Genomic DNA, 243,429 nt, shown 5'->3' on the forward strand with positions numbered 1-243,429 from the left:
TGGTCAGATTTCGTGTTTATGGTGATGTCACACACCTATAAAGAAACTGCAAGGGTGGTTTCCAGGTGAAGCCTGCACCTGGCCAGGCCAGGAGAGAGAGGACAGGAGCCTCAGGCTCTTCCAACCACCCTCCTCCCACTGCATTTCCAGCAAAGCAGAGCCTGGGGGACAAAGAGGGGACACAGCACTGGCTCCTTGGGGCAGGGATTGATTAAAACCTCCTGACATGGAGGTGGGGTCACTGGGGTGCCCCTGGGTGTAGGAGCAGCATGGGGCAGAGTCACCTCTGGCACCTCTGGGACACAGCCAGCAGCAAAGCAAGATGGAAAAAAACAATTTTGCTTTTAGATTTGCCCCATTATGGGTTTACATTCCTCAGCATGGAAGAACAGATTGGTTTAATGTCCAGGGCTCAGCTACACAAGATGCAGCAGGGAGGAAAAACGTGATCAATTATTTAGCAGAGACTTTCAGTCTCACATCAGAGGTTCATCTTCTGAATTCATACATTTGAACTAAGTGCTGTTTCCCCTGGTACAGGGCACAAAGCAAATAGAGAGGCTCTAATTAGCACACTCAGCAGCCTAATATTTGTGTGTTTTCTGTGACTCCCTCAATGAGCCCAGCAGTTCCTACCCAGGCTCCAGGAGCACGTCAGGCTGCCAGATGTTTATAGGGAACATACACAGCTCGGAAATGAATTACCTGTTTGAACAGAGCTCTCCTGGAACAAGAGCAGCAGGGTTCAGGCTGACAGAGCTCTCATTCTCCTGCACCAGAACCCGTGGTGCCTGCTCTGCCCCAGCTTGGGGATGCCCTGGGCAGAGGGAACACCTGAAATCAGCTCCTGCTCCAAGAGCACAGCACAGGGCTGTGACAAACACGGTCTGTCCTTTGCCAGGAGGTTGGATCCAACCTCTGCTGAAGGCACTTTTGGTTTAGGCTTTATCCTTTGGAGGCAGATGGCCCAGGATGGGCTCGGTAAGGGCAGCCAGAGCACCTCGGTCATCTCTGGGGTTTGTGCTCTAGTTCCAATCCCCATTCTCCAGGGAGAGGTTCCTGGAGTGTAACCTCCAATAAGCACAGACACTGAAGGGCTTCACATCTGGTTTGCCAATCCCTCACCAAAAAGCCAATCTCTGAATTGTGCTGCTGCTGCCCAGAGCAGATGTGCTGGAAGGTGGGGCTCACCTGTGCTCACCTGTGCTTGGTCTCAGCTTAGAGCCTTCCCCATACCCAGCACCACCATCCTGTAACCAGCTCCAAATGAAATTCAGTCTCTCCAGCTCCACAGGCAGCCTGTGCCTCCACAGAAACCCCTGGCTGTTCTACCTTCACTTCTGAAGCAGTTTTAAAGTTTTCTTTGTAAGAATGAATTCTTTGCAGTAGCAGGGAAAAGCCTCCAGTGACTGCAACACATTCTGTCCAACTGCATTAACCAAAATCTGCATCCAAGGTCTACGCGATCCTTGTGAGGAAGGTTTCCAACAGCTTCCATTGCTTCTGGATGGGCCTAGGGCCAGATGGAGATGCAGCCAGGCTGGGTGGTTTCACCTGAGAACAAAACACTGACCTGAGACTCTGACACTTGAAAATAACATTTTGTGTCAGAGGAGCAGCCTCCCTGGGCACAGGCTGCACATTCACGGACATGCCCCATCCCTGGAAGTGTCCAAGGCCAGGTTGGACATTGGGGCTTGGGGCACCCTGGGACAGTGGGAGGTGTCCCTGTCCATGGCAGGGGTGGCACTGGATGGGCTTTAAGGTCCTTTCCCACCCAAACCAGTCTGGGATTCTGTGACAGAGGAAAACACGATGCAGAGCAAGTAGAAGAGAGGATGTGCCAGGAGAGGAAAGGAGGTTGAATGCAGAGAAGGGGTCACAATTCACAGCTTTTACAACCCCCAGTCCTCACCAAACACATTTCTGGCCTTAGGGTGCTGCCCAGCTCTGGTGATGCGTGGAGGGCCAGGAGAGCTGAGGGAAGGAGGCAGCTTTGGGGGTGTCCTCAGTGCTTTGGGGGTGTCCTCAGTGCTCTGGGTGGATGACAAATCCCTTCAAGGCAACAGCATCTACAGCTGGAACTGAGCTGGAGTTTCCATGAAGCAAGAATCAGTTTGGTTATGCAGCCATTGGCAATGACAGATGTGACACGAGCTGAGCAAGCACCAGGGGATGTCTGGACAGGGTTCAGCTGCCACTGACAGCTCCAGCCCTGGGGACAGAGCACTGCAGATTTCTTCCCAGTGCCTGACAATACCTGGAGTGACTCCTGCTGGGCTGAGCAGCTGGAAGCTGCTCATGTGTTTTCCTTTGCAAGTCTGATAGAAGCAGAGGCAAGTTGGGCTCTTAGCTGTTGACAACTTTTCTCTTTTTAGGACCTGATGCAAAGAGACAGACATTTCAATCCAGCAAAATAACTTTATTTCAACAGGGCAAGTACAGCCAAGTGGTGATTCCAGAGTTGCCCAGCAAGTGTCAGCTCCATGATCCATCAGTAAATGTCCTGCTGATGACTCGAGGATCCAGGCTCTATGGCCACCCTTCACAATGATCTCTTAGGTTTAGATTTCAAGTGAAATACATTCAGATTTGCTCCTGACAGAGCACTGCTCACCAGTACATGGTTAGAAGTCACTGAGGAGTTAATTACAGTTACCTGATTCGTATGAAAAGAAAGCAACCCACAAACCCCTCCCTCTCTCCAGCGCTGCTGCTTGGAGCCTTCCCAGCCCCTTGCAGGGGGAGGACCCGGCATTCTTTGGGCCTTTGCAGTAAAAAACAGCGGCTAAAAAACACAGCAGCAAAAATCCAGGCAGCTTTGAACTGCACATTTCCCCTCTGCCAGTCTGTGATCAAGAACTGCTCTCCTGGCACCTGTAGGAAGGAGCAGGGCCCCCTCCCCAGAGCTCCAAAGGCACTCGGGCACGGTGCTGAGTGCCCGGCCCTGGCTGGAGCAGGATGAACTCTGGCTTCATTCATCTGGGCGTTGTTTTGGTTTGGTGAAGTATCAAATAAATAAATAGGGCTGCTGTGTCAGGAGGATGGGCTGTGGCTCCCAGCTGGCAGCTCAGCCTCCCCTGAGCTCTACCCCGGCTCTCCCGTGCTGCTGGCCTGGCCCTCCCCGCTGGGCACGTTCCTGCGCTTCCTCAGCTGCATCTCTTCATCCTGCAGGACAAAAGGAAGCACAAACTGATCCTCCACATCCTCTCTCAGCTGGATAAAACCTGTCCTCCTCACCTCCTTTCCCACCAGCTCAGGTAAGCCCAGCAAACAGAACCCCCACTCCAGCTCCCCTCTCAAAACACTGACACCAACACCATTTTCACATGGCCCCTTCCCAATCCATCCTCACTGAGGAACTGCTCATGACTAATACAACAACTCTTAAACCCTGCTGCAGTCAGAGCAGCAGGGATGTGACCTGTCTGAGCTGTGCTGCTCAGCTCGGGGGTCACAGCACAGCACACCGGGTCTCACAGTGCACATTTACCTCAGGGCGAGCCTGGTGTCCCTCAGAATCAAACCCCTGGGGCAGGAAGGGACCTCAGGAAGATAAACCCAGTCATCTGCTCTAGGCAGGGCTGACTCAAGGGCTGGAGCTGGCTCTTCAGGGCATTGATTTGCTTTTCAAGTATCTACAAGGGTGGAGTTTCCACCTCTCCTCACACAGCCCAGCGTGGGTGCCAGCTGTGTGTACAGGGCATTATTTCCCACTGGCCCCAGGGAGGGTTTCCTTCAGCACAAATTGTCCCCTCTTGGCTTTTTGCTGGACATCTTCTCCATAACCATCTTTTCCCTGCCCACCCCACAGGCAGCTGGCAGATCCTCCCTGCAGCTCCTCTCCTCCAAGCTGGAGGAAGCAGCTCCCTCAGCCTCTCCAGCCCTGATCCACCTCATGAACAAACCCACAGAGCTGCAGGACCAGGACTGAACTGTGGCCAGGTTCTGCCACACATGACAGGGACTGACCTGGGGAGGGGGAGCATGTGCCATTTAGTGTCTGTACTAACAAAAAGCAATTCTGCACAGTCCTCCTCAGCCAGTCCCTCCCAGATGCTTCTCTCAGCATCTTTCCCAACACATCCACCTCACACCTTTCAGCCAGGACTCAGCAATGAGCAGCCACTGCCTGTTCCAGAATGGTTCATACCGAGTCAGAGTCCTCCTCAACCTGGTTGCTTATGAAATCGAGATAATCGTCCTTCTGGTTGTCCAGAACTTCTTCCTCATACTCAGTCTGGTAGTCTGACTCATCTAAAGAGAGAAGACACAAAGCACAGGGAGGATTTAACTGGCAGGCAGAGAGGCAGAGGAAATTGGGAGAGGAATGATTGCCACTGTCACTGAGCACAGGCAGGGCAGTGCCAGCAGCTCTCTACAGCCCAGTGAGCTGGGACTGCTCACACACAGAGCTCAGCTCTGTCAGCTGGCCCTGTCCTCTCTGTCAGCTGCTGTCCTGGAGCCCTCCAGAATCCAAGGAAGCACAGCACAGCAGCCCTGTCCAACTGTTTGGGTCATTGTGGTGGGTGCCAGTTCCCAGCTCGAGGGACACAGACTCTGGTTTTGGGGGGATGCTCCCTGGGGAATGTCCTTCATAGCACAGCTGCTTTTTTCCATCCCTCAGCCCAACCAGACCCGTGGGACACCTTCAGAAGCCTTTGAGCTGCCAAGCCAAACTCCCCTGGACACAGGGGAGCAGTCACAGCTCTGGGAACAGGGATTCCAGGCTCAGGGTGAGCTCTGCCTGCTGTGGAGCTGATAACCGAGTGTCTCCCAATCTCTGCTCCACGGGGGACTGTGACATTTACATTCCCTTCCTCTGTGCAGAAGACAATCCCTTGCTTTCTCCAGTAATCCAGCAGATTAACATAATTAAAGGAGTCTCAAGAGCTGGGCACAGCAGCAGGACATGCAAGGAAGGTCCCAATCCCAAAGTGTTCCCATGGAATGAGGACACATCAGTGCAGAGCCAGGGCCTTTCCCAGCATCTGGAGATGACCTGGAGGATCTGCAGAACAGGCAGCAGGAGCAGGGCCACAAGGGCCAGGAGGAACAGGACAAGGGGGAATGGCCTTAAGGAAGGCAGGGCTGGATGGGATATTGGGAAGGAATTGTTCCCTGGCACAGGGTGCCCAGAGCAGCTGTGGCTGCCCCTGGATCCCTGGCAGTGCCCAAGGCCAGGTTGAACACTGGGTTTGGAGCAGCCTGGGACAGTGGGAGGTGTCCCTGCCTATGGGATGAGATTTAAGGTTCTTCCCAACTCAAATCCTTTCATGACTCCACCTGCAGCCAGGGCTGACTCCCCATAGAACTCCAGGAATGTTCTGGGCTGGGGGGGCCATCAATGGCCCCAGCTCACCCCCAGGGCTCCAGCAGCCCCTGCAGAGCCTGTGGCAGGCAGCACCTTCCTCTGCTGGCACCCAGATCTTCAGGACGCAGCTTAAGGCACGAAAATGACATTTTATTGTTACCATTAAAATCACATTTGTGTGACACCAGCTCTTCCACCCCTTTCCTGAGTTAATTCCAGTGTGCTCCAAAGCAGTATCTGGGATGCAGCCCACTGGTGAAGAGAGGGGGCTCCTGTTTAAACCAGATCCTTCATTAAGTATTTCTCCTGGGAGCTGTCAATAGCATCTGCTCCACGCTGAAGACAACAGCACAGTCTGTTCCACAGCCTCTCCTAGCACAGAACTACAACCAACTGCTAGAACATTGGAATGAAAGATATTTGGTATTTTTAATTTTCTTTTCTGCTTTTTAGCTTTTGGATTTTTTTACTGTTAATTAGAGAATGATTGTTAGTTTTTACTAAAAACACTAACAATAGTCTTTGATAAAATACACCAGAGAAACTGGAAACTCATCTGAACAGCAACAGACACCACAAACAAGAGTTTGGAGTTTATACCTCCAATAAAACCAGGTGCCATCAAGACCATCCTCCTTGGTTTTCCCAGCACTGTTCAGCATTTAACAGGTCTTGCTACAGCTGCAGGACCAAGAGCCACCCTTCTCACATCCTTCACACAGCAGCTCTGGGTGCTGGAGGGGAAGAAGGAGAGCAGGAGTGGCCCTGCTGTCCCCAGACATCCCCCTCCATCAAAGCTGAGGCTCACAGTGACTGTTCTGGGCACTACAAAACCTCCCAGAAGCACCAAGCAGGACCAAGGCTTTGCTGCTCTGCTCAGCTCCCCAGCACCCAAAGAGCACAGCCTGGAATCCAGCCAGCCAAGAGGAGATTCCACCATGGAAAGGTCCCCAAGCCTGCCCTGAGCAGGGTGAGCACATTCCCTGCAGGAAGGGCACAGAGATCTGCCTCTGCAGCTGGGGCTGTTCCTTTGCTTTGTGCCTGATTCCAGCAGGGAAGCCCCAGCTGGAGACAAGATTCCAGCTGGCCACAGCTGTGGTGTGGCTGAAGGGGCTCCTGCAGTGACACTGCCAGGCTCCGGGGTCAGTCAGGAACTGGAAACTCAGCACAGCCTCAGCTGCATTAGTGCTGCTTCAGAAAAGTTCTTTTTAAGCAGCAAAGATTCAGAGGGGCCTGGTGCCTGCTAATTGTGTCCTTGGGAGGTGCTGGGATGGCTCCTGCTGCAGCTGAATGGCAAACCCGGCCATCGACACCACCATTAACATTTCCACAAATCCTTTTATCCAAATGAGCATTGCTACAAATGCTTCATCTCCTGGGCTCAGCAATCCCTCCCAGGGGGAGCCTGGGCAGGGATGTGACAGAGCCACCCCTGGACAGTGGCACCTGTGCTCCCCTGGCCACAGCCACGGCTCTGAATCCAAATCACAGCTGGGCAGAGGGATGATCCTGGCTGAGGGAATGTGTGGCTGGAGAATGGGAACAGAGCCACCAACACTGCTGTGAAATGAGACACCTGTGCCCCAGCACTCTGGTACCCAGCCCTGCCTGAGGGACATGTCCCTTATTAACATTTTTTAATGGTTTTGGTCACTGCCCTCTGTGCTCAAGAGAGGAGCAGAAATTCCCCTGCCCTTTCCCCACAGAGCCCACACAGCTCCTGCCCCATCCAGGCTTCTCACCCTCTGTGCTGACCCTTCCCCACCCATCAGACCCTGAGCCTTTCCCTTTGCTTTCTTTAGGACAAAATTATTGACAGGATTTCCTCAGCCAGCCTGAGACCTGCAGTGTCCTGTCAGAACAGGCAGAGCCTTCCTCAGTCTCTGTGATCCAAGCCCTCCCTCAGGAAGGGATTTCCAGAACAAAGGTGACAGTGCAGGGTCACAGCCAGGCCACCAAGCAGCTCCCTGTCCCCTCCCCTTCAGCCCCAGAGCAGAGCAATGCCAGGGCTCAGCAGCCTGGAGGAGCCACCTGAGAGCCACTGACACTGCAGGGAGGAGCCGCCCTCCCTCCCCCCGGGCTCACCTCCCCACAGACCTTCAGCCAAAGTCTCACGCACAGAGGACACCAAGGAATGTCACTGCTGTCACTGCCACCCAAACACGGGCAGGGTTCTGGAGCCACCCACGGCAGGAACACGAGAAATCCTTCAGAGCTCAGTGCCCACGTACACGACTCTGCTGCCACCCCGACCTCCCCCTCCTCCAGGCCCTACAGCCAAGGGATTTCAGCATCCTTGAGGAACGTGTGGCCCCTGCTCATCCCCTCCCATTGCCAGCAGCCCCTGCCCTGCCCCTCCTCAGCCCAGAAGGTGCCAGGTCCATGTGCCACACTCCCATCCACAGCCTCAGCAGAGAGCAGGAGCCTGAAGGGGAATCATCAGGAACTAGAGAAAGGAGGAGGATCTGTCCCAGTGCTCTGGTTAAATCTCAGCAAGTCTCAGTGCCTGAGCCTTAAATAACCACATAGCATGAACTCTTCACTCTTATCCACAATGGCTGCTTCAACCACATTTGATTAATATTTTCTTCATAAGGCATATGATTGTAATTAGCATTTCAAATTACCACAGGGACATCTCTACAAACAGTCACAGATGGGAGCACTGCTAACTTTAGCTTTCCCTCTGCAGGAACAAGAATCAGGAGGAGGGGAAGAGACTGTTTAGAAAGAGCTCCAGCCCTGGTGCCACACTCGGGGGTTTCAGGTCTGAAGGCTCCGATCCTTTTGGATCTGGGAGCTCCATAAACAGGGAGCTGCTCTGCAGGGCAGGGCCATCACGGGGCACAGAGCACCTTTGTGTCACCGGGCAGGAGCTGGGACCTGCTCCTCGTGTTCACTGCTGCTCCCACAACAGGAGCACACAAAAAGCAGTGGAGCTAGTGAGTCACTCCTGATCCTACTCAGACAGCAGGGAAAACATCCCTGGGGCAGGGCTTTAACTCAGCCTCCCCCGGCCCAACATGGAGCCAGCAGAAGGGCACGGGACAGCCCGAGGGGAGGGAAGCTGAGCTCCACTCGTGTTATTTCCCTCAGAGGAGACTGGAGCAGGGATTATTCCCACCCTGGAGCTCACCAGTAAGGGGCTGAGAGTGGGATCATCCCAACTGACCCCCCTGTCCCAGAGGAGGTGGCAGGAGGGGACATAGGGGGTCTGAGGGGAGCAATGGATGGCTCTCAAGGCTGGCAGTGCCCAGCAGGCAATGGTCCCAGGGCTGGCAGTGCCCAGCAGGGAATGGCCCCAAGGCTGGCAATGCCCAGCAGGGAATGTCCCCAGGCTGGCAGTGCCCAGCAGGAGCTGTCCCCAGGGTGACAGTGCCCAGCAGGAGCTGTCCCCAGGCTGGCAGTGCCCAGCAGGATCTGTCCCCAGGGCTGGCAGTGCCCAGCAGGAGCTGTCCCCTAGGCTGGCAGTGCCCAGCAGGAGCTGTCCCAGGCTGGCAGTGCCCAGCAGGAGCTGTCCCCAGGTTGGCAGCGCCCAGCAGGAGCTGTCCCCAGGGTGGCAGTGCCCAGCAGGAGCTGTCCCCTCCCTCCCCAGCCCTCCTCACCATCTGCCAGCGGGGCCTTGACGGGCTCGATGCGGGACACGATCTCTGCCAGGTCTGTGAAGGACGTGCTGGGACAGGTCACGTTCTGCAACACAGGGACAAGGTGAGGGTTTGTCAGCAAATACACACAGAAAATCCAAACAAGTCCACACGGTATAAAAATGATATTGAACAGACAAAGCTCCAGATGCACAAATTCTCCACAGCTGCCCCCTCAAAAGCCATTAGTCATCAGTGAGAAATCCTCAGAACTGCTCTCCTGAGGCAGCTCTGGTGGCAGAGATGGGATTCCCAACAGTGGGACATGCTCTTAATGGCTCTTACTCCACCCACACAACAAGAAGCTTTATTAAAAATTAGCAAACTATGGAAAAGACCCCAGAGACAAGCACAGGGCCCTGGCATGGACAGAGCTCACTCCATGTTTTTCTCCATCAATGTCCCTTTGTAAGAGGGACTGGCTGGGCCGGGTGCAGCCCCCAGGGAGCTTCTGCTTTCCCTTGGGACAAGGTGACCAGGTGGGACACACACGTGGCCATCCCTCAGCTGGAGTGATGCCACAGAGGCTGCAGGGACAGGTGGGCACTGGGGTGACCCCTACAAACCCCAGAGCTGGAGGTGCTGCAAGAGCCTGCAGAGACATCTCCCACTGCAATTCCTCTCTCCAATGAACCCTTGCTATTTTCACTCTGTCTCACCCAAGCAGTGGGCTAAGTGTTCTCTATTTTGAGAAGTTCTTGCTCCAGTCTCTAATCCAAGAAAACCCAACTTTGGCATTTAAGAGCCCTCTCGGGCTTCCTGCAGCCCCACCTCCCTCTTTGGGGCTGGGCACAAAGTAACCAGGTGGACACCTGAACACTTCTCAGCTTTTTTAAACTCAGTGAGTTTAATGAACACAGTAACACCCCCAGCCTAGAGGAAAGGGATGGGGGAGAGCTGGCAGAGGGAACTGGACTGCCAGGAATTGCTGTGACAGTTGTCTTCCCCAACACCCAGCCAGGGCAGCTTCCTAACACGAGGTTTTATGAACAATCCTTTGCTCTTCTGGCAGAAACACCGACCCTGTGAATCACCCAACCCCTGTGGGGTCACAGCAGCTGCCCATTGCTGCTGCAGCAAAGTGCTCTCAGTTGACCTTTCATGTGCAGCTGATTTTGATGTAATTTAGAACAGCCACAGCACAGAGCAGATCCAGGACAAGCAACGGAAGCAAAGAAAAGCCTGGAGGGAATGAAAAGGAACCTGTATGAAATGAACAGCAGTAGCTCAGGACACACACCTTAAAATATAAAGAACTTGGGAAGCTCATTGTGACTGTTAAGGAACTGCTGGAAAGGATGAGTCAGCCCAGGCTCACTTTGAACATCCAACCTGAACGTTCCCATTTGCACAAAGCTGTTTCCCAGGACAGGGAAGAAAAGCTCCTTGACAGCTGCAGTCTGTGCCACATGAGTCAGGGTGCACCCTCTGGCCACCACACAGACACAGCCATGTCCAAAATCCACGAGGACGAGGTGGCTGCAGTGGGGCAGACAGTGCCAGGCTGTCCCTGGGGGCAGGCAGCAAGGACAGGCTTTGGGTGGGATCACAGTCCAGGGCTCTGCATGAACAGAATAAAATCCTGCCCAGCACCAAAGAGTGCCCCAGGAAAACCACGAGCAGCTCCTGTGGTGAGGATGGATGGGAATGAATTCCTCAGGAACATCTGACCCCAGGCCAGCCTGTCTGAGGGCTCCTGGGGAGGAAGCTGCACCCAAAGCCTGGCACCAGAACTGCAAAACCCCTTGTGGGAATCCAGGGATCTCCCCACACTTCCACAGGAGTTTAATGTTTAAGGGCTTCCTCTCACTGCTTTTAAGGACAAAATCACCCTCCCATCAGATAACACGATGCAAAGAAGTGTTTCAGATCCACCTGAAACCTACTCTCAAACTTCTCTGATATTTTTTTTCCAAGGAGAAAAGTTTTTTCTTTGGCACAATCTTTATGAAATAAATTAGAGGAGAAAGACAGTTACTATTGTAGTCTGCTGGATTATATTTAGCTTTGACTATGAATAACACCTCAGTAGACAAAACTTCCCCAAGTACATCCAATTAATGGTGCTGCAGCATTCCATACTGGGGAGGAGTAAGGGCTGCTCAAAGTAAAGTTTATGTAAGGTTGCTGTTGTTTGTGTCTTCAGTATTTGCATTTTGGAGACAAGATAAACAGGAACTAAATGATCAAAGCAAAGGAGAAGCATCTAAATGATTAAATATCTGGATTTTTAAATAAAATTGCAATGCTCATAAAATGGAAACGAGACGATAAGAAATGGCACTCAGCTCTCAGATGTTGAACACTCCAGAAATAGATGAAGAACTAAAACATATAAAGCATCAAAACCTTTACTAATGAAAGGCAAGTTAAAAATACCAGCTGCTCTGCCTGGAAGATAACACAGCTAAAGGACTTAAGTGAGTCTAATGGACTAAGGAAAGCAAGAAAAATACCCCAGTGGGAGCTGCAACAGTTGTAACTTCATAGAAATAAATCTCCTGCAACAGAAGTCAGATGCAAAAATCTTGGGCCCCAGAGCTTTAGGAGGATGAGCAGATGTCCCTGCAGGTCCTGGGGAGCACCAGGGATGCACAGAGCCTGTGGCTCCTGCTCCATAACCCAGCAGGCTCGGTGAGCCACTCTCCCAGCCCTGTTATTTCCATGCTGTGGCACCTCAGCAATCAGTACTTGGTGCTTCATTATCAAGTGAGTGCAGGGCCAGGCCGTGTCTGCAGTGAGGAGGTGACAGATTTGCTCTCCAGGGCACTGAAGTGCCACAGAACCCAGGGGAGGTGTGATTAATGTCCATCATGCTGCTGTGATAGCATGATTTAAGTGAAATACTCCCTTCCATTACTGTAGCCTGCAAAAAGGGCAGTTTAAAAAGCAGTCTTCTTTAGAAGAAGTGTCTGTTACAGCAGAGAAAATGTTTGAGGCTTTTTACTGGCTGGTGATAAAAGCAAGGCTGAAGTAGGACACAACCAATTCTGAGACACACAATTTTCCCTGCCTTGACTTCTTATGACTTTTAACACAAAACCTGAACCCCAGCCCCTGTTGTCTGATCAGGAGGTGCCAGAGGTGGACTGAGGACCCATTTTGCAGTCACACTGAAGCACCTCCTCATCCAGGTGTGCTCTCAGGGAGAAATCCCAGGCTGAGGAGTGTGGGGGCTCCTGAAGCTCATGGATCTCCAGATCTCCAGCTGGTTTCCTCCACAGCTCAGTCCCTGTGTGCTCCTTTTCCAGAGCCACTCTGGCCCTGCCAGGCAGCGTGGGCAGATCCATCTGATACTGGGAAGTCCCTCTGGAGCTGAGGGTGACATTCAGCTCCTCCCAACAGAGCCATTTCCACCCCTCAGTGACTCACAGCCTCTGCTGACACTGAGGGCACCTGGCTCAGATGTGGAATCATCCACCCCTCCCCTCATCCCTGGGCCACTGTCCATCCTGCCATCCATCCTCTCCCTATCTCCAAGCCAAAGTGCTCTGCCACCCACCCCTGGAGAGCTGCAAATCCTCAGTGTCATCTCTCACCTCACTTGACTTCCCTCTGCAAGGCTCATGACAGCTATGATTCATTCTGGCCATCCCTAAGAAAATTACTGCTCATTTCCCTCTCTCTACAAGATAAGAATTACTGGGTAGAACATGAAGCCTTTGTAGCACTTGAGTCTCAAATCAGAGGGATTCAAAAGAGAGGAAGGACAGTGAGCCCTTATATTATGTAAATTCCTAAAAGAGCTGGTAACTGTTTCTTAAAACCAACTGGAACTTCCCTGCCAAGAAATCCAGAGCACTGAGCTGTGAACCAACCTCAGGGCAGCCACTGTCCCCTGACCCAGCCCTGAGCACTCCAGCAGCACAGAGCATTTCCCTGAGCACTTACATCAGTTTTGGATTTGCAGGTCTCTTGCCTGTCCTTCAGCATCTTGTCAAGGACTCCACTCCTGCACCACACATTAAATACAGTTTTCCCATGCTGGTATCCCACTTCCTGGAAAAAAAAAGGAATCAGGAGAAAAAAAAAATTAATAATTTCCATTAGCATGGAAACAACTGGAAAAAACAGACCCATTGCTCAAAGTTTTACTCTTTTTCTCAAAACACAGTAGAAATTATGTTGAAAAATCAAACGGGAATGACGGAGCAACAGGTTTTGAGAGCCCTGGTTCCCATCTCCAGCCCTGGCTCTGGCAGCAGCACTAAACCTCTGCTGTTGTCTCTCCTCTAGTTTTTGGATGAGGGCTCAGAGCACGGGAGACACTGGGGCTGGAATTCCCTTCTCACAATCTATCCCAGCCCAGGGTGGGGGTGATTAAGAGGAGAAAAAGGAGCTGACAGTTCTGCTACTGGCAGGGTCAGGCTGACCCAAAATAACCACGAGAAGCTGAGCTTCAGGAACTGACCCACAGCCACCACTGCTCTGGGGCTTGACAGGAAGAGATTTCAGCTCCTTGGAAAATGCTGGTGCCGTTTCTATTTCCTGTAAAATCCGGGCACACAGCTGAAATGAAATCCCCCCCTCTACTTCCCAGCCCCTAAGGATAAAGGAATGCCTGGACTGTCCTTCCCTTTGAGGTCAGCACAGTTTAAAGCTTCCTTGTGCACAGAGGTTACTGAGCTGTGCTGCAGGGAATGAGGATCCAGGAGGTGCTGCCCCTCCATCCCTGCAGGGTCTCGTGCCAAGAACCTGCTCACAGACAGTGACACTTCTGAGGAACTGCCCTTCTCTCAGCTTTTATTGCACTGACAAAATTTGCCTGATGCCTTTACATCTCTTTAACAGCACCACATTAGAGCAGAGCAGGGATGTGACATCTCACGATCTGTTCCTGTGATGAACTGCCACACCTGCCTGTCAAGGTTTCCAAATCAACCAGGGCTCTCCAGCTGGCAAAGAACACAGAATTATTTATCAGCAAAGTCCTAGATCCACAGGCACACAGCAGTGTTTGCCCAGAAACCAAGAGGCACCAAATATCCCAGAGAAAATATTTACACTGAGGAAATCCCAAACCACTGGGTGGTTTGGAATAGCTGCTGGGTGTCCTGAGGAGTCCCTCAGATGAGAACCTGCAGGGCTAAACTGTGCTCCTGGAGTTGGTCAGTGTTTGTTAAGCCAGGACCAGAGAGACCAGTCTGCAGGCTAAGGAGCATCCCAGCTTCTCATTGAAGTGTAATGGAGGTGAATTCAAGGAGTGGTGGCTTTCCAGCCTGGGAGAGCAGCAAAGCTCTGCAGGAATATCTGGACAGGGAAGATGCCTGCATGGCTAAAACAGGCAAAGAATGGAAGGAGACAGTAAAATCACTTTCTTGACAGGAGACACAGCCAGAATTGTTTCTGCTGCCCTGCCTGGGCAGGGACATTTGTGCTGTGAACACTGGGTGATGTCACCAGAACAATTCCCTGCACACCTGGAGCCAGCTCTGCCCATGCTGGGCTCTGACACAAACTCAACCCAGTGCCAGTGATGTGAGGCCAGGCAGCACTGCTTCTCCCGACACTGCTGCCATTTCCTGACCCTCTGAGGGGTGCAGAGGAATTGTGGATGATGTTTTATTCATTGACGTGTTCAAACGTCAGCAGAACCAGTTATTTTCACGTTTCCCTCCATTTCCAGGACTCAAAGCCTCCCTGACAGATTTCTGCAAACCTTTCATGCTACAACAAGCTCCAGGAGGAGGGGAAAGTGAGGACAAACCCCATCCCACACCAACACCAAACCCCAAGTGCCCAGAGCAGCTCAGACACCCACGAGCTGTCACCGAGCCCGAACTGCCACCAAACACGGCCAGGCAACCGAGCCCTTCACAGGTCATTATAGAATCAAGATTACTAACTCAATTCCTGCTGCTAATCCAATCTCCCGGCCGGGATATCATTCCACAGCATTATTGAGTGTCAATTATTCACTCTGTGCCAGCCTGCTCCTCTCACTCTGCAGCGGCTCCAGCACTAATTAGCAGCACAGAGCTGTGAGCACAGAGCTGGGGGGGGCTCGGGTGTAAGAGCCAAAATGAGGGATGGGGGGCTTTAGGAGGCTCTTTAAAATGCTGTTTATTGTATTTAAATGATGCAGCAATTCATGGGTGACAAGAGCCAAGCCCACAGCCTTTTCAGCATCAGCTCTGGGTTTGTCTGAAGGTAACTTTAGTTCTGGTTACAATGCATTATATAATTTTCATTGCATTTTAAGACATAACAACTAATCAATACCTTTATTATTACCCATAGCCTACCATAACTACTAACGTTACCATATTCATATTACTTCTTCCAATCACAAGAAGTTAGTGTGTTACAGTTTAAGCTAGAAGCTGTTTCTCAGTTTTCTTACCGCGGAAAATTTTGAGATCTTTCTTTCTATTTGCAATATGGCATTTCTGTTTGCCTGTGAAAATCTTTTCATTTAGTAAAAACATCTTTTGATGAGATGGATTTATCCTTTGCTCTGAGTCATAAAAACCCCTTTCAACTCATTTTACTCTTTGGCTTCTTAGTTATGCAGTAAGACTGGCTTAGCAATTCTTTTCTTCTGTATCAAAACTTGCTATCATTTCTATTCCTTCTTCAGATTCTACATTCAAAGATCTTTCTGTTATACATACATATCTGTGAGATCTTTCTGTCAAATCCTTGTGGACACACACACATTTAAAGAGCTAGGAAATTACAGCTTAAAAATTTTTCTCAAGCCTGAACTTCTCCTACCTTTCAAGTCCATTCCCAAACTAATAAACCAACGGTAGCTTCAGTTAGGGAGAAAGTCTCCCAAGATAATAATATAGTAAAAAACAAAATAAAAATTCATAATAAAAATTAACACCTAGTGTTTTTCGTGTAAAACACATCCTAAAGTACAATCTCATAAACGTTTTTCCCAATTATTCGATAAATTACTACCCTTAGCTCCACATAATATGCTTTAAATACAAACTGTCGATTCAATACAATTGGCCTTTTCCCCTAAAAAAGCCCATGTACATTACCATTCTTACTACTCTCTCTAGCACAGTAACCCCATTTGGAGGCTCCAGCGAGACACATTTGAAAGCCTCCAGCAATGCCCCTTTGCCCAGCCCCGGGGGGCACTCACACAGATCTCATCGAACTTGCCGAAGTCCAGCGTGCCGTAGCGGTCGATGGGCGGCCGGATGTACTCGCAGTAGTCGCTGTTCTTCACCATCTCCAGCTGCCGCACGCAGCACACGTAGGCCAGGCGAGTCTGGATCTCAGCCATGTTCAGCACCTGCCCAGCACACCAGGCACAGAGTCAGCTCCTGGCCTAGCCTGCAGTAACCTCATCTTAAGTGAGAACGGTGTGTAAGGTTTCACTGGAGAGTTTAAAGAGATTTGGGCATGATGTAGATGGTGACAGAATAAGGGGTGGATAATGGGGTGCAATGCAGGATGCGACCAAAGGCATGGATTCTATCAAAAGTCTGGGTTCTATCAAAAGTCTGGATTCTGTCCCCATCTGTTAAAGCAGCTATGGCAGTGATCCTGATCTCTGGGGGAGATCTCCTCTGTTCATGTTCCAGCTGTTCACCCAGCTGTTGCAGTGTTCTTTATCTTCCCCACAGCCCATCCTCCCTCCAGGAGATCTCTCCTGTTCATGGCCATGCAGTCCCAGGGCAGGGCTGATCAAATTCCATCATCCCATTGGGAGATGCTCCAGCCAGGGCAGGAGCCGAGCATTTCCTACCCAGATCAAAGGGGAGATTTGGAACAGCAGAGCAGCCTTTTCCCACTGGATCCCAGAGGAAAACCAGAGCCTTGCACATCATCCCTGCAGCTTTGGAGGAAAACTGCACCTTGTGCAGGAGCCCTGCTCCAGCAGAACCACATCTGTCACTGCAGGAGGATGCAGCCACCATGGAATGGGACTGCACCAACCCTGACTGACTGACAGGGGGGGTCAGGTTGTGTTCTGACTCTGGCAGTGCTTTGGGTTTGTTTTTTTGGGGAGGATTGCTTTTTGTAATACTGGATTTCTATTTTAATTTTTCCTAGTAAAGAACTGTTATTCCTATTCCCATATCTTTGCCTGAGAGCTCCTTAATTTCAAAATTATACTAATTTGGAGGGAGGGGGTTTACATTCTCCATTTCAAGAGAGGCAACTGCCTTCCTTAGCAGACACCTGTCTTTCAAACCAAGACAGCTTCTCAAAGTGGATTTCAGAACATGCTCTGTGTGTGTTCACATGAGCTGGCACACAGGAACCTGGTGATGCCCTTGCACAGCAGCACCTCCAGCTGTGTCCCAGTGTGGGCAGGCAGGGATCAGTGTCCATGATCAGCACCACAAAGGGAACTGCCTTCCAACAAGCTGGAAACAAGACTTTCATCCCAGGATATAGTGAAATAAATAAATAAATATATATATGTATAACTTAAAGATCTGTGCAGAGGTGAGTGGCACAGTGATCCTTCAAGGCAGAAATCAGTGATGCCCCATCCCTGCAAGGCCAGCCTGGACAGGGCTTGGAGCCTTGGGGTGGAACTGAATGAGCTTAAAGGTCCCTTCCAACCCAAGCCAGTCTGTGATTCCAGGATTCTCTGACCTGCCCAGTGCCAGGACAGAGATTTTGCAGAATGGCTGAGGTGGACAGGGATCCCTTGAGATCATCCAGTCCATCCCTCCTGCCCAGGCAGGGTCAGCTTGTCCAAGACCATGTCCAGCTGAGTTTTAACCATCTTCACAGATGGAAATTCTACCAGCCCTCTGTTTGGCCAGTGTTTCATCACTATCAGTAAAAAAAAAAAAAAGTGTTTTGTGGTGTTCAGAAGGAATTCCATGTTTCCATGGCTGCCTATTGCCATTCAGGCAGTTGGAATATTTCACTGGGTACTACTGAGACCAATTCCAACTGTGGAATGCAACTGGGAGGAAAGAATTAAAATCAATATTCACTTGGGGGACAGCTGCAGAGCCAGGCAATTTAGGAAATGCAGAATAAGAAACAGGGTTGGCCTGCCCACATTCAACAAAAGGAAAATAATAATAATAAAATTATGCTCTGCAGACCCATGTTTATCAGTTTTACTTTATGATTGCCAAGTGCTAAGATCTCCCTAAATCAGCAGTTCAGACACGTACAGGATAGAAAGTGAACTGAACAGATTTACTACTTTTATGGGTAAAATTAATAAATTCTGACTTTATCAGAACGTGCGCAGCTCCAAGAAAAGGTTTCCTTGCTCTAAGAATTCTGCCAGGCCATTCCCACATCACTGCCTTCCCTGTGCTGTGAGGGCACTGCCCTGTTCTCTGAACAAGAACTCAAATCCAGCAAAACATCAAATCTGGCACAGCCTTGCTCCCTGAGTAACAGAGGGAATCTTCCCCCTTCTCCCACTGTCCCCACTGCTCTGGAAAAGCAGCTGCCATTGCAGTCTGGCCCCCAGTACCTTGACTTTCTCAGCCAGGGGGTTCCACCTCTTCCAGAGCAGCCACCATCCCGACAGGCAGTCGCCGTAGTTGGTGAGGTCGGTCTCGTCGCGGCTGCCCACGTCGATGGCGATCACCACCTTGGCCCCCATGGACCTGGCCACGTCAGCTGGGGGACACGAGCTGTCAGAGCCCCCCTGCCCTCCCTGCTGCTGCTCCCAGCTGCGGCTGTGGCACCTGAGGCTGCACCTGCCACCAGCGAGCAGCAGCGACACCACCAGTGCCCATCCCTGCAGGGATCCCAAAGCCAGGGGGATGTGGCACTCAGGGACATGGGATAGAGCTGGGGAATGGTTGGCCTCAGTCTTAGAGGGATCTTCAGCCTAAACAATTCTGGGATTCCATAGGAACTCTGCAGCAGCTCTGCCCAGACCATTCCTGCTCAGGGAGGCTCCATAAGGGAGGGAGGGATCCCAAATCCTGCACCAACCAAGCCCTGAGTGACCCAGGGTGAGCCCCCACTGCTGCAGGACACCACAGCCAGGGGATGTTTTGCTCCAGAAGCCCTGTGAGGCAGCAGGGGACAGGGGACACAGCACCAGGACACTGACACCACGTTGGGTATAACAGTATAGAGCACATCAAACCCACATTAATTCTAAAAAAAGACCTGGGGGACCTGCAGAGAGAACAAGTGACCGTGCCTTAGAGAGAGGAGGCAGCAGTGCCAGTGCTGCAGGGAGAAGGTGACAATGGGAGGAGCAGCACAGGGACCTGCCAGCGAGGAGAGGCTGGATGGCAGCCTGAGAACAGCTCTGGCATCCAAGAGAAAGATTCCCATCTGAAAGTGGGAGAGAAATGAGGCAACACTTCCTACTTGAAGGTCAGCAAAAGGACGAGCTGCACTCTCTGGATACGGGTGAGGATTTAGGGAAGCGCCAAGGGAGGGAAGAGAAGGACATGAACCTCACAGAATGAATTTCTATTTCTTTCACACCCCCAGAGTCCAAGATAGTTGCAGTTTCCAGAATAGTTTTGCGTAGGAAAAACCACAGCTCTGAAGAGCCAATTTCGAGGCTTAATTTAGACACTTCTTTAAATCAGTTCTGTAACTTGGATTTATATTCCTGGGCTCCTTTAGTCTATTGTGTTTCCCACCCAGTGTCACCTGGGCCTGCTCTCTGCCCTCTCCAGTTGTGGAGATGTGCAAGAGGTGCTTTGGTTTGTTATTCACAATTCTTGCTTACAAGCACAGAGAATGCCAGATTTGGGGGATCTATTTTGTGCTATTTCTGGGTTTTAGGTAAACACAGCCCTGATGGAAAAATGAAGTCAGGGTGTGCCAGGAAGATGTAAATGACTCGGGCTGTTCATGTGGGGAGTCTCTGCCTGAGCTTCCTCCCTCCTGACCTGAGCACAGTCACAAAGTGCAGTGACCCTGCAGGGCTCTGCTGCCTCACCATCCCCTGAGCCACCCACCCTCGTGACTGCAGTGAAACCTGGCACAAAACACACCCCAAACACGGCCAGTTCACAGCCCTGCACCCTGCTGGGGGTTCAGACCTCCTCCCACACCCCACATCCCTCCTTCCACGGCCCCATGACTCCCCCACTGCCACGTGCTCCAGGTGACAGCAGCCTGAGCAGCAAATGCTGCTGCTCTCTCAAAATGATTTCTTAATTAACTGATGGAACAGAAGCTCCAAGGTAGATTGTAAGTCTGTAGTTTGATTCCTCCTCTCCTCCCTTCAGCAAGCACTAAAATAATTCTGACTTAGCTGGGAGTTGTATATTCAGAATTTGGCTATCAGGAAATACTTCATTAAAAAAGTGTTAATAAAGCCAAAATAAAGGGAACACCCAGGAAACTGAGAGCATGGACTCCAGGTAACCAGCATGAGGTTAAAGGTGTCTCTGTGATTTCTCTGTATTTTATGGAAAAAACAAGAGGCCCAAGGCTTGCAGGCTGTTTGATGGGCAGTTCTGGGAATTTCCTCCCCCACGAGCTGTGCTCTTACCTGGCAGGTTGTTGATGTAGCCCCCATCCATGAGGAGATGGCCATCCTTGGGGTCACACAGGGGAGGCATGTACCCCGAGAGGGACATGCTGGCACGGACATACCTCCACAGGGAGCCTGCAGGGAGGGAGCATTCATCACCCAGCATTAATTACTGCCACGCAGGGGGGAGCCTGCTGCACTCATTAAGATAATCAGGAGATAGAGGCTTTCCTCAGAACACTGTGAGCAAGTTATTAAAACAGTTTATTATTTTCTATATCATAATCCTGGCTAGGATAAAACAAGGACTATGCAGATATCAGGCAATAGTCCCAGAACCCAGGGTTTTTATCCCATTTCTCATGTTCATACTGCATTCTGTGAGATCTCAGCATATTCCTGCTGCAGGGAGCACCAGGGCTTTGTGGAGCTGGGGCTGAGGAAGAAAGGAAAATGTTTCTCCCAAGGACAGAGGGATTGACAGAACAAGTGCAGCTGAAGTCACTGTGTTCTACAGAGATTCACAAACCCCTGACTTTTAGCAGGACCTGAACCTGAAAAACACAAGCTGTAGAAGCCACAAAAATTCCATTTTCCCTCCTCTGCAACAAGCAAACATTTTCTTTTGTGAAACCACTGCAAATGCCTGGTGGGGATCATTATCTTCTCTTGGGCCATTTCTGTTGGTGCTTTAAGAACAGTTATAATCCTTTAAGCTGCGAGAAACAAAGTTTAGTCAAGTAGAAATTGACTGGCCGTGCTTCCTGTAAAACATTCTGCTTTAAGGCTCTTACACACTGATTTTTCTCTTAACATTTGCATCAACCAAATTGGGAAGACATTGCATTTCCACAGGCCAAGAGGCTTGTCAGAGAAGTGATTCTTTAAAGTACCAGGAGTAAGTGAGCCTTGCAGTGTTAACTCACTGCTCAGTAATTAACTGCTTGGTGCTTCTAACAGCAACTCTTCCCAGCAAATTCCCCGGGAATTGATTTTTTTTTTGTTGTTTTCTTTTAAAAACAGATAACAGCTCTGTTTCTAATTGCAACCCCAGCACTCCTGCTGTTAGCACAGGTTAATACTGACACATTTGGGGGTTATTATTAATAGTTTTAGTGGAACTTCCACCCGAGGAAACTGCTGACGTGTGTTACACCTCACAGACCAGGCCAAGATGGGAAATGGCAGCAGCTGGGAACTTAATTTATCTCCATTCACTGGAGACAACCATAACCATTCTCCAGCTGATTCCTATCCTTCCATTAAACTTCCATGGGGACAAGCAGCTGGCTGGAGTGAGTTTCCTGACCTCAACTGGCTTAACCTGCTGTGCAATGGGAATACTAAACCTCTGAGAAGGGTTAATCCTTTTTCTGCTTGTTTTAGCTGCTCTGATCAAAGCCCAGAGTCCTTCATCAGCTCCATAACCCCCCTGGAATGACAGGAATGGAGAGTGTGACCTGTGCCAGCCCCAAGGACAAACATCAGAGACGTGGCAGCAAAGGCTGCAGCTCCCCCCAGGAATATCTGGGGCACCTGGAGGCCTCCCCTGCAGGCTGAGTCACTGCCCTGTTACCCCAAAGTGACAAAAGGCAAAGGCAGGGACACATCCCAGGCACCTCAGATCCTCCTCCCCTCTTCACTCAGAGAGAACCAGGAAGGAGTGACCACAAATGAGAGCCTAACTCAGCCCCTGCTTCCCTGCTGTTCTGGGGAAAGACAGCTTCATTTAGGGGAATTTGAATTGTCAAAGGTTTCAGCTGCTTTAAGTCTGATTTATGGCTAAAATACCTGCACTTCACTTCAAGGATGCTTTAAGGATACAGAAAGGTGCCAATGGACCAATTTTCTCCTCCAACAGTGAATGCATCATCTCATTTAATTCCTCCCCAGCAGCCCTGTCCCTTGTTATCTGTGTATAACCACTGTTTGGTGCTCAGCAAGTAACAGAGAAGGGAGAAACAAAAGGAAAGACAAATTTCAAAGGTGAGACAGATTTTAAGAATAAGGGGTGACCCTGAAGTCTCCCATGGCCTGGAGAGGCCATGTCCACACTCACCATCCCTGTGCACCCTCATGGCCGAGGCAGTGATGTCAGTGGTGATGGTGAAGTAAGGAATCCACAGATCCTGCAACAGAGGAGTCCCAGTTTTACTAAATCTGTGACCTTGCACTTGAGCACACCCTGTGCCTGACACACAGCAGAGCAACAACCTCTGGACCTCATCAGACAGAGCTACAGACACACACCTGAATGGATGGAGGAAAAACCCTGTCCTACATTTAAGTTCCTAAATTTATCTCGTGCAAACAACTTGTTCAGAACCAAGGCAGACAAAAATCCTCATTTCCTTTTTACAGCAGCAACAACCCCTTGTTCCAGCAGAGTGTGCAGAGGCAGCAGAGAGCTCCTCACACAAACCAGAGTCACCTTCTGCAGGGTGTCTTTATTTTAATTTCAGGTGAAGGGTGGGAGTCTGATGGTCACTCCCATCCCAGGGGATCCCGAGGCTGTTCAGTGCCTCTGGACTCAACAATGGTCCATCTGTAGCTCCTGCTGATGGAGCCAGGGGTCATCACTTCAGCAGGAAATGCAGACCCAAATTTTCTGCAATCAAAGAGGACAACACCAAACTCTGGAGCACTGGCTACAGGAACAAAGGACCCTGCAAGGGAGATCTCCAAGAAGATTCCAGAGGTTACCTGAGATCCTGCAGGGTAACACAACAGTGGGGGGAGTGGAACAGAAGGAGGGTGAGACACAAAAAGAATGGCTAAGCCAAGAGCTTTGAGAGTTTATTCCATGGGGCCAGACCAAACCACTCAGCCCTGCTCCTGGCAGGGAAAGTTCTCCCTCTGGTTTCAGCTGTGTCTCACCTCCACCAGCTGGAAAAAGCCAAGGGGAAGGTGACCTCCCACGTGTGCAGGGCTCTGCTGGACAGAGGACAGTTTTGGAAAGTTTCCATGGTGCCTGGTGAAATGGTAGCTGCCAAGGGGAAGCAGGAGGACTTGTCTGAGTAAACTGACCTCGTGCCCAGGGAACAGCTGATGCTGCTCTGTCACTCAGAAAACTTGAATCAAGGCTGAAGAGGAAATCCTGCTCTCCCAGGCAGCCTTTGTTCACTGGACATGGTGTCTGCACAGCTTTAATGGGCCTTCAACTCAAACCAAACAAAGGTTTGGACTCCAGACCACTGGAGCTGGAAGTCCTCCCTCACTGATCAGGTTGTAACTCCTGGTGTGATTTCTGTGCTGTTCAATCTGAAATTCTGCACTGCCAGGAAGCAGGGGTTTTCTGGTGAGTTTAATCTCTTCAGCAGCTCTGCAAAGCTCCCAGGCACTGCACCAATATCACAACCCCAGTGTAAATGCCAGAGGAAAGTGGATGAATAAAGAGAATTAGAGTGCCTATCCATGCTGAAGATATTCTGGGGACTGCAGCTCTCAGTGCATCAACCACATATTAAGCAGAATTGGGGAATGGGAAGAGAAGCCTCTCTGACATCTCCTTTCATGTTCCTGCAAACACCTGCACAAAGCAAACTAACCTGAGACCTCCCACGCTGCAATAAAATCTCACTGCTCAGGGATTGTTCCACTGAGTTTGGAACAGAGCATCATTCAAGTCTGAAACAGGACTTAATAAAAGTCATGTCAGATTCCTCACACCTGAACTCCCAGCTGAGATGATTTACAAAGGCATTCTGGCATGGGGATAAGAATTCTGGAACGGAGAATAAAAATTCTAAAGGCTGATATTGTCACAGAAGGATGGGCAATTGGAGAGGAAAATTGCTCTATTTCTTGAGAAATTTCCTTCAAGCCCCCTGGCCTGGGTGTGTGTGTCCAGGGGCCTCAGGCAGGGTTTGGATGTGCTCCCTGAGGGTCTCACGTGGATGATCCCAGCTTGGGAAGTGCCTGTGGCTGGAAGCAGTGACAGGGTTTTTGTCACCAGGGCCCCCACACGAGCAGCACTGCTGGCAATCAGAGACACCCACGTTACAAGGGTTGGCAGAGAGCAAATCTGAGAGAAAATGGAAACCTCCCTTTCAGTGTCAGAAATAACAGCTCAACGTAAGCTCCTGCTCCTGCCTCCCCTGAGGGAGAGGGGTGAGCACTCGTGTGGGAAGCTCAGGGGTGTCACCTCACAGCCACACACTCACCAAAAGGAGGATCTGGCCCAGGGCTTCGAAATTTTAAACTTTTCTAGAACCACGAGGATCAGCCCCTTGGGCAGGATGTTCTCCTGGGGTCACTGCAGATCCTCCCAGGAAGGAGCAGCTGTGGCCAAGCACAACCCAAGCAAAACCTCTGCTTGTAAAGCTGTAATTAATTTTTATTGATAGGAATTTCCAGGTAGAAATCATTGCTACCCAGCTAAACCCAGGGAGAAAAGATGGATGTTTGCAGTTGGGATGTTCTAAATGCTTTGAGAAAACACTTTTTCAAGGTTCCTGCCTCAGCTCTTTTCTCAGTCTCCCTTTACCCTGGGGCAGCTCCCAGTTCCAGGACTGGTTACCCCACTCCTGGATCCCAGACACCTGGGGGTTTTTTGAGTTTTCTGTGCTTTCTGGCACTGACCCCCTGGAGAACACTGCTTTTGACATGAGGCCTTGGAGAAGGCTCCAAATTTGAGTGATGGAGTTAAAGTCACAGGTGTGTAGTTAAATAGAAGTGCTGATTTTACATGGTGAAGGGTTTTAAATTTGAGGTTTTTATTATATAGTAATAGGTATGGGACAAGATGGAGGATTTTGGGTGGTGTCTCCTTTTGGTGTTCTTCCTCCTCCTTCTCCATGGTTTCAGGCAGTAGTTTCTGGTTGATAGTGCTGCACTGCAGGTCACAGGAGTTTGGTTATTGGGTCAAAAGTATCAATAATATAAGTGTTAATTCTCTGTTGGACTGTTTAGCTTTAAAAGACCTTGTAACCAGCTGCATTCAGCTCCATTTTGCTCACTTCTAGCTAGCAGTTGGAAGTGTTGCTGAACTTTCTGTACTTTAGATAAGATTTAATAAACAACCAAGCCTAAATACAAGAAAATTCATCATTATGTTTTTTAATCCTGGCTCTGAGTGAAGACAGAAGAAACTTCAGACAAGCCACTAATTCAGTGGTGCAAACACCCCATTACACCCCACACTGGGAGTGGGAACTGCAGTGAAGGAGTGACTCCCTCTTTCCTGGCTGAGCTACACAATATTTTTCCTTCTTTATCTGAGGGGATTCTTCCCACAAGAGGAAACCCTGGGCAGGGACTGAGGGGTTCTCAGCACACAGAGAAGATGCTGCTGGATGCCTCAGGACTGGATTCCTCCTGCACAAAACCTTCCTGTGGCTGCAAAGGAAGACCAGAATATGCAACTACAGCTGCTGAAACTCCTAAGGAAGGAATCTGCTGCATCTTAAAAAGGAATTACAATGAACTGCTGGAATCCAAAGCAGGGATAGACAGAAACAACCTCAAGCTGCACCAGGGGAGGTTTAGGTAGGACAGCAGGAAAAATTTCTTCATGGAAAGGGTGGTGAGGCATTGGAACAGCTGTCCAGGGAAGTGTGGGGTCCCCATCCCTGGAAGGGCTCCAAAGCTGTGTGGATGTGGCACCTGGGGACAGGGGTCACTGCTGGCCTTGGCAGGGCTGGGGGAATTGTTGCACTCTGAGGCCTTTTCCAACCCTGATGATTCCAGGATTCTCTAAAACCCTCTTGTCTCCAGCACCATCCCCTCTGCACAGCAAACTGCTATTTTAAGCCACATGATGATTAATCACTTGCTTTCATACTTGCATTTAGGTAGGGAATGTTTTGGATTATTTTTACCAAATATATTTAAAGTATATACAGTGTTAATTTGCTACATGATCTTTCATCACAAGGATGCAAACACAGGAATAATTTGGTTACAATTGCAAATCAGGTGAAATTCCAAGGCTACCCAAACACTCTCTGAGCTGGGTAATGTGGGAAGACAAACACTGATAATGTGCTTTACAATCTGCTGCTGCTGAGGGACAGGGGAGAGGTGGATTCCTGGCTCAGGTGGACCACACAACACCCAGCAACTACACAAAGGTCACCAAGTGCAAACCAGGACACAAAGGACTCTGCCATTATTGCAGTTTTCAGTAGGCTGCTCAGAAAAACTCACACCAGCTTCAAAACTAAAATTCAAAAAGCCAAACCCATCACAAACCAATTCAAGCCCTTCTCTGGTGTGCCCTGAGGATCTCTGAGACCTGATTTGCACAAAAATAATGATGGAGTCTCAGCTGCTCTTCTTCAGTGTCACAATTTTCACTTCTTCACTCACACAATGAGATCCCTTTGTCAAACTGAAATAGCTACAAATCATCTACAGTTTGTGTTTTCTAAATGCACCACAAAGAACAGGCTCCTTCCTACAGTCATGGACCACCACATTCACAGTTTCACCACGTTTTCAGTCACTCAACAGCTCCAGATTTCCATGTTAGCACGGAGAAAAGCTATTTCTGCTCCAACAGAACACAGGGACATAATTTCCTATCCAAAAGGTGAATAAACAACCTACCTCTATCTGCTTATCTTTGAAGATGTTGTTGATGCTGTTGTTAAAAGCTGCTCCAGAAAACATGGAGGTTATTGGGTATGTCAAGTCTAGAATAGTCTTAAACACCGAGTTCATCACCTAAAAAGAAAAAAAAGGCATTTTAAAGGTAAATACACGCCAGAATCCACAGGAATGTGTTCACGAGGGCTGCAGTTCCAGAGACATCACATTCCAGAGTTCAGAGCTGACATGCTGGAAGCAACACAAGTGCACAAAGTGTTGAGGGGAGAGAAATACAACTGCAAAATCTACAACCAGGAGCTCCTTGTGTGGTAAATTTACATTTAGCAAAGCCCAAAGCAGAAGCAAGCCCTGCAATAAAGCTCTGCAAGAAGGAGCATTGTGCCCCAGAAGAGCCCCAGAGCAGCTGAGCCTCAGCCTTTGCACAAGGCCATGGAAGGGGCAGCTCCATCCTTTGCATTTTTTAAATTAAAAAAAGATATTCTGAGTTGTCTTCCTCTTCAGTATCCTCCCCACAGCATCTGTGTGCTTCAGTGGTGTGGGAAGGAAACCATAAATCCATGGCAGAGGAATTGTTTCATCCATCTCTTCTCATTTGGGGATCACAGCTCATTTTTCTCCCAGACTTAAAGCTTTTCTCTGCCTCAGTGGAAGCACTCAGAAAATCATGCCTGGGATTCTCTGGGACTCCAACAGGGTTCAGTCAAGCACATGTTATAGAGCTTTAAACACTTTCTATGGAGCAGGGCCCATTATTTGTCATTTCCAAAGTCAGTGACTGGGACATGTTATGGATGCAGAATTTAACTGCTACAAACTCTGCACCAGCAAGGGAAACCAAACCACATCAGGTTTCTTAAAGCACCACAGGGTCCCTGCATACCAACCCTTCTAACACACAGATCCTGCAATTCAGCTTTCATGGATTCCTTTCTTCTCCATTTCAACAGAATTATTACACCTATGTACTGACCCACAAGAGAAAATGATGAAAATCTCTAAACTTTATGGCATTATGGCCATAGTATTTGCCCATAACCAGGCTGTTGCTGTCAAATCCTAATAAATATTAACAAAATTCCATGTTTAATATATTACACCATAGTCAAAATGTAAAAGAAAACCATCAAACCCAACGAATTCCTTTAAAATTAAATAGAGTTTCACTGGATGAAATATTTCCATGAGATGAATATTTTCTCTCTCTACATGTTCTCTGGAATTTAACAAACAACTTCTCAGAGATCAGGGCATCCTTCCCAGGCAGACACATGGAACAGCCTCAAACCTGCCAGCTGTTAAAGCAGCTGTGAGCAACATCTGGCCTTGGCTTCACTTTGGCAGTGACTGAAGGAGCAGCAGGATCAGCCTGCATTGCCATGTCCAGCTGCTTTCAAATTCCTACCAGGGATGTGGCCAGAGAACACGAGTGCAAGGATAAAAAAAGATCATTAAGAACAAGGATGGGAGCAGGAAATGTGGGAGAATGTAAAAGGCTGAGCACAAACCCAACGATGAAGCATCAGCTTCATTCACATCCTCACTCTGGGCTTGATGTGGTGAGGACACTGTGCCAACCTAACTATAGACTCTACCCACAGCTTCAGAGGGAGATGGAATTAGTGCTGCACCTAAAATAGGAATCAGGTCTCTTCAGAATGATTAAATCAGGGGAAGAGGCATCTACAAAGAGCCCTTTATTTAATACTGAAGAAAAATCTCTCCCACTCAGCACCAGCCATCGGGCTTCCCTTGTTGCAAATGATATTTATAATGCTGAGCCCTCCACATTTCTCCTGATCCTGACAGTGAGCTAGCCCATGGACAAAATATTACTAATTAACAGTTATTTCTTAATATTCTCATTTCTCAGTGCTGGAAGATGCCCTTTAGCTGAAGCTGATGGCCAACAGCCTCCCTCAGCCTTCCAGGAATAGCTGCAACCACCTCCTATTCCCCAGATAAATTCAGTTAAAGATCAGCCTGTGCAGAGGCACACGGAGCCTTCTGCCTCCTGCTCCACTTCCTACCAGGAGCTCTGGGAGCAGCTCCAGCAGCTCCAAGACTTTCATTCCCTGGCATCACCAGGATGGGAAGCCCAGCTCTGAGCCAGCTCTGCCAGTGCTTTCAGGTCATGGAATCATGGAATTGTTTGGGTTGGAAGGAGCTTAAAACTCATCTCATCCCACCCCTGCCATGGCAGGGACACCTCCCACTGTCCCAGGCTGCTCCAGCCCCAATGTCCAACCTGGCCTTGGGCACTGCCAGGGATCCAGGGGCAGCCACAGCTGCTCTGGGCACCCTGTGCCAGGGCCTGCCCACCCTGCCAGGGAACAATTCCTGCCCAATTCTTCATTAACTTCTCACGGAGAATTTTTGTTTCTACAGCTCTGCTGCAAGATGAGCTTTCTTTTTAAAAAAGACCTTCAATCCTAAAATAATTTTTTTAAGTGACCCTAAGGTATAAAAAACTTCAGCAAGGAAGGGACAAGGTTCTGCTCACAGAGCAGAAGGACAAGAGCAAAGACACATGATGATGGGCAAGAGGAATTTTCATCTCTGGCTCTTTTATTCTTTGATGCAGCATTGTGACAAACTGGTGTGAAAAACCAGTTTAATCCCCGGATTTTTCAATGTTCCTGACTATAAAAAAAAACCCCAAGGTTATGGGAAAACTTATGCAACAACAAAAATTTCAAACAAATCCAGTATTTTTTAAACTACCCAAAAGATCACGCAGTGCCTTCTCAGCATTCACCTATGAGGTTTCAATGAAACAAGGAAAGGAATTCATACAGAAAAAATGTTAAATCAATAAAATAAAAATATACCTTAGGGCTGGATGAGAATTGGCATGACAGTGAAAGGAACAAACAGGACTAATTGATTTCTGGCCAGATCAGCTCATTAAAGCACAGGATCTCCCAATGTACAAATAGAGCAGGGTCAGAGGCAGAACCCCCACATTTATTTGAGGTGTCAGTGCCACCAGACAGTGACAAGCAGTAAATGATGAGTGTCCCACCCAGGCAGCCCTCACTGCCACCAGGAGCAGTGGTTTAGCCCTACACACTATAACTGTATTCCTTTCAAAGAATATTCTTTGTGAAATATTTCTACTTTGAGATATTAATCCTCCAATTAAAAAAACCAACAATCTGCAAACATTGAAGCTTTGGCTTGTTGGCTCTGCTGGATAAATAGTGGTACAGAAGACACAGAGAGATAATAAATAGTAACTAATCTGACTGGGAATTTTCATATTTCCCCCTGTATTTTGACAAGAGTCATTTATTTCTAAACTGCTTCATTAGGTGCAGAAAACACATCCCATTAAAAATATCCCTTCTCCCAACACCAAGTGTACAGCAGGAGAGATGCCAATTTCTAAAAATACCAAAAAGAGAAATAAATACAGGACAAACAGCATTCAGTCTGATGGATTAAAAAGATAGATGAGAAAAGCTCAGAGTGAACTAATCCATCCCAGTGAAGACATTTCCAAGCTCACAGCTCCAGAGGAGCAGGAGCAGCAGGTCCTGGAGCAGGGGATGCTCCAGCCTCTCTGCCTGGCTGCTTCTGGGACATCTCCTGCACAGCCACCAAGCTCCCATTTGGGACGTGAGGATTTGGGGTTATCTGGGGGATATTTCAGCTCTCTCACACTCAGTCCCTCCAAGCAGATCTTCCAAGAATCCCCAGCACACCTCCTGGCTGTTTCCCACACACTGGGGCTCCTTTTCCCTCTCCCTGCTCAGTATTAACACCATACAAGAGTCAACACCTCAGAATATAAAAGATTTCTAATCCCCCAAACTCTCTGCACACTGTGATTTTGGAGAGGGGATTTCATGGCTCTCTTCAGTTTGCAGCCATTCTCCTGGACACTGCAGCCTCACACAGAACAGGCTTTGCTTTTGTCCTCCTCAAATCCTTAGACAGTTTCTGGGTTGGACATGGACCTTCAAGAACACTCATGGAAGCCCTCATGAAAATCCATTCCTCATTAATAAGATGGAATGTTTGTTCTAACAGAGGTCAGTCACTTCTCCCATTACTTCTGTGCAGGTTTCAAGGCACCAACAGCTGAAAGAGCCCCAGGCCAAAAATTGCCTTTGACCTTGTGAAACATTCTCTGAGCTTTTGCAATTTGTGCTCAAAAGTTAATCATCAGATTAAATGCCTTCACTTCATCTCTACCTATTCCTGAAGAAAGTGACTGTGAGCTCAGCTCTGGCAGCTCCAGAGTGGGAACAGAGTCCTGAGAGGCCCAGGAAACATCTCCAGCTCTGCCTCATGTCCTGCACGGGGGAGACCTGACAAACAAGAGCAGAATCCTCTGGACAAATGCACAGAGGAAAATTCCATGGCTGTAGCCTAACCAAGAGCTGGGAGACAGGGCAGAGAGCCCCAGAGTGCTGGGAAAGCACTGCAGGGAGGCAGCAGCACCCACCCAGATGCTGCCCTGGAGGCACAAGGTGGCAAAGAGACAGCAAGGTTAAAGGGATGTCTGACACAACTCAGTGCAGTTGGTTTTGTCTTTAATCTTGAGCCTCCTCCAGGTTTGTGATTCCAGCAAACTGCTCTGGATCATAAACAGTTTATGTTTTGTGTGCTTCCCAAAGCTAGCCAAGCACAGGCAGTTCTTAAATAAAAAGCATAAAATCCATATTTTTCTGGCAAGCAGTGATGGGGAGGAGAATCTGTGCCACAGTGCTCAGGACAGCACAAACATCCCAGGGACTCAGTCTGGATTCCAGTGCCTCACACAATCCAGCTTCCCAGAAATAGTTTTTGTTGCAAAGCCATGGCAGATTGGAAGATCCCTGGGGGACACAAACAGTGCCCATATGCCAATGACAGGGTCCAATTTCCCCTGAAACCCAAGGCCTAAGACTCTTAATCTCGTTTATAAAATTCCCTGTGTCACTTCATTTTCAGTATGAAAATCTACAGGAAAATGTGGGTTTGATAGGAAAAACAGAAACTTGCAATCACCAAACTTCAGAAATAACCTCACCTTCAGTCAGTCTGAGCCAGTGTCACCTGGGACAGTTTTCATCAATAAATAAAACCAAGGCCAGGCTGGATGGGGCTTGGAGCACCCTGGGGTAGTGGAAGGTGTCCCTGCCCATGGCAGGAGTGGGATGAGATATCTCTAAGTTCCCTTCCAACCCAAACCAAGCTTTGATTCCATGATAAATAAACTCACCCACTGAAGTCACTATTTAAAACAACCTTCCCAAAACTTGGGTTAACCTTGAAAGTAAGTTTTGGTTTGTACTAAATATTGAAAGTTAGGAATTTCTCCTGACCCAGAGTCCCAGTGCTGTGGAGTGCACAGGCAGGAGGAGGAGTGACACATTTGGGAGTTATTTAGAGAAGGATTACCTCTGCCATTCAGTTCCACTGACACATGACAGCATGTGAGAAAGAGAGAGAATTACACAAAAGAGAAACACATCTGTTGAGAGCTGGAAAGGAAACAGTTCCCAGCACATAAAAGAGAAGATAAAACAAAGATAAGCACAGGTGAGCACACTGAAACAACACCACAGTGCCTTGACAGTGTGACCAGGATTTGAGCAGAGCTAAGGCAGGCAGCTCTGCCTCCTGACTGCCTGGACATGGAGCAGCTTTTCCAGGGGATCCATCACTGCCAGGCAGGGCTCGTTCTGTGGCACAGACACTGAATCTCAGGAGGCTGCACCTTCCTGCTTGTGCCCTGCTGTGCTCCACCCGAGCAAGGTGTGGAATTCAGCATTCCAGTGGGACGGAATTCAGCATTCCCATAGGAGGAATCCAGCATTCCCAAGGAGGAATCAAACATTCCCATGAAAGGGAATTCAACATTTTCATGGAAGGAAATCCAGCATTCCCATGGAAGGAATCAAACATTCCCAAGGAAGGAATCCAGCATTCCCAAGGAGGAATCCAGCATCCCCAAGAGGAATCCAGCATTCCCAAGAGGAATCTAGCATTCCCATGGAAGGAATCCAGCATTCCCATGGAAGGAATCCAGCATTCCCAAGAAGGGAATCCAGCATCCCCAAGAGGAATCCAGCATTCCCAAGAGGAATCCAGCCTTCCCAAGAGGAATCCAGCCTTCCCAGTGCTTACCATGGCCCACTGGCGAGCTTTGATCCTCATCTGGTTGTAGCTGCGCTCCTCGGCGTACAGGGCGCTCATGAAGGCGCCGATGGAGGTGCCCCCGATCATGTCCACAGGAATGCCAGCCTCGATCAGTGCCCGGATAATGCCCACCTGGGAGCAGCCCCTGTGCCCAGGGAGGGAGGGAAAAGGAAAAAAAATAAAGCCACTGTCAGCCAAAGAGTCATTGAAGGAGTGCAAAGGCTGGGGATGAATGGCGCCGTGGAAGGAAGCCGAGCCCGTGCCAGCTGAGCTGCCAATCTCTTGCTAAACAAGCCCAGTGCCAGGAACAAACATTATGAATGCAGGAATCCTCCCAGAGACTCCCAGAGCATCCCAGGGAACACAACCACGCAGCCTGGATCAGTGGGAAAGGCAGGGAGATGAAAGCAGCCAAGAGCTGAGCTGGTGGAAGGGCGAGGGGAACGTCAGCGTGGATTTACTGGGGTCCCCCAAAAGCTCCCAGGAAAGGCAGGAGTTCAGAGCCCTGCCCAGGAGTTTCCTTCCCAGAGATTCTCCACAGAAACTGAGCCAGCCTGGGGTATTGGGAAGGGGGCACCACATGGATTAATAATGAGTTTGAAGATGGAAACAAAAGCCAGCAGAGACAAACAGTGATGAGAGGGCAGAGGTTGAGTCTGCACACAAAACCAGGACAGGGCAAGATGAGGAGGCAACTTTTGAGGATTCACAAATTCCTTCAGGAGAGTAAACACATTCCTTGATTTCAAGTGCAGAAGGAATTCTGAGCAACAATGGAGTCAGGTGCTAAACAAGAGATGAACCTCAGTGCTCATGGGACAAGAGGAAAACAAAAGCAGCAACGCCCCTGCAGCCACCAGTTCTTATCCAGCTCTGCTCATATGGATTTGGGAACCCCTGGGGATATTCCCTGAAAAATATTAACCTAAGGTTCAGTGCAACTTCAAGTGGCAAATCAAAGAAATCAGAATAAAACATAAGAACACACATCCAGCATGGGCCAGTGTTTGGAAAACCATGAGCAAGCTCAGACTTCTCACCCACAAAAACAACGGAACTATAAAACGACAGAGAGAAGCACAAAAGGTGACCAGAATATGGGATGGACTTCACATGAGGAGAAAGTAAACTCAAATCACTGAGTGGGGAAGATCCTGACTGATGGGAACCATGCAGGGTCAGCAATGATATCACCATGCAGAGATTTTAATGGAAAGGAAAGAATTTGCAGACAGGTGTACGTAGAGCACAAACTGGGGAAGCCACTGTTACCACATGCTGGAGAGGTCAAACCACAAATGGATTTAAATGTGGAAAGGATGAATCAAAGGTACCAGGCTGTCAGTGGCTCCTAAACATGAAAATGGGAGGTGCAAGCTGCCTTTCAGGAGGCTCAGAAGCTGCTAATTGCTGCAAACACTCATTTCTGAAGCAGTTGCTGCTCCCCACCATCAGAAATGAGAGAGCAGAAGTGGAACATTTGATCTGATCCTATGAACACCTGATCAAATCTGATCTTTTATCCCCTAGTGGGAGAGGGATCCCTGTCCATCCCATAGAACCATTGCAGAACCACAGGACACTGCAGTGGAGGTGAATTTCCCTTCCAAGCAATCCAAAGCTACAGCCTCTGCTTTCAAATGCTTTGTCCAGTGAATAAGAAGCATTTTTGATTAGTTCATCCCACCTGGATGGATGCTTTACAGTCTAGGCCATAAAGCAGTAAAAAAAAAAATCTTCCTTTTCCTATTTTCATCCCATTTTCCGTCCCCCACAGTTTGCTCTATTTCCATCCTCCTTCCCCTTGCTGTTTACATCCTATAAATACTTGCTAACAGCTGCCAAGTCCACCGTAGGTGTCATTTGGCCAAGCTATGCTGAACACATTCTTTCCATCCAAATAAATCCCCTCCAGCTGCTGAAATGCTTTGGAACAGGTTCCTGGTTATACTGGGTGTAAATGACTTCAATGACAGATCTGTGCTGCTGCACTCCAGGAGCAGAAAATGGCTCATTTCACTTTCCTCTCCAAATTCCCCTTCCCCTCTTCTTCTACTGCTTCTTCCCACAAGATGCCTGGAGTTAAAGGAATTATACTTTTATCCTGCCCATTGTTTTTAGGCTTTTAGAGTGCAGCTATTTTTGTACTCTGCTGCTCATGCCTGGCACTTCCCACTGCCTCAGCCCCGATATTGCAGCAAGGAGCAGACCTTTCCCTGCACCTCCTGCTCTCTGCAGACAGCCCACATCAGGTGCCTTGCTTAGAGCACATGAAGTTCCTTAAAGCATTTCCTGCTTGGAGGACAATTTTAAACAAGCCATGAGTAGCTCCAGACTGGATTCCCTCCCTTTAACTGTTTCTCCTGATTCACACATCCATAAATAAAAGGGATTTGATGTGAGCACTCTGGATTTGTTCCTACTTTGCTGCATGATGCCTTTGCATGAATAACAAAAGCTCATGATTACTTTTATTAGCAAGTCATCCCCTCCTTGTGCATCCACAGAGTCCCTGCCAATATCCCACTAATGTGATGGCCACAGATCTCCAACAGATTCACTGATCCCAATGCAAGATGGGAATCAAAGTCTTTTTCTTGCTTGTAAAAGGACCTCCCATAGGCTGCCTAACTAAATTATGTTTCATTTATACACAACCACAAAGCTGATTGTTCCAGCTCCAACACCCTGAGCAGGAGCATTCCTGGAACTTGCAAACTAAATCCTGGAAAAAGACAAATGTTCCTGAGCCCTCCCTTTTTTCCAGGTACCACCTGACCTCCTGAAAGACAGAAATGGGGAATTTTTTTTTTCCCCTTCTCCCTACAGCTTTAGGCCATCACTGCCCCAGCCATGTTACTACATGGGACTTCTCTACAACTCTTTGCAATTTTTTCCTCTCCTGGGCACTTCCCAGTTCCACAAACACGGGCAGGCTGCCAAGGGAAGCGTGTGCTGGCTCAGGCTCCCTGCCAGGCACTCACATCCCCTCTGACAGCATCCCTGGACTGCCACAGAGCTCCACTGGGCACCTGCAAACTGAGAGGAAAACAAACTGAAGCCAGGAGCAAGATCCATGTTAACAGCCAGAGATAGTGCCTAGTGCAGAAGAAAAACCCAGGGATTGTGCACTTCTTGTAATACCAGAGCCAATTTCACAGGGGACATGTCCTGGTTTAGAGAAATGTGGAAATACAAGTGTTGGGCAAGAGGAGAACAAAGGGAATTGGCTTGTGCCAGTGCTGTACCTGCACAGCAGTGACAACACGGGGACAGGGAAAACCTCCTGGTGACACAGAGCTGAATGTCACTCACTGCAGAGGAGAGCTGCTCTATGGGGGGAAGGAGCACCCCAGAGAGGGGAGGCACACACAGAGTGTCCCTGGAGCTGCACATGCAGCTTCCCCCACCCTAGAGCTGCCTGAATGGAACATCTCCCCTGCCAGGACTAGCACTGTCCTAGGACAGGGACAAGGGGCCTGGGGATAATGACCTACAAGGTAACTTTCAAATCATTTCTATCAGAACCCAAAGATTTGCCCAGGAGAGCAATCAGGATCTGAACAGAAACTCTTTTCCATTGTTTTCAGTGCCTAGGGCTGATTCATTAATGCCCTTTGCAGGAGAGCATCACCCAGCTGGAGGAGGAGCTGGAAGGCAGAGCCAGGCTCTGTTCCCAGCCCTGCCACTGCCTCAGCCTGACCTGAGCCACACAAAGCAGGGGCTGCTCTGGGCACCAGCTGCCCCAAGTGCTGCTTCCTGCACTCACCAAACCACGATCCCTGTGCTGAATGAGCCTCCAGAAGCTGTGCTGGCTGAACTCCAACCCCATTCCTTCTTTACCACTCATGGCCACAAAGAGGTCACTTGGTCTGGACAAGAGACTGAGGGGAGCCCTCCCTGCAGGCAGAGGCTCCTTGTGAGGGGAGGAACAGGAACAGCTCTGATCCCTGCTCTGCATCCCCAGGGAGGGACAGGAGCCAGGGAACGGCTGGAGCTGGGCCAGGGCAGGCTCAGGCTGGATCTCAGGGCAAGGTTCTTCCCCCAGAGGGTGCTGGGCACTGCCCAGGCTCCCCAGGGAATGGGCACGGCCCCGAGGCTGCCAGAGCTCCAGGAGCGTTTGGACAGCGCTGCCAGGGATGGACAGGCTGGGATTGTTGGGGGGTCTGGGCAGGGACAGGGGCTGCCCTGGGGGATCCTGGTGGGACCCTCCAGCTCAGGACACTCGGTGATTCTGGGAAAGAAATGATCACAAAGCATAGAGAGGAGTTATAGGGTTGGAGACCTGCTTCCCTAAATACCTCAGCCCAGCACACACACAGAGCTCAGCCCTCCTGCCAAAAAGGTCTTGCAGGAAAATTCCTGCTGCTGAAATGAGCCCTTGCTTTCATCCCCTGGGGAAGTGCTGCTGCCATGTGACTGCAATGCACGAAGGCCAGAGCAGAACTGATAAAAGGAGAATTCCCCTGGGAGCTGTGCATGTGCCAGCTCTGCACGTGCTGCCAGAGCTGGATTAATGAGGCTCAGGAGAAGGCAGTGAATGCAGCAGGACATCCCAGATCCAGCAGGAAGGCAGGCTGTCCTCCCTGCTCAGGGGCTGAAAGAAACACAACCAACACAAAACCAGTTTTTGTGCATCAGTATTTCCCCCACAAGCCACGTTGAACACACCAGCAGGATGCTGCCTGTGTCTGAAAGAACAGCCTGGGAGCAGCCAGAGGGGACACTCACTTTTCAGACCATGGCTAAGGGGGCAGCCAGGCCAGGCTGCTCCAAAGTCCATATCAGCTTCAAAAAGGAACTTGGAGTCAAAGAGCCCAGGCATTCAGCCTCACCAGTCCCCATCTCTCCTCCTGTCTGACTCAGCAGCATGAAGATCTCCCTGAATGCTCTAAAGAGATGCTGCTACCTTTGGCTGAAGAAGAGTTAAGGCCATGGCTGCTGCACAGCTCTGCTGTGTCCCCCACCAAAGCCTCCCCAGAGTGGGACACAGCTTCTGCCCCTCCTTCCTGATGGAGTTACCTGGCACAGGAGGCAGAAAAATAGAGAAATTGTCAAGGGGACTTTATTAAGCTCCATTAGAGCCCAAAAAACCTGAATGAAGACACTCCTGAAGCAGCAAAGCCATAAAAACAGCTTTTCCCTGGAAGGGTTGTCCAGCCCTTCCCAGGCTGCTCAGGGCAGTGGTGGAGTCTCCAGCTCTGGAGGGGTTTAAAGGCCACATGGATGTGGCACTTGGGGACAGGGGTTAGTGCTGGCCTGGGCAGTGCTGGGGGGATGGTTGGACTCCATGATCTTTAAGGTCTTTTCCAACCCACAAATTCTGCAGTTCTATGGATTTCTATTTACCATGTCCATCTTGTGCAAAAAGTGGTGCCTTGGGCAACCACTCCCCCAACTCTGCTCTGAGCACAACACAAATAAACTGAAGGTACCTGAGCTTCCAAACCCACAGGACTGGACAGCACAGCCTGAAATCCACCATACAGGGAACCACAATCCCAAAACTGGGCTGGTGACTGAGTCTGCAGCTCTCAGAGTGCAGCTACAGAACCATTCACTGAGGGATGGTGGTGGTTCTAGATCCTTCTTGGAGTCATTGTGGAAGTGTTCTTTGTATGAGGGTGAGTGGAAATTGGATGTTGTTTATGTGAAGAGCTACATGGAGGGGCATCAGGAAAGGTGACATAAGGAAAAGCCTCTTCTTCACATAAACAGCAGCATTTCTTGGTGTGTTCTGTGGCTGATCCTGGCATTGAAAGGTTCAGTCACTGGCTCAGAAATGAAATCTGATACAAGTTGCAACTGGAATATCTCCAATTGGCACCTTGGAGTTTTTGCAGTAGCAGCAATATACCCAAACATTGCTTTGAAATCTAATCCTAGTTATATCTTCCCAATAACATTATTTCCCAGCTTTCCTGACCATAAAATTTCCCAGCATCATAAATCAGCCAGAATTAATGCAGTGATTTTCTGCCAGCTCCAAAGGAGCACAGAAACCAGACCCCTGCACTTGTGCAGCCATGGTTCTACGTGAGCACTTACAAGGAACTTTCCAGTCTTGACAACATTAATTAATTGCCTCATCAACTAAGCACCATTTCTAAGCTAAATAGAGGGAATAACCCCACATTACTGGGTTCTCATTCTAACATCCAACAATCAGCAGGATCTCTCCCAGCAGCTGCCCTGGAGGAAGCTTTTTCCCTACCACAGCCCACACATATTGATCCAGAGACCTGAATTTTTCTTGTCTTCCCCTCCATTAACAACAATCTGATTCCATCCTCCCACTTAGCTTTGCCCTCAGATTCCCTTTAACTCCTTAAGCCAGAGCTCAGGAGCCATTTCCCTTTGGCCTTGCCTTGCTGCAGAGATCACACCCTGTGCCAGGCAGGCACATCTGGCAGAAAAAGCATCTCCTATTTATCACAAGCCCAGTGAATTCCTCTTCCTGCAAGAAAATCCAAACACAATGTCCTTTTATAGCCCTGATCTTGTTTCTGCTTTATACACTAACTTTAGAACAAGCTTTAAACAAAGAGATTTGTGCCTGCCACAGAAATAAATGAGCAAAATGTGTTCAGCCCTTCCTTCCAGCAGGGCTACCAAGCCCTGGGGTATGAAGGGATACAGAAGGAAGGCATTGGAGAGGACAAAATGCACAAAATAGTCGAAATAAATTATAAAATACACCAGGGTTTTTGTTTTCTGATCCCAGCTGGCAGCAGCATGCTTGGAGAGGGGCACAGGAGCAGGGAAGTGGCTGAATGACAAACTGCACCCACTTGGGGATGTCACAAAATCCTGTCTCTTACTCTGAGCCAAGGAACAATTCAGTTATCATCTGCAAAGGAAGATCATTTCTTTGGAAAACAAATATATCCTCCTTCCCTACCTCTCTGAGATTTATTTATTAAGCCTTGGAAGAACCCATTCTGAGCACAACATCTGGAAGCTGCAGAAATAAGACCAAAGCACTTTAGAGAATATAACTGAGAATTTACATTTTCTTAACAGGAAAGCTCACTGCCCACTGGTGAGGCTGGACAGAGATTCCCCAGAATCACAGCAGTGCAAGAACCACAGTCCTGAAAGCACAGGGACTGGCCACCAAAGCTTCACAGCTGCTCCATGGGAAGGGAACACAGCACATGCTTTTACAGCTGATAAAAAAAGGTGCAAAACCAGCAACAAGAACTGGCCCACAACTCCACCTTCTCCTTGTTTAATTTCACCTGTTTATCAAGCCACTGCTGTAAATAAATGAGCTTGGTGGGAAAGACTGGAGATCAGGACAGGAGAGTCCAACTAAACCACCTGCAATTAATTTCAGGGTTTTTTTAAGCAATAACTCTGAAGTTGATGAGTCCCAAGCTCCTGCTGCTTGGAGGGTTTAACAGAAGCTGTTACAACCTTCAACCCCCATGGCAGATGAGCAATTACAGAGGTGCTGCAGACATGAAAAGGAAAAATCAGATCATTAAGCATTCTGTGGGTGCCAACCCATATGAACATGGCTTTTGTGGGCATGTGATGCCCCAAGTGTTCCACAGCTCTCTGAGCAATTGGCATTGCTCAGGTCTGGCAATGTGGGAGCTCTGCTTTCCCCAGCTCAGTGCAGGCTGAGTTCTGAATTGCTGCACAAACACAATGTGGTTAAAGCCACAATGAACGTGCTGGGCACGGCTGGGGATGGCTCCTCCCTGGAGAAAGCCAAGCAGAGCCTCTCAGGAGCAATCAGGCTGCAGCTTCTTCCAACCATCTGCAAACACAGAGCCCCAGGCCCCCAGAGGAGCTCCCAGCCACGTCCCAGGAGCTTTGCCCAACAACAGCAAACAGAACTCACTGATTTATTTTTAGGAGTTGTTTTCTGTTTGTTCTAACAGCCTAACTGACCTGGATAAGACTCAGATTAGATATCTGAACATACATTATCATCATCTTTTCCCAGTAGGAGCTCACCTTCCTTACCTTACTCCTCTGGCCTCTCCAAAAGAGCAGCACAAGTGAAACACCAAGTCAAAGGTGCAGTTTTATCTTTATTAAAGACTTTTGCTGCTTCTCTGTTATTTCACCTCCTGAATATTGCCCTGGAATCAAATCTAGGTATTGAAAGATGCTGGGAATCCAGAAGCCTGACTCTGGACTTCAGCTTTCCCTCTGGTTTGTCTGCACATGGCCATGGATGCTCCACTCGTGACACCCAGCACAGGACACTTCTCTAAGCACCTACAGGAGCAATTACAAGCTCTGAAGCTCCCCCATGCATCATTCTGAGCTTCAAAAAGGGATATCACAAAGCAAAATCCCACTCCACTGCACTGAGGTACAGACATTTATCTACCCACACAAAAGCCATAACACAGGGCACCAAACAGTTCCCCCTCCTCCAAAATGCTCCCAGCCACTTCGGGCTGCCCGTGATGGGGGAAGACAGCAAAGGCCACAAGGATTAACCTCAGAGCTGCCAACTTTCTGCCTTTCCAAAGTCAAAAGACAGACTGGCCTGCTGTAAAAAGGGATTACTTTGAAGAAGAGGAACTGGAAGAAAGATATTTCAAGTATTCAGAGGTTCGAGTGTTGTTTTTGGTTTTTTTTCCATGACACAAAGCAGATTGAGCCCCTTTTGTATCATTTTGATACTTCCCTGCTGCAGAAATCCTGCTTCCTCAGCTCTTACTGGGCACTGACAGACTGCAGATGCTGCACAGCAAGCCTGATTCTTCCATTTAAACCCAGGGAACAAGCATTTTTCAAGTTCTTTTCACATCTCAGCTTAATTTGCTGGAACTTCAGAGCATGAGCAGGATGAGGAATGGGATCTTTTAGCAGCACATATTCCTCAAGACCTGTCTTGCTAGAGGAGAGGAAAGCACAGCCCTTAGGTGCCAGCTCAGTACCTCCAGCAAGAACTTGGGAATGGAACAGGAGTTTCAGGGACTCATCAAGGGGAGAGAAAGAAAAGACAGGAATTGCAAAAAAAATCCTTGCTCTTGTCTGGTCTAAGAGGAAATCAGGAAATGGTGTGAGCCCAGTGCAGAAGGGCCCAGTCTGTGCCAGACAGCTCCATCCAGGGCTGCCAGGCTGGACACAGGGATCTTGGCCAGCACCCAGAGCCCTCCTGCCAGAGGAGGCAAAGATACCCCCAAAGCTCAGCATGAACACTGCTCATGGTGTCACCTGGGCCCCCCTCTGCCTGCTGGAGTGAAGAGAAACTCCATCACAGTCACTGGATGGCAGCTTCAAGCAAATTCCCCAGACACATCCAACCCACAGCAGCAGCATAAATCCATTTATATTTAGAGATAACAGAATCCTGAAACCCCAAACAACTCCTCCTGGTAATGGTTTGTATTTCTCTTCCCTCTAAGTGCTCCAGAGCCATTTCAGAGCTGCAGAGGGTGACCTGCCAGCTGCCCACACTGTTTCACCAAAGGACAGCACAGCTCTGAGGGTTTCAACCATTTCCTCAATGCCATCAGCCTGACCCCCAGCCCCAGGAAATCCTGCCTGTCCCCTCCTCTCCCCAGTGACTGAACCCTTCAGAGTTGCCAGTGGCTCACCAAGAGCACCTTGGAGAGGCTGGTGCTGCCCTTCCAAACACCTCCTAGCCAAGAGCACAATAAATAACAATGGTTTTTATGAAGTTTTGTTCCATAATTTACTTCAGAACAAGCATTTTCTCAGGCTGTGTTTGCTGAGCACTTCAGGAAAAAACACAACCCAATTTTTATATTTTTATTCACAACCCTGAATCCAATTTTTATATATTTCAAGCTGTCAGCTCTGTGCCCTGTGAATTTTAAGCACTGGTGAGGCAGAGACACCAAATGAAGGGGATACTTGTGTCTCATTATAAACACTGGAGACAACATTAAACATTGCAATAAATAAACTATTTGCAAACTTGGTGCAGTCCTGAAGCTCACTGCATGATCTGGAACGATTTCAAAGCCAAGTGCATCCCTGTTGACATCAGGATGGCAAAAAAAAGTTGGCAAACTGCATTTTTTCACAATAGGTGAAAATCTCACAACTTGTGAGAGGACTTGAAAGCAAAGACTGAGAAAGGAACTAAAGGGCAGATGTAAAGAAGACAAGAAGGAATGAATATGGAGCAAAAACAGTGCAAAGAAACTGGGAAATCTCAAGAATTGGATGTGTTAGAAAGGGAAAAGAGACTTACAGACTGGCAGACACAGCCAGGTGGGAAAAGAAAAAGGGAAAATAGGTTGTGTATGATCTAGATAGAAATGGAAGCATGGAGAAACGTTGTTAAGCAAGTTCTCAAGACATTACTTTTATCTTCCAACACAAGGAACTGGTCATGACACACTTGTGCTCCAGAGACCCCTTATCCCTCCTGCCCCTCACCAGACTCAGTCCATGTTAAGTCTTGAACCCAGCAAAGGACCTGAAAAACATTTACAGGGTTCCAATTTATGGGAGGAACATCAAGAGCCCAGGAAATTCCCATGGGATTTTCTTTCATCCCTCCTGCAATCTCTATATTGAGGGTCTTTAGGATCCCATAGGTGAAAACACTGCTCTGTTCTTTCTGGCAGTGCTTTCCAAGTGGTTTTCTCTGGAGCTGCCTCCTGCAGGCAACAAATTCCTCCCCTCTCCTCCCACACATCCTAAGAGCACATTGGCTGGGTGCCTGTGGTCAGGTTTAACAGTTTAAGAAAGTAACTGCCCCCATATTTGCAGTTCCCCCCCGTATTTGAGGTTCAGTAATTGATGTTAGGAGCCCCCCAGCTCCATCTCAGGTTCTGCAGCTCTGCAGTGGCAGTTTTAAACAACATCCACACACACACACTTCTCTTCCTGACAGGGGTAAAAAGCCTCCTATCATTAGTTACCTGTCTTAGCTGAGGAATAAGAATTAATCTTCCGTAACTGTTGGAACTGAATCTGAAACACCTGCACCATAAAAGCTCCGAGTCTCCCCAGGAGGTTCTGTTATTGCCCAAGACTGAACCCCAGGGTTTCATAAGCACAATGCAGGAAGAGGAGCTGCAGCCTGGGAAAGGGAGCTGTCAGCACATAGGAGCAAATTGTCCATGTCAAGGACAGCACTTTGTCATTGGAGCAGCATTTCCACCTCCGATTTCAGCTCTTTATTCCTCAGATGTTGCATCACACGCTGGAAGTTGGGCTATGAGGTGTCAATTCCACACTGCACCACCAGCCAGCCCCCTCCACCCCTTGGAGCCAAACCTCTGTCCTGACCCAGGGGACATCACCTCTATTAGGCCCTAAAAGCCCTAAATTAAGCTTAGATATTTCCTGTGCAGTCTTCCCTGTTTTCTCTCCCTGTGCTTCTCTCTGCTGTTGTGGATCATGGAGCAAAGGATGACATTGCACAAGGGATCTCAGCTTTTCTCCACAGCAGCAGTGCTGGAAAACAGATCTTCCCATGTTGCCACTTGACCTTGGGAGAACTAAACACAGCCCCAAAAAGCAGAGGTGCAATTTCCACCTTCCTTTCCTTGCAGCATATTGCTCAGTCATTGCCACTGGAGCATTACCACGTTACGCTGATGAGAATTTAAATGTTCATTAATTCTGGCAGCTTGTCAATTTTTCCTTAATGACTTCAAGCAAGGGAAAGAACAGTGGCTTCATGACTCCTCTCAGGAAAAACAGCTGATGAGAATTTCACGGGAGGCAAGAAAGAAATTTTTTTGCCTGCAGTGACCCTCTTGCCAAACACCAGACCTGCACTATGCAGTGCAGAAGTGAAAGTTTCTCAGAGTTAAGATGGCAAAATCCAATTAAGGAGGAGGCATTGAGCATTTAAGTACCAGGGTAAGCACCAAACCCTGTCTGTTACCAATTATTATGCAAAAAGGACAGAATTAAGAAGCAGCTGCCCTCAGCCCTCAGCATGAGACCACAAGGGTTTTGTTTTAAGGCTCCTCTCCATGTTGACTAACAAACCAAACAGAAAAACAAATCAACCCCCAAAACTTACTAGTGTCTTCATTAATCATTTCTGACTCTGCACATGAGCATATTGCAGATTCAGCTTCTCTATCCTGCTGGCTTGGCCAGCACTTAATTGTTGGGTGTGTAATTAAAATGCTGCGTCACCAGCCAAGGAGCAGCAGCACCACATCCCTGTGCCTGCTGAAGGCAGCCAGGAGCTCCCCAGACAACCTGAGGAGGGATATCAGATCTCACAGCACAGCACTTACAGCTTCCAAGTGTTTTACATGGGTAGATCAGGTCATCAATCCCCAAACTCGATTCCTTTTTTAGCAGGATGGAGCGGGGGAAGCAGCAGAGGGTTTGTAGTTTGTTCCTAGGCAGGAGCTCCTCACCTCCCAGCCACACTTGCAGGCTAAAAGCACCAACAGTCAGAAAAGGAACATGATCTGCTAAAGTTCTCAAGTTCTCAGAATCTGTTTCAAGTTTTTCCTTATGGTGTGTTGGGAGCTTTGATCATTTCTTTTCTGCCATGATTGCTCAGGAACACAAAGGGCCAAAACCCTCCCAAGGATGCTGCCACACTGGGCTCAGCCTCCAAACACAAGTTCCTGGAGGTGCAGGTGTGCATCCACCACGTCCCCAGGTGGCTGTGGGCACGTCCCACCTGCTCCTGGCTTGACCCACTGGTCAGGACTGTGTGACCTGTGCATCCCTTCCAGGCACTGAATGCAGCTCTGCCCGTCCTGCCTGTGCCAGGGCTTTGTCCCAGTGCAGACACAGCACAAACAAATTCCTTGTGCCTTCCTGAACAACAGATCAGTGTCTGGTGGCAGAGACAGGATTGACAAGCAGGTTTTTACTCAAAGTAGCCTGAGTGAGCTGGAGCTGCAGCCAAACATCACAGACACAGAAAATCCTCCATGGTTTTTTCTCCCTGCAATCCTGGAGTCAAACACAGAGTGCAGAAAGTAAATGTGATCTCTTGAGAGCAGAACAATCGAGATCTGCCTCTCAGGGACTCTCCCAGCCTCTTCATCCCTGTGTAAAGTCACTGAGTGGGAAGATAAAGCCAGGCTTTAAGGAGCTCAGCAGCAGCCCATGAGTGACCTGTCTGTTTGTCCTTCTCTAAGAGCCTGGAGTGTGAGCACCCTGCAGGTGGCACAGGCTGCAGCAGCACAGACAGACAGAGCAGACAACAGAAACATTCATCACACACACAGATCCCATAACAAAAAGGGCAGAATTTGCTTCTCCTACACTGCTGCTTTTATCCTCCCTTTCCAGAGGGCCAGAGCTGGAAACAAAGAAAAGGCAGAAAGGACAAGTTGCTGAATCAACCCAACTGCCCAAAATAAAAAGGTCTGAGCCACGTCTGTAGTGTCAGCAAGAAAACTGTGTGCAAAAAACCCCAGCTACTTGACACATCAATGCTGAGGTGAGATAATAACTCTGAAGAGAAAACTAAACAGAAAAAGGAGAAATGAAAATACACTCCGATGAAATATCTATAAATATCCTTTGACAGAGCTCCTCAGGAGAGGTTGAAATGCTCAGGGTGGGATTGCTGGGGTGCTTGTACAGGCCCAGGAGTGAAGATCCTTGATCCTTCCAGCTCAGGATACTCTGTGATTCTGGAACAGCTCAATCCATTTTTTTCCCCAAAGCTTAGGGATTCCCAGATAGTTCTTTAATAATTATTTACTCCCTAGAAAGTTCAGTTTTCAAACAGCTTTGCTAAGACAACCACAGCAAACCAAAGAAGGGGTGGGCTGTACGTGGGAGGGCTAAAGGTCAGGACAATTATTTATGGAAGGTTTATGCCTTTGTTGCAGGGCTTGATGTGTCATTATTCTCACAACTACACCTCAAAGGTATTATTTTCCTGAACACAAATCCCCTTTCCTTCTCTCAAACTCCACAAGGTTTCTAACTAAAATTAAGTTAGCATTTAACAAAAGCAAAACACTGTAATTTTAGTACCGTATCACTTCAAGTTGTTTTATTTTTATGCTCACAGGAGAAAGAAAACCTTTAGTTCCTCCAAACCTTTTGTCATGACAAACCACAACGATAATTACTAGGAAGCTGCTCGTGGTAAAACCTCCCAATCCGGCTGTCACTGGGAAGCCAGACAAACATTCCCAAAATAACAACTAAATAATTGATATTACTGGAGTCACAGAACACAATACCTTGAACAAATACCCAGCAGCCAGCCCCTGCCACTGTCACCTCTCCCTGGCTGTGTAACCTGTGTGATTCCTGCTCTGAGAGAGCAAGGGGGAGGTTACTCATGGAATTATTATCCAAAGGCCATCAACGGTCTGTGCAGAGACCCACAAAGACATTCTTAGTCTGACTGTGCTTTAACCACAGGATGATTTTAAGTACCTAACCTAATCTCTTGAAATTCCCTTGTTAGTACAAATGGGCAATCTAAGAATTTATTTTGCCTTTCCAAAGGAAGAGTTTCAGAGTAATTCTGAACCATTACATGGTTCAGAGCAATTTTGTCTTTTCCCCTATCTTAATTATATCCTCACTTAGAAAAATCTTTATCTAACCACAATTTAGATGATTATTTAATGACCAGAAGAGCATTCTGTGCCTTTCCAAGGCAAAGACAGTGCTCACACCATCCCTGTGCCAGCCTGGAACCCCTGGACAAGCATTTCATTCTGTGGCATAGAAAATGTTTCAGAGAAGGAAGAAGTATCCCATTAATCCACTCTGCCCTTAATCCTCTTCAAGTCCTCCCCACTGAGGGATGCAGAAATGAGCAGAGTGATGGCTAATGGCCCATGGCTCCTTGCTGAATGGGTGATGAGCATCCAGAGACCCCAAAGCCAGCACAGCAGCAGAGCAGCTTTGCAGAGAGGGACAACACAGGAGCAACACAGTGACCCTGCTCCTCCTTACCTCAGATCCTGCACACTCGCAGGTGGGAGCTTGCAAATTAAGTAGTAGAATTTAAAAAATTAAAAGTAAACAGTTTGGCAAAAATTACAGCAGTGTTACAGAAGGAAGGGAATGAGCAAAATGTGCTGCCAGCAGTACAGGAGTGCACATATTTAGCATGACACAGGCTATGGTAGAGGCAGAGATATCAGCTGGGAACAAAGAACAAACCATAAATGCTCTGTAGCAGGGGATGAGAAGCCTCCTGAGATACTCAGATAAAACAGAAACTCCCCTCTGCTGTTCTGCTTTGTGTCTCCACAGGACACAGCTTGTGTTGGAAATGAAATCCTGAAAGCAGCTCAGGTGAGGGGCTGTGAAAGGAGCAGGATGAAGGCACCTGTGAGACACCCGAGGAAGCAGCTCTGGCTGTGTCAGCACCAGGGACTGCTCGGGACGAGCTGGCACAAAGGAGCTCCAGCCTTCCCTGCAGTGAAGGCTCCCCTGGAGCACATGCTGGCCCAGCGACAAAAATGTGATATTTCTGTGCACTTAAACAGACAGACTGTGTGCAAATTAGGGATTTGGGTTTTTTGAGAGCTGTGTTTCAAAGCACTCTTCTAAAGCAGGGCTTCAAGAACACATTGATGGAGACAACGAAGGCGGCGCTCGCTTGAGACAAAGGGCAACTCAATTCTGTCTCAACAGAAAACTCCCCAGGTAAAAAGGGATTCCAAGGAAAAATGCCAGCAATAATTTCTTTCTAAAGCTCACTGGAGTTCCAGATGGAATTCTAACAGAGTGCTCAGCACACACCTTGTCCTTGTGTCTGTAAAAACACACTCTTTTTCTCTAAGGTAAGGCTGTCAATGTGTATGGGTACCTGGGGCTTTGGAGGATTACAGAGATGAGAACATTCTCCATTAGAGGACATAATTCCTCTTACTGCTCAAACTCTGAAAGCTTTGAAATACTGTGAGCCATTTTCTAATATAAGAATCCATAAGGGAAAAAAAATCCATAGTGTAAGCCAACAGAAAGAAACGTCATCTTTCGTGCCCTGGTCACCTCCTGGTATTAAACCATTATGAGAGGCCTCAAGAGGTCACAAACACCCATGTTCCTTCTGCAGAAATTCTGTACAAATCCCCACAGCAGGCTAAGTTTGTGTAATTCCTCAGTGTCTCCTCCCCCAAATGCTGCCAGCAGAGCACTGCTGGTGTCCCAGGATCTGTGTTATCCCGAGGGATCTGTCCCAGCCCAGGGACACCTCTTGGATCTGCTGCACAGAATCCCAGAGTGGTTTGTTGGGAGAGAACTCAGAGCCCATCCTGCTCTACCCCCTGCCCTGGGCAGGGTCTCCTTGACCAGGCCAGGCTGCTCAGAGCCCAGCCCAGCCCAGCCCAACCCAGAGCCCAGCCCAGCCCTGCAGGATCCCAGAGCCCAACCCAGAGCCCTGCCCAGCCCTGCAGGATCCCAGAGCCCAGCCCAGCCCTGCAGGTGCCAGCCCCGTGCCCAGAGCCCAGCCCAACCCTGCAGGTGCCAGCCCCGTGCCCGGAGCCCAGCCCAGCCCTGCAGGTGCCAGCCCCGTGCCCGGAGCCCAGCCCAGCCCTGCAGGTGCCAGCCCCGTGCCCAGAGCCCAGCCCAGCCCTGCAGGTGCCAGCCCCGTGCCCAGAGCCCAGCCCAGCCCTGCAGGTGCCAGCCCCGTGCCCAGAGCCCAGCCCAGCCCTGCAGGTGCCAGCCCCGTGCCCTACCTGGCCCCTCCCCCGCCCAGCACCAGCGCGATGGCGTTGCCCGTCAGGACCCGGGCCAGGCGGGAGAAGTCGGAGTGTCGGTCTGGAGCCTTCTGGAACACCCGTTCATACATCTCCACCTGCAGAGGAGACAGGCACGGGCACTGCACGGGCACTGCACAGGCAGGGCACACAGCAGCAGCTGCTAAAGATGCTGCAAAGGTGAGACTGGGGCTTCTTTCTTGGGAGGGAATGCTGGGGGAGCTGGGGCTGCTCAGCCTGGAGGAGATGAGACTGAGAGGGGACCTGGGAGGGGACCTGAGCCCTGTCTGTCCCTGTCTGCAGGGAGGGCTCAGGGCAGGGACCAGGCTCTGCCCCGTGGAGCCCAGAGGAACAGGCAGGACCTGATGCCCAGGAGGAAGGATTTCTTTCCTGTGCAGTGACCGAGCACTGGACACAGCCAGAGAGGCTCTGAGCCCTCCCTCACTAGAGATACTCCAGGCCTGTGTGGACACAATCCTAGTGACTGCTGCAGGGGACCCTGTTGGGCAGGGAGGTGGGACTGGAGGAGCTCTAGTGGTTCCTTCCATCCTGGAGCTGTCAGTGATTCTGTTACAGCTCTTCTTCAAAGGAACAGAGGACTGTGAACCACCCAAACAGTTCTAGTGGCCACTGGCCTCTCTCAGTCTTTTATAGCTGCTGGGGGTAGTACAGAATTTCCTTTAGAGCTCTTTCTCTTCCTTGACAAGGATCTGAAGGTCTTGGGGAGGATCCCAGGCTGCCTCTGCCTCATGTTTAGCCCAGCTTTGGGAAGCAGAGATGCTCCCAACAAAAAGGACTCCATGGCCTCTACATTCCTTTCATTGGGACTCTGAGACAGTGACTACTCTTTCAGGATATCAAGAAGTCAAGTCTGCATCCTTCAAGAAAACCTGGCCCCCTTATCCCTGTTCCCTAAATCCAATTGAGGCCAAGCAGATTTAAAGACAACACTATGTGTAAGAATATGGTGGATTGTCATTAGCCCAGATCCCCTCAGATACACAGGTTACAGAGCAAGTGAGGGACAGCAAGGGACCAGCAGCAATGCAGGAATCTCTTACCAGCTTGGGCAGACTCCTTTTGGAGAAGACTCTGCGTGGACAGTGGATGTGCAGGTGAGCAGAGCACCAGCTCCTCATGTTGAGCCACTCCACGGTGCGGGAAGGGAGAGGCCCATCCTCCTTATGGAGCAGGATCAGCTGCTTCTGGGCTCTCACTGCCGTGTTCTCCAGCATCCTCTCCAGCTGCAGCACGTATGGACACACAAGGAAAGGGCAGGAAGTCCTGGCTGCTCCAGTGTCAGGGTGAAATACATCCACACACCCCCCACACCCTCATTCCCACCTGAATCCAACTCTGCACAGTCACAACCCCCAAACGTGATTGATTTAGATAGCAACACTGTTAACTCTGGGCTTACACAGCACACAGAAACCTAAAATCAGCCAAGGATTCAAACCTGAATGTTTCTGACTTAAACCAGGCCATTAAAAGCACAGCACAGGCAGGCACTGCTCCTGCAACGTGAGATGCTGCCCCAGTCACACTCAAGCCCACAAATATTCAGTGTTTTCTTCTTTCTCTTCCCATCAGTCCACTTTTTTTTTTCTTCCTTGCATTTCTGATTTTGATTTTTTGTTTTTGTTGTTGTTGTTTTAGGCAACTGCTGGCAGCTTGTTCTGCCTGTGCTTCCTGCCTCCCACATCCACTCAGGAAGAGCCCACACAACAGGGGACACACGAAAGCTGCACGTGGGACCAGCCCAGGCCCTTTGCAGGTCAGACTCAGCACTTCACCATCCTAAAAAAACCCCACCCGTGATCCCTTTTCCAAATTTCTTGAAGAATTTTGGTCTGGTCAGAGGACTTTGGTAATAGAATATAAAGCCATAAAAATAGATAGTAAGGGGGAAAAATTATAGCTTAAGATCTGTAATATAATATAATAAATAATGCATACACTGCAATTCAGATCTACTTTTTCCTAAGCACACACCATAAATTTCATCCAGGCAGAAAAGAATTTCTCCCTCTGTGTGGAGACCTAAAGAAATTCTGGGCAGAAACACAAAGCTTCAAAGCAATTTTTGATTTACCATCGGCCAAAATGACTCTTTAGAGGAAAAGAACTTTGCTGGAAGTGCTCCTACAAAAAAATTGCCATTTCAGAGGATTCTCATGCAATTCTTTTGCTATTCCTAACAGGCATTTCTCAGGAAGATTTCATTATTTATGCCTCACTGGGTGTTAAACCCAGGAAAATCCATGAGTGTGAAGCAAGCACGAGTGTGAGATGCTTTGAGCTGGGCTGTTCCCAGTGCCAAGGGGGGAAGGAGCAGCTCCCTCACTGGGAGGTCAGAACCTCTGGGTGCTCTCAGCACCCACTTGTCAGGTTATTTTCTTTCATGAGCCAAACAGCTTTAATAGTTGCTATAAAGTTACTTATTGCAGAAGCACATCAGTCTCAAAGGCAAAAACAAAACAAAGAAATGGCAAAAGACAATGGCAAAACTGCACCAGCTCTCCCTAATACATGTTTTTGTATAGGAACTTCCCAACAAACTAAGACACAAACCCAAACCACTACTTCTTAGCCTATTGGAATTTTAGTCTTAGCACACCAGGCTATCTATAAACTACATTCATGGCCTATCTTGTTCTAACTGAAAAATGTCAGCAATATTCTTAACTCTAACTCTATTATGTCTGCAGCCAGGTCATTGGAGCCTCCAAGGGAACACGAGTATGTTTTTCAACCTTCACTAGAACATGTACTACTTCTCTGGCATCTAAGAGCTTTTACTTACTAAAAGCACTTAAAACTCATTCTACTTATTTACTTACTCACTCACACTAAAACCTAAACTTTCACCTCTGCCTTATGTGTGAGTGGCTTAACACACTTCAATCCACCCACAGGCTTTCATTCAACCCCTGCACTCTGCTGTGTCTCTGAAGGATTCAGAGAGACCCAGGCTGAGTGAGAGCAGCAGCTCACCTCTCCCACAGTGGGCTCCTGGTCTCCCAGCCCCACGATGAGGATGCAGTCAGCCTGGCGGATGCAGCGCTGGGTCCAGGGGGTCAGGCTGCTGTCAGCCTGGTACAGCACAATCCTGTGGATGTCCTCCTGCTGGCCCAGCCAGCTGGTCAGCCTGTACTCGTGGATGCTGGGGAAAACAAGGAAAACAGAGAATTCAACTGGTGTTATATCACAGCTTCTGAAAATGTAGTTTGTTTGTAGGGTTGGTTTTTTTTGTTTTCACTCAGAGCCAGGATTAAAAACACGAAGATTAATTTTTTCGTGTTCAGGCTTGGTTGTTTATTAAATTTTATTTAAAGTACAGAGAGCTCTGCAACACTTTTAGCTACCAGCTAAAAGCCAGCAAAATGGAGCTGAGTCAAGCTAGTTACAAGGTCTCTTAAAGTTAAACAGTCCAATAGAGAATTAACACCTGTATTATTTATACTTTTGACCCAATAACCAGACTCCTGTGACCCACAGTGCAGCACTAACTGTTCAACCAGAAACTACCTAAAATCACAAAGAAGGAAGAAAAACACTGAAAGAAACAACACCCCAAATCTTCCACTTTGTCTTATACTTATTACTACCTTATAAAAACCTCAAATTTAAAACCTTTTACCAAGTGAAATCACACACTTCTATTTAACTACACACCTGTGACTTTTTGGAAGCTTTCTCCAAGGCCTCAGGTCAAAAGCAGTGTTCTCCAGGGGTCAGTGCCAGAAAGCTCAAAAATCCCAGGTTTCTGGGATCCAACAAGCTCCCAAGAGAAGAGGGGAATCTTACACAAGGAGAGAGCAGCATTTCCTGCTCAGCCAGGATCTGCTCCCAGCTCCAAGCTCCTGCTGGCTCTGTTTCTCCAGGATTTATACAAATACCAAGGCAGGGGGATACAGTGATGCCTCACTTCAGTAATGCTTCCAAAGCATCCCTAAGCACGAGCAGGCTCAGAGCAATTCAGCTTTTCCAATTTCACAAGTGATAAAGTAACTGTGGAAAAAACCCACCCACGCCTGCACCAAATACTCCTGAAACATTATTGTCTCCAACACCTGGAGCAGAATGCCCAGTGTATGTTGGAAGGCAGGGTTCTGTTCCCAGGCTCAGGGGATTTTAAGGACAGTCCAGTGCCTGTGTGCAGTTCCCTGGGCAGGGTGAGGGCAGGTACCTGTCGAGAGCAGCAGAGCCCAGGCGCTGTTTGATGTTGTCACTGGTGAGCAGCAGGGCAGGACCTGGGGGAACAAAGAATTTCACCTGTGAACACCTAAATTTGAGCTCCTGGAGAAAACTGCCCAGAAAAGCTGTGGCTGCTCCTGGATCCCTGGAAATGTCCAAGAGCAGGCTGGACAGGGCTTGGAGCAAGCTGGGATAGTGGAATGTTCCCATGGGAGGGGCAGGGACAGAAATTGCAGCAATTTGTGCCATATGTGGTGGAAGTTGCAGAGTGACTGCAGCTTATTTTAAAAAAATGCAAAGAAAAGAAAACATAAGGTAATAACTGAGAAAATAGAGAGAATATTACCTGTCTTACTGAGAGAGAAATTCACGTTTACAAAACATGACAGAGCAGTCGCTTTGTATTCATGTTTGCATTGTGCAATCCCTCATTGTTTCATTATCAACAGAACTGAAATTTATGTATTAAGTAACAAAACACTTCATTATGTGAGGACTCTCAAGACAAGGTTATAATGTGTTCAGTCAAAATCAAGGAATTGTGAACAACCAACATGGGAGAAGGTCACAAATTCACATGAGTGTTCAAAAAGCAAAACCCACAGGTACAGATCTGGAACTGCCTGTCCTGACCTTCAGGGCCAACTCATCCTGCAAAGGCTTCACTCTGCTTTAATTGACTTTACTCTTAGACTTGAAAAAGTTCCCAAGTGTCATTTTCCATCTTGTATTTTCCAATACCCAAATAACATTTGCCCTTTGCTACATTGATTATCAAGGAACAGCAAACAGAAATGGACAAAAATATCCCATAAGCAGAGACCAAAAGATAAAGCTGGTGAGAAAGCACAGAGAGGAGGATGACTCAAGAACAGAATTTGACTTCCCCATCCTCCAATAAAAGGTCTGGAAGCCGGTTCCTAGGAAAGCAACAAGCCCCAAGCAGAGGGAATGAGCAGCATTCCCAGAGCAGATCTGGGCTTAGCCTGCCCTTCCCTCCTCCCCTGCAACAGCAGGGGCAGCCCCAGTGCTGGGGCAGGGGGTTATCACCACATCTGTAACACTGGCAGATTCTTTTATCTGACTCTCTGTTCACCTGGTGTCAGTGTTGGTCTGGTGTAGCTTTGAAGTGGCACAATGGGATAAGAAAGGTCTCCCAGAGGGAACACTGATGGCACAGGATAGAACAGCAAGGGACAGAGAGCAGGGCAATTCTGCAAGCATTCAGCAGCAGAGTGATCATCAGTGTTCATTAATGTGGCAGACTTCTCAGTAAAATAGAAAAGATAGGTGGATTAAAACTGTATTCCAGGATATATGGCTTACAAAGCAGTGGTGGAAGTTTAGTAGGCAAAGACAAACAGCCTGGAATGCCAAATGAGCTGAGAAATGCAATAAAAATGCCAAGTAGGAGAGACAACACCAAGGGAACAGTGTGGGCACCCCTGCCTGTTACTCTCCTACCCTGGGCACTGAGATCAAGCAGCATCAGCTCCTGGTGATGCTCTGGGGCCCAGACCCCAGGGGGACACCACTAAACCCAGGGGACACCATCAGAGGCAGGGACCTGCAGCCAGAACAGCTTCCATCCAAGGGGAGAGGCAGAGTTTGAAGGGCTGGGGTGGATCTCTGTGCTCCTTCAGCCAGAGGAGCCTTGACTGTGGACAACACGTGCTCAGCAAGCACCAGAAGAGCCTTGGAGAGACTTAAAAATCATATCCAGACTTCACTTCTGATGTGGGAAAGCAGCAGTTCACAGAACAGGACATAAGCAAGGGTGCCCAGACAGACCCTGGCTGTGCCAGCTCAGGAGGAGCCTGCCCATCCCTCCACATGCCAGGGACACGGGACAAAGATTCCCAGACCTTCACTCATCCCCAGCACGGAACACGGTGATGCTTCCAACACAACCAACTTGTTTTGTCTCAGAAATACCAACCATCTGCTCTGCACTCCCAGTTTCGAGCAGGCTCCCAATTAATCAGCCATTAAAACCCCTCCATTAATGCAACCAAGAACACCAACATATGTGAGCTCAGAAAACAGAACCAACAAAAGTGTTATTTCAACTAAACTGCTGCAAGCAAGCAAGTAATGTAAAAATACCATTCCTATCCTGGAGTTCAAGGCCAGGTTGGACAGAGCTTGGAGCAAGCTGGGATAGTGGAAGGTGTCCCTGCCATGGCAGGGGATGGGTGAGATGGGCTTTAAGGTCCCTTCCAACCCAAACCATTCCATGAATCCGTGATGATTCAAATCCACAGCCCCCAGAGAGCCACACCCGCAGGGAGGAGTGACCAGGCCAATGGGTCAGTGCATCCTTGAAGTGCTTTGTCACAGTCACACACCTCTAAGCCCCTCTCCAAAGCTGGCATCAGCCTCATGGGCAGCTTCCAGCTGGAGCTGGCATCAGGGACACATCCCTGCACCCCCCAGTGCTCTGTCAGTAGGATCAGAACAGCACAAAGTGAAGAACAGGAGAGGTGAAGTGAGGTAACATGAAATATTTCTCCAAGCCCTGTGTGTGTGACAGCAGCCAGCAGCAGATTGCTGGGGAGGAGCATCAGAGCAAGGAAATCTGAGTGCCATTCCCTGAGCCTCCAGCAATCTGCAGCTTTCTCAACCTTTTGGAATTCTCAAATCTGAGGTGGTGACTTTCAGTAGCCTGGGGGATTTTTCTGTCACCCAAGAGCTCACAGAGATCCTGAAACCAGGTGAGAGAACTGCAGGCAGTGGTCTCACCCCAGGCTCAGGGATCGTGGTTTCTGAGAAAACCTCCTGGAGCATCTAAAGCTGTACTCCAGAGCCATCTGTTTTTCAGTACAGAACTAAGAATTCCATGAAACAGGAGGGAAGGGAAGGAAAAGCTGGCACATACCAGAGGTCTGGGTCATTTTCTGCTAACAAACAAGGGCACTGAAGGGAAGGGCTGCAGCAAAGTTCCAATCTCCTGCCCCAGAGAGGGGAAAAAAATCATCACACGAGACATAAAATCTCCCTTTCTTGCCAGTGAGCAAGATTTGCTCACTTTGGTCATTTTTTTCCACAAAACATCAATTTCCTAAGATATGCAGGAGTGGGAGTACAGGTGTCCTGGTTCTAAGTCTAACAAAACATGGTCCAAAAAGTTGCCTCGAGAAATGAGCAGCCCAGAGGGCAGAGAGTGATTTCTGAGGCTCAGAAACGGCTTCAAATCCACCTCACCTGAAAAACACACCCACATCAAAGGACAAGGCCAGTACAAAGGACACTGTGGGAAACTTTTAGCAGAGCAAGTTTGCTTGCTTGGACTCCATTAAAAGGAAATTTACTTTTGTCCTAATAAAAGTCTAGAAAATTATGTGGCAAAGTCACATAACTGATAAATGAGTTGGATGTCAGAGGATCTTGCCCAGCAAAAAAATACTAAATTGTGCCAGGGTTCAGGCACACAGTGAATATTTCACATTTAAATCTAATCTGTGTGTAAAGACAGGCAGAACTGTAATTAAAACCCCAATAAATTATTAGCAAAGATTTTTCAGTGAGCTCTCCAATACATTATACATTTTTAGAACTGAAAAGAAGGAAAATTTAAAGGGCAGAAAGGAATGAGAGAGACACATATGTTGGATTTGAATCCCTCCCTACTTCAGTTTGAAATTCTATGAGATCAGAGGGCTCCCACATAGAACCAGAATTTGCACAGCCATGTGGTGCCTTTTAGCTGGTCTCAGTAAAGGAACAAAAAATAGTCAGGCAAATACTTCTGAAAAAATCTAAATACTGCAGAAGAACTTCTTATCAAAAGATGCTCTCAGCTCCAGCAGGATTAAGAGGAAAAGAATTAATAATAAAAATAGACACCATGAACACTGACCAGAATTCATCAGCATGATAAATTGCACAGCAGAAAATCCTGCCCCCCTTCCTGGCACTCCAGCTCTGCTCCTGCTTTCTGCAAGCTGGATATTCCTCAGCCTCCTTCCTTGGAGACCCAGAGCCCCAGACTGAGAGGAAGGGACACTGGAGCCTGCAGCAGAGCCAGGGCACAGCAGGGCTGCAGCCTCGGGGTCACTGTGCTCTGCAGGACCTCCTGCTCTGCCCACTGAGCTCTCAGCACCTCCCATTGAGCCTCAAGGTGAAGGCAGGTCCCAGATCAATCATCACACAGCTTGTGACAGCAGCAGAGCTGGGACCTGCACAGCAAGGAGCTGGAGCTGCTGGAGAGATCCAGAGGAGGCACCAGGGGGATCAGAGGATGGAGCAGCTCTGGGATTGTTCACCTGGAGAGGAGAAGCTTTGGGGTGAGCTCAGTGTGGCCTTGCAGAGCCTGAAGGAGCTGCAGGAAAGGTGGGGAGAGACAATTTACAGGGGATGGAGTGCCAGGACACAGGGAATGGCTCCCACTGCCAGAGGGCAGGGCTGGATGGGATATTGGGCAGGAACTGTTCCCTGGCAGGGTGGGCAGGCCCTGGCACAGGGTGCCCAGAGCAGCTGTGGCTGCCCCTGGATCCCTGGCAGTGCCCAAGGCCAGGTTGGACATTGGGGCTTGGAGCAGCCTGGGACAGTGGGAGGTGTCCCTGCCATGGCAGGGGTGGCTCTGGGTGATCTTTATCCAACGCAGAACATTCTGTGATTGGAAGCTCCATGGCAGCATGTGGACACACACATTCAGAGAGCTGGGGCATTACAGCTTGGAAATTCTTTTCAGGCCTGGATTTCTCCTGACTCTCAGCTCCATTCCCAGGCTGACAAGCTGACTGCAGCTTCAGTTAGGGAGGAGTCTCCCAGGGTGAGAACACGGTGACAAACAGAGTGGAATTCATCACCAACATTAACCCCTGGTGTCTTTCCCGTGGGACACATCCTGAGGTGCTGTCCCAAGGATGTTTTTCCCAATTGTCCAATGAGCTCCTGTCCTGTCCTGGCTGCACTGACACACTTTAAATCCGGGCTGTCTGTACAATAAATTGGCCTTTTTTCCCCAAAGAGCTCCGTGTGTGTTGCTGTCCTTTCTCTCTCTTTGCAGCGCAGTGACCACAGAAGCACAAATATCCCTTAGCACTTAAGTGGGACACAATCCCACTGTCTGGAAACAATATGTGAATTATCATAAATCACAGAAACACCAAATGTCAAAGAAAGCAGCACAAATGGGTTGGGGAGAGCTGTAGGTGGTCCCACATGCTGCTGCTCCCTGTGTGCAGAATGCACCCCTGATGGAGAGCAGGCTGCTTACCTGATTTACAAATCAAAACATTAACAAAAAAAAAAAAATTTGAAAACAAAATTAATTAAACCCACAAAAAAAGAATTAAGCTATGAAATCACTAAGTCCTGTCTCATTACAGGTAAAAGTGGATTTTTTTTCTGGGAAGGGAAGATTCTGAATACTTTTCCAGTTTTTTTGGACAGTAAATATTCATTATCAGACTGAGATTTTCTAGTTGTCATTACTTTTACATCCCTTTAATAATACAGAAGTAGCTAAAAATTACCAAAACAAGACCCAAAATCCTCTTGAACAGATTCACCTGCAAGCAGCTCCAACTCCAAGCACTGCCCACAGCCTTCTCATGGCAATTCCAGGGAAAGGAAAACCCCTGAACTGTTATTTTGTGTTACAACCCAGCCTGAATTCCCACCAGGACTGGGGTCAGCCTGCATCCCAAGGCCAGGCTCCTTCCCAGAGCTGCAGCAGCTGATGATTCTTGCAATGGTCTCAATGTTCCTGCTGCATCCTCCTAATTCCTTCTATCCTCATCTCCAACCTGCAGCAGGGGAATTCAAGGCATCACTGCAAAATCCAGCTCAGTTCGTATTAACAGGAAGGGGAAGGAATTTTCTATAATAAATATATTAAGTTGCAAAAGAAAGCTAAAACCAGCTGCTCTCCTCACATATTAAGGCTGCTCTCCACTGCTCTGGAACATATTTGAAGCCCAGAGCAATTAAATTATATGGATCAAATGTTAAGTATGGATTAAATGTTAAGTCAAGTATTGTAATCAGATGCTGCCATTTAACTTTCAATTAGAAAAAAGGTTGGTTCAAGGAAAAAAAAAGCACACAAAAAAAGCACAAAAAACCCTGTGAATAGCAGCAAATCTTCAAAGCAATTTTCCAAACTGAGGGCTCCTTTCAGAGAAGATTTTCAATTAAGCCTTCTCAGGCACATGAACAGCTCTCATTTCCACAAAGCCAGGGCAGGTCTGGTCTCAGTTCCCACCCAAAGCCCAGGTTTTGGTGACCCCAGCTGGGAGCTCAGGGAAGGGCTCAGGTGGCAGCAGCTGCTCAGCAAGACCCCATTGCAAACCTTCCCACATGGAATCAGGGAATGGTTTGGGCTGGAAAGGACTTTAAAACTCAGCTCATTCCATCCCTGCCATGGGCAGGGACACTTCCACTAACCCAGGCTGTTCCAAGGCCTTCCAGGGATCCAGGGGCAGCCACAGCTGCTCTGGGCAACAGTTCCCCTGATGCCAAATGTGCAGCTGAACAGGAAAACAACCTGAAAACAAATCAAAATTTCACTCCACTACTCAGCTCATTTTCTGTTGCAGGTAGTGATGCCTTGAGGAGCTGGAACAGAGGCTACACACAGAGTTAAGCAAATAAAATGGGTATTTATTGTGAGGCCCACGAAAGGCCTACAAAAGCCACACCCTAGCAATAGAAGTGCCACAGTGGTGGCCCCTGCCTGGATGGCTCCAAGATGGAAGGAAAGGAGGGGTTGGTCACAAAATCTCACACTTTGATAGGTTCTGGTTTATTTGCATGAACCCACCCTCCACCTTTCCACGCAGTTTGTGCTTAGGGCCTGAAGTTTGGAGAAACTGCCCTTGAGTTCTTAACTAGAATAGGAACTGTTTTGTCTACATCACCCTAGCACATCAGAAAAGCACATCCAAGGAGAACAGGAAAACTTAAAACTAAAGGCATCAGTAGTTGGAAGGAAAAAAAAATTCATTCCAAAACCCATCACCTTCCCTGAAAGCAAAGCAGCACCTGCACATGGCTCCCATGAAGGAACAGCCAAACAACCTCAGCCACAGGGTAGAGGAGTAAATACAAAAGCTGCAAGTTAAAAAAAAAAAAAAATTAAAAAAAAAAAGGAGGAAAAAAAGAAAGTGCTGCTTCTGCTAAATAAAGAGATAAAAGCTGCAGGCTGCCAGCAGCCCCAGCAGAGCTGTGCAGAGGTTTGGCCCTGCCTGGGAGCTCTGTGGGGCTGGGCACGGTGGCTGTGAGCCCCTGGAGCTCCTGTGCCAGTGGTGGCTGGGACCAGATGGCTCCCTGTGTTTTCCCACAACACTTTCCTCTTCCCACTGCAGCCGTCTGCTCCCTCTTGGCAACAACTGCAGGTGCCAAGGGTGTGCACAACCACCTCGAGCTGCCAAGCACTGCACAGGCACCAGCCCAGGGAAAGGAAGGGAAAGGGTGAAGGGGGAAAGGCTCAGTGACCCCAGCAAAGCCCCCCCTGCTTTGGCACCTCCTGCTGCTTTCAGCAAATTTCAGCATTTCATCATATGGATGTTTTTATTCTGAACAGTCCATCTACCTACTTAAGTTTCTGTTTGTTTTATTTACAGGCTCTTAGTGTTGTCACACATCAGAAGAAGCTGGCAGTGATCCCTAAGGAGTCCCCATTAGCAATACAGCTCCATTATGGATGGAACATTTTTCTGCCTTCTCCAGAATAAGAGGAATCTTCAAACACCCACAAATTAGTTCTCACTGTAAGAAGTCTCTGCCATAAGGTGCACACAAATTCAGGCTTCAGAAGGTTAAAGAGCTCAAGCACCAGCTTTTTCCTGTGCTTGTTCACCCAGAAGGTTTTTAAGCAGAAACAGAAGTGTCAGCTCCAGACACCAAAAGTCAGAAAGAAAATTACCAATAAATGTAAGTGGTTACACCTCAAGCATCACATAACCTGTACTTTTAAATAAGCCATGAGAGAGCAGATTAATAATTTCTCAAAGGACTACAGTAGATTCACTCAAGAGATCTGTAACAGCATTTGAGGATGAGAAGAGGATGTTCAGGAAATGTCAAACACCACTAATGAACACAAAATGAATTCTGAATTAAATACATGGATTTTATGAGGAACTGGAACTTGCACAAGCAACTTCACCCATGGATAAAGCAATTAATGACTCAGCTGGGAGCTGAACACGTGGTTTTGTGGGCATGAGACAGACAAACAAGCTGGCAACAAATGGGACAATGACTTCAGACTAAATTTTGGATTTCCAGTGCCAGTCTGGATCTCCTCCACGAGCCCCTTCCATCAAGTCTTATGCTTAGCACTCATGTACAACCCCAACACAAAGAAACTGCCTAAGAAACACTTGGCTGGATGAAGCTTTTCAGCTGAGGAGGCCTGAAAGACTCAGATGCCATGAGAACAGTGCCCTGCTGTGGGATGTCTCCTGGTGTGACTATGGGGAGCTGAGGGCAGCCAGAGAGGCTGGTGAGTATTTCCAAGTCATTAAGACAAAAAAGTTTTCCACTATAATTAAATGCACGTTAAGGATGGGAATAGAGAACAAGAAGCATGAAAAAGGCTGATCCTGACCACTGCTGCAGAATCACAGAATGGTTTGGGCTGGAAAGGACTTGAAAGATTACCTGTCCATGGATACATTCCACTATTCCAGGTTGTTCCAGCCTGGCCTTGGACACTTCCAGGGATGCAGGGGCAGTCCCAGTTTCTCTGGGCACCCTGTGCCAGGGCCTCACCACCCTCACAAGAATTTCTCCCTGATCTCTGACCTAATCCTGCCCCCAGTTTATAACCACTGCCCATTTATGGGCACCTGGCCATATAAAAAGTCTTTTTTATAAGGCCCTGGATGGCCACAAACCTCCTCCCCAGCCCTGTGACCATCCCTACCCCCTTACCACAGCATGGACCCCCCATGTGACAGGTGACAGGAGCTGGCCATGCCACTCTGCAGTGAGCAGCAGGGTTTGTTTGCTGTGATGCCAACACGGGAACACTCACCCACAGCACTGAGGGCGTGCTTGAGCTCCAGGGTGAAGGCTGTGAGCGGCACCTCCTCGGACACCGGCATGATCGCCACCGTGGACAGGTTGCTGGCAGGGTTCCCTGCATCCCACTTGCTGCTCGAGCTGTGCAGTCCAAGAGGATGACCTGTCCACAGAGAAAATACCTGCCATCAGTCGGCCAGGCTGCAAAAAAACGTGGAATGGCATCTTCAGGCAAGGTGTCACCGTGTCACCGAGCTGCTCAGAGTCAGAGAAATGTAACACAAACCTCCACAGCACCTGAGAGCAGAGTTCTCACATATTTCAGTTTTAAAGGATGAAGATCAGTTTCTATCATTTTTGGTTACTGGTTGAAGCTAGGCAATGTTGAAAATATGCCAGGAATATGTTAAATGAAACATGGGCTCTCCTGACCCAGGAAGACAAAGATAAAAAGGCACTTAAATCCCTTTACCACAACTTTGGAACTGATTTAGCCCACAAGAGGAATTAGCTTAACTAACAAAACCCCCCAAACCTGCTGTCAGTATAAAAATATTCCAAAACTTAACAATTCTTTTCTTATGGTATTCCTAAGCGAGGAAGGAAATTGCTGTTTTCAACAAAGCTCCTATAGAAAATGTGCATCTCTACCTGTTTTCCCTTCTCTGCAAGATGCAGAGCTTGACAGATATGGCTTAGGAGTATCAAAATATGGAACCTCTGAAGTAGCTGCAAAATAGCTGGGAACTATCTCTGATATAATTTGGTGAGTAAGGGCAGAGGAAAAGCAGTTTTTGAGGGAAACCTGCAGTGCATTGAGGAAGATCAAGATCTTCCCAGACAGCTTAGAGCAGGTAAAGGTCAATGTTCTACAAACTGTTCTTGTTCTGATACTCTTTTTTTAGCTGAGCCTTCTCAGAAAATCTCACTCTGCTGCTAATGCCTGTCAGCTCAGCTCTGAGAACAAAAAAAGTTTTGAGTTTAAGTTGGGATTTGAAATCCTGCTTATCTCATTTCAGCCAGAAAGCCCAAAGGTATACTATCAAGATGAATTCTTGAGCTGGGCATGTGGAAACACTTGATATCCCCTGTGCAAACCCATTCAATGCCAGGGTGACAGATCACTGCAGAACACAAAGAAATATTAGATAAACTTTTTTTTTTATATATATTCAGCAATTGAGTTATTCATTTCAAATCTTCTAAAACAGCTCTGCACAGAACATTAAATAGTTTCCCCTCTTCCTTCTGGTGATTTTCAAGAAGATATCTGTAGATTCAAAGAGGTTACACATCACAGCTCGACCCCTTCATCTCCACAGGCACTTCCCTCCTCACAACTTCAATGGTGATTTTCTCCCATTGAACTCCTGTTACTCTCACTCATTTCCCTCCCACTTTCTGCTCCCCTGTTTTGCCCTGGGCCACAGAGACATTTCAGCAGGCACAGAAGTTTAAAGTGCAATTATCACCAGGCATTTGTGCACACGTGGTTGTGCTCAGAAAGCTGAGCAGGTGAACAAAGAGCAGATTCCCTTCCCTGCTGGATCCCAGGAACCTGGGAGATTTGAGCTTTCTGTGCTTTCTGGCACTGACCCCCTGGAGAACACTGCTTTTGACATGAGGCCTTGGAGAAGGCTCCAAATTTGAGTGATGGAGTTAAAGTCATGGGTAGTTAAATAGAAGTGTGTGATTTCACTTGGTGAAGGGTTTTGAATTTGAGTTAATAGGTATGGAACAAGATGGAGGAATTTGAATGGGGTCTCTTTCAGTGTTCATCTTCATGGTTTCAGGCAGTAGTCTCTGGTTGGACAGTGAGTGCTGCACTAAGGGTCATGGGAATTTAGTTATTAGGTTAAAAATATAAATAATATAAATGCTATTTCTCTATTGAACTGTTTGGCTTTAAAAGACCTTGTAACTAGCTAGATCTGGCTCAATTTTGCTCACTTCTAGCTGGTGGATGGAAGTATTGCTAAACTTTCTGTACTTTTGATAAAATTTAATAAACAATCAAGCCTGAACACAAGAAAATTCATTTCCTTCATATGTTTTTTAATCCTGGCTCTAAATAAAAACAAAAGAAACTCCAAACAAACCACTAATTAAGTGGTACAAAACACCACCCACCATTACACTTCCCCAGACTGCTCTGAAACAGAAAGTGGGTGATCTTCCTTTTCAGTCTCCTTGGAATTTTGCAAAACGAGCAACTGAAATAATCAAAACCCCCCAACCAAACAAAACCCAAACAATCCTCAGCATCAAAGAGCCCCACAACACCTTCAGTAGTTAACAGGCATCTGTTTGCTTTCAAATGCTGCTCAAGAAAATTGGGAGAATTCCCTCCTACTCCCTTCAGTCAGTAAAGAGACTTTGTGCTGGTGCTGCCACAAACACAGAGCTTCAGAACCAACCCATGGCAGGCCACTTCCTCCCAGACAATTCATTAAAATACTGCAAATCCAGGCATTTTAAATCAGTCTGTGCTGCTGCTGCTCAGCACAGTGCTCTGATTCCAGCCCATTACAGCTGCTATTTCCAATTCTCCCTTTACATTGCTCTTGCAAGAAATTTCAGGGAAATTTCACTGCACACAGGCAGTAACTCTTCTGTACCTCAATTACAAATCATTGCATTCCCACAGCCAGTTAGCCACGTTCTGCCAAAACCAACATGTGGACACAGATGAAATAAAAATCACCCTCCCCTTGTGCCTACAGCTGTAATAAACCAGAGAACTCCAGACTGGCATGGGTTAGAAGGGACATTAAAATCATCCAGTGCCACCCCTGCCATGGCAGGGACACCTCCCACTGTCCCAATGTCCAACCTGGCCTTGGGCACTGCCAGGGATCCAGGGGCAGCCACAGCTGCTCTGGGCACCCTGTGCCAGGGCCTGCCCACCCTGCCAGGGAACAATTCCTGCCCAATATCCCATCCAGCCCTGCCCTCTGGCACTGGGAGCCATTCCCTGTGTCCTGTCCCTCCATCCCTTGTCCCCAGTCCCTCTCCAGCTCTCCTGGAGCCCCTTCAGGCCCTGGCAGGGGCTCTGAGCTCTCCCTGGATCCTTCTTCTCTCCAGGTCAAAATTTAGCATTGAATTTCCTTTCCAAGTATGCACTGCCTGTTTCCAAATTTAAGGATGCACGTCTGGCTCCAAGGAGGCCCCAGCAGCAATGGGAACAGTCCAGGAATGAGTCTCACCTCCCTGCTGCAGACTGCCAAGAATCTTCTCACCCAGCAAGTGAATAAGTCTGGTCACAACCTGGGAGAGAAAGGAAAAAAAAAAAAAAAAGAAACACTCAGGCAGAAGTACTGAAAGTAGAGCATCCACATGGAGAGTTCCAAACTTTTTTTAAGATGTTCCCTCAAGTTGAGCCACACAGAGCCAAGGGATTGCAGCTGCAGGTTCTTTCCTGGCTGTAATGTGTGGTGACTGATCATTTGTCTTGGTTTCTCCTACCTTGTTTTACTTTAATTTGGAAAAACAAGCAAACAAAACAACCCCAGAACAGGCAGGATTTAACTTGTTTTAGGAAAAAAACAAAACAAAACAAAACAAAACAAAACAAAACCCTGATTATTTGGGGAAACATGTCAAATTGAATTTTCAGCTCTCCTCATTTCTCTTTGCACTGCACCTGCCCCTCCAAGTACTGTCACTGCTCAGTGGGTGCTGCACCTTTTGTAGGTGCTGAAGGCTCAAAAAGGTTCAAGTGTGTGCTCAAACAGACCCTTCCCCAATCCTGGTGAATGGTTTACAGCAGCCAATTTAAAATATTTTGGGGGAAAAGAGGGAGATAAATACACCCCCTAGACACCTGCAGAACCAAAACAAACTATCTAAGAAATTGCTTTCCCCCTCAAATCATGTTTGCCTGGTCATTCATGTTTGAAGGCACAGATGTGCTCCCAGCTGTTTTTCCAGCAGGACTCACATCAATAGAAACTAATATTCCAATAGCCAAATGCATCTCCAAACTGACAAGCCTCTCTCCAACATGACCAATCCATAATTCCTGACAAGTGGGGCAGGAGAAGACTAATCCTTGCAAGATCAAGAAGTGACAGACATGGAAAATGCAGCATTTATTCTGAAAGCTCTACACAGATGTTTTACCAAATAAGGAAAAGAGTTATTTAAATACATTAAGAATTAATACAGCAATCATTAAATATCCTCCCCCAGACAAATAATTCAAGGTCAAAATAGCTCAGGAGGACATAAAAAACCCCTCAAAACTGCCACAAGAGCTCTCTAAGGTTAACAAGTAAAATAAGCAGAGCCAGGTTAGCTGGGATCCTGGATAAACACACTGTTCCCACAGGAACAGGCACTTCAGGAAACATCTTTCAAATAAAGGGCATGTAGGCATGAAGACAGGTGAGGATGCCCACCTGACTTATTTATACATCCTGCCTTAAAAATGAAATCTAATGCAGCACATTCCCCTGCACTGTGAACTGCTGGGTATGAAGCACTGACAAATTTTAAGTTCTCTGTGGGAAAAGCAAACAGCACAAGGGTGACTTGTAGTGGAGCACAGAAAAAGAGTTCCCAAGGTTATTTCAGGGATTTCATGGTATGGTTTGGGGTGGAAAAGACCTGTAAAGCCCTTCCAGTCCAACCCCTGCAGAGAGCAGGGACACCTTCCACTGTCCCAGGGTGCTCCGAGCCTGTCCCACCTGGCCTGGGACACTTCCAGGGATCCAGGGGCATCCCCCACCTCTCTGGGCAGCCTCTGCCCCATGGCCATGACTGCAAGCTCCTGAAGATGCCACATCAACATCTCCTCAGGGACCAGGATAAAGCCCTTGGAAGGGCACAGTGTCCCTGCCCACTGCCACCCATGTGGGGAGGACAGCAGGAAAGCTCCCAGCCTTATCCTGCAATCTCAGACAGGGTCTAAAATTCTTCCCTTTGTCCAAAATACAACAGACTGTGATGATCACCCAACCCACAGCTCTTAGCCACTTCACCACCACCAACCTCTGAGGCTCTGGGATTCCCCATGTGGCTACAGAAAAATACCCCAACCACGGCGAGAACTGAGGGGAACAGGGAATTCTTCACAAAATTAAAGACTGCTGGCCCTTGCTAAAGGAGATAATCTGCCCAGCTCACAGGCTTCACCTAACCTGCAGCAGCACAGCAGGACTTTCCTTCAGCAGTTTCACGAGGTGCTGTGAACATTTTACACTTCTGAAGCACTTAAGCATCAGAATTTTAATTACTTACTAAAACCATCTCCTGTATTTATAACTTTTTCTGCTTTACAGGCAGCTAAGGAGAGCTCCAGCTACGTTACAAAATATGTCCAAGGTTAATGATGGAACTAAGAATAGAACCTATTGGTCTCATTTTCCAGTTGGCTGCTCCTATTACTGGGAAATATTATTTGTCTTGTTTGCTGGAGCAAACCATACAGCCTTGGTATGTATAGATAGGGAAAATTATTTCCCTGGTGACTTTGTACAACAAGCAAAGCTGCTCCCCAGAACGGGATGAGTCACTCTGTCGCAGTCATGGCAACGTCCAAGGAACATCAATTTGGGATCTGAGCTCAGAACTGAAATTTCCACTGAGTTTTGTATTACATCCACCAGATATCCTTTCACCAAAAGGCAGTGTTTTCTTTTGAAAGGGACTTGTCCATCCTTCTGAGGGAGAAGCCAATACAAATCACATCCCTCCATCGACAGCAGACCTGACCTGATCAACCCACAGCCCCCAGTGTGCAGGGCAGCAGGAGCAGCCCTCCCCAAATTCGGGGAGAGAACTGAAAACCAACTGGAAAAATTCATCCTTCAGGTTTCCAAGCCCCTTTATTCTCACTCCCACACAGCAGCAGGGCATGGGAAGGAGCAGCACAGCTCAACACCCGAGAGACAACAAGGAAGCCAAGGGATCTGGGAGAGGACAGGGATAGCTTGGGCAGGGAGGATGAGGAACAAACAGGAATTAGCCCTTGGGCTGGGAGGAAAAGGCCAGGGATTGAGGGGAACAGTTACTCCAAGGGTGTCTGGAGGGGATGGAGGCAGAAGGGCAGGTATAGGGTGGGTACCTCCATGCAGAACCTGGGCTGGGACTCAGCAGTCCCTGATCCCTCCTGTTCAGCTGCACTTGGTAGGAAATTCAAGGTGGGGCTCAGCCTCTTCTCCCAGGTAAGAAGGGACAGGACAGGAGGGAACAGCCTCAAGCTGTGCCAGGAGAAGTTTAGCTGGATATTAGGAAAACCTTCAGTGCAAGGGAGGTCAAGCACTAGCACAGGTTGCCCAGGGCAGTGGTGGAGTCATCATCCCTGAAGTGCTCAAAAAAACCTGTGGGTGTGGCACTTGGGGACATGGGTCAGTGGTGATCATGGTGGTGCTGGGGGAATGGTTGGCCTTGAGGATCTTGGGGGATTTTTCCAACCTCAATAATTCAAGGAAAGCTCTGGGAACTGGCAGAAAGGGTTTGGGCAGAGGGGTAGGGCAGGAACTGGACTGACCAGGAGAACAGTGAGTTCCCCCCTCTGGGGCTGCAGCCCCCAGCACTGCCCTGCAGCCCTGAGCCAGGGACAGCCTGGGCACTGCCTTTCCCAGAGCCCTCTGCCCCCCTTCCCATGGGAACACCAGTCTTTCCCAATCACGGTGCCAGAATAGCCCAGAACACTTCCCAGACATCTGCACAAGCAAAATTCTCTCATTTTCAGGGTGTCACCATCACCCAGGGCTAGACAGCCTTCCCAGTCAGCATCTGTGCTCACCCCTACAGCACATCCTGGATTTTACAGTCTCTTCTAGCACCCAGCCCTGCAAACACCCCTCCTGCTGGCACAGCATCAGGCAGTTTCAATTTAATGCTCGAAGAAAAATCTGCAAGAAGGCAGCAAGTCAGAGCCCAGATGGATCAAACAACACCAGGAGGTTCCTCAATTAGGCGAGGATCGTTAATTGTGTGTAGTAAAGCAAACGCAGCTTTTGGACCCCTCGTGCTGGGGATGGAGCTGAGCTTGGTTTAGTTGGTGAGGAAGTTGAATTAATCCTTGCTCATGATTAGGAACAGCAGTAGCAGCAAGTGTAGCTCAGTTAATCAGAGTTAATCAGAGTAACGAGCAGCAGAGCTGTGGACTGGACACTTGGCTGCCAGGACAGGTCTGCTCAGAACTCCCCAGCCCCTGCTCCCTGCCTGCCTGGGAGGTCACTCAGGAATGTCACAGAACACCCAAAGAGGCACTACAGGGGCTCATGGAACAAGTCTGGAGCTGTGGGATCTGCCCAGGTCAGGGATGTGACCGAGTTCTGCATCAAAAATATCCCCAAAGCATACAAAACCCCACTCTCCTGAGCTTATGCAAGAGTTTTCAGGCCAGATGGTTAAAATCTGACCTTACAGGTGTAAAAACCTGAGTAAATCTCCATTTCAAAAGCTACTTAGGGCTCCAGGTGCATCAGTGGTGTTCTCCAAAAGCTCCAAACCCCTCCAGCTCCCAGACACCACTGCCGATGTCACCTCATAACCCTGGCCCAGAGCAGGATGTTCAGGTCAGATTTTACAAGGGAAATGATCATTTCTCCTCCTCCTCCTGCACTCACTCCCTTCTTCAGATGAACACCCAGGACATTTTTGTGCAGGGTAAAACAGGACAAAGGGTTTGTTTTTCAGATGGAGCACTTCCCTCAGCACAATTCCACCTCTGTGAGCCAGCTCACCCCTCACCACCTCCTGTACCTACAAACATCTCACCCTCCTGCCTGCTTCTGCATCACCCCCATCCCACTGAGACCCACCCCAGCTCTCTCAGCACTCCAAACACCCAAATCTCTCCTGTCTACCATGACACTCTGTTCCTCCACCTGCTGCAGAGAAGCTTCTGGGAAACCATTAATTTTCCCTGTGCTTCATTAATGTTCAATTCCTCCACAGACCTTCAGCCCCTGCATTCATGGCCTAAACACCACGTCCCAAGGGGCTCTATCTCCTTCCTTGGGGATGATGAATTCCTGTTTCAAAAGCAGGATGTGGCCAGGCAGGGTCTCAGCTCTGCTCTTGCTGGTGCCAGCACAGAGCTGAGTGCTCCATCCATGCTGGGGCTGAGGAGTTACCAGAGCACCACTTGTCCACAGCCACTGTAATTCCCACTCCAAGAGGTTACAGTCACTCTGCAGTGCTGCATTTCCTGTAATCCCTTTAAATATTTCAAACTATTACCTATCCCTGCTAATCTTCCAAGGCTGGGGTCTGGTTAAAGCTTTTGTTATTATTCAACTGTGAAATTCAAGAGTTTACCTACAAAAAGCTCTTTTGAAAGGGATTTTCATGAGAATTCAGTTGGAAAATATTTTCCTATGGACATTTATTTCAATCTGTGAATACTATGGATTGCCTGGTAAATTGAATTATCTGCTGAAAGACAACAACTAATCCAAACAAAGCTTGTTCCATCATAGGTAACTTCTGATTTAGAGAAAACCATACAGGAAGGAAGCTTGGCAAGAAATGTGCAGACAGATTATTTATAAGTGGGGCCTGGAGGGACAGGACACAGGGAATGGCTCCCAGTGCCAGAGGGCAGGGCTGGATGGGATATTGGGCAGGAATTGTTCCCTGGCAGGGTGGGCAGGCCCTGGCACAGGGTGCCCAGAGCAGCTGTGGCTGCCCCTGGATCCCTGGCAGTGCCCAAGGCCAGGCTGGACATTGGGGCTGGGAGCAGCCTGGGACAGTGGGAGGGGTCCCTGCCATGGCAGGGGTGGCACTGGATGATTTTAATGTCCCTTCCAACCCAGAACATTCTGGGATTCTAAATCAGGTGAAAAGTTCACAAAATCAACACCAATATCCAAATTCACAGCCACAAGTGACTGATGTAAAGTCCTGTGTGCTACAAATCCCTTTTAGTTACAACAGAAGAAGTATCTAAAAGCATACAGAAGAACAAAACATACACACCCCAAACTATGAGATAAATTCATCCCTCAGCCCTACCCTGCACCAGGGTTCAGCTTTCACTGTCTGTGATTTTAAATCAAAGCTCCTGTGCAAGGATGCCAAGGGCCAGGCCCCAGGAAGCCTCCCCAGCCCTGGCAGTGTCCTGCAGGGCTCTGGGCCAGGAAAGCAGCCTTGGCTGAAGGAAGGAGCCTGACGTGGCCCTGTCAGTCCTGCACAAGCAAGGGATGTGTGCAGCCCTACAAAGCTGAATGGGGTTTTTCTCTTTGGATCCTCCACCATCATCCAAACCCCACAGAGCAGGATGCTGCAGAGCACAGGGAGCCCTGGAGGTGAGCTGTGGACTCTCCAGTGCCTTTGAAGTCTAAAAATAAGATGCTTCCTAATTCAGCTCTTAAAACATCTGTCACCTAACAGGTCACCCCCAAACTGCAATCACAGAATACTCTGAGAACCTCCTGAGCTGGAGGGACCCACCAGGATCCCCCAGGGCAGCCCCTGTCCCTGCCCAGACCCCCCAACAATCCCAGCCTGTCCATCCCTGGCAGCGCTGTCCAAACGCTCCTGGAGCTCTGGCAGCCTCGGGGCCGTGCCCATTCCCTGGGGAGCCTGGGCAGTGCCCAGCACCCTCTGGGGGAAGAACCTTGCCCTCATTTTAATCTAAACCTCCCCTGACACAGGAGATTGGGCACCAGAGAGAAATTAAATGTGTTAAATAACAATCTACTGGTGCCTCCACAGCAGGGTATTGCAGAGCTTCACATGCAGATGTGATTTAGTTAAAGGACCTGTAAAAGGGTTTTGTGTCACACAGAGACCCTGTGGATGAACTGCCATGAAAAACAGGCCTGCCAAGGGTTTTCTGTTCTACAAAATAAGAACAATTGGAGTAAAATAGTGCAAACAGCCATTTTACCCACACAAATCCACAGAACAGCTTCTGAGGAGCTCTTTCCAGGAGCTGAGATTATTCTTGACCAGCTCTCTTAAGGGCTTTTTCTAAGGGATAAGGGAGGAGGAGAGGAAAAATTAGATCCTCAGCTTGAATAAAACCAAGGTGTTACTGAAGCTTCACATGGCCCCAGATCAGATAAACACTGGCTTGTCCTGGAATCAGGGAGCTTAGCAAGGGGTCTCTGACTGAAGCTTCTGACGTTTGATCAGTGCTGTGACAAAGCAAATCCTCAATGCTCCCTCACAACAATTCCTGGCACCTTTTCAAATGCTGCTGAAGCCCACAGAGGAACTAAAGCTTTATCCTGGGGCTGTTTGAGCTTCTAACGCTTGGGATCAATCACATCTTGAAGGAAAATGTCATTGTGGAATCGGTGCTGATTGATTCCCCCCTCCTGCCAGCCTCGCTCAGTGACCATGGTGCTCCCACTGAATTCCTTCTCTCCTTTTCACATCCACTCCTCTTACAGTCAAAGAACACTTACTGGAATGGACCAGGAGAACAAATACAGAAAAATCCAGAAGCACAGCCTCTCCTGATCTATTCCCCAGTGCCACATCAAGCTGAAGCCATGACGCACAATCTGCCCAGCTCCTGAGGGCAGCATTTGGAAAAGAGAGCACATTACAGAGCTCCCTTTGTAAGGCACATAACCCCGGGGAAGGCTCCAGCCACTTCACAGAGCCTCTGGTTCAAATACCCATACAAAGGTAGCAAAACTCCTCTTGGAGATGGATGACAGGCTCTGAATATATTTAAACCCCAAGGGCAGACTCAGAGAATTAAAAGAAAGATGCAGAAAAACTCTTTCTATTTCTCAGCACGCGTTTCCAGCACGCCAAAGGTTGTCTCACAGTTCAGCCCCCACAGCTCCCAAGCAGATTCTCAGTACCATTTCCATCAGCAACCAGCAGGTCTACATTTCAAGTTAGAATTCTAAAAACTACCTCAGCTCAGGAGAGGCAAAGCTAATCTAGGAAATGTGATCCCAGCTCTGCAGCGATGTTGGAACATCTCTGTGATCTGCTCACAGATTTTTGTGCTCTCGCTGCTGCCTCGACGCTGCTTTGCTGTGCCAGGAATCGTGAGCTGGTTCCCTGTCCTACTTTCCAGAACTGAAGGCAGGGATGAAAATAGAAAGAATCAATTCCTTTCCACTCCCTGCAAGGCTGGAGAGCTTCAAAAGGCACCAGAAATGAGCACAGAGGCTGTCAGGGAGCAAATGCTCTGGCTGGCACAGAGCCCTGAGGGCTGTGCTGGAGAGCTGGGGCCACCAGGGTGGGCAAAACCATCAAGTTTGGCACTACTGACCATTTTCCATTGGGAAGGTCTAGGATGCCATATCCACAGTGAATCGAGGTTGAGATGCTTTCCTGAGAAGCCAGACGATGTAAGCTTGACTTCTGCAGACTGAGCAGGATCTGGAAATGCACATCTGTTGTTTCTGGCCACATCATCTGAAGTTTTGGCTGTTATTTATAACTGAGGTCAGGCTCCCCACTCAGACTCACCCATCTGTTTCAGCCCTCAGAATAACCTGAGCTATGGTGGGTCACTTGGAAGAGCCCAGCAGATCAGCTCCTGTCTCTCTCAGGACCAAAGTAGCTGTCCAGGAGACAAAACAGAAGGCAGTCATATGGACCTCTCCCAAGGATCAGCCATTCCACTTCTCCAGACTGTACATGGCAGCTCAAGGACCTGGAATTACTGCCTGGACTAACAGAGCACGATTTCCCTCATTTCACACAGTTCTCACTGGCAAGCACCACCCACGTCCTACAATTCTCTTCCACAGCAGGTGATGTTTTCTTACAATGCATTCCAGTTGGAACCTTTCCTGGATCACCTACAAACACGGCATGGCTGGGGAAGAGTCTGCAGGATGGAGTCCTCCCACTAACTCCTAAAATAAAGGGGTTTTCACCCTTCATCAGAACTGTCTGGAGCCTCCTCATGAGGGGGCAGCTCCAATCTCTGCTCCCTGTGACAGTGACAGGATCTGAGGGAACAGCTGGAGCTGGGCCAGGGCAGGCTCAGGCTGGAGCTCAGGGCAAGGTTCTTCCCCCAGAGGGTGCTGGGCACTGCCCAGGCTCCCCAGGGAATGGGCACGGCCCCGAGGCTGCCAGAGCTCCAGGAGCGTTTGGACAGCGCTGCCAGGGATGGACAGGCTGGGACTGTTGGGGGGTCTGGGCAGGGACAGGGGCTGGGCTGGGCCATCCTGTGGGTCCCTCCAGCTCAGGAGATTCTGTGATTCCTTGGTTCTGCAAAGCTCAAGGATAACAGAGGGAAACTCAAGCTCAGGAGCCACCCAGTTTTTGGGTGTTAACACACACACACACACACACTATTCAGTCTCTGCAGAACTTGCTAAGAGGAATACAAAAAAAATCCAGTTCCCCCTTGAACTAAGAGCAGATTTCACCTGTCTCAGGGGACCAGCACCCAAATTTGATCACTATTCACCAAGTGAGACTTAGCCAACTTACCCTCACCAGGCAGTGCAGGAGCATGGAGCTGACAGAGGCAGAACTGCTTTCTGTCCTGTGTTTTTCTGCTGTGCAGAGGGAAATCCTCCACCACTCTGCTGAATCACCAGCCAGCTCTTGCTACCCAGTCAATTATTTCAAAACTATTGGACCTGCTATCCCTTCATTACTTTATTACTTCTGCTTGAATGGGGAAAACAACATCATAAAGCCTGTGTATAAATCACTCTCCTAGAGTAACAGCCAAGAAAACAGAACAGAGAGAATTCATTTGGTCCATCCCTCTGCTCAGCACTAAGCATTACTCCACTGATCATTTTAGAAGAGGTTATAAAAACAAGTAACAATCTCTTAGTCTTTCTGGAGAGTAGAATGAGCTTTTTCTCACTGCAGCTGCTGCCATTTCAGTTCAGTCCCAGTTCCAGTATGGTGAGCAGCATCTGCCCTTTCTAGCACAAGACTTTATAAATCTGAAAATAGCAGCCATGTCTTCCCTTAACCTTCTACAGGCTCTTTGTCTTTATAGGTCAGTATTTCTAACCAGCACTCAGCTGCCTCCTTGTCCTCCAGACTCTCTTCCTTTGGTCTGCCTCTGCCTTCAGATGTGCTGCCACAGGCTGGTGCTGAAGCTTTTCCAGCATCAAGCAGAATGTCAGGATTTCTTCACTCCAAAAAGCATTCTGTTAGCATAGATTATGGGTTTTTTGTGACACTGTCCAGGCATGGGCAGCTTTTGATCCTCCAATGCCTGGATTCTTTTTCTAATAAAGGGAATAGTCCCTGTCCTCTGCACATTTATCAGTTTTCCAGCTCAAGCATTTTTCTCCATTAAAATCCTTTAAAGTTTACTTTGGCTGTTTTAGGTGTCTCCCAAATTTCTGCCCTATGGTTTTGCTCCATCACTTCAATTCTCTCTCACTCCTGTCCTTCCCCTCTTACCTGCATCCAAAGCACTGTGGGCAGCAGGGGAGGGGGGATTCTGCCCCTCTGCCCCTGGGCTCAGGTGAGACCCCACCTGCAGAGCTGCCCCAGCCCTGGAACCAGCACAGGAAGGAGCTGGAGCTGCTGGAGAGATCCAGGAGAGGCACCAGGGGGATCAGAGGATGGAGCAGCTCTGCTGGGAAATCTGAGATTGTTCAACCTGGAGGAATTTTGGGGTAACCTCACCGTGGCCTTGCAGGGCCTAAAGGGGCTCCAGGAGAGCTGGAGAGGGACTGGGGACAAGGGATGGAGGGACAGGACACAGGGAATGGCTCCCACTGCCAGAGGGCAGGGCTGGATGGGATATTGGGCAGGAATTGTTCCCTGGCAGGGTGGGCAGGCCCTGGCACAGGGTGCCCAGAGCAGCTGTGGCTGCCCCTGGATCCCTGGCAGTGCCCAAGGCCAGGCTGGACATTGGAGCAGCCTGGGACAGTGGGAGGGGTCCCTGCCATGGCAGGGGTGGCACTGGATGGGCTTTCAAGTTCCTTCCAATCCAAACCAAACCATTCCACCTAACAGATAAAAAAAAGAACACACAAGGACTCTGAAATCATATTAAAATATTTTACCTTAAGTTTTTAAGACAGTCTGAAGGCATTAACTGCATAAATCGCCTACATAAAGTCTATCTTATGTTCCTTTCTATTTCTAGTGGGGTTCTAAAACAATCCCATAGAAAAAAAATGCAAGTTCTCACTTTTTTGTAACAGTTTAACATCTACTTAGATTTTGGAGACCTCAAACAGCAGCACGAATTTGTCTTTCTAACAACCTGTGTTGCAACACATTTCCTTAAAATATCTATTTTAGAATTTTGTTTCATTGCAACTAATTAGCCAGACTACAGGCAAGCCTAGAAAAAAGTGATTCCATACTGAAAAAGGTCAGGAATTTGTGGCTGATGGGCTGTACCCTTTAGACATGGGAAGACATTTAAATTCTATTACAAATAAATGTTTTGAATTGTGCTATAAATGTAACACTCAAGCTCAATTTTAACTGCAAAGCAAAGAGATTCACAGCTCCACAGAGATCACTGTTCAGGGGAAAACAGCTCTGCCAGCTGGCAGAAAGGGAAGAGAGAGAAGAGAGACACTGAAATAAATTTCTGCCCCAGATAAAGAGGCAGAATTAGAACCCAGCCTTAGTGCAGAGCTGTGCTCAAGGCATTGCTCAGTGTTTAGGCCAGGCTGGATGGGCTTGGAGCAACCAGGTCTAGGGGAAGGGTCCCTGCCCATGGAGGGGGTGGAACAGGATAAATTTTAAGGTCCCTTCCAACTCCAACCAGTCTGTGACACTGGAAATTTCCAGTCTATATGTTTAGCAGTTACATTTAAAATCATCCACTACAGAAGCACAAAGATGGGTTTGAATCCCCCCTGGGTCATTCCCTCCCTCCTGGATCAGCCACAAGGACAGCAATGGACTTGATGAGTGGATCCACTGGACAGAGTGGATGTCACATGTTTGGGATGTCCCCAGATCGTGGGGAGCTCTGTGCTGAGCTCCCAGTTCATGAACCTTGGCAGGGAATGACATTAAATAGAGAGGAATAAACTCACAGGTCTGCTCAAGTGAACTCCAGGGACCAGAAGCACCTTAATAATCCCCAACAGATGCTCAGAAACACTTCAGCAAAAATAATCCTTACAGGGAAACCAGGAAGATTATTTTTCACTGACATAAATTCTGAACACTTATTGCCATAATTACATTCTCCTGGCAATAACACAGACAAAACTCCACAGTTTTGGTACTATGAAAATGCCTGAATGGAGGCTTTATACTGTATAGTTTAAAAAAAAGTTATTATAGATGCTAGGAAAGCAACAGAATATAAGTATTTAAATCAGGTTTATTATTTTTGCAGGATTTTTAAAGAAATCTGGTAAAAAATAAGTCTAGGTCTTCAAGACACCAAAATGAAAAATTAGAAATAATTTGAAGTAAGAGCATTAAAGAATTGCCTGTAAGGCCAATGCAATGATTTAGTGCTTAGTATAATGTCCCTGATGCACTTAGGGACAAAAGAATTAAATTTCAAGTCCGTCAGTCTCCAAATTTGCAGAGAGAGATAGAATGTCAAGTGAATTAAAGAAGATGGATGAGCTGATGGATTCAAAGGGAGCAATCAGAGTCTTCAGGACACAGACAGATGTGGCAACTGCAGAATGAGGATTGACAACCTCAAATGGCAGGAAGAGGGAAACCAACTCCCAAATATCAAAGCTCTGGAAATAAAAGTGCAGATAACCAAGGGTGGACTCTGAGACTCAGGAGGACAAGGAACAAATAAGATTTTTAAAGGGATTTTAGAAGCCAGATTTCCATTTCCCAACAGGGATTTTAGAAACCAAACTTCCATTTCCCATCAGTAGCACTAAGTGATTTCCACTTTGCTAACATCCTGCATTTAAGCAGAACTCCTCCCAGATACACAGAGCAGCCCTGCAATAAAAACCTGCTACAACTGAGCAGAGGTCAGAGCCAGGGAAGCTGCTGCAGTCTGGGCTGCATCCGCTCAGGCAGACGAGGAGCACGCGATGTTTTCTCAGAATGCATCAATCACACAGAAAAGCCAGAGGATCCAGGGGAGTCTGAGCCTCTCAGACATCCTTGGAGAGAGACAGGAAAATGTTTTTAATTGCCTTACCTGGGGGAATTTGCGTTTGATGGAGATCAGGGCCCCCTCGGGGAGCTTGGCGAGCTCCGAGTCGCGCACGGCGTGCACCGTGGTGGCTCTGGGCTGGTGGGTCAGGGCTTCCACCTGCAACAACAGCACAGGGACAGACATCAGGGACCATTCACAACCCAACACCAAACTCAGCATCAAGAGCTTCCCAATGTTATAGGCACAAATTATTGTCTTAGGTTGCAGTACAGGATGTGCCCAAAAGTCTGGATTCTGTCCCCATCTGTTAAAGCAGCTATGGCAGTGATCCTGATCTCTGGGGGAGATCTCCTCTGTTCATGTTCCAGCTGTCAACCCAGCTGTTGCAGTGTTTTTATCTTTCCCACAGCCCATCCTCCCTCCAGGAGATCTCTCCTGTTCATGGCCATGCAGTCCCAGGGCAGGGCTGATCAAATTCCATCATCCCATGGGGAGATGCTCCAGCCAGGGCAGGAGCCGAGCATTTCCTACCCAGATCAAAGGGGAGATTTGGAACAGCAGAGCAGCCTTTTCCCACTGGATCCCAGAGGAAAACCAGAGCCTTGCACATCATCCCTGCAGCTTTGGAGGAAAACTGCACCTTGTGCAGGAGCCCTGCTCCAGCAGAACCACATCTGTCACTGCAGGAGGATGCAGCCACCATGGAATGGGACTGCACCAACCCTGACTGACTGACGGGGGCACCTTGGATTCTCACTCTGGCCGTGTTTGGGTTTGTTCTCTGTAATACTGGATTTATGTTTTAATTTTCCTAGTAAAGAACTATTATTCCTTTTCCCCTATCTTTGCCTGAGAGCCCCTAAATTTCAAAATTATAATAATTTGGAGGGAGGGGGTTTACATTCTCCATTTTAAAAAGAAGCTCCTACCTTTCTTGGCAGACACCTGTCTTTTAAACCAAGACAATTATATTGTTGGTTTTTCACAAATACCAAAATGAATGCTATATGTATAATGTTGGAAAACTTTGCTGTATGAATAGAGTTTCTTTTAGTTCTGCTATTAACAAAACTTAGAAATAGTAGTGTGATAAATATATATCTTTTTGGACTATAACATGGTGATGTAAAAAGCTTTTGTTCATGTAACTAACTCAGAGAATAGTAAAAAGATAACCAGAAAATTCTTCACATTTTTTGATTATCCTATCTGGATGAAGACAGCGGTGATGAACACCAGAACTCCAGGGAAGGAATTTATTGATCTCTTTTATCAGGGAGTGCACCAACAAGAAGGAACCACAAGGGAAAAAAAAGAAAGAAATTTAAACTGTTGATTTATATGTTGGGTGGGAATGATTTTGAATAATGCACAAAGGTCTATGAATATGCAACAGGTTGATGCATTTAAAGAAGTGTTTTCTGAGTTCAGCTCTTGGCTGAAGGCCAAGCACCCGGCCATATAACCTTTTGATTTCTTGTTTGTCTCTTATTGTCTTTTATTAAAACTTTTAAAATCTAGCAGGAAAGTGAACTTTGTTTTTCACACCAAGAACCACTGCTGCTCCCACACAGTGCCCTGCCTGTCCCTGAGGTCCCACCCAGGGCACCACAGCTGCCACAACATCAGAACCCACAGAGCCCCCAGAGGGAAAGTTTTGTCTGAGCTGCCAGAACAATCACCAACCAGAGTGACCTCAGCACCTCAACAACCCCGAGAGCTTTGCACCCTCGGTGCTGATGGGGACAAAGCCATCTAAGAGCCAGGAAAATCCCATTTCTCTCCTCAATGCCACCCTGGAACACTTCCATTGTACCTCTGGAAGCTGAAAGCCAATGACCTTGAAATAACTGAGACTTCCTAAAAATTAAAAAAAGGGGTGAGAGGAGCCTGGGGTGGTGAAAGGTGTCCCTGCCCATGACAGGGGGTGGCAGCAAGATGAGCTTGCAGGTCCCTTCCAACCCAAACTAGCCTGGGCTTCTAGGAACAAATGAGCACATTTGGGCCAAAAACAAGCACTGCTTTTTAATTATTTTAATTTTTTTCTTCTTTACCTATATATGTTTGCCTGTGCTGTGTACACAGGAATGTCTGAACAGTTCAGGCTGGAAAGAAGCACTGGAGCTCATCCAGTCCCACCTCCCTGCTCAAGCAGGGTCCCCTGGAGCTTCATCTCCTTCATGGAGAAAATCTGCCACTATATAGAACAACCTGGGGTAAGAAAAGCAAAATGCAGCTGCAGGCCCAAACCTGCCCCTGCCTCTGGTGTTGTTTGGAAATGCAGAAATCCAATTCCCTGGTGAAGTCTCTCCCCATGGCCAGTGATTTATCCTGGAGAGGCAGTGTCACTGGAGCTACAACCTTTAATTGCTTAGGAACAGCCTGCTGCTCCATTTTGGGAGTTCCAGCAGCAGACAACGTTTATTTGGCTTGAAATCCATAGATCAGCCATTTCCAAAAGCATGGTTGTAATTAGTGAGGTTAAAACACAAACAAAAATCCCTCCCTAACTGCAATTTACTCACATTTCAAATAAAAGTGAATATGACTTTGCATTTTTAATTTTCCATTATAAAAATAAATAAATAATATATCAGCTTAGGGCTGTTTGAGCTGTTTAGAGGTTGGGGGGTTGATGGTTTTATTGGTTTGATTGATTTTTGGGGCTTCTTTTCAGGATTTTTTTCAAAGCTTATGTTAACAGCAAATTCCAAACGAAGCAATTAATTCCTCACAGTACTATGGGCTCAGACACACAAAATGAGCACCAGAGATATAATAATAATAATAATAACAGTAATTGTAATAATAATAATAACAACAACAACAATAATAATAATATAATGCCTTGGGCAAAACACACAGCTCAGTGATGCCACTTCCACCAAGTTCCCTCCTTGGAAGGCTCCATGTTCACAAAACAGTTAATCCAGCCAACCAGAACATCCTGAGCTCAAAAACTTCCCATTAGTCCAGAAAACTGAGACGAACTTGCCAAAATTAACTTGAATTTCACCAGCACCAACTGTTCTGTAATGAAAACTGCACAGGGAAATTTAAAGCACCTTTCATTTTGCCAAGCCCCAGCCTTTGTATTTTGCTCAGGTACCAGGAATGTTTTGTTCTGTCATCACATTTTAAACTAATTATATAGAAGGGCAAAAAAAAAAAATCCTCTTTGTACATACATTTATGGAGAAACAAACCCCCTTAAGGCTCCCCAAAGGGCTGTATAAGATGTTCTGGTTTATCTCCCTCCCCTATTACCAGCTTTTTATCACAGGTTCTTGGCTCTGTAATTTACCTTCCTCCTCCTGAAAGCAGGTTAAGAGTTTCAGCTGTTAAAATAAAACCTTTCCTCTCAGCCAGGCACCTCCTGACTGAGTTTAATTTGTATCAAGAAGAAAAACGCTCGAACTGTCTGAGATCTTTTGCCACAATTTCTGTGATATATGAGAGCATAAAATCAACTGTGCTCCAAGGGGCTCCTGAGCCTTTCAGAAAAGATGAAATTTGTAAATTTGTAGAAAAGGCAATTAAATTTTAACTTTAACCACAGCCTCAGGGAGGGTTTTTTAGCTCCCAAGTGTAAGTTCATCTTTTTGACAGAGCAGAGGGCACAGGGAGACCTTTTCCAAACCTCCTTCCCAAGGAGCCATTCAAATATCCAGATTTGTAACACCACCAGTCCCAGAGACCCCTGCAAGTGCTGACTGCAATTCCCAAGTGATTACAGAAATTGGACCTTGGACTGTTCTTACATACAGGGACTATGGAAGTCCTGGATATTTTCATTTAAATGCACCTCAGTATTTCAGCATGGAAAATACCTGGGTCCCAGACTCCGAACACAAGGAAATTCAAATTGTGCTTTCCCCTTGGGTATAATCATCTGAGTTCCTGATCTCTGTATTTATTAATAATCCCCATTATTCACTTATTAATTATCCCAGAGAAGCTGTGGCTGCCCCTGGATCCCTGGAAGTGTCCAAGGGTTGGAGGGGGCTTGGGGCCACCTGGGATAGTGGAAGGTGTCCCTGGCAGGGGGTGGGGTGGGCTTTAAGGTCCCTTCCCACCCAAATAATTCTGGGATTCAATAATTAATAAAATATTTCCTCCTCACACTGGAGTGTGAGGGCTCTCATTTGGATCATCTGCAGGATGATTCTCAACTTTCACCACATTCTCCCCTCTTCCCACCCCATGGTTTTAGAGCCTTTTTTGCACTGGTTCTACATTTCCTGTACATGGAAAACTGCCAAACCCATTTGGTTTTGGATATTTCCATCTCCTTTGGAGATCAAAATCATTCTAAAATCAAGTTGCAGCTCTCCCCTGAAAATAACACTTTCTTACTTTGTATTTTTTTAATAAACCATTTGAGATATCAACTGTTCAGAGATTCAGATATTTTTCTTCTTGCTTAGGAAAAAAACAGAAGTCTCATGCCATATGAGTATTTAAAATTGTTTCTATCTTAAACCACATTCAAATCCTTGGACTCCTCTGCCCAGTGAAGCTTTTGAAGAGGTTTTCTTCTATTTCCAGGTTTGTAAAAGTACAAGATTCAGAGATCCAGCTTTAACTTCAAAATGAACAAAATCCACTTGTGATCAAAAGGCTGTAGCATAACTTCCTTGGTCATAAAAAGGGAAATTTAACATTCTGATCACCCATCACAGCTGCAGCAAACAACACAAAACCACCTCCACAATAGCATTAATAACCAAACGTTCCAAGAAATAGCATTATTATCTTTCAGATCTTATTGAACCTGACTGGGGAGAGTGTTTATTTATATTTTTGGTTTCATAATCACCCAAGGCTCTCTCTTGAGCTCCTTCCCAGACTGCCATTAGAATCACTCATCCACACCAGCACGAACACAGCCACAGCAAAGATTTTGGCTCCAGTGCAAAACAGAACCAATGGAATCCTTCCCACTCCTGCAACCCAAGCCAACACAGCCCTTTTCTTGCTCGAGGCAATTGTACATCTCTGTTCTTCTCATGTACATCCACTCCTCCCCTCCTTCCTAACAAGCCTCGAAATAAGTTCCACCTCACTGCCCCTTTCTGGGCTTCTCTTTCAGTTTTCCTGCATTTGCCATGGTTGTTGTTCCTCCCTCACTCCAAGAATCCTCTGGTTTTCCTGGAGTTCCCTGAGTGCTGAGCCCACCCATCCTCTGCTCTGCCTGGACTGGCTGCTCTTCTCTTTGCCACCTCGTTATCTGGTGTTGATTGGTTTTCTCTCATGCCATAAACTCAGCAGCCCACAGTGCAGAGCTAATTTCACTTGGAATCCATCTCTCTGAAATCCTGCTGTGCCTTATTAAAATGCTGAACGTTCCCTTCACCACTCTCCTGTCTCCAAGGTCGACCCCTTGGCTCCTCATCCTCAAAATCCCTCTCTATCTCCAGCCCACCCTCAGAAATCTCTCATCCATCACTGCCTTTACTTCCACTTCCTTTATTTTGGGGGAATTGCACAGGAACAGTGTTTCAAAGGCTGGAATAACTGGAATCAGGGAGCACAGAACCATTTCAGTGTCACACACTCTGTGGTTCTTGTAACTAATCATGAAATGGCCATGGGTGAGGGTGCTCCTGCTTTGTTGTGGTTCTGTTGTTCCTAACACAAAACAAATAAAAACACTCCAACATCCCCTCCAAAAAACCCTAAAACCAGACCTGTGCTCTTTGCACTGTTCCACTGAACTCTGACAGGAGGGGTTTTGAGCAATCGATGGAAGGGGCAGAGGGGGGAATTGGATGAGCTTTAAGGTTCTTTTAAACCCAAACCAGTCTGGAATTCCATGATTCCCACACCTTATCTTAGTTCAGTATTGAACAGTGACACAATCAGGTTTTGCTGTCTCCATCCCATACAATGCACATGATTCACAACCCTGCCTTCCAAGTTCTTTCTGAAGAAAAAGTGTTGCTGTAAATCTTTTACAGGGAGGGGAAAAGCAATTTATACTATCACAACCTCTTCTGGCTTCATTTCCAACAGTCATTCCTGACAGTTCTTTACAGATTTCCAAATTACACAGCTGGGAAATGAAAACCAGCACGTGAGAAATTCTGTGAAGTGCTCTAGGTACAAATTCCTTCCTGAGCTGCACTCAAGAAACCACTTTACTTGCTTAACTTTTGGTGTGTGCACAGCCCCAGTGTGATGAGCACAGTTATTCTGCTCAGGCTTCAGCATCTCTGAGACTTCCTGGAGCAAACTGGGGCTGGTGTATTTGCTGGAAATGTTGGAAATGTTGCTTCTCCAGATGAACTCAGCCTCAGTTTAACAAACTGTTGGGTGACTTTTCTCACAGTCAGCAGCCACTAAAAATGCAAATTATTTCCAAGTAGTTTCTTGTGGAGATTATTTCTTTCCAAGTGATATTTCAAGCAGATCTAGTGCATGAGGAGACATGTCCAGTGAAAATGTTCTGAGCCACAGGCGTGTTCTGCCCAGCCTCCAGTCAGGAGCACATTCACACCAGTGCCTCTTGCCATGCCTTCCCATCCCATCATCCATTCTGGCATACACTGCCTTCAGTTCCTCTTCATTATGGCCACTATTCCAACCCAGAACCCGTCATCCTCTCACACATCATATTTCTTCCTCTCCCATTGATTTTTCCTTGCTGCCAGCTCACAAAAAGCAGCAATTTTTTCTTACCAAGGGAACCCTCCCTGTGGCCTTTGTGTAAGAGCACACAAGTGAAAGCAGCAATTACAAGGAGACCCAGGTGAGGACCTCAAGGATTATGAAATTATATAGTTTAAACTCTTCATTTTCCAAATTCTCCTCCAAGACAGCCACAATCACTGTCTGGTAATTAGCCTGATACTTGTACTGTCTCTTCTTCAGGCCAGGGGCTCCCACCAGGAGCATGAGGGGAGCAGGCAGGGCCTGTCAGGCACAACTGGGTGACACCGGGGGTGCACAGACACCCACCCCTCCTCTGGAGAGACCAAAACTGCTCACTCCGTCCTGAAACACCAACCCAGAGCAGCACAAAGCCAGGAGCTCAGCCCAGGGCGCTGGGGAGGGACCGGCACAGAGGGGACACACGGGACGGGGGCGAGGGGACACACGGGACGGGGGCGAGGGGACACACGGGACGGGGGCGAGGGGACACACGGGACGGGGGCGAGGGGACACACGGGACGGGGGCGAGGGGACACACGGGACGGGGGCGAGGGGACACACGGGACGGGGGCGAGGGGACACACGGGACAGGGGCGAGGGGACACACGGGACGGGGGCGAGGGGACACACGGGACGGGGGCGAGGGGACACACGGACCAAAGGAGGGTTCAGGAGAAGAAGAAACATCAACACTGACATCTGCTGCTGGTTCAGGAGGCTCTGGAGAAGGGACAGGCAGTGAGGGAGCTGCCAGGGAGCACACCTGGATCTCAAGGCAAACATCAGCACTGGAAGAGCACAAGAGCCACCCGGGGATTGTCACAGCAGTGTCTCTGTCCCGACCAGGGCAGGACCTGCAGCTGCTGCTGCAACTGAAGCCAGTGAGGCAACATCACCAATGGTACACAAAGGGCAACCAAACTCTACACGGAACACTGATTTTTTTCTGGCTTAAACATGCTACCCTCAGACCCTTCTCCAGCTCATCTGCACCTGGAGCAGCAGAGGATGCTCATCCCAACAGTGTTTGCTCCAGAAGGACCTGAAATATCAATTTGTTTGTATCAGAAAAGGACAAAGGAGGAGACACTGCTGGAATCAGTGAATGAGTGGGAAGAGCAACCAGACAAACTGCAAATCGATGCTATTTGTGGGAGCAGTGCCAGTGGATGAACTCAGAACACCATGTACTCTTCAAAGTTGTTTTAACAACCACCTTCTGCAATCTCCTGTGTGCCAAGTTAACCCCGTGACTGAGGACATCCAGCCCTTCTGCTGTGTGCAAAGAAGAACCCAAACCTCCCTCTCTCATTTTTTAAATAGATAAACGTATTTAAAAACCATGAAAGGCTTACACACATTCATGCATGGAACTCTTGTGTATCTATACATGGCATAAGCAAGAGGAATTCTAAAATACAGGTAAAAATGAAAAAGGCTGAGCTTGCTACGTTTTGTAATTAGGGCAGATGGAGTCAGGCCACAGGTTCTCCCCAAAGGACTGAGCCTGCACTTTGTAGCAGTGCAGTGACAGTCCTGTAGCAGCAGTGAATGTCATTAAGGGACAAAAAAGAGGAAGATTAAAGCTAGGAAGGGAATTGGCAAAAGCCCAGCCTCCTGTATTTAAGTTTTACTCCTTGTCTATGTGTGGCTATAGAAGAGATTTGAAGTTTCATGCATGTTTTGCTGCCCTAAATCCAACATTACAGTCAAAACACCACCAAGAACCGTGTCAGAAGCCACCTGAGACACCCACACCAAACACCCACCAAAACCATCACATTTCTCCAGGCTGTTGGAGAGGACCTGCACGTGCAGTGCCCTGGGCTCCTCTCTGGGTGAACTATACCTGAACTTCCAGAACAGAAAAAGAAAGAACAACCCATGATGAACTGCTCAGATACTTCCTAGAAGGGAGAGATCCAATTGCTTCCAACCCAGCTTCACACAAGAGTCCCAAGCCTGGCTAGAACTTAATCAGGGACCCTTCCCCCAAAAATCTTTCCTGTCACCTCCACTGGACTCTGCTCCCACCACTCACTGCCATCCAAGCATTCTGGTGGTGATGACAAGGATCACTTTTAGCTTTCTCTCTTTCAGTGGCTAAAATTGAATGATGCTTGCAGGAAAAAAAAAAAAAAAAAGGGTTCTATCAAGGAAAACAAAAATTTCTTTTGCTATCAAATGCCTTGTGCATTTGCAAGGGTTGAAGGGATGTAATAGCAGCCTTTGCTGTTCCCCAGCCAGCCTAGCTCCCTCAAAGTGGCAGGGAGAAAGGAGAAGGAGACAAGGGAAGTAAAAAGCTGTCCTGCAGGGGATCAAGAGGTGTATCAAGAGTGAGCTGATAGCTGGAATCATCACAAGAGAGTTCAGCTGGAAGCAAAAGGGAGACACAAAATATCCCAAGGAATGACAGTTCAGTGCATGAAATCCCCGATGTGGAACCCAGCAGGTCACAATTCCATCACTGTCTCTCATCAGAGCTCCTCATACTCTCTAAAAAGAACGTGGCCCAGGGCATCAAGCACATAAAGCACTCTGCAGTGATACCCGAGGCAGCTCCACAGCCAAATGACTTTCCCCCACAACACAAATCCAGATAATTTAATGCCAGATCCTGTCAAAGCCATGCTGTGGTGTTGCCAGCCAGGAGAACTGAGCTGCACCACAAGAAATTGCAGTTATGGGTGGTCTCTGACCTTTAGCTGCTTTTTACAACTTGAGGCAAATAAAGATAAAAGAGAAATTGCTGCTGATAAAAAGAAATAGCTGTAAAGAATCTGAAAAACCGACAGCACTCAGCAGCTTCATTCAGGGAAGATGCTTGCAGGAAATCAAGGTTCACTCAGATGCTCAGATCAGTGATTTAAATTTAACAAAAACATTCTCAAGATGGGCTTGGAAATCAGGGCACAGCTTCTCCTTTCATTCTGACACTAATTCAGCAGTGCAAACATGAACTCAGGGCTTCCTCTGCCTCCCTTTGGGGCTGGCAGATACTGGGACTTTGTTTTTTTGCTTTGCTTGGTTGGGGATTTCACTGGGTGGTTTGGATTTTTTTGGCTTTGCTTTTGTTGATTGTTTTAAATATGAGTTCACACCTAAGATGCTGCTAGGAAAATAATCATTTTTAGTAATGTATTACCGAGAGAGAGAGGAAAAGATGAAAAGAGAACAATCCTTTCCAGGGCCATGTCTTCCAGCTCTGTTCCTGTCCACCTCCAATTCCCTCAATTACAGTCTGTGCACAGTGTGCCTGAGGTGGCAATAATCTGAATTCACCTCAAATAGCTTTGTAGTATCTTATAGCTTCAGCAAATGAAGTAGCCATGGTTTGACTAAATCACAAAAATGCAAGGAATTGGCAAAAATTCACGTGTTTAAAAAAAGCAGAGCAGAGCAGCCTTAATTTGGAGGGTGCAGTGACATTCAGCTGGCTTTGGAGCTGCCTGATAACATTAATACTGATAAAGAACAAAAGCCTGACAAGTGTTATCCTGATACCTCCCTTTGTGTGATTCCTTTGAGGATTACACAGCAATTAAAGATTTCTAACAGCCAAAGGACAATGCTCCAATCCCCTGAGGAAATCATAAGCCATTTACAGATTCTTCTTGGGTTTCAACTTTTTAGAGAGGAAAAAAAGCCATGGACATTTAGCTGTCTTAATTAGATGAACAGCTTAACATCTGAAAGCATTTAAAATGTCCTATTTCTAGAATGTAAAACATGATTTCCTTCCCAGCAGGACCAGTGTGCTGCAGCACTGGCAGCTGAAGCTTCTTTTCTGCAATTTATCCCTGTGTGACAAGAGTGAGGGCACAAATGCCTTTCTGCACTTGTTCAGCAGTTTCTGTACTCAAAACTCAAGGTGTGTAGCCCTCCTGATAAGAGGGACATTCTGGCTGCTAAAGAGAAACAGAAAAGGTGATGAATTAATCAAAACATCACTGCAGCCTCCCCCCTCAGCAGGTATTTTTGAAAGCTGACTGGTTTTGGACACTGCACACAACAGTGTCCTGGGAGGGGATTACCAGCAAACCCAGCTCCACTCCACCTAAGAGCCCAGCTCTGGAAAATATTTGGAGTTAGCAGCTGTGTCTGAGGCCCCTGAGCCCTCTCCCCAGCACTGCAGCCATCCTTCAGACTGAGCGTGGCCTTGAATAAAAACCTCACTGCATTGAAGGTTCCACCACCTGCAGCTGTTTGAAGGGTGCAGGCAGGGCACAAACAACTTCAATTCAGCAGCACATTATTCTCAGGGATGGCTCTGATGGGTTTGCTGCCTTCTCCTCATCCACTGCTGTTCTCCCAACAGTGCAAAAAGCAAAGAGCACCCATCTCAACACATATTTGGAGTTGTGACCCTGTGTTCTGACCTGCTCTGCACTTTGGAACAAACCAGGGGATAATTGCCCCAGTCTCAGCAGCACTGCCAGGAACAACAGAACTTCAGAGCCTGGGCCAGCACCTGCTATTGACAGGCACAAAAATCAAATTAAAGGGAATCCTCTCTCACATTCAGCAATGTGCTAATGAGATCAAAAGAACAAGGCTAAAAACTACGATTTCCAGAGGTTAATCAAGATTACAACCAAAGCAGCAACATCAAGAAAAGAGCTGAGAAACTAAGATAAGCATTTTAAACAAGCAGCTTGGTGAAAAGCCCTTTCACTCCATCAACACACAGCTGTCTTCTCTCATCTCCTCTGGGATCATCCAGGCATGGCAGAAGTGGTAAAAAGGCAAGACGTGACCCTGTCTCTGGTAGAAAAAATTCACATTTCTACATTTTTCCATAAGTGCATCTATAGCAATGGAACATCAAATTAAAATATTTCCTCTAAATTAGTCAAATCTTAGTCCCTAGAAGGCAAGACTTATGTCAACTGTATTTCAACAGGAAGGGAATTATTTAACAGATCGATCACTGTCCTTTAGAAATTACTCGGAAATTGGGTTTTAACTTGATTTTACAAGGTACAGTGATTGGAGTTGCCCATCAATAGGGCCAACAGCAGCCGGTGTCCCCCCAAAAACCTCCTGAGAGTCAGGATCCTTTTCTCCTGACAGAACTGTTCCTTGTCAGCTCTTCAAGGAACTGCCCAGGGAAGGAAAGTTCAGTTTCTAATCTGCTCTTCGCCCCCTGCATCAAGAGAGGAACAGATGCCACTGAGTCAGTGCAGGGAACAAAACAGTTTGAGCCACAAGTTGAGCCTTGGGAGTGCACGCACACACTTGAAAATTAACATCTTTTCTGAAACCCTTCATCCTGCACTGCTTTGCTTCTGCAAGCAGGAATGGCAGAGCCTCATCTCTTATGCAAATGACATGTGACATTTTAAAAGTTCTGACACAGAGGCAGTAAACAAAAAGCCATCGACCACAAGACTCTCGTGTTTTCTTTGTGCCCACACCAAGGGTGACACAGGAGGGTCTCGGAGGCATTCAGGGAGGATCAAGCCATCAGTTCACCAAAAAACCAATTACCAACACCAACTGCTGCTTGCATTCCCTGCAAGCACCCAGAACCCCAATTATGTTAATGTCAGGGAAAAAAAAACCAACCCTTCAGCAGGTTTTTAAAGGTTTATAACAGATTTCGCAGAAGGGGATAAACAAAACTTTTTAAAAGCAAAAATATCATTTTGCTAATGCCCTCTGAAATAATGCTGGCATTCTTCACAGATCCTCCCCCATGTTTGCAAAAGGCTGCCAGAGCTTGGAGACACTTCCAACAAATGGCAGAGTGAGTCAGTGGGGCTGGGAGCTGTGGGCAGGAAGGAGATGACAACGTCCACAGAGTCAGTAAAGTCTCCAACATGATTCATGTCACAACGTGGATCCAAAACAGTGACTTGTGCTTTAGGCACAAACTGCATGGGTATTTCTGTATCCCTGCCTGGGCACTCACCAGCAAACAAGGCACTGTTACAGCAAACACAGCCCAGGGCATCCAGCAATCCACCTCCTCATTCCTGCACAGATAAACAGCTGGGCCAGCCTGCAAAAACCAGCACCAGGCCTTGCACAGGCAGGCAGAGCTTAGGCCATTTCATAGAACCACTGAATTGTAAAAAATCTTGGGTGGGAAGAGACCTTAAAGCCCATCCAGTGCCACCCCTGCCATAGCAGGGACACCTCCCACTGCCCCAGGCTGCTCCAAGCCCCAATGTCCAGCTGTGGTAACAGAGACTGACAGCACTGTAGATTTAATCAGCATTTGCAGTTTGATAACCAAGATGCCTTGGCAAGAGCAAACAGAGCTTTGAAGATTACAAGAAGATTTAACTAAGTAGAAATGTAAAGTTTGTCTGTATGATGTTTAACCTAATGAAACCCAGCCTTCCTGAAAATGGTACAGAAGTATATGTAGCCCCCAGTAAAATTTGGATTCTGATCACAAATCAGTAGTCCCCATCTTTCCCTCAATCACTGATATCCAGCCTGGCCTTGGGCACTGCCAGGGGCAGCCACAGCTGCTCTGGGCACCCTGTGCCAGGGCCTGCCCACCCTCTGAGCCCCATATGCTGCCCTGTCACTCAAAATTGCTTTCAGAAAGTAGAACAGGTCTGTTTTTAACCTGGGAACTCTGCAAAACTCCAGGAGCTTGACAGTGAAAAGCTGTAGTTCACCACAGGCAGAGGAAAGCAGGAAAATGCCTGGATGTGACAAAATTGGCAAACCTTCCTTCACACACCAAAAGGCCTCACACCATTCTGATTAGTCACAAAAGATGGCAGCTTTAGTTCCTGTCAAACCACGTCATTTTACCTTTAATGAGGTATCCCAAAGAAAGAAAAAAACAAATAAAATTTGTGGGTGTGCTTTAGCACATTCCAGCACGGACCTGCTTCTCCAAACACAATCCCAAGCCAACACAACTCCTCAGCCAGATCAGCACTGAGTGTGGGAAGAGATCCTCAAATACTGTGCACGTGGAAATATCAAATATGGGACAAGCAGCAGCCCAGCCTAGCCCTGGCTCTGCTGGGAGCACCACAACTGCCTCATGTACTCCACAGGCAAAATTTTGGATCAGCTCTCTAAGGGGAGCCTTGGACTCCTCCTTCCCCTTCATTCCCATAAAAAAATAATTTCTTCCCATAGAACTAATCCCAATTCACATGTTTTCTGGCTTCAGAGCTATGCTAATTCTGCCTATAAACAGATACACGTTCAGTGTTTCGTTAAGCAGAACAAAAAGCTCAGAACTTCAAAAATCTTCTGATTTTAAATATAAAAAATAAACAAGCCACACATTTATGACTCCTATTTCTGCTGTTAACTAGGTCTGAGAAACAAAAAATGAACGTAAGAGAGAAATTAAACATGGATAAATACTACAATTTTGAAATGAACAGTTGCTTTAATAGCTATAATAATTACACACTCCCTGAAAAACCTGACAAAGCTTTGAAGTCAGCTCTGCTAACTCTGAGGAGGCTGGACTAGACACTTCTGGGGGGGGCTCATCCAGACTGAATCCTCCTATGGCACTAAATTTATTCCAATCCCCTGTTTTAGTGCACATTTCTGCAGTTCCTGCAGCCCTGATCTAAGGGGCTGCACTGCTCTCCCTGGGAGGAAAGTAACCCATGGCACAGAGGAGCACTGGGCAGGACCTGCTGCCTTGGTCATGACCTTGTCTGGGTTTATCTTTCTTTTCAAACCAAGTCTAACAATCCCATTCACCAACCATGATAAAAACCTTCCAGGCAGAAGGGAGTTTTCCACGTTTTCAACTTTGGAAGCCCTAAAGATTAACAAGGGATGGGAGCACGACTGTGTGTGCTTGGCTTTTGGAGTCTGAAAAACAGAGGCCTCTCTGAGTTCATCAGAGAGAGATTAACAAGCTGCAGTGAGAGCTCAAGAATACAGTCCTAGATATCAGTGTAGAAAACAAGTCTCAAAAACAAGTGTCCATGAAAGCTCCAAAACATAGTTCTAGACATAATAAAAATATAGTAAAAATATTGCTGACATTTTTCAGATAGAACAGATAGACCATATGCACAGATTGTATGTAAAATTTTCATACTAAGAAACTAGAATTCTAATAGGTTTAGAAGAAAAGCCTTTGATTTGTGTCTTTTAGCTCATTGGGTAATTTGTAAATAAGAATCTGTGTACTGGAGTGAGAGCTCTCTTGTTCCTTCTTCCTCCACCATCATCATCATCATCATCATCACTACCACCACATGAAGAAGAAAAGGAAGAACAAGAAGGAAAGAACAGAAGAAGGAAAGACCAGGGAGCTTCTGCCTCAGCCTCTGTACCAGCCCCCAGGCTCTGCACTAGGTGCAGCTCCAGCCTTCTCAGGGCTTTGCACCAGGAGCTGCCTCTAATCAGGACTTTACTTCTATTGGGGACTCCATGCCAAAAGCTTTTAGCTTTTGTGGAGACCCTGAGAGGCATTCCCAGTTAGGGAGACACAGAAAGCTTCTCTCACAGCAAATGCCAATGTACCCTGTTCTGTTCCCTTGGTCTGCCCGTGTCCCCTCCCTGTCCCTCAGTATTTCAGTTACTCCCATGTCCTAAAACTCCACCTTTGTGCCACCCCCACCTCCCTAGTTAATTGGTCTCTGATGCTCCCCCTGCCCCAAACACCAATGTACTTGAACCTGGCCCCTCACCCAAGCTCTGCCTTTGCCTTTTGACCCTGGACTGTCCACATGCCTGGCTGAAATAAATCAGCACCTCTGTGGAACCTACAAATGCCCTTCCTGCCTCTTTACCATCAACCACATTAACAGCTCTCCTGGCTACTACAAAAAGAACCCAAACAGGGACATCGACTCCCTGAAAATATCTGTGCTGCTGTCCTCAGCTGGGCCACCCTGTGCAAAGGAGGGTGGCAGGAACTGTTCATATGCAGCTCCTAAAGCATGGGCTTGAACACTTGGGACTTTTTGCCTTTTGGCACCTCTACAACAAACGACTTCATGGCAATTAACAACTGCTCAGCTCTTAAAGGAAACAAACAACCCGAAATCCTCAGTTTCCATCTGGCCAGGGCCCCGTGTCCCTCTCACCACTGCAGTGAGGTCTCCCCAAGCCCCGTGTCCCTCTCCCCACTCCGATGAGGTCTCCCCAGGTCCCCGTGTCCCTCTCCCCACTCCGATGAGGTCTCCCCAAGCCCCGTGTCCCTCTCCCCACTCCGATGAGGTCTCCCCAAGCCCCGTGTCCCTCTCCCCACTCCGATGAGGTCTCCCCAAGCCCCGTGTCCCTCTCACCACTCCGATGAGGTCTCCCCAAGCCCCGTGTCCCTCTCCCCACTCCGATGAGGTCTCCCCAAGCCCCGTGTCCCTCTCACCACTCCGATGAGGTCTCCCCTGCCGTACTCCCCGGTCAGGTGTTTCTTGCCGTCGTCCATGCGCAGCACGGAGCGCAGGCGGCCGTTCAGCACGATGTACGTGCAGTCAGACTTGTCACCCTGCCTGCAGGGAAAACAACCAGGCACCACCATGAAGGAACATCCCTGCTCAGCAAATGTAGCTGGAGGTGTTGAGTAAGTTGGTGAGTTTTTTTCCCTGCCTGGCTTGGAAGACACAGGGAAGTGTTTAATTGACATTTAAGGAACAAATGAGGAACAGAGCAGGAACTTGTTAAAAGGTGACTGGAAACACGTTTAATGTGTAAATGTACAGGCTGTGCACAGTTAGCTGAGACAGGGAGTGACAGGACAAAGGGGAATGGCTTCCCACTGCCAGAGGGCAGGGCTGGATGGGATATTGGGCAGGAATTGTTCCCTGGCAGGGTGGGCAGGCCCTGGCACAGGGTGCCCAGAGCAGCTGTGGCTGCCCCTGGATCCCTGGCAGTGCCCAAGGCCAGGCTGGACATTGGGGCTTGGAGCAGCCTGGGACAGTGGGAGGTGTCCCTGCCATGGCAGGGGTGGCACTGGATGAGCTTATGAGCTTTAAGGTCCTTTCCAACCCAGGCCAGTGTGGGGTTCCATGTTAGGACTGGAAGGGGATGACCAGGGTGTGAGCAGGCCCGAGGGGACAGCACAGGCTCATTGCTGGTTACTCAGGATCTCATTCCCACTGCAAGGTCAACGTGGATGTGCAGAAGAATTCTGCAGGTCAAAGAGCAAGACCCCAAGGGGCTCCAGATGTAGTGCACACACCTTTGTTTACCAAGAACTTTTTTGCTATATCCGGCTGGCACAATTAGGAGTGCTGCTGGGAATGCCACACTTCCAGTGGTGGAGTTAAATGCAACGAATTCCAGAAGATTTTAACAAGATATTGACAGCTAGGATTGTTCTGATGCACAGAGTACTCCAAAACTTCCATTGGCATTAGTGCTGCAGGTATGGTGGTAAAAATTACAATTATACAGATCATGTTCTAAATTAGACTCTTATTCTTCCACCACTGCAGCAACCACATAACAGCTTAATTGCATCCTAGTACATATCCATAAAACTAAGTTTTCCCAAGGTAACTTTTGCCCCTTAAACACAAAATTCCTGTTTTCAATTTACTGCTGAATAAGCCTAACTGAATTACCTTTGAGTTTTGCTGTTTATTTCAGAAAGGCTGAAAACCTTTGACCAATAGATCATCATGCCCTCAACAATGCAGAAACTACCCCCAGAACATGGAACTGTGTCTTAATCAATTACATCACCTAAAAAGCTTGCCAAGACAACAGAAAAGATGAGGAACAGTATGAAATAATTTAGCAACATGTAGAAACAAGAGACTGAAGCAATGTTGAAGATACTGCAGAAAGAAAATAATCTCAAAATAGGTGAACAAATAAACCCGATGGAATGGTTGATAAATGCAGCCTGAGGTTCTCATTTTACACATCCCCAAGGGAGCACAGCTCATGAAGTAGGAAAATTGCAACAAGCATCCAATTTTGTCCACATCTCACCTGTAAACAGCTCGTCCAGCCTCGACCTCCATCCAGTCCAGAGCAAAGTCAATTTGCCTGACAAAGGGGGACATTCTCTTCACGACAGTGTGGGCCACCCCCAGCACCACGCTGGGCTGCTCCCGCATAATCCTGAGAGAAAGGGAAATGTTACTGAAGCTCCCCGGAACAGGCAGCACATCCCAGGGCAGCTGGGCAGCAATTCCCAGGCCACACCCCACTCGTGCCACCACCACTCTCCCCAGGGACTCTGACAAAACACAGGGCTGCCCAGCTTCCAAGCCAGCCCAAATTAAATGGCACTCAGAGCTGGCACTGTCCTAGGAGCAGGATGCCAGTCCTGCTGTCTGGCTCAATTCCCCTCTCCCAGTGCAGGAGGATGGACAGGAGCCATGTGAGCTCTTGTGTATGAGCCTCTTTCCTCAGTTCCCCCTCACAAAGGTCTCTCATGACTCAGGGAAATGTTCATCCTGTTCTCAGGATCTTCCCTCCCTGCTGTTCTGCCCATCTCAGTCTCTTGCTCGTGCTCAGTTTCCCCCACATATCACATCAGAATCTTTTTATATGTAAAGTCTGATGCACTTAAAAATAAAACACCTGCTCTGCATTTCAAATATTCCCTTTCCCCTCTTGCAAATACCACAAAGAGCTGAAATATCTTCTAATAAAGCTCCCAGTCTTCACACTGAATGTTTTTAGTCATGCTTAAAAGTCTCTAATAATAAAGACACCATGTAATTTAGTATGTTCCTCAAACTGAAAAACTGCAAAGGTTCTGCCAGGACAACCTCAAACTCCACAGGGACTGTGAGGCCTAGCAAAAAATCACTCTCACAGACACCTGGGAATTGCTCAGGAATGTCTAATTTCTTGTTCTTTTTAGACTGAAGATCACTTCACCCTGTCACTGTGGGAGTGAGCACTCAGAAACCTCCTGAAGCATTCCCAGGGGTGAATGGATCACACATGTGTCAGGTTGTTCTACCTGTTAGGGCACCTTATCTTTCCTGCTCCTGTGCAGCATCAAGAGCAGACTATTAAAAAATTGTTACTTCACAAGAGAAATAACAACTCACAAAGACTAGATTCGTGTCTGCAGCCTCAGCATGAGAGGTGCACACAGAAAAATGAGGGAGCTGCATTGAAACCTGAACAAGCAGGCTGCTCCAAGCCCCAGTGTCCAACCTGGCCTTGGGCACTGCCAGGGATCCAGGGGCAGCCACAGCTGCTCTGGGCACCCTGTGCCAGGGCCTGCCCACCCTGCCAGGGAACAATTCCTGCCCAATATCCCATCCAGCCCTGCCCTCTGGCAGTGGGAGCCATTCCCTGTGTCCTGGCACTCCAGACTCCTGTAAATTTTCTCTCTCCATGTTTCTTGCCAGCCCCTCAGGCTCTGCAAGGCCACACTGAGGTCACCCCAAAGTTTCTCCTCTCCAGGTGAACAATCCCAGAGCTGCTCCATCCTCTGATCCCCCTGGTGCCTCCTCTGGATCTCTCCAGCAGCTCCAGCTCCTTCCTGTGCTGGTTCCAGGGCTGGGGCAGCTCTGCAGGTGGGGTCTCACCTGAGCCCAGGGGCAGAGGGGCAGAATCCCCCCTCCCCTGCTGCCCACGCTGGGCTCAGCCCAGGGCAGGGGGTTCAGGGCTGGGGCAGGTCCAGCTCTCCCCCACAGCACCCCCAGGTCCCTCTCCCAGGGCTGCTCCATCTGCTCATCCCAGCCTGGGCTGATCCCAGGGCTTGTCCTGACCCAGGGGCAGCTCCAGCACTCGGCCTGGTTGGAAGCTCTTGGCATTCTAGTGGTGACTATGTTCTCTTTTCTTCTGCCTTCAGGCAGAGTTGGGATTGAAGCATGAGAGACAGATTTTCATGCTTGGACTCAGTTGTTTATTAATTCTTATCTATAGTACAGTGAGTGCTACAGCACTTCCAGCTAACAAGCTAAAAGTGAGAAAGTGGAGCCCTACCTTGCTCATTACAAGATCTTTTAAGGCCTAACTATCCAATTAAAAATTATCATCTATATTATTTATACTTTTGACCCAATGACCAAACACCTGTCACCTGCAGTGCAGTACTTTCTATCCAACTAAAAACTACTTTCTATCAAACCAAAAACCAAGAAGAAGAAGGAACAAGAAGGAAGAAGGGACAACGCCCAAGAACTTCCATCTTGTCCTATACCTATTACTATATTCTAAAACCCCAAATTCCAAACCCTTCAGCATGCTGACATTTCTATTCAAACTACACACCAGTGATTACAACTCCATCACTCAATTTTGGAAGCCTTCTCCAAGGCCTCAAGTCAAAAGCAGTGTTCTCCTACCGTTCAGTGTCAGAAAGCACAGAAAATTCAAAACTCCCAGGCTTCTGAGCTCCAACCAGATTCCTGGCTAAGTTTTCTGCATCCATGCTCCCTTCACAAAGAAGGTGCCAGATAGGTAAGAAAAATTACTTAGGAGACCCTATTTGTGCTCTCTGAGCACACATCATGTCAGCCTTGTATCTAACCTCATCCCTAAATAACAGGAGAAGAGAGGAAGGTGTGGAAGGAGCATTGTCACTCTGTTCCCTAACTGGATCACAGTTCTTGTGGACCACTGTAACCTGGCAGAATCAGAGAAAGCCCAAGCAGAGATCCACAATCCAAGACTGTGAAATCAAAAGCAGACTCACCAGGAGCTCTGCACTGCCTGGATGTGGCACAGAAACTGCCCTGAAGTCTTGTAGCCATGTATTTGAACACCTTAGGCCACAATGTGTACCAGGTGCACCAGCCAAGCCATTTTCAGTTTTTCTTATCAAACACTCTGGAATTCATCAAGGCTACTGAAACACAAATTGTGCTAAATTGGGAAGGAAGAAGCTGAAAAACAGAATACCAAGATTACAAGAACTAAGATAAAGAAGGGCAGTGAAGCACTGGACTGTAACCAATCCTATTTCCTGCAAGCTGTGTGCAGAGCTCGTTAGAATGTATAAGTAGAGCATAATGCAAACAATAAAGTGGTTTGTGCTTAATCACATTGGTTATCTGTCCAGAGGCCCTGAGTTCCTGCAAAGTCTTCACATCAAGACTCTCCTTCATTAGTGCCACTGCTGCAGCAAGAGCCCCAGAGCTGCCAGGGACTGTGGGACTGCAGCACACATGGAGCCTCCCATGGATACTCCTCTCCTCACCCAGAGCTTCTATGACTAATTTTGCAATAACAAAGCATAAAATTTCAGCCAAAAGCTTTGAACTTGAAAGGGGAGAGATCCACAGGCACATACCCCTATTTCATGTTGAACTCACCACACTCATATCCCTGCACTTGAATATCCACCAGTAAATTAAACTGAACACTAGCTCTTACATTTAGAACACTTAAAAATCCAGTCAGCAAACACTATTACCAGAAAGCAGGACAGCTTTTCCCTCCTGACCCTCTTCTCTTGCCCTGATTTTTCCATGCTACCCCACCATCCTGACCAAGATATCAAGAGACACATGGAAAACACCCAGCCCTATCCCCCTTCTCAGCAGATTCAAAAGTTAAATCAAGCCCCTAAAAATTCCTGGATGGTTTAGCTCATTAGTTTTACTCCACTTGCTTATTTAGCCCTCAAAGTCTCTTCCCACACAGACTGTCTGCTGTCGTCAATAAAAGCCATTTACTCTTTTCCTCCCTCATAATATGGATCTTAACACATACATATGCATTCAAAATGCAAACTAACAGGCTTCTTTTATTTCCACCTGGAGCTCTCTCACGTCCCTCAGTGCCATGCAGCTTCTACAAGAGAATTAACACAGAAGGTGAGATCCACCCTTAGCAGGAGAAGAGAAAAGAGGTTTTTTTGCACCATTATCAGGCCAGTTTCCTTCCTCTCACGTGGGCATTTACATCCTTGCCCTTCTGTTTGGCACATGCCTGGCACTGGGAAAATTAAAATCCAAAGTTCTGTATAGCAGAGGTTTCTGAGGGACTTTGAGGATTCTTTACTAGAAAGTTCACCAACTATAACAATAAGGGCTAAGTAGTTTCTGTGAATTCCTGGAGCTTCTGCAGATATTCTTGGGGATGTGGCTGCAATGAGATTTTCAGCTTAGCTGGCAAGATCAAATAAAAACCAAAGCTTTCCTGCTTCTCTGGCAAGTGCACATGATTAAGCCTCCAAACTGTGAAATTTACAGAAGCAGAAAATGTGAGAGAGCCACTGGTAGCACAGATCCTGAATTTATTTCCTCAGAGGAGATCCTGGTGACAACTTGATTCCTGTTTCCAGGAGCTGCTGCAGGGGGGGCACTGCACACCAGGAGTGGCACTGCAGGCACATTCCATGGAATGAGCCCTGGATCCAGCACACCATCAGTTTGTGCCACCCCTTGTCCCAGGTTACACTGTAAAGATGTGCCCAAAAGTCTGGATTCTGTCCCCATCTGTTAAAGCAGCTATGGCAGTGATCCTGATCTCTGGGGGAGATCTCCTCTGTTCATGTTCCAGCTGTTAACCCAGCTGTTGCAGTGTTCTTTATCTTGCCCACAGCCCATCCTCCCTCCAGGAGATCTCTCCTGTTCATGGCCATGCAGTCCCAGGGCAGGGCTGATCAAATTCCATCATCCCATTGGGAGATGCTCCAGCCAGGGCAGGAGCCAAACATTTCTTACCCAGATCAAAGGGGAGATTGGGAACAGCAGAGCAGCCTTTTCCCACTGGATCCCAGAGGACAAGAGCTCCCAGACCTTTCTGCAGGATCCCCACTTCAACAAGAACACTTCATCTGGACTGCTCCCACCACCCTAACTAGCAGGGTGTCAGGTTGTATTCTGACTCTGGCAGTGCTTTTCTTTTGCACTACTGCATGGTATTTTTGGCTTTTTTTTCCTATTGAATTGTATTTCTGACTTGGAGTCTCTCACTGGTTTTGCTTTCAAACCAGCACACCCCTGGACTTGCACTCTGCATCTACAGCCAGCCATTCACTCATGGCAGCACCACACAAAAAGGCTCCTGCCCCAAGTTTCAGTGGGAAGGATTTAATTCAACATCCAACACTCAATTCTCCATGCTGGGCTCCTTCCATTACTGTGCTCTTTGCCTCATGACAGCCATAGACCATGTGCTTTCTGCTTCACCCTCTCATTAATTACTGAGGAAAAGCACATCGAGTGTTCCAGGGCAGCAGAGAGGAAAAAGGAAACACATGTGACAGCAAAAGAAGAATTAAATTTTGGAGAATAATAGGAGTTAACGAATTAAGACAAAAATAATTCCTCTGAGATTCCAGGCAATGGAGAAAGCTGAACATTGTGGAACTATGAACACAGAATTTACATTAAAATGGCAAAAAGAACTACACCTATTTTATTAACAAGTTTTTCTTTCTCATAGAGTTCAAAGAAAAAATGAACCAACAGAAGATAGGCTTTGAAAAGCAGCAGGTTTCTCCAATGTCACTTTTAAATCTGGGCCCAGGAGTAAGAAGTGCCATAAAGCCTGGAATTCAGGACGAATTGTGAAGATGAAATGCTGAAATATCACAGAGCTTGTAAAATGGAGATAACAGACTTTAAAGGAGAAAAATAAATATTTGGAAAGGACCCAAAAATTATGATGAGGTGATGTATTGATGGGTCTTGATCCCTGACTGGGAAAGGGTTAATGGAAGCAGAAAGGTAAGCTGGAATAAACAGGAGGTAACTCAGTTCTTGAGAGAGAAAAGAAATCTCAGGAAAATGAGCTTCAGTAAGTGAGAGAGAATCCAGCCCTGAGTAGCAAAAAAAAAAAAAAAAACGGAAAAAAAAGGAAGAAAAGGTGGAATCTGCCTGGCTGGCTGAGACAATATAATGAAATTTGAAGTCAGAAACAAGTAGGAAAACAACAGCAGGAAAAGACAGAGAGAAAAAGTGGCCATTTAGAAGAAATAGCCTGGTACCACACAGAATGGCACAAGTGGGAAGCATCTCTCAGAAATTAGGCCAAAAGTTGACAACCACCTCAGAGCCTGGGAAAAACACAGCTCATCAACAAGGACCTGCTGAGCACAGCACATTCAGCTCCACAGCCACACAGCCTCCTGCCTGGGGTGGGAAAACCAAAATCCCAGGATTCTGGGGTAGAGTTGATCAGGAATACAAACAGCTACAATTATTTAGAAAGCAGGAAGTAGGCAGAGATGGACATCACAATGAAAACACAACAACCTCCCAGAAATCCTCCATGTAACTCAGGACTCATGGCATATTCCAGAAGCTGGAAAATGAGATTATGAAAGGAAATTGTGCATTAGTTCACACACAAATTATGTGTGTGAACTAATTCTAACTCTAAACGACAAGATCACAGAATAAATCAAGGGCATCAATCATCATTATTGGCAACAAGGCCAACCACAGTCATCATATTGGATTTTTAATTACCTAGGTTCCCCTTTAAGCATTAAGTCCCAAGTCAGGTGCTACTTCCAAGGTCCAGGAAGGAACCTGTCTTGCACAGGGGAATTAGTCTTTAACCTGTTCTATTAGTGAGCATTAAAAACCCACTGTTACACTCAGACCAATCATTCACAACACACCCAGCTCCCTGGCTCTGTCTGGGAACAGAACTGCAGAGGTTTTCCAGCAAAAAGGAAAAATGAATCCAAGAGAAAAGGCCTGGCAAAGCAGCAATTAACCCAGGAAACTGCAGGCTCTGGGCAGACTTTCTTATTTGGATTATAAAGTATTTGACTCTTGGGCCATAATTCCTATCCCTTGGGTTAAGTGCTCTACAGGCCTTGAACAAAGATGGCACCATTTAATATTCCCATGTTCCCTGAACTGCTTCTTGTTGGAGTGAAAGCACCTCAGAGAGGGACCACAGCTCATCCACACACCTAAACCTATCCCATGAAGTGCAAGGTTTGCTGTGGGATGCACCTGCAGCAGCACAGACATCCAACACTGGGATTTAAAATCATGGAATCATTACAATTGGAAAAGACCTCCAAGAGCATCAAGTCCAAGCCTTAAAAGAACACCCCCAGGCCCTCTAAATCATATCACAAAGTGTCACATCCTAGGTGTTCACACAGTTTCTGAACACCTCCAGGGATGGTGACACCACCACTGCCTGAGCAGCCTGTTCAGATGTCTGATCACCCTTTCAGTGAAGAATTTTTCCCTGAAATCCAAACTAAACCTCCCCTGGCCATTCCCTCTCCTCCTGTCCCTGTTCCCTGGAGCACAGCCCGACCCCCCCGGCTGTCCCCTCCTGTCAGGGAGTTGTGCAGAGCCACAAGGGCCCCCCTGAGCCTCCTTTTCTCCAGGCTGAGCCCCTTCCCAGCTCCCTCAGCCTCTCCTGGGGCTCCAGACCCTTCCCCAGCTCTGTTCCCTGCCCTGGCTCCAGCCCCTCAGTGTCTCTGTTACAGTGAGAGGCCCAAAATTAAACCCAGGATTTGATGAGCAACCCCCCACCAGCAGCCAGCACAGGGGGATGGTCACTACCTGGTCCTGTGTTCAAAAGAGTCATAAAAAAAATTTAAAAACCTCATATCCATGTATGTTGGAATGGCAGAACTCACTCATAGAAATGGGACTTGGAGATGGAGAGGAAGCTGCAGTCTCTGTTGGCCTTGATGGTGAAGATCAGTGGCTCCCCAGTGAGGACAGCGAGCTGGCCCACGAGCTCCCCAGGGTGGGTGATGAACAGGCAGGTGTCCTCCTCTGAGTCAATCTTCCTCTGGTACACGTGGAGCATCCCCGAGACCACAAAGCAAACATTGACATCCTGGAGCAAATGGGAAAAAAAAAAAAAAAAAAGCAGCTCAGTAAAAATCCCCCAAGATTTTAAAAGCAATTATCCCAGTGACAGCACTATCACGAGCGATCTGCTTCCCAAAAAGCTCCCCTATAGCTTTTGAACAATTAGCTGGTAAAATAAGACACTATAGTGAATTATTAAAAGCAGGTTATGAATATTTAAAACTAAGCAGGCACAATATTGAAAAACGAGTTCCTCTTTGGGTAGTTATGAAAAATGAAGCTGCATCTTCGAGATACCAAGAAATAACAAGAGATTAGGAGAGGAGGAGAGAATGGGCAATCACAGCTGCAGGATGAGGGGCATGGCAGGTCAGCAGAGCAGAATCCAGCACTGCAACTGGAGCTGCCCATCATCTGCTTTGCTTAAGCTCCTCTATTTACACAGGATTATTAGAAATGAAGCTTGTTATATCCCAAACACACTTTGCTATAAATGAATAATGCTGGATTGGTTATTTATGAGGGCTTTACTGCAACTGAGTGGCATCACAAAAGCCCAGAGTGCAGGGTGTGAGAAAAGGCCTCCCAGTCCCCAGAGCTGCTGAGGAAGGATGAAGGTGGAACATTCCACACCTTCCCACGAGGTCCATCAGAGCTGACAACAGCCAGGCACCAGAGCTCCACTCTGGCTCCAGCATCCTGCAAGCAGGAAGGCCCAGAGCTGGGGGAGTTTCACCTCCAGAAGAGAAGGCTTGGGAGGGGACAGGAGGGAATGGGTTATTTGTCATCATTGTGTATAAACAGCTCCTGGAGGGGCACAGACTGAGCCAGACTCACCTGATCCCCCTGCCTGGACAGCACAGTGCCAGCAGTGACCTGATGCAGTGTCACTTTGCCATTCAGCAAGGCAGGATTCTGGAAAAGAAAGGGGTGGGAGGTACAATTTACTGCTCTGTGCACAGGCAAAGGTCCCAGAATGTGAGGAAGCACCCAAATAAAGTAAGAATAACAGTTAAGACCATGTTGCAAGAACTTGAATCTCTTTAAAATATGGCACCTATTTTTATATTTTTCTATGCACCAGACATTTCTTCCAGGAGAGAAAAAAAAATTTGAAACATTTTAATTGAACACACTTGGATCCTTAAAGATTTTCTATTGATCAATTTTCCCCCCAGACTCTTTAAGGGATCTATAAAGAAAAGAGAAGTGTATCAGCTGGTATGAAAAATGAAGTTACTTTGAAAGGAAGATGAACCTAGAGGAGACTCTCCACATCATGGAGTAACTGGACAAGATGACCCAATACTGGCTTTGTCCCAGCCCAGCCCTGTGCTCAGCTGTGCTGTACCTGCAGAGCAGATTTTCATACACTGTACAACAAAAGCTTCCCCAAACTCATGAACTCCTGTGATCAGGCAGAGAAAAGTGGGAATTTCACTCCCAACTGAAAAGCACATGGGAGCAAAGGGTCTTCCCAAAAGCCACCCTCAGTTTGGACCCCAATCCCTTGCAATGTCAAGGAGCTGAGCTAGCTGAACCTAAAAATTCCTTTGATCCAAACATTGCTTTCACCACCATAACCCTGAGTGCACAACAGACAATCAGGCATGGAGAGACTTTTCTTTCCATCTCAAAGAATTGCCCACACAATCTGGGGTCCTGTGTGTGGTCAGGATGAAACCCTAATGCTTCAGGCCACCTTTGCTTTGGCATAACTTCCACCCAAACCAGCAAATCACAGAGTAACAGACTGGTTTGGTTTCAAAGGGACCAGTCCAGGCAGGGACCCCTCCCACTGTCCCAGGCTGCTCCAAGCCCCAATGTCCAACCTGGCCTTGGGCACTGCCAGAGATCCAGGGGCAGCCACAGCTGCTCTGGGCACCCTGTGCCAGGGCCCCACCACGCTTCAAATAAAGAATTTTTTCCTAATATCTAATGTCAGCCTGTCCTCCTTCAGCTTAAGGCCATTCCTCCCTGTCCTGTCACTCCATGCCCATAATCCCTCTCCAGCCTTGTTATAAATGTTCTGAAGTTCAATATTTTATCTCCACCCCTGAACGGGCTGGGGCAGAAAACAAGGCTCAGCTATGAGTTCACATTTTGGCTGAAGAGAGGCAGCACAGTCCTGGCTCCCACAGCTGCCCTGGGTATTTGGCTGTGCCCAGGCTCTGCCTCAGAGGCAGAAGCACTAAAAGCTGCACTCACAAGAAGAAGCAATTGAGCACAAGAGCAGAGCAGAATGTGACCCCAGTCATCAACTCCATTCCAGCAGAAAGCAGCCCAGCAGAGATGTAAACACTCCACCAGTGTAATTGCTCTGCCAGGCTGGAATTGTTCCATTCTGGGTTGAAAAAAAATAGTCCAAGTGAAATAATCACAATTATTTTTTACACCTACTGCTGATAAAAAGAACATATTTTCATCAAAAATAGTTTTATTAGAGCCAGTCTGTTTCATGGGAACATATCCAATGCAGAGAACCTGACAAGCACCTGTCAAAATATTTCAGTTCAGCAATAGCAACTCAACTAATTTCTATAATGTTTATTCTATATTTAGACATTTATGGTTGTATAGTATTATCTATTCTTGAAGCCAAAGTTGTAACTCTGAAAGTACCTCTCAGTAGGGGAATTCAGGCTCCCCCATGAGCTCTACTTATCAAGAGCATTTTCAGGCTGCATCAGCTCAAAAAAAAATTGCTGCAAAGATTTTCTTCATGTCTGAGACTACTTAAGTAGTGGGATAGATTGTACTCAGAGCTGTGAAAGCCTCAGCATTGGAGATCTTTAAGAAGAGCTTAGCCAAAAACCTGCCAGAAATGACTTAGCAATATCTGATTCTGCATGGGAGGGACAGAGTGACCTCCAAGCAGACCTTGGTGTCCTCCTTTGCTGTGCTATTACTGCCCCATTAAGCAATAAAAGAGCTGACAAATAAAATCCATTCTGTCTCTCCCAAATGGGTGAGAGAGCAAACCCAAATTGAGCATTGCACAGTTCCAGGGTTCAGGGTGAAAAACCCAAATTGAGCATTGCACAGTTCCAGGGTTCAGGGTAAAAAACCCAAATTGAGCATTGCACAGTTCCAGGGTTCAGGGTAAAAACCCAAATTGAGCATTGCACAGTTCCAGGGTTTAGGTCAAAAAACCCAAATTGAGCATTGCACAGTTAGAGGGTTCAGGGTAAAAAACCCAAATTGAGCATTGCACAGTTCCAGGGTTCAGGGTGAAAACCTGCACTGATCCCCCCAGCCACTAACATTTAGGGAAAAGAAGTCATTACCCCAAAAAGCTCCATTCCCCAGCAAGTTTCTTTCTTTGCAGGAATGTAACAAATGATTACAGCAGGAAACTCAACAAATTTGGGTACAATAGCAAATATAAGAAGTAACAGAGGTTATTTCTGGGCAAAAAATTAGCAGGGGTTTACAGTACAGAAGTGAAAACACAAACCAATTATAAACAATTTAAATAAAGCAATAATTAACTGGGACAAATAATATTTTTGTCCATGGAAATTCCCTGTAACTCACAAAGAAGAGATGGCCTGCAACACTACTTAACCCTCCCCCATTGTAGCTGCAGATAAAGCTGAAAGCACACAAAAACTGTATGGACTGAAAACCATTCATGACAGAGAGCTAAGGAATTCAAGTTACTTAAAACAAAAGACAGAAAAAGAAGATTTTAATTCTGAAGGCAGATTCCTAAAGGTTACTTGAAATAATTCCTCTCTCCTAGAGACATTTGCCCCCCTCCTCTGTCACATGAAAAAAAAAAAGCAACCAACCAACCAAAAAACCCCAAACCTACCATCTGTCATCAAAACATCTCAATTTTATTCACTCTGACTGGCTGCTCTGAAAAATGACAACTTAAAATGTTTCCATCCAGCTAAGAAAGATTCTTTTTTTTTTTTTTTAAGATAAGAGCTTACAAGAATTCATTTTCTTTCATGTAAGCAGCATTGAACACAAATATTTTGTACACAGTAAGATTCTTCTTGCACTGCCTGTAGAAGAGTCAACTTTTGCTATTCCTACATGGGAAAAAAAATGAGCTTTCAATGCCATTTCTAGCATTTGGCCACATCCTACTAGATTCTAATTTGCTTGTGAAAAACTAAGGTGTTTGAAAATCCTACCTTATTTTATCATTATTTAGATCTTCATGTTACAAACTCTGCCTATTAAGTGCTGCAGTTTGAGGACACTGTTGAAATCAACTTCATCTCTAAACTGCTACTTGATAATTACTGAGAAATTTATTCTAGACTAAAAGAAAAGTGCTGGAATCAGGAGCATCCATAATCTTGGAATTTTTGCTTCTGATCTGATAGTTGGATCAAGAACAGAATAGACAAAGTCCTACTTTAATCCTTCTGCAACAAGAATTTATTCTAAAATAGTCTGTAGCCTTTCAAGAGGACATAAAAGCCTGAAAAAAACCTGAAAATTAAAATAATGAGACAGGTAAGGCTCCTGCAGACTAAGAGACCTCAGATCAGTGATGATGTGGAACAGGCACCCTGAGCCTCACAACAGGGAGCTGAAAGACCCTGAGAGGGATTTTGAAGCTGCAAGGGGAATAATTTTGCAAGTCAAAAGGGAATGCTAAAATCTAGAAGCAAAATCTTTTAAGTTCTAGCAAATGTAGTTTGGTGAGAGCTCTGAAGGCAGGGAGGAGGTGCAGCAGCTGTGCCCAGCCTCTGGCAGCAGCAGCAGACTGGAATTATTGCAGAACAGGCTGGAACAAACCAAGGATGTCTGTGACTGACTGAGACAGATGCAGAGCTTTCCCAAATTGTCTGATTATCCACATGAACAGACACACCTCCGTAATGAAATGCATCTGGAATGACTGGAATGATGAAAACAATCATTTTAAATCCTTCCTACAACACCAAGGGGCTCAGCAGGGGCTGAACACAGCAGGGATCAGCCACAGCCCATGCCAGGGGCACAGGACCCAGCTGGGAGATGCTGCCAGTGCCCCTGGGCAAGTCCAGGGACACAATTCCAACCCAAACAACTCCCTGGGATGCAGTGCCACCCTCCCTGGGATGCAGTGCCACCCTCCCTGGGATGCAGTGCCACCAGGATTCACGGGGTCAGCAACCACCTGACCCTTTAGGTAACTCCCCAGACTCAGTGAGAGCAGAGTGAGGTGGCAGGAATTGCACACGTGCTGCCTGCAGGGCTGGCTCTGCACACACACACACACAGGGAAGATTCATGCACTGCACTCCAGACTGCTCTGCAGAAATGGCAGAATAATTCAAATTTATTTCAGCCCTTCTAATGACTTAACAGGCTGTTGAATAAAACATCCAGCCCATCTCCAGCATACTGAGGAGACAAACCCACTTTGCAGTTCCTGGCAGAATGAGATGAAAAGCAGAAGCAAAGCCAGTTCCCCCTGCAATAACTCACATCAAGTTTCATCAGGGATGAGAGGTCTTTCTTTGCTGCTTCCACGATGGCATCAATGTGTTTGCTGTTACAGGAGTCCTGCACAGCACTGTAATGGAAAACTGCTGAAGGAGTTTCTGTCACTGTCACGGTCTTCTTCAAAATCGACTGCAAAGAGAAGAAACACATCAAAGATCAGTTTAAACATCAAAATTGGCACCTCCCTGGCCAAAATTTGCCTTTATCGTCTGCATTCTCTACCCACCACAACTGGTGGTCTGCAAAAAAAGAAATCTAGGTTTCCAAAAAAGCAACAGCTTGCTAACTTCATTATCCCTGTATTTTTCTGCACAGCCTGACACTCGAATCAAACAAAGTTACTCATCACAGCTTGTGAAAGGGAAGGAATAAGAGACTTCAGAAACTGGGCTGTTGCCAGCTTGATGGAACTAAAACTTTATCAACTCTGTACACAAAGATGGAGGAAAAGAGAAAATGTCTGTCAAGGTCACAGTGAGCAACAGCTTCATTCCAGATTTTAAGCTGCAGTTTTATAAATCAAGAGTGGTTTTGTGCTCTTGACTTCCAGGTCAGCATTTGTAAAAAGCAGATCACTAAAATAAAAACCGATTTATAAATAATGACCAGAAACCTACAGCCAATACAAATTTTTAATTCCTTGCTGTAAAGTACTTCTCACAAATAAAGCACGGTCTGACAAATCCAAATAATTTATTTCATGAATCAGGGCAAGAAAACATGTTCTTTCATTGTTCAGTTTCATAGTTCAGTTCTTTCACTTGCAGCAATGGTTTCCCATTGCTCACTAAGGGAATCTCCATAGAATTTCAAGATGTGCATTAAAATGACTTGACAGCCACTAAAATTTATGGAAACACCCTTTTAAGTTAAAAAACAACAATACAAAAACATTCAAGGCCAGGTTGGATGGTGTAGAGGAAGGAGTCCCAGGCATGGCAGGGGGATTGGACCAGCAGAGCTTCAAAGGTCCCTTCCAACTCAAATCACTTGGGAATTCCATAAATCCAAATATCCCAACTTGTACAGAGCTGCAAGGGCAGTGTTTTAAAGGGAGGAGAGGGAGAGGGGAGAGCTCACCTTGGCCACTGCAGGGCTGCCAGCACCATCCTCAGGGCTGAGCTGCACCCTGGCCCTCTCGTAGGCCATGTCCATGTCTGACTTGGCCCCACTGGAATTGTCTGCAAGAACACAAAAATCCTGCTTTGAGCACCTCCTGCACTGCAGTTTCTCAGAAACAACAGGTAACACAGCAAGTGGGGCAACTTTAGCAAGTGGCACCTTCACGTTCCCATTATTTTCCAGTTCCTTTTGACCTAGAACTTGAAATCTTCCCATCTGAACTCGAGTGTACAACACGTCCCAGAATTCCCACATCCACTCTTGTACAGTCATTATTTGAAGCTTTTTGGGGGGATTTTTGTCTGCTGAGAATTGGCAGAGAACTGCAGAGAGTGAACTCCTGATAACTTAAGACTTTCAGGTGTTTTTCATGGCTTTCTACAGAATTGCCTGAAGTGTTGATGCTGATGGCTCATATCAACTGCTGCATCTTATTTTCCATACTCTACAAATCCTTGAAATCCTTCATAGGATTAACATTAAATTTTGGGGCCAATTCCCTAATTTGTGAGAGCAGCTCAGCCTCTGATCTCATCTATTGCTCCTAGATGTTGATGGGCTTGTAGAAAAGGCGGAATCTGCTGAAGAAATATTATTTCTTTTAAAAGCCTTTTTAGATAAATTAGGCATATTTTCTACTCAGTTCCACATCCTTGGAAGTCACAGCCTGAAGATTTACAGGTGAGTTTAAAAATCATGCAGAAATGGCAATTTCCTTTAATGAATAAATTTATAATAATTTCTATCTTATTTCTATGCCTAATATAGCTCCAAAATAGACTATTCAGAAAAGTTTACATTTTCTTCCTTAGATCTGTTGCCTTCAGTCTCTACATTGTTCTTACACTTTTGCTTTTATAAATACAAATTGCTACTCAGGAATAAGCTGGGCACTTTGGAAAAGCAACTGTCTTTCCTGACTGGTAAATTCTACCACCCAATAAATCCAAATCTTTAATTCTGAATTCTTTCCCCACCTGTCCCTCCCAAGAGACACACACCTGGATTGCCCCAAGCTTTGGGAATTTGGCTTTTGGACCCAACATTGACATTCTTGTGATCTGTGATCATGTGACAATACCGCCCTAGCACAAAGGGCTGTCCATAAATTTAATTTCAAAAACCACAATTTTTATTTCTGAAAGGGCTTGACTCCTATCTCCCACCCCAGCTGGGCCAAGGGAAGAATCCCACTGCCACAAATCTTCAGATCTACCTCAGAGTACTCTTCCCATGTCATCTTGAGGAAATGGCCTTGAGCTCTTCCAGGGGAGGTTTAAACAGGATATTAGGAAACATCTTTTCATGGAAAAGGTTGTAAAATACTGGCACAGGCACCCAGGGCAGGGGTGGAGTCACCACCCCTGGAAGTGCTCAAAGGACACGTGGGGGTGGCACTTGGGGTTTAGTGGTGAACACGGGGGTGGTGCTGGCCTGACAGTTGGACTTGAATATCTTAAAGGTCTTTGCCAACCTTAACCATAATTCTGTCATCCAGAAATATAAACAAATTCTTGCACATTTCAAACCTGCCACTGGGATCATAATGAAGTTATTCAATGATCAGCCTCCAAACAAGAAACTAAACAAGGTTGACCTGAAGTTGATCATCATCATAACTTACAAGCCATAAGATAAAAATTAAAAAGAAACAGTAATGCTGTTGATGCTATGAACTGAATTTCCTACACACTGCAGCATTCAAGACCCTAAATCAGCTATAAAACTGGGATAGTAGAAAGAGCAGCTCCATATGAGCTGATCTGGCTCCCTGCCAACCTCCCTGCACCCCAAAGCCCAGGGTCAGACCCCTGAGCCCCACCACACCAAGTTTCCATCTGAAACTTTCACATTTTCCACCTGAACACTCAGCTTCAACCCAAACACGTCGATTTTGGCCCTGCAGGCAGGGAAAGCTTCTCCTAGGCAGCCCTGCACCCTAAATCCCGTGCAGAGGAGGAGGAGGAGGCATTCTAAGGATGAAAGCTGCTCCACTGCTGCTGAGAGCAGGAGCCCTGCCCTGAGCCTGGTGCCCACCCAGGGATTGCTGGGAGGGCCTGGCTGCTCCAAGGGATGAGCTGCACGTGGAGCCAGTCAGGAGAGGGATGGATCCTGTGTGAGGAGCTCATGGTGTCCCACACCCTGCTGGGATGGGGATGGAACAATCCCATGCCATCCCCTGCACAAACAGTGACAACAGCCACAGTCCCTGGCACCATTCCCAGCCTCTTCCTGCCAAGCTCTGCCAGTCCCACGTGCACAGTTTTGGGGAAACAGCAGCTCCTCCAACTCTTGGGGAAAAAAACCCCACCAAAACAATAAAAGACAACTCCTGTTCAACCTTAAAAATAGAGTTAGGCAGACTTGCTTCCAGGGACAATGAAGGGGTGAAGTTGTTACATCCAAAAGGCGCCGCTGTTTTATTTCTGCTTTCTAATCCCTCTGTCCCCCAGCCCAGATGCTTCAATGAATTAATTCCATCTTTCTGCACACAAAGCTAGCACACTTATAAAGCAGAGTAGCCTGAGCTGGCAGAAGCCCATTCCCTCATCTACACAACTGCTATGTTTCAAGTTAGATAGCTACACAAAAAAAACAGAAGAACAAATTATAGCCAGCCCCAGGAGCAACTGAGGGAGAAGTGTTTTCTCCCAAAGCAATTTTTAGCAGTGTTTATTAATTCTAACAACAAGCAAATCAAGGAGATGTTGAGATAACAGCACTTGTATGACTCTAACAGCTTTCTCCTCTCTGAATTAATAATAAACATGATCAATATTGCACGGAGTCTGAACACACAGTAAACAGTGGAATAGAATCCGAAGCAAGATCTTGATCTTTTCATTAAAGACATCAAGACACTTTCTGTGCAAGCTAAACAGTGAGAAGAAATCAGCTGTTAACTGAGGCAAATCATAATTACCCAAGTAGATACGCTCCTTCTGCCAATAAAAATTAATTTTCTCTCTCTGCTAAGCTCTGTGTACCCTGGCATAACGTTTATGGCACATAAAAGGAGAAAGGAAGGACAAATGGACATATCCACTGAGAAGTCTGCAGGGATCCTTCCATATTAAAGCTCCTAAGAACTCACAAGGACTGTCCCTGAGAATGTCACAGGGCTGCACAGGCAGAGCTCACTGGACTGCCTCCTTTCCCTGGGGGAAGGGGCTGTGTTCAGGGCAAGGATTAATTCATTTACCACTGAACCAAGTGTGCTGGTGCATTTTATACTTCCCAGTGCAAAACAACCTCACACACATGAAAGCCAAGCCAAGTCTTGTGTGGGTCAGTCAGTATTTTCTCTTAATTTGTCTTCCTGGCTTAGGAAGATCATCTTAGACAAAATCCATCACATCCACCCCTCTGGACAGTAACATGGAAACCATGGAAAAAAAAAAAAAATCTAAGTGGGACACCCTACACTTGCCCAGCAGGAACTGAGGAGGGAAAAAAAATCAGCCCTCCAGTGCTACAAGTGAAGGAACTCCCCATTGCTCTCCTCTGTGCACACCAGCAACTTCATGTGGCAGCAACAAGTGACGCAAACCTTACCCTGGAGAAAGCTCTCAGTGCTGAGGGCTCCCTCAGCCTGGCTGCCTCCTCCTTGTCTCCAACCCCTCACAGTTTGTTCCTTTCTCCTAAGTCACTTAATAGCCATGGTGAGCAATAAAAGCATCTTCTAAAGTATTTATTCCACTGATGAAACATTTCTCTATTAACAGTACCTGAGCATGACCTTGGAATTCCCTCACAGTGGTTAATTTATTACCCACCTAACACAGACACATGCCTGTGTTCTGTGATTCCCACAAGAACTCCAGTTTCTCCACCTTGGAACACAAAGCTGCCTAAACACCAGGCCCAGAGGAAAATGTCTACAGTGGAGTAACTAAAGTTCCCCAAAATGATACTGCAGCATCAAACCAGCTGAGCCTCATAAATGTCTCCTCAGAGCATCCCATGATCCATCACCTTTATTATCCACTCTAAAGAACATTCCTCTAAAAGCAGCAAAGCCATCTAATGTGCTTTTTGGGACAATCAGCCAAGCAAGAGACGTGTGTCATCTTCTGTGTGAAAGATGATGGCCAATCATCATAATTCAGTTTGTTTCAGTAATATCAATTAATAAAGCTCTTCATTTGCAGGTCTTGGAAGGCAAATGATGTTCCCATTGCTGATAATGACAGCAAGGGAATGCTCTCTGGGATAACAGTCCATTTGTTACTAAATAATTTTTTGACCAATGAGTTAGGAAACAGCACCACTGCAAGATGATTATCCACCATAAACAGGAAAATTATCTAACCCAGCACTCCAGAGATCATGTGGTTTCTCCCATGATTAGATAAATTACATATTTCCCACCATTTTGCCAAGCACTACTTACTAGAAACCTCTGTAGACCCTGCATAGGGAGGTGATGAAAGGCTTCTTCTAAAAACATGCTCAGAGTTTTCTGCACCAGAAATCCTCAACATATCTGAAATTGAAAACCAAATGTTGTAAACACAAGGTATTCCCTAATAAAGTAAGTTTCACTAACAACAAGAACCTTGAATTACCCACTATTAAAGCCTGGCTTAAAGATTCTGAAACACTGATATTAAGTATTGTTTAAACCTTTTTCCTGGTTTTAATTATTTTTTAATCCATCTGCAGAGGCAAAATTCAACTCCATCTATTTTCCTGGCTTTACCTTCAGTACTGAGTCTTTAGGCTGAAAAGACACATATCCAGCAATTATTCTATTGGTGTCTAGAGTGCTGAATTTTCCCAAATCCCTCTCTGCATTCAAAATGAGGAATCACTTATTTCTCCCCTTTCCTTCATTCCTCAATATCATTAAGAACACAGTAATATTTCCCCATTGAAGCTGAGGACTATCCAAAGGCTTCAATCAGAAATTAATTTAAGACAACCCTTAACTACTCTGATAAAATAAAACCCCTCTGACCAATAGCAGCAATATCAACAGTGGAAGAAATGTAGTGAAAGGACACTTTCACTTTAGGGGAACGGCCTCAGGCTGATGGAGGGCAGGGTTAGACTGGATTTAGAGAGGAAATTCTTTACTATTAAGGGCAGCGAGGCCCTGGCACAGGGTGCCCAGAGCAGCTGTGGCTGCCCCTGCATCCCTGGCAGTGCCCAAGGCCAGGTTGGACATTGGGGCTGGAGGAGCCTGGGATAGTGGGAGGTGTCCCTGCCATGGCAGGGGTGGAATGGGATGAGCTTTAAGATCCCTCTCAGCCCAAACCAGTCAGATCCTGTGAGTAGTACAAAAATTAAAGAAGATCCCAGAGGACAAGTCATCCATGTTTCCAGGAGCATTACCCATTTCCAGGGCTTCCCCAGACTTTTCAAACTTCTCTCCACCACGATCCTCCTCCAAAGCACTGGACATTTGTCTCTTCCCTGCCTTGCTGGTGCTGCCTCCTGTGGTGACACTGCTCAGGGAGATCAGTGGGATGGCCGGGCTCTGCTGCAGCAGCAAGGGGACAAGCAAACATCAAGCACCCCTCCCACGTGTGCCACACCCTGGAGCCTGCACAGACCCCCAGCTACTGCTCACGTTGTGCTCATCAGCCCTAATCCCCAAGGGTGGCTTGCCCTGAGATCTGCAGCTCCCTGAGTGCATCCCAGCAGGGCCTGGGGACTCCCAGCCTGACACTTTGAGTAGTCCCTGACCCTCTGCCACCACGGGTGCAGCAATTTTCCCACTGCTCCAGGCAGAGGTGACAACAATAGCAAACATCAGAACTGCTGCAGCACCGAGCAGAGCACACACATCACTCTGGAATGATGCACTGGGGAACTGAAACCTCCCCAGCAATTCCCCAGGCATCAGCCTAGGCTGGATTTTATGGGCTGGTTAGACAAGTGCCTCAGTCCTCAAGCACTGTCATTATGAAATTAATATGTAACATTTGCTTTATGACCTTCTGGAAGAAGGAAATCCCTGTGTGCCCTGCCAGGAGAGCTGAGGGCCTGCTTCCCAAACTTACACAGCTGAAGAGCTCCGTGGTCAGCCCCAGGTAGTTGTGCAAGGCCAGGAATGTCACCCTCTGCAGCCTCACCATGATGATCTGCAAACAGGGAATAAAGAAGCAATAGCAATGGATTCAGCATTCTCCCACACTCATTCTGGCATTTAGAGACAATCATGCACCAGAGTACCTGAAAGCATTCTATAAAATACAGGCTGTACCCTAAGCTGAAATTCCTTTTTAGCAGCTGATAAATTGAGACAGATTCAAATGATTTACCAATGACTTCACAATCATTTGATGGCACGAGAATCCAAAGTCTTACTCCCAAACACCAAATGCTTTTTGTTTTCTATAAACACCAATAATAAAAATGCCTTGAAATAGAAGTATTTGCTTCCAGTTTTCCTCCTCATTAAAAAAATTATTCCAGCTCTCCCCCATAGAGAACCTGTCCCACAAGCACTTACACCTAACACTGCAATCAGTGGCACCTTCCTCTGCCCTGCCAGCTAATTCCCACTCCTGAGCCATCCTCTCTTTTGTATCAGCTCTCACAGAGCAAATTAATTCGGTGTTAATGATCTGTTCTCCTTCAACCAGCAGGTTCATGTGTTGCTCATAAATCACCCAGAGACCAGAACAGTTTGCAAGGACAAACAGATTCAGAAGTGATAGTAAAGCAAAAGGATGGCCCAGAGCCACTCGTGGGGTCACCCTGTGGCTGCTACACCTGTGGGACAAGGCACCAGCCCTGGAAATCCTTAATCCTGATCCCTGCACCACCTCTCACCTGCAGGGGATGCTCACCTGAGAGCTGGCTGAGCCCCTGCAAAGCAACAGAAGGTGAACACAGAACTGACACAAAGCACAGCTCTTCCCTCAGGTGCTGACAGAGGCTTCTAAAGTGACAATTCACACATCAGTCTGCATTTTGTGACTCTTACAAAGCATCAGCCCTCACCAAACAGCTGCTGAGGGTCCAGCAGTCCTGAGGACATGTGACAGTCAGTTCGTGACTCTCAGCCATTCTGGAACCCTCCTGGTGCACACCAAGCTGCAGAGCCCACACCAGCACCTTTCTATTCCCCAAGGACCAACAAACTCACACAGTAGGTCTGGCTGATTGATGAAGGTACCACAGGCAGAAACTCAGTTAATGGAGATATGTAGATACATAAATTATTTCTGCCTGTTTGGGATAATGCTGGATTATCAACAGCCAGGACAACAGCAGAACAAATCCAAATCTTGATAAGCTGTGCTGAGCAGTTCTGTACCTACCAAAGGATGGATGGTGAGCTTGCTGAGCCTCTAAATCTCCTCCTGTAACCTGGAAATGAGAGTGGTTCCCCCTTCCCCCTCAGCTCTACCCACCTGCACCACTCTCACAAGGGTTTCAGGGTATTTCTGGAACACATCCTGGAAGGCACTGGCTGGAAGCCTCAGAATTGTGGATGGAGTGGCTGCTCGGGCCGACACGGTTTTATAGGGAGCAGGGTGACCCTGAGAGTAAATTCAGAAACACAGGGTTAATCCATCAATTATCCAATCCAGTTCTTCCCAAATTCCTGCCTTGCTGCTGTCTGTGTCTCACAGACATAGTCTGACCACAAAAAGCCTTGAGCTGGTGCCCCATGACCACAGGGGGTGTAAAGAGGGTGAATTCACACCTGCATTAGAAACAGGGGAGGGAAATAAGAGCTCCAGGGAGCTGGATCAGGTTGAGGGAAGTGCCAGGCCCAGCTCTGACACGGTTTTATTACAGAGCCAGCCTTCAGAAGCATTTGAAATCCCAGCTAGTCAAGGCTGCAGAGAAAAGAGGGTTTGTTGATTTTATTATCTGTACTGACAACCAAGCTATTTGCTGCAAAAACAACCCCAGACTCACACAACCAGTGAAAAACGCAACAAAATTGTACAGTAATTACAGACATAATGGAGAAAGACAAAAGACAGGCAGATTTCTTGTGTTTCAAGATATATATACATATTTTTTCATATATATATATATATGAAATATTCCATGTGACAAAGCCAGACAGCTTCTCTTTATTGGAGACAAAGTGGGTCTAGACTATGCTGCTCAAAGGACAGATAAAGAACTAACAAACAAATGAAAAGTGGGTAGAATACAGAGATTTTTTTTCACATTGGAAGGCAAGCCTCTGGGTTTGGATTTTCCCCCTTAAATGAGAATAGATTGTAACAAAAATCTACTGTCAAAGACTTGGATAAAAAACCAGACAGACAATGCCCCTTTTACCCACTCAATAAATGCTGAGAACAACATCTCTAACTCATAAATTAATTTACTAATCCATCAAATGTTAATTTACAGAGTATTTATGATATAAAATGAGCCTTTCTGCAGCACAGAGCAGGAAAGAAGGAAGAAATGGAAGTTTCTATTTTAACAGCACCTCATAGCAAAAAAAAGCTCCAGCAGTTTTCCCCCTCCTGAGCAACAGAAGGAACCTTTTCCCAACACTGACACACAGATGTTAAATGCTGATTACAAACCTAACTGCCTGCAAGACTTGCACAGCATCACACAACTCAACACAAGCACTTGGAGGGAATTCCTGCCTAAAGAACCCAGCAAAACCAAACAAGAGACTTTTCTCTAATCACTCTGGAAAATAAAGCTGCAGCTCTGTCTGCCTGCTGGTCTGGAAGGCACCATGAAGCAGATTCTAAAATTAAATTAAATTAATTGGAACCAATATCTTAATTACACCAACTTCAGCTGACCTTTTTATAAAATCTGAGGATGATATTAATAGCTATGATTTTCAAGTTCCTGAGGGATCTGAAATTTTAAACATCTCTTTGACCTACAGTACAAAGCTGCCAGTGTCCTCAGTTTTCCCAAGTTTCTTTTAATTAAGTACAGAAATTAATATTTCTGTGCTTTGGCTGGACCCCAAAATAAATGCAACAATCCTCTTTTACAGGCCAATTTGAAGTCTGGCTTTACATGAAGAATTAATTTGGACTTTTGATATTTACATGTAAAAGAAAATGTATATAGTCTGCTTTTAAGCTCTGCATTTGCCATCAACTGTATTTCCTACCCATCTCTACAACAAATATATAGGAAAAAACTAAAGAAATTATTAAATCTTTAGCTGCTGGACAAGGATAAACATCAAGTTTAATGGGGTTTTGTGAATTATTCCAAAGAGCAAACTCAGCCCTGGGTATCCCAGAACTCTGGTCTCCAGTCTACCCAGTAAAGTCTTTGGGTTTTTCTGGAAAGTGCTCAGTGCTGACAACCTAGGAAAAATAGCTTTAGGATAATAACAGATAACCATGCAGAAGGCTTTTTCTCCAAAGAACAGCCCATTCCTCCAGGTTTTCAGCACATAATTTTGCCTCTTTGAAATCCCTGCATGAGAGCAGCTCACCTGAAAGGGCCAACACCAGGGCTAATGGGGCTGGAACATGCAAGAGCTGGCAGAGGAGTGTGAGGAGGAAATGTTTCATAATTGTCACTTCTCTCAGATCTAATGCTACCACCAGCACAGGGAGAATACCATGTTCAAATTATACTATTTTGCAATCACACACTGAGATGACAAGAACAGTTAAGTTATAATCAGTTATGAAACAGGTTTTTTTCGACAGAGAACTTCTTGTTCTCAGGGCAGGTTAACTATTTGCTTCTGTCTTGCTCCAAGAGCTGAAGCATCCAAGCAGCAGCTGAGCCCAGGTGACAGCTTATGGCAAAATCCAATCAAGTTTGGTGAAGAAATCTGCTACAAGAGACAGGGATGTTTTACATTCTCCCACCTGCGGTGGTAGCTCCTTTTTGTACCCCAAAATCTGGCAGGTTCTCCCCATTTCCATGGCTGGATTTTGTCTTCCTCCAGTCCTTCCTGACATCCTCTACATCAACACTGCTGCACCCAAAGTTCTTGCAGCCATCAATCACTTCTTTATAACCTCATACATCTTGTCAGCCCTGCAGGCTTACCTTTATCCAAGTGTTTTTCCAGCTTCTTTTAATCCTGACTTTCATTTTGCCCTCCCTCAATCACTGCCAGTTGATCAATATCATTCACAGCCTCTTCTTTTTCCAACTTTCTTATTCCTACTATGCCACCAGGCCCTAGTTTTCCTAAGAGCATCTCCACATGGAGGGCAAGAGAAGGGTGAACCCCAAATCTCCAGCCATCAGCATCACATCTCTGCTGGACCAGTTCAGCCTGGATGAACACTGACTGCTCTGGGAAAAGCTCTGGCTGCACACACAAACCCTCAGCAGGAGTTACTGAAAACAGAGACATCAACAAGGCTCAGCTCAGAGATTTCTTTGGTATTAGAGGCAGTATCAAGTCAGAGGCATGAACTGTTCCAGAATACCAGGAAAGGGCCTGCAGCTACTTGGATTCAAAAGCTTCCAGTTTCTCTCAGAGTCTGGAGAAAGCAGCATCAATCTGTTCTCAGAATAAGGGGAGGCTCATGTCACAGCTGCTACCTTTGTATTTAGTAGAACTAAAGGGACTTTTTAGTTTGAAAGCTGAAAGATTCAATCAGAAAAGCTCCTCTGGTGTGACCTTTATTTAGGTTCACCAGCAAGATCTTCCCACTTCTTGCAGAAACCTCAACTTTCTTGCACAACTCTCAGCTAAGTGAGGGACCGGCCTGACATCACGTGCTGCAAATTCAGTCAAAGAATCACAAATCCAGCTCAGACTACTGAAATCCTCTCTGAATACAGCCTTTCTTCACAGCAGAGCCACGTGTTTGGTGGTGCAATGAAATCTAATTCAGGTTATGGCATCTGCAGGATGGTCTAAGACTCACTCACTGGTTTGGGATGACACTGAGGGTCTCCATTTTGATCCAGTGCTACTTCCTCTCTCCTTGCCTATTTTCATGCTACTCCTCTACCTAAAGTCTGCAAGGAACAAAAGGAAGAGGAAAAACAGCAATGAAATAAGCACTTCACAAAGCTGAGAATGAGGAACAAAAGAGTTGTAAAAATAAATGAGAACAAGTTTAGCAAAAACTATTTCAAGGTTTTTTTCATTACAGATTCCTCTGCAGACTGCTAACTCTGTTCAGCACACTTTCAATCATTTTTATTTTTTTTTACTTACCAATGGTATAACTAATGAGAAAGAGAAAAGAAATGACAGAATGAGAAAAATGAAAAAAAAAAAACAAGACAAAAAGAATGGCAACCAGTTTTTTAGAAAACAAAGCCATAAAGCACTGCTATTCAAGGATTTATTTTCTTACATTCCTTTTGAACAAGCAAGAACATGACTGATATTCATGTTCCTTTATGATGGCCCTGCTCTACAGAATATTGTCATGAAGAAAATTTAGTGGTGGAAGTAACAAGGGCAAAGGTACTAATATGGATTTACAAAGATATTATGAATTTGACAGCAAGAACTAGATTTGTACAGCCCAAATTATTCCCTTTCTACAGAAAAAACTGTGACCAAGCTTCAAAAAATGTTTTCACTGTTGCTAGGTTTTATGGGAACTACAGATATACATAATATAAATTTATAGATAATGTGGATATAGAGGTGTGGGCCTGCTTTTGGAAGTGACAAAGAACACTTCAGAGAATCCTTTAACTACTCACACACAGAGCAATGGCATTTCCTGAGGAACAGAGACAGCCAAGCATGGCAGAAACATGACACAACAGAAACCTGAACAACCTTCTGATCAAATTTATCTTCATCCTCTCAAATGCCATCCTACCAAAATCCTTCAAAAAAACACCTTCAGGGTTTGGGTATTATCAAAGATGTTGAATTCAATGCCATTTAGGCATTCCTAAGGTGATTTCAGCAAAACCATCAGTCTAATTCCAATTAAACAAAATCCACCAATTTTGCACTGAACAGGATCAGTATTCAACTCATCCTGGCCCCTGCCAAAGTGCACAGCCCCCAGCTGGCCACCAGCACCACTGATGTTACAAAATAAAATCAATCCAAAAACTGGTTTCACAGTATAATTACAGTCTAACAACTGTCAGATTTATTTTCATTAGACTAAATAAAACCAAATTCATTAAGCAACCCATCAGTCATGTAAAAGCCCAGACTGCTGGGCCCCAGCCTGCTCCTGCCTGAGCTGTGATTTGAGCAAACCAAACTGTAATCTCAGTTTTCCAGACATAAAGGGATCATTCAAATCCTCCTGCTAATCAGAGTACCCATTTCACAGCCCCCTCCACACCACAAAGCTCAGCTTACACCTGCAAAGGCCTGGGAGGAGGAGAATTCATGACAAAAAAAAAAAAACCAAACATTTTGCATTCTGATTCTTTCCTAGGAATGTTCAAGGCCTTTTCCCCTGCCAGGCTCTGTGGGAGGCAGCAGAAGTCCCAGAACTCACCGTGATGACATCGAGGATGCTCAGCAGGCTGTGCACGCTGTCTCCTGCCAGCACCTCCTTCACCACCACCTCTGTTCCATCCTGCAAGCACACACACAGTTACTGCAGCCTCACAGCTGCATTTTGGCTAACCTGGAGCATTTCAGAAAGCTTGGATGATTCTTTTCTCTCTGCTCTGATGGAAATGTGCTAATTCCAACCAGAGTTTTAAATGTGATAATTAAAAAAAAACTACAAGTCAGTTTTTTCCAGGGATGTTGTGACCTGCTTGTCTTTGCTATGTAACACCAACAAAACAAAGCTTTTTTCACCAAGAGGCAGAATGAGTTCCCTTTACTGAGGGGTTACCTGTCAAGAAGTTGTACAAAACAGGGGCAGCAAAATGTAAAAATACACAGAAATCAGCCAATTTGATATAATTTCCAAAAACAAGCCCACTGAACTTTCAGCCACCGGAAACTGTTCACATCCAAAAGTTAAACTCAAAGTTCAGTCAGGAAGATTAAAATTTAAAATTTAACTTGGCAGAAAGACTTGGACAAGGACTGGTGCTCAACATTTTAAGACTCACATGGAAAACAAATCATCACCTTTTTCCTCTTGTATACCCAGAAGTGAATCTGACACTTCCACCTCCCAGACAAAGCCACTGGCTCCTGCTGGACTGCTCTGAGCTGAGCTTGGTCTCTCCTGCTCTCTGTGCCCCAATCCTTTCTGTAACCACCTTTCCAAAGGCGAATGTTTCCAAGTCCACCTTCCACCCTGTCTTCCCTCAAAAACTTTCTGCATCTCCTGTGAGGATATTTCCAGCTGCCTCATCACCTTCGTGTTCTGCTCTCTCATCTGAGACACGAGGGACCAGAGCTACAAACCTTGATCTTTACAAATACCACGGCCCAAAAGAGCTGGGATTAATCCCTCCTAAACCACTGTGATTCACATGTCTAAGTTTAATCAATGCTTAATGATTCATGCCAGCCTATCTGCTGTGCTAACAGATTTCTCTCAGGAAGTGCAGGGCAATGGGTTCTTACATTTTCTTGGATGCAAACTTCCAGTTTTCCATCCTGCACCACGTATATGCTGTCATCCAGCTGCCCAGGACGGAAGATGTACTCGCCCTCGTGCAGCTGCACAAAGAACATGTGTTTGCACAGCTCCAGGAACAGGGGCTTCTCAAAGTGCCCAAGGACCCTGCAGCAAAGAAAATGCAAAGGGAAAACCTGAAATTGCCACAGTCCTTGGAAAATCCTTCCTAAATTAGCAAAGCCCCGGGTGCGAGGAGCAGAGGAAGCCCAGAGGAGTGGATGCAGGGAAGGAGCCTCAAAAAGCTCCCCAAAATAAAATAAAGTGCAAGAGCAGCATGAAACACAGAACTGTGACTGCTGGGGCTCCTTTGGAGGAGCCCTCCAAGGAATGCAGGCTCAGAAGGAAGTACAGCCAAACTTCCTCCAGCAAACACCAGCATGGCCTGTGGACAGAATAAAAATAAAAACCTGCCAGATACACTCTGTGAGAAAAGATACCCCAGGACACTTCCCCTTTTAGTGCAGCTGCCCTGTATGTGGAAGTAGGACACAGCAGAAATACTGAAAAGAGGGAAAAGCTCCTGTCATCTGCATGTAATTGCAAGTTTGGAATAGTCCATCTCCTGCAGGTAACATGCACCTGGACTCCAGTCAGTCATTGCCAGGAAGAGAGAAATATGAGTTTCACACCTGATCACTCTGCACAGATCTCCAACAGCTCACATTTATCAAGATCAATCCATCAAATCTTACTGCAACATCAATTAGTCATAGGAGATCATAATTCCACAGTAGCAAATTCAGATGACTGAAATGGCATTTTTATTTGAGAATGTATGACCTTCAGGACTATATTATGTCACAACTGGGAGGAAAAATTAACATCCACAAGCAAAACCAAAATTACAGATTGGAAGATCTCCTCCTCTTTGCTATGTCAGCAAATTTAACCCCTTGCTGAAGGGGCACAAAGACCATCCCTTCTTCTTAGTCTGCCAAAGAGCTGTGGGGATTAAGTTGACTTTGATTTATTTGCAACCTTTTCAGGCAGAGAAGTAAAAGATTCTGCAGCTGAGGGAGCTGTCAATATGGTACCCAATTAACATTTACCAATTATGATGCTTTTCAAAAGAAAAAAATCATCTGATACAGCCTAAAGAGAAGTTTTAAGATGCACTACATCTACTCATGCTAGAACACCTTTATTAGCACTATTCCCAAACTGAGGCAACTAATCCACTTGTTTTCCCCCTTTTTTAAATTTTTAAAACAAACTCAACTATTTTCTTGATGTTTCTAGAAAATTCAGTCATTTATTTTGTTTTTATGCTCAGATGAATTTCAGTCAACTCCCTCAGGATTCTGACCATGCAATTGTAAAATCTGAGATCTGACACAAACTGTCCAATGTTTACATCACTTAAACATCCATCAAAACCAAACTCTACATTTCTCTTTCCATTCCACATTACCTGACATTTTTAAGCATGTACAGGACTTCTGATGGCAAGTGGGAATTCTTGACATCAAATTCAGTCAGATCTGCCTCTAGCAAAGAAGGAGGAGGTTCTTTCCTCTGCAGAGTTGGACATTCCTTCTTAATACGCAGAATCCTACAAAGGAAAACGGAAGTTCAGATGTTCCCTCATCTGTACTAACAGGAAACGTTAAATAAGGATATAGTCAATACTAAAATTCACCATCCCAAGTTACACATTATCAGTTAGCTAAAACATTCCACCCTCCTGCCCTTCCTCAAAAAACCATCCCAGTTCAGCAAACCTCTCAGCTGATTCACAGCTGACAGGACTGGGGAAAACTAACAGCTACAGAGAAGGGCTCTGCTAGGGATAAGTTCCATACTGCAAACAAAAAAGTTCCAAACCCCAAAGCAGCCCCTATGATGTGAATTTTCCCTTTCCCAAAGTCCCAAGTACCTTTTAGCCAGAGATAAAACCTTCGCCCGTTTTCGCATCCTCTGGCGAGGGACGGTGTTCCCAACCAGAGAGTTGGGAAGAGTTGTGACCTAGGAGGAAATAATGGACACCAAAACAGTCACAAAACCCCAAAACCAAAAAAACCACCCTGCTAATTCCAACCCTGCTGAGGCACCAACACATTTATCAGCCATTAGAGTGTGAGCAGAGTAAAGAGCTCATGTAAGACTTTGGAGGATTGGAATATCTACTTCATGATCACTTCCTTTCTATAGAGTATATTTTGATTTTACCAATCAACTACTACAGTGCTAATGAATGGTAGAGGGGAAAGATTCTGAGCTGTGGTTCCCATTCAGGAGCACTCAGCATCAGGAAGAGGAGTAAGGCACTGATCTCTGCTCTGGGACAGGGACAGGAGCCAGGAAACGGCTGGAGCTGGGCCAGGAGCCAGGGAACGGCTGGAGCTCAGGGCAAGGTTCTTCCCCCAGAGGGTGCTGGGCACTGCCCAGGCTCCCCAGGGAATGGGCACGGCCCCGAGGCTGCCAGAGCTCCAGGAGCGTTTGGACAGCGCTGCCAGGGATGGACAGGCTGGGATTGTTGGGGGGTCTGGGCAGGGACAGGGGCTGCCCTGGGGGATCCTGGTGGGTCCCTTCCCACCGAGGATATTCCAGGATTTTATCTGGCTGTGATGGTGACAAACCAAGGCTTTTCCTTGCATTTCCTAGTTCCCAGGTGCCACCCTCTGGAGAAACACCACAACTGCTACACCAAGGAAACCCCTTATTAGGTACTTTCAAAACATTCCTAGTTCTCCATTTGTTACCCAAAGTGTTGAACCTCTCTAAAAAGTTTCTGTTGCAAAAGGAATCTTTAATAATTTTGGAGGAATTTTTTTTTTAAGTAAAATCTCAGTATGTTATCAAATACCCATGAAGTGCAACCCACACCAGTTTGGGTGTAATGTTCTCTGCATTACTTGGCAAGGAAAGCAAAAAGTAAGATCTAAAACTCAAACAAAAAACTACCTGAAATTATTTTCCCATATGGAATTCTAGGCATTCTTTACTTATGTGAGCTACATATAAACAGCTTGGTTAAAAATTATTCACCTTATGAAGCTGCACACGGAAATCATGAAGAATATTAAAATTATGAAGTTGCATACACAAAATTTCCTTTCATTGAGGGCTTTCTTTTGGCCAAGTTCTACTTAAAGGCTGACCTGCCATGCAAGACTCAAGGAGCAACGACCTCCTCCCCAATGAAATAGCTCCAAAACGGAATTAGTTCTGAACCAGTGTCTAATTAAGTCAGCGTTTGAACTGACCTCAGTGAAGTGTGGGAGGCAGAGGCTGGGGCAGTGCACAGCAGGAAGTGTTCCTCCACACAGGCTGACTAACAATGGCTACTTCCCTGTACCTTATTTTCCTACAGATGTTGGTTTGCAGTGAGTGCACACCTGGACTTGGCAGCACAGGGAACAGCCAGGACCCTGGCAGGGTGGGCAGGCCCTGGCACAGGGTGCCCAGAGCAGCTGTGGCTGTCCCTGGATCCCTGGCAGTGCCCAAGGCCAGGTTGGACATTGGGGCTCCCTGGGACAGTGGGAGGTGTCCCTGCCCATGGTATGGGTGGGTCTGGGTGAGCTTTAAGATCCCTTCCAACCCAAACCAGTCTGGGATTCTGGGATATTTAAACAATCATTAACTCCCTACAGGAGTTAGATACTCATTGATTCATTGCTACCCTCAATGACTGCAAATATTGTTCAATATTTAAAAGGTTTAGCCAGAAAGAGAAGCTCCTGCTGCTCCATCAGCAATCCAGTCAGTATTGCAGGAGTTCTGAAACATCCACACAATCCCAGTGAGATTTTAGAGGTTGAAGGACCCGGGCCAGGCTCAACAAGTGAAGTATTGCAAACTTTCCACCTCCCAAACTGGATTTTACCAGGTGCCCTCACCTTCCTCATGATCTTCCTCCCGTAGAACATCACTTTGTCCCTCTTGCGAAACCTGTACTGAGGCACGTGTGGCTGAAGTTGTTCTGAAACAGAAGCATCACATCAGAAACCACCTTCAGCAGCTGGGAGAGCACCTGAGCACAGCTTGGGGACTTTGCTGCCTCCACAACAGCTCCTGTGGGCAGAGTTTGGAATTGAAACCACCCTGGGATCCCTCATTCCCCAGCTCTGGCCAAGGCACACCAAGGCAGGGCTGCCCTGAGGCTCTGCCTCAGCCCCACAGGACACAGAGGGCTCTCTAAACAGACAGAAGGACTGGGTAGCTTTCATCTCCTGAAGGAAACCTCTCATTCAATCGTTTCTCCTTCCTGTGACAGTGAAATCACAGTAGGGTTGAAATCATCTGCAGAATTCACAACTGATCCTGAGGCTGACACTGCTCATACACCAAGGAAATAAAACCTCCAGGTCCTGCATGTGACAGTTCTGGGTTCACACCTGGGGAAGTTCTCCATCCTTTAAAGCTGTTGTCCTGCAAGAACCACACCTCTACAGCAAACAACTGCTACAGAAAATGACAAAAATACTCAAGATTGATGGAAAATCTGGTTTTAAAACTTACATGGATATCAAATACTTACTGGACTGTCTCACTCTTCTGTACACGACAAACACAACAACTGCTATAAGCAACAGTGCAACTGCAGCTCCAATTGCAATTCCAGTCAGCTGGGAGGGGAATTTAGAGAGAAAAAAGTTAGTAATTTTCAGCTTCAGAAGCTACTCTATACTTTTTGGAAGGCTGAAGAACACTTAGCACAGTGAAATGTCTAAAAGCCAAGCATGTTCATGCATATTTAATTTTTAATTCAAACATCACATGTGTGAGAAGTTTAAACTGCATCAGTGACCAGTCCTAAGATCACATACAAAATATTCCATGTTTTTCTTCCCAACGATCTGTGAGCTGATCAGCTCAATGTACAGGAGGTGTATGAGGGCATGGAGGGACAAGACAAGGGGGAATGGCCTTAAGATGAAGGAGGCAGGGCTGGATGGGATTTTGGGAAATCCTTCCCTGGGAGGGTGGGCAGGCTCTGGCACAGGGTGCCCAGAGCAGCTGTGGCTGCCCCTGGATCCCTGGCAGTGCCCAAGGCCAGGTTGGACACTGGGGTTGGAGCAGCCTGGGACAGTGGGAGGGGTCCCTGCCATGGCAGGGGTGGCACTGGATGGGCTTTGAGGTCCCTTCCAACCCAAACCAGCCTGTGATTCTAAATAACAGGAATTAATTCCTGCCTCATGCACAGTGACAGCAAAGACACAAATGCTCAGACTTTGGCAGTCCCTTAGCAGAGCTCCTGGAGCTCAGGAGAAGCTGCTCTGGATGCACTCCCACCCCTCAGCCAGCTGACTGAGCTCCACTTTACCATGGTGGTCTGGATCCTGTCCTCCACAAACTGCAGGATGGGGGTCCCACCTCCGGGCAACACAGCCTGGCATCAAAAGGAAGGTGAAATTAGTTTCCCACAGCTGGAAAAAAGCCCCCCATAAAAAATATATCAACCAACTGCATTGTGTTTTTCTTTGACTTATAACCCACTTTGCAAACAGAAACATTCAGTGGAAAGAGATCAGTAGGGGAGTTTTGTGTTGCTGTCAGTTCAGTGCATTTCTGAACAGTCCTAAACCAGGGTCAAACAGTGAGATGAATACTTTTTATAATCATTCTGTGTTATTCAGAGCAACAAGGATGAGAATGGAATGCAAAGGACTTTATGAGACTGAGAAAAAAGTCATAAACCAGCAGACTAAGTCATCATAAAAAACACATGATGCACATGGGCAGAAGCCCTGAGCTCAGGTGTGCTGTCCTGGGACCTGTGTCCACCAGTGTCACGCAGGAATAACACCTGGCACTTCACATAGTCTCACAAATGCCAACCCAAAACTTCAGAGAAAAGGGGAAAAAGGCAAACAAGTCTCAGGAAGAAGTGAAAACAACGTGAGTACAAAGACAAATACATCTCACTCTAAGTCCTGAATCTTAAAAGCCCTTGAATCAAGCACTACACACAGTTCTGGTCCCATTCCTGCCCGTGGTTCCAGATCTGGGTGACAGCTGAACTCAGCTTTGCCACCAAGAGAAAAATGAAGTCACCAAACTGGTCTCTCTAATGGAATTCATTCCAGTTTTACAGCACAAAGGAAACTCCTGCCAGACCAGTCACCTCACACAGATCCCTGTGCTCACTTTGCCTTCCCAGGTCACTTCAGCACTTTAATGTTTATCTTCCCAACATGAGTCAAACTAACTCTGTCACTATTGTGATCAGACTTCTCATGGGATTTCAGTGAAAAGTCACAAAATTTTGAAAAAAAAAAAGTTGAAGGTGTGTCAGCAACAGGTACAACACCTGGTGACACCAGAGTTCCTGGTGGAAGTCTGTTATGGTCACTTAATGCATTTATTTCCCTTTGACAGTGTCAGGGACACTGGGATATGGGCAGTTCTGCTGCTCCCCAGGCCTATATGATCTCAAATAACACCAAAAATAGTAATTGCCAACTGACACTCTCATTGCTGCTGCAAGGAGAAACAAATCCATGGGAAAAAGAATAAAACACAAACATGCCCAGGTTGGAGCAGTGCAGAAAGGCAACAAGGGAAAGAAGAAATTCAGAACTCCAAGAACCACTGAGAAGTTTTTGCAAAGTTTTCATCAGTGACAACATGATATTTCACTGCTCAGACTCAGGGGGGATCTTTCCCAGCTTGGACAATCCTTGTGGACAAGCAGAGGAAGCAAAGCAGCCAGACTGAGCTGTGCAGACACCTGAGACATGTCAGTGATTGCTGTGACAGCTCCTGGGGCAGGAATGAGGTCACAGCCAAGTCACCAGGGCAGCTCCTGTCTGAGAAGGGCTGTGCTCAGCACCCCAGAGCAAGGACTTCACCTCACCCAGCCCCAAAGAACCTCAGACCCTGGGACCACCCTGCAGGGGCCTCACTGCCTCTGAAAATGGAGCAGTCACCTGCTGAAAGCGTGGATTGGCATAAAGAGCTTCCTGATGTTTCCTTAAGAACTGGAGACTTGACAGCAATCAGCACAAACATGCAGCCTCACACCCATCCAGAGTACAGGCACCCAGCTCTGCTGAGTCCAACAACTCCTCACTGCAGTCCAGGGCAAACACTGACACATTGCCCATTAATGCTGAGGTGAGAAAGGCTTATCAGCCCTGAAAACAAGCACTTAAAATTTGGATCAGCCCAAAACACAAGGCTTCCTCATAGCTCAGAGGCACTCATGCCTTGTTTTGACTACGGAACCTGGATTTTTACAAAACATTGTTGACTGTGTACAAGTACACTGTGTGTGTTTTTTCGTTCTGAGAACTATTTCCTCTCATGGGGTTTGTTTTTCACGACTAGGGAAAGCACTCTGTGCCTTTTTGCTCTGTGAGTTTCACATCTGTGATTAAAAACAAATGCAAGAAGTGCAGTCCACCAGAATTCTGGAGTTCCTCCTTCTACAGGCTAAAAATTAAAGTATTTAAATCATAGCATTATTGGAACAGTTTAGAACACGAAGCAGAGCACGAACGGTTTGCAAGAAATAAAAAACACACACACAATAAAACGGGACCAATCCTTAAAAGTTTGAAAGGATAAAACTCCCAGCAGGAAAGGCTCTTTCAAAGTAAAAGCACCTAAAGGCATTGTCTCAATGCTATCAAATGAGGTACAGCTGCTTTCAGCTTCTGGAAACACTCACAGTAAAAGAAACAAACCCAAAAATACCTGCAAAGCATTTTGTACCTCAAGGCTGGTGCTGTTGTCCCCTTCATCCATGTCTGGAGGTGCGGCAGGAGCAAAGACAAAAACAAAGAGGAGACTGAGTTAAGAGATGACAACAGCTTCTGATCCGAACTCTTGAACAACAGAAGGGGAACAATAACTTTTTAACTTTGTCATCCCTTCGTGTCCGTGCTGAGCAACGAAACCCAGCAGATAAGTGCTGGGGACGGGACTTCTCCTGAAGAAACTTTAGCCACGGGAATTTAAACAAAACTCCCCGGAAGGCTCCACACGGTGTCACAGCCAGACCCATCCCTGCTCCCGGAGAAAGCAAACCCCGGAACGGCCCCGAGGGACGGGCACGGCACCGGGGACGGGACGGGCACTGCCCGGGCAGAGAGCGGGCACCGACCGCTGGGCACCCTCCTGGTCACCCTCAGCCAGAGCCGGGTCACCCTCCCGGCCAGCCCCGGGTGCTCTGCCCGGCCCCGTTTCGCCAGGTTACAGCTCAGGACACGGCACCGAACAAGCAAACAACAATCTCCTCCTCCCGCCGGGCCTGAGGCACCGGCACCGGCCGGGGGCACCGCGCGGCTGCACAAGCCCACCAGGCCCGCGTCCCGCCGCCGCGCTCCAGCGATCCCCGGCACTCTCTCACCTGCACCTGCTCCTGCTTCTGCCCCCGCCATCACCCCGGTACCGGCGCCGGCCCCGGCCCCTGTCCCGCCCGGGCGCTCGCGGGTCCCCGGGCCGGGGGCGAAGGGCGCCGAGCGCAGACCCCACTCGCCTCCGCCAGGGGGCGCGGCCGCGCCGGGCCCCGCCCAGGCCGCGGGCCGCTCGCTGCTGATTGGCGGGAAAAGCCCCCCTAGAATCGTTGGGCGCGCGTGCCGCGCGGGGCCAGCATCGGCCCTGCGGATTGGCTGGCGCGGCCCGGCCAATGGGAGCGGGCGTTGTTGGGGTGTGCGGCGGTGGGAGCGCGCCGGGGCTGCGCCGGGCCGTGAGGGGGACGCGGTTCCGGGAGCCCTCGGTGCTCGCAGGGACCGGCTCCTCCTCTGCTGAGCTCCCCGGCTGCCCTAAGGACAAACCCGGCTTGCTGAGCACCCAGTGTCCACAAGGCCTGGCTCCGGCCCCGCTGAGCCTTCGGTGCCCAGCATGGGGCTGCTGACCCAGCTCGTCCGCGGGCTAGTGCGCGGCGCTGACCGCATGTCGCCGTTCACCAGCAAGCGCGGCCCCCGGAGCCACAACAAGGGCCGCGGTGCCAAGAAGCTGGGCGTGCTCACCCGCAACAAGAAGTTCCTTCTCGTCAAGGAGATGGTGCCCGAGTTCGTCGTGCCCGACCTGACGGGCTTCAAGCTGCGGCCCTACGTGTCGTACCGCGCCCCTGAGGGCTCCGAGCAGCCCGTGACGGCCAAGCAGCTCTTCGACCAGCTGGTAGCTCCGCGCATCGAGAAGGACGTGAAGGACGGCACGTTCGACCCCAACAACCTGGAGAAGTACGGCTTCGAGCCCACGCAGGAGGGCAAGCTCTTCCAGCTCTTCCCCAAGAACTACGTGCGGTAGGGAGCGGGCAGTGATATCGGCGGCCAACACGGGACAGCTCTGGCACTGAACATTAAAGCAAATCTTTCTACCTTGTTCTTCTGTGATACCTGATTTAAATCCTGGGGGAAATCTGCGGTTTGATTTTCCATCCATGACTGGTAATTCCTCTGGGAGACAGTTGTGCCTGGTGAGCAGAGCCCTCCCTGGGAGTTTTGAGGGTGAGGGGTCCGTGACATTTCTGAATACAAAGTACTGCAAAGTTTAAGAATTAAACTTTAAAAATGAAATTAAGACTGAAAAGTTTTGCTTTTGGAGAAAGGAAGCAAGTTTAGTGGATGGTCTGTGAGCACTTTCTGTAATAAGGGCTGACAGATGAGTCCTTATGGTGGTTGTTAAAACCCCCGTTTTCGGGGCTGGGCAGGGCTGTGACGGAGTGGCGGTGCTGCAGCCCCAAATCACAGAAGGACGAGTTGTGATCAGGGACCAGCCACAGTGGGGATGGGGAAGGCACAGCTTTTCTAACTGAGCTCTGCATTTTTCACCTCCTGTGAAACTAATCAGAACAAGTTCACACAAGTGGCTGTTTCCTGCCTTGGGTGCTGCTGCTGTTGGCAGAGGTGGCCCTTTAGCCCTTACCCTGTGAGACTTGCTGCCCAGCCAGGGCGCTTGGCAGGTGTCTGGAGGGAGATGCAAGCCTGGAGAGCAGGAGATCCTGTGCCCATTGATGCCAATTTGCCACATCATTTGTCTCACACCCCATGTGAAGGCAGATAATAAATAACAGGGTCTCCTCGTTTCTCTGAGCCTAAAGCCGGCTGGTCCCAGTCGGTGACACCGCTCCAGCTTCGTTGCCCTCGGGCTGTTTCCTCTGCTCTCACAGGGCAATAAAAGGCATTACAACCTTTAAAACAGACTCCTCGGCAGATACAGGGACACACCCTTGGTTTTCCCAGGAAACTGGATTGTCCACTCTGGCTCCCAAAGAACATTCACCCCTTGGAGCCTGAGCCAGGCCAGGCCAAGGCAGAAGGTTTCATGAGGACTGTCAAGTTACTTGATTTTTAAAACTCAACCAAAAAAAAAATAAATCACTTATACTGGTTTTATTTTAGAAACATCCAAAAATAGCATGTTTTTTCTTTAGCAAAAGCTCTTGGTTTCATTACTAATATGAATCTTCATGTAACAGTGCTCCAGAATTGTTTGCTAAAATACACATTCACCCTTAAGAAGGGGATTTCAAAGCAGCAGAGTTCTCATCTGCTGCACCTCATTTAGTTGCAGCACTGTTACACAGAGACCTGTTGCTGGTGTTTCTTTCCCTCCACACAACTCATTCTTTAGGACCCTCAAAGACAAACCATGCAAGCTAAAAGTTACTGATCTAGTTTAAGCTGGTTTTTTGTTCCTAGGAATACAGAAAATGTTCCAGAAAGGATGTTTTGCTGATTTTTCACAGTGAAAAAAAGAGAGCTAATGGAGCAACCATGAGAAATCCTGCAGTCATTCCTGGAGGTAGTTAGGGCAATGCTGTTAAGATTTTGGTTTCTGTACTTTAAACTTAAAAATATGTCAAGAAACACCACTTCTTGAAGGTTTTGATCTTAAAGCTGTTCACCTTTTTAAAAACTGAACTTGACTTTGGAGCTATACATGGCTCTGTGGAGAGCAGAAAGCATGAGCTGGGCACTGAGAGGCCATGGGGGGTGGTTGAGTGGCACTAAACCATGGTGGGATCACTACAGGATTTACCTGAACCAGGGTGTGCTCAGCTGGCAATGATGGAGTCTGCAGTCAGGTGATGAGTATGATGGAGAAGCACCAGGATCCTCACGAAGAGGATCCCACAGCACTTCCCATCCCACCAGGCAGTCTGCACTTCCTTCTGAACCAGAACTTCTGTTAAACTTCACTGTGAGCACATTGCACTGTGTCCGGCCTGTCTGAGCTCTCCAGGGACACTCATCACACAGCCAAGCCTCTGCTCAGGGACTTTTCTGAGACATTCAGGAAACCTTCTGCTCACTTACTGGGTCTGCACAGCAGCACAGCCAAGTCTGGTTTGTGAGGGAAGGAGGAGAACGGGCTTAACAGATCAAAATACAAACCAGCCTTGAAAGGATTCAGATCTGAGGTACAAAGCAGCAGCCTGTGAGAGGAGGGCTGTTCCACTTGGAACTAGGACATTAAGGAAAAAACTAAATAAACCTGTCTGGGCATGACCACAGGCCTCTAAGCAAAGGCTTCTCTCGGTGCTGAAAATAAAACACCAGGAATTCCATCAGTGTTGGGCTTGAAGGATTCTCAAGCTCAGCAGTAAGATAGGAAAGCCCAGCAGAAGTTAGGGCATTAAGTTCAGCTGTCACTCTCAGTTCAGGAGTTTTCCTCCCTCTTCCCTTGGGACTGGTCAATGCAAACTTTCAGCTGTTCTTTCTGATGGAGATCTAGGACTTGGCACATCTGGAGGGGTCACCAGGCTCATCTCCCACTTCCAGACATGGAGGATATTGTCATAGAAAGAACAAGTGGCTACAATGCTAATTTCTTTGGGACTGTCTGGAGACCTGGCTGAGTCACTGCCTCTGTCCAGGCTCATTCCATTGGATCTCCTGGCTCCTGAGTCAGAGCCACTGGCTGACCCCAGATCTGCCCCTTGGGCAGCCAAATCTGAATTTCCCTTTAAATCAGAGCCCCTGACCAGTCCAGGATCCCCAGCCAGCTTTGGCCCTGCCCCTGCTGTGAGTGCCACAGCAGGGCTTTCACTCTCCTCATCCAGGATTACATCAAAAGTAGCTGTAGGAGACTCATAAATTATCTTCAGGTTCTGGACCTGCATATTCAGCCTCTCATCTCCTTGCCCTGCTGCTCCCACAATCTCCTCCAAAGGCTGGCACACAGCAGCGAGGTCCTGGCTTGCAGGCAGAGAATCCCTTGGACACAGCCTTGACCAGTCAGCCCCATAGGCCAAGGAATTGTGCAGGACATAGGAGGACAGGATGATACATTCCTCTGTGTTTTCCGCTTTAAAAAAAAAAAAAGAAATTACTTAGAGATCAAGGTGTGGGTTGTGGCAGAGTGATCAGCAGCCATTCCAGTATTGGCTGTGTCTCACAGGAAGAATTCTCTGGTTATTGCCTTCTTCACCACAGAGTGAAGCATTCCAGGAAGAATGAGGTACTGACCATTTTTCAGCCACCTCTCAATGGCCTTGATTCTTCCTGGGTCAGTAGCAGAGGAGAAGAGGGTTTAACATGCATGAGGTTTACGAGTATCATTATTCTAACTGCCTACAAAGGCTCAAGACAGACAGGACTGATCACACCACAACCTTCACTGAGCCATGAACACACCCGAGGGATTGCCAGGTCCTGGTTATTAATACACTGCAGATGTTCTTCCTGTCAGCTTTCAGCATTTCACTCTGACAGTAACTGGACATCAAGTTCCTTCCTTCCCCACACAGGAGAAATGCCATCCTCATTTCCTAAGCTGTGGATCTGCCCAAGGTCTGGAGAAGCCAGGAAGCCAACTATCCTCCGTCAGACTGCATTTGTAATGTGAATGTAAATGGTTTTTCCACCATGGAAGTACTTTGTGATTCACATGAAGGGCTTATTCATGTTATTCTGGATTAACCAGGCTGCAAAGCATTTCCTTCCTGAGGCAGTAACTGATTCCCCAGCAGGTCAGTGACTCCTGCTGACAGGAAAGCAGCACCTGGCAGTCAGAAGCACCTCTTTGAACCATCACAAGGAACACAAACCCAGAATGGCTGTGCCCTCACACCAAACACAAAGGCTTTCCTCCCGTGAAAAGAAGTTACGAGAGATTTACACACAGACAGTGACAGGGACTTGGCTCAGCCAAGAAGGCAATAGAGTGCACAGATGTGGAAAAGCTGGAGGCTACATCAAAATAGAACTGAACTCTGGCTATTAACACCATCTCAATCCTTCCAGCAAGAGCTGGAGCTCGCCATGAACCTGGAGAGCAGCAGAGCAGCTCCAGAGCACCCCTGTCCCTGGACACTCACCCAGGCTTCCACGGCAGTCGAGGATCTTGAAGCCACTCTGCATGCAGGCTGCCAAAAGCACGAAATCACACGTGGGGTGCCACTTCAGCCTCCACACCCCACCTTCCACGTGGGTGTCAGCCAGAGGCTGCCTCATGTTCCTGGTGTCCCACAGCAGCACGTGCTCGTCGTAGCTGGGGACACAGCACAAACAGGCAGAAAAGCAGCACAGCCGAGTCAGGGCACAGAAGAAAAGTAGGGAAGACCACGTGCTCTGCACCAGAAGAGGCAGCAGCACATTCAGGTAACAGAGGAGGTTGGTTGGTCACAACAGGGGAGAGCAGCTGGAAGGGACTCACCTGCCTGTAGCCAGGAGATTCTCCCGGTGGGGACTGCACTGGATGCTGCACACACCCATGGAATGTCTGCAGAGGCAAGAGACAGCAATTCGAGAAGGGCTTCTTCCTTGAATTTCCAGGATTCTGAGTCCAAATTATTTCATCAAAGTGTCTCAGGAGAGGTAAGCTCAAAATTTCAGTCCAGTGACCCACCCAAGCAGAGTTCCATATACACAGTCCAACAGCCTTCCCAGGGACAAAACTTCAACTCACACCAGCTCTCAGCACAAGTATTTTATAGTAATATTTACCCCATAAACTGCTGCTCAAAAGGTCTAAGAATTTCAGCAGAACAACTCTGTTCCCAGGAGACTTTACTCCCAGAATTAGTATTTCCATAGCAATAGTCCCCAGTGTAATTTAAGTTTACCTAAAGAATTCCACTGGAGAGCTGTGTATATTGTTTTAACCATTTTAAAAAATAAGATAAAAAAGAGATCACTTCAAATAAACTAAACACTGGAGAACAAAATATTTTCTAAAAAGCATTCCATAATAATATATCCAAATTTAACACACGCAAAAATTGCCAAAATAAAAGTGCAAAACAGGATCCATTTTTAGAAAGAAACTACCACCCTCTTCACATGTGGAAATCCACACTTGGTTAATTGTGTTAAAGGACACAGAGAAGAAAGTTTCTTCAACCTGAAGTTGTTCTGATGAAAAAAAACTAAGAGATGCCTCCATTTCCCAAGGGAAGCACAACCAGGATCCGCTATCACTGCACATCTCCCGTTCAGTGGCTTAGGAAGGGGCAGGGCAGCACCGGGTGTTCCCTCCCCACTGCTGGAGGGCTGGGCGTGGACAGGTCTCACTCACCTCCTGCTGGTGAAGACTGGAGCCTCCGAACTGCACCTGGTGTCCCAGCCCTTGAGCAGGCTGTCATCCCCTCCTGCCCAGGGACAAAACACTGTGACCCTCAGCACCAGCCTGAGCGTGGGACAAAGCAGTGCTGAGAGTCTGCAGCCTCCTCCCGAGGGGCACCTCGGATCTCTGCTCTGGGGCAGGGACAGGAGCCAGGGAACGGCTGGAGCTCAGGGCAAGGTTCTTCCCCCAGAGGGTGCTGGGCACTGCCCAGGCTCCCCAGGGAATGGGCACGGCCCCGAGGCTGCCAGAGCTCCAGGAGCGTTTGGACAGCGCTGCCAGGGATGGACAGGCTGGGATTGTTGGGCTGTCTGGGCAGGTAGGGATGCCCAGGGTGGGATTGTTGGGGGGTCTGGGCAGGTAGGGATGCCCAGGGTGGGATTGTTGGGGTGTCTGTGCAGGACTGGGAGTTGGATTGATGATCTTGGTGGTCCGTTCCTGCTCAGGGCAGTCTGTGACACAGAGCTGATGCTTTCCAGCCCTGGGATCTCACAGAAGTTAACAGACACACCAAAAATCACATTGAGGCTCCCAAAGCCCATCACCACAGAAAACATATGTGGTGTCAATATGGGGGTACCATTCCCTTTGGTAAGAAAAAAAATTAGAAGTCATAAAGACTGGATTCAAACAGCTGTCTGGCTCTTTGCATACTGCAGGAAAATATGATATTTTTTGCCATAGCCACCAGTTTTCAGGGTACAGCTCCTCCTAATTAACTCAAACCACTTTCCACCATCAAGAAAAGAAGCCTTTCACCCCTAACTGGAGGCCCCAGGTCTTTCAAGAGGTGATGCAAGCAGCACACCCAACCCTGGAAAGTAAAAACCCAAGGAACACATCCCTAAACAAGGGGTCTCCTCCCCAACAGCCCCCAAGGAGGTTTCCCAGTCCATACAGACCTGAATACACGATATCAGTGTCCCAGTAATTGAAAGCAGCAATCCAGGCCTCAAATTTGTGAGCTTCCCACTGGTTCAGGATATGCACAGAAGGAGCAGATTCATCTATGGAGAAAAGATTCAGCTTCCCCTCTGAATCACTGCTGATCACTCTTAAAGGACATCCACTACAGTGGGGTACACAAAAAACATTGGGAATTACTGCAACAATCAAATATTTTGATTTAACTAAACACTGACAGATACTGGCAGCATGGTGGCAGGAATGACACATTCATACAATTCTTTTCAGCTTCATCTTAAAATCACCTGCCCCAGTGACTGCCACTCCCTGCTCTCACAGGGAGCAACCACTCACACCCATGTCGGGGAAAGAACCACTACTGGCTCTTGTCTTTCTCAGAAATGCAAAACTTGACTTCTTACATGCTTCACATTACATCAATAAACAAATTCTTTGTGAAAGGGTTGTTTTTTTTTTTTTTTTCCTCCAAGTCAGACTGACAATGCTCTTTCAGAGCCTCTTCTGTCTTTTGGAGTACAAAGAGATGTTTTATTTCCTTGCTATCACTGAAACCCGAAGCACTGGCTGATCCTGACCTTTTCTGCTCTCTTCCTGTGCCACAGTACAGTTACAGTTTCTAGACAAAATGACCTTGGAGCACTGGCAAATGTTTTGCAATTCCCAGTGCACAGATTTTCTGGCATTCCCTGACATGATAGGTCCCTTCTGTTTGGTTACCTGCAACTGCAAGCACTGCTTTGGTGGCCTGGGGCTTCTTTCTAGTTCTGTATCAAATGATTCAACCACACTGAATCTCCCAAATTCCCACATCAGAGATACAGGGCCACCCCCTTCCTGCAGAGATGTGAACAATGTACATTTGGCTTCTAGAAAAGTTATTGGTCTCTTAAGTGACAATGACAGGTTTAAAGGGGCATTTCATCGTGGCAACAATCATTTATCATGAGGGACAGAGACAAAAAGGAGGCATGTAAGAAGGGAGTCTAACTGGCAATTCTACTTACTCATTAAACAGCACACACAGAAATAGCTTTAATTAGCAAATTTGCCCTACAGCATTAAGCAATGACTGCCTGATCCCCCTGGTTTGCAGCCTCACACCAAAGGCACCACTCTTCATCTGCACCTACTGAAGACATTAACCCCCTTCCCTTTCAAGGTACAGCTAACTCAGATTATTTCATGCAGCAATGCCATTTCTGAAATCTCATATATGAGTGCTTTAGAAAAGAAGGAGCCACTTCCAAACCAATTCTCTCCTGTTTCTCACTAACCCATGATTAAACTTCCTACATGTGCTATTATTAGCAGTTCTTAAGGAGAACTTCACACTAAAATTTCAGCTGTTCTAAGAGCAGAGTTGGAACCAGAGGCTCCATCGCATCCCTTTTAACAACGGCAGCAGAAGACACATCCCTGGCTCACCTGCTGCCATTCCCCAGAGCACAGCCTCCCATCTGTTGTTGGTTTATTCTCTGCTCCTATTCCAGTGACCACAGAGTGTTTGTGTTCCTGTTACCTTTGCTCTGGAAACAGCAACTTCTAGAGCAGGCCCAGGGAGATATCTGGGATCAAGAAAGTCAAAACCACTAAAGACTCCTTCATCCAAGTCCTCAAGTTCTCCTGAAAGTTGTCCCACACACCCTGGCCTCCAGCCCCAGCCTCCATCTCCCATCCTCACCATTGTTCTCGTCCAGTGGACCAGTCCAAGGACAAGGCCAGGCGCTGTGCCCCGAGATCCACCCTGAAGCGTGGCTCCAACATGCAGCTGTTCTTCTACTGGAAACAAAAGGAATGGGTTAAGACTGGAAAGACAGCAGGTACATAATGCCAGATGCACTGCTCCCCACAGCACGTTTTCCAGAGACTGATGAGCAAATGAAAAGAAACTAAAGAAAAAACGAAATGTCCCACAACACTGTACAGTCACCCAGTGCGGGCTATGGGGCAATCATGCACACACAGGATCCCACCCTTCTGCTGCTCATCTCCCACCAAACCTCCCTTAAACGCTGATGACCTGACTACTGAATTCCCTTACAGACTGGCCTCTGCTTTCTTTGCTCTGTGAGAATGGCTCTGATCACTCTCTTAGTGCCAAAAGAAACCCCACTCCAAAAACCCTCCCTGCTTTTACCAGCTTTACACCTTCTGATGTTTCCCAGTTAGGCCATACTTGTTTCCAGGGTTTGCTTCTGCCCTCCTCCTGCCTCTCCTCTCCAGCTCTGCAGGTGGGTAGAGCCCAGCCCAACTCTCTGGTGCCATGAACAAGTTCACAGAATTTATGGCAAACATCAGAAGACAAAAGAAGCATTTATAAAACTAAGCATGCTTAGGAAGCCATGGAAACCACCCAGCTTTCCTGCAAGCCTATGCACTAGTACTAGTAAATGTAGAGATGTATCAAACATGGGTTAAAACCAGCTTCAGCAGCAGCAGGCATTGCATCCACCCACCTCACTTCCAGTCAGGTGGCAAAATTCCACAGCGCCTGTGGAGTTTGCAATGCCAACCATGGGATGTTCTGCAACAGGAATGTGGCACCTAAAAGATCAAGTTAAATAAGTCTCCAATATCCATCTTTATTGTATTTCAGGAAAAGAGCAAAGCCATAACTTTCATTCCAACATGCACAAGGAGAAGGTATGTGACCAAAAAAATCTCACATTAAGAAAATCTAAGGCTCCTCAAGTTCCCACACACCTGTGAGGAGGGGATTCCGTAGAGGGGAGATCTACCAAATGTTATAAGTAAGTGAGGTAGGAGGTCATGACCAGCCAAGTGAGCAGAAAGTATAAAACAGAAACAAGGCAGTCTTTGCTCACTGGAACAAACTGGAAACTATTTCCCTCCAAGAAGTCAGGAACTGTTCCATTAGTAACTACTGCTGTTGCAGCCATGCCAAAAAAGGATCCCCGGAGGAGCAGAGCATTCTGCTATGACACCGAGCCTGCCCGGGCCAGCGTTACCATTTGATGTCCAGGATGGCGGCCGTGTCGATGCGCTGGATCTCGGTCAGCGGGATGTAGGGCTGCTCCTCGTTGTAGTGGTACAGGTAGAGCCTTCCCGTCCGGTCACAGGCCCCATTGCTCTCTCGGGAATCGCTCTGTCCAAACACGGGAAAGAAAAGGGCAAGCTCAGCCGTGCTTCTGCCTCCGCACCCAAGATGCTGCTAGGAGCGAGGAGGAGGGCTGAGGCTCCCACTTGTCCCGTCCCAGCCTTGGGGAATGAAAGCGCCCATCGGGGCCAGCCAGGCTCACCGGAGGGGCCTCTCTGTTCCCCCTCCAGCCACCCCAGCGGGGACAAGGCACGGCCCCGCTCCGGGGATCGGCAGGACCGGGGACGGGGATGGGGCTCGCCCAGTGCGGAGCCAGGCAGGGTTGGGGGTTCACCCTGGTACGGTGTCGGCCAGGGATGGGGTCGCGGCTCGCCCCGGAGCGGCACCAGGCAGAGATGGACATGGGAGTCCGCCCCGGAACGGTGCCGGCCGGGCGGGGATGGGGACGTGGACTCACTCCAGAGCGGGGTCGGGGCCGGGACTGGGGCTCGCCCCGGAGCGGGGCCGGGCTCACCTGCTCGGGCGGGCGCAGGTGGTAGGTGCCGCAGGCCAGGATGCTGTGCCACCCTTCCACCGGGCACCACTCCACCGCGTCGGCGCTGAACTCCGTGTCCACCACTTGCAGCGTGCGCGTCCTGCACGGCGCGGCCATCGCGGGCCGGGCCCAGCAGCGCCGCCGGGGCGGCTCCCAGGAGGCTCCGGGGAGGCGGCACCGCCGCCCGTCTGCTTCCCGGTCAGGGCGGGCCCGGGGCGGAGCTGCCCGCGGAGCCGCCTCTTCCCCCGCCGGGCTGGCCGCGCACGGCGGTCACTGGGGCTCTGCTCGTGTGTCTGAGCTCCCTCCCGAGGGAAGGGGCTGCGGCTCCAGCGCCCGCCCGGTGAGCGATCCCCTGCCCTGAACCCGGCAGCTGCGCACGAGAGAAAACCGGGATCAGCCTTCTCTCGGCATTAGAGACCTTCCCCACCCCGGCACTTCCCGAGCGGACACGGGCGGGCACCGCTGTCCCTGCGCAGGAGCTGTTCCAGACCCCGGAACCATCCTGGGCGCTGCCCTGAGCCTTTCCCTTTCCTCTCTGTCCTGTCCCAGTCGGAGGGCAGGTCCTGCACACCCGGGATGGATCCCGCAGCCATTCCCACCGCATCCATTCCCACCGCTGCCATTCCCACCGCCGCTGTTCCTGCGCTCCCGGCCTCTCCTGGAGCCTGGATTGCCGCTGTTCCCTGGCGGAAATCCTGCACACCCAAAGCTCTTCTTGATGAGTGAAATCAGCCAAGGCCTGGCCGTTTGGTGTTTTCCCATAACCACCCCTACATTTATTGACACTGAATTTCATCTCCCACTCTCCCAGTACATCCTTCTGCAATTTACTCAGCCTTCATTATGTTATTGTTACACTGAATTACCTCATCAGTGCATGTTGTCAGTTTCATTGTACATTACCTCTTTTCTAATTTTTTTTCTATATTGGGCATGCAGCTGTTTACTTCCCACCACCAAAAATAATCCTCCCTTCTGCTCTTCCTTTCCTGTCTTTTAGTTATTTGCCTTTGTGATATTTCCCTTTTTTTCCTTAAGTGCCTTGAGCAAAGTCATCATTAAACGCAGTTCAGACAGTCCCAACCAAATTCTCTTTCCCCTGCTTGTTGATGCCTGGAATTGAAGCAATTCCAGTAGAATTTTGAATCATGATTTCCCTGTACAAAAGCCACATTGACTCCTCGGTATTCAGCCATTGGTGCTGCATTACAGCATTCATGAATTTGTGAAGTGCAGGTGGCTGTAGTTTGAAATTCCTTCCAGAAGCCGCTGTGGCATTTGCTGTGACATTGTACCAAGGGACAGGTCACCATCCCAGCTGGGAGTTCAGTTTATTCATCCCTGAGCTCCCTCAGAGCCGTAGGTGGCACCGTCTGCTCCTGGCAACTTGTTGCTGCTCATTTCAGCTGAACTTTAATCTCTCCTAAAAGCACTTCTGTTATGAACAGATTCTCTGTGGAGCTCTCCATATGGAAGTATTCCTGTGTGAACTCCACCAGCTCTTTCACAGGAACACATATGCAAACAATTCATTGGATTTTCTTCTGCTGAGACATTAATCTTCAGGTCAGCCCTTCCCTTTGCTGTGCATCAGTCTCTGCTGACTCCAGCAGTCCCCCCTGCTCCTGATTTTTTCAAAACTGCTCATGCAAGTTTTATGACTTGAACATTCTTCATAAATCATTTTCCTTTGCATTATTTTGCTGGGTTGGTTTGTTTGCTTGCTTGTTCTACATTCCACCTGCCAAATGTTATTCTTTCCATCTCTTACCATTTGGACACAAGTCCAATTTACAAAGGATTTATTCTTACTCTGAGTAGCCCACATGCTCCTGTTTAATCACACCAGCCTCCTTTTGCTCTCAGTGCTGTTTTGCTGGGTGGTGAAGCTTTGCTCCTGGCTCTTTTGGTGTCTTACACCATCTCCATGCCTCCCATAAGCATTTCAGTCTTTCAGCTGCTCCTTTTACCACAAGTTTCATTTAAAATTAAGTCACAGAGGAAAACTAAGACTGTAACCTGATGGTGTGCTCAAGGTGCAAATATCAAAATACCAAGCCCTGAAATCCACTGTATTTCATATTTGGTGTTCCTTAAGCCAGCCAGGATTTCCAGTTGTGTTTTCTGCATGTTGGGATTAGTGATATCATCCTACTTGGATAGGAAGGAACACATGGAAGGTACCTGTATCAACATTTCATGGTGTGTTTCCAGAGGGTGTGCAGCCCTCTGTTACAGCCAGCATCAGGAATGCTGCAGCCTCCTCACCTGAGCTGGATTTACCAAATCTCCCTGCAGGAAGCAACTTGGATGAAGAATGTCTCATCAGGTGGAGGCCCTTGGAAAATCAAGTTCTGATAAAGAAATTGTCCAGGTCTGCTCCCAGATAAATGACTCCAATCCTGGGTTTTTAAATACTTGTCCATAGCGAGCTATTCCTGCCAGCCTGGGTTCTCTGTGGGTAAGCAGAGCCTTTCCAAGAGCTCCATCCTCTGGGATGGCTTGAGGAGCTGCCACCTTCAAGTTCCTTTCTGACCCTCCTTATCTAGAGGAAGATCTCTGTACATACCAAGACTTGCCAGAATCATTGACCACACAGCTCCCCCACCAGCAGGCAGGGATGTGTTTCCTGCAGTCCCCAAGACCTTTCCAAGAGCCAGAATCCCCAAAGCCACTTCTCTGCTCTGGCACAAGGACAGTGTGGAGTCAGTCACACACCCAGGACAGAAGCTGTTATCCCCCTGAGCCTTTGCACAATGCCTGGCCACTTTCTTTCCACTTGGACCCCACCTGCGGTACCCCATCCTCCCAGCACATTCCCTGGGATTGGGATTTCCCCACCCTTCCCCCAGTCCCACTTTTCCCTCATTCCCTCGGAGGAATTTTCCCATTGTCCCACCAGGCCTTGGTCTGTAGCCTGTGCTTGTCCTCATGGCAGCACTGCAAACATCAGCACCAACTGTTCCCTGCTTGGTGCTGCTCAAGTGTTTAAAGGCTCTGAGGCTGCACTTTGTTTTGATAAACGTGATTCCTGATAATAAAATGGAAAACTGGCAGGACAAATAGCAACCTCTTAAACAGGCAAGGGAAAAAAGTCAATACTTCTGCCCTGTTCAAAAGATTACCTCAAATAATAAACAAAATATTCCTTATGTCCCATTTTATATTAAACAAAAACTGTGTATTTCATTTCAAGGAAAGAATGAATGTTTCCTTTAAAAAAAAAGGTTACCCATTACAGGAAAATTTGATTGGGTCCTGCTTGGTTTTTTCATACGGAAGGGCACTTTGGGCTGCCTGAACAGAAAAGTTACAGTACAACTGTGGTTTAAAAGTGGCAACTCAGCCAAGCACCTTCAGGTGAACTTCCAGCAGGAAGTTTCAGAAACTCTTTGCTATTTCCCAAGATGCTTAAAGCCAAAGGATGAAAACCCACCCAAGTGTTAATAATTCAGAACTTCCTGTGCAGATATTAGAAACAGAATATAATATTGGAAGTCCACAGCAGATCAATTTTCTAACAAATTGAATACAAGCAAGACCAACATTGCAACATGAAGTAGCAAAGTGAATCCTGACTGAAAAATTAAAATTCTGAACAGCTTTTACAAAAAAATTTTCACTAAGCACTCCAAGAAAGGCTCTGCATTAAGCACTCAGCAGCTCACATTCTTCTACTGTGAAGCAAGACTAACACCTGGCACTAAATTATCCATTTAGTTCTTCAGGAAACTCAACTGATATTCCTTACATTTCTAAGGCAAAAATGAAAAAGAAAATGGTTATTTGTGAAAAGAAAAATAGGCATGTGCTCTGCAAGAGAAATCCTCCTCCCATACTTTTACTCATTACTACAGTCAAAAAAAAAAAGTGATTCTTGGATTGATGACAACTCTTAAAAAAAGGAATAAATAATTCAAACTACCCAGTATTAGATATTTAAACATCTCTGCACACGACTGGAGTGTTTGCTATGCTACAGGGAAGCCACAAGGGCAACCACATCCACACACAGCTGCTACCTGAGCTCCCCTACCACTGCCTTTTGTACAAGGGCTTTGGAACAGAAAACTGATCCAGCTTCCTGAAAATCCTGCCTGCTCCAAGGCCCATCTCCAGCAGCTCTGGCTGCAGTGCCTGGACACTGATCCCAGAGGGTCCCTGTGCCCCACGCCAGCTCCTGGGGCACTGCTCCTGCCCTGCAGGGACTTCCAGCACCCAGGGGTGACTGAGCTCTGAAGGCAGCTGGAAGGGAAGGGGAAAAAGCCAGAGAGCAGACATGGATTCATTCCAACCTTTACTTTGTTTGCTCTTTTTTTTGTTTGTATTTTTTTTTAAATAGAGCTTCCATGCAGAGTTCTCCAGAGTAAGTGCTGATGCCAGAGCCTGCCCCGCCGGCCTTGGCACTGCCACAGACATTTCTGCCACATGGGAGGAAAAGCTTTTGCTACATGACTTTTTTTCTTTTTTTTTTCTTTTTTTTTTTTTTTTTTAACTTTTAGGCCAACAACATGTTCTCATCTGAACATTACAGTTAATGAGTGCTATCAAGAATTCCTAACAAAAACTGTACATGAGTTTACAAACGTATTAACATATAAATAACGAGAAGCTTCCTGCCTGGAGCCTCCACAGTAGTCTTTTTGCTTGAGAATATAATACTGGAAGGGCAGACCCGATCCCTTTCCACAGCACCAGTCAGAGCTGGCTTAGTCCAGTCAGCCATTCTGCTCAAGCATCACAGGGTTTTTCTTCAGTGCCTCTGGCTTTGATAAGCAGTCTGTCATACTGTGCAAAAGCAAGAGTCCAATGCCTTTGGGAAGGAATCCTGCTGCTGAGAGGCCTCTGCCACCCGGTCATCGTTCTGGTCCGAGCTCCTGCTGGAAGGTTCTTTTCTTCTCCCGACAGTGTTTCTTGTGAGCAGGCCAGTCCTTCTGCTGGCACTGCGAGCCGCAGTACCGCGCCACCTGGCAGCGCCCACAGATGTTGAATTCACGTAACTGGGAACAAAAGGCGGCGTTAGAGGAGCTGCTCAGCGCCCGGGAGAACTCGGCAGCGCTCCCAAGGGGCACCCCAGCAGCATTCCCCAGGAGCTGCATGATCAGACCTTCCACATCTGGTCACAAACAGGGGACAGGACAAGGCTGAAGAGCCTTAAGCTGAAGGAGGGCACGGTTAGAAGGGTATGGGGAAGAAATCTCTCCTGTAAGGCCCTGGCACAGGTTACCCTGTGGCTGCCCCTGGGTCCCTGCTGGACACTGGGGCTTGGAGCACCCTGGGATAGTGGAAGGTGTCCCTGCCCATGGAATGAGATGAACTGTAAAGTCCCTTCCAACCCAAACCAGTCTGGGATTCTATGAAACACAAACATCCCACCACGAGTTCCAGAGAAACAGAGGGTTTGAAGCAATTTCTGTGGCTGTGTATCTGCTCCTGTAAAATGGGCTTAATAGACAAAATTTTGGAGCATTACACACTTATTGTCACCATGCTGCCGTTTTGTCAACTTAAGTTCTGTTTTCAACTACCAACACCTGAAATTCAGAAATTATCAGCAGGGCTGTACATGCTCAGCCATTGCCAAAGTTACTGTTATCCAGGGAGCTTTTGGGCACAGATCCAAATAAAAGGCAGAACTGCCTCTGTTTCAAATACAGGGAATTTACAGTAGTTTTTGCAAATGTTCCCTTCCCCAAAGCAGAAAGTGGAACACAATGGATTTAGCCTACTCAGCATCTGCTATTACAAGAAAAGCCCTTGTTTGTAGATAAGGCATCTGTGTGACAGAGGCACAGCCCTTGCACAGCTCATTCTCTCACTCTTGATGTTGTTTTATCTTCCTCCAGCAGAACTTTTCCTCCCAGCTCTTCCCTGAATGAAAACCACTGCAATTCACCTTCTGCTCAGGAAATGGTAACCAGGTTATTTTTTGATTCCACGACTGTCCAAACCCTCTTACAACGTTTCCTGGTGCCTCCCACAGCTGCTCTCATCCCTGCAGGAAAGCTTCCACCTGGCTTTTTGTGCACTCTGCAGAAATCACCCTCCTCCCAGCAGCCCAGTACCATCCACTGCTCCAAATCAAACCCACATTCCCTCCAACTGAAAATTACCACAGGGTCTGGAAGTTCAGGTCAAAGAAAACCTGAGTGGAAGAAAATGATTGCTTTTAGCCACTGAATGGCTCACATAAAGCTCTACATTTAAAACTATAAATAAATCCCATGACACACCATTAACCCAAGGTATTCCATGCTCACTCCCAGCTCTCTGAACCCACCTGTTTTTCAATCATTGTGCAGGGAGGGTAGTGACATTCATAGTAAGTGCAGGAGTTCTCTTCCTCCTCCACAACATCCCCATTAGCATTGTAATATCTGGTTACATTCAGGACAGGAAACTGCTCTTCTATGGGGTCTGTAGGAAGCTGTTGGATTGCCAGCCAGTACAGGCTTTGTTCCCTGGGAAAAAAAAAAAGTTTGGTACATAAATTTCTTATAATCATATAGAGAAACTGGTTCCAAATTTATTAATAAATATGGTTAACATTGTATTTAGCCTCAGACTGCACATACTGCTCATATATTGGGTATTTTAGTCTAAGTAACCCCAAAAGTTTAAAGGTATCAATCAAGACATATTTACATCAAGTAAAATTAATTCTGTGCAAAATTATTCACACCAAGTCAAAACCAATTTCTGGCTTGAAGTCTGTTTCTTATTCTTGAACCCAAAATCATGTGAAGCATTTGTAATTCACTAAAACTTCTCAAAATCAGTTTAATCAGCTCTAAATACCCCAATCTTAAAGCTGCTGCTGCAAATGCTTCAGGAGAAGACTGTGGTGTGAAGCCTGTGGGTCACCCACTGTGTCCCATCACTGAATATCCAGATCCATCCTGGCATTAAGAGTTTGATGTGCTGAGTGGCATCAGTGAAACCCAGCCCATGGAAGCTGCACAAGCTGCTGGTGAGAGGTGCTGGAAGCTGAGTCCAACCCCAGCTCACAACTTCCATCATGAGCTCCCAGTTCCCACAGGTCACATTGGAATTTCAGTGCCTGAGGGGCAGAAGGCAGCGAGATGTGCAGGTTTCCCTGAGCCTCTGCTCAGCTGGGAGGGCACAGAGGATTCCTGCTCCACCTGGCACAGCAGGACCTTGGCACAACCCCGAGGGTGAGATGGTCCCTGCACAGCAGGGACACGAGCACAGACTGTGGCCCAGGAGAGCAATCCAGGACACAGTGATGTGTAAAGCATCCAAGGTTAAATCAAAAAGGCTCTGCCAAGGCAAAAAATCACTAAAGGAAGGAGACAACATCTGCAGAGATTTTCACTCCCCCTGCCAGGGCTGCCATACCTTTGTTTGCTGGAGATCTCCTCAGCCTTGGGCTTCCAGCCCCACGGCACGAGGCGCAGATTGTCCAGGCGGTTGTCCACGGTCACCGAGTTCAGGTGCACCACCTGAAAGCCAGGAGCAATCCCTCCCCTGTGCCTCTCCCTGCACGACACAAAACCAACCTGAAGGTCAGTGGTGAACAGGAACAGCTAAAAAACAAAGGATCACAGCAATTCCAGAGGCAATGTGAGTTGGGACCTGCTGGCACTGGGCTGCAAACCGACTCCAGGGGCTACTTCAGACAGGGCAACTCCCAGGAGAAAGTGCCTTTTTCTACCAGGAGATTTCAATTATAAATTAATGGAATCAAAAGACAGAGTATAGAGTAATTTTAAGCATATTGCTTAGTTCCAGAGCCTACTCCTCCAGTTACTGCTAGAGATCCATGAAATTACAGTGTTCCTTGAAAGGTACCAATAATGGCTTATTATTTTCATAGGAAATTCTATCAGATATGTGCAAGTTTGGCACTGGTGTGGAGTCACAGAACTTATTATTTATGAAGAAACATCTCTGAACAACAACAGGACAGAGGTTTCACCGAGTATGCAAATGCTTTTTAGACTCTAATTGTGTGTAACACACCGAGAGTCTGAAATGACTCCACAATTGATCAAGAGACACCTGAAACTTGCCCCAAAGCCAAAGCAGGACTAAGCCAGGATGGCTGCAGGGGGAATCTTCCCTACTGCCTTCTAAGAGTTTCTATTTCCCTTTCCCCCTTCTTTTCACCTCTCCTTTCTCTGTTTCATCAAGTTCGCTGTCAAACACTCTCATGCCTGGACAAGTTTCAGTATCACTTCCTGCAGGAATCCCCATCCCAGCTGAAATGTAAGGCTTGGACAGAAGCTGTGTCCCTGTGTTTGTTCTGCCATGAGGAACTTCCCAGCACAGGAGAACAAGGACAAAGCACTCGCTGAGGGTAACCCAGCAGCTCCTCCATGGAGACCTCCCAGCAGCTTCACCCCAACCCAGCCTGCACACTGAATCCTGCTCAGCCTTTACTGAACATTTCAGCTCAAATAGTTCATTAATTTTGAAGAGCTATTTGCCTGAGTTTAAGAATTCTACCTTTTTAACCTTTACAAAGCTCAACATTACCCAGCAAAATAGGAAACTCATTTCAATGTGACTTACAATGAAAAATGGAGGAACTTGTATTCTTGGTCAGAATCCATCCAGATATGTGTAAGTTACATATATTGCATATAACTCTTGCAATTTACTTATGCCTCAAAACTTTGTAGAATTTAATGAGGAGAATCCCCTTGGAGAAGCCACAAGCAGCACCTACACACAGACTGTGCTCCAGCTCCCACCAGGTAACTCCTGTGAGGACACCCCTGTATGGGAACAGAGCCTGGAGCCAGCTGTCAGGGACTCTGCTGGGCCTCCATGGATCAGGGAAAAGTTCTTCCCTTTGAAGGTAAAACTAATAAAATCCTTCTTTGGGGGAAAAAGAAACCAAACTACATATATTAAAGCAAACAAACTATGGCAAGGAGTCTGCTGAAGTGCCCTAAAGGAAGAATCCCAGAATCCCACCTTGATTTGGGTTGGAAGGGACTTTAAAATTCAGCTAATTCCCTGCCATGGGCAGGGACACCTTCCACTATCCCAGGTTGTTCCAAACCCCATCCAACCTGGCCTTGGACACTTCCAGGGCCTCCCCACCCTCACAGGGAAGGACTTCCCAATATCCCATCTATCCCTGCTCTCTGGCACTGGGCCATTACAGTAAAAGCTCTTTTTGAGTTGCTGGAGACCAGCAGAGGGTCTGGCAAAGGGAATCAGGAGTCCTGAGGGCTCCAAGTGGGAACCCAGGAACTGGTGAACTGCTGGAGGTGAGCATCAGTCACACATGGAGACAGGGAAGGAGTTAAGGTTCTTAGAATGAGCCTGGGACAAAGTGCCAGCTGCAGAGATGGGACAGATAGGAGACAGGAATCTGGGAGGAGGAGACCGAAGTTCAGAGGAAGAGCAGAGCGTGCAGGCGAAAGGGAAGGGGATTCTAAGACTAGGTTAAGAAATACTTTTGATTTTATTAGATGAGAGTTTAGAAACTGCTAGAGCTGGGGAAAGAGAAGGAATTATGCTAGACTGTCCCTGACACTGGGATGTCACAGCAGAGTGACACATACCTACCCCTGCTCCTCCACAGCCCAGATCTACACCCAATACCCCAAAAAGCACATTCTGATCAAATCCCCTCCCACACTGAGCCAGTCTTTACCTCCTTGTATGAAACCACATTTATCTACATCACTGCCAGCTCTCCTGTGGCCTCAAGTGACAAAAGCCTAAGTGGAAGTTGGGCCTTGCTGTTGAGCAGCCAGTGTTAAACATCACTGCACTGAGGTGCCAGAACTGGTAATGCCAAATTCAGGGTGGTCCCTTCTCTCCACACATCAAGGAAGCTTGGAATGCACAAGAACTCCCCTCCCCAGGCCTCTCTGACCATCCCAGTTCATCCAAACTGAGCAGCAAGGACAGGCCGTGCAGAACCTGCCTTGTTCCCTGCAGAAGGGCCAGAAGAGCAGCCTGAGTAATGCAGCCAAAACTCCTGCAGAGCTGGAGCTTCTGCCTCCCCCTGCAAGATGCCAGGCAAAACCCTTCCCCTAAGACTTTTCAGGGAATCATCTGGACTCTGCTCTTCTGGCATTTCAGCAGCTCAGAACTCAGGAGTGGAATACAAGTGCAGACACAGCAATTCCAAGCACCAGGAACCAGAACTGAGCCTGTTACAGGCAGCAAGATGGCAAGTGCTCCAAAAAGAAAAAAAACCCTTAAAAACCCCCAAAAATCAGGTCTCAGATGTCTTTTTGAACATGCAGTTGGTGCTACTTATGACTAATCCCCTGCTGCTGCTGTTCCCCAGGGAACATCTCTGCACCCAGCAGAACACAGAGCTGGGATTGCTCCACAGGGAATGAGACTTCTGCAGAGACATCCAAACCCTGCTTTGGGGGAGCCAAAACTCCATGTGGAAATCACAGCAAGCACCAGAGAGGCTGAAGAACCATCAGGAAGTTCTCCCTGTAAGATTTTTGCAGCTCATGGGGGGAATTTTCAGCTCTTGGTTGCCTTTTGATCCCACACTTGCCTCTGCACAGGGCAGCAGGAGGGCCCTGGAGAAGGTCCCTGTCACTGCTGCAGCTCCAGCAGTTCCAGGCTTCCTATCCCAAGGGCCTCATGACATGAACAAAGACACTGGCTTAACTAGAAAAGAAAAACAGAATTCAAAAAAATCTCTTTTACTTGCATCTGCCACATGCTACTCACTGTATCTTAAATTTGAGGCACACAACTGGGTTGGTTTTTCACGTTTTTGGGGATCCATGTGCAGAGAACCACCGAGTTACACACCTCCACGTGCAGTAATCCATGTTCTTTGGTTTTCATTCATGCAGGGAGTCAGGCTGGCACTGGGAAATGCCAACACTGCCTGGCTCTGCCCAGCTCTCCTGACCCTCACAGGCTCCTCCAGCACTGCCCCTCCTCACCAAAGGAGGGACCTGCCACTACTCTGCAGTCCTGGTCTGTGCTCAGAGCAGCTCCAGCATTGCTCTTTAGGAGGGGCAGAATCTTCACAGCCCCTGCAGACTCAGCCACTGCCATGCAGTGTTTGAGCTCCAAGTAAAGATCAGCAACACAAACACCTTCAGGACCAAAAGGAACTCACAGGAACAGCAGAGATATTTTATATTTTCTAGTCCAAAAATCTGACTGCAACTTCAGAACTGCAGCTCTGCTTGCCTGGCAGCTGACACACCTCTCTGTGCCTCTCCAAAATCCCCATTACACTCAATCTCTTATTTTTAACCCCAGCCCATGCTCGAGTGACACAATTTGAATTTCCTAACTGAATACGCTCAATTGACTTCCTAATTTGAGTAAAACAAGCCCGAAGAGGCAATAGCTGGGCTGGGCCATAAACAAATAGCTGGGCTGTCATTTGCACAGCCTTCAACAATTGACCTGAATAATTTTCAGGTGCTATTTAATGCTACTTACAAATAATTACGGCTGTCTGAGGTTCACAGTTAGCACCAGCTGTCAGTGATTTGCTCCACATACTGCAGCCAATTTCATAATTTCAACAAAGTTCTATGTGCAATAAGATTAAACATTAACAGATGCAGGTTAAAATCCATATTTAATAAGCAGAGTGGAAATAATAATAATAATCTGATATTCTTCCTGTCTCCTTCCTCCTGTGCAGAGTCTGGTTCTACAGGATAAAAGATAACCTGGAATGATAAAGGACATCCTGGACACTGTGACTTCCAAGGATGTGGAACTGAATAGAAAATATGCTTAATTTTTCTAAAAAGGCTTTTAAAATAAATAAGATTTATTCAGCAGATCTCACCTTTTCTACAAACCCATCAACATCTAGAAGGAGCAATAGATGAGATCAGAGGCTGAGTTGCTCTCACAAATGAGGAAACTGGCCCCAAAACCTAATGTTAATCCTATGAAGGATTTCAAGAATTTGTAGAGTATGGAAAATAAAATGCAGCAGCTGATACTAACCAACAGCAGCAACACTTCAGGCAGTTTTGCAGAAAGCCATAAAAAAACCCCTCAAACTTTTAAATTATCAGAAGTTCCCTCTCTGCGGTGTTCTTCCAATTCTCAGCAGACAAAAAGCCCCACAGCAAACTTTCAAAGTCTTCACCTATTCAATGCTTCAGGTCCCATTTTTCTCCCCAGCTGAAGTTTGGGCAGCATTTCTCAGGTGTGAACGGGGTGTCCATGAACCACACTCACCTGTCTCTGTTTTCCCAGCCTGGAATATTTCACAGGCTGTGCTCTGAGGACTCTGCAAACCAAAGTCCTGTGGGCACCCCGTGCTGGGTTTGCAGCTCTCCTGAGGGGACTTTGGTTACTACAGGCAGGGAAATGACCCCACACGAGTTGGTGGCAGCAAACGGAACCCCTGGTTTTGCACTCCCTGCAGTACCCACCAGAGCAGCTCGTGCAGGAGGCGGCCTGAGCCCCGGCCTCGGTTCTTGTCGAAGGCGTAGGCGAAGATTTTAGCACCATTTCCATCAGCATCCACCTCCATGCGAGCCTGGAGGGAAGGGAAAGGCTGTGAGATCACCCCACAAGGGGCAGACAGCACCTGCTCCACTGGAATGGACCCAGCACCTCACACTTGTCCCTGCAGGTCCCTTCAGATCTGAGCTGTCTCAAAGCCCCAGGGGGACCCAGCCAGGTGGGGCTGGGGGGCCTGCCTGGATACAGAAGAGCAGAAATGCAGCTGTGGGGCTGGGATCCATGTCAGGAGCCACACTCTGACCCTGTGCAGCCACCAGGGCTTTGCTTCCAGCACTGCCCCTGCACTCACCTCACTGGGAGAGCCAGGTCTTGTCATTTCTCCTGCACTCCACACATTGTGTTGGTGCCAAAGCTCTCAAGGTGCAGCAAGAATTCGATACATTTGGGACAGTCACAGTGAGTTACCACCACAGTGACAAAGACACTCACAGGGGAGGAATTGGACAAACAGGAAGGGTTCTGGCAGCAGCACTGCCCCAACTCCTAAAATTCCTAAGAACAGCCCCAAAGCATCCACTGCACTGCAGAAATTTAGCAGATGATGGTCCCTCCTCCAAAAAAAGCCTTATTTGTTTAAGATTTAATAATCATTGACTTTCACTTTCAAAGCCTTAGTAGAGCTCACTTACCCTCTTCCAGTGGATGTGAAGAGGAAACACTTTTTTCGAGTCCCATAACCAGTTACAATAATACATGCTTTCCTCATCCAAGATTAAGTGCAGAGTGAACATTTTTAATGTTTGCCAAACCATGGGAGGACAAATTATCAGTTCTCCAAAAGCATACAAACAGTATGAAAATAAAGAAACTACATAATAAATCAATAAATACAAGCTTAAATACAAGCTTCCACGTTGGGACTTCAATAACTTAAAACTGGCTCTTTTCCCCCCAATCACGGGAGTTGCAGGCACAGCCACGAGCTGTTTGGATGGAGCAGGGCACGAGGAAAGGGAAAAGCCGAGGCTCCACCGGGACCCCGGGCAGCGCCGGCCCGGGGAGGGCGCGGGGGGCGGAGGCGGCGCCGGGGCAGCCCGGGCGGGGAGGGGAGTCCCAAAACCCGGTAAAACACGGGGAGGGGAGCGCGGGCAGCGGCTCTCACCTCGAAGGAGTAGCTCTCCACCAGCGGGATGTCCTGCTCGTCGATCAGCGTGTACTTGGTCTGGAACACAGCGAGAGCGCCGTCAGCGCGGCCCCGGAGCGCACGGCACGGCTCGGAAACACCCGGGACTGCACGGCACGGCTCCGTAAGGCCCCGCCATGGCCCCAGTGGCTTGGTAAGGCCCGGTAATGCACAGCACGGCCCGGTATGGCACGGCCCTCCCCGCCCGGCAGCACCGGCCGGCCCGCCCGCCCGCTGGCCCCCGCCCGGCCGGACCCTCGCCCCGGCCCCGCCGCCCCCCGCCTCACGAGGCGCGGCCGAGCCCGGCTCAGCCGCACCCGCCGGTGCCCCGCGCTCACCTTGCCGGCCACCCGCCCGAGCCGGACGATGCCCAGCTTGAAGTCGGTCATGGCGGGGCCGGGCCGGGGCCGCCGCTCGCCCCGCGCCGCTGCCACGCGCCGCCGCCTCGCGCACACCCGGGGGGCGGGGCCGCCGCGCCACCGCCCCCCCGCCCCTCAGAGCCAATGGCGGCCCGCGCCACCGCCCACCCGCGCCCGGCGGACCAATGGCGACCCGCACCGCCCTTACGTCACTCCCGCGAACGCCGCCGCCGCGGCCAATGGGCGCGCGGCGCGCCGCGGCTCGGGTCACGTGGGACGAGGCCCCGCGCGCGGGCGCGGCGGCGCGGGCGCGAGAGGCGCGGACGGTGACGTCACGTTCGCGGGAAGCTTAGTGCCGGCGGCAGCGGGGGCTTAAAGGGACCGCGGCCCCCTGGGGGCTGAACGGGGACATCGGGAACGGGGACAAGGCCGGGGACACCCCCAGGGCCGAGGAGCCCCCGGCTCGCACATGGCGGCGGCCGCCCCGCCGCGTGGATGCCCGGAGACCCCGCGCAGCCCCCACGAGCCGTGCGGACGGAGCCACTCCCGGCCGGATCGGGCAGCGACCGGAGTGCCCCGAGCTGGCGACACCCACAGGGATCACGGAGTCCCAGCTCCCGGGACACCCCGACAGTCCCTCCCTGTGCATCCCCGAGAGTAGCGCTGGGCTTTGCCTGGGATGTTGGTGTGACTCCAGGCAGGGGCTGTGGGGCCCAGACTGGCTGTGCCTGCCTTGGGACAGCAGCCAGGCCCAGCTGGGACAGCTGTGTGTCCCCCAGAGAGACCACAGAGCTGTTGTGGGGTCACCCCAAGAGACTCTTCACGAGGGCAGAACTTCCAGCCCTTGCAGCACTGTGGTTACTTCAGGATCTGTGAGGGTGTCACAGCAATTTTCTGGTTCAGATTTCAGCCCAAGAGATCCTCTGCATCTTCATTCCCTGAAAAAACTGTAAAGATTTGTGGGATCTTTCTCCCAGGGCTGCTCCATCTGCTCATCCCAGCCTGGACTGATCGCAGGGGTTGTCCTGATCCAGGGTCAGCTCCAGCACTCAGCCTGCTTAAACCTCATGTGGTTCCTGTGGCCACTGCTCGAGCTTGTCCAAGTCCCTCTGGATGGCATCACATCCCTGGGATGTGTCACTGCACCCTCAGCTTGGTGACACCTACAAGCCTGCTGAGGTTGGACATGATCCCTTAATCTATGTAATAAATAAAGATACTAAATGAAATAATAAATTAGGAAGATGGGTTTAAATGTGACGTTAATGTGGGTTGTTACCTTAGAAGCCTCTGTCTGCTTTTGAAGAAGCATGATTTGGAAAAAAATGAATTCTTGCAAAGTAAACTCTCCTTCTAAGCATTGCTTTGTGCCTGCCAGAGCACGTGCCCTCAGGCAGCATGGGGAAGTTATGGATCCTGTCCCAGGAGAACTCCCCATAAGCAAAAGGAAACTTATTTCCAACTGTTTCCAGCATTGCCATGTGGAAGAAAACCCACACAGGACAGCCCTGACAGCACGAGGGTGAACAGCTCCTGAAACTCTCCGGGTTCACGTCAGAGTGGATGCCTAACACTAGGGGCACAAAGACTTTAAAGGAGTTTAAAGCAGAGCTGCTGCTGAAAGGGGCTGCAGCCTCTGCCATGCTGCCCTGCCTCGGGCACCACACGCGTTTGTGCAGCTTTGTTGTGGAATCCCTGCAAAACCTCAGCTGGAAGGGACCCAACCCTCCCCTGGCATCGCAGCCAGGCTGGCCTGGATGAGGATGGGGTCACCACCAGCTCCTCTGCAACCCCCTCAGCCTGTGACCTCCTCACACAAAGGTTTTTTCCATGTGTACATTATCAGAATTTGTGCCACACACATCCTTGGATGGGGATTGGGCAGGTTACAAAGCACAAGAAGCCACACCTGACCTATTCAGAGAGCATCCAAGCATTACTCCCAGCTTGAAGCATGGTCAATTCCAGCAAAAGAACCAAACAGAACCACAGAATATCCTGAACTGGAAGGGACCCACCAGGATCACCCAGCCCAGCTCCTGTCCCTGCCCAGACCCCCCAACAATCCCAGCCTGTCCATCCCTGGCAGCGCTGTCCAAACGCTCCTGGAGCTCTGGCAGCCTCGGGGCCGTGCCCATTCCCTGGGGAGCCTGGGCAGTGCCCAGCACCCTCTGGGGGAAGAACCTTGCCCTGAGCTCCTCCATTAACCTCCCCTGACACATCTCCAGCCGTTCCCTCAGCATGGCAAATGCCTGGAATTTCAGCTATATTTCTGCTTTTTTTCCCTGGCTGCCTCAGAAAAAGATGCTACAAACAGCTGGGGAAAACAGATGAAAGTGCAGAGCCACAAACTCTCCTGGTTCTGACCCCATCAGCTCCTCAAGGAGCTGGGGACAGGGAGAGAGGGGCCAGCACAGGCCTGGAGCCGGGACAGAGCTGCCCAAGGCACAGCCACACCAGGCAGGGACAGATCCCTGAGCTCGCGGGATTCCCAGGGCTGGGAAAACCCAGGTCAGGCTTCACTCAGTTTTGCTTTAGGAGTCAGGAAGCCCCAGCTCCCCTCCACACTACCAGGGACACAGTGGGTTGTCCTGGACAATTGGTGTCTGCCAGGGCTTTTGGATTTGATAAATGGGTTTTTTTGATCATGCCTTTCTCTCTGTCACTACAGCTCCACTTCAGGCTCTGTGGCCCTCAAGTCACCAAGACAGTGACCCAAATTTCATCAGGGAGCAAAGGACACAACTGGATCTCATTTTGAGTAAGCAAGGCTAAACATTCTGCTCTCATTCTTGACCACATTTTTTAACAGCCACACTTCCATCCCTGCCCCCAATCCATCCAGAACAGGCATGGACACATCACACCAAAGGTGCTGTATTTCCAGAAGACAGGGAGAGTTTCCCCAAAGGAAAATTCACAGCATGGGATAGGGTTAAATCAAACCAGCAACAGTGCTTGCAGACAACTGGGTCTTTATTTACGTATTTAAAGTGCTACAAAAAACTGAAGGAGCCTCCATCTGGCAACTTCCTTTTCTGCAGTCTTAACTCTGTTGGAAGAAGCAGAAACAGCTCATTAGTGCAATCTTTCATAAATTAAATGTTACACAGCAATTTCAGTCAGAGCTGGGCACTTACAGCTGGGCACTCGATGGCACCACTGTTGATGTCATCGATGATGTCGTGGGGGTGTCTCCCATCAATGCTGCAGCCCACAGACTGGGCAGTGCCAAGGATCTCCTTGATGGTCCCTGCAGCAGAAGACACATCTTTGCTTTACCAGGGAAACATCTCAGGAGCTTATCTGGAACAGCCTGGGCTAGTGGAAGGTGTCCCTGCCCATGGCAATGGGGGGAACTCATAAAGCTTTAAGGTCCTTTCCAACACAAACCAGCCTGGATTCTGACATTCACACGGAACTCCTCACAGCTCTCAGCTGTGTCCCTCTCTTCCCTCAGGGGTTTACAGGCTGCAGCCTCGGGGTTCAGCAGGGAGCATCACGTCCCTTACCCAGATCTCACACCCTGGATTCTCCCAGGAACACAACTGGAAACTCCCTGTGCCTCTCCCCAGGTGTTGGGGCTGCCTGTTCCCAGCCAGCACAACTCAGCTGTGGACCCTCCCTCCCAGGGAAGGGAGCAGTGAAGGAGCATTCCCTGCAGCCCGAGGCCAGACTCACCCGAGAGCTCCCGGGCCAGGGAGCGGTGCCGCATCTGCCGCGCGATGTTCACGATCTCGTCAAAGGTGACGCTGCCGCTGTGCTTAACTGCGAGGGAACAGCAGCAGTGAGGCCACCTGGGCACTGCCAGTTCCTACTTCCTCTGGGAGCACCACTCCCAGCACTCAGACCACGCGGAGAAATGGGAGTTTGCAGCTCCAGCAGGACTCCTGTCAGTGCTGTGCTCCCAGACTGCAGCACAAACGACCCCCAATTCCTCTTTCTAAGGCTGTATTTCTGCCAACTCTCCTGGCTGGGACAGGCCCTGTGCTACAGGACAGCACCTGCTCCACCCCAGCTTTGCCCAGAGAAGCTGCAGCTGCCCTGGATCCCTGCAACTGTCTATGGCCAGGCTGGACAGGCCTTGGAATAACCTGGGATAGTGGAAGGTGTCCCTGCCCATGGCTGGGGGGGGAATTGATGGGTTCTTAAGTCCCTCCCAACCAAAACCAGTCCATGACTCCATAAGCTCCTCACAGACCTCTGTTGATATGCACATCTTGGTACCCTGGCACTGCAGGGGTGCCCAAAACCAGCCTCGTGCTTCCTGTTTTCCAGTTTGTGTTGAATAATCCCAGAGAAAGGTACTGGTATTTCCCTTCTTTTAGCCCCAAAACATTCAGAACCAAAGCCAGGGGAACACTTACTGTTCTTCTGCTTCTTCCTGTCACGAGGTGGCTCCTTCAGAGCTTTGATAATCAGAGCAGAGGCAGAAGGAACAACCTCTATCTAAATGCAAAGAGATTAATATTCCCCCCCCATTCCAGAAACTCAACCATTTAATTATCTCAGCAAAGGTAATTGCCAGAGCAGTGTGGGTTTGATCAATTCCCTCATGCTCCAAGATTTTTGTGCTGCAGAAATCTGTTCCCAGGTTTTCGGCACAGGCCTCCCCACGTGCAGGAGAGGACTGCTTCCTGCCTGGGGCTTTCTCTTAGCTCACCACTGGAATGTACCAGCCACTGGCATCAGAACAGGTACGGTGGCAGGTGGCTAGAGGAGTCGGCAAGATTTTAAACTATTTACTTTTATGTTGCTTTTTAAAAAAGCGGTTTTGTTTTGTTTTTTTTTTTTTTTCCTGCTCAAGACGTTTTGTAGAAAGAACAATTTATCTGCAACAAGATGAAAATTGAATTTTGACACTTGAGGATCTTTTTTCCAAGATCCACCAAGCCCAGGCTCCACACACCTTCCCCCCACCCACGTTTTAAGGTCTTCCCAGAAGACCCCCACACACCCGTGTGGCACTCATTTTATCCACCTCGGAAGGATGAAGGGCTGAGTGGACCCTGCCGGGATCCGGGCCGGTGGCTGGAGCAGGCGGAGCCCGCGTGGGCTCCACGCCTGCAGCACCGGCCGGCCCTTGCGGCGTGCGGTACCTGCGCTTGCCTGTTCTGGATCGTCAGCTTCACCGTGATCCGCAGCCCCTTCCAGTCGCCCGTGGCCTTGGCGATGTCATCGCCCACCTTCTTGGGGGACTAAGGGAGGACACATGGAGGTCACACAGGGCTCGAGTTAAAGCCGAGAGCCCCAGCGCTGCCCCGGCTTCTTCCCCGTGTGCGGTACTGCCGGACACCTTCTCTCCTGGACGGAGCACAGGGCACTCTTCCCCCCCGCCTTCGGAACGTATTTTATCCCTCCCACTCAATTTCCCCCGGGATTCACTCACTCTCCCCAGTAGGACACGCTTCCCACTCCACCCGGCACATGTTTTATCCCTGCCCCCGCTCCCCAACTCCCCCGGCCCCGGTACGTACCAGCCCCAGGGGTCCGATCTTGGGGGCCAGCGCGGACGTGGCTCCGACCTCTCCGCCGGTGCAGCGCAGGTAAACTGCGGGGACAGCGCCGCGTCAGCCGCGCCCGCCGGGCCCCGCGGCCCCCGCCCGCCTCCCGCGCCCGCCGCCACCACGTACCGACTTTGATCTCGTTGGGATCGAACTTGGGCGGCATGGCGGCGGATGGCGGGGATGAAGGCCGATGGCGGCAGACAGAAGCGGATGGAGGCGGATGGAAGCAGATGGAACACGGTGCGGGACAAAAGGCCTTCCGCCTTCCTAGGGCAGCGAAAAGGCAGCGTGGGCGGCGCAGGCCTAAGATATAGCTCTGAGATATCGCGAGAGGTCAGAAAACTATAAATTGCAGCTGAGATCTCGCGAGAGGTGAAGAGCCGGCTGTGGCGGGATCTGTACAGATCTATTTATTTGTATTTATATCTCTGTATATCATTAAGAATAGATAGATAGATAGATAGACAGACAGACAGACAGATAGACAGACAGACAGACAGCATTGTTGCAAAATGTGGACTATGTGGAAGGGTGGTGAGGCACTGGTGGCAGGGGCTGGCCAGGGCAGGGGTGGAGTCCCCACCCCTGGAGGTGTCCAAGGAAGCCTGGCCGTGGCGCTCGGTGCTCTGGGCTGAGGACGAGGCGGGGATCAGGCCCGGGTTGGACTTGGTGACCCCCGGGGATCTTTCCCATCCCGAATGACTCCGGGATCCCGTGGCCGGGCGGGGCGGTCCTCCAGCCGCGTGGGGGCGCTGGAGCGCGGAGGGCAGAGCGCTGTTGCCGGGGCGGGGCGCTCTGGCAGCGCCGCTCGCTGGTGCCGCTGATCACGTGAGCCGGCGGTGAGGCAGCGATGGCGGCGCCGAGCGGTGAGCGGGGCTGGGGAGGGGGAACTCTCTGTGGGATCCGCTGTGGAATACTGGACTGCCCCGGGCCGGCGCCGGGCACCGCGCCTCGGGGGTGCTCCTCGGAAGGGCTCGGGAGCAGGCGGTGCCCGGAGCTGCGCGGTGTCCGCCGCGGAGCAGCCGCTGCCCTCGCTCACTGTCGCTGCTGTCCCCAGGTGTCGGGCCGGTGCCCGAGGGCTGCGAGCCAAAATCCCTGCAGGGTCGACTCAGTCCGAGGTTCCGAGGTTTTAGACCCTCGGGCACAGAACGGCTCTGTTCTGGATGAGGGAAGGGTAAAGAAGACGAGGAGCTTGGAAGCTGTGTGACCCTGGGAGGGGGGACCCGCAGAGAGAAGAATAGTGATGGTGAGGGAAAGGAAGGACTGAGAGACAGAGCTGGACTGGTGAAGACGAGCGGAGATTTGTTCCACGCATTGCCAGGAGAGGCCCCGCGCAGGCTCAGGCTGTGGCAGGGGTGGCAGCTCCAGCACAGAGAGCAAACGATGCAGGACAGCGAGTTCCAGAACTGCAGTTCAGCTGTTACCTTCTCTGTGCCTGTTCCTGCGGGGCTGGCTGCTGACAGCCTGTCAGACAGCCAGAGCATCCTGACAGACAGCCAGAGCATCCTGACAGACAGCCAGAGCATCCTGTGGCTGTCTGGTGACACCTCTGTCCCCCAGGGCCAGGCAGCATCTTCAGGAGCCTACCCAGATCCAAAGCCTGACTCAGTGCTCCCTCACTGTGCTCCTGAGTGTGTTTTCCTGGAGTAAATAAAACATCTCTTTCCACACTCTCGCCTTGTCTTGTTACACTGCCAAGATGGATTTATGTCCAGAATTTTTTTAAAACTGGGGCTTTTCCCAGAACTGTGTTGTTGCATTTTAATTACAGTTCTTAGTAAAATGAAGCGTTTGGTTTTATTTTGCTGTCATCACAGACTGGGAAACACCCAGAGGACATTCCATTGCCCTTCCTCACCCTGAGTGTGTGGCTGCTCCTCAGGCAGAGCTGTGCCTTCAGGGAGCAGTGGGGTCAGGATTTGGTGTCTGTGGGTGCTCACTGCCTGCAGTGGGGTCAGGATTTGGTGTCTGTGGGTGCTCACTGCCTGCAGGGAGTAGTGGGATCAGGATTTGGTGTCCGTGGGTGCTCACTGCCTGCAGGGAGCAGTGGGATCAGGATTTGGTGTCCGTGGGTGCTCACTGCCTGCAGGGTGGGTGCTGGCCGAGGCACTTACAGGCAGTTTTTTCAGTAATTTAATAAATAAAAATTATATCATGTAATGGTCACTTGCCAAGAGCCTTTCTCACTCCTGGCTGCTGAGTTTGATGTGTCATCACTAAAGTAAATTACCACTTTTAATAGCTGTTCAATCCATTTGTTCAATCTCTGATCCTTCATCTTCTGAAGCTTGGTGCAATTCTTTTCCTGTTCACTGTCTGCTCTTCAGCCTTCATGTCTTTATCCCTTTTCTTGGGTGAAAACTGATGATTTCCCACTATCCCCATGACCAGTGGGATCTGAAAGGTGAGATGGGACAAGGGGATTCAGAAATTGCTCAGCAGAGTTGAACATGGTCATCAATTCAAGGATATCTTATTGCAGGCACCTTTTCCTTCTGCTTTCTCATCTTGAATTCTCCTTTTGTTTGTGCCTCTGATGTCTTGTGTTTGATTGCTGCCTTGCATTTCCCTGACAGTCAAGTTCCCTTCTTGCTCAATCCTTTGAGTTCTGGCTCTCACCTCTTCTCCTGGGAGCTGGGTCTGAGCAGCATTACAGTAATCTGAACTGGTTAAAGAGGCAGAAATTGGGATGGCAGAGAAAGATCCACAGAACTGTGGGACATGAGTTTATTGCCACGTCCTGCTGTGGCCCATGGCTTCTCTCAGTGAGGGGTGTGACAGCAGGACAGTGACTCAGGATGTCTCTGCATCCTTGTTCCTGCAGTGACAGGAACAGTGACACGAATGTAATTATATTGAATTATATTGAATTATTTTACTCTTGCAGTGAGGATTTATCTCTGTAATGATTTTACAGAGTTTTTGGCAGAGCTCTCGCTGCTCAGGGAGCATCCCTGGCTGGATCCTGTAGGTACCTGCTCTTCAGGAGAGTTTGAGGCCAGTTTACAGACACAGAGCTGGCAGAGAAGCAGCATCTTATGTAGAGCACCTGAGCTCCACAGAGCACTGAGTTCAGTGTTCTGTAGCTGTGCCAGTTACTGCTCCACTGGTGCAGTAGTGGCTCTTCTGTGCTGATTTTTTAATTGCATAGCATAGAAAAACAGTGTTTAAAAAAGTCACTGCAAGTGTTTAAAAAGTTCCTCCCTGTTCAGGGCTCGCTGTTGCCCTCCTGCTCTTCTCTCACCTCGCAGGCAGATCCCTGTGTCAGGTCCCTCTGGGAGCCCCTGTTCACCTGCAGCCCCAGCTCAGGCTCTTTCTGCATTGCCCATTTGTGCCCCCTGCTCTTATGCAGCCACAGATAAACTCCTTTTTTCTCCTTGATTTCATTATTCAACTGGCCCCATCTCTTTTCCAGCATCCCCACTGGTACCACCTCATTCCCAGCTGCTCTCCCCATTCCTTGTCCAGCCACAGCTTTCTGCCTTTCCTTCCAAATCTGCCAACTTTTTTCTCCCTTGCTGGCTCAGAGCCCTGTCCCAGAGCTGCCTGGTGTCTGTTCCCCTTCAGCCACCTGCACTCCTGATTCCAGCAGGCATCTTCCTGCACCCACCTTTCCTCTCTCAGGTTCAGCTTCCCTTACACTTGAGCCAACTGGAATCCTTGCTCTCAGTTCTTTATTATTGTGCCAGAATTGACTTTAAATAGTTTGGATTTTATCCTTGGTGCTTGATTTCTTGATACAGCTTTTTAATTTCTGGAGTGGACCCTGCATTTCTCTGATCCCTCAGCAGCCTTTCTCTGTGCCTATCCCAGGGCTGACCCAGACAACCAACCCCTTTCAGACCACAGCAGGGCTTGAGTGCCTTATGTTTGTACTTCCCAGTGCTGGAACCTGCCTGTGGGATCCAGCTAAACAAAGACAATTGCTGACACAATTCTTTTCTTTTTAACCTTCCCCTCTGTCACATATTAGGTCCCAGTTCTGCAGCCCAGGCTCTCCAGCCAACACAGACCCCAGGATCCCTCAGCTTTTCTCTGCACTGACCATCTGTGCCCCTGGACAGAGCCATAGTCAGGGCTGAAGATGCCTCTCTTCTCCAGGAAGAAGAAACCCAGCGACGATGCTCGGAAACGCCTTGAGTACCAAATGTGCCTGGTAAGCACTGCCAGGGCCATTGCTGTCCTCTGTGCCAGTCCTTGAGTACCAAATGTGCCTGGTAAGCACTGCCAGGGCCATTGCTGTCCTCTGTGCCAGTCCTTGAGTACCAAATGTGCCTGGTAAGCACTGCCAAGGTAATTTCTGTTCTGCCTGCCTGATCCTGGCTCCAGGGATTTGGTACATCCCTTGCATGACCAGTAACCATGTTCCATGACCAGCAGTTGTGTTCCTGATCCCACCAAGACAAGTTTTCTTCCTAATGTACCTCAGGGAATTCCTGCCTCTCTGTCTGCCTTTGCCCTCCCACCCCCACATCCCCGTGCTGCCACTTCCATCCCTCTCTGTGTAGTTCCATGGGGCATCCTCCACCCCACCCCACCTCATACCAGCCTGCAGGTGAGACCTCAGCTCTCCTTTCTCCTCCATGTCCCTTTGCCCTTACAGATCAAGCAGTTTACTTTTCCTCCCAGAGAACCTGTGGCTTCCTGTCATATCTGCCTTGCCTTGTGCCTCTCTTTAGCTTACCATTATTCTGATCTTCCTGTCACTCTGAGGATTAACTGGTTAAATGTTGCTGTTTGTTCTCCTGGACTGGGATTTAACCAGGATGCTCTGGCACAGAGAATCACCTGGGGAGTTGGGGGGGCTCAGCCTGAAGGAAAGGAGGCTCAGGGGGGCCCTTGTGGCTCTGCACAACTCCCTGACAGGAGGGGACAGCCGGGGGGGTCAGGCTCTGCTCCAGGGAACAAGGACAGGAGGAGAGGGAATGGCCTCAGGCTGGGCCAGGAGAGGCTTAGGCTGGATATTGGGACTTTTATTTTCTTGAAAAGCATTGTCAGACATTGCAATAGACTGCCCAGGACAGTGGTGGGGTCACCATCCCTGGAAGTGATCCAGAGATGTGTAGATGTGGCACTTGGGGACGTGGGTTAGTGGTGTCTGTCCAGGTCCATCACTGTTAGCAGCTGCATTGGATGGACTTGATTTGAACATGGAAAATACTTTGGAATAGAACCACAGAATCCCAGGCTGGTTTGGATGGAAGGGACTTTAAAGCCCATCCAGTCTCACCCCTGCCATGGACAGGGACACCTCCCACTGTCCCAGGGTGCTCCAAGTCCTGTCCAGCCTGGCCTTGGACACTGCCAGGGATGGGGAGTCCACAACCTCTCTGGGCAAGCAAGAGGTGCTGTATTTCTGCATGGTCTGATTCTCTGGATGTGTTTCTTCCCTCTGCAGGCAAAAGAAGCTGGTGCTGATGACACCCTTGACATATCCAGATGTGAGCTCTCAGAGGTATGTCCTGTACAACTTCCAGTCTTCACTCACAGCTCTGATTCTCTGTCTGTTTCTTGGTACCAGGTTTACCCTCATGCCTGTGAACTTTGAGACAGAAATTGTTGCTGGTCCACCTTTTCCTCTATCTCCTGATCTCTGGCTTTCAGCTGGGGGCTTCTTCCCCTGTGTTTTTGGTGGGAGTTTGCCTGTCCTTTCTCATGCTTCAACACCATTTCTGCCCTGGGAATCCTTTTGAAGGGCAGAGTGGTCTCACACCCTCTACCAGTACCTTGTTTGACCTAGTGTGGGACCTCATGGCTTAATTTTGCTGATCCTGAGGGCATTTGCTTTCCAAAGGCTCAGTATTTCTAACCTTAGAGCTACACAGTCTGCCACCCATGGCTGTATTTCTGTGTAAGTGAAAATCCTACTTCTGCTTCCAGGTTGCTGGTTAAGGATGGAAATCTCACTCCCAGCTTGGCTTCTTTTATGGCAACCAACTAAATGAGGAACAATCTGTCTGCTGGTGTGTGGGCAGGCAGTGACAGAGTGCCAGGCACCAAGACACAGCTTTTCCTGCTGGCAGCCAGGCCAGCCTCAGGCAGAAACCCATTTCTATCTCACTTTTAATTTTATTCCTTGTCTCATGCTTCTAAACTGTTGATCCTGAATACAGGATGCCCTTGCCAAGCAAGGTGGGGAGATCTGACACCATGCTGGAGAGAAGAGCTGCCTGCTGTGCAGTGTGAAATGGCTTTGCTGAGACTTTGGGATGTTTTGTTCCAAGCAGGTTGTGTGTGGGTTTGCAGGCTGTGTAGGACAGCCTGGGTGTGGCAGGGTGGCAGGCAAAGGATCCACCCAGCCAGCTCCACTTAGGCCCACAACTGATCTAGGATGCCCAGCAGCTCCTTTTGGACCATAAAACTGTCTTGCTGTTTCATTTTCATTGTTGTTTCAGCAAGTGAAGTGAGACATCAGTTTGGTTTTACCATTAGCCATGGGCAGGAGTCTGGCTGCTGGTTCTGTGCTGCAGGGAAGGTCGCAGTGCCCAGCTGTGCCTGGCAGGGCCTGAACTGGCATCTCCTGTCCTGCCTGTCCCTCTCCTGGCACATCAGGGACATTCTGTCCTGCCTGCTGCTCACCTTTCTCTCCCAGCACACTGCACTGTGTTTGTGAGGTTGCCAAAACACAGAATGCATTTCTGTGATGACTGAACTGAACCTCTGCCTGAACTCATCTGCACAATGAATGTTAAATCACACAAAGCTTGAACTCCTGCCTAAGCCACAGCCTGCTCTGTGACATTGCTGTGTCATGGAGAGCCACTGGAAGCTGTTTAAATGGAAGCTCCCTGGGAAGTAGTGGGCCAAAATCACATGCCAGTAATTTTAAACATCACTTTATTTTCAGTTAAGCTGTTCACACTTCACCAGTGGACAGTGTAGAGCTGCTTAAAAGAGAAGTCTGACATGACTGTTTTTTTAATTGTTTTTAGGTTCCTTATGGGGCCTTTGCAACTTGCAAGGTCTTGCAAAAAAAGGTAATGTTGTAATCAGAAATTATTAAATAATGCTATTAATAGGCTTAACTGTTGTATTCGTGTTTGAAATGACTGTGTGTGGTTGTTTTATGGTGGTCTAGAAGGAATTTGCTTGTAAGGAGTTTGTCCACCTGTGTGAGATCAGTTGGAGTCAGATCAATCCTGTCTGTGTTTTTTAAAGTGAACTTCTGGCAGGAAAGGTGAGGTGGCTGTTTTAGCCCATCTAAGGATATTTGTCATGTGGGGAAATGGGCTCTGCTTTAGCTCTCATGTAAAATGTTTGATCTTCTCTGACAATCCATTTTCTATTTTAATGTTTTATATGATAGTGAATAAGATATTGAGCTCTTGCACAGCCTCCTCAATTCAATCTCAACAAAAATGCTTGTTCTGGTGTCTCTTGTGTTTATGTGTCAATGGGGTTTTTCCTCCCCAGGTGCTGATTATTCATACAAATAATCTGACATCTTTAGTTCCAAAGTCCTGCAGCCTCCTGAGTCTCATAACCCTGAAGGTAATTGGGATTCTTAACAGTTCAACTGCAGCCAATTTTCCTTGGATTTGAGCTGCATTAAAACACAGCAGCCCAAGTAAATCCCTTCTGGCTGAGTGGCTTTGCCAGGACTCAGTGCCAAGGAGTGACACCTGCCTTTTGTGGGTTCACCTCCCAGGCTGACACACAGCAGTCACTGAGTAACGTCACCATCAGTCCCACAACTCATTCATCCCCTTCAGAATCCCACAATTCCCCCTCAGCAGCCTCACTGGTGGTGGTGGTCAGGCAGAGCTGGGTGTGTTATGGGGTAGATCCATTTCTCCCCTGCTCTGGAGGGTCACTGGAATGGGAAGGAGAATGGTGATGATGAGTGTGACAGGGCTGGATCACCATCATGCAGGGATTCCCAAGAGGCAGAGTCATTTCAGCAGCTCCACATGGAGGGAGGGAGGTCTCCAGGTCGAGTCCTGCCCTCTCCCTGCACTGCTGTTGGACCAGTTCAGCTCATTTGATCCTGCAGAAATTCCTTCTGCCAGCCTGGTTCCAAGGGGATGATTTATCCAGTTGGCTCCTCCAGTTTTGTAGGACTGTTCCCTCAGTGTCACTGCTCACCCTTGTCTCTTGTTTGTTACTGATGCCTGGATTTCCAAAATTCAAAGTTTCCAAATATTAAGTACTCATGTCCCCTGGAAAACTTGAGCTGCTTTTCAAAGTCCCATTGGAAGCAAAGTAATTTTCATAGTGAGATAATTAATTACTTTTGTTCCCAACCTTGTTTGGTGACATTATCTGCTTTTCCAGGTCCTGGACCTGCATGACAACCAGCTGGCTTCACTTCCTGCTGATATTGGTCAGCTGACAGCTCTTCAGGTAAAAGATTTTGCAGCTCCATCCCAGGTGCCTGTACAGGGCATGTTTGAGGATAGCAGGGATATGGGGTTACTGCTGTTTGGTTTATAATTAATCACAACTTCTGTGATGGTGGCATGTTGTCAGATCTATCACATCACCCTGACTGTTGCTGTTGAACTGGCTGGTTAGAGGGACAGCAGGAAAAAAGGAGGGAAGGAGCAGGAGAAGAGCAGGAAAAGCCAGACTTGGTTATGTTCTCCCAGCTCGGTGCAGCCCAAGTGGCTGCCATGGCCAAGCAGATGCTCTGAGCAAGCAGAGTCCTGTTGATCTCCCCAGACACTCAGGTTTTGCTGTTCTCCCTGGTGTGGTTATGTTGAGAACCCAGAGCAGTGTCTAAGGGCACACTCAGGGTCTCCCTACTCAGGGGGCAGCTTTAGGTGGGAGCTGGAATTGGGGAGGGCTGCCCTGGACACTCCAATTCCCAGTTCCTGTATCTGGATCCAGCACCAGATGCTGGTGGTGAGCAGGGTTTCTCACTGCCCCTGGTAGCTTGGCATGCCCTTTATCCAGGGCTGGTGGAAAATAATTTTTTTTAACCCTCAAAGTGTTATCTACAACCAATTTCAAGTTGTACTTCTGGGCCTGAAAGTCCCAAGGCAGAGATGTGTAGAAGAGATGAGACTTGGATGAATATTTTGAGTATGTTTTCTGTTAATACCTTAGGTCCTAAACCTTGAAAGGAATCTTTTAAAAAGCCTTCCACAATCTCTAGGAGACCTTGCCCAGCTCCAGATCCTCAATGTGAAAGGTATGGAATGGGATTGCTCTGGGCAAAGCACATTTATTATCTGCTCATGTTGAGCTGCATTTGCAATTATTCCTTTCAACCAAGGCAAGCACCACATGGTTTACACTCTGAATGCTGAGGAAGAACACAAGGAAGGTTTTAATTCAAATAGCTGGCAAGGCAGGAGAAATGATCTAAGCAGAAAATATGTTAGCCTCAAGCCCTCCACTAAAGCAAGCAGAGCACTCAGCCAGATAAACCAAATTACAGTTGGGTCCCCCACAGCCAAGCTGGCTCCTGTGAGCCTGGTATCCCCACCAGGTTTGCACAGCCCAAGCACAAAGGGCACACCTCTTTTCCAGACTCCTGGGCATTTTCCAGCTATGCAGTGCCATAAATCTGGGAGAAAAAGGAGATTTAGTTATGTGGAGCTGTTGGTGAATCAGGGAAGGCAGTGGAGAGTGAGGAACTTGGAAGGGCAGCTCAGGTCATTGCCTGTCTGTCTGCAGTGTGCAATTCACATTCAGTCCCCTTCCTCCCATCCCTGGGACTTGGACCAAGGGAAGAACATTCCATGTTACAAATATTCTCCTGATAAAGAGCACAGATCCAGCCTGCAGCAGTGACCTCGGCTGAGAAGGAGATTTGGATCCCAATTTACCCTTGGTGGGCAGTGACATCCTTTGAGTCTCTGTGTGACCTGTGCAAATGAGCTGTACATGTGATTATGGATTGGTGTTGGAGCAGATGAGCTTCCTGGCTCCTGTTTTGGGAAGGTTCCATGGTTTTAACTGGTTTTTCTGTCCCTGTAGGGAACAAGCTGAGGGAGCTGCCCGGGAGTGTGAGTGGCCTGCGGAGCCTGCGGGCTCTGGATATCAGTGGCAACGTGCTGCAGGAGCTGCCCCGGGTGCTGGCCCACATCCGAACCCTGCAGGTACCCGCCCCGGGGCCAGCCCTTCCCAGCCTGCTTCCCTCAGCTGGGAATAAATCCAGCCCGCAGGGGGAGTGGTTAGGATCTGGGCAGGATGCACTGCAGGGGATTGTAACAGGGCTGTTCACACTGTCCAAAAATAACTTTTGTGTACCTGCTCTGTTTTTTCCTGATCATTTTTACCATTTAATCTGATCATTTTGCCATTTAATCGTGACAGAAGCAATCCCCAGAGGGTGAAACCATGGATTTTACCTGCCAGGGCTGTCTCTGAGAGCACAAACTGTGCCTCTATCACCCTGGCAGATCCCCAACTCGTTGTCAGCTTCCATGGGTTTATGGCTCTCTGAAATGCACATGCAGGATGGCAAAAGCTGATAGATTTTTATGGATATGTTGCCTTCTGGCTGCCCACTCTGTCAGTGCTAAATGGTGCAAGTGTGAGGCAGCAGCTGGCTCAGACACCAGCAGGGAGGTGTGAATAAATGCTCCCCTGTCTCACAAAATATTTTGCTTCACTTTTCATGAGGACAGCCTGAGTTCAGGCATCTGTGCAGCTTTGCCCCCTGTTCTTGGTAAAGTTGTTCCTTTCTAGGCCTTCCTGCTATGCTCTTCTCTACAGAAGGCAACATTAAGTCCTTTTGGTGGCCACAGTAAGACAAAACAAGTGGCTCTTCCCCTCATTCTTTATGGGACTCCTCTCCATGTCCTTGTATCACACTCACTTCCACGCTAAGGGGAAGTCCTGACGTGGAGTAGGGAATGTCTGCAGCTGGGAAGTGCTCTGACCTCTGGTACCTAAACCTGAAGTGTCAGTGCCTGCATGAGGGGAATGTTCCAATGAGGGGACAGGTCAGAAGCTTCCAGAAAAGGGACAGTGAAGTCATCTGTGAAAGGTCCCAGATACCCATCAGGGATTCAACAGCCTGGCATTTATGTCAGGATTTAGGGTAACATGAAGTAAGGTTTTGGGGAGCTGCAAGGAGAACTGCAGCTGGGCTTTGTCTGGACTCAGAGGAACCTGAAGCTCTGTGTGTTCTCTTTTGGAGACGCTGACCCTGGATGCCTGTGCCATGACCTACCCACCCCCTGAGATCTGCAGTGTGGGTACAGAGGCCATCCAGCAGTTCCTCTGCAAAGGTAAGCCAGGAGCACCTGGGGTGTGCCCAGAGATGGCATTTCTGAAGGATGCACACTGTGTGGGCTCTGCTTGGGGTGGTTGTTGGTGCCCTGCACACCTGGTCACCTGTCTTTGCTGGCAAACAGCACAGCACAACTCCTTCCCTGAGCCCAGCCACACTGAAATGTCGAGAGCTTTGTTAAAAACCAGAGTGGCTGGGTCAGGCTGTCTCAGTGACCATAAAAAGTCAGTGCATCTCCCGTGGTTATTTGCATTTTCTGCTGTGGGAGGATTAGACATTGTCCACTTTGTCACTGCCTTGGGACAAGGAGAGAGGCCCAGGAGTCACTCAAAGTCCCTGATGCCTTAATTTTCTCTGAGGAAGGACCTGGGCCCTGCAGGTTGTTATGAGAATGATGAAAACAGATGGAAAACTCAAATGACAAAGGGAATTTACTCTAAGTTTGTAGACACTGTGTTTAGTGCAGACAGGGAGCCTTGGTGGAGGTTTTATGCAGGGGTGTTAAGTGCCTTGCAAGGTGTAGTCAGAACTTATTTTGGTCTGGGCAGGAGCATCTGCAGCACTGCAGAAGTCACCAGGCCTGCAGCTGTGTGCAGGATGTGTTTGTGTCTGAGCAGATCCTTGTCCTGCTGGGGATGGAGTGGCCTCACCCCCTCCCAGAGCTCCTTGTCCATCCTGCCTCAGCTGGAGGAGCCCTGCCAGGCACTCCTTGGTGTGTGGGCAGAGGGAGCACAGCTGGAAGCAGTGCAGCCAGCTCTGAGCCATGGTGCCAAGGAGGTCTTTGAGCCCCAAATGTTCTTATTTTGTGTCTGGTGCCTTCCAGAGTGTGGAATTGCATACTACCCTCCCTCCCAGTACCTGCTCCCCACGCTGGAGAGTGATGGAGGAGGAACTTCAGTGGATGGGGTAGACAGGACAGTGGAGAAGTACCTGGAGGAGGAGAGCAAGTGGCAGGTGAGGCTCCCCTGCACCAGAGGGTTTGGGATTTGTCTCTGTGCTCCACCAAAGCATCTCACAGCACTTGGCACATCATCCCTCATCACCTTCCCCTCCGTGAGTTGTGTCTTTTGGGATCAAGGGAGCAGCCAGGCACAGTGTGTGCAAGGGTGGCTCATCTCCTAGCTGAGCTGGGGCTGGTGTCACCACTCTGGCTGCTGGAAGACACATCCCAAGGAACTGTCTCCATCCTTGGAAGCAATGATGGAGCCAAGGGACAGGGCTGGCAGTGGGACATGGAATGTGCAGTGTGTGACGTCTGTTTTTGAGGGGACAGCAAACTGCAGAAGAACCTTGTGATTCCTTGTGCTATACATGTTCAGCCCTTCCTGAGAAAGAGGAGGCTGGGCCAATAATTGTGGTAACTGTGCTGATTTCTGTGCTCTTTGGCAAGTGCAGAGTCAATGCCTTTGCCCCTAGAGAAGCCTGAGTGACTGGACTTTGGGCCTGTGTTGTTGCCTTTGGTTGATGTCTTCACTCAGTTAGGGGAGATTGTACTGTGGACTAATAATATCTACAAAAAAGTACTTCTGGGAATAAATGGCTGCTGATATTGCTTACTTTTCAGAACAAATTCTTGGATTATGAGAAGAGGAAGGTAAGGATCAACTCCTGCAATTGCTTTGTCTGCAGCATGGGTCTGCTTCTGGTTTTTGTTTTCCATCTTTTAATTTTGTTTCTCATTTCTCTCACCTGGCTGCACTTTTAGTTTGTTCTTTTTGTTTCTCTGGTCTCTGTCTCTTCTCTTGTGCAAAGCTCATTTTGAAATAACCAGAAGCTCCTGCCATGCAGTTCCCTGGTGCCTTTGGCTCAAGCTGCTCAGAGCTGGCTGCTTCCAGCAGACAAGGGAGTCCTGTGCCATGTGGAACTGAACCCAACCTGCATTTTGGGCTTCCCTCCACGTGTTTATATTGGCTGGTTTGGTATCAGTTGGTGCTCAGGGAATTCAGCTGCATGACATGAAAGAGTTTGGAGGCTGTTAGGAAAAGAGCAGCAGCTTCCCAGTCTTTGGGTTCCCAAGGAGAGAACATTCCCCTCCCTTAGACAAGACTCCTGTTGCCATTTGCATTGCCTTCTTCTCTGCCAGGGACTGCTGTGTCTTGCTTTACCTTTTTCCCAGAATTTGTTCTTGCTTATAAAGGAGATTCCTGTCATTCATCTTCTTCTTACTCCTCTCAGGAAAGGAAAACTCAGGAGAAGCTGGAATTTGAGCAGCGCCTGAGCATGGGGCAGAGAGAGCAGGCCCTGCTGGTGCAGCAGCTCAGCAGCCACAAGGATGAGATCCTGCAGACAGTGAGGGAGGTGAGTGTGCTGGGCAGGGCCCTGCCAGGGCACCCTCTGCCTTCCCCAAACCCACCACGTTCTGCTGGTTTCCCTGCTCTGGGCAGGAGCAGCAGAGGCTGGAGCAGGGTCTGTCGAAGCACCAGCGCTATCTGGAGGAGGAGAGGCTGAAGCTGCTGCAGCAGCTGAAGGACACAGAGCAGGGCATTGCCAGCCGGATCCAGAAGCTGCTGGAGGACAACCAGAGGTGGGGTTCCAGGGGTCTTGCTCTGATTTTTTTTGTTATGTTGTTTTTAGCAGCTGAGTGTTGTGGACCTGGTCAGGATTGATGTCTGGAGGAGCTGCCTTAGGTCCTGGAGTGCCAAAGACCCATTCAAAGCACATGGAATGTGCATTTTAAAAAAGCTGTTTCATAGATGTGTGATGTTGAGATTTTGCAGTGCTATGGAAGGAATTAGAATTCCTCATGGAAGGTGGAAATTTGAAATGTTAAGGTGCCCCTGCCTGTGTCTGCTGGGTCTCCATGTGAGCTGGTGCTGATGGGAGGTGCCCAGCCTGCTGAAAGCTGCTCTGCTTTGCATGACAGCAAAGTTATTTTCTCTCAGGCACATGGGGAGATTGTTGGGGTTGTCCTGTACAAGGCCTGGAGTTGGATGATCCTTGTGGGTCCCTTTCGAGTCAGGATATTCTGTGACTCTGTGATTCTGCCCTCTGATCTTCTACTCAGCTTGATGAAAACCTTTTGTTTTATCTTTGTTTTTAGGCAAAAACAAAGTTCAGACATTTTAAAGTCCTTGGAGAATGAGAGGTGAGTCTCTTTGAAACAAAATTGTGTGGAAAAGGGGTAAGAAGCTGGGTCTAGGGCTGGGAGCTTCTTTTCAGAGTCACCAGTCTGAATCCACCCTAAGTCAGGTGAGGTTCATCTCATACCTGCAGCTGCCTCTGGTCACTGTTGGAGGCAAGACACTGGACTCAGTGGTCCTACCCAGTCTGGCACACCCAGTGACAGGGTGATTTTACCTCTTTTTCATCTCTGAATAGTCTGAAATAATGAGTTTGGGAACAAAACTCTGTATTCCAATATCAGGGTCCAAGAGAGATCCTCCATCTGCTGGCAAGCAAGGCAGTTCTGAAGGTGTTCCAGCAACGTCTCCAGGCTGGGAGGAGTAGGTGGGAAACAAATCTGCCATTCAGCCAGCACTCTCAGCTAACTCTGCCACCAAAAGTGACTGTCCCCAGCTCTGCCATGCCTATGAGCTGCCCCCTCCCTTCAGCCAACTGTGCTGTGGCCCAGTAAACTGGGTGAACATCATCCAATTGTTTGTCAGATTGTTCCCCACCCACACCAGCTCCTGACCTGGTAAATGGTGGGGGGAATGTTCTGGAACAAGGACAGGGCTGGTGGGGAGGGAGGCCAGGCTGCTGCTTGAAGTGTCACTGCTCACTTGGGCTCATCCTCAGGAGAAAGAAAAGCCAAGGAAGGGTCTGGCACTGTTTGGGGAGAGCATGTGCACGTTGTATTGATATTCTGCCTGTCCCTAAGGCCACTGTCCCCGTGGTTTTGAGCAAATTTTATCTTGTCTCCCATAAAACTTAGAGGTTCTTCAGCAAAAAATCACTGAGGATTTGGTGTCTCTGATAAGCCCAGCTTTCCTGAGCAGGGTGAACCTGTCCAGCCTTGAGACTCTGAGCTGGGTGGGTAGAGGGAAGGGGCTCCTTTGAAGGAGTGGCTGAGTTGTTGTTTGTTGGCAGAATCAGGATGGAGCAGCTGATGGCAATAACCCAGGAGGAGACAGAGCAGCTGCGCAGGAGGGAAGTGGCCTGTAAGTCCAGACAGGGCTTTGGGGAGGTGAGGTGAAGTGTCTGCAGCACCAGGAGCAGCTGAGGGGGCTCAGCCTGGAGAAGAGGCTCTGGGGGGACTTTCTCACTCTCTACAACTCCCTGAAACAAGGGTGTATCCAAATGGGGATCAGGCTCTGCTCCCAGGGAGCAAGGGACAGAGGAAACAGCTCAAGCTGTACCAGGGAAGGCTTAGGTTAGATATTAGAATTTTTTTCCATGGAAAGGGTGATCAGGCATTGGCACAGACTGCCCAGGGCAGTGGTGGAGTCACCATCCCTGGAAGTATTGAAAAAACATATGGATGTGACACTCGAGAACATGGCTTAGTGGTGAACATGGTGGTGGTGATGGTTGGACTTGATGATCTTAAAGGTCTTTTCCAACTTTAATGATTTTGGGATTCTATGAAAGACCTGATTCCTTTGGAGATGCCCTGGGTAGGTGGCACCCATGTAGGAAATGCTCTGGCACACACATTCTGACATTCCCTGATGGGCACAGGGAGCAGCATTGCCCATGTGCCACTGATCCAAAGCTTCCACCTGCAGTTCCCTGCCTGTTCTCCATGGGGCTCAAGCCAAGCTTCCTGTTAATCCATCAGATTCATGTCTGGGTGCTGGGAAGTCTTTTCTGCTCATACTGACCATGACCAGATGTGTTTCTCCAGGGAAACAGAAGGTGGTGTCCCTCTGAGACTGGCAGAGCCCAACTCCTCTCTGCTCTGGGACAGGGACAGGAGCCAGGGAACGGCTGGAGCTGGGCCAGGGCAGGCTCAGGCTGGAGCTCAGGGCAAGGTTCTTCCCCCAGAGAGTGCTGGGCACTGCCCAGGCTCCCCAGGGAATGGGCACGGCCCCGAGGCTGCCAGAGCTCCAGGAGCGTTTGGACAGCACTGCCAGGGATGGACAGGCTGGGATTGGTGGGGGGTCTGGGCAGGGACAGGGGCTGCACTGTCCCTGTGGGACCCTTCCTACTTTCCCAGAGATTCTGTGATCTCATGGCTGGCAGGCAGTGACTGGGCTTCTCTGAGGAGTGAAGAGGTGCAGGCACAGGCAGAGTGGAGTTTTCTCTGCTCTGTTCCCAATAAAGAGCCACAGCTCTCAGGTGGATGGGTGTGCTCTGGAATCAGTGAAATGGGAAGAGCTAGAGCAATGAGAGAGGAGCCACTGTTGGTTGCAGTGGCTGCAGCAGCAGTGGTGGGCGAGCCCTGCTCTGCACACCCAGGCCAGGCAGGCACTGACAGCCCCTCTGTCCCCTCTGTCCCCAGCTGCCATGCAGCAGATGCTGGCTGAGACCTACAAGAACAAGCTCCTCCAAATGAGCTCCGAGTCTCGTCGGCAGGACCTCGTCAGCCAGGCCTGCTCCAGGTGCGGGGGGGGGTCTGGGGCTGGTCTTAAATCCCTTTCTTTCAGCAGTGTAATTCCCATAGGTACACCAGGAACCCCTGGAGCTGCTGGAATGCAGCAGGACAGCTGTAACAGGACAGTGCAAATTAAACTGTCAGACTCCTTTAAATGAACCACCTTCAAACGACCACAATTTGCATGTTAATCACCCTTTGGGGAAACTGTCACTTTTGTATGCTGTTTATTTTGCCTTATACATTCTGCTAGATATGGAGGGTAGAGTTAGACCAGTTGTATTCCTGTTTTTTGAGGCACTTCAATGCCAATCTGTAGCCCAGAGCTTGTCCCTTCCCCTCCCAGGTTGCCTCAAGGATTCTCTGTGTGCATAAGTAGTATGTGAGTGTTGTGCACACACCGAGAGCATCCTCGCTCACTGTTCACAACAAGATGCCAAATTTTAATCTAGCAACGTCTGGCACTGACTAAGAACAGCCTTGTGAGCCTGTGACCTGCTCAGCAGGTCCACAGGAGCCTGTTTGCAGGTTTGGTTTGGCTATAGGGAAGGAGGTGTTGAATTTGTGGCCATCAGCTGTGCAGTGCCACGGCTCTTCCCCATTCAGTAAGAAATTCCTCCTCCTGCATTCTCCATTGCCTGCTTTCCTCTGGTTCACCTCGAGAGTCCCAGACCCAGCATTAACTCCATGGCACATCCATCTCTTTGCAGCCTAGCTGAGATGGATCAGAAGTTCCAGCAAATCCTGGCTTGGCAGCAGCTGGATCAGAACAAAGCTGTCAGTCAGATCTTGCAGCAGGTAGGCAAAGGAGCAAACTGCTCATGGGGGATTGAGGGAGAGCAGGATCCACAGTGGGTCACAGGAGCAGCAGTGGCTGGGCTGGGCTGCATGCAGAAATGATTTTATTTAACACTACATGCTAAACTTTGAGAATATCTGCTATTCTGACAAACGAACTTGGGTGGCTGAAAAAAATTATATTTATCTAGATGCAAATTTTCAGAAAAGACAGCATGGACCATGGGAAGCAAAACTGCCATGATGATTAAGAGGTGATTTTGAGACAGAAGTCCTGTCTTTTGGTAGGTTTCCTGGGGGACTTGGGACAAGCATTTCAAAGTTTGTTCTCAGAAGTGCTGGGCAGCTGTGCCCTGCAGCACAGCCTGGCTGCTCAGTGCTGCTGAAGAGGAGAGGTGGGGTCACACAGCATTCCAGATGAATGTTTGAAGAACATTAATATTTTTCTGCGTGTCTCCAGGGTGGGCTTTACCTGTTGGGCTCTCAGCTGTGTTTCAGGACACTGTTACTCAGAGCAAGCACCACTCAGGGACTTGTACCTGAGTCCCTGCAAGGCAGCAGCTTCTGAGCCCATCAGCAACTGCACCAACCACTTCACTAAGCAGGATTTTGCCTGTCCCTTAGATTGAGATGCAGAAAGCTGCTTTTGAAGCTCTCCAGGTGAAGAAGGATCTTATGCACAGGCAGATCAGGAACCAGGTGAGTCAGCAACAGAGGACAGAGCAACCAGCTCCTCAACTCATCCTGCTGTTTGATGAGACCCTGGGAGGAAGAGCAAAGTGCTGTGAGCACAGAGCAGGGTCTAAGAACATGGAGAGCTCTGGTGCTGCTGAGAGCTCTGGAACAGAGTTGGGCAGTATTGGTCACACTGCAGTCTCCCAGCTCTGAGGGAGGGAGTGTCAAAGCAGGTTTTAGATTCCTGGAGGTGGTGGCATTGCCATTCCTTCAGTCACCTCAGCACTGGAGGACAGACCTGCACTGGCTCCAGGGGTGCTCTGCAGTTGCACCTCTGATTTCCTTCAGGCTGTGTACTTGGCAGGGCTGCTGCTTCCACATGAGCCCATCAGCATCCTTCTGCATTTCCATCCAGCACATCAAAGCTACACCTTGAGCCATAAGTTCATCTTTTCTTTCCCATTCTCAGCCTGCCTTTGTGAGCTCCATTCTGCAGAAGGTGCAGTGATCTAGTCAGGGGGAAGAGCAAGAGCTGGTGGAGAAAGTAGTAGTGGATGATGCAGGATGATGGAAAAGTGGCAGTGGATGGTGCAGGAAGAAGGGAAGGCTGCAGTGGTGGATGCAGGAAGGAAGGTTGTTGGTTTCTGACACAGTGCTCCAGAATCTTCCCTCTCCTCATCTGACACAGCAGAAAAGTCTCAGGTCAGAATTTGGTGGATAAACTCGAGGGCTTGGATATTTTGAGTGCCCCAGTGACCAATCTGCTGGAAGCCTCTGAGTTGTTTGACAGCTCTCCATCATTGCCCGAATTCACCATATGGGTCCTTCATTTTGCTCCCTCTTGATCTGTTAGCAAAGGGAATTTGTTCCTTGATGCCAAGGCTGGACCTTTCACCCTTGGGACCCCTCCCACCCCGTGCAGGGGCAGAGCCCTGGGGTCAGCAGGAGCAGCATGGCCAGGGGCAGTTGGTGGCCTGGCAGAGGAGTGGGCTGGGCTCTCATCTTGGCTTTGCTGTGGGACCTTGGGCAACTCCCTTCACTTCTCTGTGTCTCAGTTGGCCCACCTGAAAGAGCAGGTGTTGTTCTGGGATTGCTGGAGGACCTGGAAAGCAGGGCACTGTCCCAGGAGTCTGAGGTTTGAGCTGTGCTGCTGGAAGGGCCTTGACTCCACTTTCCAGAGTGACTGCAAAAGGTTTGGGTGCACAAACTGATGGCAGTGAGCTTCCAGACTTGAGCAGAAGGTGTTCAGAGTAGAGAGACAGTTGGAGGGGGACAGAGACAGCTGGGGGGGGGCGGACAGAGCTCCTCAGGTAAAAGAAGAGGGACCCTCAGCACACAGATCACCAAAGGGCACAGCAACCCCCCACAGCAATCACCCCAACCTCTGAGTGCTCTGCTGTGCTGCCCTTTTCAGTCAGACTTCATTTTAAAAGATCATAAATTAATTTTAAATGTCAGTAAAAAATGTTTCATCTTCTGTTTAGATTAAATTAATAGAAACAGAGTTATTGCAGCTGACACAGCTGGAGCTAAAGAGGCAAGAACTGGACACAGAGACGCTGCAGGTACGTGGGGCTCTGGGGCTGACCCCACCCTCTGCTCTGGGATTGCTCCACTTGCTTCTCTTGCTCCTGGCAGTTTCCAGATGGTTTTATGCTTAGTCAGAAGGTTCTTCTGCACAGGACACACCAACCCCTCTGTGTCCTGGCAATGTGGGACATCACTGCTTTTCCTAAACACCCCCAGGCATTCTCAGCAGAGAGACAGAGGAGCCCTGATAGGGATGGGCAGTTCTGGGTGTGCTGGGTGGGGAAGGATTTTGCACTCCAGTTGTTTGCTGTCCCAAAAACACCTGCCTGCTGTGCATTGCATGTTCTCTTACATTGTGTTGTGTTTTGGTTTTGGCATCATCAGCAGTCACACATTGAGGAATACCAGGTTTAGCTTAAGCAGCTTGGCTTTAAATTTTGTTTTATGATGCTTTTGCATCAGTTGTTTTCTTCTGTGTGCCATGTGCCAGGTCACCTGTTTAGTCAGCTCAAAATCAGTGACAAACACCCAAGGCTGTCACAGAGCAGTGGTAAGTGCTGGCTTCAGGCAGCAGTGTCTCCCAACCCTGTCCTGGATCCTTCAGGTGTAAGGTTTGGGTTGTGCTACCTGGGCTCACACAGCTACTCTGAAGAGCAGAGGATGGGAACCATCTGGAGATCATGGAGGGCAGCCCAGGTGTGACCCTGTGAGCACAGGAGCTGCAGGGCAGTGCAGGAACAGGGCTCTGCCCAGGTACCCACCTGCAGCTTCAGCACCAGGAGCTGAGGAACGAGGCCTGAACACCTGAATCTCTGTGGATCCCCCTGCCCTTGGGGCTGTGCAGCCCAAAGGGTCCCTGCTGGGCCCTGGGGCTGGAGCAGCTCCCCCTGTCATCAGTTGTCCCCCTCCCCTCTGTGGAGGTCCTTTCTCCTCTGTCCTGCAGCTCTGGTCACCTGGAGGTGGGGCTGCCCTGGCAGAGGCAGCTGTTCCTCTGTTAACCAGGGGCCTTGTCCCTGTGCAGGTCCAGGTGCTGATGCCAGGCTGGACAGGCCTTGGAGCACCCTGGGACAGTGCAAGGTGTCTCTGCCTGTGGTAGGGGGTGAAACAAGATGGGTTTTAAGGTCCCTTCCAACCAAACTAGTCTGGGATTTTGTGAGCAATGAAGGTTTCCCCAAACTTCAGGGTGTAACAGAATCCTCTGTCCATGGGCGTCTGAAGTCCTGTGGCTGATGACCACTGGTCACTGCTCAGATATGGGTGAGCTGGGAGTGAAGCTGCAGAGGTGCCACATGGTGGGACATTCCTGAGCCACTTAACTCTCCACTGCCAAGGAGTGGCTGCAGGGATGCCTGGCCTTGCCTGGTGTGCTTGGGGTGAGACCCCAGGGAAAGGAATCATCCCAAAGACATGGGAACCTCACCTGTCCTGTTTACCTGCAGGATTCCAGACCTACTTTCAGTGGTCTTCCCTCAGCTGGACAGGGCTTGGAACACCCTGGGATAGAGGAAGGCAGGGGGTGGAATGAGATGAGCTTTAAGGTCTCTTCCAACCCAAACCAGTCTAAGATTCCATGATTCTAAGGAGGGGGACCATGAATACTTTTGATTGAACTTCTGATGGAGTGAGGAGGAGCTGCTGCAGCCAGGGTGAGCTGGGGGCTGCTCAGAGTGGCAGTGCAGGGCTGAAAGGAGTGGGTTCAGCTTGGTTCTGCCCTGCTAGGAGAGGATCCGAGCTGTGGGGCAGAGGGATTGCACAACCACAGGGTCTGTGGGTCTGGCAGGGGCTTTGCTGGGAAGGGACAGGGTGGAGCAGTGTGGGGATGTGGCTGCCAGAGCTCTCCTCTTGCAGGAGGTGGTCACGGAGCAGCGCCGGGCACTCAGCTGCCTCCTGCAGCAGCTGCTCAAGGAGAAGAAGCAAAGGGAGGAAGAACTGCAACAAATCCTGGTAATGAAGCTCGTCACGAAGTGCTGTGGATGAGGAAGCATTTGGTTTGGCTGCAGGGAGAGTCCATGGCTCAGTGTGGGAGAGCAGGGCTGTGTCCAGACCAGGCCAATTTAACCCCAGGAAGTTCTGATGTAAACCCGAGGGACACAGCAGCTCTCCCTGGTGCAGCTTGGGGCACCATCATCACCATCCGTGACCCTGCTGGGAAGGGAGTGGTCAGGAGGAGGGGCACAAGGGATGGGAGTTGTGGTCTTGCTGTCCTGAAGATCTCCAGACTCTCCTGAGCCTCAGGAGACCAGGCCACAGGGTCTGGGGCAAAAGGAGCAGGGGGATGCACAGCCTTGGACTGAGTGAGTGGGGTCAAAGTGGGGCCAGCCTGCAGGAGCCACAAATGCCTGTTGGATCCCATCACAGTGCTCTGGCTGGGCCCTGCACAGCCCAGGCTGGGAGTTCCCTCCTGCACACCCATCCCTGGACCCCCTGGCCACGTTCCCTCGGGCTGCTGAGTGAATGAGTTTGTTTTTCAGCTGGAAATGGAGGCAAAGAGTGAAACCAAACAGGAGAACTACTGGCTGATCCAGTACCAGCGCCTGCTGAACCAGAAGCCCCTCTCTCTGAAGCTGCAGGTGCTGCTGCTGTTCCTGCTCCCACTGTGGCTCTGCTCTGCTCTGGGGGGAGCAAGGACAGCCCCTGAACTAAGGCTGGGAGCAGGGCACAGACCTGGGGATCCGTATCCAATCCCAATGGATTGCCAAAGGGGTTTTTCAATGTGTGAGGGCAGAGCTCCCCGGGGCTGCAGCTCCTCCCGAGGGGCAGCTCCAGGCTCTGCTCTGGGACAGGGACAGGAGGCAGGGAACGGCTGGAGCTGGGCCAGGGCAGGCTCAGGCTGGAGCTCAGGGCAAGGTTCTTCCCCCAGAGGGTGCTGGGCACTGCCCAGGCTCCCCAGGGAATGGGCACGGCCCCGAGGCTGCCAGAGCTCCAGGAGCGTTTGGACAGCGCTGCCAGGGATGGACAGGCTGGGATTGTTGGGGGGTCTGGGCAGGGACAGGGGCTGTTCTCAATGGTCCTTGTGGGTCCTTTCTAGCTCAGGATATTCAGTGATTCCCAGACCTCAACATTTTGAACGATTCCCATAAAACACCTGGGACCAGAGTTGGGCTTCCAGGCTTTGGTGTGTTTGGGATGCAGCACAGCTGGAGCAGGGCAGGGCAGGGATGAGCACACCCCCAGCCCTGCTGCTGCCTGGCCTCGGGGGTGAGTCTGGGACATTCCATGTTTTGCAGGAGAAGGGTTTGGAGCAGCAGCTGGTGACCCTGCTGCTGGAGCTCTCTGCTGACCAGTACGTGCCAGTCTTTGCTCACCACCGAATATCCCTGGAAATGCTGGGCACCATGAGTGCCAGTGACCTGGAAAAGGTACGAGACAGCAGAGTCACAGTGTGGGACAGCACCAGCAGGGATTGTCCCTGTCCTTGCCCCGAGCCCAGCTGTGCCTGCTGGGTCTGCCAGGATGAAGTGTTGGTGCTCTGCTGTGTCACTTCCCCACAAGGACAGGTGCCTGTGCTGCTCTGTCTGTCCCTGTGGGCAGTGGCTCTCCCAGATACTTGGAGGCTGGTTCCATCTTCAACATCCTCCAGATGCTCTCTGTAGTAGACATTGCACCAGGGAATTCCTGGTGCTTGGCAGAGGGGCTTTCCTTGGTATGGCCACATCTTGCCAGCAATGCCCAGAAGTTCTCAGTATCCCCTTGGGGACATCAGCCTGCTGTCCCTCTGGGGCCAACACCCTCCTCTTGCCCCACAGCTCGGTGTGACAGAGGCTGGTCTGCAGCGTGCCATCCTCAGGCGGGCTCAGGAAATCCTGGCTGTGGCCACGACCATCCCAGGTACCCCCAGTTGTTTTCTGTCACATTTGACACTCACAGCAGGTACCTGAGCCTGGAGCTCTGTGGGTCACACACCTCCCGTGGGTGTGAGGAGGGGAGGCAGGGAGGGCAGGCAGAGCTGCGGTGGGCGATGGGCAGCGCTCAGGGGACTCTGCTGTGGTTGCAGAGCTGCGGAGGGCAGAGGACACCGAGGTCCCTGCGGCCCCAGAGCCCAGCGCTCCCCTGGAGGAGCCCCCGAGCCCCGCGGCCCCCACGGTCCCAGCGCTGCAGTGGGACGAGAAGAAGTCGGAGTGCGTTGTGTGCCTGGAGCAGGAGGTGAGAGCCGGCACAGCCTGGGGCTGGAGCAGGCCGTGGAGGGAGGGCGGGATCCAGCGTGTCCCCAGCTCTGTGTCCCCAGCTGTGTCCTCAGCCTGCCCCTGGCAGTGCCTGGGTGCTCGTCTCGCCAGCTGCCGGGCACAGCCGGGGTCGGGCATCCCGGGGATGGAAGGGCGAGAAGGGCGGGGCAGGGCAGGGACGGACAGACAGGGACGGACAGGGCTCCGTGCAGGCTCGGGCAGGACCTCGCTGAGCTCCACCCACCAGCCGTAGGAAGCGCTCACGGGGCTGCTCAGTTCAGCCCCCTGTGTCCTTCCCATTATGTCCTTCCCTGTGTCCCATCGCGCTCCTGCTCGGCACAGCCCCGCACACCCGGGGGGACGGAGATCGGGGTGCGGGGCTCTGCCCTCCACTCTGAGACCCCTCGGGTCATCCCCAGCTCCCCCCGTGCTGGGGCCGGTGTTCAGGGACAGCAGCACTCTCCGTGTCCCCTCTTTGTCTCTCCGCCAGCCCCAGATGATTTTCCTGCCCTGTGGCCACGTCTGCTGCTGCCAGGGCTGCTGCGAGCGGCTGCACTCGTGTCCCCTGTGCCGCCGGGACATCGCCCAGCGCATCCGCATCTTCCACAGCGCCTAGGCCGGCCCGGGAGGCACCGCCCCGCTCCCGGGTGTTCGCTGCTGCCCATGACCCTGTTCACAGCCCCCTACCAGCACGACCAGCACCGCCTTCCCCGTGCCCGGCTGCACCCGGGAGCCTCAGCATCCTCCCAGCTCCCCGATGGCTTCTCAGCACCCAGCTGGGGCTCCTTCAGTGAATCCCTTCCTGCTGCCTGCCCACCCGTGCCTGGGTGACACACTGGGTGCAGCTCTGCAGAGCACAGCTCTCTGGCAGAGATGTTTGCCTTCAGAAAGGCCCCTGCCTCAGCAGGGACACGGGGAGTGCTGCCCCGAGCTGGGGGAATGTCCCGTGGGAGGATTGGGTCGGGACTTGCTGTTCTTTGTGTACTGACTGTGCCTTGCACCTCTGTCATGCCAAAGGTCTGGGCGTGCTGCTCTGGAGCCCCACAGGGGCGTGTCTGGGTCTGCAGCCTCGGGCAGGGCAGAGCCAGGAGCTCCCCAGCCCCCAGTTCCTGCTCGTGTGGGAGGGGAGAGTGCAACACCCCCAGGACTGGAGGGACCTGCCCTGGCCAGTGGGGTCCTTCAGCCACAGGTCAGGTAGGGAGCAGAAAGTGTTGCTGCCACTGGACAGCGCTGACACAGGGCTGGGGCTGTGCCCAGCCCAGATCCACGGTGCCTCTGTGCCTCTGCATTGGGGTGTGGGGACTTCTCCACTGTCACTAATCAGTAACAATTCCTGTCTGTCCCTCGGCTCCTGACCTTGAAATATAAAAATGCTGCCACGAGCCCTGTCCCACCACAGCCTTCAGCAGGAGCAGCCATTAAACTGCAGCTGTTTTCTGCTGAGGGTGTTTGCTGGTGTTTCCTTCTGCAAGGGGGATGGCTGAGAGCTGAGAGCCAGGCTCGTGCAACAGTGACTGGGCCACCACATGCCCAGCTGTCCCAGTGTCACCTCCTCCTTCTCATCTTCTTGTCAGAAAGAGAAGAATTTGAGGCTCTGGGCTTTCTCCCAAGGTGTTGCTCATTTTGGAGCTGCCCCAGGGATGTCCAGACCTTGGACCCTGCGCTTGGGCTGCCTCACATGAGCTGCCCCGTGCAGAGCATCCCACACGTGTGGGACACGTGTGGCCTCGTGAAGGTGGCCACCAGTGTTCTGGGGACGTGCCACAGCACCAGGGCCAGCGCCTTGGGAACACCCCGGGGATGTTTTCCAGCCTCTGTTTTCATGTTTTGCTGCTGCTGTACGTCAGAGCAGGCAGGTCCTGTCCAGGGAGGGGCGAGGGGCTGCACCAGGAGCAGCTGATGCTTGGGATGGAGGAGGGGAGCCCTGGCCGAGGTGCCTGAATGAGGGCAGGAAGGGTCGTGGAGCACCCTCACTCCTCCCCGTTCCCCCTCCCTCGGCATTCCCTGGGGTCGGGGAGGAGGAGAAAGTCAGAAGCCCTGGGATGGTGAGGAGCAGGGAGAGTGGATCCAGTCTCTCAGCCTGGGACACTCAGGGAACACATGGAGACCCCACGGGTCCGGCTGGAGAGGGAGGAGAGTCCCGAGGGCTGCCCCGACACCCGGCCAGCAGCAGCGATGCTGCAACAACCCCTCCATCCCCTCTGCCCCCCATCCCACCTCCCCTCCATCCCCACCGCCCCCTCCATCCCATCCGGTGATCGCCGGGCCGTGCTGGGGGTGGTCATGGGTGACAGGAGCTCAGGGCAAGGTCCGCTCGGGGACAGTGCCCGTACAGAGGTGCCAGCGCTTCCCGGAACGTGGCGGTGCCGGGCTGCCCTTCATCGCCACGGCCACCAGAGCTGCAGGGACAAACAACCCCGCACAGCCACGGACCAGACAAAACAGCTGGAGCATCACCCAGGAGTCTGGGCACTTTCTGAGAATCCGGGGAAAAGTAAAATAATAATTTTAAAAAGCACCCTCCGGTCCCAGCCAGCCCCAGCAGTGCTGGGCAGTCGGGGGCTGCAGTGCTCAGCACAAAAAGCACAAACCTCCCCCGTCCAGCCCTGGAACCCCGAGGTGGCCGTGCCGAGCGCTAGGGCCACCTCCTGCACCGGGTGACAAACAGACCCCAGGGCTGGTGGGAAATGGGGCTACTGTACCCACTGCTCAGCTGGTCCTAAAGGACATTAACAATGATAGAAACCGTGCTTGGGAAGTATGGAGAGTATGATGGATTTGGAAAGGGAGCAGGGAAAGAGCAGCAGGTGTTTTAGCTCTGCGCTGGAGGTGGAGCGTTCCCTGTGCCGCTCCAGCGCCCGCCGGGCACCCTGGGGCCGGGCCGAAGTTCATGGGGGGCGGCTGCCCCGGCCCCTCTCCCCTCCCCGGGCTCGGCCATCGCCGCCCCCCGCCTTCAAAAGCGGCGGGGCCGGGCCGTGCCCGCGGAGCGCGATGGCAGCGGGGCCCGAGGCGGGCCGGGAGTGCGGGATCTGCTACGAGGCGTACTGGGGAGCCGGGGGGGGCCCGCAGCAGCTGCCCTGCCGCCACTCGCTGTGCCAGCGCTGCCTCCGCAGGCTCGTGTGCCGCGCCGCCACCGTGGCCTTTGTCAGCTGTCCCTTCTGCAGGATGGTGACGCTGCTGCCCGAGCTGGCCCCGGCGGTGACTCCGGACCCGGGCACCTCGCTCGGGGAGCAGCAGCAGCAGGAGAACAGCGGCGGTGCCAGCCCGGACTTCGGGCAGGGCTCGCCGCGCTCCGTGGCCGCTCTGTGCTCGTCCCACGGCGCCGTGTTCGCCGTGAGCAGCTCGGTGTCCCCCTGCGGCCTCCGCCGCGGCTCCGAGGCCCCGCACGCCTTCGTGCTGGGGCTGCTGGGCCGGGGGCTGCTGCTGGACACGCAGCCCCCGCTGGCCTCCATGGAGAATCTGCGCCTCGGCTTCGCCGCCGGCATCCTCGTGCTCATCGTCTCCACCTTCTTCCTGCTCGTCTTCCTCAAGTAGGTCCGGATGGCGGAGGGGGGCTCTCATCCCATGGGATCCCAGTGGATGCACCCGGTCAGGGACTTCTCGGGCCGTGGACAGCTCGGTGGGCAGGGCCAGGGCCAGGGCTTAGCACCTGCCTGGATCCAGCCCTGGGGCCCGCAGGACGCTCGGCTGCCCCGCATGAGAGCTCTCGGCCATCAGACTCTTTAAAAATTAACTTATTGCAGCGCTTCCCTCGCCGCGGGGCCTGGCTGTGCTCACGCTCCGTCCCGGCCCCGCGGCTCAGCTCGGCGGGAGGCGCAGCGTGGGGCCGGCACCGGAGCATTCCCCGGAGCATTGCCCTGGAGCAGCGTGGGGCCGGCACCGGAGCATTCCCCGGAGCATTGCCCTGGAGCAGCGTGGGGCCGGCACCGGAGCATTCCCCGGAGCAGCGTGGGGCCGGCACCGGAGCATTCCCCGGAGCATTGCCCTGGAGCAGCGTGGGGCCGGCACCGGAGCATTCCCCGGAGCAGCGTGGGGCCGGCACCGGAGCATTCCCCGGAGCATTGCCCTGGAGCAGCGTGGGGCCAGGACCCGAGCATTCCCCGGAGCAGCGTGGGGCCGGCACCGGAGCATTCCCCCGGAGCATTCCCCCGGAGCATTCCCTGGAGCATTGCCCCGGTGCAGCCCCGCCAGCAGCGGGGATGAGCCGAGAGGGACGGGAAAGGTCCCGCAGCGCCGCCCTGGGGGCGAAGCTGCTCCAAGGCGACTCAAAGGCCTTTCCCGGGAGGAGAGCCCGGTGCGGTGCCCGCACAGGGAGGAGGCAGCCGGGGAAGGGCTCAGCCCCTCAGAAACACGAGACATTAAACCAGACATGGGCCCAGCACTGCGTCCGGGTGTTTTTCTGTGAGTCCAAGAGCCTCGGCAGGCAGGGCAGGGCTCAGCACCAGGGCCAGGATGGAGCAGGGGCTCCTCTCCTTCCCAGCCCCCAGCAACCCTCTAGGGCACATCCTCAGCAAAGTCCTCCGTGCTTCACCCCCCTCTGGCCAGGACTCAGTACCCGGGATCAGGATTAGCCCCATCACAGCCCCTGAGGCACATCGGCCTCTCTGACCCTGGCACGTCCCTCCCTCCTTCCCGAGGCTGCTCTGCCCTGGCAGCCCAGAGCTCTCCCTTTCAGCCAGGCAGGTGCTCACACAGGCACAAAGGACAGAAAGGATTAATTTAGATCCAGAGCCTGAGTCCAGGCTCAGGTTCTCTCTGAGGCAGAGGGAGCTGCCAGGGTGCAGAAGGGGTTCTGGTACCTGCTGGGGCTGAAGGGGGACAAGTTTCAATCCCAACTCTTGCACCCTAATCCCTGCTCAGGGCTCCCAGCACAGAAGAGCTGGACCTTGCTGCAGCCCCAGAGCAGCGCAGGGGGCACTGGGTTCTGCAAACCCCTGGAGAGGCCCAAGATCCCCTTCCCCCAAAACCTGAGGGGAACCATCACAGTTCTTTGTGCTGCAGCTTCCCACACCAGCACAGGCCAGTGTGAGAGCCCAAGGAACCAGAGTACAAAGGGACCTTCTCTCCTCTCCAGGAGAGGGCTTCAGCAACAAGAACACATAAAGAGGGAATAATTTGATCTAGAAGCTGTTAAGTCAGAGCTAAGTCAGTTTTCAGGTGACACATAAAGCCAGACTAAAGTAAAGTGCAAGCAAAAAAATACAGGTTTAATTGCACTTTATTTTCCAAGAAGTGAAATGCAAATCCCTCAGGGCGTCTATCTGAAACAGGGAACAAGAAGTGGAACTTGTTAGTATGAACAATGATTGCTCCTGGGACACTGCATGGACGGGGCCAGGGGCCACATCAGGGCACTGACACTCAGAGCAGCACAAGCACCCCAGAAAATCCAGTTTCAAACACCCTCATAATATTCAGCACTGAGTAATGCCCAGGAAGGCCCAGCTCAGGTCACCCTACATGGAAGCAGGGTGGCTGTCACAGGCTTTGGTCTCTGCCCCAATTTCAGCTGCATTTGGCAATTTGTGGCACTGAGGGTAGGGCACAGGGACCTGCCATACCCCTCCCCCCAAACAGCCACACCCAGTGTTCTTTTGGGGGTTTTCCTCCCAAGAAATCACCTTTTGGGGGACACAAGTCTAATTCCAGTCAGAAACTGTAAAGGCAGGTGTAGAAACTAAACCGTAGAATTAGTTTTAAGTCCTTTCATTTTATGAAGGGGTTTATTTGTTTTAAAGACTCCTGGGGTGAAGTTGTGTTAGTGCCCATGAGTGCAGTATAAAAGTGCTGTGAGAGCCTGGGGCTGTGTGCCCAGCTCTGTGCTCACTCCTTTCCCCTCCTGGTCCCCGGAGAGTGCAGGGTGACATCCAAACTGCTCAGCCCGGGCTTGTGTCCCACCCCTCTCTACACAGCATAACGGGTGCTGGGATGGTCACATTTTAACAGCAGCAGAGCCAAAGGCACGGGAGAGGGGCTGGGCTGTGGGGAAGGACTTCCCAAACACGCAGCACATCCCAGAGCTGTGCTGCTGCTCCACAGAGAAACACAGCCCAGCAAAAACCACAGGAGAGGAGGTGCCTGAGTCACTAACACAGCAGGGATGGGGCTCCTTACCCATCACAGCTGCTCAGGCCCTGGGTTAGCAGAGCTCCAAGGGCCAGCAGCACCTGTGCCACAGCTCAGTCAGTGCCCACCTGAGCCACCTCAGCCCCCAGGGCTCCCCATGCTGCTTGTGCAGAGCCAGGGACTCACAAGAAACACTTGACTGGGATTCCTGGGGGAACATCCAGTGGCTCATGGCTCAGACACAGTGGGGAGAGGGTGCAGGGTCCCTGGGAGCCACCCTGGGGACTAAGGGAAATATTCCAAGGAGTTAATCACTGGGGAAGGAGATTTTAGTTTGATTTTTTAAACAGGATATTGCCACTGCAGGGTCCTGCCAGACTTGCTCTGCTGACGCTCTTCACCAAGTTCCTATTTGCATAAAGTTTGAGGTTAATGAATCCAGGGCTCAGGGGAGGGGGACAGTGGGTGGCTCCTGCACTCAGCCCAGCCCCAGAGTGTTTGGCAGCTCAGAGTGATGGGGCTGAGCCCCCACGAGTACAAAGAGCCTCCTGGTGCCAGCCCCCATCCATCTGCAGGACAGGAGCTGGGAAATCCCTGGTCATTCCCAATGTCCCACGTGTGCAGCTTGCCAAGGGCTCAGAGCACAGGAAGAGGCCATGCCCAGAGGAGAGGGCTCAGCAGCCACATCTTCATCCCAGCCAGTCCAGGTCATCATCATCGTCGTCACCAAAGAGTGGAGCGGGAGGGGGACGCCCCTTCATGCTCTGCAAGGCACACAAGGGGGAAACTGGTCAGTCCCAACAGCTTCCTGATTTCATAATCACTGCACAAACTGCTCTGGAATCTCTGCCAGCTTTGAGGAGCTGGGAACTAGAAGCTTCATTACCCAAGTTTTTATTTCTCATGTGATGGTTTAGATTTGATAGCAGGAATAAATTCTCGATGGAAAGGAATATAAAGCATTGGCACAGGCTGCTCAGGGCAGTGTGGAGTCACCATCCCTGGAGTGTTCAAAAAGTGGATGGATGTGGTACTTGAGGAATGGTTCAATAGTGAATGATGCTACATGGATGGCTAGAATTGATCATCTTAAAGGTCTTTGCCAACCTTAAGGATTCTGTGGTTCTGTGATTCCAGGAGCTGCTTACAGGCTAAAAGGGACTGGAGAGGGGCCAAACACTAAAACTCTTCAATTAACCTGGCAAGTCCCACTGATTTCATGCCAGCAGGAGCCTGTCACCACTCCCTCAGCCAAGCCAGCCCCTCCCAGCTCAGTCACCAATCCCAGACACTCCTGATTTACACAGGGAATGGATGGGGAACTCTGAGCTCAGCCAGGCCCCCACTGCCACATGGAGGATTTTACAGACAAGCTACAGACTGTGCCTCAAACAGAGCAAAGTCCCAAACACCCAAATACATACCACTTCCTCCTCATCCTCCTCTTCAGGGGGAACTTGAGGCTTCAGTGGTTTAGGAGATGCTGTTTCAAAGAAGTTGTCATCCTCAAAAAGGCTGCAAGGAGATAAAAGAATGAGCAGCTGGCTCTCAGAGGATGGGATTTGCTTTTACAAGTTCTGTTACTGAGAGATGGCAAAGCTTTGTCACTGAGGGCAACCATTGTGGCAGGTACTGTTCAGCAGTGCAGGGCAACTCTGGGACCTGGCAGGCACCAGGATCTCTGCACAGAACTGCACACTCCCCTGGGAATGTTCTCCACTGCCTCCAGCAGACACGAGGCCACTCTGGGGATGCTCCCAGTGGAATGTACCCTGGGCAGCCTGGTCTGTGCCAGGTCCTGGCTGCAGCCCCAGCCTGTGCTGTCCTGCAGCAGGGACACACCTGGAGCAGCCCCTGGGGCTGCTGCAGTCCCAGCCCCAGCTGAGCCTGGCACCCAGCACCAATCCTCACCTGGAATCTGTGTGCCTGGGGCTGGAGCCCAGTTCCTGTGATCCTGGAGTTTCTCCCAGGACAGCTGAGCCTGGCTCTGCTCTGCTGGACACTGAGGCAGGTTCCTGCTCTGAGCCAGCTTCATCCCACGGGTCTGTGCCACTCCCTTCCTCCCCATTTAAGGGAGGAGGCTCTAAACCTCCCACAGTCTGCTCCACAGCTGGATGTGCTGGAAGCACTGCCTCATCCACCTCTCCTGCCTTGGCTCCTGGAACAGAAGGTTCTGCAGCTTCTGCCTGCAAAGACACTGCAGAGGGACCCTGCTCTGGGTCAGCTTTCCCAATGGCAACATTGTCCAGCCCTTGCTGCATCCCGGGAACAGCCTGTCCTGCAAGTGCAGGCCCCTTCTCAGCATCCAGCCTGCCATCAGCTGTGGGAGGGAGATGCTCCTCCTGAACTTTCTCTTCTTCTGTCACCCTCCTGCTCGGTGTCTCCTGCTCCTCCTCAGGAGCTCTGGGGCTGGCAGGGTGAGGAGCAGCCTGGCCTTCCTGCTCAGACTCCAGGGAGCCCCTGGTCACTTCCCCAGGATCAGCTGGGGGTGCAGTGCTCTGTGCTGGGCTGTGCTGCAGGGGCTCTTTGTGCTCCGTCTTTGCTCCAGGTGATCCCTCCTGTTTCCCTGCTCCTGTGCCAGATTCCTCATTTTCACTGCCATGTTCTGGTTTCTCCTGCTGTCGGTTGAGCAGCTGCAGTGTCACAGTCTGGAAAAGGGAGTAGAGAGAACACTGGTTATACCCTAGATACAAACATCACAGATCCCTGCAGCACCTCCTCCTACCAGGCTGCTTTGCCACCCACAACAAATTCTCCTTCAGTTATTTCAGTCTCACAGAAAAGATTTGAGGAGTTAGCCCAAGGCTCTCTCTCTTCTCTCACCAGTGTCATACCTTGATAGTGTTCATGACAACCCCCAGGACTGTCCTGCCACTGTACATCTCATCCAGCTCAAATTCACCCCGAAGAGACTGAAATACTCCATTCATTATCTTCTTTACCTGCAAAAGAGCACGACAGGAAACACAGATACAATTCATTAGCATGTGAAGCACTGAACTCAACATCAGGCACTTCTCCAAGGGAAGGAACAATAAATCCAAACACACACAGGTGGCTTTTCAAAAAATCTACCTTCCAAACCAGAAATCCTCACCACATCAGGCCACCTTAACTCAAAACCACTCTGTATGACCCAAACTTATCCCCCCAAACTGAGGCAGGCTGCACAAAGCCAAGGTAGACTGGCACCTCTTACTTACTTTAGTTTTTATATATTAATCTCAAATGTAGAGTTTTAACAACAAGAAACAAAACTCAGGCAACAAAGTGGGCAGCAGAAAGATGGAGTGAGGCTGTTTACAAAGGATGGAGGGACAGGACACAGGGAATGGCTCCCACTGCCAGAGGGCAGGGCTGGATGGGATATTGGGCAGGAATTGTTCCCTGGCAGGGTGGGCAGGCCCTGGCACAGGGTGCCCAGAGCAGCTGTGGCTGCCCCTGGATCCCTGGCAGTGCCCAAGGCCAGGCTGGACATTGGGGCTGGGAGCAGCCTGGGACAGTGGGAGGTGTCCCTGCCCATGGCAGGGAATGGAATGGGCTTTAAGGTCCCTTCCAACTCAAATCATTCTGTGTGACCATGATTCTATGACAAGATCCCATCCTTTCTTCCTCTGTGGACTGTTACTACAAACACAGTGCTCTGTGGAGAAAATTGTATTTTTCCTTTATATGTCAGTTCAAAGAGAAATGATTCAAGGTAAATCCATTTGTTTAGGAAGGAGTCAGGCTCACTTGCTCTGTGAAGTCTGCAGGGGAAGATCCATCGTGATCCTTCTGCAGGTCTCGGATCCGTTCCTCGTATCGAGCCTTCAGCACCAGCACGTCTGCCTGCAGGGCTGAGTACTGCCAAGGGAAAGCCTCCCTCAGAGCTGCTCCTCACACCACACCTCACCTGCAGGGCTCACCTGGGCAGGCTTTTAGTGAGGCACTGAGTGGAGTTTTAAGCGAAAGACTTGGCTGAAAGCAACAGCACCAAAATATGGACACCCCAGCCAGCCTTGGTAATCACAATTGTGTCGTCAGCTCCTCAAGTGCCACCAAGAATAGGTGGGTGCAGCATCACTGAGATCCCAGTGAGACAAAGGCTGGGTCTCATTATTGGGCCTGTTCTGGTTTGCTGGAAACCACATGGAATTATCCCTTCCCTACTATATTCTGGAACTCCCATCCTTGTTATTCTGGACACACCTGAGGCTGGTGTTCCCTGCTCTCCAGTTCCCATCCAGCTGCTGTGTTATTCCTTTACCTTCTCCTGGATAGGCTCCAGTTCCTCCAAACGTTGCTGAACCTCAGACAACTTTTGCTCCTCTGCTTTTTTTGAGTGTTTGAGAGCTGTGAGCTGAAATACAAGAACCAGAGCAGGTACAGCCCCTGGCAGTGTCACCCACTCCAAACAGCCTCTGCCCACCCACAGCCACTCAGGACAATGCAGAGAAGTTGAAGTTGTAGCTGTTGCTGTAGCTCAGCACTATCAGTACCTTGGCTCTCCCTCCTCCATAAACCCACCAACCCAACAGAAAACTGCACGTGTAGAAGGCCCAGAACAGGCAGGAAATTACAAAGTCAAGGTCACACTTCTCCAAGTGGGAGAAGACTGTTGGTTACAGCTTCTGGCATTCAGTACCCATTATAACAACAAGGAACAGTCCTTTACCTTCTCTTCCAGCTGGGTCACCTGGTGCTGCAGGGAGTCCCTCTGCTCACACAGCTCCTGGCACTGCCTGCTGTGCTGCTCCTTGGCTGAGGCCAGGGCACGCTCACATTTGGCTTCACACTGGGACTCCAGCTCTGCCTGGAGCACTGACAGCTGCCCATGGCATAGGAGAGACCATCAGGAACACACACACACACACACACACACACACACACACACAGGATCTGTGTTTGCACAAGAGGTGAAAGCCCAGGGCTGGACACTCACAGACAGAGTGCTCACTTCAGCTCCAGCCACAAACCCCCAGGCTGGCCAGAAGGTCTGTCTCAGATTTCAGACCTCTTGGCATATTTCTAAACAACCTTTCACTCCTCACGAGTCCTATATTCTTCTCTACTACAATCTCAATTTGGTGCCTCTCCTTTCCTCAGTTTGACACTAACCCATGAATTCAAGCAGGCAATGCCTTCATTCTTCCCCTACCTGAGCATTTTCACATCATTTCCTGCCTGGAGGCTCCCACAAGCCCTCCAGACGTGGAGCAGCAGCTCCCCTGAGCCCTCACCTGCTCTGCTGCTGCCTGGTCAGTCGAGGTCCGGGCCTTTTTCAGCAGCTGCCGGAGCTTGTCCAGCTCCTGCTGGTACGACCTGCGAATCTCTTCCATCTCTTCCTCTGCCTGAGCTCTCTCTGACAGGGATTTCTTCTTCCTCTCTGCAAGATTCTGCAATACAAAACACGATCTAGAATAGGCCATACTGGACCAAAGCAGCTTTTCTCCCTCAGGCAGAAGGAGGTTCTTTGGGCAGGGAACTTCATCCCTTGAAATCAAGCTGAGGTTATCTCAGAGGTAAGGAAGGGTGACATTACTGGGTTAGACATTAAATAAATAAATAAAACCCCACATAAGCACATAGCATCCAGCAGCCTGCAGATGAGTCAAGATTTACTTAACTTACATATTTCAAAGCAAGAACCTTGAGTTAGCTTTTAGTAAACAACTGAAAGTCTGTTGCTGGCACTGGCCATACCCTTTCCAGAGTCTCCTTTTCCACTCTCAGGTCTGTGAGCTCTTCCTCCAGTGCTGCAATCTTCATATCCAGCTGTTTGCGACTCTGCTTCTCAGCCTTGAACCTGCTCTGAGTGTCCTGAGAGGCTTCTTGGAGCTCTGCAAACAAACCCCCACATTTCCCTGTGAGTTTGGGTGCAACTCCCATTGCAGGGGAGCACATTTTGGAGGCTGATGGGGAAGAACAGGGTCTCCTGCCCAATGCAGTCAACAACTCTGCTTGTGCCTGCAGTGGGGACTAGATTTATCAAGAGCAGCCTGTTCCAATGCTTTGCAACCATTTCTATGAAGACTTTTCCTAATATCCAACCTAAATTCCCACTGGCACAACGTGAGGCCATTCTCTCTCCTCCTGTCCCTGTTCCCAGATCCCAAATCCCCCCCGGCTGTCCCCTCCTGTCAGGGAGTTGTGCAGAGCCACAAGGTTCCCCCTGAGCCTCCTTTTCTCCAGGCTGAGCCCCTTCCAGCTCCCTCAGCCTCTCCTGGGGCTCCAGACCCTTCCCCAGCTCCATTGCCTTCCCTGGAATTGCTCCAGCCCCTCAATGTCCTCCTTGTCATGTGGAATACAGAAGTGACCCCGGGATTCAGGCTGGGGCCACAGCAGTGCCCAACACAGGGGAATAAATGAACACCTCCGGTTTATCTCAACTTTCCATCCACTGGAACATCTCTGGCTGCTCTACAGGATGTTGGACAGAAAAGCCAAGAGATTGTTCTATAAAAGGCATCCCTAGAACAGGATGATTTTATTTGTTGAGTTATCCCACTTTGCCTTCAGTGCTGACAAAGATGCACTTCCCTCAGATATTTCAGTGCATCCATATCCTTCTTCCATCCCTGGTGACTGATCCTAGGGAAAGCAGGAAGATACCCCAGAAGACAGGAAAAACCTATGACTTAGGAAAGAAAAGAGCCATGAAGGAGCTCTGAGGGACAAGCAGGAGCAGCCTCACCTGCCACCTGTGCCTGCAGCTTGTTGAGCTGTGCCTCCTGTCTCTCTGCATCCTGCACAGCACAGGACAGCTGCTTCCTCAGGTCCATCTCCTTCTTCTGGTGGGCAGTGAGCTCCAGCTGCAGCTGGGAAACCTGGGCTGTGGCAGCTGCCAGCTCCTCTGCAACTTTGGCCTGGAGCACAAAATGGGGCAGGGAAAAGGGAGGGGGGAAAAATGGGATGTGTGAGGAAGGAGCAGAACTGTTCTCTCAGGAAAAGCTGGAATAGGGTTGGAGGCCTCATCAGGGAAGACATCTCCACATTGAGGAGGTAACAATGACTTCTTTGCCATGTCAGTTTTGTCCAGACTGACTAGAAAGCTGCACGAGGCCACCAGCAACCTCATCATCACATCAGTTCAACCCAGTGAGTTTTCCTGAAAAGGTTAATGTGTGTAAGCCTGGTACCAGTGCCTGGTGCCTCTGCTCAGTTTTCAGGCTATGAAAACATCTATTTGAGTAAAAAGCCCGGCCTCCAACATCTAATTGTTTTCCATAAGCTTACAAATCCCAGAAGAGCCACTTAAAACACAGGCTGGTCCCAGGCAAGAGAGCACCTTGTCCCCAGAGCACACAGCATGAGGTCACCTCAGCTGCCAATGGGTAAGGCTGGCATTTCCCAGCACAGCTCTCAGTCATTTGGGGACTTGTTTAGATTTAGGATTGCTGAGAGTCAGTGATTCACCTAAAACCAGGCACTAGCACAGCTTGTTAGACAACGTGTAAACAATGTTAGCAGGGGATCAAGGCATCAAGACAGACACAAAGTCCCATTCCCAATCTTGTTGAGTGACACACAAACTTCAGAGGATGCTCTGCAAAGACGGAATTTACACAGGGAATCCCTAAACAGCTTCCACACCTCTGCCTATTTTGAGATTCCCAACAGATTTTTCACATTCTTGTAACAGGTAAGGTCAGGAGAACTGGATTTGCTCTCTGCTTTATCCCACTAAGAGAATTCCCTCCACATAAAGACCAACACCTTCTGGCACAGAAAAGCTGGAAGCAAAATTGTTCCAACTATGGTGATGATGGCATCCTGACCTGGAGGGCTGGGATACCACACCACTCATTTAAAGAGGAGGCAGCATTTCAGAGAGTGGCCAAAACCAGATCTGCTTTCCTCTTGTGCTTCCATACATGTCCCACTGCAATACTGACTCCTGGCACTCTAAAGTCAAGCCCCATGGCACAACTAAAGTCATCTAAAAGTTATTTTAACCTTGACCTCTGTCTTTAATGGCAAATAAAGAAAATAAAATTAGGAAATCCTATGGCAGTAAGGGTTACTAGACAGAAGTTTCTACAGAGGATGCTTCATGTCCACAGCTCAGCTCCAGCCTCCAGCTTTCAGGCACCAAGAACCCTGGGTGAGCTGTACCTGCTCTGACAGTGATCCTGTTCTCCCATGGGGAGTGGGACAAGCAGCAATGTGACAGAATTCTTGGAAAGGGCTCCCCAAGAAAGAGGGGGTCAGTGGGGGGACACTGCCAGACTGAAGCCCTTTTCCCAGTGAAGGATCTCTGCTCACTCAAGCTCTGAGACAATTCTTTTCATGCCAATCAGTTTCTAGTTCAAGAGGAAGCTGGGCTGGCACTACCTAGGGCACAACCATCTACCACCTACACAGTCAGCAGACACTGCCTCACCTGGTCCCAGCCCCGATCCACTGGCAGCATGTGCTGGGAAGAGAAAGCAGCGACAGGAAACAGGAAGGGTTAAGAACACAACTTGAAAGGCAAAGGCATTCATCAGCAGAAAAGCACAATGCTTCATAGCAGGAGCCTAAGGCATGCCAGAGAAGCCTTTAAATTACTCCAAGAACTGTAAAAGCCTAGACAGAAAAAGGGAATGAAGCCTGATGTAAAAGGAAGACACTAAAGGTATCTTTGGGGTATGTGACACACCAGAGGTGGGAGCAGTCCTGGCTGTGACCTGCACTGGAGAGGTGGGGAGTTACTTATGGTTCACAAAGCCTTCACCTAAAGCTGGGACTTGCTCTGCCAGGGCCAGAGATTCATAACCCAAAAGCAGAGTTACCAACAGCTCAGTGATCCTGTGTACAGCCAAATAAATGGTGAGTGCCTATCTGTGTGTAAACAATGGATAAAACAGCTTCCAGTCCTCTTCCCTGGTTCTGTCTGTCCCTGGGGATTCAGTGACTGCAGTCCCAGGGCAAGCTGGGGTAGATAAAGGCAACAGGAAGGAATATCAGCCTTCATATTTCCAGTCAATAGTCCCACAGAACCAGGGGAAATATCCCAGTGCAAGTCAGGGCTTTCCTGGTCTGGCCTGAAGCCTGTTCATGTAACATCATCCCTAAGCAGTCACTGCTCAGTCAGTGGGGTCCTGCTGAAGATGAGGCCCAAAAGACTCCCAAGGATCTTATACTTCCAAAAGATGATTCCTTCCCAAGTTTTATTGTACCAGCAGGATGCTGTCCTCACTGAGAAAGGAATTGAATTTATTATTTCAGTCTGACTCATTCCTGGATAGAATCTCTCACACATATTGTGGGTGTGCAGCCCCTTCCTGTCTGCTCTCAGCACTATCAGCTCTTCCCTGCTCTGCTCTTTACCACATTTTGGAAAGCTGCAGTTCTGGTCAGTTTTAGGTGCACCAAGTTATGGTTCTCACACAGAGGAAGCATTTGTCACCTCAGTTTTGAACTGGACAAAGACAACTCAGCAGGAAAGCACAGAGCAAGACTGAACTTGGTGTAATTTAAGAAGCCAGTGCTTGAGAAAGCAGAGCAGGCATCATGCAGTGGCAGAGCCAGAGCAGCACTCCTGGGCTAGGCTGGCCTAGGGATGGTTCAGGATATGCAGCCATGCATAAATGCAATTCACTGGTTTAAAAGCTACTTCCCAACAGTTCCTGTCATAAAAGCACAATGTGTTACTGGGAGAAACAAACAGCTTCTTATTAGCATTAAAAAAAAGCACAAAAGTGCAGTGAAGAAACTCCAGCGGGAAATATTTTTTCTTGTATCTATACTCACTCTATGTCAGTTATGTAAGAGGAATAAAACACTTCTGGAACTATCAGTGCAACTAAATAACTGAAGTACTTCCAACTCAAAAGCCCTGTGATACACAATTCCTCAACACATTGGCCACATGCCTACACAGTTAACAATAAATCAGACACTTTCCTACAAGATAAGAATATTAAAGTTATACCAGCATGAAATGGTTGTATCCTCTGTGATGCTTTGGTCATGAAAGTCATCAAACATCCAATTTTTTTCTCAAAACAAAGTTCAAAACTGCAGTTGCCTTCTAAGAAAATTGCCTTGACTAACAAGCTTTGTTTCAATGCAGCAATCCTGGCACTGCTCATGCCACCATTACCTTCTCCTGCTCTGCATGCAACACTCTTGCCTGTGTGCTCTCATTTGTCGTCTGCAGGGAGTGGTTCCTCTGCTCCATCAGCAGGTTACTCTGCTCCACATACCTGTGAACAGGGAGACTCTGTGGGCATTCCTGGACACACAGGGCTTGGAGCCAAGGGCTCAGACAGAAAAGGTGACATTCCAAAGTACAGAACTTCTGCTGAATTCATGATAATTTTGCAGGATATGCTACACTAAGAGGCTGATCTCAGAGGGGTGGGAAGGCTGTGCCTGGCACAGCAGAGATTTTATCAGCAGAGATTTTATCAGCTTCACCTCTCTGAAAATGTCTCATGTTCCAAGAGTTTTGATAACTTAGTATCAAGCTGAATTTCACAAAGGGCACAACATCCCCTACAATTACTTCACCTCACTAAAAAGCCAGCAAAAATAAAGCAACTCCCAGAAGCAGGGCAAGCGTGCTCAAAGACAACATGAGGGATTTTGTTCCCTTTTTACACATTTATGTTTTCTGTAAATCAGAGTTTTGGGGATAAGCCCTGCAGAGAAGGGGTGGGAAGAATCCCACACTTTCAATGCCTTAGAAAAAAATTTAAAATATCAGAATATGGCTGTCTCCTAACAAACAGCCCTCAGTTATGCCCAAGGGTAAGCTGGAGAGGCTGGAAATGCAATGAGGCTTCCAGCCCTTACCTCTGGTTGCGTTCAATCAACTCACTGATCTTCTCATTCTGCTCCTCAATCCGACTGCTCTTCTCAAATATCTCCTGCTTCAGTCTCTCATTCTCCTAAAGCACAGCTCAGCATGAATATTCAGCTTACTCAGATCTCCTTGCAGCATTTCCTAACCCTTTGTTTTGCACAGATGCAGGACAGTGGTGATGCTCATCCCTTCTGTGCTAACAGCCCAGGAAGGCACCATGCCACATTTAGCAGAATCCTGGCACAGGAACATTGCTGCCAAATCTCATTCGAGAAAATATTGTGTCTGGTTGGCTTTTTTATCCACAAACCCCAAGATTTTAAGACTGCTGCTTTAAAAGGCTTCAAAGCATAAAATTTAGTAGTGAATAGCAGAAGCAGGTGGTTTCTACAATGTGATACTTCAAGTGTGGAATTGCTCTGCTGGAGACTGGGGGTTAAATCCATAATGGTTTGAGAAGCTGAACTTCTCCCACGTGAACCTTTTGTCAAGGCCTATGAAATACCCACAACTCTGACTCAGAAAACACCTAAACCTCAAAATGCTGAGAAGAGCTTTTTGGAGGGGGAAAGAGGGATGGAAATCATCCTCATTCTGGCTATGCAAAATCAGAACCCATGGGTGGATGAACCAACTATCTTTATACATAAATATCTTTAGGGATAACACCGAGCCCCAGCTCCTGATGGGAGTGAAACCAGGCTGGCCGTGCTCACCTGGATGATGCGCTGGATGTTGCTCATGATCATGGAGGCTTCCATAGTGACAGAGGAGATGCCAGGCAGCAGGGAGCTGTTAGCTGTGCTTTGCTTCTTCAGCTCCTCCACCTGCAGAGATAAAGCATTCTTAAGCCATTTGAAATGAATTTATCGGTGAGGTGAGAGTAAGACACGGGCAAAGAGGCATTTCACTGTTCCTTCTGCTCAGCTGCAGGGAACAGGCACTAAATCAAGTGTGACACCTCCCAGAGGGCAGGGAATCCCTCCAAGCAATGCATCACATGATATTCAAGGCAGTAAAACAATACCTTTCCCCAAGCCTAAGCTTTGTATCTTCACAGCAGCTAAACTGCTGCTGAACTGCTTGATGATGTGATAATATTGGAATTTTACTCATTTACTGTATCACTTAATGCAGGCATTTAAACAGAGTCAACTGCTCTCAGCACACCTGGAGAGCAGAAATGTCCTGAGCAGCCCCACCTTGGCAGCCAGGTGATCCATTTTATCCACGACTTTGCTCACAGCCAGTCGGATTTCAGTGTTGTGCTGCCGAGCTTCTGTCATCAAAAACGAAGTGACATCTCCAGGTGCTTGAAGGGAAAGGAGAGAGATTTACAGTGACAAGGGGAAATATCTGCACAGAGACAGCATGAAGCCTGCCAGCAGGAAAGCCACTCTCTGCCCAGAAGTAAAAGGGACGTGGTACTTGGAAAACAAATAATATAGATATTTCCCAAATAATCTCAACAGGCAGGCTTGAGTATAGGAAATTCTTGAGCCACGTGACAGCTCAGCTCAACAAGAGCAAAGCCCCCAGACACACCAGAGCAGCAGAGGCACAATCAAAGCACAGCAGTGAAGGCCAGCTCTGAAACTGCACTGAAAAAACAGGCTCCAAGAAAGGCTCAGACACACCCAAGACTTCACCAACTGGGATGACTTAAATGGTTCTTTAGATGCCTTTGGTCCTTCCCAGGTTTTGCCTTTTACACTTCAGTTCTTTCCCTGGCTGCTAAGGAGCTGGTTACTATTACTTTTATTTATAACTGGAAGCACCATCTACCAAATTCCTTTAGTAATACCCAGTCTTAGAAAGACACAAATTCCACTCCCTTTCACACTGTCCAAATCTCTTTAAAGTAAGAAAGAGATGGGTATTTATTGGGAAGTGTTTGGCCCTATTTGGTATTTAAAAAATAAGCATTTATTAAACAGCACAGCTATAAATCATCATCACAAACTGTTTACTGAAGGAATTACAGCCCTCTGAGAAGCAGGTACCTTTTAAAACATACCTTGGTAAGGAGCAGGATACATCTGACCCACAGGCTGGAGTTGAGAGGCAGATGCAGCAGTTTGGGGGTAAGCAAATGGCACTCCTGGATATGCCTTAAAGGACAAGTTAATAGGTTAGAATGTGTTTTGCTATTTCCCCACATCCTCACAGTTTCATATTTTTTTAAGCCCAAGAGCAAGGATGATGCTTGAAAGGAAAAAAATCCAAGAATTAAGGAGCTGGAAAGTCAAAATACACGATAGTCATTGTGAAAGGAAAAAAATATTTTTCTTTTGAGGGTTAGTTAGTTCCAACCTTCACTCAAACTTCAGCAAAACTATGTCACCCTACATTTGTGAGAGTCAGATCAGCATGAGATCAGCACCCTCTGGAGTTCTGTTAATTTGAACACCAGTTTATTTCCTAAAATGAGCTCAAAAAGCACAACACAACTTGATTGCAACTTTACTGCTCATTGCTGTAAGTTTTTATTCTATCCACTACAAAACCAGGTATTAAAGCCTTGTTTATCCTTAGTTTAAGAACCCATCATAAAACAGAAAATTAGCCCTTTCTGAATAAATTTTAAGAGGCATATGATGAAAGCCTGAGAATGCCAAAGAGCCACAGAAAACAGTCTGGAATTCTCATCCTTATGTTAAAATCCTTGCTTCCAACAATGGAAAAGATTCAGGAGAAGGGAGAGAAGTGCCAGTATTCTTCTTTATTTCATTTTGGTACCTGAAAGCCCTGTGCTCCTCCAGGCAAAGCTGAGTGGGGCTGGATTGTTGCAGGAATTAAAGCAGCAGAAGATACTGAAGGTGCAACACCAGATGCTTGAGGTACTGGAAAGGAAGAAAAAAATTCAGCATGCTATAAAGCAGCTCAAAATAATTTAATTCACCTAGTGTGAAAGGGCAAAACAAACCAACAAACCACTAAATAGACAAAAGTTTAACAAAAGCCTGTCTGCAACCTTATGAAAATTAAATCCAGTCAAGCAAGTGATAAGAGGTCAAGAAAAGAGTAACCTTTCCCAGAAATCCCACTTCTGGCTCCATTTAAACACCCTCTTTTCAGTCCAACAGAGACAGCTCTGAAGTTTATTGACACAAGGCATGACTCAGACTCTGAAGGCTGCTCAGCTGACCAGCAGCTGATGTGACCATTCCATCATGGGAAGACACATCCAGCCCTGCAGAGCTGCCAGTCTCATGCTGCCCTTCACTTGGATTTCCATCATTCCTAGAAGTACTGTTCACAGGGAGAGGATTTGTAGCATTTGTAACATTCCATTTACAGATCCCATGGCCTACACATCTCAGTGCTCAGTGACAGGACAGCTCAGGCATGGTGGCTGCTGTCCCTCAAGCACAATGAAGGAACACTCCAAGGATTGTCTTGTCCCCCATGGGTTAGGGCTCATGGATCAGCAATTCTTATCAGAAGCTGTCAGTTCATATTTCAGTTCCTGGAAGGAATCCTCTGTTCCCACAGCCCTCATGGAGTAGAATGGGGGTGCAGCAGCCTCCCAGTACATTACCTTGTGTGGACACTGTGGGCAGCACTGCCTGAGCTGCCTGGGGGGGTCTGCTCGAAGCCACTGGCTGTGTTGTCCCTCTCAGAGTATTGGGATCCTGAAAACATTTTTACATGTTACAAGAAACACCAAAGAATAAGCCAACAGCCTGAGCCCAAGGTCACTTGAGACAAGGTGTGACCTCAGGAACCCAAGTGGAACCTTTCTGTCACAGAACCAGAGCAGATTTCCCTGGACAAGGGCAGAGCCACTGCTACAGATCCTACTTTAAGCAACCCCCAGTGTAGGAAAAGGAGTAAAGGAGTCACAGTGCTGTGACTGGTACCTCTATTTCTGAGTCACTGGAGTCCAGCTGACTCCCTGCTGTCCCAGCAAGGAAAGGCAGCATGGGCTGTCCCATTTTGGCCATCCGAGAAATCAGCTTTGCCTTTGCTACATCTGGGTTCTAAAAGAAACATTTAGTTACTCTCCCTTTGTTGAGACAGGCTTTTGAGGTATTACAAACACTTCTATATCTCTCACTGAATTTTGACTCAGTTTTTGAATGACTGTGTGAAAATCTACTCTTCAAGCACACAAGACAGCACCAGGGATGTTAATCTGGCTTGTTTTATATATCCCCTTTCAGGGATGACAGTGCTGTCACTACAGACAAAAATCTATCCCTGCATAAAACGCCAACAAGAAAATGTGTGAGTTCAGGAAGCTGCTTAGCAGCTTTTTCTGTCTGGAGGCACAAAGTCTTCTCATGCAGCTCTATAAACTTATCCTGAATGTCCCAATTCCTTTGTTATCTATTTTAAATTTGTCCATTTATCTCAAAAGACAACCAACCTTGTGAACATCCACATGGTCAAGGTCACTTTGCAATTAAGAGTAGGAACTGGGGCTGGGGTGCCTTAGGTCCTGGTAATCACAGAATCATTAAGGTTGGAAAAGACCTTTAAGGTCATGAAGTCCAACTGTTAATCGAGTCCAACCATTAATTCCTTCAAAAACAAGGCCCTAAGCTGCTGTAAGGTGAACATTCCAGTGTCCTGCATGATGCTCACTTTATCTTCAGCAGTACCCAGTGCTTAAGGTGAAAATAAACTTCTCTACTCAGGCTTCAAATTAGGAAAAGCCAGCACTTACTGCAAGCTGCTCACTGATGGAGTTGGACTTGGCCCGAACAGCTGGCTCCCTGCAAAGTCAAATGTGGAGATTAAATACACCTCTTCCTAGGAAAGCTGTTTTCCCATATAATGAGCATTTCTTTTAGCCTACACTTCTGGAACATTCTCTACAGTGTTATCTGTAGATATGTTCAGGACACTACTACGGCCTATTGGAACAGCTGACTATAGAAAACTAATTTTGTTGATTGCTTTAATAACCACATTCTGGTATAAATAAGTTTAACCAAGTCTAATAACAAACTACTTATGGCAACAAGAGCAGCACTTACTTGGACTCTCTAAAAAGGGTGACTGACCCATTTAATTTAAGGAACAGATAATTGTTAAGGTTGGAAAATACATCTAAGATTGAGTCACCAACCACTAACCCAGCCCCAGCATGCTCAGCACTAAACCCCATCCCCAAGTGCCACATTTGCATTCTTTGAACACCTCCAGGGATGGTAACTCCACCCTGGGCAGCCTGTGCCAATGCCTGTCAGTGAAGGTTTTCCTAATACCCAGCATAAACCTCTCCTGGAGTAACTTAGAGGTGATTTCCTCTCCCCAGTCACTTATTACCTGGGAAAAGAACCTGACCCCACCTGGCCACACCCTCTTTTCAGGGAGTTGTGGAGATTGAGAAGGTCCAAACTGACAACAATGATGAGACAGCTGCTAGAGCAGCACCCACACAGCTCAGTCCCACTGGATCTCAGGAATGCTGGAGAGGAATGACTTCCTTCACTGTAGCCCATCCCAACTGCTTTAATCTGGAAATCAGCACTCAAGTAGAAAATTCCAGCAAGTCCTGTTAGCAAGCACTGCTCTGCCACACGGAGGGCACTGAGCTGGCACAGAGGCCCCACGTTTCCCAAATGATGTGTTAGTGCAGCACTGTGGGCACCACCAGCCTTAACACAAAGCTGTTTAAGCCGTGCTGCTTCTTACCCAGGCTTTGGAGGGATGCTGGAGGGAGGCACTAAACCCGTGTCTGAGGAGAAGCCATCTGAGCTGGGCACTGGAGAAGGTGCAGGGGAATCCCTTGAACTGACACTCAGCCCATCTGAACCAGAGCACTCCTTTGCCAGTTTCACCTTAAAAAGCATGAAGCAAAAAAAAAAAAAAAAAAGTTTTCTGGGTTCCTGTAAAAGCTTTCATCAATTTATTTATGACGCTACTGCCTGTGGAGCTCCTGTACTTCAAGGAATAGCAGCCAATTGATTCAGAGCTGGAGAAGCTCTCATTCCTCCCACAGTATTTTGTTTTCCCAAGTGACTCACAAAAAAGACAACTAAAAGGTCCCTAAAATCCCTAAAAGACAGAACACACAAACAGCCTTAAGGGATTTTCTGGGTTTAGGGTTCTGTTTTGGGTTTGTTTGTTTGTTTGAATTAAAGATACACATCTTGCTGAGGTTTCTAACAGTTTCCGAGCTGGAGTTCTCACACTAACAGCAGGTTCCTCCCTCGCAGTCACAGAACAAATGTTAACAAACACCCGGCAGGAGACACTCACCCTCCGGATTTCCACCTCAAACACCAGAGTGGAGTCTGCAGGGACCCGACCAGCCACGCCCTGAGCCCCGTAGGCCCAGGCTGGAGGAATGATAAGGAGCCTTCGCCCTCCTTTCTTCATGCCCAGCATTCCTTCTTCCCAGCCCTTTGGTTTGCACAGGCAAAGGAAGAGAAAGCAACAGGTACATCAGTGACAGCAACACTGTCAGCAACAGTGACATCATTTACCTCAATTAAGACAACTTCAGGCAAAGGTTCCAAAACACATATAGAGAGATTCTTGCAAATTCAACATGCAGCACCAAACCTTTGTCTTGCCACAAATCCTGATAGCCAGTTGTAAATTCCAGTGTTAACTTAAAAATAAAGATGCAGCTCCACCACACAGTGGTGACCACACTCAGCATTCCAGGGAAGAACTGGACTCCAAAGAGATCTGAATTGCTCTGGTTAGATTTACAAAGCAACCAAAGGAAACAGTTGTAATGAGGGACATAAAAGTCAGAGCAATGCAAACTGCCCAAGGGATGCCAGCACTACACAAGATGGCTCTAACAGCCAGGCAAAATTAGCAAGATACAGGATAAAACAGAGTAGACAAATAGCACATCTTCAATAAAAGACAACTTGTAACGGGTCATACATGAATTACTCAGGTCATGGAAGTGACCTGAACAAAAGCATCTCTGACTCAACCGTGATTTTATGGGATAACATAAGCGAATATCCTAACACCTGGATGAAAAATTGTTTCCTTTAGAAACAGGGCTCTCCAAGAACTAGGGAATGGATTAAGTGACTTCCAGAAAAACAAAGACAATAAAATCCCAGCTCCTGAAAACAGGAAGTTTCCTTTTTACCAAAGAGGACAACACCTGTCTAACACTGATACTGAAAAGGGGACTGGGCTCTATTGTGCAAAGCTTGAGTGAGTCACTGGCACAGTGTTTGCTGACAAATGATACAGAAAGAGCATATATGAATTCAGAACAAGATCTGCAGTAATTCAAAGTTCTGAGACTTAAATTATTATAATTGAATAATGATAATATTATTATTGAACAATTATAATATAAATTATTTAAAATTACATTTTATATCAAAATCAATACTATATTTTATTAATAATGAGATCGAATATATTTTCCACTATTAATTATAATAATAATTATATAATTGAATAATTATAATACTATAATGAAAGTGGCAGAAGCTGTACCTTGATGACTTTTCCAGATCCCAGCTTCAGCCGCAGCAGCTTGTCTTTGTTTACATTAGAGTCAAACACCTGGAGAGTTGAACAAGAACACAAAATACATGGATTTCCCAGCTGTTTCAAGATTCTGAACGCTGCTTTACACATTCCATAAACTCCCAGAACCTCTGGTTAAATGTTATTTCCCATCCCATTACTAGCAAAATTAATTCTCAGCCATAAGACAGAGCTTTAGTCCATTTCCTGAAGTACAATTTCATGAAGTGAATGCTAACTGCAGACTGGGACTTCAGACTTGCTTTAGGACAGGACTGGCAGAGCAAAACACAACAATAAATATTCATGTGTCAGAGTTATAAACAGAAGTTTAAAGGCATTTCAATCACTTCTCCCTGAACAGAATAACAGAAACATTAAGGTTGGAAAAGCCCTCTAAGAATACCAAGTCCAACCATTCCCCCAGCACTGCCTTGTTCACCACCAAACCACGTCAAGCACCACATCCAGATGGTTTTTGAACAATTCCAAGGATGTGACTCCACTGCTGTCCTGGGCAGCCTGTGCCAGTGCTCAACAACCCTTCCAGTGAGGAAATTTTTTTGTAATATGCCAGAATCCCTTAATATTCTACAGGCAATATATATGACCCCACTTACAGTGCCATAAATGCCCAAAGGATACCTCTAATGATGCCTTTAGTTTTAAGTTTTCCTGTTCTCCTTGGATGTGCTTTTCTGATGTGCTGGGGTGATGTAGACAAAACAGTTCCTATTCCAGTTCAGAACTCAAGGACAGTTTCTCCAGACTTCAGGCCCTAAGCACAAACTACGTGGAAAGGTGGAGGGTGGGTTCATGCAAATAAACCAGAACCAATAAAAGTGTGAGATTTTGTGACCAACCCCTCCTTTCCTTCCATCTTGGAGCCATCCAGGCAGGGGCCACCACTGTGGCACTTCTATTGCTAGGGTGTGGCTTTCGTGGGCCTCACAATAAATACCCATTTTATTTCCTTAACTCTGTGTGTAGCCTCTGTTCCAGCTCCTCAAGGCATCACTAACATCAACACCAGTACTATGCTGGATGTGCAGGTTCCTGCCAGGCACTGTCCCACTCAGCATTAAGAGGTGGCAGAAGTGTCTTTACCTGTCCAAGCCCGTTGTTTTGGAACAGCCATCCCGTGTAGGCAACCTCCAGGGAGTCTCCTCCTTCCACTCCCTGCCCTTCTCCCAGGAGGAGATCCTGGCAGAGGACTGAGTCCAGTGCTGGGGAGCTGTTGCATTTGGCAATGCACACCTGCAGAGGGAAAGCCTGGCAGTGTCTCTGGCCTTTAATGGACGAGTCCCACTCACGAATCTGAAGCATTCCTTGCTGTACTGATCCAGCCCACACTAGAAATGCACTCCCTGGGCATTCCACATCTCCTTGTGCTGAATGTTGCTGATTAAACATCCTCTGCTCTACAGAACCATTGATATGCAGTACTTGAGAATCTCGAGAAGGAACAGGCTCCCTGCCTCGAAGAGATTTGTTTTACTGAACAAAGCTCATGGCAGGCTGCTCTCAGATTTGTCTCCATCAGTTATGCAGACACTGAAAGCTGAACTCCATTGAAAATAAACCTTGATTTGTCCCTGCTGTAAACCAGCCATCAAGAACTGCCTGGCCCAGAGGTGAGCAGTTACCTGCTTACTGAAATCCACTGCTGCCTTTTCTGACTCAAACATGATGGACCAGTTTTGCCTCTGATCGTCATAGAATGTGCTGTAATTGTTGGGCTGAACCTGTGGGAGAGGAAATCAGTTCTATCTTAGGCATTAAATGAACTAAAAAACCCACATGCAAAAGAAGCTTAAAATAAGAGCTATTAAAATTAAGCAGGAAGAACCCTACTGTTCTACTGCCCAAGTTCAGAATTCGTTTTTATTTATGTGCTCATTATCATGGAGGAATTATTATAACTCAAATATGTGAGCAACTATTAAGTTCTTCCTAGATGCTGCAGTTCACACAGGAAGGTGAATCCTTTCAGAAACTTCCTTGAAGCGTGGTTCTTTTATACATACTGAGAAGTTTTAAGTGCAAGTAACTTTCATTTCATAGTTTACTGTATTTAGGCTTCCAGAATCAATTGGAAAAGTCACTTCTTCCTCACTTCTAAACCCATGTCATCAGAAGTGACTATAAAACCCATTAATTTTTCAAGAATGTGCTTATAAAACTAGAGAGTAAGGTCTAAGCTGGGACAGAAATTTCATTATTTTGGAGTGAAATGTCTATCTCTCATACCAAGAAATTTGATGTCATCTGATGACAAACTAAGAACAGTAAACCAACACATCAATTTGCAGTAAAACTGGCAGGAACCAACATCCTGAGAGATCCCATTTTAGAGCTCAGATTGTTCTCAACAGCTGGAAAATGCTGAGTGTAAATTTTCAGAGAGAAAACATTTCCTTGCTGTCATTTCCTTCTGCTTACTCAGTTGTATTCTCCCAGACACTTAACTAGAAATTCTCAGCAAAAGGAATTTTGCTGTTTTTATCCATTACAGGGCTGCAAACCCCAAACACCTCTGTGAGCACAGGTAATAATTTACCTCCTACAGGAGCCTTGGTTTGGAAATCTCCTGAGGAGGTGCTCTGCCAAAAAGAGCTGTCACAGCCTCTTGTGCAATACGTGAGGAGGAGAATTGTCACACTGGGACACCTCCTGCTCTGTCACTCAGATGTTTGATCTCAAAGGTTAGAAACCAAGGCTTAAGGGAGGATTTTAGAGCCAATCTTGTGTTTGCTGTGATCAAAAAATGCTTCTCTAGGCCAGAGTCTCACCGTGAGCACGAAGCCTGGGTGGATCCTTGCAGAGGTGATCTGTTGCTGCTGACTGATGTAAAGGAGGATCCTGTACTGGATTCCACAAGGAATTAGACAAGGAAAAAGAACAAAAACAGGAACTCAAAACATCTTCAGTTCTAAGGTGCTTTGTCACACACATAGCCTAAGGCTCAGTATTTATCTGTCAAATATACCACAGCAAAAATACTTAACACTGTTTTGTGGCACTTATTAAAACTGGTTTATTCTCAAAGAGTTTTGTTTAGCTGCAGCAACCAAGCAAGTCAAACAACCAAGCAACTCATTGTTTTAGAATAAGCAACATGATTTAACTAATTCCACATTTTTTACAGTTATAGTGGAAAAAGATGGTGCACTAATCCCTTCAGATATAGAACTCACCACACATGGCATCAAACCATCACAGAGTCATTCAGGTTGGAAGCAACATCCAAGATCATTCCCCACCACTGCCCCATGTCCCCAAGTGCTACATCCACATGGCTTTTAAACCTCTTCTGGGATGGGGACTCCACCACTGCCCTGGGCAGCTGTGCCAGGCCCTGATCACTCTTTTGGGAAAGACATTTTCCCTAATATCCAACCTAAAGAAGTTTGTGTGTGTAATTTTTTATCTTTGCATAAACTTATTGTCATAAACAGAGTTGAAGGGAACTTTCCAAGTACTAAACAACACAGATATAAGATTTATTGACATATTTGGCTCTTCTAAACATAATCTATTAAGGAAATGTGTTTTCCTTTGTGCACCTGCACTGGACACAGCTCAGTGGTGAACTGGGAGGGACCTAGTGAGTGCTCCCAGTTGGATGTGATACCACACAGGCAGCCTGAGGAAAGCTGGTTCAGATTCCTTCTGCACTCCCTGTCCTCCCCAGCTCCCCCAGAACACCACAGCTCAACACTTACCAGATCACTGACTCAGTGACCAAACTAAGATTTATTTTGTTCTTGCCAAAGCAGAAGCAACTTAGTGAGACAAGAACGAGGGATATGAAACATCACAAATACCAACACCAGGGACGGGTGAGAGTTTTCAAAGCAGCTTTCAAACACACCAATTTACTGGGCACCTCAGTTCTGTGTTCTTCAAGGAACACTTGGGAAGGAAAGATGGTCTTGATACCAAAAGAACAAAACTTAAGCAAAGCACCTCTGTACTGCTGGACTGAATTTTCCTTTATATCCATTTCCGTGTGCACAAATACGTGATCCAGTTGTCAAAGACATTCTGAATAAATACCAAAATGGCTTCCAAAAAAACCTGCAAACTAGTTCAGGCACAAGTTGTAAGAGATCTTACAAACTCATGGACTTCAGGAAAGAAAGATGTCACCAAGGTGGGTGGCTGAGCCCCAAGTAAACTCAGGAGGCAGAAAGGCAGCAGGATAACAACATCAAAAGCAAAACACCTGGAAAGCTCACAGAAACACCATCTCATACCAGTGAGCTTTTAGCATAGCAGAGTTGGGGAAGGAAGTGTCTCTCACCTCTTTGGCAGTGTGGTTCCCCACTACAGCTGCTCCATACTTGCCTTGCTTCAAGTACTGCCCATTTGTACTGGAAGAAAAGGGAGACATTCGGCTGCAAAACTGTCCCTAATTTAAAATTATTTAGACTTCAGATCCCTTTCCTCAGATATAAAATGTCAGGCAGCCTTGCTTAGCTTAGAGACATTCCTACTTGCCCACAGGCAATTGTGGAGTGAGTTGAAAACTGCTCTCACAGATACAAGGCAAAAGCGTTTCTCCATGATGGCAGCATCAAACAGTTTTAGTGCTCTCACTCTGTTCATGCCTCAATTCTCAAGTGCAAGAACACATAAGCATCTGCCAGAGCCTCCTGAAGCAGTGCACATCTCACCCCAGCAGCCAGGACACAGCTCCCAGCCACAGCCAAACCCACAACCTGCTCTTTATCCCAGAACTGCCTCACCCGGAGCTGCAGTGCAGCAACTGAAACTGTTCTTGAGCAGAAACTTCCATTGCCTTGCAACGTTTCCACCATGCAGATATGGCTGAAAACAACTCTCTTCCCATTTCTCCAGAATATCTCCCCTCTAGGATTAGGGACACAGACTGCACCAGGCTGCAGAAGTCACTTACTATCGATAGGCGAGCACGGCGGTGGCCACCAGCACCGAGGGGGCTCCTGAGGGTGCTGGGGCCACTGGAGCCTTCTGGGCCGGGCCTGTGGGGACACAGATCAGGGACAGCTGTCAGAGGCACAGGACTGGCTGGTGGCACCACCATGACATGCTCCTTCCCTCAAGGAAACATAATTTCCAGTAGGAAATCACAAAGAAACAAAGAGATGCATTCCAAAGTCATCCAAGGCCGGTTGAAAATCCAGGTGTAGGAGGGCACTGGAGGACAACAGCACTGAGGAAAGCTCAGGGAATCATTTGCTCTGCTGCTCTTCACAAAGGCTCTGGTTCTTCCCACACACATTTCCTGCTGAGTGTGTTCCCCACTCTCAACCCCAGTTACTCACCTGCTGCTGTCTGACCCTTCTTGGGCTGCTTTGGTGCAGTGAACTGAAAGAATTCATTTCCCTGGCTTGAGACTGTTTGATCCAGGCCAAAGAGAGAGGCTAATCTGGCTCTAGAAAGGGAAATAAAACCATTTAACCTTATTTAGCACAGTCATTATACCTAATGAACACCCTTAAGCAGAAGTTATATCACAAGTTATATACAAAGTTATATACAAAGTGTTTACCATCACTATGGAAGTAAACAAAGGGCTGCAGGTTAAGTTGCTTTATGGTATTAACCATTTATTTTTGAATAGGCAGAACTTGTATATGCAGAGGTTGGGAAAGTGGTACAATTATGTTTCATTTCCTCAAAAATCGACTGGAAGTATAAGAACTGAAACTATACAAAAAAAAGAAGTTACTTTGAAGCAATGACTAGAACTAGCTTCACATAAAATAGCTGATTCTTACAATACCCAAAATAATGTGTGACAGAGAAACCACCATTCAGCTCCTGGAGTTTTTTTCTCTTTAAATGTCCAGGAAACACATTCTCCCATTAAGTTTTAAAATGAAAGAAGCTCTCCCAGCTAAGGGCAGAGGGTTCAATGCTGGAGGTTATTCCTTCAGGAGACGTTGTTTGCAATTTCACTGTTTCAAGGCCAGTTACACTCAACCTATTCCTGATAACACAGAGCAAGGGAATAATTCAAACAAAGGATGACACCACTGTCAGTGAATCTCCTTTAAAAATATAACTAAGTTTTCTATATAGAGAGGATTAGTTTATAAGAGCTGCTAAAGAGAAGCTCTTGGAAGGGGGTGGGGAGTGCACAGAGCTGGAATAGCAGCTCTTGGAGCGGCAACAAGTCAGCGATACAAATCCCTGGATGTGCTCCACACAGACACGATCCAAGCGGAGCCTGATGAACAGCCTGGGAGGAGCCAGCGCTGGCTGAGCAGCCCCAAAGCGGCACTTCCAGGACTTCCCACCCACTCCTTATTCCAGTGGAAACACCGAGTTCTCTGCCCTGAAGATCCCGGAGCGGCCCCGCCTCCCCGGGCGGGAGGGGTCCCCGAGCAAAGCGGGGTCCGGCGGGTCCCCGGGCGGGATCCCAAACCCCAGACCCCGTGCCCCGGGCACAGCGGGCCCGCACCGAGCCCCGCCGGCAGCCGGACCCTTCTCGGGCTGTCCCTACACCGTTCCCGCGGCGGGACAGGAGCGGGCACTGCCCCGGGGGCACCCCCGCTCACAGGAGCACAGCCCCGGGCCCGCTGCACAGGGGCGGCCTGCCCGGCCCTCACCGCCGCGGGCCTTCACCGGGGCCACGGCCCCGCGGCCTGTCCGGGCCGCTGCGCCCTCCCGGCGGCGGGCAAGGGGTCCCGCCGCGCCCCCGGCGCTCACCCGCTGGCCGGGGACAGGAAATCGGCGTCGTCCTCCTCCGCCGCCGCGAACATCGCCAGCGACCGCCGGGGCGAGGACGCGCGGGAGGCGGCGGCGCTTCACGGCCCGGCGGCACCGGCACGGCACGGCGCGGGGCGGGAGCGTGACGTCACGGGGCGGGGCTCCAGTGGCACCGCGGGGGCGCGGCTTAACGAGACTGAGGGGCGGGGCTTTGATGACACATCATGGGCGGGGCCTGCATGGATACGTCAAAAGGGCGGGGCTTAGGGGCACAGCGGAGGGTGGGACATTGATGGTTGCCGGTAGGGGTGGGGTGATGGGGTCATGGGGTCCCGGAGGGGGCGGGGCTTTGCCGCGGAGGCGGAGCGAAGGCCGCGGCTCGTGGCGGTCGCGCGGTGAGTGACGAGCGCGCTCCGGGGGGAGAGGGGGCTCGTGCCCCCCGCGCCCCCCCCCATTCCGCCTGAGGGGCCTCATGGCCGCCCCCCTTCCCCTCAGGCCGGGATGTGCGACCTCGGGCCGGGGGCGACCGGGCGCGCCGAAGGGATGGGCAGCCCTGGGACGTGGGGATGGTGGAGGTGCGGGGCGAGCTCGCTGTGGGTGCAGGCAGCGCTCCCCGCGCTCCGGGAGAGGTGCCCGGCCCGGCCCTGCGGTTCCCAAGGTGACAGCCGGGCCCCGCGGCCGCCGCGCTGCCCTTGCCGTGAGGGAGCCGTGACCCGCCGGGGCTCCGGGCTGAGCCTGAGGGCCCGCATGGCTCTGCTGGGGACCCTGTGGGTCCGTGGGGCTCGGTAGGGAAGGTTGGGGACACCCGGGCACTGCTGTGCTCCAGGTTCGGTTCTCTGAGCTACCCAGGGACAGCAGCACTGCACTGTGTTCTTAAACATCGGAATAGTTCTTGCGCGGATAAACGTCTGAGCCGCCCCTCTGAAGCAGTTTTCCACGTTGGCCTCGTACCTTGAGAAATACACCTTTTTCTTGGTTTGTTTCATGAGTTTTTTGTGGCGTGTTGTGGCTTTTCTGTGTTTTTCCCCCTAGTTTTTTCTTTATGTGGTTTGTGAGACTACCTGGCTTTGATTTCACCTTAGATACAAATAATGTTGAAATGCAGAAAAACAATGTGCGGGAGGTCAGAATTGCAATAAGGGTTGATATTTCCTGGCTTTGGGTATTTGCTGGCACTGGTTGGAAATTTGTACTGTCAGCTACTGACTGGATGTTTGAGTTTGAGCAGAAAGTTGCCAGGTTTGTTGTGGACCTGAGTTTGCAGTAATACAGGAGTTTATTGCAATGATTGAGATATCATTGATTCCACTTCTAAAAGGAGAAGATAAAAGGGAATGTTAAGCAGCTTTTATATTGCAGAATGTGTGATGAATTTAGAATGAAACTTGGAAAGGGTCAGAATTTTACTACTTTTAAAAGACAAAGCAAAAAAACCCACAGTAATTTGGTGTAAATTTCTGGTGGGTGGAGATTGTTCTAACCTTGGTAAGGCAGGTGAGCATGAACTTCCTCCCAATGTGAATGTGGTCTCTTGGATGAAGATAGTTTGTTGCTTTGGCTCCTGTATTTCTGTCAGGTTGGTTGTTAACGTTGTTTTTGTTTTTTAAGTGGTGAAGACCCATGTGGCTAAGTCCTGGCGTGGCACTTCAGTTTAGGCTTTTTAGGTATGGGGATCACGAATATCCTGAATTGGAAGGGACCCACCAGGATCACCCAGGGCAGCCCCTGTCCCTGCCCAGACCCCCCAACAATCCCAGCCTGTCCATCCCTGGCAGCGCTGTCCAAACGCTCCTGGAGCTCTGGCACCCTCGGGGCCGTGCCCATTCCCTGGGGAGCCTGGGCAGTGCCCAGCACCCTCTGGGGGAAGAACCTTGCCCTGAGCTCCAGCCTGAGCCTGCCCTGGGATAACTTGAGGCCATTCCCTCAGGACAGAGCAGAGCTGCAACCCCTGGTGAGTTCTGACCTCAATTTCCCTTTCAGGATGAACAATCCCAGGGCCCTCAGCTGCTCCTCGTGTGGCCCTTTCAGACCCTTCACCATCTTCTTAGCCCAGAGTTACACCTGTATGTATTTCCTATTTTTTTTTTCACTGGGATTCACTGACACTGGCCAGTTTTAATGCCAGTGTGGTGGGGAAGAGGCTGTAGCAGCACATCTTGCACCACTCAGCAAGCATCACATCTTAGCCACTTGTCCTTTTTTAATTTGAGCTTTGTTCATAGCCTTCATCCGTATTTGAGTGTGCAATGGGCTTGTGGTTGCACACAATTCCCAGGCAGAGGCCAATTCTGCCTGTTTGTGCTCGAATTCCAAGCTCCAGAATGCTTACTAGTCCTGCTTTTTGTGTCCAGGTGGATGAAACACTCCTCACAAGCGTTTATTAAGTTGATTTTCAGTCTGTTTGATCTTAACTTGCCTCTGCTTGAGCCTGAGGTCAGTAAAGCTTTTGCAGGATTTTTCATGAGTAACAATATGGCATCTTATAGGATTCAAGTTAATGATCCCAAATCCTGTCATTTATTATGTAATGTTTCCTGAGGCTTTCATCAGGCTTTGGACTCTGCATTATTTTCCCATCCTTCATTAAGAAGGGGGCACTGGGAATAATGTGTGAATGTTGCTGTTTAATTGAAGATTGCTTTTGTAACTAAGGATTTGTTGGTGAAGCTGTGACTTATCTGCTGTACAATACAAAATTAAAGTGATGCTTTTTGCTACAAACACAAAAATTGTTGCAATAAGAACGTTTTTGCTTCTGCTGTCCTCCCCCCCCAAAATCAAGCACTGAAAATATAAGAACTGGCAGGAGTTGCAAGCTCCCACACAACTTTGTGTTGAGAATGGAGGAATTTTGTACAACCATTTCCTACTGAGACTTGGCTGCTTTTCATTTCATATCAGATTTCTCATCTAGGCCAGGTTGTTAACTAAGATGAGAATTAGGATAATTTCTGCCAGTACAGAGGAGAAATTAAATCACCTTTCCAAGTCACTTTTGCATATTTGCTTTTTAATTTTAAAGGCATCCCTGCCACTGCCTCAGACTTGCAGTGGTACAGGGACAAGTTTTGTGGGGTTGTTATTAGTGTTTTTGTTTTGGAAAGAGTTTTGAGGGGATTTTTCACTTCACTTCTCCCTTCACAATATTTGGATTAGTGAGACACTATCCCTGAAAAAAAATCTTAATGCCTGAGAAGGGAGGGCATTGAGAATAATATTCTGCAGTTTTATATTAGTAGCAAATGACAAAATCAACCATGTTCACCCAGTGAGTTTTGAGCAGGGCCCTGAGGAGTTTCCTTTCAGCTCACTTGTTTTCCAGTCAGACATTTGGTCCAAGAGAAGACAGAACTTTTTGTTCTTTTGGCTAAAATGGACTATTTTCTCCTTTCCTCCTTGGTTTCTCTCTTTGGTAATGAAGACCCTTCTACCCAACAGAAAGCTGTCATGGCTCTGCAGAGCTGCCTTCCCTGCCCTGGCCTCAAGGTCACCTGAAAGTTAGCAGGAGCCTGCAGCAGAATTTTGGGAAGTTGAGCTAAAGCACATTGCCAGCATGAACTTCTCCACAAGTCTGCCACTTGTGGCAATCACTGGGAGTCTTGGCAGTCTTTTCTTAGGGAAGGATGAAAAAGACTCAATCTAGTTTATGTTGTTTTTCTCTAGAAAATCCAATCTTAGTTAATCTACTCCATTGCCTTTTGTTTCAATCTAATTTCCTGGCAATGTTCCCAATCAGGTCCTGGAGAACATGATGCCAGTGATTTTTTCATTAACCTTTTTTTCATCTGAAAGCTGGAATCTGCTAATGCAGAGGATAATGGGACTAGTTATTGTAAACAAATTAAATCCTATTTTGTTGTACTTTGTAAACCCTTTCATTTGTTGGCCCTAGAATTAGACTTTCTTGGTTTAGAAGTCAGTCTAGAAGTGGGGGAAATAGCTCTTTTTTAGTTTTCTTTTTTTCTTTTTATAGTTTTTAATGTCATTTCCCCTTGTCTTTTCTTCCCTGTGTTATCAGTTCATGTCTACGAGGGTCTCCAGCTGATTTCCAGTGGCACTTCAGCAACTGTGATTACAGCCAGAACAATGGCTTTGGTTCCTGCTCTTTTCCTCTCTGTGGATATAATCTTAGAAAAGTCTCATATTTGCTGGGTCACAGATGTAAATGTCATTTATCATCTGCTAAAGAAGTTGTACAAACATAAAATCTTTTCAATTTATCTAAATGACTAGAGCAGTCCATGGTAGTTCTAGAGCACAGGCCAAATTCTGCAAGTGATTGAGGCTCTTCTGTTCTCACTAATTGTTCAGCATGTGCTGATATGAATCCTGAGAAGTTGGGAGAAAACTGGGAACAGAATGAAGGAGTTCTGGCATGGAACTCACAGTGAGTGCCCCAAGCTCTCCTGAGACTGTGGGAGAGCCACTTCAACTTCCATAAACCTTCTTTTCCCACACTTACTCATTAGTTATCACGGATTCAGATCTCATTCCTCTGATGAAGGTACAGGAGCTTGGAATATGAGCTTTGTGATATATTTAGCTGATCTTTTGACTAACCTGGATAAGGGGAACCTTGGCAGTCTTGGCTGGTTTTTTTTTTTTTGCTTAAACACTGCATCTGTATGGGCAAGGAGTGCCTGGCAAATGTATTTTGAGGCTTTTTTCACATTGGAGAGAATTGGACTTGGCTGTGTAGGATTAAGAAGTTCTCTGAGGCCACCTATGAGGTGCAGTGCTCATCTGAGCTAATGCTGTGAGCAGACTGGCTGGCCTGCTCCAGAGAGCTGGGAAAAGCAGCTCCTGGAAAGGGATCCAGCTCCTAGGGAGAGGCTCATGCCTGTGACCCAGCCTTGTGTGATGTCTGTAATTGGTGGCTGCACTCAGAGTGCAGTGGGGCAATGGTGGGACAGTGGCAGCGGCTCGTGCCACCCTGGCTGCACTGGGAGCCAGGGATCCCATTCGTCACTGTGAACCTTCCCTGCCCCCAGAGGCGTTCAAACAGCTCATTGGCACAGCTGGACTGCATTTCCAAGCTTGCATCTTTTAATTGGGAAGGAAAAACACTAACAAACGTGGAGCAGACTCAAAGGCAGTGCTCCCAGTAGGAGCCATCCCAGTTCACTGTCGTGCAGCCCTCGGGAAGTGCTGCCATCAGTGGGAGGGCATTTCCGATGGGTAGATCAGCCCTTGCACATCAAAGTGATAAGGGAAGTGGGAGCACAAGGGCTCGAGGAGCACACCCAGCCTCGGGATACTGTGCAAGTGAAATGCAATCAGTGTTGGTCTGGTTTTCTTGCCTCCTTTGTTTGTCTGAGGTCCTGCTCTGATGGATTTGACAAGAGGCTGAGTCACAATTTCTGGGTTCTCTGCCAGCAGGGTTTTATACAAATCAAGTTATCATTGGCTTTGATGCCCTTCATTAACTTGAGGTGAGACATTATCTCATGAGGATGTGTTCAACTTGAGTGTTTAAGGTGGTGTCAGGTGAGGCTGAAGTGTGCTGGAGGAGCATGTTATAGATACTGTCAGGCTGAAACCTGAACAGCTACAAACGAAGTTGGGAGTTCCACAGCTGCCCTCATGTTCCTGTTACAGGCTTGGTTATACTTGTAAAGCCCTTTTTGTTCTCTTTTAATAAAAGGCATGGAGCAGTCTGTAGAATATCCTTCTGTCTGTATAGGTGGTAAAGCCTAATGCACTTGACTCTGATTATTTTGCTTCTAATTTAAAAAACCACTTGGCAGCAGCCTGACTTTCCTTAATTTTCTGAATTCCTCAACTAAAACCCTCCAGGACATCACAGCACGATCATGTGCACTGCCTGTCAGTTGATCCCGTTTTGTGTAACTCTTGCTTCTGATCTTGCTTGAAACCACAGCCCCCACCACGAGGCCCCTTGTGTTGCAGGGCACAGCACAGCTGTTCTTGCACTTTTTCTGCTTTGTCCCTTTTTTTATTTCATAGCAATTGTTGGCTCCAGCTTTCCAAGCAGAGAGGTCCCAGAGCCAGTTATCCTGACAGGGTTTGTCCTGGACACAGTGTTGAAGAATTTCTGCACAAGTGATGATTTATCTGCCTTGTTATTTTATTCTCACTTCCCAGTACTCCTGAAAACTGGCTGATAGCTTTGAAAACATCACATTTCTTCATTATGGGGCAGACAGAGTTGCAGGATGATTTAGGGTAGAAGGGACCCTAAAGCTCATCTTGTTCCATCCCCTGCCATGGCAGGGACACCTCCCACTGTCCCAGGCTGCTCCAAGCCCCAGTGTCCAGCCTGGCCTTGGGCACTGCCAGGGATCCAGGGGCAGCCACAGCTGCTCTGGGCTCCCTGTGCCAGACCTGCCCACCCTCCCAGGGAACAATTTCTTCCTAAAATCTTATCTAAGCCTGCTCTCTCTAAGTATTCAAAACTTTATTAGTTCGAATACTAAAATACTTAAATAGTAAAATAAACTACGCTTGCTTTGTTATATCCAGAAGCAAGCAAACCACTAATTTATCTAATAGAGATATGAATGTTGGAAATGTGTTTCAGTTAATGTATTGGAAAGTAATCTCTGCAATGCACTTAATCAGATCAGAGAGTTCTAAAATCTCTTGGCACTTGTGCAAAGATCTCGTGAGGGACACTCAGGAACTGCTTTTGCTGCTCTGTGGATCCCTGTGTGAGCATCCCAGTGCTTGGTCTGGTCCTAAGCTAATCTGAGCAGTAGTTAATGATTAGCCTTTGATAGAGATAATGATGTGCTTGTCAGCATTATGTGAGGGTTGAGAAACTTTGATCAGTCTCAGACTTACTGCCTCTCTGGAGAAAAAGGCTCTGCTGGAGTCAGTAGATGGAAAAGCTGTCTCTGGAAGAGTAAGTACTCAGCATTTTTCACCCCTGAATCATTTCTGCTTTGGATTAGCAACTCTCTGGCTGTCCAGGGGTTTGAAAATGATGAAAAAGCCAGCATTCAGAGCTCTTGCCCAGAGTGCTTTTTTGTCACTCATGGAAAAATTGTTGATGGCTCTTGTTCTGGCTTTCCATGCCCTACAGTCATGGCTCCTCCTGTCAGAAGAGTGTCACGAGGCCAAGGCTCTTCCAAAGACACTTCCTTTCTAGAGAGTTGAGTTGATTGCTCTTTTCCTCTTCTTCATACTGGAGATCTTCTACTTTGCTGAGATTGTATTTTCAGTGACTCAGTAATTTCAATAATACTTCCAGTAGTTCAGTTGCATCTTCAAAAGGAGAATGCTCTGGTCCATGGATTGGGGCTATGAATTTGTTCTCTGAACCCCTACAAGTATTTGCATTACTACCTGGAAGCTGTTTGTGTATCACTGTGCATCCATTTGCTGTTTGCCAAGATCATGGATCAAGAGTAGGAAGGTGCCTCTGGTGATGGATATTTGGCCTTAACCATCTGCCAAAACAGAGATTGACTTCCTGGGCTTAATTAAAAACCCACTGGAATGGATTTTGCCAAGGGTGACCTGAGTTCTACCTTGTATTTTGCCCATGAACAGCTTGAGGCTTCTCAAAACAACTTGATTCTTGGCTGTGGTAGAACGGGTTTTTGTGTTGAGGTGCTGCAAAATGAAACGAACACATCCATTTCTCCTCTGCAAGAAAAGGTATTTTTTGAAAAGTCAGTCTTGTGAACTCTTAGGTCTTTGATTGAAGCCTGCATTTCAAAGGTGAGCCTGACAGGCCAGAGCAGGAGCTGGACATGCCAGGGTATCCCAGCAGGAGCTGACATCAGCTTGTGGCTGTTGAGGCAGTGTTTGACACAGGTGGAACGTGGCAGCTCCAGGGAAGGGGAATGGTTCAGTGGCCACCTTAAAATGCTGTGTCTGCACATGGACACGCTTCTGAGGGGTAATTACAGACAAACTACTGCTTAAATATGAAAAGAAAGGAGTGCAGTGGAATTGCTCTGCAAGGATACTTTCCCATGTGGTACAAGGTAATGTGTGCCTGGCTGTACTGGACATGGGAAAACGTGTGTGAATTGCTCAAACCAGTATGTCTCACATCATACGTGTGCAATGGACTCCTAAAAATTAACCAGGAGTTTTGGAGTGTGGTTTTCCTGTTATTCACATTCTCAAAACACCTGAAAGTCATTTCAGAACTTATGCAAGTGTTGCCTTTTCTGGGCTAAGTCTGATTATAATCTTGAAAAGCAGCCAGAGAAGGAAAATGAGCCGTGTGAAATGGGCAAGTAGGGTAAGATGTGGGAATCTCCTGTGGATCACGTGTGCTGGACTCCCTTTTATGAGACCTCTAATAAACCAGTGCCATCCATTTATTACCCTCAGGTTTAATTTTACCTGCATGGGACAAAGGTATTTATGCTGTTGCAAGATAAGGTCTGTAAGAGGTAATAAAAGATAACATCTGTAATCCTTCACCTGTATTAAAGGCCCACTAATGCACTTTTGGGATACACTGAGTCACTTTTGGCTCTGAGGAAACTTGTGCTTCCTTTCTTGGGAATGCACTTTTTGACTCTGCTTTCATTTTGTGTCTCCTGAGATTATTTTACAGTTTTGCAGGATTTAGGGCTTGAAGACACCATAAAGTCAATCTGGTCAGAGCTGTTTATGCTGTGTGGCCTGCTGTGTCCTTCCCACTCCAGCAAACCATGGAGCAATGGTTTATCAGGATTAACTTGCAAATAGTTCCCTGTCTTGTATCCTGACATATCTATCATTCCTTAGAGATGGAATGCTTCTGCATGTGGCCACTGAACAGCCACAGACAAGAATCTGTGTCCTTACCCTGTGGACAGATACATTTTTGTGGGAGGCAGGCTCCTTTCCATACCTACAAGCGGTGCAGGAGGTGTTGCATGTGCAGGAATCTGGATGCTGAATTAGTGAGCATCATAAATAAACCTCGTATGCAAATTTTGAAGTTTGTTTCTTTTTTTCTTCATTTGAAGAGAAAACTTCTCCCTTCATTTAAAAAGTGCCTGTTATAGGCAGAGGAATACATGCTAGAAACTGTTCTTGAGTAGGGCATATGAAATAGGAAGTGAAATTCCCCACTGGGCTTGGTTTTTCTAAGGAAGCAGAAATTGTCTAATCTTACAGAATACACATCTTGCAAGTTGGAGTTCCAAATATTAATATATTTTTATATTAAAAAGCTTTTGAAGATCCACAAGGCTCAGGACTGTCCCATTTGCTGTCAGCCTCCCCTGAGGCAGCAGGATGGTTCCTGCTCTCTGGCCATATGGATCACATCTCCCTGGTCACCATTCCTGTGTTTGTTGTGTAACATCTGGGCAAAGCCCACCACTGAGGATAAGGAAGTATCTGTTTATTCAGGAATTACGTAATCTTGGAGATATGGGTCACATGGGCCTGCTTTTCTGTCTCCTCTTCCCGGTGCTGTCCTGTGTCTCCTCACAGCTCAGGATCCTTGGCTGTCCTCAGCTGACCAGTGAATGCTGAGAGTTTTTAGCAGGAGGTTTCCAGGTGGCTCCTGGCTGAGCACCACCCACTCTCCTGCTTGTCCATCTCAACACAGTTCTTACTCCCCTGGCCTTTGAGCCATTCTGCCTTATGTCTGCCTAAACTTCCTCCCTTCCTGCCAGGTTTCTCCTCCTTGGCTGTTGAATCCCGGGGACTCTGTGACTTGGATTTGTGTTCCTGTGTTCCTGTCATGCCCCTGATGATGTGAGGAAGAGAGGTGAAGGTGATGGTATGGCCTGCTGGTCTGCAGACCTGGGCTCATTGCTTCAGAAGGCTCTGATGTGCACAGAAGTGCTCAAGAGCTTCTGTAGATGCCTCCTGGAGGTTGCCTTTGATGGAAACTTGTCAGTTCTAGCTTTGAATTCATGCTGGCATAGGCTAGAAGGAATTTTAGTGTCTGCTGTGCATTTTATCCTGGATGTTTCATAAAGGAATTGTAACGTGGCATCCTGTGCCAGTTTCAGTATCTCTGGTGCTGTGCTGTTCTCTCCAGATGACAGAATCACAGTCAGCTTTGGTACAGCACCTCCTCTGCTTTGGGGGCTGTGGGAGTGGCAGTCACTCCTCAGCTCTTGCATGTCCTGAGGTGCCTCAGTCCTGCCACTTTCCAGAAATGTCTGTGCTCTTGTGTGCCATAAAGGGGGACACCTGCCTCATCCACCCAGACAGAAAGGGGAGCAAGGAACAGCATGGGGCAAATAAGGAATCCAAAAGGCTCGTGGTGGAGGAAATGAAAATGGGGTGGAAAATGCTGTCCATGTACAGAAATTGTGCCCTTGGTGGGCTTGAGCAGGACAAGGCACTCCTGAGTGCAGGAGCCAGAGCCTAGAGCAGAATGGATGTGCTCTGGCTTTGACATCCCAGGGGACGTTGGTGTCCTTGCTGGTTTTGCCCAGAAGGCAGAGATGGCTGGAGCTGGGGGCTGTTCTCTTGGAGCAGTAACGTGGAAAAGGGGAGAGTTTTGTGGTGGATGAAAAGGGAAACTGAAGTATGGAAGAGGTGCCAATCACCTTTTAATTGGCACCACCTTGTCACTATTCCTCTTCAGTAACTGCTGATGTAGCAGCTCCCCTTTGTGAATAAAATCTTCATTGGCATTTATTGGCAATAAAAGCAGCTTGTGGTTGACAGCTTGTGCTCCTGGTCAGCACGCGGGCGACTCCAGGCTAAGTGAGCTTTGCTTTCTTCTCTGAGCTCCACTTCGGATTTGCTTGGCTTATTATAGTCCCTGGCTGGGATTGTTCAAGACAGCCAAGGCTGGAATGTGCTCTGATCCTTGGAAAGTGTCCCACTGGGGACTTCAGCTTAATCTGGGTTCATGCAGGTTGAAAATATTCGTGTTTTATCAGAATGGGAGCAGGTTGTTGCTGACAACTTCATGTCATAGCACTCTTGACGTCAGTTCCTCCAAAATGAGTTTTCTGTGTGCTGCCTGGTTGTCCTTTGTGTGAGTAAGAGTCCCTTTTGTGGATAAGTGTCCTCAGCCTTGTGTCAGCCTCCAGCATCTCTCTGTCTCCCAGAACTCCTTCCCTGGAGCCAGGCTTCTGTGACAGATGTGCTCTGAGCAACATCTGCCAAACAGACTGTTTTGCAAGCCTGCATCCCGTGGCTTTCACAGCAGCTGCCAGACCCAATCCCAGTAGAATTCCTGGTGTCATGCCCTTCCTACTGTTTTGCATTGGGCAGAGCAAGGAGTGTGTTGGATTTGCAAAGGCATGAGAAGGATCCAGTCACATGTACCCACTGCTGTACTGTGAGCCCCAAAGCCTGGTGTGCACCTTCCAAACCATTGTCACCACAGCAGAGGGCAAGGAGCTGTGCTGATGTGCTGAAGAGATGGTGCTGTCTCGTGTCCTGCCAAGAGTGAGGTGCCCTGGGGAGCACGTGCACGTGGGGACCCCAAGATTTGGCCCAACAGTTGGAGGCATGGATCAGCCTGAGATTGCAGCACTTCTTTCAAAGGAAAACATAATGTTCATGGGGTGTGTAGGAATGTGTGTGGGATTCCTTTGTTGATGAGAGGAGTTTCTACCCCTACATTGCTGACTTTGAATTTGTGAGGGACAGAGACAAACCGAGGTGTGACAGTGTTGGTTCTGTCACCTCTTGCTGAAAGTTCTTGTGGTCATGGTGGAAGTGATCTCACCTGTGATCTTACCAAGGCAAAGGCTGGAAGGTGGCCAGCACAAACAGAGGTGTTGCAGGGTAGAGTAGGATAGAAGAGGAATAGGAATGTTGAGTTGGAAGGCACCTTCAGGAACCATCTGGTCTAACTGCCTGGTCTCAGCTCGATGGAGACAGGTAAGGATCACTCCTGGATCTCCATGCAAAGCTCTGTGTGCATTCCAGGTGTTTGCACCTGGGCTGCCTCAGACTTCTCTGCAGAAATGAGTCTGCAGCCAGGAAAGGGCTGGCAAGGACTGCTCGGTTTTGCCACACTTCTCACGAGGATCCTTCTTTGACTGCTTTGTCAGCTCCTGGAGTTGCAGTATGGCTGAGGAAAGTGCTTGACAACAGGGGAGGCTCAGCCTGACTCCCCATTATTTTGCCACCTGTACACAGCTCTTGCCAGCATTTCTCAGCCTTTCCTCTGATGTTACCAGGCTTAGAGTCTGAGGTTTTGTGCTCTGCAGGATTGTTTTCTGCTGCCTTTCACTCCATTGGGCCTGTGGGTAATGACATGGTGTGTACTTCACTTAATAAAGTTCAGTGCATTGTCCTGTAAAGAACAATCTGTCCTGGGTTATTTTTTCTTCTTGTTCAAAGATTACAGATTTCCTGAGGCGTCTGCAGAAGCTGGGAGATTAGGAATGACCGTCCCCTTCTAGGGAAGCCTCTAACAGAGGGTGACCAGACAAGTTTGCTATGAAAATAAACTCCATCAAAGGGCCATTATTGTAGCCATGCTGAGAGGAAGAGCTCTGGCCCCTCCTCAGGTAAAGAGGATTGTGCTGAGTGGCTGTGGCCAGCTTTGCTTTAGTTGTACAGCTGAGGGATGCTTTGATTCAGAGCAGAGGACAGGGACGTTAAGGATTGAACATATGCTGATACTTCATCATCTTGTTTTAATCTTCATTTGAATTAAACATTAATTAATGCATGTAACTGCATCAAGCTGCCAGATGATGTGGTGCAGCTCCAGGAAGCTCGTGTGAGCCAGCATCCCAACTGGAATGCATAGTCTGGAACTGGAGCACTGTTTGGGGTTTTTGCCATGTCTGGGTGCTGTGTGATGGCTCCATGTGGAGATGGCAGCTTGAGCCTTGGGGACACAGCAACTCAGTAAAGAGAGGGACAAACATATTGGTACAAGAAACACAAGGATTTGGCAAGAATAAAATCAGCAAATGATGGCAGCCAGGAGGCCTGAAGGGTGAGTGTTTGGAGGGGCATGTACTGCAGGGGGTGAATGTTGGCCCCAGCCCTGTGATCTGCCTATGCTGCAGAGAACCTGAGCTCAACTCTGGCTCAGAGCATCACCCTTAAACCTCCCTGTGTGGGTGATGAAGTTTTGCTTAATTCTCCTCCCACATCCTGCCTGTGGGATTTGTCAGCACCACCTTAATAATTGTCTGTCTCAGCCTGGGCAAATCCCATCAGTTGTGGGCATGGCTTATGGACAGCAGAGTGGTTTTGATGTGCCAAAACTTTGCCATTACCTTCAGCATCCACAACTGTGCTGTGATGGTTCCAGCTGGGATCCTCAGTGGAGGTGATGGCAGAGGATCAGATCTGTGTGGATTTCTCCCCTCAAAAAACATGAAAACCCTGCACATAATTTTAAAAGCCCATTCTTTGCCTGTGTTGTTCATTCCAGCTGGGAGAGCTGGGTGCTCTCAGCTTGGCTGCCTGTCCCTGCTGACTGCTTCCACCCTGGCATGTCACAGGCTGCCCAAGCATTGTCCCCTTTTGAATCTGAACACAAGATGTTGTCTGCAGCCTTGCTCAGCTGTTTTTGTGCCCATTATTCTCCACTCCCTGCTCTGCAGCCTCTGGCATCTCTGGCTGGACATCCTTCAGAGTGCCTGTCATCCTTCAGATGTTCTGAAACCTGTGGCTGTGACTAGCTCAGCTCCCAGGTAGGAGGATGTGCCCTGTGCCACACTGTGTGTTCCTGCTTGGCTCTGCTGATCCAGTTTGAATCCAGCAAGCTTCCATGGTCAGGGACAAGCCCCAGGAAATCCAAATTTGTACAGCCTCACCTTCAATGTACGTTGGAGCTCCTGAGCTGTGTCCTTCTCTTTTCCTTTATCCAAACCCCTTCTGGTGTGTAGAGCTTTTGTGAAGTGTTAAATTTCTGGGAAAAGCTTTAGGATGAGACTCTTAAGGTGGTGAGGCAGTACCAGGGCAAACCACAGTTCTGCTGTGAGCTCACAAACATTCCTTGAGTTCTTAATATAGCTCTAAGAGTTCCTTCTTCAGGAGTTGTGCAAGGGAAAAACAGAGGTGTGCAATTAAGTGTGCTGGGCACAGCACAGTCCCTCCCTGTGTCTCAGTGCCAGCCTGGGGTTGCTGAAGCTGCTTGGGAGAGTTCCAAGGGGAATTTTCACACTGGGAAACAGCAGTGTGTATCTGTAACACGTGTTCTGCTGCATTACTGGAGAATGTGGTGTTTGTTCCCTGTGTCTTTAAAGTATATCTTTATAGCTTGGCCCAGGGGCCCTGGCTGCCATTGCTGGGTGCTGCTGCAGCATGAACAGGTGGAATTGGTTTTTCCCTCAGCTCTGGAGCTCTGCCTGGGATCCTGGAAGAATCACAAGTCCACCCATTTGGAAAGGAAGCAGTTAAAGTAGAAAAGTTTGCCAGGAAACTGAATAAACTAAAAGCAGTGCTTAGGTCTCCTGATGAGGAGCCCACAGCCAGAGCCAGTGAACAGAGCTGCAGTGTCTGCAGGCTCTGCTCCCCTCCCACTCCGTTTACAGCGCTGCTAAACAAAAAAGGGATTGGCCTTGGGACCACAAGCTGGGAGCCAGTGGAGCTGGGTCTGCCAGGGGCACTGCTGTAAGTAGAGCACCAGGAACTCCTGGGTGCCTTTTCCATTCCTTCTGTGTTTTTTCTGTAGCATTCCTTTGTGTCATGCAGCACTGAGCCATGTGTGATATGTAAGCAAGAGGTCTTTACTTCTCCAGCTTGCTATTTTTAATAATTTTCCCATGGCTTTCTCTTAGGAACTTTGATTTTAATTCTTAGTAAATATTGCCAAATCTTTCTCGCTTGTTCAGGAGAAGAGAGGGACCTCCTGACCCTGTTCTTGCTATAAGAAGTGTGGGTGGAGAGATGTTGGGTATGAATCAGTGCAGCTGTGCTGAGAGGAGTTGGGAGGGTTCCTGTGTGGGCCATTGCAGCAACACCCTCTCTGTGGGACAGATAACTGCTCTAAAGGACACTTGAAAGGGGATATTTAAGGCTCTGGTCCTTTTGGGCAGAGCCAGTGGAATCTCATTTCTTGGGCTTTCTGAGCTGATTTGGGAAAGATGAGGCACTATTTAAAAGGGAAGAGTTGGTACTGTAATTAGTATTGATTTAGGGCTCCAGTGTTAATCCTGTTGGACTTCTGATTTGGAAAGGGGCTTCATTCCCTTTGGGACTTTAAGGAAGATCTGTTTGACTCTGAGCTGATTGTAAAGTATTTTCTGGGAGCTTGGTAGATTCTTCCCATAGTGTGTCCTGTTTCTGCATTGAGAGGTGTATTTTCCTTGGGTGTTTGCCACAGGAAAAGCTGTGGTTTGCTGTGAAGTTGCAGGACTCTGGATGAACACAGCAGAAGCAGTGGGTTGGGAAGCTGTGGAGGGGGTTATGTGTAATGGCAGTGATCTTTGGCTGAGACCTGCTTGAAAAGACTGCTCCGGCTTTAGCATCTCATCAGGTCCAGCTCGTCGACCTGCACTCGTGTGTGCCCTGCCACTTCCTGCCTGTCCTCCCCTTCTCTGTGCCCTGGAGTTGAAAACGTGGCCTCCTGGTGTATGTGGGGTGAGGCAGCACTGGTTTGGTGTTGGTAGAGGCTGAGGTGAGTCCTGGTGCTGCCAGTTTGATGCTGTCAGATCCTGCTCCTGGCTGCACTGTCCTGCACCAGCCTGGTTTGCAGAGCTGGGACAGAAAGCTCAGTGTGAGCAGGGCCTGCCTAAGGTCCTGCTCAGAGAAAGAGAAGTCATGTGTGGATTTCTGAATCTTGCAGTTTTCCTTAAAAATCTGAGGAGTTGTGAAATGGAGGCTGTGGCTTCTCTCACCTGGGGTAACAGCACTGAGAGGGAAAGAAAGAAGCCCTGGAGGACAATTTCCTCATTCCTCTCTCCTGTTCCACCCTGTTTGTTTTCTTAGGCAGTAGGTTACAGCAGAGCACAAAAAAATTATTGTGTGTGTGTGTGTCCCTTGTGACAGGTACACCCTGGGGTCTGTTCCCTTCAGTGTTCAGAGTTACCTGAGCCTGATGCAGCCGTGGGCTGGGGCACATCCTTCTCCAGGGCTCCATGCTCAGGAATCCACTCCAGTGCCTCTCCCTCTCAGTGCAAACACATGGAGCAGGCAGCAGCCAGAGAGCAAATCACCCATTCAGGCAGAAATACCTGCTGAAGGGCTGCCTTTGTACAAGGCTAAACCTATTTAAAGAATTTACAGTAATGGAAACTTTAGGGGGGAGGATTTTTTTCCTTCAGGTCTGGAGTCAGCCTTGTGAAAGCTCCACCTTCTTGTGACACACAGAACTCCACATCTGTCAACTTGTTTCTTAGGAGCTGTGCAAACCAACCAGGGATTTGAAATATTACATACCCATTAATCTGCTGCTGCTGGCCTACATATTGTTTTTTACCTCGAGGCTTAGATAGAGATCTCCTAAGTTGTAAATCAGTCTGATTCTCCACTGGAACTGATTTATTTTTAAACAGAAATTTATCCACTGTTGGTTACCTTCAGTGACACAAAACACAGCTGAAGTGGCTCAGATGAGGTTATTTCCTTTTAAGCTAGTTAATGCCCCATCCTTTCAGGATCTCATAAAATGTCCTTCAGTGTTGGGTTATTGCAGCAAGGGGTTGGATTTGGTGTTGCAGCACTGGGATGGCATGTGAGGCTCTATCCAGGTGAGGTTCAAGCTTGCCCTTTTTAACCTGTGCCAAGGCCTGCCCAGCCACAGGCAGCCACTCCTGAACACCTGACCTGTTCTTTGTTCCTACAGTGTCAATATCCTGAGAACACATCCACTGTTTCTCCCTTTCTGCAGACAAATGATGATCAGTGAGAAGGAAAGGAGTGAAAAGCTGGACACAGCCCAGCCATGAAGGCAGTTTTTCATCTGGTAACCAGCCAGGGCTTCTGTGGGCTTCTGTGGGCTTCTGTGTTTTGGAACCTGCTGAGCTTGGCAGGGATGTGAAATCCTAAAAGGAATAAATAATCATTGGACAGTAGTTGCTGGTGAGGATGTTGTATTCAAAGGAAAAGCAATGGATCAGTCAACTGAGAGAAGAGGGACAGCTCTAAACTCTGCTCCCTGTGACAGGGACAGGAGCCAGGGAACGGCTGGAGCTGGGCCAGGGCAGGCTCAGGCTGGAGCTCAGGGCAAGGTTCTTCCCCCAGAGGGTGCTGGGCACTGCCCAGGCTCCCCAGGGAATGGGCACGGCCCCGAGGCTGCCAGAGCTCCAGGAGCGTTTGGACAGCGCTGCCAGGGATGGACAGGCTGGGATTGTTGGGGGGTCTGGGCAGGGACAGGGGCTGGGCTGGATGATCCTGTGGGTCCCCCCCAGCTGTGGATATTCCATGGTTCTGTGATTCCAGGAGATTTTGGCTGCAGGAGAGGGGAAGTTCTTGTGTTACGTCTTTCCTCTCAGCACATTTACCTTTGATCCTGTTGGTAAAGCACTTGGGCTATTCTTCCTTTCCTGATGCAAAAGACAATTTGAAATTTGTGTGTTTTGGTAGAGGATTCCTTCCCCAAGTGTTTGTATTTTGGGACTGCAGTTCTAGAGCCTGAACGTTTCAGCTCTGGAACAGGATAATCTTCCAAGCTGTGCCATATGGAAATCACACTGGGCATTCTGTGAATGAAGTCTTTCTGTGTCAGCTGAGCCACTGCTTGCATTGTTCTCTCTCCTTTTTGTCTCCCCACAAACATTTTTCTGGTCTCACACACAATCAGCACAAATCAGGGACAAAGTGAGCTAAAAAATATTAGCAGAAATATGGACAGAGAATTCATTCTGCTTTAGCCAGTGCCACTGGATTCCATGACAAGTTACTTCACAGAGGATTATTGTGAGGTTGTCTGATGAAATAAGAGATGGGTTACAAACTTCATCAGCACAGAGATGAGAACATCTATGCAACATCTGAGCTATGGGTTCCTGATGTCGCTTCTTGGTGCTTCCCTGCATTTTTTACTTTCAATACCTGCTGGGTGTTACTTCTGTCTTTCTCTTGAGTTCCTTCCCAGCACTGCTGGGGAGTTAGTTTCCTTACCTTCCCCAAATCTTTAATTTCTCTCATTGCTCACTTTCATTTAACCCCAAAGCCCCTGGATATCCCCTGTCATGGATGCTCCACAGGGCTGCACTGGTACTGGTGTTCTGGGCCAGCAGTGTCCCCTGCACAGGGTCACTGTCACATGCTGAGCCAGCTCCACCACTCCACCAAAACGCTTTCAGGGTTTTATTTGCTACTTTCAGTTTAGAAAGCTCTTCTAGAGTCTCATTTCCTCTCTTCAATCTAAATATAGCCGTGCCTACCTGTTCAAACACGATGCTTTTGGCTTAAAAATCTGAAAAAACATACTTGTAATCTCTCCTGATGGTTTATGTGGAAGGAAGTCTGTCTCTCCTTTCTTTTTAAACTTTAATTTGAAAAAGTGTCTGAACTTTGCTTTTTATTTCCCTTGGTTTTACTTCAGTGCAGGACTGGAGTGGGGGGGTACAGAGGATTCCAGGCAGGGTCCAGCAGGACAGATGCTGTGCTTTTCAGGTATTCCCAGGTTATTTTCTCTCTCACTGCTGTTTCTACCTGATGATTTTCATTTCCCACCAGCAATTGCCAGCCCAGGCAGTGCTGGGGCAGAATGCAGCAGCCATGCTCACAGGTAACCATGGAGGGTATTTTTATTTTTTTTTTTTTTTTTTTTTTTTTAGTTTGTCCAGACATCCCTGATTTGTTGTAATCAGATTAAGGATTGGGACTGGCAGCCTCTTGAGTGTTTCTCTCATTGTGGGTAATGTGATTAGAGGGGAGATGTGGCAATGTAAAGCTCATGGAAATGAAATTGGATTGCCTGTAGCAGTTGCAGACCTTTGCCTGGCAGTAGGTGTTGTACCAACTAACACAATTTCTGTGTTAAACTGTTCCCAATAAAATGCATAGCTGTCAATTAAGAGAAATCCTGTGATCTGATCCTTTAGTATATGCAATTTAAAGTGGTGCCTGTGATTTTTTTGCCCCTTGCAAGACTGCAGTTGGGAAGGGGCTCTGTTTTTTTCCTCATGTAGATAAGAAATGTTCCTTTATGCTGAGCACTTGCCCCAGGTGCCATCTCAATCAAATTAGGCTGCAGAGGGACACACCTCCTATAAAGTGTGCTGCTGTGTGCTCTCTGTAGCCAGAGCAGGACCATGAGGAAGCTCCAGGACCTTTCCACAGGCAGCACTTCTCAGTGGCTTGGAATATTTTCTTATGCAGTAGAGAAACCACATTCTGTTTAGAAAAGGGCTTCATTTTTTGTTTGTTTTTCAGGGTCCCACTTTTCTATGTGCCTTTCTGAATCTTTGTGTCCTCAAGATGTCTCACCACATGAACAGCTCCATGGTGCCAACGTCGCATCCTCCCGAGCATCACCACCCCACCACGGCCTCGGGACACGGTCACGACATGATGATGATGATGGTAAGTGGAGAAGAATTTACCAGAGAGCTTTTCCTTGTCTGTGGTTCAGAGTAACTTGTCATCTTAAAGACTGTGCTCTTGAGAACTGGAAATGAACCTGAGCTGGAAGATAGGAATCCATCCAGGTTAAACCAGATCCCATTGTGGGTCTTCTGCAGTGAAGGAGCAGCATGAGGGACACAGAGCAGGAAATGGATTTCAGAGCTGGAGATCCTTTGGCAAAATTGTCTTTTCTTGCAAAAACCTTTCCAGCAGCCAGCCTGCTGTCTGCTCTACAGCCAGCTAAATGCAAAGCAAGAGTTTTCTTTCAGGAAATGAGTGAATGGAGTTCTCCAGGCTGGCAATGAGAGCCCCTCAGCCCTGAGAGGATTGCCCAGCAGTGTGAGGGGCTGTGCTGAGCTCCCTCTGTTCCTTCCCTCCTGAACTCCCAGAGCACACTGGGTTTGGGGAGCACAGCACTGCCAGGGCTGCTTGCCATACTGGCATTAAGGCTGTATTGGTCCTGATTCCTGCTGCTCCAGCTGACTTTGATTCCAGCAGGTTCAGACTTGTGCATTCTGGCATCACTGAGGCTTTGCAGAGATCCTGGCCAGAGTTTCTGTGGAGATGGCCAGAGGATCAATGTTTGTGTGTAGTCAGTTCTAGGAACTTTTTCAGCTTTTGCTCCTTTTCCTAAACACTTTTGGAATGAGTTTCAGTTTATTAAAATATGTCTGTTTATGGTTAAATTTCAAAAGGAGGGGGGGGAGAGCGCACATTTCCATATCAAGTAAGAGTGTTCTCAGGAGTGGATTTTGCAAAGCTTCAGTTGGAGTTTTTGTCAGCTCTGTGCCTGAGGAGAGAACCAAGAATCTCTGCTTCTATTTCTATTGCAACCAGTGTCACAGCAGGAGAGGAGAGCACCAGAACAGTCTTGGTGGGCATGGCCCACGTGGAGCTCTCAGTCCAGCACTGCCACTGCTCTCCTTGTGAATCTCTTCCCATCATCTCAGCTCAGTATTGGCATCCCTGGGCCATTACTTTCTATGTAAATATAATTTCTTTACAAATGTCAAGCGTTTACAGGATAGTTACAGGACCCTGCCTTGCCCTGCAGCTGAAAACTGTGAGTAATTGCACAGGATTTTGAATTCATATTGCAAATGAATCTGTCAGGGAAGGCAGTACATAGGTACAGCATGTTAGATAACAGACTGAGCACGTTTAATGTGTGTTTTCCCATTCCTCACTGGTACCAAGTAACAGGCTCAGCTTCAGCTGCGGTTCATTGATTTATGTGGGTTTTGTTTTAAATGTAAATATGTTCAATTCATTGAAGAGATGAAAAGTACTCTCTAAAAGGTGTTTTACAGTAATTTCTGCTCTGGGGGAAATGAGCTGATCCTTATGGATCTGAAATGAATCATAATTCTGAGCTTCAGCAAATAACCTTAATTAAGCAATGAGGGAGGTTCAAAGAGAAGTTCCTCTTGCTTGGTCAGGACTTCCCATGTGAAAATCCTGTGTGCAGCTGTGCCCAAGACATGCCAAGCTGTATTTACTCAGGTGGGAAGTTTGTATCACCTCCAGCTGACCTGAGGATCTTTGATGTCTCCCCTTCCCACAGCATTCACTGTGCAGGCTCAGGAGCCCTTATTTTCACCCAGGGCAGATGTGGACTGGCTTTACCTCCTTGTGTAGCTGTGTTTTTAGGCCTCTGTTTCCCATAGGATATTGGGAATTCCATAGGGAGACAACACTGCTGGCATAGTGCAGAGGACTCACCTGTACAACCCTTACCTGTATCATACAGACGAGGTCCAAGTGTGGGGAAGGCAGAGTGCCCTGTACCCCAGTTCCTGAGGGGATAGGGAGGCAAGGAGGAGCTCCATGGAGACATCCCCAGTCCCTGATGGCTGCTGATGCTGAGGAAAAAAGGAGCTCAAAAGCAAGGAGAAGGCACTTCCCTGGAGTTCTGTGAAGGGCAGGACCTCCTGCCCAGGGCTGCTGAAGCAGCTGGGAACTGCAGCCTGGAGCATCTCATCCCTGTCTCTTTTGTGTCTACTGGAGAGTTTCTTGGTGTTTAGGTGGTGACCAAATAAACTGATCTGAGTTCTTGTTCTGATACAAACCCCATTGCTACACCTTGCTGTGAGCTCCTTGGGATGAGCTCTTAAGGCTCATCTTGGTGTTCTTTGTGTTTTGGGCAGGCCATGACTTTCCACTTCAGCTATGAGAATGTGCCATTGCTGTTCTCTGGACTTACAATCAATTCTCCTGGAGGTTAGTAACGCTGTCTTGTGCAGTCCAGACAAAAGGTTTGCAGTTGGTGTTTCAGGATTCATGTTTCAGGAATTACCTTGTTACTTGTGCTAAAAATCTGTGCTCATGCTGTGTTGAGTCTGGTTTAAATGGCATCTCTGGGGTGAAAGAAAAATGGAGATATTTGTAGAATTCAAGAGTTTGGTTTTATTAGCAAAAGTGATTGCTGCTTTTGCTTTCTGTGTGAAATTGCAGTGAAAGTCTGGATGAAATTCCCATTTCCCACCTATCTGTGCATGCACACGGAGCTGGGCTGTGCCTGTGCAGCACAGTGGGGTTGTTCAATCCCAGAGTGACTCTGCTGACACATTCTCCTGCCCAGAGACAATAATGTTTCCTCTCTTGTCAGAAATGGCTGGTGCTTTTGTGGCTGTTTTCTTCCTGGCCATGTTTTATGAAGGCCTTAAGATTGCCCGGGAGTGTCTGCTCCGGAAATCCCAAGTCAGCATCCGCTATAACTCCATGCCAGTGCCTGGCCCCAATGGCACTATCCTGATGGAGACACACAAAACCGTGGGGTAAGGATTACACTTCCTCCTAAAGCAAAGCTCTGCAGGTGAAACTGGCACAGAAGGAACTTTGTGCAGCCAGTTTTGATCTCTGGAGAGTGTCCTGGGTGAGAGTGACTGGGATGCTGCGTGGCATTGGAGGATGGGGGACACCTGGGCACCCTCAAGGATGGGGACAAAAGGAGGAAAGCAGCAAGGAGCCAGATGAGCTTGAGGTTTTTGTAATGAACATGTTTGGGGAGTTCCCAGGAACAGAGTGGGGGTGTTACATCCAGTGACCCCGACAGAAAACACTCGGAATCCTTTTGTTGACAAGTAGTCAAGGCCTCTGTGCATTCAGCTTTTGAGTGGGGAGGTAAAAGAAGCTTGGCAAATTCTCAGTTAGGAGTTGTGTCCTCCCAGCAAGCTCCATGCTTGCTTTGCTCTGTGAGCAAAACCACAGCTCCAGGTGCCAGCTGCACTCAGGAGTCCCTGTCAGGGTTGGTGCCACCTTCTCTGCCATCCCACACCCACCTTGCTGCCCTGGCAGCTTTCACTTTGGGGATGTGCATTTCCCACCTGTTGCATTTACTGACCTGTTCGGGTTTGTGTTCCCAGCCAGCAGATGCTGAGCTTGCCCCACCTGCTGCAGACTGTGCTGCACATCATCCAGGTGGTGGTCAGCTACTTCCTCATGCTCATCTTCATGACCTACAACGGGTACCTGTGCATCGCCGTGGCCGCTGGAGCAGGCACCGGATACTTCTTCTTCAGCTGGAAAAAGGCAGTGGTGGTGGATATCACAGAGCACTGCCATTAACACTGGGTGTGCCCTCAGGCCTCTCCACCCCATCCCTGCAAGAGCAGCCACCCGAGGACTGGAGCATTCCTAAGCTGCCAAGAGAATCATGATAAAAAAAAAATCAACTGGAGTTCACCATGGGTTCCTGGAGGGGTGCAGGGATGTGAGGAGCTGGGACACGCTGTTCCCCTTGACTCTTGAGTCCATGGCAGCCGTTCTTGGCCAGGATTTGCTTCATTCTTAGATTATGCTGTGATTGAAATTAGTTGGCTGACAGAACTGTAGAAATTATTATTCTAAAAAGAAAAGAAAACCAGTTTATTTTTAAATTGTAAATGCTCGTCAGTGAGGGTTTAATGAACGTGAGGAAAAGATCAAAGTTGCCAATAATGTGTGAATGGCTGTTTTAATTTTGATTTTCTTGCAATGTGTACATAATGCCAGGGGACGAGATTGCCCTGGCATTGTGGCTTTTGGGGCCAATGACACCTTTTGCTGTAGGACTCAGTCTCTGAGAAAGATTTGGTGCTGCACATCAGATACGCTCAGGTGTGTCCTGGCAAGGGAGGACTTTGACCCAAGGATGTGACTTGTGTGCTTCTGTGGTTGGATGAACCTGCCCTCCAAGCCCACCAGAGGATGATGAGTGTTGTTAATCTGATGTGTCCAGCAGCTTTACTCAGTCCCCAGGGAGAACACTTGAGTTTGGTTGCTTTCCCTTTCTAATTATGGATCAGATGTAGGATAATAGTTCTGTATTTACAGGGCAAAAAGATTCCAAATAAACCATTGATCCCACAGGTACTTCATGTGGAACTGCACCTGGATGGAACTAGAGCTAAGCTTGAACTGGTTCTATAAATGAGCCAAGAGGTAAATAATGATTTCATGACACTAAAGTTAAAATGGCTGGAGGGTATTCCTGGATGGAGGTGAAGGGGGAAGACAACCACGTTCCTGTAAAGGAGAGGTTTGGGGAAGAGGAGAAGGAAAACACAGGATTGCAGCAGCCTTCAGTGTCTCCTCAGGTGAAATTTGGAGGAGCTTGGGTTAATCAAAAAGTATTCCTGACACAGATGACTCCTCTTTGTCTTCATAATCACAGTGTGCCCATGCTGGAGGTGCAGGTTCTCCTCCTGGAGTGCAGTGGGGGACAGGTGCTGTGGTGCAGTGAAGAACTCAGTGCTGTGGGCTCTGCTCAGTGCCCAGGCAGGACAGGCTGTGAGGGGGCAGAACCACCCTCCTGCCTGTCTGGTGCCAGGCCAGGCTTGGGGAGCAGCTCTGGTTTAGCACCTGGAGGTTAAAGTTGTGCAGAGTGCAGTGCAAAGCTGGAGTCTTCCCTCTTCCCAGCTTGCCCAGTTTGTGCTTGTAACTGGCTGGAAGAGAAGAAAGTGGGAATTTGGGAAAGGCACTGAGAAGAGGCAACACTTTCAGACTGGGACTGGTATCTGGAAGATGCCATGAGAACAGGGAATCCTGCGGGGATAAAGGGTCTGGGCACACACAGGAAGGTTTTTTGTCCCCTGAAGATGCTGCTGGTGACTGCTGGCAGCAGCTGTGAGGAAAGCTCATATTTGGAATGAAATTTTTTAGCCCCTGAGCCTTAGAGGGTGAGGCATCCCTGTGCACCTGGGTGCTCCATGGTGCTGGTGCTGCTGTCCCTGCATAGAGCACACCCTCCCATCCTCTCTAAGGAAATCCAGTGCTGCTGCTACCGGGGCTTGAATTGCACCTCCCAAAGTCAGCCCTCCTGGGCTGATGCCAGCTGTTTATTTGGACATCTTGTTTTCTCTGGACAGTGCAACTAGAGAATAAAAGGAGCTGAGTTAAAAGGAAGCTTAAGTTCCTAAATAGCTGCTTTCTGTAGCAAATTCACATCTGGGTGGAAGAGGTAAAGTTATTTTCATGGAAAAGTTCTAGCCACCTCCTGCTGAGAGACAGGAAAAGTGCTTCCTTCCCCAGTCTGATCTTTGCAGGGAGTTGTGTCTGTGACAGAACTGGTGCCCTCTATGCACCTGTCACAAAGGTAAAACTCTCCTGTGCCCTCCAGGCAATCATGGGAGGGGAATCCTGACCCTCCCCATACATGGAGAGCTGGGAGGAATGTTAGTGTTGCACGGAGAAAATGGACAATCCCTTCCCACTCCTGCTGGAACTGAGAGGAAATCTGAGTGTCAGAGAAGGCTGGAGCTGTTGAAATCTGGAGGTGGTGGTTGTTGTGGGAGGTTTGCACTGGAGGGCTTGGCCCCTGAAGGAGCTCAGAGTGACGTTGCCACTGCTGCCATTGGTTTTTCTGGAAAAGGTTGGAGTTGTTGCCATCACAATCACAGGCTGGAGTGAGGAGTGGCAGTGTGGTGACACTGGTCACCTCAAATACCTCTTGCTGTGTCTCTCTTTGAAACAGAAGCTGCTTGGCCCAATCTTGCTGTCAACTTCTAACCAGTTTTCTGTGTATCCAAGTGACCAGGCTTGAATTCTCTGAGGGATGCCCTGGAGATCAGGCTGTGGCTCATGCAGTGTCAATCTGGTTCTTGTTAAGCTTTTCTGCCTTGTTCTGCTTCTACCACCTGTGCCCCTGGAATTGTTTCCCCCCCAGGATGAGCTTCCAAGGCTCATCTCCTGCCCATGTTGTCCCCAGAGAGGGCACACAGCTTTCTGCAGCATGCACAGGGAGGGGACACTGCCCAGGCAGGAGTCTCAGGTGCCCCAGCTGGTCCCACAGCCTGCACGAGAGGTGGTTTGGGCACCCTGGGCTGCCTAGGGAAGGTGAGAAGGGAAATGGCTGAGGAGAGCAGGGCAAGGCTGTGTCCCCTCTGCTCCTGAGCTCCCTGATGCACAGCCAGGGAAGGGGCGTGTCCAGGCTGTGCTTTCCTCAGTTCAGTGTCACAATCCAGCCTCAACCTCCCCGTGTCCTGGCCTCCCCCTGGCCACCAGATGCCACCACGGTGTGTTCTCAGCCCGGGCTTGCTGCGTGCTGAGCTGAGCAGAGCCTGAACAAATCACTCTGGATGGGATTGGCAGCTCTGAGGCAGCCCCAGCCCCTCTGCTGAATTTAAAGTTGTCCTGGTAACACGGGGAGGGGAGGGCTCGAAGGATGACCAGACCTGGGTACTTTAAACTCCTGTGTTGACACACATGTAGCATGTTTGGGTGTGCTGTCCTGCTT

The 243,429-nt window shown here is 48.6% G+C and overlaps 8 protein-coding genes and 1 non-coding gene across 20 annotated transcripts; 3 read left to right on the plus strand and 6 right to left on the minus strand.

Moving 5' to 3' along the window:
* Nucleotides 1–2,401: 2,401 nt before the first annotated feature.
* PNPLA7 (patatin like domain 7, lysophospholipase) lies at nucleotides 2,402–132,499 on the minus strand. 4 transcript variants are annotated; one of them, XR_015808116.1, is made up of 36 exons: nucleotides 132,379–132,499; nucleotides 131,724–131,776; nucleotides 129,349–129,414; nucleotides 128,563–128,650; nucleotides 127,922–128,004; nucleotides 125,959–126,047; nucleotides 125,494–125,634; nucleotides 124,028–124,187; nucleotides 122,994–123,074; nucleotides 117,999–118,127; nucleotides 116,640–116,720; nucleotides 115,969–116,116; nucleotides 115,025–115,117; nucleotides 110,590–110,690; nucleotides 109,492–109,638; nucleotides 104,893–104,970; nucleotides 103,875–104,080; nucleotides 96,332–96,463; nucleotides 94,761–94,884; nucleotides 78,833–78,946; nucleotides 66,033–66,093; nucleotides 62,840–62,989; nucleotides 53,843–53,906; nucleotides 52,648–52,816; nucleotides 50,712–50,894; nucleotides 49,630–49,748; nucleotides 33,026–33,182; nucleotides 26,906–27,022; nucleotides 22,416–22,485; nucleotides 20,375–20,491; nucleotides 18,377–18,525; nucleotides 16,081–16,213; nucleotides 12,850–12,957; nucleotides 8,920–9,004; nucleotides 4,154–4,257; nucleotides 2,402–3,168 (listed from the first exon to the last, which is right to left on the minus strand). XR_015808116.1 is itself a non-coding variant. In XM_088177732.1 (36 exons), exons 1-36 carry the CDS (start codon nucleotides 132,407–132,409, stop codon nucleotides 3,088–3,090), a joined length of 4,029 nt encoding a protein of 1,342 aa, XP_088033858.1. In that variant the 5' UTR covers nucleotides 132,410–132,494; the 3' UTR covers nucleotides 2,402–3,087. The 4 variants fall into 4 exon arrangements, 3 of the variants coding, with proteins under 3 accessions (XP_088033858.1, XP_088033859.1, XP_088033857.1); XM_088177732.1 differs by having other exon boundaries at nucleotides 16,061–16,213; nucleotides 115,969–116,113; nucleotides 132,379–132,494; XM_088177733.1 differs by having other exon boundaries at nucleotides 16,061–16,213; nucleotides 131,742–131,776; nucleotides 132,379–132,493.
* Nucleotides 132,500–132,666: 167 nt separating this feature from the next.
* MRPL41 (mitochondrial ribosomal protein L41) lies at nucleotides 132,667–133,549 on the plus strand. The gene has a single exon (XM_014881085.2). The coding sequence runs from the start codon at nucleotides 132,873–132,875 to the stop codon at nucleotides 133,278–133,280; it is 408 nt and encodes a 135-aa protein (XP_014736571.1). The 5' UTR covers nucleotides 132,667–132,872; the 3' UTR covers nucleotides 133,281–133,549.
* Nucleotides 133,550–134,350: 801 nt separating this feature from the next.
* DPH7 (diphthamide biosynthesis 7) lies at nucleotides 134,351–143,244 on the minus strand. Its single transcript, XM_014881084.2, has 9 exons — nucleotides 143,039–143,244; nucleotides 142,436–142,572; nucleotides 141,923–142,010; nucleotides 141,148–141,242; nucleotides 139,442–139,608; nucleotides 138,495–138,567; nucleotides 137,634–137,699; nucleotides 137,296–137,468; nucleotides 134,351–136,283 (listed from the first exon to the last, which is right to left on the minus strand). Exons 1-9 carry the CDS (start codon nucleotides 143,174–143,176, stop codon nucleotides 135,670–135,672), a joined length of 1,551 nt encoding a protein of 516 aa, XP_014736570.2. The 5' UTR covers nucleotides 143,177–143,244; the 3' UTR covers nucleotides 134,351–135,669.
* Nucleotides 143,245–146,523: 3,279 nt separating this feature from the next.
* ZMYND19 (zinc finger MYND-type containing 19) lies at nucleotides 146,524–157,118 on the minus strand. Its single transcript, XM_014881035.2, has 6 exons — nucleotides 156,983–157,118; nucleotides 156,624–156,683; nucleotides 155,428–155,534; nucleotides 150,419–150,559; nucleotides 149,340–149,520; nucleotides 146,524–148,059 (listed from the first exon to the last, which is right to left on the minus strand). The coding sequence occupies exons 1-6, from the start codon at nucleotides 157,031–157,033 to the stop codon at nucleotides 147,916–147,918; spliced, it is 684 nt and encodes a 227-aa protein (XP_014736521.1). The 5' UTR covers nucleotides 157,034–157,118; the 3' UTR covers nucleotides 146,524–147,915.
* A 2,843-nt stretch (nucleotides 157,119–159,961) lies between these two features.
* RPL12 (ribosomal protein L12) lies at nucleotides 159,962–162,773 on the minus strand. Its single transcript, XM_014881041.2, has 7 exons — nucleotides 162,637–162,773; nucleotides 162,481–162,554; nucleotides 162,103–162,201; nucleotides 161,371–161,452; nucleotides 160,685–160,771; nucleotides 160,144–160,256; nucleotides 159,962–160,055 (listed from the first exon to the last, which is right to left on the minus strand). The coding sequence occupies exons 1-7, from the start codon at nucleotides 162,671–162,673 to the stop codon at nucleotides 160,050–160,052; spliced, it is 498 nt and encodes a 165-aa protein (XP_014736527.1). The 5' UTR covers nucleotides 162,674–162,773; the 3' UTR covers nucleotides 159,962–160,049.
* Nucleotides 161,586–161,713, minus strand: LOC148221450 (small nucleolar RNA SNORA65). The gene has a single exon (XR_015808130.1). It is a non-coding gene; the product is annotated as a small nucleolar RNA SNORA65 (small nucleolar RNA).
* A 528-nt stretch (nucleotides 162,774–163,301) lies between the features above and the next one.
* On the plus strand, nucleotides 163,302–187,785 carry LRSAM1 (leucine rich repeat and sterile alpha motif containing 1). 6 transcript variants are annotated; one of them, XM_088177450.1, is made up of 25 exons: nucleotides 163,302–163,376; nucleotides 166,484–166,666; nucleotides 167,909–167,965; nucleotides 169,443–169,487; nucleotides 169,924–170,001; nucleotides 170,785–170,853; nucleotides 171,559–171,643; nucleotides 172,435–172,556; nucleotides 173,603–173,693; nucleotides 174,519–174,649; nucleotides 175,260–175,289; nucleotides 175,871–175,993; nucleotides 176,080–176,219; nucleotides 176,736–176,780; nucleotides 177,725–177,795; nucleotides 179,079–179,178; nucleotides 179,882–179,969; nucleotides 180,594–180,668; nucleotides 182,129–182,209; nucleotides 184,023–184,118; nucleotides 184,646–184,744; nucleotides 185,402–185,533; nucleotides 185,921–186,002; nucleotides 186,169–186,317; nucleotides 186,828–187,785. In XM_088177450.1, the coding sequence occupies exons 2-25, from the start codon at nucleotides 166,595–166,597 to the stop codon at nucleotides 186,951–186,953; spliced, it is 2,187 nt and encodes a 728-aa protein (XP_088033576.1). In that variant the 5' UTR covers nucleotides 163,302–163,376; nucleotides 166,484–166,594; the 3' UTR covers nucleotides 186,954–187,785. The 6 variants fall into 6 exon arrangements, with proteins under 6 accessions (XP_088033576.1, XP_088033580.1, XP_088033578.1 ...); XM_088177454.1 differs by lacking the exon at nucleotides 182,129–182,209; XM_088177452.1 differs by lacking the exon at nucleotides 169,924–170,001.
* Nucleotides 187,786–191,537: 3,752 nt separating this feature from the next.
* Nucleotides 191,538–217,479, minus strand: FKBP15 (FKBP prolyl isomerase family member 15). Of its 2 annotated transcripts, XM_088177346.1 has the most exons (30): nucleotides 217,341–217,479; nucleotides 215,951–216,060; nucleotides 215,563–215,647; nucleotides 214,948–215,017; nucleotides 213,434–213,508; nucleotides 212,288–212,386; nucleotides 211,749–211,898; nucleotides 210,609–210,677; nucleotides 209,391–209,534; nucleotides 208,824–208,969; nucleotides 207,850–207,898; nucleotides 207,041–207,160; nucleotides 206,719–206,812; nucleotides 205,917–206,020; nucleotides 205,195–205,288; nucleotides 204,380–204,489; nucleotides 203,894–204,004; nucleotides 203,168–203,262; nucleotides 202,473–202,575; nucleotides 200,769–200,801; nucleotides 199,080–199,251; nucleotides 198,089–198,225; nucleotides 197,626–197,781; nucleotides 197,061–197,213; nucleotides 196,653–196,745; nucleotides 196,139–196,249; nucleotides 195,238–195,345; nucleotides 194,315–195,051; nucleotides 193,828–193,918; nucleotides 191,538–193,167 (listed from the first exon to the last, which is right to left on the minus strand). In XM_088177346.1, the coding sequence occupies exons 1-30, from the start codon at nucleotides 217,391–217,393 to the stop codon at nucleotides 193,093–193,095; spliced, it is 3,747 nt and encodes a 1,248-aa protein (XP_088033472.1). In that variant the 5' UTR covers nucleotides 217,394–217,479; the 3' UTR covers nucleotides 191,538–193,092. The 2 variants fall into 2 exon arrangements, with proteins under 2 accessions (XP_088033472.1, XP_088033473.1); XM_088177347.1 differs by lacking the exon at nucleotides 200,769–200,801.
* Nucleotides 217,480–217,659: 180 nt separating this feature from the next.
* On the plus strand, nucleotides 217,660–241,067 carry SLC31A1 (solute carrier family 31 member 1). Of its 3 annotated transcripts, none has more exons than XM_088177456.1 (5): nucleotides 217,660–217,735; nucleotides 236,523–236,672; nucleotides 238,862–238,934; nucleotides 239,323–239,491; nucleotides 240,080–241,067. In XM_088177456.1, exons 2-5 carry the CDS (start codon nucleotides 236,568–236,570, stop codon nucleotides 240,279–240,281), a joined length of 549 nt encoding a protein of 182 aa, XP_088033582.1. In that variant the 5' UTR covers nucleotides 217,660–217,735; nucleotides 236,523–236,567; the 3' UTR covers nucleotides 240,282–241,067. The 3 variants fall into 3 exon arrangements, with proteins under 3 accessions (XP_088033582.1, XP_014736542.1, XP_088033583.1); XM_014881056.2 differs by lacking the exon at nucleotides 217,660–217,735 and adding an exon at nucleotides 224,135–224,205; XM_088177457.1 differs by lacking the exon at nucleotides 217,660–217,735 and adding an exon at nucleotides 231,582–231,812.
* The last annotated feature ends 2,362 nt before the right edge of the window (nucleotides 241,068–243,429 follow it).

Source organism: Sturnus vulgaris, chromosome 22, assembly GCF_052056855.1.
Source record: "Sturnus vulgaris isolate bStuVul1 chromosome 22, bStuVul1.hap1, whole genome shotgun sequence".
Lineage (NCBI taxonomy): Eukaryota > Metazoa > Chordata > Aves > Passeriformes > Sturnidae > Sturnus > Sturnus vulgaris.

What these genes read in the sequence shown, in the direction of transcription:
- DPH7 (XM_014881084.2), bottom strand. Translation starts at nt 143,176, where the DNA reads ATGGCCGCGCCGTGCAGGACGCGCACGCTGCAAGTGGTGGACACGGAG. An exon ending in ACCTGCGCCCGCCCGAGCAG is followed by an intron (nt 142,573 to 143,038) that starts GTGAGCCCGGCC and finishes GTGTTTGGACAG; the next exon opens with AGCGATTCCCGAGAGAGCAA. An exon ending in GCCATCCTGGACATCAAATG is followed by an intron (nt 142,011 to 142,435) that starts GTAACGCTGGCC and finishes TTGATCTTTTAG; the next exon opens with GTGCCACATTCCTGTTGCAG.
- ZMYND19 (XM_014881035.2), bottom strand. Translation starts at nt 157,033, where the DNA reads ATGACCGACTTCAAGCTGGGCATCGTCCGGCTCGGGCGGGTGGCCGGC. An exon ending in TCGGGCGGGTGGCCGGCAAG is followed by an intron (nt 156,684 to 156,982) that starts GTGAGCGCGGGG and finishes GCTGTGTTCCAG; the next exon opens with ACCAAGTACACGCTGATCGA. An exon ending in GAGATCTCCAGCAAACAAAG is followed by an intron (nt 149,521 to 150,418) that starts GTATGGCAGCCC and finishes TTTTTTTCCCAG; the next exon opens with GGAACAAAGCCTGTACTGGC.
- MRPL41 (XM_014881085.2), top strand. Translation starts at nt 132,873, where the DNA reads ATGGGGCTGCTGACCCAGCTCGTCCGCGGGCTAGTGCGCGGCGCTGAC.
- LRSAM1 (XM_088177450.1), top strand. Translation starts at nt 166,595, where the DNA reads ATGCCTCTCTTCTCCAGGAAGAAGAAACCCAGCGACGATGCTCGGAAA. An exon ending in CCAGCAGTTCCTCTGCAAAG is followed by an intron (nt 173,694 to 174,518) that starts GTAAGCCAGGAG and finishes GGTGCCTTCCAG; the next exon opens with AGTGTGGAATTGCATACTAC. An exon ending in TGGACACAGAGACGCTGCAG is followed by an intron (nt 182,210 to 184,022) that starts GTACGTGGGGCT and finishes CTCCTCTTGCAG; the next exon opens with GAGGTGGTCACGGAGCAGCG.
- FKBP15 (XM_088177346.1), bottom strand. Translation starts at nt 217,393, where the DNA reads ATGTTCGCGGCGGCGGAGGAGGACGACGCCGATTTCCTGTCCCCGGCC. An exon ending in TGGAGCCTATCCAGGAGAAG is followed by an intron (nt 196,250 to 196,652) that starts GTAAAGGAATAA and finishes TTCCCTTGGCAG; the next exon opens with TACTCAGCCCTGCAGGCAGA. An exon ending in CCCAGGCACACAGATTCCAG is followed by an intron (nt 193,919 to 194,314) that starts GTGAGGATTGGT and finishes ATCTCCTTGCAG; the next exon opens with CCTTTTTGAGGATGACAACT.
- PNPLA7 (XM_088177731.1), bottom strand. Translation starts at nt 132,409, where the DNA reads ATGGCGGGGGCAGAAGCAGGAGCAGGTGCAG. An exon ending in AGGTACAAAATGCTTTGCAG is followed by an intron (nt 129,415 to 131,723) that starts GTATTTTTGGGT and finishes TTTTGATGCCAG; the next exon opens with GCTGTGTTGCCCGGAGGTGG. An exon ending in CCCTTGTGAGAGTGGTGCAG is followed by an intron (nt 116,721 to 117,998) that starts GTGGGTAGAGCT and finishes CCCTGTTTGCAG; the next exon opens with ATCATCATGGTGAGGCTGCA.
- RPL12 (XM_014881041.2), bottom strand. Translation starts at nt 162,673, where the DNA reads ATGCCGCCCAAGTTCGATCCCAACGAGATCAAAGTCG. An exon ending in TCCAGAACAGGCAAGCGCAG is followed by an intron (nt 161,453 to 162,102) that starts GTACCGCACGCC and finishes CTTTGCATTTAG; the next exon opens with ATAGAGGTTGTTCCTTCTGC. An exon ending in CCTGGCCCGGGAGCTCTCGG is followed by an intron (nt 160,257 to 160,684) that starts GTGAGTCTGGCC and finishes CTTCTGCTGCAG; the next exon opens with GGACCATCAAGGAGATCCTT.
- SLC31A1 (XM_088177456.1), top strand. Translation starts at nt 236,568, where the DNA reads ATGTCTCACCACATGAACAGCTCCATGGTGCCAACGTCGCATCCTCCC. An exon ending in ACGACATGATGATGATGATG is followed by an intron (nt 236,673 to 238,861) that starts GTAAGTGGAGAA and finishes TGTTTTGGGCAG; the next exon opens with GCCATGACTTTCCACTTCAG. An exon ending in GAGACACACAAAACCGTGGG is followed by an intron (nt 239,492 to 240,079) that starts GTAAGGATTACA and finishes TTGTGTTCCCAG; the next exon opens with CCAGCAGATGCTGAGCTTGC.